The sequence below is a fragment of the Salmo salar genome, chromosome 23 (genome assembly GCF_965601325.2).
Source record: "Salmo salar chromosome 23, fSalSal1, whole genome shotgun sequence".
NCBI lineage: Eukaryota > Metazoa > Chordata > Actinopteri > Salmoniformes > Salmonidae > Salmo > Salmo salar.
In genome coordinates this window covers 17,726,480-18,014,837 of record NC_138313.1, presented here as the reverse complement: position 1 = coordinate 18,014,837, position 288,358 = coordinate 17,726,480, and the positions used below count along the sequence as shown (strand labels likewise).

Sequence of the window (288,358 nt, the reverse complement as noted above, 5' to 3'; positions counted from 1 at the left end):
CTGTGTAGTGGTCAGTGTACTGCAGTGTAGCAATTGTTCTGTACTACAGCAAAATTACCATTTGGTTGTAAGCAAGGGGTTTCTGAGGGTCTGGTGTGGGGTTTCTCAACTTCATCCATCTTGGGTTTCTCGACCTCCCTTTCACATACATTTAGTTATATTTAAATCCTCTACTTTTACTGTGTGCTAATGAATAAAATAACGTGTGTTTTAGAGAGAGGAGTCGACGCGGGAACCGGCCCTGTTGAAGAAGCTGTGTTCAGCCATACGGGACAGGGTCACGGTGGGTAACTGTTGTGACCTGTTCACTGCTGTGGATCACCTGGCTGGGGAGGAAGACCTTGAAGGAGAGACACCCCTGGAGGAGGGGGGTCAGAGGGAGGAGGTGAATACAAGTACTCACATTCACTCACTCACAGTCCCCCAAACCAAAATCAAGTTATTCCAATTTTGCCTTTTTTATTATTATTTGTTGACTAAGCATGACAAGGGTTTTCTTCCATTTCAAAGGATAATGGTGAAATGACACAGAAAGAGCTGTGAAGGGTGAACATTAAAAACATTCCCTGCTATGCTCTCTGCCTCTCTCTTCCCTCTTCTCACACACACACACATTGGGTAAAAGTTAGAGATACACAGTTCCAGAGCCCCATGATTCCTGTGTAATTACTCCCAGGGGCGTAGAGGGCTGGCTGGGTTTGAGCTGCAGCCAGGGTTAGGCTGGCTGGGTTAAGTCACACGTCCTTACGCAGGATATGGCAGGATGGATTAGAGTTGGAAAGAGGGAGGGAAAGCATGTAGAGACATGGGAGTGGCCTTCTCTAATCTGCCTCTGTGTTGTGGCCAGTAGTCAGAGGGCGTGAGAGCCAGAGCGAGTGAGAGGAAGGGAAAGAGGGTGGGCGTGTTAGACGGGGGTGAGCGAGAGAGGAAGGGAGGGAGGGTGTGTGTCTGTGAGGGTGGGAGAGCGAGAGAGAGAGGACTGAATGGAGGGAGGGTTTGTGTGAGGGAGGAAGCTTCTCCTCACCCCCCCCCCCCCCCCCAGCTCTGTTTCTTATAAACATTGAGGCGATGAGGAGGCGGGAGCACGGCAGCAGCCTCAGCTAATGACATCATCCATTTAGTTCAAAGGAGCTCAAGTGGATTCTGCAAGAGGGAGGGAGAGAGAAAGGGGGGATGGGGGTGATGGTTACCATGGTGACGGGTACTTTAAGCAGCTGCTGATTCGCTCGTGCTCTCTCTCTTTCCCCCTCCCTCTCTCGCCCCTCCACCTCCTCTCGCCCCTCTCTCCTTTCCTCTCTAAACCAGCCGTTCAGGCGAGAGATTGGTGCGCTGCGCGCTAGGTTGTGGACCTTCCTGCTCCAGTCATTCTACGCCGTCCGCCACACGCGGGGATGGGAGACCCTGCCCTCCAAGCACAGAGAGCAGATACTGGCAGGTAAGACGAGAAAACGGCCATCTTTAATCTATGGGGCTTTAGCTGTAGCTGGGAGGTGATCTGATCTGTCCCTCACTGCAGAGGAGAGCCAGAGCTCTCTTCCTCTCGGCTCAGATGGGATATTATGCAGGGTGTGTTTGTTTGTTCTATTCAACCCAACCACATAGTGATGGTAGCATGGTCCCAGATCGGTTTTGTCTGTTTGATCTTGTTTGGCGTGACAATGACCATAGGAGATGACAAGCGACAGCACAAAACAGATCTGGGACCAGGCTATAGTGACAATGACCATAGGAGATGGTAAGGGACAACACAAACAGACCTGGAACCAGGCTTCAGTGATGGAGCACAACGTCTGTCTCTTTATCGTTAGAGAGGAAGGAACCAAAGCCCCCCCGACGCATATGTTGTTGCCGCTGCCTCTGGGTAACATCACACAATTAATAGCTGCTTTCAGCACAGCTGCAGAACAGAACAGAGCACACACAGCCTCAACCTGAAGGTCCATCTATTGTTTGGGCGAGGAGGGTGCCGCCTCAGTCTCTCTCACCCCATTTTCAGCCAATCGTAGTCAAGGCTAACATGGTAACTGCAGCATACTCTGCATGTTCTGTGTTGTAAAAAGAAAGGGGCGGGGGTGGATGGTTGAATTTCTCTCTCTTTGTGGATTTCTCACATAATTACATGCATTCTCTGAGAAACGAATAAAGTACTGCTTCGTTTTGACTGTTTAGCTTTGCGATCCATTGAAATGCATTGCATGAATGATTTGTTGAACTCGGTTTTAGAATTCCACTGACATTCCATACTGATGGAATCTCCCTCTCTGTCTCTCACATAGAGACCCTAGTTTACACATGCATGCACACGGCAAGGCACATAGAATGAATATGCATACTGCTAGTTGCATACAGTAATCTAGTCACACATGTCACATCAGACACACACACACACACACACACACACACTCACTCGACTACATTCCGGTGCAGCAGTTTGGTCTTGATTTGGAGCATCTCTGGGGAAATGGTAAGATAAGCTGTGAAATCTTTTCTTGCTCGGCAGACACAGTTGACGGATGTTTCATTGATTAAATGAAAATCTCACCACATCAGGATTGTACGCATTGTTTCACCCACTGTATCTCATTTAGATGAAAATCAGGAAGCCTGAGGTGGAATAGCCCCATTGCAGTATCAGTCTCTTCAATGGACACGTCTTGGATTTCATATTTCAGGAACATTGCTATATTTCACATGGGAAAAATCCATCATCAAATTGCATGCTCTTTATGTTGAGAATACAAAGACACAACCATGTCAATGTCCCTCCAAAAGATGTTTGTGCTGACCTGTTTTATGAATGAGTATGGTACCCTGAAGGTTTCTGAATGTAATGGTAATTGAAACATGTTTTAAACGTTGCTTTAATTGTGTGTTCTCTCCTATAGCTGCTCTTGATAAAGGAGACAGTAGAAGACTTGGGAAAAAGCCTGTTTTTACCAGCTCACAGGTAATGTATGATAAAAGCTTATTTAGTCTCATTTAAAAGCAATTGTTTTATTCCTCTTTTGCGTCGTTAAATCACTTAGTCGGGTGATATGAACCCATCTATAACACCGAGAAACCTGTGTAATGATTATGATATGTGGTTGTGATACCTACTTTAGTTGAATGCACAAATTATACTCTGGATAAGCACATCTAGATGCTAAATGACACAAATGTGGATGTAATGGTGTGATTATGATCTAGGAGGGTGGCTTTTGGCTCTTGAAAGCCTGCAATCACTGCACACATCACAGAGATGTGAATGGTGGAAAACCTAGAGCCAGCCTCACACACACACACTGGAGGCGGTGTGTGTGTGTGTGTGTGTGACGTGAGTGTGTGTGTGTGTGTGTGTGTGACGTGAGTGGCTGAGAGGGGCCCCGCCAACAGCAACCTGACAGATATTGACAAGAAGTGCTGTGATGCGGAGCAGGCGCCTGGAAGTAAGTTTCTCTCCGCCTGGCTATATAGTGCACTACTTTTGACCAGAGCTCATAGGGCTTTGGTCCAAATTAGTGCACTATATAGGAAACAGGGTGCCATTTGGGATGCTATACTTATGTCGCTCTGCTGACCCCAACACAGTGCTGCTGACGGCTGTCATTTCGTAATTGACACAGAAAGCAATTACCTTTCAGCCCCTCAGAGTGATAAATACACAGACCTTGTGTCTTATCAGACTGATGAACTGTAACACAAGGCAGCGAGCACCTGGAAGGATGTGATGAGGGCCGGGGCTGCTTTTGTTTTACAAGCCTGAGTATACTGTACAGCTCAGTAGCTTGCAGGCATCCTCAACAGTATTATTCAATTCCATTACATTTCATTTGAGTAATTTAGCGGAAGCTCTTATCGCGATCAACTTAGTCATTCAGTCCATTGATTCAACTAATGTAGGTTAAATAACAACGTATCACGATCATTACAAGTAAAACATTCTTAGCCAGTATCTACAAAATCTGGCTAATCAGTTTCTAGATTGCGTGTTAATTCCAGTTTAGGTCAGACTTCCTTCTTCTCGGTATTTAGCTGTTAAGTCGAGTCCGTAGACCACTACGCCATTATTTTAAATGATGTTGTGTGATCCGAACTTTTCCATTCCAACCTCTCTTGTCTATTTTTAGCAGCCAAGGGGTGTAAGATGCGCCTCAGGTCCTGCAGCTCCGTGTGAGAGCCCTCCTGTCCACAGGACCAATCGGGTCTTCAGGAACACAGGAACAGGAAGTTGCACTACGGCTGCATCATCAAGCACCATGAAGTCAGACGGGCTGGGCACGCCAGTCCTCCCAGCCACTGCAGAGAGAGGGACTAACGCTACCAAGCCTGGAGACAGTGACCCATCCAGGGCAAAGAATGGCAAGACCAAGCAGCCAGGCGACCACCGAAGCACCACAGCTAAAGCAAAGACTACAACCTCCGCCACAGTGCTCAACGGTACAGCTGGCCCAGGGGGGGCTAGGAAGGAGGTAGCCACTGCTAACGGATCCAGGGGCTCCCCAACGGGGGGTAAAGGGGCTAAGGACCAGGACAGGAGGCCTAACCCCGGAGCCAGGCCCAAGACCTCTCCTCCAAGCACCACCTCCACAGCTCAGGCTAGGCCAGGGAAGCTGCAGAAGAGTACGGCAGGGAAGGGTGACTCTCTTCAGGGGGCAGACAGCAGCACGGCCCACCCCGCCACCACCACCCCCTCTACATCAGGCAGCGCCTCCCCTGACAACAGCTCCGGAAGCCCACGCAACAGCCACGCCATCCCAGGTCTGGTCTAACATTCAACATTATTAACTTGCTCCCCAGTGGGCAAAACTGGTTGAAAATACATCATAATGACGTTGTAATGATGTTCAACTTGTTTTGCCAGCTGGGTAACTGTAATTTCCAGGTTTAACATCCCAATGTTGTTTACTTGCCTCCCAGATGGGAAAAACTGGTTGAAAATACATCATAATGACGTTGTAATGATGTTCAACTTGTTTTGCCAGCTGGGTAACTGTAATTTCCAGGTTTAACATCCCAATGTTGTTTACTTGCCTCCCAGATGGGAAAAACTGGTTGAAAATACATCATAATGACGTTGTAATGATGTTCAACTTGTTTTGCCAGCTGGGTAACTGTAATTTCCAGGTTTAACATCCCAATGTTGTTTACTTGCCTCCCAGATGGGAAAAAATGGTTGAAAAGACGTCATGATTATTTTGTAATTACGTTTTAATGACGCTGTAATAAAGTCAATCGAACCAGTTTTGCCATCTGGGTTAATTCACTCATTCTTGTTCTTATGATGACAATTATATTTTATGGCAGGAAGTTAGAGTATCTGAAAAATTAGCTTGACGCAGAAATAGTTGGCAGAAAGTTTTGTTGAGAATAAGTAGCAGACTGATTAACATGAGTTATGCTTTAACCCTGAGGGGTTCTAGAGAGACAGAAGAGAATACATTGAAGTAGAAACACATTATATACAGTAGTGGTGTGCATGAATATGAATCAAGAAGCACTCCTTTCTTTCATGCATATTAATCAGTTTAATGTAGAACCACAGAAATAAATATCCCTGTGGGTAGCACAGCCTGGCAACGGGCACCCCAAAAAGCCGCAGAGCTGAAGGTCAAAACCAACATAGCTCACACACAGGGGTGAGACCAATTATTTCTCCACACCCAGTTTGGTCCTAGCTCCCGTGGTGACGGTGTATGCTCGTTTGGAGAAGGAGGGGAGTTCTGTGGTGTGTAGACTGATAGCAACACCCTCTGTCTGTCTGGGGAACTGGGCCTCAGCCGGCCTGTCTCTCTTTTTCATACAAAAGAGAAGAAGAGAGAGTCGGAGTGCCATATGCTCTCCCTACACCCCCCTCCTCTCGCTCTCTCTCTCTCTCTAACCAAACCAGTCATCCCTATCCGCCTACTCTACTCCAGCTCTGTCATTTTTATTGGCCCTGATTGTGCATTATTTTGGCTTTGGAGTACAGTACTATTATCAGCTCCTAGCCTCTAGCTCGTAGAATATGAATTAAAAAACACTCATTGTTTGTCAGATATTGACATCCCTGTTAGCTCTCCCTTAAATGTAATCATTGGTGTACTTTGTTTGAGAATTTATTTAGATGAATGTGCATTTTACCCCTCAAAACGATGTCTGTTTATTGTTGCACTCTTCTTCCCCACTAAGCTGTATAGCTAATCATATTCCTCCTCTTAACCCCTCATTCAAAGTGAGCAGTTTTCATTTTCCAACAATACATTTCAGTGTTTTGGTTCAAGGTTAAAGCACACTATAACAATCCTGTGTTTTTAGGTCTTAAGTCAAAAACACAGGCTAAAGCTCTGACCAAATCTCCACTGACGAAACCCCCCCAGAAAACAGACACTGCAAAGACCAACAGGTAAGCAGCACTGCACCCATAATCAGAACCTCCTACTTAGATAGACCATCCCTGAGAAATAGTAGAAAAACCTCTGCTGCCCCCCACTGTTATATATTGGTAGTTGCTAGTCCAAACAGAGATGGATGAAACAACACAGTGCTTGTTTATGCTAAGGTCTTATGAGGTTTATGAGCTTTTGTCCCTTAATGTTATCAAACCCTGTGATATTGTGTCCATAATGTATTGATTGTTGTTGTTTTCCTAAATTACAATATATATTTTTTACAATTAAAAATAACTTTCATTTTTGTGAGTGTCAGGCTTCATTTTCTGCTCTCTGGGGCTGTGTATGCTTTTGATTTGATTGTCTTTTTTAATCTCCCTTATCAGCCCAACCAATAAGCCCAGCGCTAGAGAGGCCAATAAAGCCAAGCTTCCCTCTATAGGAAGAACAACAACCAGAGGAACGGGTGCCAGAGCAGACACGAAGGGAAGGAGCACGCCAATAGGCTCCGCTGAGAACCATGGTGCGTGCGTGTTTGTGACAATACAAATCCTAACATCATCTCACTGTGGGCCAAATTATTGAAATAGTCTTCTCTTTTTCTTGTTTCTCCTCTCATTAAGTCTCTAGACCTGGGTCCTCCCTGAGTGCCAGAAAGCATGCGTCTCCCAGGAAAGAGGAGGATAAGGAGGGTCCTAAAGCCTCAGCAGACAAAGCAGCCAGGAAGACCCCAAAACCCACCCCAGCTACCGCAGCCAAATCTACTTCTAAACCAACAAAATCCAACTCTAGCTCTGCTCCTTCCAAACAGCCTCCGCAAGCAACGGCCAAATCTGGACCTAAGCAGAAAAGTACCTCTGAATCTCCTACAGAGAAAGCCTCCCCAAAGTTAGCGGGGCCAGTTAAAAACTATTCCTCCTCAAAAGAGAAAGAAGGATATAATGGTAAAACCTCCGCGGAGACTCCGCAGGCTAATGACACTGGTGCTGAAGCAGAGAGGGTCTCCTCCCATTCAAATCCCAGGGAGGCGGCCTCCGAGCCAGCAGCAGGATCCACAGAGCAGAGCCCGACTCATAACAGTATACTACTATCAGGCCCCCAGGGCCTCGGTGGAGGAGGGGACTCCCTCTCCTTACCCCTGAAAACCAGCCCTAAGCAGAGTCCCCAGAAGTCTGCCAAACAACCAGGTAAACCTAACAGCACAGGAGGAATCAGGGCTCTGTCCAGTCAGCCACCAGCAACCAACCACGTCTCTCAAGGGAATGCTCTTGTAAACGGAGAGCCTGCTAAGCACACAGAGGGCACACACACATGTAAACACACTCCTGGCTCAACCACAGATCTTCCCCTGGACACCCCGAACCCAGGCAGCCTGGGCAGCACAGATAACCCTCTGGAGGACTCGTGGAGCGGCCTGCACCACCAGGTCAGCCCTGAGTCAGAGTCCGGCAGCGCCACCACCTCCTCAGACGACATCAAGCCCCGCTCTGAGGACTACGATGCCGGGGGCTCGCAGGACGACGTGGACGACTGCTGCTCCAACGACCGCGGCGGAACCAAGGGAGGCGGAACCATGCGTTGCCATGACTTCCTGGGCCGTAGTAGTAGTGACACGAGTACGCCCGAGGAGCTGAAGATGCTGGACGGTGGGCTACGGGTTGAGGTGAGGCTGAAGGGGCGCGAGGTAGAGACCACCAGTGAGGAGGAAGGGGTGAGGCGACGGCCACGCTCCTGGCTGAGCAGGGACAGAGAGGAGGTCCCTGTTGAGGAGGAGTTAGAGAAAGTGGAGGCCAATGTTACAGTGAAGCAGGTCCCTGACAGCCAGCTCTTCTCCGAGGAGTCGGAGGAGTCTGAGGAAGAGGAGGATGAAGAAGAGGACGAGAAGTCAGAGGTGGAGGTTCTTCCTTGTCATCATGCCCCTCTGCCTCCCGCTGACCCATCCCCTCAGTTCCAGGGCATTATCAACTTGGCCTTCGAGGATGGAGCTGACCCTGACCAGGACAACGAGCAGCAGGACTACCAGTCAGCCTCTAACTTCCGCCGCTCTGTTCTGATCTCTGTGGACGAGTGTGAGGAGCTGGGATCAGAGGAGGGCGGGGCGCAGACTCCACCCCAGCAACAGCCTGACGACCCCCTCACACCCTGCGAAGTCTTCGAGAGTGACCCTCCTCCGGCCCCTCAGTCGGCCCCCAACTCAGTGTCAAACTCTGGGGAGCACCTGGCGTCTGACCTTCCCAAAAGCACACCTCAGCAGGAACAAGGTACCGAGCAGGAGTACAACACCAAACCCATTGTTTTCCTCACTGAGATCCAGGATCCTCTGGTAGATGACCATAACCCCACCAAGGTGGAGGGAGTAGAGCCCAGCCCTGGCTGCCCTCCCCTGGACCCTGACCTCAGTGACCTGCCTCCCCAGGAGCGGGAGAGACCCTGCCACCTGGACCTCCGGCCTGCTGAACAGTACAGCAACGGAGGGACACCACGCAGGAACCCCTCAACCAAGCCTAACCAAGCATCTGTACCTGCAGAGAGCAAGAGAGCAGACTTACATCTAGACTTAAATTACCCTCAGCAGACAGGGGAGTCTCCTGCACATGCAGCTATCCCACAGTCCCCAGCAGGTAATGTATACTAATCTACATTTAGGACCCCTCCTAATTTAAACCCTAAAACCAAACCCCTCACCCATTTTCCTTCCCCACCCAGCCAAACTCCATCAGTCAAGGCATAGTTAGTTAGTTCACCCTTGGCAAGATACAATCTCCTCTGTCTCATATGATATAATGCTCGGACTACTCATTTGCATCATGAAACGTACACTTAGCTATCCCATTCCTCTCAAAAAGGATATTATGCAGATTACTTAACTAGTTCAAATTCAATGAGGGGATCATTTTTGTATATGCCCATATAGCTAAAATCTTGCTATCATTACACAAAACATCTATTTGTGTACCAGTCCATTGATTTGAATTTGCAACACCAATTTAAAACATTGGAGATTGGTCAATCAAAAAAATGTGCAGGAGTAGTTTAGCTATAATCAACATATAGCCTAATGATTCAACTTTTTCAGAGGCATTCTGACCCTGACTACTCAGATTACATATGGAAAGGGGGGAAAAGCTATGTTAATTTAAATGAGAAAACTGACAGTAAAATATTACGTTTTAGTCCCCAAATGGCACCCTATTCCCTTTATAATGCACTACTTTTGACGTCAAAAGTAGTGCACTATGTAGGGAATAGGGTGCCATTTGGGGACTAAAACGTAATATTTTACTGTCAAGTACTATGCCATGTGTTGGTTATAAACCACCTGCCTTGTGACAAGGTGTGGCGGATTGACGTAGGCCTAGTTGTACTGATGCACTTTGATGTACATAAAAATGCAAATAGGCCTATTCAATGATTTTTCAATGTTTTTTTTATTGAATGCCATGAACTCCAACAGCTTCTGGTCTATGTCAAGCCAATAAGATAATAGCTTATGATATTATTTATTGGGATTGATATCTTTATAATTTGTGTTTTATGCAAAATACATGCAACCAAGCTATGATTTTTACTACCAAATCAAATAACATAAAAATATGGCCATTTGATTTAGAAGGTAAATCCCAAAATATCTGTATTGTACTATGGACCACAGTACTAAGCTGTTATGATGGCCAGATTGCTTTTGAAAAAGGTTTAGTCTATGTCAATCTACGTGTTACCTACCTACAGGGACCCTTACCTACCCAGGATCTGCTTGTTTTTGTTGTAATTTGTCAGATCCTCCTAGCCTGTATCTGTTCCTCAGTCTGCTTATCTAGTAAAGACATCTGCATGCCAGTAATACAAGCCATTTGTTGTCTGTCTTTTTATTTATTCCACCCAATATTTTTGTGTTTATTTGTTTTACTAGTTTTATTCTGTAGTGCTGGTTTGGTTCAATAGCCTTTGTGTGGTGCTGCCTGGTAGCCTTCTGTGTGTGGTGTGTCTAGAACAATCTTTATCTTCCATGGTTCTGATATGTCTCTCTTTTTTCACTCTCATGTTATACAGGAAATCCTTGCGCTATTACTTAGTTAGGGGTTTACGTCTGAAATGGAACCCTATTCCCTATATAGTGCACTACTTTGTGCACTATATAGGGGATATGGTGGCATTTGGGATGCATACTAGGTAAGGGGTATCCTAGTACAAAACATGTCAATCTTGTTTCTGCTGTCAACAGCGATAAGTGGACATTTTTATGATATTTTGCCAGTACAGTCGTGGCCCAAAGTTTTGAGAATGACACAAATATTAATTTTCACAAAGTCTGCTGCTTCAGTGTCTTTAGATATTTTTGTCAGATGTTACTATGGAAAACAAGTATTATTACAAGCATTTCATAAGTGTCAAAGGCTTTTATTGACAATTACATGAAGTTGATGCAAAGAGTCAATATTTGCAGTGTTGACCCTACTTTTTCAAGGCCTCTGCAATCCGCCCTGGCATGCTGTCAATTAACTTCTGGGTCACATCCTGACTGATGGCAGCCCATTCTTGCAAACTCAATGCTTGGGGTTTGTCAGAATTTGTGGGTTTTTGTTTGTCCACCCGCCTCTTGAGGATTGACCAAGTTCTCAGTGGGATTAAGGTCTGGGGAGTTTCCTGGCCATGGACATAAAATATAGATGTTTTGTTCCCCGAGCCACTTAGTTATCACTTTTGCCTTATGGCAAGGTGCTCCATCATTCTGGAAAAGGCATTGTTCGTCACCAAACTGTTCCTGGATGGTTGGAAGAAGTTGCTATCGGAGGATGTGTTGGTACCATTCTTTATTCATGGCTGTGTTCTTAGGCAAAATTGTGAGTGAGTCCACTCCCTTGGCTGAAAAGCAACCCCACACATGAATGGTCTCAGGATACTTTACTGTTGACATGACACAGGACTGATGGTAGCGCTCACCTTCTCCGGACAAGCTTTTTTCCAGATGCCCCCAAACAATCGGAAAGGGGATTCATCAGAGAAAATGACTACCCCAGTCCTCAGCAGTCCAATCCATGTACCTTTTGCAGAATATCAGTCTGTCCCTGATGTTTTTCCTGGAGAGAAGTGGCTTCTTTGCTGCCCTTCTTGACATCAGGCCATCCTCCAAAAGTCTTCGCCTCACTGTGTGTGCAGATGCACTCACACCTGCCTGCTGCCATTCCTGAGCAAGCTCTGTACTGGTGGTGCCCTGATCCCGCAGCTGAATCAACTTTAGGAGATGGTCCTGGCGCTTGCTGGACTTTCTTGGGCACCCTGAAGCCTTCTTCACAACAATTGAACCGCTCTCCTTGAAGTTCTTTATGATCCAATAAATGGTTGATTTAGGTGCAATCTTACTGGCAGCAATATCCTTGCCTGTGAAGCCCTTTTTGTGCAAAGCAATGATGACGGCACACGTTTCCTTGCAGGTAACCATGGTTGACAGAGGAAGAACAATGATTCCAAGCACCACCCTCCTTTTGAAGCTTCCAGTCTGTTATTCGAACTCAATCAGCATGACAGAGTGATCTCCAGCCTTGTCCTCGTCAACACTCACACCTGTGTTAACGAGAGAATCACTGACATGATGTCAGCTGGTCCTTTTGTGGCAGGGCTGAAATACAGTGGAAATGTTTTGGGGGGATTCAGTTAATTTGCATGGCAAAGAGGGACTTTCGAATTAATTGCAATTCATCTGATCACTCTTCATAACATTCTGGAGTATATGCAAATTTCCATCATACAAACTGAGGCAGCAGACTTTGTGAAAATTAATATTTGTGTCATTCTCAAAACTTTTGGCCACAACTGTATAGACCTCTTATTTACTGATATTGAAGCAGTGTTTATGATAGAAAGAAACTGTATATAAAAACAAATGGGAAATGTCAGAGAAAACGAGTGATGTGCGTACTTCCTTTTGTGCTACAAATGAAATCATTTCTGCCTGCATTTAGATTGTTGTTACAGTATAATAATCATATCTGTACAATACAAAAGGTCAGCTCAATAGTTAGAGAGACCTGCATGGTTTACTTCTTCAAACATATCCCTGGTGCCTGAGCAAACGGAGTTATGCAGAGTTAGGCTAATTAACCAGTGCTGGCAATGCAATGCATGGCTTACTGTGTTAATTACTGCTGGATAAAAGAGACACATCCAGACAACTACATCCCTCTGTGCTTCACCTTTAAGGCAGCTGTGCATCCTCCCTGTCACCCACAGTCCAGGTCAGTGATTACTCGTGGTTTGTACATCTGATATAAATGTACAGTATATCAACAATATCATATCATAATCCATTGGTCTGTAACGTGAGTACCAATGCAATGGTGAAACGAGGGCTCCCCCCCCATCTCCTAGTAGAATACAGGCCATTGCCTGATCCAGTCATTGATTATTAAATGGTTAAGAGGACACAGTTGCATTAAGGGGGAAACTTTAGTCATGTTAATGTTGGGATGATAATGGAAAGAAGTGACCAGAAGAATGCCTGTGTAATGACTATGGACTTATGGAAAGCTGAATCGTTAAGTCATTGTGCAGTATTGTCAATTGTTTTTAGGGGACAATGAGGGACATTGTGACAGATTGGATCAAACAACAACCCCAACCTGTACACAAGACCGCCGCCCGTCCAAAGCCCTCTCTCCCATCTACGAACTGGACGTGGGAGAAGCCTTTGAGCACCTCAGCTCCTCGGAAAACATCAAGGACAGGAGCAGGAGGAGCACAGTGGGGGAGGAGGAGAATGATGAAGGTTACAATGAGGAGAGCAGTAAGTTTGCCGAGCGTGACTGGAGCATGCTGAAGCAACTCCTCTCAGACCAGGAGTCCAGTCTGGGCGTCATAAATCCAGTCCCTGAGGACCTGAACCTAGCCCAGTATCTGATCAAGCAGACCCTGTCCCTCTCCCGGGACTGCCTTGACGCCCAGCAGATCTTCCTGCCCCACGAGAAGGAGACGTTTAAACGCTGGGCAGAGCTCATATCACCCCTGGAGGACTCCACAACTAGCATAACTGTGACCAGCTTCTCTCCTGAAGACGCTGCCTCGCCGCAGGGGGAGTGGACCATTGTAGAGCTAGAAACACATCACTGACAAAGACTATACAGAATTTAAAAGTTAATGGATCATCATGGCGTTAGAAACACATCACTGACTGATTGATGGCTTTTTAGGACTAAAGAGAAACTAGCCTCTTAACCTCTCTCTGGATTTATCAACTATACTGTACCAGGTGTCTTCAACCTTTTTGTGCCCAACCTTTTCTTGCCCAGGGACCCCCTCCCGGGCAAACTGGCAATTACCCCCCCCCCCCCCCCCATCATACGTTAGATTTTTTTGGGCTGGCCGCTGCAGTACCCCGGTTGAATACCGCTGAACTATACAACACTTCTGACTGCATTTAGGAGACTGACACTGCTACAGTACTGTCTATCAGGGAGCTGTTACACTTTGTCTGGACTTTTACAACATGTCTTCTGTCTCTCTCCACAACTACGGTACAACAATTCTTCCGTTTTATACCTTGATTTCATTATGTTTGATTCCTCTATTTATTTACTGCTTTTTATGCTGCTTTTCATGGAACTCTTGAGGTTTTTTTTTTGGACTCTCAAGCTGCGCTTGTTTGTTTGCATTCAGACCATCACCTTCCGTTATATCCAAAATACTTAATGGACTGAGAGTTTAGACACATGAGCTGTTGTGCATGCAGACATTTTTTGTATGTTTACTTGGTGTTTGCAACATTTAGAAGAAAATAAAAAAGCTTTATTTCTCATGCTCTTTAGTCTTTATGATGGTTAGACAGTGGAGTTTCACAGAAACTAGAGAACATGTTGGCTTTACATTAATTGTTGTATATGAAAATAAACATGTGTGCTTCTAAATACAATGGTTTCATTGATTGTTTCTAGTTTAGTGACAGTTAATTCAAATACAATACTCTATTTTAGAAAATGAAGAGATCATTTGTGAAATGATATCGATTTTATTATTGCACATGTCAGGTTAAAATGAGGAATACACTTCAAAAGGAATATTTGAGCATTTGTTACGGTTTCTAATGAACTAAATAGAATCACCTTTTGGCAGTGGTGTAAAGTACTTAAGTAATACTTTAAATATTTTTTACTTAAGTTGTTTTTTGGGGTATCTGTACTTTACTATTTATGTTTTTGACAACTACTTTAGAAAATAATGTACTTTTTACTCAATACATTTTCCCTGATACCCAAAAGTACTTGTTACATTTTGAATGCTTAGCGAGACAGAAAGATTGTTCAATTCACACACTTATCAAGAGAAGATCCCTGGTCATAACTACTGACCCTGATCTGGCAGACTTACTAAACACAAATGCTTCATTTGTAAAGTATGTTGGGGTGTGCTCCAGGCTATCTCTAAATTTAAAAAACACGTTGTGCCTTCTGGTTTACTTAATATAAGGAATTTTGAAATTATTTGTACTTTTGATACTTAAGTATATTGACAATAACATTAACTTTTGATACTTAAGTATATTTAACCTCACTAGGGGGTGTGGGACGCTAGCCTGGCCAACATCCAGTGAAATTGCAGAGCGCCAAATTCAAAAACAGAAATACTCATAAAAATTCATGAAACCTAAAAGTGTTATACATGGGTTTAAAGATAAACTTCTTGTTACTCCAACTAAGGTGTCAGATTTCAAAAAGGCTTTACAGCGGAAACATACTATGCGATTTTCTGAGAACAGCGCCCAGCAGACAAATCATTACAAACAGTAACAAGCCAAGTAGAGGAGTTACACAAGTCAGAAATAGTGATAAAAGTAATCACTTACCTTTGATGATCTTCATATGTTTGCACTCACAAGACTCCCATTTACTCAATAAATGTTCATTTGGTTCAATAAAGTCCATGTTTATATCCAAAAACCTCCATTTTGTTAGCGCGTTTTGTTCAATAATCCACTGTCTCAAACAACATCCGGTGAAATTGCAGTGTGAAACTCAAAACAGAAATTCTCATAATAAACATACATAAAAGATACAAATGTTATACACCAGCTTAAAGAAACTTTTTGTTAATCCAACCGCTGTGTCAGATTTCAAAAAGGCTTTACGGCGAAAGCAAACCATGTGATTATCTGAGAACAGCGCCCAGCAGACAAATCATTACAGTTAGTAGCCAAGAAGAGGAGTAACAAAAGTCAGAAATAGCGATAAAATGTATCCCTTACCTTTGATCTTCATATGGTTGCACTCCGAAGACTCCATGTTACACAATAAATGTTTGTTTTGTTCGATAATGTCCCTCTTTATGTCCAAAAACCTCTGTTTTGTTGGTGCGTTTTGTTCAGTAATCCATTGGAACAAAGCGCGGTCACAAAAGACAGACGAAAAATCAAAAAAGTACAATAAAAGTTCGTAGAAACATGTCAAATGATCTTTAAAATCAATCCTCAGGTTGTTTTGTCATAAATAATCAATATTTCAACCGGACAAAAGCTTCGTCAATAAAAAAGGAGAAACAAGAAAGGCGCGCTCCTGATCGTGCGCTGGACTCATGTCTGGAAATGTCCACTGTCCACTCATTAAAAGTGCTGTATCTCCCTAATTTTTCAGAGTAAAAGCCTGAAACCATGCCTAAAGACTGGCCACATGTAGAAGAAGCCATAGAGATCGTGAACTGCGTCCTAAGTCTTTGTATGGTGGATAGGCTTTCAATGGAAAAACAGCCTTTCAAAATAATAGTACTTCCTGGATGGATTTTCCTCAGGTTTTCGCCTGCCATATCAGTTCTGTTATACTCACAGACATTATTTTTAACAGTTTTGGAAACTTTAGAGTGTTTTCTATCCAAATCTACCAATTATATGCATATCCTAGCTTCTGGGCCTGAGTAGCAGGCAGTTTAATTTGGGCACGCTTTTCATCCAACATTTCAAATGCTGCCCCCTACCCTAGTGAAGTTAAAAGTTAATACTTTTAAGATTTTTACTCAAGTAGTAGCCTATGTTACTGGGTGACTTTCCTTTTACTTAAGTCATTTTCTATTAAGGAATCTTTACTTTTACTCAAGTATGACAGTTGGGTAATTTTTCAACCACTACCTCCAGTTAGAGGGCTGCATTCTGTGGTTCCGACAGAGATCCTTGTGGCGCAGTCCGCGTTTGAATTCAAGTGCGCCTGGCTACATGTGTGGTCTCAAATGAAATAGATTAAGTTGCCTATGCATGGGCGGAGAATCATGTGGCACTGGCAGTTACACTATAGTTTACTAGTGTCTGTAAATAAATATTGATAATGGGAAGAAGTGGAGGGCACTCAACGAAAGTGAGTCGAGGTGCAATCAAAAAAAGTTCAGAATCATTGAAAAGGGAAAGTCGCAAAGCGCGCGTTGCGCCTTTCATTTTCAATTAATATTGTTTAGCCATCTATTTCTCTGCCTCCAAATCGTCTTCCTAAAAGGTACCCTATATGCAAAACGTAGCTCAAGAGAAAGTGTCCGCTGTCACCATTCTTGCTGCTTCAAGTTCAGGCTGCCCTGCTTTACCTCCTTGCCCATTCAAATGAAATATTGAAATAGTGATCATTTATTTGACCAAAACGCGCACGGACAGAAAGAGGCATCAATCTCAGATAAAGCATCCGACCAAGCGAAACAGCGCCCCTCTGAGCTAGCTGTGACGCCATCAGTCACTCTTAAAGGGCTATAGTCTTTCTTACAGTTGAATAAAACAGAAATTAATATAAAACTGATGTTTCCCGAGCAATGTTGTTGTATTGTACTGGAACTCATTTCAACAAACTATCATTTAATGGGTTCAATTAAGAAAAAAGGAATAATAGGATTCTGATTGGGGTGATCAAATCCTACAATACTTATCAAAAACATATAGGATCCAATCTGATTACTTTTTATTTCAAAAAGGGAAAAAAGTAGTTCAATAGGATTCTGATAGAGGTGATACACAAACCTATAGGATTGCGAGAATCATATAGGGTCCAATAGGATTACTTTTGATTCCCAATAGGAAAAAAATAGTCCAATAGGATTCTGACACAGGTGACACAAAATCCTACAGAACTGCGAGAATCCTATAGGATTCTATTGGACAAATCACTAATCCTTTAGGATTATATTGGAAAAATGACTAATCCTATAGGATTCTATTGTAAAAATCACTAATCCTATTGGATTCTATTGGGAAAATCACTAATCCTATAGTATTTTTTGACATTGTGTATTTATTAAATAGCCCGAATAAGAATAAAAAAAACATTACAATTAAAATAAAGCAACAATAAATGAATGACTGGGCCATTTCTGTTAGACAGCAGTCCCAGTTTTCACTTTTTCCTCTGATATCTCTTCAATATTGACCGCAAGACTCTACATCAGGTCACCAGAGCACACTGCAGTACCTGTTAAGTCGAAATGATTATTACTGTCAGTGCCAATTCAAATAATGATACTGCATCTCTGGGGGTCATGTCTGATACCTTCTCATTTTTCACGATCATAGTCTGGACTAATGCGCCTCTAGCATCAAATCAAATTGTATTGGTCACATACACATATTTTAGCAAATGTTATTGCGGGTGTAGCGAAATGCTTGTGTTCCTAGCTCTAACATTGCAGTAGTATCTAACAATTCACAACAATACACACATCTAAAAGTAAAATAATGGAATTAAGAAATATATAAGTATTAGGATGAGCAATGTCGGAGTGGCATTGACTAAAATACAGTAGAATAAAATACAGTATATACATATGAGATGAGTAAAGCAGTATGTAAACATTATTAAAGTGACTAGTGTTCCTTTTTTTAATGCGGCCAGTGAGTTAGTTCAAGCTGTATGTCTAGACACCCTAAGGTTTGTGTGTTAGTCAAGGAGTGCTTCGTTTGGGGAAGTTACTCAGTAATGGTGTTTTATGTTCACTTTTAATACAGGTGGCATGACAAGCTCCCGCACGGCGGGACGTTTTTCTTTTGGGTTTTGTATGACCGAAACAATTTGCTCTAAAATAAGAAATGCCACATATTGACCGAGCACAGAGTAGACCTGGTGGAATAAAGATAGTCAGCTGGAACTGTAATGGCTTAGGGCATGTCGTGAAACGAGCTAAGGTTTTTTCTCATCTTAAATCACTGGGCGCTGACACAGTGCTTCTTCAAGAAACTCATATTAAACGCTCGGCTCAGGCCAAGCTACGAGTTGGCTGGATCGGTCAGTGCTTCTACACCTGCATTGCTTGCTGTTTTGGGGTTTTAGGCTGGGTTTCTGTACAGCACTTTGAGATATCAGCTGATGTAAGAAGGGCTATATAAATTCGATTTGATTTGATATACCAGTCTAATGTTGATGCAAAAGCGAGATGGGTAGCAATCCTGATAAGGAAAAAACATTCCTTTTGTTTACTCAGCCTCGATTTCAGATACTAATGGTCGGTATATTATTGTGGCTGGTACACTGAATTCGAAACCAATAACATTGGTCAATTTAAATGGACCCAACTTCGATGATCCATTATTTTTCCAAGGATTATTTAAGGCCATACCAAATATCTCGGATACAAGTGTTATTGTTGGAGGTGACTTTAACTGTACGTTAGATCCTCTTTTAGATAAACAGCTATCAAGGTCACTTCTACAATCAAATGCCAGTGTCTGTCTAAATACATTGATGACAAACCTTAACATTGTTGATATGTGGACACTGACGCAACCAACAGATAGGGATTATTCTTTCTTTTCGTCAGTTCATAAATCATATTCCAGAATTGACTCGTTTTTGTTGGACTCCAAACTAATTTCAGCAGCTGTGTCGGTTACCTATCACCCTATTCTAATTACGGACCACTCTCCTCTGTCCATGGTGCTGAAACTCGACAGTATGTCTTCAGGTCGGCGACGTGGCGCTTAGACGCATACTTGTTGAAAGATTGGACTTTTTGTCAGTATTTAAAGGTGCAGATTGCCTTTTTCCTCGGAGCTAACGACACGGGGGATGTTGACGAGTGCATCCTTTGGGAATCTCTAAATGCTGTGAGGTTACATTATTTCTTATACATCGGAGAGGAAGAAACGCGCCAATACTAGGCTGAGAGAAATTGAAAGAGAGTTAGGGGAACAGGAGAACGTTTTTAGGACGAATTCCTCGAATGCAGTCCTTGAGAAGATCACAAAGTTGAAATATGAATACAATACCATCCTTTCGAAACGGATGGGCTCTTTACTTGCTAGAACGCAACAAAGTTATTTTGAACTGGGTGACAAACCACATAAATTATTAGCAAGACAGCTAAGGCATGTACAGGCATCTAGAGCTATTCATAAAATAAAAGACAAGAAGGGTAATATAGTAACAGATCCGCAGGATATTAATAAATGCTTTGCACAGTTTTACTCAGAGCTATATCAATCAAAATGCGATGCTACTGATCCACAAACTATGGAACGCTTTCTCACTGAATGTGAACTTCCTAAACTAGACAGGGGGGCAGCTGCTGCACTCGATGCTGGGATAACTTTAGAGGAAATGAACACAGCGATAGCACAATTTCCAAACAGCATGGCCCCTGGGCCCGATGGATATGTAATAGATTTCTATAAGAAGTACTGCGCCAGTCTAGCTCCACTTATGTTGCGAATGTTTAAACATTCCAAAGAAAATGCCAAACTCCCGCAAACACTGTATGAGGCTACAATAGCACTGATCTTGAAGAAAAGAGAGATTCCATGGAGATGTCGTCTTATCCCCCCGCGTCGTTGCTCACCATAGAAAATAAGGTGTCGACAAAGATATTGGCAAACCGATTGAAAAAATATATATACACCCTGACCAGACAGGTTTTATCCCAGGCCGACATATATACTACAATTTGAGACGCCTTTTCAACGTAATGCATCATGAACATAACGTTGAGGCAGTTGTAATTGCTCTTGACGCAGAGAAGGTGTTTGATCAGATTGAGTGGAACTATATGATGTCGGTTCTGGAGCATTTCGGGTTTGGAATGGAATTTTGCCCCTGTGACAACAATTTTGGACCCCCTTGTGGCCCCCCTAAATGTGGAGTATGAAATAATTTTTACATAACTAATTTTTGCTATCGTTATTTTTTTACGTCCTTATTAGACAGTGGCAACTCTTTTGCCTGCTAATGCCTGCAATGCCGTGAAGAAAACGATATGACAACAATATCGTCTAATGTAACTGGCCCCTCTAACAGTTCAACTGGCCCCAGCTTGGCCCCTCCAGTTGAAATGGTCTAGAACCGCAACTGCTGTGGATATGCAATTTCTGTAATCTACCCCATTTAGAACAGTGATGGACAAGTTCACACGCCTTGGCATTGTAGTGACAACTGGATCAGCTATTGAAAACGAATTGGGATATGAACATTTATTAGCTTAAACAAAATATAGATTTTTGGAAAACTCTGCCTATCTCCTTGGTTGGTCATATAAGCACTTAAAATGGTTGTCCTACCCAGGTTTCTTTACCTCTTCCAATGTCTACCCCAATTTCATACCACAAAGCTATTTTAAGAAACTGGATTCAGTAGTAATTCCATTTTTATGGGATAACAAGGCAGCCAGAATTTCAAAGAAGCATTTATGCAAGTACAAGATAGAGGGGGGCTTTGGCCTTCCTCACTTTAAACTGTATTATTGGGCTGCTAATCTGAACATTGTGTATTTCTGATATGCCTGCATGGCTTTTGATTGAGCAGGCCTCCTGTCAACGTTCCTCACTCCCTGCACTTGTTAATAGTCCAGCATATGTGAAAAAAGCAACTTATGACTCTAACCCAGTCATTTGTCACACTCTTAGGATCTGGAAACAGATTTGGTATTTTCTTAACATGGCATTAAGACGAATAATCCTACATTAGACAGCCTGATCCTTGTCAAACCCCATTCAAAAGGGTCGGTCTCTAGACTGTATGATGTGCTACAGGCCCACATAGAGGTAACCACAGACACTTTTAAAAGGGCTTGGGAACAAGAACTTGGTTCACAAATCTCAGATGTATAAACCACAGTTCAGGGAATGCCAGACACAACCTTGTTCAGTTTAAGGTGATACACAGGTTACATTACTCAAAAGTGTAACTGCATAAAATATTTTTGATGACTTATCTAAAGCCTTTGATAGAGTTCTAGCCCCAGACCCATTGATCGATCTGTTTGGTACAGTTGATGGGAATAACCAGGAGGGGAAGGCTGTCTCTCTTTGCACTCTATTAGCCAAAAAGGCTCATATTGCAATTTTGGAAATTGGAGACTGTACCTACCTTTGAAATGTGTTTACGGGATTTATGGAATGTAATACATATGGAAAAGATTTGATACAATACCTCCAATAGAAATCCAATTTTTTACAAAATATGGCAGCCGATACTGGATAAATGGTCTAGTCCCAATTCATAACTGGGTTGATGATCTGTTGCTACTCTGTGCTGTACTCCACTCAACATTTATTTTTGGCTTAACTACACTGCTTGTAATGACTATATGCTGTCTTCTTATACATGTACCACCTAATAGGATTTAGTTTTATTTTGTGTATGTGTGAGTTAAGTTTTGTTTTGTCCTCTAAATTTGCCATCCCATTCAACAGTACAATGAATGTCAATGTTTGTATCGCTGTCTTTTTTAATGTATTTCTTATTGGAAAATAATAAACATATTGTATATATATATATATATATATATATATATATATATATATATATATATATATTAAACTGGCTGTTGTAGCAAAGTTTAATCTTTTGAGTTATATGAATCTGTAAAAAAGACCAGTCCTTGTCTCGCATAAGCAGGTATCGTAAAACAGATTGAGACACTCCGTTACCCTAAGGTAGAGATAGACAAAGAACATCTACTATGTTACACTGAACAAAAATTTAAATGCAATATCTAAAGTGTTGGTCCCATGTTTCATGGGCTGAAATAAAATATCCCCGAAATGCTCCATTTGCACAAAAAGCTTATTTTTCAAATTTTGTGCACCAATTTGTGCCAAGATAATTCATCCACCTGACAGGTGTGGCATATCAAGAAGCTGATTAAACAGCATGATCAGTACACAGGTGTACATTGCCTTGCAAAGTATTCATCCCCCTTGGTATTTTTCCTATTTTGTTGCGTTAAAACCTCTAATTTAAATGGATTTTTATTTGGATTTCATGTAATGGGCATACACAAAGTAGTCCAAATTGGTGAAGTGAAATGAAAAAATAACTTGTTTAAAAAAAATACAAAATAAAAAACAGAAAAGTGTTGTGTGTATATGTATTCATCCCCCTTTGCTATGAAGCCCCTAAATAAGATCTGGTGCAACCAATTACTTTCAAGAGTCACATAATTAGTTAAATAAAGTCCACCTGTGTGCAGTCTAAGTGTCACATGATCTGTCACATGATCTCAGTATATATACACCTGTTCTGAAAGGCCCCAGAGTCTGCAACACCACTAAGAAAGAGGCGCCACCAAGCAAGTGCCACCATGAAGACCAAGGAGCTCTCCAAACAGGTCAGGGACAAAGTTGTGGAGATGGGTTATAAAAAATATCCGAAACTTTGAACATCCCACGGAACACCATTAAATCCATTATTAAAATGTTTTAAGAATATGGCACCACAACAAACCTGCCAAGAGAGGGCCGTCCACCAAAACTCACAGACCAGGCAAGGAGGGCATTAATCAGAGAGGCAACAAAGAGATCAAAGACAACCCTGAAGGAGCTGCAAAGCTCCACAGCGGAGATTGGAGTATCTGTCCATAGGACCACTTTAAGCCGCACACTCCACAGAGCTGGACTTTATAGAAGAGTGGCCAGAAAAAAAGCCATTGATTAAAGAAAAAAATAAGAAAACACATTTGGTGTTCGCCAAAAGGCATGTGGGAGACTCCCCAAACATATGGAAGAAGGTACTCTGGTCAGATGAGACTAAAATTGAGCTTTTTGGCCATCAAGGAAAACACTATGTCTGGCGCAAACCCAACACCTCTCATCACCCCGAGAACACCATCCCCACAGTTAAGCATGGTGGTGGCAGCATCATGCTGTGGGGATGTTTTTCATCGGCATGGACTGGGAAACTGGTCAGAATTGAAGGAATGATGGATGGCGCTAAATACAGGGAAATTCTTGAGGAAAACCTGTTTCAGTCTTCCAGAGATTTGAGACTGGGACGGATGTTCACCTTCCAGCAGGACAATGACCCTAAGAATTCTGCTGAAGCAACACTTGAGTGGTTTAAGGGGAAACATTTAAATGTCTTGGAATGGCCTAGTCAAAGCCCAGACCTCAATCCAATTGAGAATCTGTGGTATGACTTAAAGATTGCTGTACACCAGCGTAACCCATCCAACTTGAAGAAGCTGGAGAAGTTTTGCCTTGAAGAATGGGCAAAAATCCCAGTGGCTAGATGTGCCAAGCTGATAGAGTGATGAGGTCAACTTGGGGTCATGATAGGGTCAGACATACCACTATAAATCAACTTGGGGAGTGGGCATTTACTGCTGAGCCTTTAGATAACACTGAAACTATTGTTTGTATAGCTGTGTATGCATGGGCTTGGTCTCGTGAGTAGAAGGTAATGACGTATGCAGTGACATCACTAGGGCTGGATTTCGGGCTTAATAAAATAACTTGGACCCTTTCCTATTTTGCAGAACTCAGGAGAGACATCAGTTGTATGTGTGATGTTTGATCTTTGACTTCTTTCTACAGCTGTATTTCGATTAAAATTGTTATGATTTATAAGTGCACATTTTGAGTATTCCTTATTTGTTAAGTAAAAAAATGGAGCACAGAAAAATGGAACCAACAAGCGACATACCCCAAGAGACTTGCAGCTGTAATTGACGCAAAAGGTGGCTCTACAAAGTATTGACTTTGGGGGGGTGAATAGTTATGCACGCTTAAGTTTTCTGTTTTTTTTGTCTTATTTCTTGTTTGTTTCACAATAAAAAATATTTTGCATCTTCAAAGTGGTAGGCATGTTGTGTAAATGAAATGATACAAACCCCCCAAAAATCTATTTTAATTCCAGGTTGTAAAGGCATTAAAATAGGAAAAATGCTAAGGGGGGTGAATACTTTCGCAAGCCACTGTGCCTTGTGCTGGGGACAATAAAAGGGCATTTCATGTTAATTTCTCTACCATAAGCCACCTCCAACATCATTTTAGAGAATTTGGCGTTACGTCCAACCAGACTCACAACAGCAGATCATGTGTATGGCTTCGTTTGGGCGAGCTGTTTGCTGATGTTAACTTTGTGAACTGAGTGCCCCATGTTGGTGGTGGTGTTATGGGCAGGCATTAGCTACGGACAACTAACACAATTGCATTTTATCCCTGGCAATTTGAATGCACAAAAATACCGTGGTGAGATCCTGAGGCCCATTGTGAGGACCATTTTTTAAGGTATCTGTGACCAACAAATGCACGTCTGTATTCCCAGTCATGTGAAATCCATAGATTAAGGTCTAATGAATTCATTTTTAATTGACTGTTTCCTCATATGAACTGTAACTCAGTAAAATCTTTGAAATTGTTGCATGTTGCGTTTATATTTTTGTAAAGTATATATTTTCAATCAAGCACTACAATCTGACAGTCAGCTTATGTTGACCTACATTGAGTATACAAAACATTAAGGACACCTTCCTAATATTGAGTTGCACCCCTCACTTTTGCCCTCAGAACAGCCTACATTTTTTGGTTCATGGACTCTACAAGGTGTCGAAAGCATTCCACAGGGATGCTGGCCCATGTTGACTCCAATGCTTTCCACAGTTGTGTCAAGTTGGCTGGATGTCCTTTGGGTGGTGGACCATTCTTGATACACACAGGAAACTGTTGAGCGTGATAAACCCAGCAGAGTTCCTGACACAAACCCGGTGCACCTGGCACATACTACCACACCCCGTTCAAAGGCACTTAAATCTTTTGTCTTACCCATTCACCCTCTGAAAGGCACACATGCGCAATCCATGTCTCAATTGTCTCAAGGCTTATAAATCCTTCTTTAACCTTGTCTCCTCCCCTTCATCTACACTGATTTAAGTGGATTTAACAAGTGACATCAGTAAGGATTCCTGGATTCACCTGGTCAGTCTTGGTAAGAGTAGGTTCTTAAAGTTTTGTACACTCAGTGTATTTGCTACTGTCTATGTTTTAAACTGGACGTAGAATTGTGATATCTTGTTGGCTATGAATACCATCCACATTGCTCGAAAGAAAGGGATTCAAGGAATGAAACCTGATCTTCATTAGAGAATCTAGATCTGTGCCGTAACCCACGTTCCATCTGCCTTATGCAGGGCAGCAGATATACTGTATGTGGCTAGAATATGCAGCTGTCTACTGCAGTATTTATGATGACCAGATCGGGGTAAGCTTACATTCATAGCTTGTAGAGAGGCAGGGCAGGCTCACCAGTCCATGCCGTGTATTTTAGACTGGAGAGAGGTAGCTGGATTGATTAGACAGACCTTTTGGGCCAGTTCCCAGACACAGATTAAGCCTAGAAGAAGTATGCACAATTCTCTCTGACAGTGCTTTTTTAGTCCAGGACTTTAGCTCTGTACTCATACTGTTCTACAGATCTGTTTCTGGGCCCCGTGGGAAACGTCTCTGGTACCAGAAAAAGCAAAATCACACGGCCTACTTGTAGCGAAAGTTGCAGAATCGGATGGAAAAGCCTGTTCTGTCTGCACCGCTACATCACTTTGAAGGGCAGCCTGCCTGCAGAGTGCTCGTTGCCAGTGGTGTAGCCAGTGCTTGACTTGGACTGAAATAAATGCAGATACTCATTGTGGGGGCTGGTACTGTTTATACTTAGGGGCAGGAGCTCCACAATAATTTGTAGCTAATATTCTATAAGAGGAACAGGAGCTCAAGAAGTAGAAAGTTTGAGGTGCCTGTACTCGGATCAGGTCAGCCCCTGTCCAAGTCAAGCACTGGAGGTAGCCCTGTTCTTCCTTACAAATATCGTAGTAAATTCGCCATAATATGTTTTACATCTTCATCCCATAATATTGAAGGCAGTGCGATGTTACAACTGCTTATCTTTAGACATATAGTCAGTAGCAGCAACCCAAACTAGGCCTATCTGAAATATTACAATTAATAATCAAATTGCCAGGTAGACTATTGTTCTGGCAAAGATCGGTCAGTAGTAGATTGCTAAACTGTATTATAAACTCAGCAAAAAAAGAAACGTCCTCTCACTGTCAACTGCATTTATTTTCAGCAAACTTAACATGTGTAAATATTTGTATGAACATAACAAGATTCAACAACTGAGACATAAACTGAACAGGTTCCACAGACATGTAACTAACAGAAATGGAATAATGTGTTCCTGAACAAAGGGGGGGGGGGGGGGGGGGGTCAAAAGTAACAGTCAGTATCTGGTGTGGCCACCAGCTGCATTAAGTACTGCAGTGCATCTCCTCCTCATGGACTGCACCAGATTTGCCAGTTCTTGCTGTGAGACGTTACCCCACTCTTCCACCAAGGCACATGCAAGTCCTGGACATTTCTGGGGCGAATGGCCCTAGCCCTCACCCTCTGATCCAACAGGTCCCAGACGTGCTCAATGGGATTGAGATCCGGGCTCTTCGCTGGCCATGGCAGAACACTGACATTCCTGTCTTGCAGGAAATCACGCACAGAACGAGCAGTATGGCTGGTGGCATTGTCATGCTGGAGGGTCATGTCAGGATGAGCCTGCAGGAAGGGTACCACATGAGGGAGGAGAATGTCTTCCCTGTAACGCACAGCGTTGAGATTTCCCGCAATGACAACAAGCTCAGTTCGATGATGCTGTGACACACTGCCCCAGACCACGACAGACCTTCCAACTCCAAATCGATCTCGCTCCAGAGTGCAGGCCTCGGTGTAACGCTCATTCCATCAACGATAAACGTGAATCTGACCATCACCCCTGGTGAGAAAAAACCACGACTTGTCAGTGAAGATCACTTTTTGCCAGTCCTGTCTGGTCCAGCGACGGTGGATTTGTGCCCATAGGCGACGTTGTTGCCGGTGATGTCTGGTGAGGACCTGCCTTACAACAGGCCTACAAGCCCTCAGTCCAGCCTCTTTCAGCCTATTGCAGACAGTCTGAGCACTGATGGAGGGATTGTGCGTTCCTGGTGTAACTCGGGCAGTTGTTGTTGCCATCCTGTACCTGTCCCGCAGGTGTGATGTTCGGATGTACCGATCCTGTGCAGGTGTTGTTACACGTGGTCTGCCACTGCGAGGATGATCAGCTGTCCGTCCTGTCTCCCTGAAGCGCTGTCTTAGGCGTCTCACAGTACGGATATTGCTATTTTATGCCCTGGCCACATCTCCAGTCCTCATGCCTTCTTGCAGCATGCCTAAGGTACGTTCATGCAAATGAGCAGGGACCCTGGGCATTTTTCTTTTGGTGTTTTTCAGAGTCAGTAAAAAGGCCTATTTAGTGTCCTAAGTTTCCATAACTGTGACCTTAGTGTCCTAAGTTTCCATAACTGTGACCTTAATTGCCTACTGTCTGTAAGCTGTTAGTGTCTTAATGACCGTTCCACAGGTGCATGTTCATTAATTGTTTATGGTTCATTGAACAAGCATGGGAAACAATGTTTAAACCCTTTACAATGAAGATCTGTGAAGTTATTTGGATTTTTACGAATTATCTTTGAAAGACAGGGTCCTGAAAAAGGGACGTTTCTTTTTTTGCTGAGTTTATATGGATGATAAACCTGGGCCTAGGGCTACTATGTTTTTGCCAGGCAGAACTGGTTTTGTCTAGAAGTGATACAGCCTTTGTCAAAATGGACTTTTCGTTGCAGGTTTAGAAGAACTTAGGCTGCAGGTTATGAGAATTAACACACAACACGCAAGTTTCGTAGGTTTACCACTCCTTTTTGGGGGTCGAGAGTCAAAAAGTTTGCAAACCACTTTGATACATAATAGTGGTAACAAATGGATTTGGTTGGATATAGTAATGGTAGGCTACAGTATTTCTCACAATCTTCTATTTTGATTGGACCCTTACGAAAAAAGATTGCAGTCAGACTGCAGTATAAATGCAGTATGCTGCAAATACTGAGTCCAAAATAACACTGTTTTTTACTGCAGTAATTTTGCCATGTAACTGCAGTTAGAGTGCAGTATAACTGCATTTAAATAAAATGTATTCTTTATTTTACTAGGCAAGTCAGTTAAGAACAAATTCTTATTTACAATGACGGCCTACCCCGGCCAAACCCTAACCCGGACAACGCTGGGCCAATTGTGCGCCGCCCTATGGGTGTCACCCCTGCTCCCGCTCTCCCTCTCTGGCGCTCGAGGGCGCCAGGCTGTCATTCATTACTCACAACTGTCACCATCATTATGCGCAGCAGCGCTCATTGGACTCCTTCCCTTTGTTGATTGCCCGGTCTGCTTTCCCGTTTGTTCCCTGTGTCTGCATTAATGTCGTTATGTGTTCTTGTCCAGACGCTGTCCTGTCCTGTCCTGTTCCATGTCCGTTGATAATTAAATGTTCACTCCCTGTACCTGCTTCTCGTCTCTACCAGCATCGACACATAGAATTCACACCACTAAAAGAATCATCAGGGAGTTTTGGTTGGTGACGTCGGGCCCGGGTGCTATAGCCGAGGGAACCGGGGGTGCCTCAGCTAGCTCGTTCGGCTTCCACGCCTTAGCTGGCTCGAGAGGTCGTCTTGCCTCGGTGGGCTCGGCAGGCGCCCACCCCACGTCATGCTTCAGCTAGCCCATCAGGCTCCCACGCCTCAGCCGATTCGTCGGGCTCCCACGCCTCAGCAGGATCGTCAGGCTCCCACGCCTGAGCCGGTTCGCCAGGCTCCCACGCCTGTGCCAGTTCGTCGGGCTTCTACGCCCCAGCCGGCTTGTCCTGTGCCCATGCCTCGTCAGGCACTCCCAGGTGGGACGCCGGGTGGCGCCTCTAGATGGGGGGTACTGTCACGCCTGCTCCTGCTCTCCCCTTCTGGCGCTCGAGGCTGCCCTTCGTTACACACACCTGTCACCATCATTACGCGCAGCAACACATATTGGACTCACTTGGACTCCTTCCCTTTGTTGATTGCCCGGTCTATAACTGTCTGCTTCCCCGTTTGTTCCCTGTGTCTGCGTTAATATCGTTATGTGTTCTTGTCCAGACACTGTCCTGTCCTGTTCCATGTCTGTTAATAATTATATTTTCGCTCCCTGTACCTGCTTCTCATCTCTACCAGCGTTGATTCTTACAATTGGACTCCTAAATAACGTCCGGTTGTGATACAGCCTGGAATAAAACCAGGGTCTGTAGTGACGCCTCTAGCACTGAGATGCGGTGCCTTAGACCACTACAGTTATTCTGCAATTACTGCGTCCAAAATACCACAGTTGACTGCAGTTACTGCAATTTTACTGCAGTTTCAAAAACTGCAATCTTTTTTTGTTAGGGGAATTGTGTTGGTCATTGTTAATATATGCAGCATTTATTCAAATTCAAAATAGTATTGTAAATACTAACTCATCAGATTGTGCTGCTTTCCCCTCTTCTTGTAACAATTGCTCAATGAATCTGTGGCGTGGTTGAGTATTTTTTTGGGGGGGGGGTGCCCTTTTTTTGGTATGCCCCCCAAAAGTGTGCATGGCCCTAAGAGAGATGAATAATAATGTCTTACAGATCAACACACCACTGTTCCTTTAAGCAACCTTCATATCCAACCAAGCACACACACAGACAGTTAGAAGCTCAGTCTTTAGCTGATTGTCTGAAGTAGTGCCACCATCCTTGCGGTTGTCCCTCCTCTTCACCTGCTCCAGGAATGGCTCCATGAACCTGGCCAGGGCTGAGCAGCAATGACTCCGTACGCATTCTCCACTTTCTGTAGAGCAGCCAGAGCTTATCCAGGGAAGTGAAGATGGCTCCGGAGAAGAAGGCAGACATTTTACGTGCCCCCAACCGATTGTGTTTTTTGGTTCGTTTATTTGCGTTTTTTTGTAACTTATTGTTTTATTTATTTTGTGTATAATGTTGCCGCTACCGTCTCTTATGACCAAAAATAACTTCTGGACATCAGGACTGCGATTACTCACCACGGACTGGCAGAATCCTTTTTTTCCTTTAAGGAGTCTGACGAGGCCGACGCGTATGACAGACGACATACTGCTTTCTCGGGAACAGGCCCAGATCCCCGTGATTTCAGTGAAGAGGAGGCAGAGAAAAAGGGTCTGGAGGGCGGGCTGCCTTCTGAGAATTCATAGGCGATCAAATAAACCCCCACTTCTTTCCATTCTGCTAGCAAACGTGCAATCTTTGGACAATAAAATAGATTACCTAAACGGAAGAGTAAACTACCAATGGGACATTCAAATCTGTAATATCTTATGCTTCACCATGACACTATCAACATACAGCTGGCCGGTTATACGCTGCACCGGCAGTGTCACGGTTGTCATAAGAACGGGACCAAGGCGCAGCGGATGTTGAGTTCCACATATTTATTACAAAGTGAAACTTTAAGCAAAAGCAAATAAATCAATAAACAAACAACGAAACGTCACTATGTGGTGCACATGCACAAACACAAAACAATATCCCACAAAGACAGGTGGGAAAAATAGCTACTTAACTATGATCCCCAATTAGAGGCAACGATTACCAGCTGCCTCTAATTGGGAACCAAACCAAAACACCAACATAGAAATGTTTAACTAGAACACCCTCCCGTCACGCCCTGACCTACTACACCATAGAGTATGGTATGGTCAGGGCGTGACAGTACCCCCCCCCCCCCCCCCCCCCCAAGGTGCGGACTCCGGCCGCAAAACCTGAAACCAAATGGGAGGGTTTGGGGGGGTGACTAGTGTCGGTGGCGGCTCCGGTGCGGGTCGTAGCCCCCCATAGACCCCGGATCCGACCATGGTGCCAGCTGAACGATGTGCCTGGACTGGGCATCGGCGCAGAGAAGGGCTCCGGCCCTGGAGCTGGGTTGGACGCCGTGCCTAGACTGGGCATTGGCGCAGAGGAAGGCTCCGGCCATGGAGCTGGGTTGGACGCCGTGCCTAGACTGGGCATTGGCACAGAGGAAGGCTCCGGCCTTGGAGCTGGGCTGGTTGCCGTGCCTGGACTGGGCACCGGCACTGAGGAAGGCTCCAGCCTAGGAGCGGGACTGGACGCCGTGTCTTGACTGGACACCGGCGCAGAAGAAGGCTCCGGCCATGGAGCGGGACTGGACACCGTGCCTGGACACCGTGCCTGGACTGGGCACCGGCGCAGAGGAAGGCTTCGGCCTTGGAGCTGGACTGGACACCGTGCCTAGACTGGCCACCAGCGCAGAGGAAGGCTCCTGCCCTGGAGCTGGACTGGACGCCTTGCTTGGAAGCTCCGGACCGTTGACCCTAGCTGGAGGTTCCGGACCGTTGACCGTCACAGGAGGTTCCGGACCGTTGACCGTCGCAGGAGGTTCCGGACCGTGGACCGTCGCAGGAGGTTCCGGACCGTGGACCGTCGCAGGAGGTTCCGGACCGTGGACCGTCGCAGGAGGTTCCGGACCGTGGACCGTCGCAGGTGGTTCCGGACTGTGGACCGTCGCAGGAGGTTCCGGACTGTGAACCGTCGCCGGAAGCTCCGGACTGGGAACCGTCGCCGGAAGCTCTGGACTATGAATGCGCACTGGAGGCCTAGTGTGTGGAGTCGGTACAGGTTGCACCGGACTGGTGGCACGCTCTTCAGGGCGAGTGTGCGGAGCAGGCACAGGACGTACCGGACTGGGGAGGTGCACTGGAGGCCTGATGCGTGGGGGCCGGCACAGGTTGCACCGGACTGGTGACACGCTCTTCAGCCCGCCTGCGCTGCAGCCTACTCTTCGCCAACATCATTCTCATATATCCTTCTTCACATTGCTCCATCGACTCCCAGGCGGGCTCTGGCTCTCTCCTTGGGTCGACCGACCACTTCTCTATTGCCTGCTACATGTGCTCTGGCTCTTCCCGCGACTCAGCTGGCCACCCCTTGTGCCCCCCCCCCCCCCAAAAAAAAATCTTGGGGTTGTCCTTGGGCTTTCTGTGGCCGCGAACCCTGGCGTCGTCGCTGTCCTCCATTATTACCTTCCGTCTGCCGCCAAGGAAGGGTTTCGCATCCACCCATCACTTCTTCCCATGTTCAAAACTCCTTTACCTCGTGGATACGCTGCTTGGTCCTCTTTTGGTGGGATATTCTGTCACGGTTGTCATAAGAACGGGACCAAGGCGCAGCGGATGTTGAGTTCCACATATTTATTACAAAGTGAAACTTTAAGCAAAATTAATAAATCAATAAACGAACAACGAAACGTGACTACGTGGCGCACATGCACAAACACAAAACAATATCCCACAAACACAGGTGGGAAAAATAGCTACTTAAATATGATCCCCAATTAGAGGCAACGATTACCAGCTGCCTCTAATTGGGAACCAAACCAAAACACCAACATAGACATTTTTAACTAGAACATCCCCTTGTCACGCCCTGACCTACTACACCATAGAGAAACAAGGGCTCTCTATGGTCAGGGCGTGACAGGCAGGATAGTCTGGTAAGACAAGGGGCGGCGGACTATGTATTTTTGTAAATAACAGCTGGTGCACGATATATAAAGAAGTCTCAAGCTATTGCTCACCTGAGGTTGAGTATCTCATGATAAACTGTAGACCACACTACCTACCTAGAGAGTTTTCATCTGTATTTTTCGTAGCTGTTTACATACCATCATAGTCAGAGGCTGGCACTAAGAAAGCATTGAATGAGCTGTATTCCGCCATAAGCAAACAAGAAAACGCTCACCCAGAGGCGGCGCTCGTAGTAGCCGGGGACTTTAATGCAGGGAAACTTAAATCCGAATTTCTATCAGCATGTTAAATGTGTAACTAGAGGTAAAAAAACTCTGGACCACCTTTACTCCACACACAGAGATGTATACAAAGCTCTCCCTTGCCCTCCATTTGGCAAATCTGACCAAAATTATATCCTCCCGATTCCTGCTTACAAGCAAAAATTAAAGCGGGAAGCACCAGTGACTAGATCAATAAAAAAGTGGTCAGATGAAGCAGATGCTAAGCTACAGGACTGTTTTGCTAGCATAGACTGGAATATGTTCCGGGATTCCTCCAATGGCATTGAGGAGTACACCACATCAGTCATTGGCTTCATCAGTAAGTGCATTGATGACGTCGTACCCACAGTGATACCCCAACCAGAAGCCATGGATTACAGGCAACATCCACACTGAGCTAAAGGCTAGAGCTGCCGCTTTCATGGAGCAGGACTCTAACCAGGAAGCTTATAAGAAATCCCGCTATTCCCTCCGACGAACCATCAAACAGACAAAGCGTCAATAGAGGACTAAGATCGAATCGTACTACACCGGCTCTGACACTCGTCGGATGTTGCAGGGCTTGCAAACCATTACAGACTGCAAAGGGAAGCATCAGCCGAGAGCTACGCAGTGACACGAGCCTACCAGGGCTCCAATAGGCTTCTAAACAGCGTCTACCCCCAAGCCATAAGATTCTTGAACACCTAATCAAATGGCTACCCAGACTATTTGCATTGCCCCCCCCCCCCTCCCCCTTTTACACCACTGCTACTCTCTGTTGTTATCATCTATGCATCGTCACTTTAATAACTCTACCTACATGTACATATTACCTCTACTAACCAGTGTCCCCACACATTGACTCTGTACCGGTACCCCCCTGTATATAGTCTCACTATTGTTATTTTACTGCTGCTCTTTAATTACTTGTTACTTTTATTTCTTATTCTCATCCAGATTTTTTTTTAAACTGCATTGTTGGTTAGGGGCTCGTAAGTAAGCATTTCACTGTAAGGTCTACACATGTTGTATTCGGTGCACGTGATAAAATTAGCCACAGCAGCACTACGAGAGAAAAGAAGACATTCAAAGTCACCAAGATAAGTAGCACTAGGAGAGGTAATGATATGTTTTTAAAAAAGCAATTTAAGCAATGCATTATGCATAGGTTGTTTGACTGCATTCTGATTTGTTTTGGGGGAATTGACCAGTACATATTTGGAAAGGAAAAGGTAATCAAGAGAAAGTTACTATAATGTCCAGTAGAGGGCAGCAGACACCATCGTCAGCAGATAGACTTCACAATGCATAGTGTTACCTGTAGCAGCTAAACCACTGCTCAGTATTACCTGTCTGAAGATGCGGGGCATAAGTATGATGGTATCTGCGATGAGGTCCGGATGAAGGTCATCTACTTGGCTTAGCAAAACCAGCATGAGTTCCATCGGGCTGCATGCCTGAGAGAGCAGATTTATACATTACTGTTAACTCTGATGCCATGCCATGTGTATCTGCCCACTGTTTAGCCTCCTGCTAGCCACTTCTGTCAAAGGTAATTCATAGTGCTTAGCTTACCTTGGCCAGGTGTGCCATAGCGGCCTGACAGGTAGAGGAACTCTTCTTCTTCTTCAGTATCTCGGCCACCAGGGAAGCCAGGAGGCTACAGGACATAGACTCCACTATGCCATGAGTCAGATAAAAGAACCGAAGACTCCTGAGTCATTTACATTTTAGCAGAAGCTATTATCCGGCGCAATTAGGGTTAAAGGCCTTGCTAAAGGGCACATTGACAGATGTTTCACTTAGTCAACTCAGGGATTTAAACCAGCAACCTTTTTGTTACTGGCCCAACACTCTTAACCGTTAGGCTACCTGCTGTGTCTACTCTGTCAATTTGGAAAGAAAGCTCCAGCTGGTGATAAAGAACATTTGCACAAGTCTATGGGGGGTATACAACATGTTGGTTGCATGTGGGCTTGCAAATGAGCACCGTAGCCCTTCACATCGATCAATAAAGCTTAGTTGACGTCCTTGCAGAATATAGACCCTTTCATGACTGTCATCAAAATGAACTACATTTTTTTATTACATGTTCTCTTTTTAAAGTGAATATCCCTTCACTATGGTTAGGGAATCCTTGACATCGAAGTTTAAGGCCACAAATTTCTCATTTGTGAGTCAATTCAATTTCTTCAAGCCAGAAACCCTCTGAGGCTCTTTTAGCTCCTGAAAGGCACAGAAAAACCATCCTGACAAATGCTCATGTAATTGTAGGCCGTAGAGGAGAGGGAGGCGTGGGGAGGTGGGACAACCAAGGGCACTTAAAGAAGAGCCTTTGCAAACCGGGTTACCATCAGTGGAGCGAGAAATCCGACTGGATATCGGCTGGTTCAGTCCTCACACCTTCAGGTCAACAGGCAACAACAAGCTCTGGGTAGTGGCAGAGTCACGATCATTATTATATGCATGCATCCCCAAAGGGCACCCTATACTGTGCATAGTGCCCTGGTCAAAGGTAGTGCACTATGTAGGGAATAGGGTGCCATTTGGAGTGCACTCTATATGTCCATGGTGGCAAGGTACCAAAGTGGCCTGTACTAGTAGACTTGCTGTTGTTGTCACAGAGGAGACTGGAGTGTGACTGCGTCTGCCTTCACTATTATCGACCTCTGGGATTTAACAATAAATCGAAACTGTACTGTCAATGTGTAAAAACACACAAGCTATGTAAAAAAAAATACTGTTCACTCCATAACAGTAAGGTGTGATTTGTCTTAGGATATCTGTGAATTGAATTACTCATTTGGCAGAGACTGAGAGGGCCTTTCATAGGAGGACATGTGATGGTGATCGATGCATTTACCTGGTTCTTCTCATCTTGAATGAAGTCCACCAGTTTTGCCGTGTCACCCTGATTAATACATGTCAACCCAGTGTTCTGGAACAGTTCATGATCCTCTGGCCTCGAACCGTCTTCCACCATGGCTTCTCGCTGTACAGATACAAGATGTCGACTGACACCACCACTCACAGAGACAGCTCGTTCAAAGTAATAGTTTTGACAGTATTATGCATCTGATACATCATATTATTGTAGAACAGTTCATATGAATCATATTTTTATAAGCGTAGCTAGTTGTTATCATTCTGATGTGAGCCACTGTTAGCATGTTAGCTTACCTATCTCTGGATGACATCTTGCAGCTGATCAGCCATCCTCAGCGTTTCTCCTGACTAACAATTATTGTGGGGTCCAAAAAATAAGAGTTTGAATATTCAGAATACAGAAGAAATACTAATAATATTTAAATGACTGCCAAAAAAGGACACCAGATAGTTTCTGTTGCAGTTTAAAAATTACTTCTGGTAGAGGTGGACTGTCCAGAGCCCTCTGTAAACCTATCAAGCCCTATGTGCCTGAGATGTCATAGGATTAAAGCAGTGCTACATGGTCATGGCAGACAACAGAACTGTCTGGAAGGTTCTAGCCGAGTAATATAATATCAGCTTGCTGCCCCAGACAGCCAGACAGAAAGACAGGAAGACGCACACACGGCTATAGCTAGTTGAGGGGCTGCTCTCCTTGGTCCTTATTTGTAATAAATAGATAGGGTTAGCCAGGAGCATGTTTGAACGATAGGATTTAGCCGGCAGCTGCTGGTTAGGATAGGTTTGCTCTCTGTATTGCGTCGCGATGAAAGCAAAGCTCTGAACAAAAGCCACAAAGCAAATACACACAGAGACAGGAAATGGGACCTCTGTGTTGACTCTGATTTAGTCATCTTTAATTGGAGGCTGATGATTGTTGTGACCTCAAAGCTTCTTACTACAATACATTCAAAAAATATATACAATACATACCGTTTAGCAAACGCTTTTAACCAAAGTGACTGAAAGTCATGCATGGATACATCTTAAGTATGAGCGATCCCAGGAATTAAACCCACTATCCTGGCGTAGCAAGCGTGGCATGCTCTACTAACTGAGCTACAGATGATCTCTGTAGGTCTAGGAAATATCTGGAAAGGAGAGGGGAAAGAGGGAAATGGGAAGATAATCAGTTGTAGAGGATGATAGCCTTGTAAAAAAAAAAGTGGTACTTATTTTTCAAGCACTCTACTCCCTCAATATCAAAAACAACCACAATGATAAGTCGGGGCATTTGTTTTCCCTAGGCATTTAGACGATGCAGTCTGAGACAGCCAAATACTATAACGTGAAGCCAAATAATAAATGATGTGCATTGAAATGCAATGCCCATCACTTGGTGTCTTCACACTCCTGGACACAATACAGATTGACACAGAAGAGTTGTTCTCTTTTCCAAAGGGGAAAATCAGCTTAACTTCACATCAATATTTAAATATTTCATAGGCAGGCAGGTAGCTTAGTGGTTAAGAGCGTTGGGCCAGTAACTGTAAGGTTGGTGGTTTGAATACGTGAGCTACACAGAGGAGTCTGTCCTGCAGCTGGAGAGAGAGTAGGTGAAAAATCGCTCAATGTGCCCTTGAGCAAGGCACTTAACCCTAATTGCTTCTGTAAATCACTCTGGATAAGAGGGTCTACTAAATTGTGCCTCGGTAAAAAGCCAAACCCTTTTTAGCTCGGTAGTAACCTATGACCAAACTCTACCTCTAGAGAGCACTGTTTTCTCAAAGTGAGCTGTGGGGTTTCAAGTGGAGCCGAGGCTAGAGCAATAAGGTGAACATTTACATTTAAGTCATTTAGCAGACGCTCTTATCCAGAGCGACTTACAAATTGGTGCATTCACCTTATAATATCCAGTGGAACAACCACTTTACAATAGTGCATCTCAATCTTTTAAAGGGGGGTTAGAAGGATTACTTTATCCTATCCCAGGTATTCCTTAAAGAGGTGGGGTTTCAGGTGTCTCCGGAAGGTGGTGATTGACTCCGCTGTCCTGGCGTCGTGAGGGAGCTTGTTCCACCATTGGGGTGCCAGAGCAATGTATAAGATACATTTCATTTGTGACTTGAGAATAGAAATCAGTTTGCGCAGTGGCTTGATGAAATATGTTAAAACACATGGAAATGAGAGTCTTCTGGTTATTGTATTTGTGACCAATGATTGTTCATTGTTCAAAAGTTATTCCCCTACCTAGAATAGTAAAGCCCCCTTAACTGGCTCAAATAGCCAAACAATCAGCCTGTTACCAACCCTTAGTATCTGTTTGACCAGATACAATGCTATTTTACAGTAAACAAATTGACGACAGACTTTCAGAACGCTTATTGGGAAGAACATTCAACAAGCACAGCACTTACAGAAATGACTGATGATAGGCTGAGAGAAATTGATGATAAGATTGTGGGGGCTGTTTTGTTAGATTTCAGTATGGCTTTTGACATTATCAATCATAGTCTGTTGCTGGAAAAGCATATGTGTTATGGCTTTACACCCCCTGCTGTATTGCCAATAAAGAGTTACCTGTCTAACAGAACGCATAGGGTGTTATTTAATGGAAGCCTCTCCAACAAAATCCAAGCAGAATCAGAAATTCCCCAGGGCGGATGTCTAGGCCCTTTACTTTTATCAATCTTTATTAACGGCATGACTTGAATAAAGCCAGTGTTTCTATTTATGCGGATGACTCAACACTATACACGTCAACTACCACAGCGACTGAAATGACAGCAACACTCAACAAAGAGCTGCAGTTAGTTTCAGAATGGGTGGCAAGGAATACACTAGTCCTAAATATTTTTTAAACGAAAAGCATTTTATTTGGGACAAATCATTCACTAAACCCTAAACCTCAACTAAATCTTGTAATGAATAATGTGGAAATTGAGCAAGTTGAGGAAACTAAACTGCTTGGAGTAACCCTGGATTGTCATGGTCAAAATCTATTGATACAACGGTAGCTAGGATGGGGAGAAGTCTGTCTATAATAAAGTGCTGTTCTGCATTCTTAACAGCACTATCAACAAGGCATGTCCTACAGGTGCCACAAAGAGGGACTTAGGAAAATTGCAATTGGCTCAGAACAGTGCAGTATACTGTCCCTTGGATGTACACAGAGCGCTAACATTAATAATATGCATGTCAATCTCTCCTGGCTGAAAATGGAGGAGATATTGACTTCATCACTACTTGTATTTGTGAGCGGTATTGACATGTTGAATGCACCAAGCTGTCTGTTTGAACTACTGGCACACAGTTCGGACACCCATGCATACCCCACAAGACATGCCACCAGAGGTCTCTTCACAGTGCCCAAGTCCAGAACAGACTTTGGGAGGCGCACAGTACAACATAGAGCCATGACTAAATGGAACTGTACTCCACATCAAGTAACTCATGCCAGCAGTAAAATTAGATAAAAAAAACAGATAAAAGTACACCTTATGGAACAACAGGGACTGTGAAGCAACACAAACATAGACACAAGCATACAAACACACAATAACATACATACGACCTATACACACATGTACACATGGATTTTTTGTTATAGATATGTGGTAGTAGAGTAGAGGCCTGAGAGCACACACTTAATATGTTGTGAAATCTGTTATGAATGTATTGTAATGTCTTTAAAATGTATAACTGCCTTGGCAGCAGCTAATGAGGATCCATAATAAATACAAATATAAATCTCAAGCGATGTTATGGATGTGACACGTGGAATACACTAAGTAAGATATAAGTAAGATAAGCTGCAGAAACGTTTAATTGTATTTGTAGTTCTGTGTAATAAACTGTAAATATCATTCATATTGTGTTATTGGAAACTTTATTGTTGTGGCTGTCAAATCATATAATATGGTCAATTGAAAAGAGACAAACGGATTATCCTGAAACAGTCAGAAGGTGGAATAGGTTTGGTTGCTATAGCTGTATACTGTGTAGAGTTTGGATTCTTCCCAGATGACAATGCGCCAGTTAGAGGAAAACGATCCAGGCAGGCAGGGTGTCTCTCTGTCTCTGGCTGTGCAGTGACTCTACCATTCACCCTCTGGCACAGCCTGAAACATTAATGATCACCAGGAGAATGTGATCTGCCTGGCCAATGCCTCTTACAGCTCTCCCCTCTTCCACTGCCCCACCAAGCTACAGCCTTCTCTTCTCACATCACTGCTTGAAAAAGGAGGCCAGTGGATAGGAAGCCTGTGGGCCAAGATGAGCAGTACTGAAAATACAGCACTTTGTGTTGATGATAGACTTTTATTTAGCAAACTAGGAATGACAACTGATGTATTTACATAAAAATAGCAGGAGAGCTAAACATTGAGCAAAACATTGAAATGCTTTGAAAAATAAGATTTTCTACTGTATTATTATGTTATACTGTATATTCTTATTTTTTGCAATATATTGGCACACATGCTCAAAATGCAGATTTGAATATTACTCAACAATAGCTACATGAAAGACATTTCAGAGAATGTAACTCTGCCGCACTATTGAGAATGGAATAAGGGAAGACTAGTGGACCAGAAACGGAAAACAGAGTAGACAGGAGGTGGCTGGGAGATGTCTGTGACAGGTGAAATAGAAAATCTAACACTTGAGCGAGCACTTAAACGGATGAAGAGAGATTTTTTCTAAAAGGCTAAAAGCCTCTATCACTTCCAACGAGACAGTATAACCCCAAACTCAGTGTGTCAGCATCTTTATACACTGGAAGAGGGAGAGAGGAGGGGGGGGTGACAAAATTGCTTTGACAGCCGGTTCATATGTAACATCTCCGATGCTTCCACCTTGGAGAGTTGCTCGGGAGACGGGGCTCCATCGCCGGGGGTAACCATGCCTGAGTTGCTGTGCACACCATAGCAGAGAGAGGCCTCGACCGTGGCCCATGTCTGTGAGTCGAGACACACAGTAGATTATTGATCACAGCCAGACAGGGTGTCATTCTCAGAGACACAGCAGACAGCCAGCAGTGTCTCCCTCCCTGTCTATTAAAAGTCCCCTCTCTGTCTGTATTGATTGGGGAACAACTCAACACTGGTAATTGTCATCAAAATGCCGATTTACAAACAGTCAAGCAGAGCAGAGGCTGGTCGAGGAAGCATGGTACAGTGACAGCAACAGTCAGTATGGATCTGTTGGTGTGTGTTACCCCCAGCGGCCCCAGACAACAGGCCAACAGGCAAATGCTAGTGTCCAGGAAACAGTGAAACCTGCTTCATCGTCTGGGCCTTTGTCCCTGTGCCTTGGAAACTGTCACCTCCCTCTACTCTGCTGGATAAAGCAGCATTAAGGCCTGTTGAAAGATGTAGATGAAAAAGGGCCAGACAACATGCGTACCACGGCACGGTAGCCTTCACCAAAGTACACAGAAATGCCCACAAACGCATTGACACACTTAGAGCTGTCCTCTGCTCCCACACAGGGGCACAGCCCCTCCCTTTAATTGTTTTGGTATGGACTGGATGTTCCCTTGTGAGGCCTGGAGCTCCATTATCTCAGTCCACTAGGGCACCTCTCTTTATCTCTTTTTAAATCCCTGCTGAAGACACACTTTAATAAAGATGATTTCAATGTAAGATTTAATTGGCTATCTTCTTTCATTCTCCTTCCTACTGTCTTTGTTAGTAATTTTATTTTATTATTTTATGATGTGAAGCACTTTGTTACATGTATTGAAAAGTGCTATACAAGTATTCTTATTGTTATTATTATCCTTGTCAAAACTAGTCTTGCCCTTCAAAATCTATTCCTAAAATCTTCCCTGACAGTGACACACAATTCTTCCTATACAGTTGCTAGTAAAAGTCTCACACCCCTTGCACAGTTTTCACAATTACCTGCCTTAAAATGTTCAAATGAATTCTAAATAGCAACTACATTGGATTTCTTCCTACCGATCTATACAACCTACTTCACATTTTCAAAGTGAACCAAAAATGATGGAACATTTTCCAAATTAATTTAAAAGAAAAAGAAGATGTATTGATTGTGTGTCTTTACGCCCCAAAGTTAAAGGTATAGTTCACCCACATTACAAAATTACAGATTTAAGTCAGGACTGAGACTAGACCATTCACGAACACTTGCCACCTCGAGGAAAGCAATTCTAGTGTGTCTTTGGCATTACAATGTGTGTAATTACCCTGCTGGAAAATAAAACTATATCCAAGGGTGAGGTTTTCAGAAGACCACCGCGGGGTTTTCTCCAAAAAAAATCCTGGCCTTTGCTCGTTTCATATTTATTTTGATCCTGACAAACTCCCCAGTTCCTACCGGTGACAAGCATATCCATAACATGATGCTATTGCTGCCACCACAATAGTTGAAAATACAGTGGCTCAATAACATTGCATTCACTCCACATTACTGGCCTGTATGACAAAGTGAAAAGGAAGCCTGTGTTAAGAAATCCACTCCAAATCATCAATTCTGTTTGCAACAAGGCCATTCTGTTTGCAACAAGACAACACGGCAAATACATTAACTTTTTGGCTTAAATTAGAACTACAGGTTCGGGTCAAATCCAACACAACAATTTATATACAGTGAGCTCCAAACCCTCTATATTTTCAAGTATTGTGGTGGGAACATCATGTTATGGGTATTCTTGTCACTGGCAGGAACTGGGGAGTTTGTCAGGATCAAAATAAATATGAAAGGAGCAAAGCCGCGCATTAATAATTTGCAACCAAGCTAGAGCTATTTGGACAAAAACAATTTATATACAGTGAGCTCCAAAGGTATTGGGACAGTGACAAATGTTTGGTTGTTTTGGCTCTGATCTCCAGCACTGGATTTTAAATGATACAATGACTATAAGATAAAAGTGCAGACTGTCAGCTATAACTTGAGGAAATGTTCATCCATATTGGGTGAGCTATTTTGAAATTACAGCACTTTTGTATATAGTCCCCCCATTTTAGGAGACCAAACATATTGGGACAAATTGTCTTATGTGTATTAAAGTAGTCCAAAGTTTAATATTTGGACCCATATTCCTAGCATGCAATGATAATATCAAGCTTGTGACTCTACAAACTTGTTAGGTGCATTTGCTGGTTGATCTGGTTGTGTTTCAGATTATTTTGTTCCCAATTGAAATGAATGATAAATAATATAATTTTGGAGTCACTTTTATTGTAAATAAGAATAGAATATGTTTCTAAACACTTCTACATTAATGTGGATGCTACCATGATTACGGATAATCCTGAATGTATTGTGAATTATGATGAGTGAGAAAGTTACAGATGCACAAATACCATCCCCCGAAGACATGCTAACTTCTCACCATTACAATAACAGAGGAAGTTAGCATTTTTGGGGGGGGGGGCACGATATTTGTGCGTCTGTAACTTTCTCACTCATTATTATTCACGATTCATTCAGGAGTATCAGTAATCATGGTAGCATCCACATTCATGTAGAAGTGTTCAGAAACATATTCTATTCTCTTTTACAATAACAGTGACTCCAAAATGATACAATACATTATTTACCATTCATTTCTATTGGACACAAAATCATCTGAAACACAACCAAATCAACCAATAAATGCATCCAGCAAGTTTGTAGAGTCACAAGCTTGAAGTAATCATTGCATGCTAGGAATATGGGACCAAATATTACACGTTTGACTACTTTACACATATAAGTGAATTTGTCCCAATCATTTTGGTCCCCTGAAATGGGGGAATATGTACAAAAAGTGTTGTTATTTCTAAATGGTTCACCCGATATGGATGAAAATACCCTCAAATTAAAGCTGACAGTCTGCACTTTAACCTTAGCTTCTAAAGCCATGACATCATTTTCTGGAATTTTCCAAGCTGTTTAAATGGCACAGTCAACTTAGTGTATTTTAACTTCTGACCCACTGGAATTGTGATACAGTGAATTTTAAGTGATCATTTTAAGTGATTTGTGGAGTGGTTGGAAAATGAGTTTTAATGACTCCAACTCCAAGTGTATGTAAACTTCCGACTTCAACTGTATTTGTTAACTTTCTTTTTTAGTAATTCGGAAAATGTTTTATAATTTTCTTTCACTTTGAAAATGTGGACTAGGTTTTGTAGATCTGTAAAAAAAAAAAAAATGTAATTTGCTGCAAAATGTGAAGACTGTGCAAGGAGTGTGTAGTAGACTTAGCACAATTTGGGAAGTACAAGAAAGCACTTCATATGAAGCTGGTGGTTCTTAAGAAAATGTGGTCTATGGGTTCATACTTGACTCTAGGGAACTTGACACATTTTTGTGATGCAACTTTGCAGTAACATTTTGCAAAAGGTAGAGACTGTGATATTTCAGCAAATGTCATGTTTCTTATGTGGCCAATTTCTACACATACTAGCTCATCTTTGGTTAAAAAAAAGGAACTACAAATCAGAGAGAAAACTGTGAGATTCCTGCTCATTTACTCTGTGGTCAATTACTACTTATTTTCTTTAAGTTACAGTACTCTGAGATAAAATGGAAACCACCATCCATTGAAAGAAGCAAATCAAGGCTAGCATATCAGAAGGATATCTGTGTTTGAAATCAGACGCAGCATTCAGTTCAGACCAACCACAGTAAACAGCAGCTGAAGTGGGTCTGGGGACCTGAGGGAGAGGACCTAAACATGGCAGTTTTTCTTGACAAGCAGCAGAAGGGAGTCTGTTAGGGGCCCCTGGGGGCCTGTTTCTTCACACTGAGTTGGTCTGAGGGCTGAGATAGATGGCTGGCTGGTAAATGGTCCACTCACTCTGTGTGTATGTTCTCTAAGAGGTCACTAAGGAGAAAATAAGGAAAAGGGGGAGAGAGGGGACTATGGGTTGTTTCATGGAAGTATATGTACAGTACCAGTCAAACGTTTGGACACATCTACTCATTCAAGGGTTTGTCTTTATTTTTACTATTTTCTACATTGTAGAATAATAGTGAAAACATCAAAACTATAAAATAACACATATGGAATCATCTGGTAACCAAAAAAGTATAAAAAGAATCAAAATATATTTTATATTTGAGATTCTTCAAAGTAGCCACCCTTTCCCTTGATGACAGCTTTGCACACTCTTAGCATTCTCTCAACCAGCTTCATGATAGTCACTTGGCATGCATATCAATTAACAGGTGTGCCTTGTTAAAAGTTAATTTGTGGAATGTCTTTCCTTCTCAATGCATTTCAGACAATCAGCTGTGTTGTGACAAGGTAGGGGTGGTATACAGAAGATAGCCCTATTTGGTAAAAGATCAAGTCCATATTATGGCAAGAATAGCTCAAAAAAGTAAAGAGAAACGACAGTCCATCATTACATTTAGACATGCAAGTCAGTCAATACAGAAAATGTCAAGAACTTTGAAAGTTTCTTCAAGTGCAGTCGCAAAAACCATCAAGCGCTATGATGAAACTGGCTCTCATGAGAACCGCCACAGGAAAGGAAGACCCAGAGTTACCTCTGCTTTAGAAGATAAGTTCATTAGAGTTAACTGCACCTCAGATTGAAGCCCAAATAAATTATTCACAGTGTTCAAGTAACAGACACATTTCAACATCAACTGTTCAGAGACTGTGTGAATCAGGCCATCATGGTCGAAATTGCTGCAAAGAAACAACTACTAAAGGACACCAATAATAAGAAGAGACTTGCTTGGGCCAAGAAACACGAGCAATGGACATTAGAAAAGTGGTCTGATGAGTCCAAATGTGAGATTTTTGGTTCTAACTGCCGTGTCTTTGTGAGACACTGAGTAAGTGAACGGATGATCTCCCTGTGTGGTTCCAACTGTGAAAGAGGAGGAAGTGTGATGGTGTGTGGGTGGGTGGGGGGGTTCTTGCTGGTGACACTGTTGGTGATTTATTTAGAATTCAAGGCACACTTAACCAGCATGGCTACCACAGCATTCTTCAGCGTTACACCATCCCATCTGGTTTGCGCTTAGTAGGACTATCAGTTGTTTTTCAACAGGACAATGACCCAAAACACACCTCCAGGCTGTGTAAGGGCTATTTGACCAAGAAGGAGAGTGATGGAGTGCTGCATCAGATGAATTGGCGTCCACAATCACCCGACCTCAAACCAATTGAGATGGTTTGGGATGAGTTGGACCGCAGAGTGAAGGAAAAGCAGCCAACAAGTGCTCAGCATATGTGGGAACTCCTTCAAGACTGTTGGAAAAGCATTCCGGGTGAAGCTGGTTGAGAGAATACCAAGAGTGTGCAAAGCTGTCATCAAGGCAAAGGGAGGCTACTTTTAAGAATCTCAAAAATAAAATCTATTTTGATTTGTTTAACCTCTACAGGATTGGTGGGTCCCACGCGGGACAGTTGAGCTAACATAGGCTAATGCGATTCACATAGATATATCTGATATTGGCAGAAAGCTTAAATTCTTGTTAATCTAACTGCACTGTCCAATTTACAGTAGCTATTACAGTGAAAGAATACCATGCTATTGTTTGAGGAGAGTGCACTGTTATGTACTTGAAAAGTTATTAATAAACCAATTAGGCACATTTGGGCAGTCAACATTTTGAACAGAAATGCAATGGTTCATTTGATTAGTCTAAAACTTGGACATACACCGCTGCCATCCAGTGGCCACAATCTAAATTGCGCCTGGGCTGGAATAATACATTATGGCCTTTCTCTTGCATTTCAAAGATGATAGTACAAAAAAATACAATTATCTTTTACCAGATCTAATGTGTAATATTCTCCTACATTCTTTTCACACTTCCACAAACTTCAAAGTGTTTCCTTTCAAATGGTATCAAAAATATGCATATCCTTGATTCAGGTCCTGAGCTACAGACAGTTAGACTTAGGTATGTCCTTTTAGGCGAAAATTGAAAAAAGGGGTGGATCCTTAGGAGGTGGACTAACTCACACATACAGACAATTGTAAGATTCCTCAGTCGAGCAGTGAATGTCAAACACAGATTCAATCACAAAGACCAGGCAGGTTTTCCAAAGCCTCGCAAAGGGCCCCTATTGGTAGATGGGTAACAATAAAAAAAGCTGACATGCAATATCCCTTTGGGCATGGTGAAGTTATTAATTACACTTTGCATGGTGTATCAATACACCCAGTCACTACAAAGATACAGGCGTCCTTCCTAACTCTGTTGCCGTAGAGGAAGGAAACTGCTCAGGGATTTCACCATCAGGCCAATGGTGACTTTAAAACAGGTACGGAGTTTAATGGCTGTGATAGGAGAAAACTAAGGATGGATCAACAACATTGTAGTTGACTGGGGAGTTTTTCAGGATAAAAAAAGAAACGGAATGGAGCTAAGCACAGGCAAAATCCTACAGGAAAACCTGGTTCAGTCTGCTTTCCACCAGACACTGGGAGATTAATTCACTTTCAGCAGGACAATAACCTAAAACACTAGGCCAAATCTACACTGGAGTTGCTTACAAAGGAGACAGTGAAGGTTCCTGAGTGGTCGAGTTACAGTTTTGACTTAAATCTGCTTGAAAATCTATGAAAAGACCTGAAATGGTTGTCTAGCAATGATCAACAACCAATTTGACTAAGGTTGAAGAATTCTGAAAATAATAATGGGCAAATGTTTCACAATCCAGTTGTGTGAAGTTCATAGAGACTTACCCAGAAAGACTCACAGCTGTAATTGCTGACAAAGAGGATTCTAACATGTATTGACTGAGGGGGTTGAATACTTATCTAAATCAAGATATATTAGTGTTTTGTTTTTCATAATGTTTTACAAATATAAAAATGATATCTTCCACTTTGACATTAGAGTATTTTGTGTAGATCGTTTATGTTATTAATAGACAAGGGGCATGCAAGAGGCAGGTCGAGGACAGGCAGAAGTTCGTAAACCAGGTCAGAGTTAGATGGGTACAGGACAGCAGGCGGGGTCAGGACAGGCAGAAAAGGTCGGAACCAGGAGGACTAGAAAAACAGGAGTACGGAAAAACACGCTGGTAGTCTTGACGAGACTAGACGAACTGGCAACAGACAAAAAGAAACCAGCGGTATAAATACACAGGGGATAATGGGAACAAATGGGAGACACCTGGTGGGGGGTGGAGACAAGCACAAGACAGGTGAAACAGATCAGGGTGTGACAGTACCCCTTCCCTCTAGGGGCAATTTTTGGTCCTGGGCCAAACGTTGGGACCATATGAATGGCACCTTAGGAGAAGTGAGTGCAGAGAGGAGAGAAGATGGGGGCTGTAGCCAAGAATGAAGAGGCGGTAGAAATGAGCAAATCCCAGAAAACGTTGCAGCTGCACTCTAGAGGTGGGTTGGGGCCAGTCCACCACCACTGTCACCTTGTCAGGATCCATCTGAACGTTCCCAGAAAAGAGATAGTGGAGCAATGTAATTTATACTTCTCAGCTTTCACAAACAACTGGATCTCCGGCAGGTGCTGGAGGACTTGTCGGACATGAAGGACATGCTCTTGAGCAGAATAGGAGAAAACAAGGATGTTGTCGTGGTAGCCAAACACAAACCGATACAGCATGTCATGGAGCACATTGTTGACCAGGGCCTAGAACACTGCGAGGGCGTTGTTGAGTCCAAACAGCATGACCAGGTACTTGTAGTGTCCGTTAGCCGTGTTGAAGGCTGTCTTCCACTCGTCTCCTTCCCGTGTCCAAACTAGGTGATAGGTGTTCCGGAGGTCCAACTTAGAAAATATGGTTGCCCCATGGAGAGGTTTGAAAGCCGAGGAGAGGAGTGGTAGAGGGTAATGATTTTTGAGGGTAACGATTATTGAGGCCCCGGTAGTCGATACTTGGACACAGGGTCTTGTCCTTCTTTTCCACAAAGAAGAAACCTGCACCGGCAGGGGAGGCAGAAGGATGAATGCTCCCAGCAGCCAGAGAGTCCTCAGTGTACTCCTCCAAGGCGTTGGTCTCAGGGCCAGACAGAAAATATAGCCCCCCACGAGGCATTGTGGTGCCTGGGAGGAGGTCAATGGCGCAATCATGGGAACGATGCAGAGGAAGGGAGATGGTGCGAGCCTTGCTGAAAACCTCCAGGAATTGCAGAGAAATCCAAGGCTTTTCCAGAGCCCGCAGGAGGACGTCCCGGGGCAGGCTGTGCCACTTTAAGGCAACATGAGTGGCAGAATGGGCTCCAACCCAGGATAGAACCAGTGGTCCAGTCAATCAGGGTGTTGTGCCTCTGGAGCCATGAAAATCCCAAAACAACAGGAACATGGGGAGATTCAATAAGTAGAAGCTGTATGGACTCACTGTGATTGTCCGATACTCGCAGGTTAATGGGAACCATACTGTGAGTGAAACTGTCAATGGAACGTCCGTCCAGTGCTCTGGCGTCCATGGGAACGGAGAGGAGTTGTGTGAAGATACCCAGGTCAGATACTAGAGTAGCGTCCACGAAGCTCTCGTTAGTCCCAGAGTCAATGAGCACCCGGAGAGATTTAGACCGATCACTCCACAGCAGGATAACATGGAAAGAGGTACAAGTAATAGGAGTTAGACGACTCCCACCAGCGTACTCGTACCTACTGATGAGCCTGGTCTTTTACTGGACAGATGGATATGTAATGCCCTGTAGCACCACAATACAGGCAACTGTTGGAGCTCAGCCTGCATAGTCGTTCCTTAGGCGACAATCTAGCCCTGCCCAGTTGCATAGGCTCCGGAGTAAACAAGTTGCCCGTCCCCGATGATTCCCGAGGGGGCTCGGATGACTTCGGATCCTCTCGGGAATGCAGGCATCGGGGATTTCCGGGGTTCTTCAGAGGCAAGAAAGCAGCCGTGGACGTGCAAGTGTGGCCAAGAACAGTCCTCCTCTCCATCGTCCATCGATCCTTATGGTTAAAGCTATGAGGAAGTCGTGGTCCAAGGGTAACTCTCGAGCTGCAAGCTCGTCTTTAATCTCCTCCAATAATCCATGAAGGAAGGTATCGAACAGGGACTCCGGGTTCCTGGCACTCTCGGCGGCCAACGTGCAAATGTCTACAGCGTAGTCTGCCACATTACGGGAGTCTTGACGCAGTAGAGGTAGCTTTCGGGGCCGCCTCTCTCCCAGACACCAGAGAATCGAACACCTTCCTCATCTCTGCCATGAGAAACAATAAGAAACCCGCACACTGCTCTTGATAGTATCACTGCTCTTTAATAAGCTTAACGTATCGGCCTCACAGCCTTCGTCAGAGCTTTATCACCTCTGCCATGATATCCTCCAGACAAAGGCAAATGGCGGATTGTTGCTCCCAAACTGCCGTAGCCCAGGTGAGCATCCTTCCAGACATCAGCGTTATGACATACGCTATCTTCGAACGATCCGAAGGAAATGAAGAGGGCTGCAGCTCAAAGATGAGGGAGCACTGGGAAAGAAACGCCTGGCAGGTTCTAGGATCCCCAGCATAGCGCTCCGGAGGAGGTAAGTGGGGTTATCGGGAAGCCAAGGTAGGCTGGACAAAATCCCCACTGCTGGGGGGATTACTGAGCGTCCGGGAGGTCTCTGCCTGATAGATAGTCCATGGAATTGCTCCAGTAGGGATTTGAAACCCTGGTGATGGCGTTTAGCCAAAGTATGGAGTCCTTCCATAAGGTTCTGGAGTAGCTCCTCATGTCTTCCAATGGTGGATCCATGCAGGGAGACAGTGTTGCGGAGCTGGTGCGAATCTGCTGGATTAGTCATGGCCAGTTCGCACTATAACGACACAGGACGAGACCCAAATGCAGACACAGGAGGCAGCCTCTGATATTTATTAATATACAAGGGGCAGGCAAGAGGAAGGTCGAGGACAGGCAGAAGTTCGTAAACCAGGTCAGAGTCAGATGAGTACAAGACGGCAGGCAAGCAGGCTCGAGGTTAGGGCAGGCAGAATGGTATGGCAGACGGGCTCAGGGCAGGTAGAAAAGATCAGAACCAGGAGGACTAGAAAACAGGGACTAGACAAACAGGCGTATGGAAAAACACACTGGTAGGCTTGACGAGACAAGACAAACTGGCAACAGACAAACAGAAACCACTGGTATAAATGCACAGGGGATAATGGGAACAAATGGGAGACACCTGTTGGGGGGTGGAGACAAGCACAAGGCAGGTGAAACAGATCAGGGTGTGACAGAAAAAGGGGTGTGAATACTTTCTGAAGGCGCTTTATGTACGTACTGCATCTATGTATGTATTTACAGTCTGTATGTATACTGTATATCACGTGTCAAACTCATTCCACGGAGGGCCGAGTGTCTGAGAGTTTTCACTCCTCCCTTATACTTGACTGATGAATTATGGTCACGAATTAGTCAAGCCTGACAAATTCCCCAGTCTCTGTAAACTCCCCTCACCTGTTGTGTAGGTCTTAATTGAAAGGAAAAAAGCTTAAACCCGCAGACTCTAGGTCCTCCATGGAATGAGTTTGATACCCCTGCTGTATAAACTTGACCATACAAATAAAATGCTGTTATAAACACATTATTTCAACCCTGTATTACTTGTCTATATAAATGTCATTAATTCATGTCATTAATTAATATATCATAATATATATATATATATTTTGTATGGTTATTTTCAGGAGAGATAATGAAAAACATAATCCTGGAGTGTAACCCTGCAGAGCCATGATGAATCTATTAGCTGGTCAGGTTACACAATAATTATCTTCTTGTTGTTCTGCCTATTAAATATACATGGCTATGCGATAGCAGTGACCTGAGATATGCCTCCTCTCCTGCAACCCTGCTGTTGCTCCCCACATGCCTTCAGCTACCTTCAGCCTAGTCACATTGTTTGTTGTTCCAGTATAAACTGAGTGTACCAAACATTAGGAACACCTTCCTAATATTGAATTGCACCCCCCCCCCCCCTTTTTGCCCTAGGAACAGCCTCAATTTGTCAGGGCATGGACTCTACAGGGATGCTGGACAATTTTGACTCTAATGCTTCCCACAGTTGTGTCAACTTGGCTGGACGTCCTTTGGGTGGTGAACCATTCTTGATACACACGGGAAACTGCTGAGCGTGAAAAACCTAGCAGTGTTGCACAAACTGTTGTGCCTGGCACCTACTACCATACCCGTTCAAAGGCGCTTAAATCTTTTGTCTTGCCCATTCACCATCTGAATGGCATACATACACAATCCATGTTTCAATTGTCTTAAGCCTTAAAAATCCTTCTTTAACCTGTTTCCTCCCCTTCATCTACACTGATTGAAGTGGATTTGACAAGTGACATCAATAAGGGATCATAGCCTTGACCTGGATTCACCTGGTCAGTCTCAAGGAGCAGGTGTTCTTAATCTTTTGTACACTCAGTGTGTGTGTGTGTGTGTGTGTGTGTGTGTGTGTGTGTGTGTGTGTGTGTGTGTGTGTGTGTGTGTGTGTGTTGGGAACCATCAACAACAACATGATAGCAACACAACATGGCAGCGGCACAACATGGTAGCAGCACAAAACATGGTACAAACATTATTTGACACAGACATCAGCACAAAGGCAAGAAGGTAGAGACAACAATCCATCACGCGAAGCAGCCACAACTGTCAGTAAGAGTGTCCATGACTGAGTCTTTGAATGAAGATGGATTTAAAACTGTCCAGTTTGAGTGTTTGTTGCAGCTCGTTCCAGTTGCTAGCTGCAGCGAACAGAAAGAGGAGCGACCCAGGGATGTGTGTGCTTTGGGGACCTTTAACAGAATGTGACTAGCAGAACGGGTGTTTTGTATGGAGTATGAGGGCTGCAATAGGTATCTCAAATAGGGGGGAGTGAGGCCCAAAAGGGTTTTAGAAATAAGCATCAACCAGTGGGTCTGGCGACGGGTATACAGAGATGACCAATTTACAGAGGAGTATGGAGTGCAGTGATGTGTCCTGGCAAATCTGATGGTCGAATGGTAAAGAACATCTAGCCATTCAAGAGCACCCTTACCTGCCTATCTATAAATTACGTCTACGTAATCTAGCATGGGTTGGATGGTCAGTCTAGATTTAACCTTAGACTGCAGCTTTGATTTGTGCTGAGAGAAAGACAGTGTACCGTCTAGCCATACTCCCAAGTACTTGTATGAGGTGACTACCTCAAGCTCTAAACCCTCAGAGGTAGTAATCACACCGGTGGAGAGAGGGGCATTCTTCTTGACAAACTACATGACCTTTGTTTTGGAGGTGTTCAGAACAAGGTTAAGGGCAGAGAAAGCTTGTTAGACACTAAGAAAGCTTTGTTGTAGAGCATTTAACACAAAATCCAGGGAGGGGCCAGCTGAGTATAAGACTGTATCATCTGCATGTAAATGGATGAGAGAGCTTCCTACTGCCTGAGCTATGTTGTTGATGTAATATTGAGAAGAGCGTGGGGCCTAGGATCAAGCCTTGTGGTACTCCCTTGGTGAGAGGCAGTGGCTGAGACAGCAGATATTCTGAGAGGTAGTTAGCAAACCAGGCCAAAGACCCCTCAGAGACACAAGAATGGAATGGTCTACCATATCAAAAGTTTTGGCCAAGTCAAATAAAATAGCAGCACAACATTGCTTAGAATCAAGGGCAATGGTGACATCATCTAGGACTATTAAGGTTGCAGAGACACATCCATAACCTGAGCAGAAACCAGATTGCATGCCAGAGAGAATACTATAGACATTAAGAAAGACAATCAGTTGATTATTGACAAGTTTTTCCAACACTTTTGATAAGCAGGGCAAAAAATAAATTGGCCTGTAACAGTTAGGATCAGCTTGATCTCCCCTTTAAATAAAGGACGCACCATGGCTGCCTTCCAAGCAATGGGGACCTCCCCAGAGAGGAGAGACAGGTTAGTGACTGAGGAGAGACAGGTCAGTGACTGCCTGCAGGGAGAAACTTTGTAGCGGGGCAGGGAAAAAGAGGGAGGAGCATTGGGGCTAGTCGCATTTCAAGGGGTGGGAGATGAGAAAATGTTGGACAGGCAATGAGGCATGGCTGAATCAAATAGGAATCCTGACTTAATGAAGTGGTGATGAAAGAGCTCAGCCATGTACTCCTTGTCAGTAACAACCACATCATCAACATTAAGGTGTCCCCAGTCCACCTGGACATGCTGCTGCTCCAGTTTCAACTGTACTGCCTGTGGCTATGGAACCCTGACCTGTTCACTGGACGTGCTACCTTGTCCCGGACTTGCTGTTTTGGACTCTCTCTCTACCGCACCTGCTGTCTCTGACTCTGAATGATCGGCTATGAAAAGCCAACTGACATTTACTCCTGAGGTTTACTCCTGTTGCACCCTCTACAACCACTGTGATTAATATTATCTGACCCTGCTGGCCATCTATGAACATTTGAACATCTTGGCCATGTTCTGTTATAATCTCCACCCGGCTCAGCCAGAAGAGGACTGGCTACCCCTCAGAGCCTGGTTCCTCTCTAGGTTTCTTCCTTGGTTCTGGCCTTTCTAGGGAGTTTTTCCTAGCCACCGTGCTTCTACATCTGCGTTGCTTGCTGTTTGGGGTTTTAGGATGGGTTTCTGTACAATGCTTTGTGACATCGGCTGATGTAAAAAGGGCTTTATAAATACATTTGATTGATTGATTGATTGATTGATTGATTGATTGATTGATTAAGGAACATGGGCAGCTGTGAGGAGGAGGGTTTATTCTCCAGGTCTTTAACCGTTTTCCAGAACCTCTTGGGGTTAGACCCACACAGAGAGAACTACTCCTTAAAGTAACTAACTTTGGCCTTCCGGGTTGCCTGAGTGCACTTATGTGGCCACCACAATACTTGAAAATGTAGAGGGGTTGTGTTGTATTAGATTAGACTCGAACATGTCATTTTTTATTTTGGTAAAAAAGTTCAGTCCTTTGCTGTGTTGTTTTGCAGTATTACTTAACGACCTTATTGCAAACAGAATGCATATTTTGGAGTCGATTTTTTAACACAGCCTTCCTTCATTTCACTTTTTCATACAGACCAATAATATGGAGTGAGTGCAACGTTGTTGATCCTCTGTATTTTTAAGCGGTGTGGTGGCAGCATCATGTTATGGGTATGCTTGTCACCGGCAGGGACTGGGGAGTTTGTCAGGATCAAAATAAATATGTTATTCAGTATTGTGGTGGAAAGGAGCAAAGCCCTAGCAAAGATTTTAAGAAAACCTGCCGTAGTCTTCTGAAAACCTAACACTGGGATGAAGTTGTATTTTTCAGCAGGACAATTACACACATTTTTCTGCCAAAGACACACAGTAATAGCTTTCCAACATGTGTTCACTGTTCCTGAATGGTCCAGTCTCAGTTCTGACTTAAATCGGCTTGAAAATCAAAGACAAGGTTGGAATATTGCTGTCCAACAATAAATGTACTGAGCTTGAGCGATTTTGACAAAAACAATGGATATGTTGCTCTAAGAATTGTCCGACTTTGGTAGAATCTTATTCAAAATGATTCACAGCTGTAATGGCTGCCAAAGGTGCTTCCACCAAGTATTAACTTTTGGGTCTGAAAATGTCTGACATTTTATTTTGGATACTTTTTCCACATTGTTTTTACTTTGGAAATGTGGAGTAGGATGTGAAGATCGATAGGAAAAATATCTAATGTAATGCCTTTTTAGATAAAATTTTGAGGCAGCACAATGTGAAGACTTACAAGGGGAGGGTAGACTTTCACTAGAGGGTCTATCACAGTTATAGCAAGTAAAAAGTTTCTGTAAACATTACTTAGAATGTTTTTGCTGCTCTGCCTTGCTAATTGCTAATGCATTTACACTACCGTTCAAAAGTTTGGGGTCACTTAGAAATGTCCTTGTTTTTGAAAGAAAAGCCAATTTTTTGTCCATTGAAATAACATAAAATGAATCAGAAATACAGTGTAGACCATGTTAATGTTGTAAATGACTACTGTAGCTGGAAACGGCAGATTTTTTATGGAATATCTAAATAGGCGTACAGAGTCCCATTATCAGCAACCATCACTCCTGTGTTTCAATGGCACGTTGTGTTAGCTAATCCAAGTTTATCATTTTAAAAAGCTAATTGATCATTAGAAAACCCTTTTGCAATTATGTTAGCACAGCAGAAAACTGTTGTTCTGATTAAAGAAGCAATAAAAATGGTCTTTAGAATAGTTGAGTATCTGGAGCATCAGCATTTGTGGGTTCGATTACAGGCACAAAATGGCCAGAAACAAAGACCTTTCTTCTGAAACTTGTCAGTCTATTCTTGTTCTGAGAAATGAAGGCTATTCCATGAAAGAAATTGCCAAGAAACTGAAGATCTCGTACAAAGCTGTGTACTACTCCCGTCACAGAACAGTGCAAACTGGCTCTAACCAGAATAGAAAGAGTAGTGAGAGGCCCCGGTGCACAACTGAGCAAGAGGACAAGTACATTAGAGTGTCTAGGTTGAGAAACAGATGCCTCACAACTCCTCAATTGGCAGTTTCATTAAATAGTACCCGCAAAACACCAGTCTCAATGTCAACAGTGACGAGGCGACTCCGGGATGCTGGCCTTCCAGGCAGAGTTCCTCTGTCCAGTGTCTGTGTTCTTTTGCCCATCTTAATCTTTTATTTTTATTGGCCAGTCTGAGACATGGCTTTTTCTTTGAAACTCTGCCTAGAAGGCCAGCATCCCAGAGTCACCTCTTCACTGTTGACGTTGAGACTGGTGTTTTGCGGGTACTATTTAATGAAGCTGCCAATTTGATCAATTTGATATTATTTTAATGGACCAAAAATTTGCTTTTATTTCAAAAACAAGGATATTTCTAAGTGGCCCCACTTGAACGGCAGTGTACGTATATTAAAATGGGGCGGCAGGTAGCCTAGTGGTTAGAGCATCGGACTAGTAACCGGAAGGTCGCAAGATCGAATCCCCGAGCTAAAAAGGTAAAAATATGCCGTTCTACCCCTGAACAAGGCAGTTAACCCACTGTTCTTAGGCCGTCATTGAAAATAAGAATTTGTTCTTAACTGACTTGCCTAGTAAAAATACAAATTACGTGTATTTGAAATAAGTACATTTCAAAGTACAAGTATTTTGATACATTGATCTTTATGGTATTTTGTAACTGTATTTTGGTCATTGTATTTTGTGATTTTTGCCCGTGTCCGTGCATGCTTGCGTGTGTGTGTTTATCCGTGCGTGTCCATCCATGCACGTGGGTGACTTATACCCAACATGTCAGCTGGTTTTCATTGGGGCTCTCTTCTCTCTCCTGCTTTGCACGAGCCAACGCAGAGAGGAGAAGGCCTCTAGGGCTGTGGAAGTACTTACCGGCCGTGTGTATCCCCTCCGCTCCACTCTGGTCCCCACGTTGCCTAGGCCCTGGCATTACGCTGCTTTGATCCTGCCTCAGTCTGACACATGACCACACAGCCCCCTGAACGACCATTAGACCAGGCTTCAGCTACCCCAGCATCTGTCTCCCCCGCACCGCATGCACCGTAACCGCTCAAATCATTCATTAAATCAGAACACAAAAAGTAACTTTACTTGAATGCTTCTGCATTAATATTTTATAGATTGCTGAGAATAAATCTTTTGTCATTTTGTTCTCCTTTTTTCCTCCAGTTTGTTTCTCTCTCTTCTCCTAAAGCACCCCACACTTACTGTCTTTCTCTCTCTCTATCTCTCTCTATCTCTCTCTCTCCTATTTGGATACACACACACGCCTGGCGAAATGGATCTTATAAATTTTTCAAAGAGATTCATAGCTGCAATCAGGTCTGGTTAAGTGGGACACTGTATCACAAAGCAACATCTTCTGCTGCTCTCTCTTTCTCTCTCTCCCTCTCTGTCTCTCTCTGTCTCTCTCTCTGAAAATCACATGCTGTTTGCATAGACAAGATTTTTACAGATATGGAGCGAAAGAGGCATGTGAGTGGGGCTGAATGGAACATTGTGAAATACAATTTTGTGCTTTTCTGACAAATGTGTGTGTGCTATCAGATTCTGTAAGTTAAGATCAGAAATGCAATGTGCTGTTCAATTAGTTTGGGATGAACCCCAGACATTTCCCCTTGTAGATGGCATATTGTAAGTGGTGTGTGAGCACCAGTATTACCTATGCTATGAAATATGAACAAGCTAGTGCACTGACTCTTACAGAAGGGGTCGTTCTTGAATTGCGGTGGCATTTCAACTTGCATAATTGTTTAAATAGATTTTCCTATACCAAAACGTATTGTACAATATCAGGTAACTTTTTAACATTATTAATCAACATGAATTGTAGCTGAATTCATTTTATTTATTTCAATAAATGCATTCAAATAATACTTGTGCTGCCATTTTGCCATTGGTTTTATTCACACCTTAAATTACAATTCTGGCTTTCCATAATGTTTTTTTCTGTCAAACAATTTGCACATCTAATCAACGAGATGATTAGATGATTACTTTCTTCATGGTAATTTGAAGAAAGGTTTTGATTGTTATTTATTTGAACTTAATCAGCTATGTGTGTATGTTTTTATTGTGCAAAATGTTTCTATTTGTACTATAATTTGTTTTGCTGTAACGTCAACAATAATTAAAGGTGAGTCATCAAAATGTAAAAGGTATATCCTTAAAATGTTTACTTTTTAATAATTTTACAATTAGGTACTGTAACATATAGAAAATACCAATAACCTATGCTGTTACACACCACACATAATGTAAAACCAATCAAAATAAATTCAAGTAACCAGTAGGATTTGGATAAGATACTGTAACAACACTCAGTGCTTGTTTGTGTTGATAGCATATTTGTAGGAACTTTGATAATAACTTACATAGACAAAAAGGTAATTGGTGTTACTGATAGTCACTGGTGTTACCAGCAGGAGAGTTACCAGAGAGTTACCAGAGTTAATCATTCATACAAACATCTATGAATTGTTATTTCATTCATTGTTTTGTCTCATAATTATATTTTTCTTTACACAAGAATGACAAACACCAATGACACTTGATTTAGACACATGTATAGTGCCTTCAGAAAGTATTCATACCCCTTGACTTATTTCACATTTTGTTGTGTTACAGCTTGAATTCAAAATTGATAAACTATATATTTTCTCACCCATCTACACACAATACCCCATAATGACGAAGTGAAAACATGTTTTTAGACATTTTGGCAAATTTATTGAAAATTAAATACATAAATATTTAATTTAGCTAAGGATTCACACCCCCGAGTTATACTTTGTAGAAGCACCTTTGGCAGTGATTACAGATGTGAGTCTTTCTGGGTAAGCCTCTAACAGCAATATTTTCCCATTATTCTTTTCAAATTACTTCATGCTCTGTCAAATTGGTTTGTTGATTATTGCTAGACAACCATTTTCAAGTCTTGCCATAGATTTTCAAGTAGATTTAAGTCAAAACTGCAACTTGGCCTCTCAGGAACATTCACTGTCTTCTTGGTAAGCAACTCCAGTGTAGATTTGGCCTTGTGTTTTAGGTTATTGTCTTACTGAAAGGTCAATTCATCTCCCAGTGTCTGGTGTAAAGCAGACTGAATCAGGTTTTCCTGTAGGATTTTACATGTGCTTAGCTCCATCCTAAAAAACTCCCTAGTCCTTAACGATTACAAGCATACCCATAACATGATGCAGCCACCACTATGCATGAAAATATGGAGAGTGGTACTCAGTAATGGATTTGTCCAAAACATAACACTTTGTATTCAGGAAAAAAAGTGAATTGCTTTGCCACATTTTTTTCAGTATTACTTTAGTGACATGTTGCAAACAGGATGCATGTTTTGGAATGTTTTTATTCTGTACAGGCTTCCTTCTTTTCACTCTGTTAATTAGGTTAGTATTGTGGAGTAACTACAATGTTGTTGAACCATCCTCAGTTTTCTTTATCACAGCCATTCAATTCTGTAACTGTTTTAAAGTCACCATTGGCCTCATGGTGAAATCCCTGAGCTGCTTCTCTCATCTCCGCCAACTAAGTTAGGAAGGATGCCTGTATCTTTGTAGTGTCTGGGTGTATTGATACACCATCCAAAGTATAATTAATAACTACACCATGCTAAAAGGGATATTCAATGTCTGCTTTATTTTTTATTTTTAACCATCTGCCAATAGGTGTCTTTTGTGAGGCATTTGAAAACCTCCCTGGTCTTTGTGGCTGAATGTGTGTTTGAAATTCACTTCTCCACTGAGGGACCTTACAGATAATTGTATGTGTGGGGTACATAGATGAGGTAGTCATACTAAAATCTTGTTAAACAATATTATTGCACATATAGTAAGTCCATGCAACTTATTATGTGACTTGTTAAGCACATTTTTACTCCTGAACTTATTTAGGCTTGCCATAATAAAGGGGGTGAAAACTTATTGACTAAAACAAAATTCTGCTTTTCGTTTGTAATTCATTTCTAAATATTCTTAAAAACATAATTCCACTTTGACTTTACGGGGTATTTTGTGTAGACCAGTGACCCAAAAAATAAATGTAATCCATTTTAAATTCCGTCTGTAACGCAACAACATTTGGAAAAAGTCGGGATGTGAATACTTTCTGAAGGCACTGAAATTACCAAAGATATATTTTAATTGGTAATATATTAAAAGAGTGAGCAGACTCACCATGTGCTTCTATAAATTCTGCTACTCCAATGAACCATTTGACACAAGAAGTACTTCTCAAGGACATTGTATGTTTTGAAGCGATAACACAAATTCCATGAAATTGAGGGGCAGGTATTCCTTTAAAAAAATGTATATTTTGTGATCATTTTTGTTTTCTGGTTATCTATTCAGTACATACAGTGCATTAAGAAAGTATTCAGACCCCTTGACCTTTTCCACATTTTGTTACATTACAGCCTTATTTTCAAATGTATTAAATTGTTTTTTTCCCTCATCAATCTACACACAATATACCATAATGACAAAGCAAAAACAGGTTTTTGGAAATGTTTGCTAATTTATAAAAAATAAAAAAACGAAAATATTCCATTTACATGTGTATAAAGACCCTTTACTCAGTACTTTGTTGAAGCACCTTTGGCAGCGATTACAGCCCTGAGTCTTCTTGGGTATGACGCTACAAACTTGGCACACCCGTATTTGGGGAGTTTCTCCCATTCTTCTCTTCCGATCCTCTCAAGCTCTATCAGGTTGGATTGGTATTGTTGCTGCACAGCTATTTTCCGGTCTCTCCAGAGATGTTCGATCGGGTTCAAGTCCGGGCTCTGGCTGGGCCACTCAAGGACATTCAGAGACTTGTCCCGAAGCCACTCCTGCGTTGTCTTGGCTGTTATCTTAGGGTCATTGGCCTGTTGGAAGGTGAACCTTTGCCCCAGTCTGAGGTCCTGAGCGCTCTGGAGCTGGTTTTCATCAAGGATCTCTCTGTATTTTGCTCTGTTCATCTTTCCCTCAATCCTGACTAGTCTCCCAGTCCCTGCCCTGAAAAACATCCCCACAGCATGATGCTTTCACCATCATGCTTCACCGTAGGGATGGTGCCAGGTTGTCTCCAGACGTGACTGGCATTCGCTTGGCATTCAGGCCAAAGTGTTCAAACTTGGTTGTATTAGACCAGAGAATCTTGCTTCTCATGGTCTGAGAATCTTTAGGTGCCTTTTGGCAAACTCCAAGCAAACTCCAAGCAGGTTGTCATGTGCCTTTTACAGAGGAGTGGTTTCCATCTGACCACTCCACCATAAAGGCCTGATTGGTGGAGTGTTGCAGAGATGGCTGTCCTTCTGGAAGATTCTCCCATCTCCACAGAGGAACTCTGGAGCTTTGTCAGAGTGACCATTGGTTTCTTGTTCACCTCCCTGACCAAGGCCCTTCTCTCCAGACTGCTTAGTTTGGCCGAGCGGCCAGCTCTAGGAAGAGTCTTGGTGGTTCCAAACTTTTTCAATTTAAGAATGATGGAGGCCACTGTGTTCTTGGGGACCTTCAATGCTGCAGAAATGTTTTGATACCCTTCCCCAGATCTGTACCTCGACACAATCCTGTCTCGGAGCTCTATGGACAATTCCTTCGACCTCATGGCTTGATTTATGCTCTGACATGCACTGTCAACTGTGGGACCTCATATTGACAGGTATGTGCCTTTCTTAAATCATGTCCAAACAATTGATTTTACCACAGGTGGACTCCATCTCATGGATGATCAATAGAAACAGGATGCACCTGAGCTCAATTTCGTGTCTCATAGCAAAGGGTCTAAATACTTAAGTAAATAAGGTATTTCTGGTTTTATTTTAATACATTTGCAAACATTTCTAAAAACCTGTTTTCGCTTTGTCATTGTGAGTTATTGTGTGTATATTGATGAGGAAAACTATTTATTTAATACATTTTAGAATAAGGCTGTAACGTAACAAAATGTGGAAAAAGTCAAGGTGTCTGAATACTTTTCCTGACTGCACTGTTTAATGCTATTTATTAATTCATGGCATTCAAAACCATAGACTGTATATACTGAACATTAATATAAATGCAACATGCAACAATTTCAAAGATTTGACTGAGTTACAGTTCATGTAAGGAAATCAGTCAATTGAAATAAGTTCATTAGGCCCTAATCTATGAATTTCACATAACTGGGAATACAGATATGCATCTGTTGGTCACAGATACCTTTAAAAAAAAGTAGGGTCGTAGATCAGAAAACCAGTCAGTATCTGGCATGACCACCATTTTTCTCACGCATCGTGAGACATCTCCTTCGCATAGAGTTGATCAGGCTGTTGATTATGGCCTGTGGAATGTTGTCCCACCCCTCTTAAATGTCTGTGCTAAGTTGCTGGATATTAGTGGGAACTGGAACACGCTGTCGTACACGTCGATCCAGAGCATACCAATCCTGTTCAATAGGTGACATGTCTTGTGAGTATGTAGGCTATGGAAGAACTGGACTGTGCATTATCATGCTGAAACATGAGGTGATAGCGGCAGTTGAATAGCACAACAATGGGCCTCAGGATCTCGTCACGGTATCTCTGTGCATTCAAATTGCTATCGATAAAATGCAATTATTTTCGTTGTCCACAGCTTATGCCTGCCCATACCATAACCCCACCGCCACCACAGGATACTCTGTTCACAACGTTGACATCAGCACACCACTCAACATCACAACACGGTCTGCGGTTGTGAGGCCGGTTGGCGGTACTGCCAAATTCTCTAAAACAACATTGGAGGCGGCTTATGGTAGAGAAATTCTCTGGCATCAGCTCTGGTGGAAATTCCTGCAGTCAGCGTGCCAATTGTACACTCCCTCAACTTGAGACATCTGTGTCTTTGTGTTGTGTGACAAAACTGCACATTTAGAGTGGCCTTTTATTGTCCTCAGCACAAGTAGTACCTGTGTAATGAACATGCTGTTTAATCAGCTTCTTGATATGCCACAACTGTCAGGTGGATGGATTATCTTGGCAAAAGAGAAAGACTCACTAACAGGGATGTAAACAAAGTTTTTGAGACAAATTGCCTTTTTGTATGTATGGATCATTTCTGGGATCTTTTATTTCAGCTCATGAAACATGGGACCAAAACGTCACATTGCATTTAGATTTTTATTCAGTATATTTAAAAAAAAATGTACTACACCTCGACACATCATTGAGAGAAGCAAATTACCAGCCCCCAGTATTTTCTACAATGCATAAAAAAGTATGTTTTGCAGTAAAAGGAAATACATATGTTTTCTTATTAAATAACAGTTTAATAAAACAAAACAATTATCATTTGTCATTTTAAATTGGTTTTACACGATGTCAAAGACCAGGGGCAGCATTACCACCACAATTCATGATTGACCCTAAGGTGTTCTCAGGTCTTCTTCCTGACTGACACTTTGATGTGTTCTGGATTTCCATGCCATGTGCTATTTATCTCCTGGAGAAACACTTTGTCATCAACCCTTGTAACCGAATTGAATCCTTTTAGCACCACAGTCATCTGACATTAGACGGAACTTAAAATCAAGATGAAATGAAGGCTACATGACATGGAGTTGGAGACGGTGCTACTGTAGACAAGGTAAAAGGATTTGCAGAAATAAAAAGCTTCTTCGCTTTACACTTTTAATGGCCCATCTGATGAAGGTTGTCTCTATGCTTTGTGAAACATGATGGGGCAGAATATAATATGAGCATAAATGTGAAAAAGGGCCTGTCTGTCAGTGTCTGCAGCAGTGAGAGCTGAGGAATCTGACTGATACATACGGTAGAGTACAGTAGTGCACCAGCCCCCTCTTTTCTTCAGTCTGAGTGAGTGACAGCTCACATCCAAATAGTGTAGTGATATGTAATGCTAAATGAAGCGGATAAACATGTCTTTAAATTAAATGAGCAGACGTCCTTGCAGTCAGTCAGAGGCTGCGTCCCAAATGGCAACCTATTCCCTTTATAGTGCACTACTTTTGACCAGGGATCTGGTCAAAAGTAGTGCACTATATGGGGAATAGGGTGTCATTTGGGATCCGGACAGAATCCGACCGCACCTTTTTATCAGTCAGCCTAGTGGGGCAGGGTCAGGTCTTTCCTTTAGGAGCCATGCTGTTCAGGGCCCCTCTCGGCCCCGTCTCAGCCCTCCCTGCAGGACTAATGGAAAGCTTTCAAGGCATGATGCTCCACAAAAACGTCCGTTCTCATTTGGCCTTTGCTTGCCTTGCTCTGATGTGATGTCACCGCCTGCTTTGCGGGTACTGGCCACCCCAATCTTCTGACTTGACAGCCCTCAGGCTAGCCCTCCTGCACGTACACGCATGCATGCACACACACACATGAACACACACAGGAACACACACACACACACACACACACACACACACACACACACACACACACACACACACAGGGGACTTGCCATGTAAACATGCTTGAAAAAAACAAGGGCTTCAGAAAGTCTAGATCACATCATGTGCACATGGGACATCCCAGACCCAGAGTAGGCTGTCTGTAAAGCCTCCCATTCCTCTTGAGAAGGCAGGGAGGTGTCACATCAAGCTGGGAGAGGGTCATCTAGTGTTTAGTGTCCATCTAGTGTTTAGCTAGTGTTTAGCTGTCTTTATCTTACAGACGAGCATCTCTGAAATTTATGAACACATATCGCAAATCACATATTGGATTTAGATGTAAATCTTCCCACAGTATTTTTATTTTTATTTAACCTTTATTTAACTAGTCAAATCAGTTAAGAACAAATTCTTATTTACAATGACGGCCTACCCCAGCCAAACCCAGACGATGCTGGACCAATTGTGCACCGCCCTATGAGACTCCCAATCATGGCCGGATGTGATACAGCCTGCATGCGAACCAGGGACTGTAGTGACGCCTCATGCACTGAGATGCAGCGCCTTAGACCGCTACATGACATGGAGTTAGAGATGGTGCTACTGTAGACAAGGTAAAAGGATTTGTAGAAATAAAAAGCTTAGTATATGTATGCCAGTATATGACATTAAAAACATGGCTATAGACTTAAAAGCACTGCTGTATAATGTGAATTGGCTGCTGTATTGAATGGAGATTTAAATAATTTATTTGATTATCAGAGTGCATAAAGCCCACTCCAGTCTAAGCCAGTAAAGATGGAGGTGACCCAAGCCTCTCAGAGCAGAGAATCCTTGTTACCCTGTAGATGCCAGCTTTCCCACACACCCTACCCTGCCCAGCCTGTCATCTGCCTGGTTCAGCCATGTCTCTTGTTATAATTTTTCTCTCATTCTCCTCCCTTTATCTTTCCAGAATCATTAATAATTTGTGCTTTAGTCTTGCTGCTTGATGACAGCTGTGCAGTTGGCTTCAGTCAATTTTTTTTTTTTTTTTTTAGATCAGGTGAATAATGAATAACCCCCTGCAACAAAAGAAGTCAGAGTCGTTCTTCTATATGAGCCCTCCCTCCCTCATCCATCCATCCCTCCCCCACCCTACCTCTCGTGTCAGGGGTGAGGAGGCAGGTGAAGAGAAAAGTGACTTTCTCTTTCTCTCTGACTTGTTGGATAACCAAGGTCTAACATTTACAACAAAGCTAAGTCAAATGAATGCCTCCCCCACATAAGCCCTCCCTCCCCCACTGTCCCCCATCCTACCTCTCCAGTCAGGGGGGAGGAGGGGGTGGCAGGTGAGGAAAAGTTACCTTATCTTTCTCTCTGACCTGTTGGGTGATTTGCCAAGGTCTAACAATTAAAACCAGCTACAGTGGGTAAAATGAATGTCCATTTTACTGTTCGTATAAACAGGAGAATATCCTGTTTATGCTATTCTTTGGGTGCTGAAATCCGTAGTTTTTGATAAAAACTTAATTTTATGTGATGTCGGAGGTCCAGTCCTCCCAAACTAGTCGCTGCTCAACTCCATCGTAAATCGTGGAGTTGAATTAAGTCGGCTAGGTATATGTACGCCATTTCTGACCCATGGAACATTGCACAATATAAACTTTTATATGTGACTTGTTACTGTAACTGCTACAGTATCACCAACTAAAATCCCCAGCTTACAGTGAGTGTATCAATGAAATTCACATAATGAGTGGAATATACTGTGATTTACAACAAAAGTATTTCAGCAGCGCATTGTATTATACACCATCATTTCCATTGGTAGCGCATAGTGACTCTTTCCACTTTGCCCTGACCCATTGAAGCACACTGGCTGATGGAGGATGATCATGTAGTATTAACAGCCACATCCATACATTATTTTGATTATTTCTACTTAAATTGAGGTCAATTTTCACTATACAATTTTGGTTCGGTCATTATCAGTTTTGAACAGTGTGATTAAGTGATAGTTAAATGGATTGTTAACAAACAACAACAAAGAAGTCATGGGTGGGGGCGCAGGAAATGATATTTCTTGCTTTATGAATTATTGTGTGAACATCCTATGTTTGTGTGCAAGAATTTTTGCTAAAAACAATAAAAACAATTACAAATTGAAAAAGTCATGTGAATATTGTATTGTGAAAACCAGATACATACACTGAGTGTACAAACCATTAAGAACACCTTCCTAATATTGAGTTGCACCCCCCTTTTGCCTTCAGAACAGTCTCAATTCATCAGGGCATGGACTTTACAAGGTGTCAAAAGCATGCCGTGTTGACTACAATGCTTCCCACTGTTGTGTCAGGTTGGCTGGATATCCTTCAGGTGGTGGACCATTCTTGATACACAAGGGATACTGTTGAGCGTGAAAAACCCAGCAGTGTTGCAGTTCCTGACACAAACCGGTTCGCCTGGCACCTACTACCATACCCTGTTCAAAGCCACTTAAATATTTTGTCTTGCCCATTCACCCTCTGAATGGCACACATACACAGTCCATGTCTCAACTGTCTCAAGGCTTAAAAATCCTTATTTAACCTCTTAGCCTGTCTCCTCCCCTTCATCTACACTGATTGAAGTGGATTTAACAAGTGACATCAATAAGGGATCATAGCTTTCACCTGGATTCACCTGGTCAGTCTATGTCATGAAAAGAGCAAGTATTCAAAATGTTTTGTACACTCAGTGTAGATTGAATTAGTATGTACTTTTAAAGAGTGTTTTGGAACAGTTAACAAGTGACTTAGTCAATTGAAAATGTGCTTAGAGTTTTGAAACATGAGCCATTTTGATGATCTGTTTAGATTATTGTGCTTAGAGTTGTGAAAATGTACCACACAGCCTACTTGTGAAAACGGCACTAAAGTGATTGATAGTGAACTGTAAACAGGCTCTGATGACTGTGTGTGATTTATTTGTTTTCTCTCCACCGGCTGCATTAGCTGGATTATTGACATTATGAGGTAGGTAGCATTATGGAGGCTGGTCGACAGAGAGCTACGCTGTGATCTGTCCAAACAGGCCCTGATGAGAAAGGTGATGTATGTCTGTCTATGGGTCTGCAGATTGAGGGATGTGCTCTAGTCTACACGGTACCTGAAGTGTACTCAAGCAGTAGAAAATGTATAGGTGCCGGTACTCTGTACCGGACAACAGCAAGCCACTTTATGCATTGGCTCTATATGTATATGGAAAGGGGAGAAACAGATGCTGGGAAGGAACAGTGTTTGAACCCAAAACTTAGCTGTTGTGGAGGCTGTTTAGTCTCTCCAAATCAGTGTATTACTGCTATGCACTATGCTCTTTACTTGTAGTTGCGGAAGATGCAAAGAATTTCATCAAAAACCAAAGCATGACTTAAAATGTATCTCTTTTATATTTCATGTGTTATTTGACATCAATAATAAATTGCCCCAAACCACCAAAACCAGCGCACTCAACTCTCAACTCTCTAATTGAACAGCTATGTTCGTCAAGAGAGATGAAATTCGTTCATCTCAGATGTCTCAGCTGTTCATCTCAGCTGTGTGTGAGAGAGAGAGAGAGAGAGAGAGAGAGAGAGAGAGAGAGAGAGAGAGGAGAGAGAGAGAGAGAGAGAGAGAGAGAGAGAGAGAGAGAGAGAGAGAGAGAGAGAGAGAGAGAGAGAGAGAGAGAGCAGGCCTAGATTTAAGCCACAGAATGCAGTGCTCTGATTATTCGCCAGCTCGAATCGATTGGACCGTTTCAGGACTTCTTCTATTCATATTTGATATGCCTGGGGGCAGTGGGGTAATGCTTTAAAACTTCAGCCCAGGCAGCAGCCAGAGGCCTTGGAAAAAAAATCTGGCCAGACTAATGGCTCATTTGAAGGCTTTGCTTGAAAAGCCTCCTCGGTCTCCTCTCAGAGTAAACCACAAAGGATTGGAGTTACTGAGTCTATTTTAGACCCAACCAGTCAGTCAACCAGTCTGTCATTCGGCCTAAAAGATGGAGGACTGCTCTCCTGACTCTTATAGGCGTAGTTACTGTAGGTTACTCAGTTATTGTCAATGCTTTCTGCTGACGCAAACATACCTCACATCATTTCGAACTCTAGCAGCACTATGCGGAGAGCGAAACATTGATTACTTTCTGTCTCCCAGAGACATTGCATTTACGATATCGCGTGACTTGCATATTCTGCACAGTAGGCTTTCAACGGTAGCGCTTTGCAAATTGACGATCGCTCAAAGTCGGCCCCATGACACTTGACCCGGCTGACACTGAAGCCCTGTGACCTGGGTAACCTGAGTCACTAACTAATACCTAAGGAATCCATTTGGTGTTAGGGGCACAGGGCTGGGCTGGGTTATACTGTGTAGCTATGACGATGGGATGGGAGCATTAAATAGTGTTGTAGCTTCAGGCTGCCTCCGAGTGTCAAAGCCACTTCATAGAGTACTAGCTAGCAGCCTACTGTTCGTTCTGCCAGAAGTCCCCATGGAGCCAGACACAGCTCAGATCAGATGTAGAGGGCTAGATCATACATACACCCACCCTGGTGGAGAGGGCTCCTGTCACTTAGCAGATGATGATAGAATCAGCTGTCTAGAATAGGATCAGTAATGACAGTTTACTTTGTATTTATTTGTTTTGTTTTACTATGACGTTCGTAATTAGTACACACTTAATCAATTATCTTTCCCTCAATGCAGCTCCACAATTGGTCCCTTCTCTGTTGGCTATTTCTAAAACATTGAACAATCTTCTGGCCCTGTTCAGTCTGTGTTGCTGAAGCGTTACACATTCTGTAATCGAAATGTAAAGGTAACGTCTGATTGAGCAGACATATGCAGCGTTTACCGTGAATGCAGCCTCCGCTTAAGCAGGAACACTGCCTTTAAATTTCAATCGCGCTGTAAAACTGAACTTCCGCGATGTGGATTGACTAGAGCTCCCTTGATTATTGCAAGTGGATAAAAGAGCGAGTAAATCATTATTATACACAGTAGCATACCACTGTCGTGTTAGTCCTGGTCTTTTCCCAAATATTCACAGGTTATTTCTTAAGTAAGCTCCACCTGCTATAGCTGTTGGCCAAAAGCAAAGCCTATATTCCTTTCCTCTGGCCTCTCTCTCTCCCTCATTAAATAAGCAGGCATTTTCCTGTATTCCTCAGTCTATTCGTCAGGGGGTTTAAAATATTCAGTATTTTTGCAGCCCTGTGCGTTGTAAGATTTGAGGGAAGTGAGGCGTGTAAAATCCTTGTGAGTCAGTGATTTCAATCAATGTTAGTAGAGAAGGGATCATCAACTAGATGATTTTTTCTTGAGTGGATGGTCAGGAGGCCATAACATAATTACAAATCATTTGTAGACTGCAAATTGACCGCAAGAGGAACAAACAGATATAATATTTGACTGAAACATAATCATTTACAACCTTTCTTACATTGGTATACGATCACATATACATTCAGATATCTCCCTATTATGCGTGGGAATACTTTGGAAAAGATTTCCAAAAGTAATATCACTTCAAGCTGATTTGCTGGTGTTTTTACAGTCTTTTATGTCCAACAATAAAACATAAAAACAGTGCCTTCGGGAAAATATTTAAACCCCTTGACTTTCTCCACATTTTCTTATGTTTACAGCCTTATTCTAAAATGGATTAAAAAACAGAAATTCCTTATTTACATAGGTATTCAGACCCTTTGCTATGAGACTCGAAATGGAGCTCAGGTGCATCCTGTTTCCATTGATCATCCTTGAGATGTTTCTACAACTTGATTGGAGTCCACCTGTGGTAAAATCAATTGTTTGGACATGATTGAAGAAAGGCACACACCTGTCTATGTAAGGTCCCACAGTTGATGTCAGAGCAAAAACCAAGCCATGAGGTCGAAGGAATTGTCCATAGAGCTCCGAGACAGGATTTTGTCGAGGCACAGATCTGGGGAAGGGTATCAAAACATTTCTGCAGCATTGAAGGTCCCCAAGAACAGAGTGGCCTCCATCATTCTTAAATTGAAAAAGTTTGGAACCATCAAGACTCTTCCCAGCCAAACTAAGCAGTCGGGGGAGAAGGGCCTTGGTCAGGGAGGTGAACAAGGAACCAATGGTCACTCTGACAAAGCTCCAGAGTTCCTCTGTGGAGATGGGAGAATCTTCCAGAAAGACAACCATCTCTGCAACATTCCACCAATCAGGCCTTTATGCTGGCGTGGTCAGATGGAAACCACTCATCTGTAAAAGGCACATGACAACCCGCTTGGAGTTTGCCAAAAGGCACCTAAAGAATCTTAGACCATGAGAAACAAGATTCGCTGGTCTGATACAACAAAGTTTGAACACTTTGGCCTGAATGCCAAGCGTCACATCTGGAGGAAACCAGGCACCATCCCTATGGTGAAGCATGGTGGTGACAGTATCATGCTGTGGGGATGTTTTTCAGCGGCAGGGACTGGGAGACTAGTCAGGATCGAGGGAAAGATGAACGGTGAAAAGTACAGAGAGGTCCTTGATGAAAACCAGCTCCAGAGCACTCAGGACCTCCAACAGGCCAGTGACCCTAAGCACACAGCCAAGATAATGCAGGAGTGTCTTCGGAACAAGTCTCTGAATGTCCTTGAGTGGCCCAGCAGAGCCTGGACTTGAACCTGATCGAACATCTCTGGAGAGACCGGAAAATAGCTGTGCAGCAATGCTCCCCATCCAACCTGACAGAGCTTGAGAGGATCGGAAGAGAAGAATGGGAGAAACTCCCCAAACACGGGTGTGCCAAGTTTGTAGCGTCATACCCAAGAAGACTCAAGGCTGTAATCGCTACCAAAGATGCTCCAACAAAGTACTGAGTAAAAGGTCTGAATTCACGTGTAAATGTGATATTTCAGGTTTTTTTTATAAATTAGCAAACATTTCTAAAAACCTGTTTTTGCTTTGTCATTATGTGGTATTGTGTGTAGATTGATGAGAGAAAAAAACTATTAAATACATTTTAGAGTAAGGCTGTAACGTAACAAAATGTGGAAAAAGTCAAGGGGTCTGAATACTTTCCTAATGAACTGTATTTATTTTTTTGCTCAGAAAACTTGGGGGGGTGGGGGGCAAATAAAATCACCTGCGGGTCAAATGGGAACCCTGTAGTAGAGGAACCTGCCTAAATGACTAGCGCCCCGTAGCAGTCATGTCGGTATCTATGAAGTGCTTTGAAAGGCTGGTTATGACTCACATCAACACCATCCTCCCGGAAACCCACGACCCATTCAGATTCACATACCGCCCCAATAGATCCACAGATTTCGCAATCTCAATCGCCCTCCACACTGCCCTTTCCCACCTGGACAAAATGAACACCTATGTGAGAATGCTGTTCATAGCGTTCAACATCATAGTGCCCCAGTGGCGATTTTAGCATGGAAATCTTGGTGGGGCAAACACATTGTTTTCTTTTTTCTTTATTATGCATTCCAGCAAAGCCACTACACAACACAACACTAACAATACATTAATTGCACTATAACGGTGACAAACTGTGCCCACAAACAGCAGTCCCAACACGTTACCACTGCTACACCTGGCTATCAACGGAGCCTTGTCTGGCAGCAAAACAGTTAATTCAGCCTCATTTACTGCCTTTTAAAAAATCATAGCTGATAAGGCTGACTTGTTTAAACAAATGTGGTTTCAACTGACAATTTAGACGTACAAACTATGGCGACATGCGGATAAGAGGCTATCAATAATTTTGGTTAAGACATTAATGAGCGAGCTAGGACGGACGTTGTCAACATAACTATTCGTTCAGCCCTTTTGAAATGTACAGCAACAGAATTCAGAACATGGCCCGTTCTTACAATATTCTCCCTGTACACCAAGTCAGAACCGTAGGATAAATAATGGGGACATATAAGCAGTCAATGAAAGCTCTTACAATATTCTATGATTGCATTTCTCTAAAACAGGCCATAGGCTACATGTGCATGTGCACCACCAAGTCAGAACAGTAGATGAAATGAAGAAGGGAAAAGGGACCAAATTATTAGCGTGAGGCACATTGGAACAGCTTACAACACAACATACACTTAGTATTACTTTCTTAGCTACAGTATACATATCTCCCTGGCATATTACATCATTTATGCAGCAGCATAGAAGACATTTTTGGACTCACCTTGTTGTGCTGTGCTCACTTCCTTCCAAACCACTCATTGTTGAATATGCGATTTCCAACTTGTTTTGTAATGTTAATGTCCAATGAGCACCAATACGTTTTATCTATAATTTCTCTTCATTAAATCTCTTCATATGACAAGGATTGAAAAGGATTTGCCAGTAGATTGTCGACAGTATTCATGATGATGACTGCTAGCTAAAATTTTGAAAGTATGACGTTGACATGATCAGTTCAATCAAAGCTACTGTACATATACATTGATTTGATGTCATTTTATCTGTGGCCAATGACCTTGAGCCTTCTTGGATGGACACTTCTAATGTAACTCTTGTCAGCACCCAAAGGGCTCGAATTTTCGAGACTTCGTGTGATGTAGTTTCCCCATGAGTGACAGAACACTGAGTCAATCATGGCGCAATACTCTGTATTTTCTTCTGGCTTGCCCCTCCATCACAGAAAGCACTGAACTGGGCTGAAACACATGCATTTTGCACTTGTCTACCTCAAGAAAACAAAAAAGAGGCAATGTTTGTATGTGGCTTTATTAACTCAATGATATATTTTTTTTTGACATTGTTTGCAAACTGATATGTGATACATCTTTTTTTTTAAATGTGGGACTCAAAACAGGCTCTGCCCCACCTGCCCTGTATGACGGGTCACCACTGTAGTACCCACAAAACTCATTACTAAGCTAAGGACCCTGGGACTAAACACCTCCCTCTGCAACTGCATCCTGGTCTTACTGACGGGCCGCCCCCAGGTTGTAAGGCTAGGCAACAACACATCTACCACACTGATCCTCAACACTGGGACCCCTCAGGGGTGCGTGCTTAGTCCCCTCCTGTACTCCCTGTTCACCCACGACTGTGTGGCAAACACGACTCCAACACCATCATTAAGTTTGCTGACGACACAACAGTGGTAGGACTGATCACCAACAACGAGAAAGCCTATAGGGAGGAGGTCAGAGACCTGGCAGCGTGGTGCCAGGACAACAACCTCTACCTCAATGTGACCAAGACAAAGGAGCTGATCCTGGACTACAGGAAAAGGAGGGCCGAACAGGCCCCCTTTAACATCAACGGGGCTCTAGTGGAGCGGGTCAAGAGTTTCAACTTCCTTGGTGTCCACATCACCAACAAACTATCGTTTTCCAAACACACCAAGACAGTCGTGAAAAGGGCAAGACAACACCTTTTCCCCCTCAGGAGATTGAAAATATTTGGCATGGGTCCCCAGATACTCTAAAAGTTCTACAGGTGCACCATTGGGAGCATCCTGGCTGGTTGCATAACCGCCTGGTACGGCAACTGCTCGGCATCCGACTGTAAGGCGCTACAGAGGGTAGTGCGTATGGCACAGTACATCACTGGGGCCAAGCTTCCTGCCATCCAGGACCTATATACTAGGCGGTGTCAGAGGAAGGCCCAAGAAATAGTCAAAGACTCCAGTCACCCAAGTCATAGACTGTTCTTTCTGCTACTGTGCGACAAGCGGTACCGGAGCGCCAAGTCTAGGTCCAAAAAGCTCCTTAACTGCTTCTACCCCAATCCATAAGACTGCTGAACAATTCATCAAATGGCCACCAGGACTATTTGCATTGACACCAACTTTTTTTATTTTGTCAGTATTTTCTTAACTCTATTTCTTGAACTGCATTGTTTAAGGGCTTGTAAGTAAGCATTTCACGGTAAGGTCTACACCTGTTGTATTCGGTGCATGTGACAAATACAATTTGATTTGATTTGAACAAGCACTTCCTGATTTAATTCTGTCTGGAGATGAAATGATGACATTGATGTAGGCTATAGGCCTCCCCAGATATGCCAAGTTGTCTAATTGACTAAAATAGGTCTATACAGTGTGTCAGGCCTAATAATGTTAACTAAAGGAATATATACATTGAAGGTTTTTTTATTTACTGCAGTGGGCTAAATCAGGGTTTCTTGGTAGTTTTATACAATCTAGTTGAGAAAAAGGGTACACCTCACACACATGGGCTTTTAAAAAAAGAAGACACCTGTACCATGTCAGATATAGAGATGATATGTATTCAATTTTGAGTTTGCATCCCAATATTACACTTTATATACATTACAGAAGACTGAACTATAACAAAACCATTTGACATAGAAACACCGGATTATTGTTGTCTTTTAAACAATTATGTTGATTAATTATGAAATTATGAAACAAATTAATAACATTCAACCCATGTGGCCACTAGATCATTTGACTGCCGGAAAGGGCTACAAAGTTCTTGATTATGATTAACTTTCTATTTTGTATGACTGGGTAGCTTGTATTGTTTTGTACTGTTTTTCTCGTTTTATAATGTGTCCTCACAATGGGCACAGACATCAGTTCAACATCTAGTTTGATTTACATTTGGTTGAGTTCTCAACTAACGTGAATTCAACGTGAAATCAACAAAATAAATTCGCCATGTCATTGGATTTAGGTTAAAAGTTGGGTGGAAAAAAAGAGAAATGCCCTGATGTTGATTCGTTTTTGCAAATCAAATTAGTTGTCCCCATTGATTCAAAGTCATCACAACAACGTCGATTGAACTTGTTTTTGCCCATTGTCTATTTCTATGTTAGCAAATTTCGAATGACAAATCTTTGACTAAATGAATGAGTCTTGTCCTCAATTGAAGGGATATCAGTAGCCTACACATACACCTGAGTCACTTTTCATGCTCTTGCGCCTACAAGCTGTAATCCTGACAGCGGTGGTTTAGGTGCACAACCTGAGTTTTATACACAGTGGCCAAAGCCACATACCAAGCATTGGGTTAACGGTTAATATGCTCAGGCAATGTTTGAGGTCTAAACAAAAGACTCCTTACTGCCTTGGTAAAAACAAACCAAATGTATATAGGAGCTTTGACAGATTTAACGTAGCAGCATCATGTAGCCTAGGTCTGGGAGGAATCGAGTTTATTTTTCCCATGCCAATTTCCATGTCAAAATGATATTTTATTGCTTTCACCATGATAAAAAAAAAGTTTTATCCACTCCTGGATATCATTTAAAATTTGATTTTAAATTATAACTGTTAAGTAAATATTTGAATCATCTAATTATTTATTATAACCGAAAATATTTGCTAAATAGATGACTAAGCAGTCAACTCTAAAGCCTTAAAAAAACGTCGTGGATCAGATAAAAAACGAGTAGAAAACAAGATGTTTTGATGAATGAATGATGGCAGAACAGAAACCTTCCAGTCTGAAGGCACTTGAAGACCTTTGTGACGCGACTTATTTTGTGGTCTCCTCTCAGATTTCCAGTAAAATAGCCAACGGCAAGAAAGCACTTTATAGACCTATTACATGGAGTGGAGAATAAACCTGGCCGCTGTATAGGTACTTTTTCACAAAGTCTTAAGAGACTTCAAAATCAATTTGTGCTCAGCCAAGTTTTTCGATTAATATTACACACCTCAATGAATAGACAAGATAAATGTTTTCTATGAAAACTCACTGAAGGTTAACCACGAGGACAATCACTACACACAGTGGAAATATAACAATAATGGATTAAACTATTCAGTTCAATGATTTGCCTAAAATTAACAATATCACAGGTCCCCCTCCAAGACAGATGCATTTCAAGGGGATGTATTCTGTCTATGAATGTATATTTGTTATTTGGACCAAAGATTTACTACAACGAATGCAGATCGTCTGAACTCGAATGAAAAATAAATTCTGAATATTTACATTGGCAGTTCTAAGAATTCAGAATGACCTACACGGTAAACCCCAATGTGCTGTCATTGCTCAAAACTGTTGAAGAAGCCATCTATAGCTGAGTACAGTGAAGTAAAATGATTACTCAAACCGATCGTCACTGTGACCATGTGTAGGGGGTCCACATTTGAGTTGTATCATTTTGAACATTTTGAGTAACGCCCTCACTAAGCAATGCCTCCAATATAATTTCCCAGTGTGTCTTGCCTTTTCGAGTGAATGAATTGTAGTTACCACCCATGACTGTATTTGTTAATGAGACATGGTTATTGACATTTTCTGTCCTGTGGCCTTCACCAAGTGAGTTCCTAGGCAAATGTTATCATTATAATTAAAGTCTTTATGACAATACATCACATATTTCATGAGGCCATATTTTGAGACCTATCTTTAACCTAATGCAGTGGCTTGAAATTCATGGTTTACAGGCCACATAAGGCCTGGAAGAAAGGTTGAAAAATTCCAATATCTTTCCCAGAATTCCCAGATTTTCAATAAAATCTGGTTGAAGGATTTCCTGGAATCTTCCAAAAAGGATTTCTGGAAAACCTGCATAGGAAATCTACCAGCGTTTTGTAACCCTACCTGCAAATCACTGGCTTGCAAAGTGATGTGTAATTCCTATTGGAATCCAAGCTGAGTTAGGATAGCCAACAGTTTCATTTTATTCACCATCAATCTGCATTCATAATGACTGCCAGGTTTGGGAACAGTGGGAGGAGCCATTTAAATAGGAACAACCATTTCAGGAAAGGGTGCAAAAATTCTAACTAAATTACTGGATTAGTTTAGAAAAGTTTATGTTATTTATCTTTGTGTAGCATAAGATTAATCAATCAATCACTCAATGTACATGCAAAAACTTTTTTTTGTTGAACAATTCCAAGAAATCGACCTGCAGGGCATGGTGGAAAAAAAGTGAATGTGTTATCATAACTTAAACAAATAGAGTTCATGTGACTTCTTATTTAGTTTTTAGTCAGTACCACAAACATTTTAAGAAATAATGACTTCAGTTGAGTTTGAGTTGAATTTACTAGAACTATATGAGTTAAAATTTGAGTAAGAAATGTATTGGCGCTGCCAGTGATATGTATTTGAGTAATCCGTGGCTTTTGCTGCTTGAAACAACTTGCAGTAGGCTACGAAACAAAATAAAAATAAACAAAACTCTCAAAATATGTTGGATTACAGTTTTCACATTTTATTCAACTGATAATCTGGTCAATAAATAAGGTTTAATATTATAGTAAACGACATCTGGATATACAGTCTGGTTGATACAAAATACAAATGTGCAATTTGAATTGGAAGAACGAAAATGAAAAAATGAAAACATTTCTGGTTTATAAAATAAAAGCACAACCCTTTTGTTTATTAAATCACATAGCCTTGTTGTAGTGACTGTTGTGCCAGCATCCATGGCGTCCAACTGAAAACAAAGTGACATTCTTTAGACAAGGGCTGTTTTCCCAACTGTCTGTTGGAAATTGTTCGTCTGTTGTTTTTGTTTTTGCGCTTTCTTGGTGGTTATATTGCCTATCCGGTTATTTTGTACTAATATTTTGGGTTCAGATAATGTCCCTCCCTGGTTCAAACCGGTTTTGTCAACCTATACTGCACAAAAGCCTCTACAATACTCCACCAGTATGTCATAGTCTAACATGTTTGAGGAATGGATAACTAGCTTATTTCTGGTTTCCAAAAAAAAGTGGTTTGTTGAATAGTGTTTGGTGTCCATTATTTGATTTTAGTTTGAGGCTTTTAGTCCATGCTGGGTTTCTTTGTGCCTTCTTAAATCGACTTTTCTCTGGAATCCCTTGCCGCAGAGGTCGCATCCGAACGGTTTGAAGCCCGTGTGTTTCCGGCTGTGCGTTATGAGGTTGGAGCTCTGGCTGAACGCTTTCCCACACACCTGGCATTTGTGCGGCTTCTCACCTGTATGACAAAATGTACACATTAACCGTCATGTCACCTTTAATAGCCAAACCATATAGGCAAGCAAGCTGTTTTTATTTTATTGTATCCGGTCTTCAGGAAAAATGCAGGTCAATTAGGCTTTGACCATTAGCCGCATTGGCTGGCCGTTTACGCAATGAACATATTTAGTGTTGCATCGAGGTATGTTTACTAATACACTACAATTTCTGAAGTATACTTGCCTGTGTGGATGAATGTATGTTTTTTCATGTCTGATTTCTGGTGGAACCTCTTCCCGCAATACTGGCATGGGTAAGGCCGTGTATCAGAGTGGATGAGGAGGTGCGTGGAGAGAGTCGACGACCTTTTGAAGCTTTTACCACAGATTTTGCAATCAAAACTTCTTTCCTGTGGAAGTATATAGGCAAATATTAGTCTAAATCTGACATATGTCCTATATTGCTTGTTTGCGTTGAATAATCAGTGACAAACGAGACGAGAATAGTCTAGATTCTAGAATGGTCACCTGAGAGTGCACAACTTTATGTTGCTCGAGGCTGACAGCATGTCCGAAGGTTTTGCCACATATATCACAACCATAGGGCCTCGTGCCACTGTGTGATCTGCGAACGTGAACCTCCAACCCATGGGGAGTCGAAAACACCTGCAGAGTTGTTTGAAATTCGTGAGGGTGATGGTGACAGGTTGATAAAGATAGTGAGCATTATGCCGGAAAAAGTGTGTCCACAACCACAAATCTTCAAGCAAGTCATTGCAAGCATAAGATGTTTCAATCCTCTATATTTGCATATATTATCTTACCTTGCTGCATTTGATGCACTTGTAGGAACCATTCAGAATGAGCCGTGAGCAGAGGTCAGACTCAGCCTTGATTTCTGAGCTTTTCCCCTGCAGGTTCCCTTCCGAGTACAACCCAACCCCGGGGGCGGTGGCTCTATCGAACAAACAGGCAGTGGCCCTGTAATCACTGTAATTTTCAGGTACAGGGCTTCCCTCAAAGAGGGTCGGTTCGATGGCGCGGTCACCATAGTAACCCAGAGCCGGGCTCCGGTCCAGGTCCATGGGATGGTGGTGCTGGTGGTGGAGACTTTGCTGGACCAGGTGCCGAATGTCAGAACCAGAGTAACTGTTCCACGCATAGGGCCGGAATGGAACAGCAAAGGGTTGTGTCTCGTCCACCGAGGGAGACAGGGATTTATCGGAATCTACTGTTGAGTTGCAAATAAATAGAATTGATTAGCGCGCTGTTCTTAACTCAGGATGGAGACAGGCAAACAGGATGTCCCGTCATCAAAATGGTGAAATTCTAATCACAAACGTTCAGTTCAAAGTATGCTCATGTTGATTTTCGATGTGATATGTCTGATGAGGATTGTTTAACTTAGCCTATGTAATATGAGGCTTTCACAAAACATCAACTTACTTTTCAAATATATTTTTTTCGATAAAAGTATGAAGAGGATCATTGCGTCTGCTACTATCTCCCATTTTCAGGTATCTAAAGGCCTACATTTTAATGCACCACAGACTAGATCTCTACCTGGTGATGCTGAGGGCGATGGAGGCCGCCAGAAGTCTTCATAATCCGAGACTGGACCACACACACTGTCCCCACAGCTGAGCGGGGACTTGGAGAAATCAGCCGTGTCAGCCAGGTGAGAGTCCGGGGAGAACCCACCGATGGCATCGCCGCCGGTCAAGGCATCCAAGTCCTCTGGAATCTTACTATTCTCTGTTTTAATTACAACGAGCAGTAGCCTAATTAAAGTAATCTTAGTTTACCAGTATAACGACAAAAATACAACTTTGATAACGGATAGCCTAACACTTTTATTTAATTATTCTAAGAAGACAAAATATAAATAACGTTAATAATAGCCTAGAAATGTCAGCACAATTATATGTTATTAAGAATAGCGATAGAATTTACAAATTCATTCTACTGAGCTCAACGTAACTATCAAAATAAGATAAACATTCAGATTTGGATACAGGATAAGCCTACATGGGCTATATATCTCTGTGAATTAACAGCTAGACTTTCAATTATAAATCATAGTCTTATATTTATAATACATTGCAGGTTCTTTTGAATGAAACCATGCCTCACAATATAGCCTAATAATTAGTACAAAAAGACAAATAAAAGTGTATATTTATACCAATATAATTAGGCTACAGAAAAACGAATGAGGTTGTGCATTTGTAGGAAATATGTGCACCTCACACAACATCCAGACATTAACATGGAGATAACATCCACATACCTGCACATATATGAGCTAAGATAGTATCCAGTCGATTGTAGTCATCTTCTAAGGAGCGGGGCTGGTGGTAGCTGTGCGCCTTCTTACTTTTCACCAAGAAGGACCGAGGCATTTTCACTCTCCTTGTTCGACCTTTGCTAATATCCAAAATCACTGGCGATCCAACAGCAATCTGCTCCTCTGTTTCTGGGATGCGGTGCTGCTGTTTTATTCCTGAAAAGATTAGAAGACTATTGGTGGACAATGTGTGGTCGGTCAACTTTAAGAGAGTTCTAGCTGAGGATGAAGCATGCGCACACGCCCTCTCCCGTCTGCCAGGTGTCGTGGGGACCTTTTAGGGACAGGTGCCTAGGCTAGAGGAAACTCCTCCTCAGTTTGCTGCCGCTCGGGGGGCTATGATTGGTCCGCCTCCAGAACCAACTGCTCTCCAGGCAGCTCCATCTCACGGATCAGCCTGTATCTCTACTGGGGGAATTACAACCCACATCAATCAGGATAAGTGATACACTGCTTTATCAATGTGTTACTTAATCCCTCCCTATCCCTAGCTGCAGTACAGGACAGGGGAGAGAGGAAACGCGGTACGCAGCACCAGGGTGCCAGTCAGTCAGGGTTGCTATGGACCGTGCCACACGCTCGTCATCATGAGACATGTAGAATGTGCTTGATAATGATACAGGATCCATATATTACCGTCATCGATTGCACATGAATGAGAATGAGAATCAGAGAATAGTAGGCGAAGTGTAAACGTGGACGTGACCAAATAGTAATGTCACAGAACAGCCCATCACTGGTTTATTATATAGGCTATAGCATTCTGTAGAATGAAGAAATGCTGTAAAAAGACTCATGCATAATAACACTGCATCGGTGTTGAATTGTTTTGCGTCCTTCACAAGTGTATTTTCAACCATCAATTTGGTCGGTGTCTCCATACATACAGTCTATATTTGATGGCTGCAGACAACTGCACACGTCTGCCTGCGGTGCCACCGGAGTTTCGTATTTCCTGCATTATTATAATATGCTCAGTGAGTAAACAGATACGTCTGTTCCCTGTCTGCACAGTGGGACCGCGGATTACCTGTTCTACCCCAATTACGCACAGAACAATAAGGCATGCAGCGAGCGCATTCAGCTGGAGCTCACACGCCAGACAACCAGTGGGACCGAGACTATCTGTGTGTCACATTTAGAACGTTTCAACCAGCCGCTGGCCCGTGCCATTCAGAATAATTGAAATTGTTGTATTGGTGTAGTGAAAATACATAATTTCAATGTCCATACATGACAGACCTATTCATTTGATAAACATTTCACATTCGACAGGTGAAATTATTAACAAACAAAACATATGTATAGGCCAGTATTGTCTTTGAAATTACGTAGAAAATACGACAATGTAATTAAATTAGTAAGAACAAATAAAGAAAAACGACATAGCAATGTTGGTACGATTTGCTGGGCCTATAGCAGATACCATTTAGGCTACAAATACTAAATAATTGATTAGGCCTATTCGTTTATGAACTTTGAAGTGCGACAATAAAGTGGTGACAGCAATAGACTTAAAACATTTAATAGTCACTCATTTTTGTTTAAGACCAGGCTCATATGACATAGCATGTTTTCAGTTAATTCTCTGTCAGTTAATGCAGAAGTGTTCTATCAGGCGCAGGAAGGCAGGCAGGTCCTCCAGACCATGATACAGTAGAAAAAACACCAGTGACTTGCAGGAAATCAAAGCGCCATATGCCCTCTGTCGATTAGAAACATCACCGCTGCATCCGGACCTTGCATTGGGTTGGAGGAGATAAGACAGGCTACGGATAAAAACACAAGATACACTGACGCGAGTTAACCATTGCCCAAATTGTGGTGCAATTTGACTTTGTCTTTCACATAGCAGCCTAGAAAATCTATTGAACTCATCAAACCACAAACGTTATTTGAAATGCTTAGCATAATCCAAGCAAATCATTAGCCTATTTCAATGGAAAAACGTTGAATGCAATTAAATATAGACTTCTAATTTAACATAATAGCACAAACAAATCTAAGAGTTGAGGTTATTAAATCTGATAGGCCACCCAAAATCTTATGAATGCCCTTGGCAACACCAATGCAAGGCCTATCAGTTATTGTTGTTTGTTTATATGAATAAACATACATTATGAGGCCATTTATCATAATTCAGCAGCAGGCCTATACATTCAATGCTTTGTAGTTAAATCTCTTTCCACAATGGGAGCAGTGGTAGGTTTTTATCCCCTCCCGAGTGTGTCCTGTCATGCCTAGTCAGGCCCCCCAACTTGGTTAAACTCTTTCCACACAAGGAGCATCGGTAGAGCGTTTATTGTGTGTGTCCCCATTCAAACTAAATAACCAGTCGTCTAATTTATTTGTTTTACCTCTATGCACAGCTTATGAAACAGGTCATTGGTGTATTTTTCCAGATGTTTTGTAATTAGGGGTTATCAGCTGTTTTATGTGCACAAGGTTTTCTGTAATAGGCACATATTATTTTATGGAGTAGGGTACAAACAAATATAATTGCTGAAATATTTCTAATTACTAGGCTAACTTCTTTGTTTTTAAAATAGGAATGGTTTTAAAAACAAGTGTTTGCCTATTGAAATGTTCAATATAATCCCAAAATTGAAGGATTGAATCAATGACACTAGCTAGGTTTCCATCCAACTGATGACAGATTTCCATGCAAATATTCACAAATCCACATAAAAACTATATTAGCCTTTTCCCACCACACTAAATAAAATAGGGGTTCAAAAAGGGTTCTTGTAAGCTCCTCAAAGTTTTTAGAAGAACCTTAGGCAGATATGTGTTTCCATCAAATGTAGGCTACTTGTTGCGAATAAAAGGCTGTGAGTGATGTAGTGCACTTAAAAATACCTTTTGAGATTAAATTCCCAGCACATTTTTAACACGACTGATTTTTCTACTGAGCTTTCTTACCAACATTTTTGATTAGCCGCAACACAATCTCACACTGAATTTGGGAAATATGTACAAAAAGTGTTTCAGCAGATTTTGTGCATTTTTGTGTGGCTTAATTAGCATGAAAATACACCTTTTTTTGTGTGATTTCTATCATAGGAAAATACATTTTGGGGGGAAAACTTCAGAACAATCTTTTGAAAGTTGTTAGAACAATGTATGATGGGCAATGGTGTTCTACACTGCCTTTTTTGTGTGCCCCAAATGTATTTATATATAAAAACAAACATGCTAACAACCCAACATTGTCAATCAACCAGGTTGTCACCAAAATAATTATAATAATAGTAGCCTTACGTTGTTCTTGTTGTTTTTTATTAATGCCAAAACTGTTTTCTATGCTTGTTTTCACTTAATTTTTTATTTTATTTAACATGGCAAGTCAGTTAAGAACAAATTCTTATTTTCAATGACAGCCTAGGAACAGTGGGTTAACTGCCTTGTTCAGGGGCAGAACGACAGATTTTGACCTTGTCAGCTTAAAAAGGGTGTATTTACAACCTATGGGGTATAAGGTGTTAGGAATAGGGGTATAGGAGAGTCTGAAATGAATTATATACCCTAACCTTAAGCTATGTTCAACGTCAGCAGCAATGTTCAGCGAGAAATGCTCAGTCTGAAGTCATTCGGCTACGGGTTTCACAGCCCTATAAAAATGATACAAGTTATATCACCTTAAAAAGGGTTTATTTACAACCTCTGGGGTATAAGATGTTAGGATTAGTGGTATAGGAGAGTTTGAAATGAATTAAATACACTAACCCTAAGCTATGTTCAATATCAGCAGCAATGTCCAGTGAGAAATGTTCAGTCTGAAGCAATTTGACTATGTGGTTCACAGACCTATAATAATAATAATAGAAGTTATATCAGCTTAATTAAAAACCTCTACTGGATCAGTGTCCCGAAATTGGGACAGTAGCTCTTAAATATGTGACATTTGACTAGAATGGCGTTGTAAAGAAAAGCCAACTTTCCGGAACATAGACATGTCTTATATGGTTGATTGTTAATCTAACTGCAGTGTCTAATTTACAGTAGCTATTACAGCGAACAAATACCATGCTATTGCTTGAGGATAGTGCACAACAATAAAACACTTTTATCAAGGCAACTGGTTTGATTCACCTCTGACGGTATATAATGTACTTAAATTCAGTAATCTTGCTCTGATTTGTCACCCTGAGGATCCCAGAGATTAAATGTAGTGTAGTTTTGCTCTATAAAATCAATTTCTATATCCTAACATGATCCATGTTGAATAGAGTGTTTCGCATGAATTCCGACTCTTTCAACAAAACAATCTATGAAATCTAAACAGCTAAACTTTTTTCAACCAGTCAAGTTCGGTTTCTGTGCAATCCTCAGACACTGTAGAAGGCAACCAAACCTTGTTACATCATTCAACATTGGGGATACCTAGTCAGTTGTACAACTGAATGCCTTCAACTGAAATGTGTCTTCCGCATTTAACCCAACCCCTCTGAATCAGAGAGGTGCGGGGGGCTGCCATAATCGACATCCACATCTTCGGCGCCTCGGGAACAGTGGGTTATAAAAACCTCTTAGGGAAAGCCCTCTTTTTTTGAATTTTCGCCTAAAATGACATACCCAAATCTAACTGCCTGTAGCTCAGGCCCTGAAGCAAGGATATGCATATTCTTGTTACCATTTGAAAGGAAACACTTTGAAGTTTGTGTAAATGTGAATTGAATGTAGGAGAATATAACACAATAGATCTGGTAGAAGAAAATACAAAGAAAAAAACAAATGTTATTTTGTATTTTTTCTACCACCATATTTGAAATGCAACAGAAAGGTCCCAGATCTAGCATCACTCTGGTTGTAATTCCGATGGTGTCCACAAAAGGGCAGCAGTGTGTGTGCAAAGTTTCAGACTGATAACTTGAAGTATGAGCAAGCTACATGACATTTAGTGTGAAGTCACCCAGGTACATTTGGGCAAATTGTGAAGGACACATTTACATTACATTTTTCTGCAAGAATATCGTCAAATCTGTATACTTGGACTTTGATTTAGCTTTTTCAGTATTAGTAGCCATATTGTAAGTTCAACATTTGCAAAACACCCAGTTTTCATCACTTCATAACTCTCCATATTCTTGCAATTTTTGTCCAAAAGGAGATGGCTTGCTGTCACACAAGATTAGCAGCAAAATTGTGCGACAGATACGGGGTTTATGCATACTCCCATAAAGCCCAGCTCATTGGCTATCTAGCTAGCTTTGTTTGACCCCAATTGGTGCTTATTTGACAAAGTTATAGTCAATCAAGTGAAGACCGCCCGTGTCATCAGCGTGCCCTATAGGATATACTACACTCCTAATGATATAGTGAAGTCTGGTTACGTTCTAGGATCTCTGAGGAATAAATACGAATGTAATTTGGCTGGTTGAAACAACGTTTAGGGTTAGACTTTCACAGATTCCTTTCTTTGCAAATTGAACGAGTAGAAATACAAAATCGATCGTGCACGCTACATGGACCTTTTTAGGATATGAAAAATGATTTTATCTAACAAAGCGACACTTCATGTTTTCTCTGGGACCCTTGGGATGATAAATCAGAGCAAGATTTCAAAATGTAAGTAGGTGAATTTATCAAACCTATCGCGGTGAAAAAAGTGTTCTGTTGTTTGGAGCTCTCCTCAAACAATAGCATTACATTTTTTCGCAGTAATAGCTACTGTAAATTGGACAGTGCAGTTATATTAACAAGAATTTAAGCTTTCAGTCGATATAAAACACTTATATGTACCGACATTTGTTGTTTCTCTAAAATCTGCGATCGTGACACACGGCGCTGCATGATTTACAACTGCCCCGTGACGGGACACCTATCCCTAAAAAGTTTTTAACTGCTGTGCTCAGAATAACAGATTTTTAACTTGTCAGCTCTGGGATTCGATCCTGGCCCAACACTCTAACCACTAGGCTACCTGCCACCCCCTATTGGCTACACAACACATCTATTAGCCCACGAAGGACAGACATCATTACGCACCACCTATCATTTTGAAACATAGCTAGCTAGATAACCAATGAGCTGGGCTTTACACGAGTATGTGATGGCCCTTTGAAGGAGTAATGTCCATTGTCCTATGGCTGTGCGCAATGCAATTCATTCTCCATTTAAAATCTACGGTACACAGGAGAGTTAACGTTACGCAGCGCTGGCTTTCTTCTACAAAGTTTTCTCAAAACTTAAAAAGTACAACATGGCTACAAAACGTATAAACGCTAAATTGAACTTCAAGTATACACATTTGGATGAGATTATTTCAGAAATTGACCGGGTGTCACATCCTGACCCTTGTAAGAGGTCATTTGCCATAGTAGAGTGGTCAGGGTGTGACAGGTGGTTGTTTTGGGTGGTTTTGGGTTTTCTGTTTATATGTGGGGGTTTTCTAGATTTCTATTTCTATGTTTTGTTTTCTATGTTTTGGCCGGGTATGGTTTCCAATCAGAGGCAGGTGTCTTTCGTTGTCTCTGATTGGAAGCCATACTTAGGCAGCCTGTTTTCCTTTGGGTTTTGTGGGTAGTTGTTTTCTGTTTTGTTCCTTGTAACCTGACGGAACTGTTGACGGTCGTTTTTATTGTTTTGATTTGGTGTTTTCATTAAAGTAAAATATGAGCACTTTACACGCCGCGCCTTGGTCCCCTTTGTATGACCCTCGTTACACCGGGAGAGTGACACGAGGAGTTCTGCACGCAAGAAAGATTGGAAGGATAAGGTAACGTTCCTTTTTTAGATCAGTAAGTAAAATACGTTTTTTGATTCTCGTGCTAATCCAGGTGTTTAAATGGTTGCATATTCATTTAAGATATTTGTCTTTGATTTCTATATATGTATATATAATATATAGACCTGAGGCATACAATATATTAGTATAGTCTATGCATCTTATTGCCTATTGATCCACATATTTCATTACAGTGATTGTGTTCCCAATACTCTATATAATATACACACTACCGTTCAAAAGTTTGGGGCCACTTAGAAATGTCCTTGTTTTTGAAAGAAAAGCACATTTCTGTCCATTAAAATAACATCAATTTGATCAGAAATACAGTGTAGACATTGGTAATGTTGTATATTACTATTGTAGCTGGAATATCTACATAGGCGTACAGAGGCCCATTATCAGCAACCATCACTCCTGTGTTCCAATGGCACGTTGTGTTAGCTAATCCAAGTTTATATTACAGGCTCAAAATGGCTAGAAACAAAGACCTTTCTTCTGAAACTCGTCAGTGTATTCTTGTTTCCCAAGAAATGAAGGCTATTCCATGCGAGAAATTGCCAAGAAACTGAAGATCTCGTACAAAGCTGTGTACTATTCCCTTCATAGAACAGCACAAACTGGCTCTAACCAGAATAGAAAGAGGAGTGGGAGGCCCTGGTGCACAACTGAGCAAGAGGACAAGTACATTAGAGTGTCTAGTTTGAGAAACAGACGCCTCACAAGTCCACAACTGGCGGAATCATTAAATAGTACCTGCAAAACACCAGTCTCAATGTCAACAGTGAAGAAGCGACTCCGGAATGCTGGCCTTCTAGGCAGAGTTCCTCTGTCCAGTGTTTGTGTTCTTTTGCCCATCTTAATCTTTTTTTTTATTGACCGGTCTGAGACATGGCTTTTTCTTTGCAACTCTGCCTAGAAGGCCAGCATCCCGGAGTCGCTTCTTCACTGTTGACATAAATAAAATAAGTAATAGTAAACTTGAGTTCTAACTGATTTGTTTGTTGTTTTGTACCTCAATAGTGGTAGAGAGTAAGTTGACCTGTGGGAGCCAACTTAGAAGACACCACATTCAAGTACTCCATCCCCCACTCATTCAAATGTAGGAACTGGCTTCTCCAGTCTGACCCCTCTGCTGTCTCTGGCTCCACACCCACCCCCACCCGGCCCTCTAGAGGTGTGAAGGTTAGTACCTTTTATGTAGGGAGGCTAATGATTCATCATGTATGACATTCCTGGTGTGTGTAAACTTTAATTGTTTATTGCCATAGCATTTTCTTTATGTTCTCTATAGTTATGTACTTGGAAATGTATCAATTGACCAATTCAGCCTCTTGGGTACATTTTGGGCAAATTTGTGAAGAACACCTGGGAGACTTGATACAAAATATTATGTAGAGTTCTCATTCTTGAATGTATCAAACTTTACACAGACTGCTGTCTTCTTGTGGACAACATCTAACTTACACCCATCTTCCTAGGTAAATGTAAGGCCTTACTTTTGCATTTCAAAAATGATGCATAAATATAGAAAATGCATGTTTTTTGGTTTGTTTTATCTTTTACCAGATCTAATGTGTTATTCTCCTACATGAATTGCACATTTCCACAAACTTCAAAGTGTTTATTTTCAAATGGTATCAATAATATGCATATCCTTGCTTCAGGTCCTGAGCTACAGGCAGTTAGATTTGGGTATGTCATTTTAGGCGGAAATTGAGATGAAGGGTCCGATCCTTAAGACGTATTAAAAAGGGTTTATTTACAAACTATGGGGTATAAGATGTTAGGAATAGTGGCATAGGAGAGTCTGAAATCAATTAAATACCATAACCCTAAGCTATGTTCAATGTCAACCCTTTTTATATCGAATCTTCCATTCCTCTCAAAAATTTTAGAAAAAGCTGTTGCGCAGCAACTCACTGCCTTCCTGAAGACAAACAATGTACACGAAACGCTTCAGTCTGGTTTTAGACCCCATCATAGCACTGAGACTGCACTTGTGAAGGTGGTAAATGACCTTTTAATGACGCCAGACCGAGGTTCTGCGTCTGTCCTCGTGCTCCTAGTACTTAGTGCTGCTTTTGATACCATCGATCACCACATTCTTTTGGAGAGATTGGAAACCCAAATTTGTCTACATGGACAAGTTCTGGCCTGGTTTAGGTCTTATCTGTCGGAAAGATATCAGTTTGTCTCTGTGAATGGTTTGTCCTCTGACTAATCAACTGTAAATTTCGGTGTTCCTCAAGGTTCCGTTTTAGGACCACTATTGTTTTCACTATATATTTTACCTCTTGGGGATGTCATTCGAAAACATAATGTTAAATTTTACTGCTATGCGGATGACACACAGCTGTACATTTCAATGAAACATGGTGAAGCCCCAAAATTGCCCTCGCTAGAAGCCTGTGTCTCAGACATAAGGAAGTGGATGGCTGCAAACCTTCTACTCTTAAACTCGGACAAAACAGAGATGCTTGTTCTAGGTCCCAAGAAACAAAGAGATCTTCTGTTGAATCTGACAATTAATCTGGATGGTTGTACAGTCGTCTCAAATAAAACTGTGAAGGACCTCGGCGTTACTCTGGACCCTGATCTCTCTTTTGAAGAACATATCAAGACTGTTTCAAGGACAGCTTTTTTCCATCTACGTAACATTGCAAAAATCAGAAACTTTCTGTCCAAAAATGACGCAGAAAAATTAATCCACGCCTTTGTTACTTCTAGGTTGGACTACTGCAATGCTCTACTTTCCGGCTACCCGGATAAAGCACTAAATAAACTTCAGTTAGTGCTAAATACGGCTGCTAGAATCCTGACTAGAACCCAAAAAATGTATCATATTACTCCAGTGCTAGCCTCCCTACACTGGCTTCCTGTTAAGGCAAGGGCTGATTTCAAGGTTTTACTGCTAACCTACAAAGCATTACATGGGCTTGCTCCTACCTATCTTTCCGATTTGGTCCTGCCGTACATACCTACACGTACGCTACGGTCACAAGATGCGGGCCTCCTAATTGTTCCTAGAATTTCTAAGCAAACAGCTGGAGGCAGGGCTTTCTCCTATAGAGCTCCATTTTTATGGAATAGTCTGCCTACCCATGTGAGAGACGCAGACTCAGTCTCAACCTTTAAGTCTTTACTGAAGACACATCTCTTCAGTAGGTCCTATGATTAAGTGTAGTCTGGCCCAGGGGTGTGAAGGTGAACGGAAAGGCTGGAGCAACGAACCGCCCTTGCTGTCTCTGCCTGGCCGGTTTCCCCTCTTTCCACTGGGATTCTCTGCCTCTACCCCTATTACGGGGGCTGAGTCACTGGCTTACTGGTGTTCTTCCATGCCGTCCCTGGGAGGGGTGCGTCACTTGAGTGGGTTGAGTCACTGACGTGGTCTTCCTGTCTGGGTTGGTGCCCCCCCTTGGGCTGTGCCATGGCAGAGATCTTTGTGGGCTATACTCGGCCTTGTCCCGGGATGGTATGTTGGTGGTTGGAGATATCCCTCCAGTGGTGTGGAGGCTGTGCTTTGGCAAAGTGGGTGGGGTTATAGCCTACCTGTTTGGCCCTGTCCGGGGGTTTCATCGGATGGGGCCACAGTGTCTCCTGACCCCTCCTGTCTCAGCCTCCAGTATTTATGCTGCAGTAGTTTGTGTCGGGGGGCTAGGGTCAGTCTGTCACATCTGGAATATTTCTCTTGTCTTTTCCGGTGTCCTGTGTGAATTTAAATATGCTCTCTCTAATTCTCTCTTTCTCTTTCTTTCTTTCTCTCTCTCGGAGGACCTGAGCCCTAGAACCATGCCTCAGGACTACCTGGCTTGATGACTCCTTGCTGTCCCCAGTTCACCTGGCCGTGCTGCTGCTCCAGTTCCAACTGTTCTGCCTGCAGCTATGGAACCCTGACCTGTTCACCGGACGTGCTACCTGTCCCAGACCTGCTGGAACCCTGACCTATTCACCGGACGTGCTACCTGTCCCAGACCTGCTGTTTTCAACTCTCTAGAGACAGCAGGAGCGGTAGAGATACTCTCAAAGATCGGCTATGAAAAAGCCAACTGACACTTACTCTTGTGTTACTGACTTGTTGCACCCTCGACAACTACTATGATTATTATTATTTGACAATGCTGGTCATTTATGAACATTTGAACATCTAGGCCATGTGCTGTTATAATCTCCACCCGGCACAGCCAGAAGAGGACTGGCCACCCCTCATAGCCTGGTTCCTCTAGGTTTCTTCCTAGGTTTTGGCCTTTCTAGGGAGTTTTTCCTAGCCACCGTGCTTCTACACCTGCATTGCTTGCTGTTTGGGGTTATAGGCTGGGTTTCTGTACAGCACTTTGAGATATCAGCTGATGTAAAAAGGGCTATATAAATAAATGTGATTTGAACAGAAATTTCCAGTGAGAAATGTTCAGTCTGAAGCCATTTGGCTATGGGTTTCACAGCCCTATAATAAAACAAGTTATATCACCTTAAAAATAGTTTATTTATAACCTCTGGGGTATAACATGTTGGGCAAAGTGGTATAGGAGAGTTTGACATATAACCCCTAACTTGACTTCAGTCTTCACCAATGAGAACCAAGAGGTGCCTAGCTTCTTCCATCATGACTGGGAAAGGCCTCGATTCTAGGCTGTAGAAAATCCTACATCCATCTCATTAGATCAGAACAGGATGGATCAACAGTGATTCATATTACTGGTTTGCATCCTAAAAAAGGATATTTTTGCTGCATAACAGACTTACATGATTTGTCTACCCATATGATGTGGATCATTGTCAGGTTATTTGATATATAACTCCATTGTTGTAATAACACTTTAAACAGGCAGTTTGTAAATGTGTAGAATGTGTTGGGTTTGGGTCAACACTGGTAAGTTAACATATGTAAATGACGCAGTAACAGAGGATTTTCTTCTGAATAACTGGTCAGGGCATAGCACTTTCCATTCAGCTTCAGGCTACTTTGATGTAATGCTTGATCACACCTGTAGTGACTATTTCTATCCATCATGCCCATTGTTGCTTATCCATTGTTCACTAGATATATCAATGTAATTACACCCAACACAATGTTGAAAAACAGAATGCTTCCCACCACTAGATCACATAACTAGACGTGAGCTGGACGTGATCCCAGCGCTGCCACCAGTGTAACGGAAGAAAGTGAAAGCTGCAACAGGGACTCCAAGCAGGGCTCTTACGTGGCAAAGTGAGCTCTAACGGCTGTTGCTATGAAAGCCTAGTAGGCCTCTGGGCTGAGGCAGTAGGCCTACAATGCTGACATATGCCTTGTTACAATAGCCTAAGAGTATAACATGATTGACACGACCTTAATAATCATCATGAAATGGCCTTGGAAGTGCCATAAGTGTAAGTCAACATAATTCATGATCTTACATGAACCTGTTTAACTGCATTGATATGGCTTAATTGATCACAGTCCAGACTCCTTATAGTTGCAAATACCATGCAGTTACACCAGGGGAATTTAAACCAAACATACTTTTTCTTTGCAGGTCCTTGTTTCCCCACATATATTGATGAATTAATTTCCCATCATGAAAATGTATCCCCATTCCCCAATCAAATATCAACACCACAACAACAAAAAACTAGACAAATACAGTTTTTACAACATGGTTGATTAACAATATTGGGTTGTTAACACGTTTGATTTTTTATATAAATGTGGGACACAAAAAAATGCAGCGTCCAAAATGCATTACAGCAATAACTTTCAGAAGATTGTTCCAAAATGTTCCCCAAAAAATGTATTTTCCTATGAATTAAGTGGCACAAAAATGTGTGTATTTTCCTAAAAATTAAGTTACACAAAAATGTTTTATCTTCACACGAATTAAGCCACACAAAAAAGCACAAAATCTGCATAAATATTTTTGATACATAGTTGCACAAACTGAGTGTGAGATTGTGTTGCAAACCTATAAAGTGAGTAGGCCCACGCTGGTATTCGCTCGTGCGTTCTAGCCAACAGCTCAAAGATACAGTGCGGGTATAGCCTACATGACGCGATTATTTTTATTTGTCAAATGGAAGCCTAACATCTATGATCATGCCACCAGAATAAGACCCTCGACATTTATTGGAAAGGAGCGTCAAACGCCAAGTCATCACGTGACTCCAAGTTGACTTTGATTTGATGGCCTATTATATACATATTTGGCATGAAATAGTTTCCACCAACATTTCTCGCATAATACATTTTACCGACACAAAAAGATCCCACCTTGTTTAGTGTATTTAGTTTTGTCAGGCCTGTCATTCCATTTTTTATCCGACATGTACTTTACCCACATAAAAATATTGGATGCATATAGTTCAGGCTGCTTCACTTGTTGTATTGTGCCATGGATCCAGCACGCATTTTCAAGTGAAAGGAGAGGATTAACGAAGTTTGACACACTCCTTCAACAGAGGCGAAGGCCATTATGTTCATTACATGCAGCCACTAGCTGGGTTTCTATCCAATTGGCGACAGATTTGGATGCGATTTTTCTAAAATCTGCATAAAACAATATGCACATTTTCCCACCAGATATGTGTTTTATTGAAATTGATTTGTTGCGGACAAAAGGCTGTGCGCATAAAGTGCACATTACATTTCCATGTTCCGAATAAAAAGTTAAATGGGTTTCCATCACATTTTCTACTCTACTGATGGCTTTGTCACAAACAATGTTGAGTTATATAGCGAACGTGCCCACTCTGGTCTTGGCATGTGTGCTCTAGCCAACAGCTCGCAGATACAGTGCAGGTAGCTCCTTACATAATGAGATTACTATGGTTATTAAAGGCAGCCAAGCATCGATCATCATGTCACCAGAATAAGACCATCGATATTTATCGGAAATCAGCATCAAGCACATGAACGTGCACTTCTACCACCCTGTGAAGTTCATCATTTATTTAATCTGTAGCCCTCATAAACGGCATGCTTTCTGGAGTCATAGTGGGAGGACCACACAACAAATATTCGCAAGAAAATCTTTCGCCAATTGGATGTAAAACCTAGCTACGGAGTCATAAATGTACAGCCAACCTCAGGGTATTCTAATAAAGGAAATTAAATACTTTTTTCGTCAACAAAAATTAAAACAGCATGTGCTAGGCTATAAATTGGGACAGCATGTTTTCATGAAATTCATCCAAATGTGTTCTTATCAATAATGAGATTAAAAGTGTGTATGTTGTAGCCTATCTAGCTAGTTTGAATCCCTGAGCCGACAACGTAAACAATCTGTCGATGTGCCCTTGAGCAAGGCACTTAAATCTAATTGCTCCACGGTCGCCGTTGATAATGTCAGACCTTTGATAATGACCCCACTATCGTAGGGTGTCTCAGGGAGAGTTGGGATATGCAACAAAAAAAAAAAAACATTTCCAAATCACACATGCGTATTAATACACGTGTACATGTGTGAAATAGAAAAAATATAAGCACCCACCTAAAAATATTGTAATATCCCCATGTGCGTCCCTTTACGCAGTATACTATACCATTGGTTTAAACATTTAGAGGTTGACAGTCATAGAGCAGGTTCAAGACATACCAGAGTTCAAAGCGTAATGAAAGCTTCTCAGACCTGTCAGAACAACCCGGGTCCAGTGCCGCTGAAGGATCTTATGTGTTGTTGTCACAAAGTTGCTTTGCTAGACACGCAGCTCTGAAAGTTGCCCTCCTAAAAGCAGCAGAATGATTTACTTCCTGAATGTTATTTCAGACACTTCTAGATTTATGCAGATGAAAGAAAGGGGAGTCGTGTTTGAGCATCAGCTACTGACAGCGCTATATCAAACTAAGCTCTACAGTAAATCTCGTCAAAATGGCATATACAAATTAATATAGTTTAATAAGGGCCACAAAGTGCTGTATAATTATTTTATGTGTTATCCAATGGCCATTGTACGTTTTAACTGTACAATTTTACCCCCCCCCCCCCCCAAAAAAAATAACAAATCTAAAGAAAACAAGTATGCCTAATGCATTTGACTATAAGGATATACAGCTCTGGAAAGAATTAGAGACCGCTGCAAAATTATCAGTTTCTCTGGTTTTACTATTTATAGATATGTGTTAGGGTAAAATTACCATTTTTGTTTTAATCTATAAACTTCTGACAACATTTCTCCCAAATTCCCCCCCAAAATATTGTCATTTAGAGCATTTATTTGCAGAAAATGACAACTGGTCAAAATAACAAAAAAGATGCAGTGTTGTCAGACCTCAAATAATGCACTGCGGCTTGTAGGCCTCTCCAGGTCTCGCACCCACTGTGTGAAATTCGGTGGAGGATCGGTGATGATCTGGGTGTACTTCAGCAAGACTGGAATCGGGCAGATTTGTCTTTGTGAAGGACGCATGAATCAAGCCACGTACAAGGTTGTCCTGGAAGAAAACTTGCTTCCTTCTGCTCTGACAATGTTCCCCAACTCTGAGCATTGGTTTTTCCAGCAGGACAATGCTCCATGCCACACAGCCAGGTCAATCAAGGTGGGGATGGAGGACCACCAGATCAAGACCCTGTCATGGCCAGCCCAATCTCCAAAACTGAACCCCATTGAAAACCTCTGGAATTTGATCAAGAGGAAGGTGGATGGTCACAAGCCATCAAACAAAGCCGAGTTGCTTGAATTTTTGCGCCAGCAGTGGCATAGTCACCCAACATCAATGTGAAAGACTGGTGGAGAGCATTCCAAGACACATGAAAGCAGTGATTGAAAATCAGAACTATTCCACCAAATATTGATTTCTGAACTATTCCTAAGTTAAAACATTAGTATTGTGTTGTTTAAAAATGAATATGAAATTATTTTCTTTGCATTATTCGAGGTCTGACAACACTGCATCTTTTTGTTATTTTGACCAGTTTATTTTTACCAATTTATTCTGCAAATAAATGCTCTAAATGAGAATATTTTTGGGAGAAATATTGTCAGTAGTTTATAGAATAAAACAAAAATGTTAGTTTTACACAAACACATACCTATAAATAGTACAACCAGAGAAACAGATAATTTTGCAGTGTTCTCTATTTTTCCAGAGCTGTGTGTGTGTGCGTGTATATATATACACACATATATACAGTTGAAGTCGAAAGTTTACATACACGTTAGCCAATTACATTTAAACTCAGTTTTTCACAATTCCTGACATTTAATCCTAGTAAAAATCAGTTAGGATTACCACTTTATTTTAAGAATGTGAAATGTCAGAATAATAGGAGAGATAATTATTTATTTCAGCTTTTATTTCTTTCATCATATTCCCAGTGGGTCAGAAGTTTACATACATTCAATTAGTATTTGGTAGCAGTGCTTTTAAATTGTTTAACTTGGGTCAAACGTTTCAGGTAGCCTTCATCAAGCTTCCCACAATAAGTTGAGTGAATTTTGGCCCATTCCTCCCGACAGAGCTGGTGTAATGGAGTCAGGTTTGTAGGCCTCCTTGCTTGCACACGCTTTTTCAGTTCTGCCCACAAATTTTCTATAGGATTGAGGTCAGGGCTTTGTGATGGCCACTCCAATACCTTGACTTTGTTGTCCTTAAGCCATTTTGCCACAACTTTGGAAATATTCTTGGGGTCATTGTCCATTTGGAAGACCCATTTGCAACCAAGCTTCAACTTCCTGAATGATGTCTTGAGATGTTGCTTCAATATATCCACATAATTTTCCTCCCTCATGATGCCATCTATTTTGTGAAGTGCACCAGTCCCTCCTGCAGCAAAGCACCCCCACAACATGATGCTGCCATCCACATGCTTCACGGTTGGGATGGTGTTCTTCGGCTTGCAAGCCTCCCTTTCTCGTCCAAACATAACGATGGTCATTATGACCAAACATTTCTATTTTTGTTTAATCAAACCAGAGGACATTTCTCCAAAAAGTACGATCTTTGTCCCCATGTGCAGTTGCAAACCGTAGTCTGGCTTTTTTACGGCGGTTTTGTAACAGTGGCTTCTTTCTTACTGAGTGGCCTTTCAGGTTATGTCGATATAGGCCTCATTTTACTGTGGATATAGCTACTTCCCGGAACGTTTGACCCAAGTTAAACAATTTAAAGGCAATACTTCCAAATACTAATTGAGTGTATGTAAACTTCTGACCCACTGGGAATGTGATGAAAGAAATAAAATATTAAATAAATAATTCTCTCTACTATTATTCTGACATTTCACATTCTTAAAATAAAGTGATCCTAACTGACCTAAGACAGGGAATGTTTACTAGGATTAAATGTCAGGAATTGTGAAAAATTGAATTTAAATGCATTTGGCTAAGGTGTATGCAAACGTCTGACTTCAACTGTATGTATGTATACACACACACGGAAATAGCACATCACTAATGCAACCCAAAACTATTGAGGTTATTTTAGAAATTGGAAACCAATGACATGATACTGCACTAGAAGTGAGAAAGGACTTGAATATGCTCTATCATGGTGACTACTACAGCACATCTGTAATCACCATTTATAACATTACCATAACAGAACTAAAAACACTGAAAACAGTTATCAAATAGTTAGTTTATTTGTGACGTCACACACATCAATCTCACATACATGAGTGTGATAAGTATTATTCCATAGTGTTAACGGTTGGCTGCCTTATGTGGACTACTCTTCTAAAATGCATTTTATTCCCTCAAAGTGCCAAAACTGCATCATAATACCTCTCCAAATATGGATTCCATCTGTCGTAGTACTTAACCAGGTAATATCACAACAGTATCACAAAAACCCATCTGAACAATGAGTCAGAGGATTGCTGTATATTCTGAATAGAAAGACACTTGGCTGATAAGTTGTGGTTCTAATGTCTTAAAGGGCCACTGCTGTCAAAAATGACCAAATCTAGCTATTATCAGGTGTCCCTTGTTCTGGTCATTTTTCAACCTAGAGGAGGCTGTCTGTTTTAGTGTTATGATAATCCTGATAATGAATCAATGTCATTCATCCCTTATGAAACGGAGTGGTGCTTATTTCTCTGGCAGGCAGAGCCTACGGTTTACAGTTGCAGCCTGGTCCCAGATCGGTCATTCCAAGGCATCACAATGACCACAGGAGTTATAGGCTATACAGCACACACTGATTTGGTACCAGGCCTATACAACGGCTCCTACACTTTGGTAACACTTGACACAATGCACTTTGCTTCGTTCACATAGGAAACAAAACATGTCTTAGGGTGCGTCCCAAATGGCACCCTATTCCCTACATTGTGCACTACTTTCATCCAGGGATCTGGTCAGAAGTCGTGTACTGTATAGGGAATAATTTACCATTTCACAAACATTTAAAATTATCTTCTTAGTATTTTCAGATAGAAGTGTTGTTCACTCTTATGTTAACTTTATTTCCAGAATGCAGTATATTATGTTCCCTTGGCTTGGACTGCCATTCATTTAGTGCAAAAGAGCATAGCAATACCTCTGTTTAATGTTATTGGTGTTCATACAAGATTCAGATCACAGATATCTGTCCTCATACTTTTCATTATGTGCCGTAATGTTTGTATTTTATTAACAGACTAGGATGCCCACCTTAGAAAGAGCCGTACTTTAAAATCAGCCCTCTAAATCTGGGATGGTTGGTTCACTTAAGTTAGGTACATGCTTTCATTAACCAGCATGCTGAAATGTATTCTAATCTATGAAATTACGCAATGATCCTACATCAGTCTTTCCTCCAAAGGGAAAATCATCCTGCCAGAGAAGATAAGTACGAGATAAGAAAACATATACAGTACACTGAGATGGGCTACATTCCCATTCTCTACCCTCCTCGTGGAGTGTGGACTTGCACATTCCCCCGCATGGATTTAAAAGAAATGCATTGGTGCAAGGAATAATGCTGGAAACTCCCTTCAGCCATGCTTGCACCAATTTAATGCATTTAAAAGTATGAGGGAAGGTGAACGAGTGCTCACTTCTGGAGAAGGGTAGAGAATCGGAACGCAGCCCATGTTTGTGGAAGAAATGTCTGGCAATCAGTTATCCATGGGTCTTGACAACACTAAGAGTGATATGTCACTTTCAGTCTAAAAATACAATACATTATAAACATTAGATATGCAATAATTCATTAGATACATATTTTCAAGTCCCAAAAAAACAACTATTTACATATACTGTATATACACAGATACTGGATTCCCATTGACCTTAGGATACGGCAGGTTGTATTTCGTATCCCAAATGGCATCCTATCCCCTTTAAAGTGCACTACTTTTGACCAGGGCCCATAGGGTTCCTGTCGAAAGTAGTGTACTTTATAGGGAATAGGGTGCTATTTGGGACACAGCCACAGTTGATGTTTGATACTGGGGCTCTTTAGCCATGTTCAATAGAGACATCACTCTCCAGTACATCATTCCCTCTGTATGATAAAGACAGAAACAAAATGGCTCTATACATTTTTGATGGTTCACTTAAAAATGCGATAAAAACATTTAAACTGATTGAATGAAGTGTCATCGTCACCATAAAGCGTAAAACATTCTATTGCACAGTCTCTCTGCGTGTTGTGTCTGTTGTACCATGGTTGGTGTTGTGGGGCTGAGGGAGAGCCCGTAGTTTGGTTGCCTGGGTGGGGTCACCCTAGATGGGGTAACCCCCATCCACTCCCCTGGTGGTCAGTCTGGCTCTGTGGAGCTCAGGAAGCTAAAGATCCTTCATGTTGTCCTTCTCTGATCCATCCACTTGGTGATCAGACCAGAGCAACTCACTGATATGATCCTCCTCAATCTGGTTTTGGCAAAACAAGAATAAAGCAAACGGAGTAACACAAAGAAAACAACCAACTCCACCACACGTTCCACTCCAAGCTTCCAAAGATTCCATTCCAAGAAGCTCCCTACGTTGGAGTCCCATAGACAGACGTCATGCTCCTGAGGAGTGTGGCTTGCTACCATGGACACCACCTCTGCCCCACTGTATTAGATCAGAACAGCCTTGATCAGCCTCCAGGTGGCTAGCGATGGTGCCCATCACCCAGTTACCGGGTCACACGATGGTGTGTTTGTGGGTGCCGTTGGGAGGCACAGAGAGAACCAGACCCTCCCCATCATCATCCCCCTCACTGTCTGTATCCCCCAGTCTATTATGTAGATCCAGAGAGGGGTGCAGCCTGATGAGGCTGGTGTGGCTGCTGCTGCTCTGCTGAGGGTCCAGGTGGGAGGGGGTCTTGCCTGCGTCTTCGTCTGAGGATTGGTACGACTCGTCGTCTGGTATGTAGTGATTGACGATGCGGATCCTGTCAAAACTGGGCTGATTGGACATGCTGCCTGCCCTCTGGCCTTTTAAGCAGCGGATCTGTGGAGACAGACGAGGGGCGTTTAACAGGGGCGCATGTGGAGTGTAATGGGGACAGATCCATACATCGCCACGGGAAAAGCCCCTGAGAACATTTGAGTCGTTGCTCTTTATGGAAACCACATGCACAAACAACAACAAAGACAATGCGGTCAACACTAATGAAAACATCAGTTCTGAAATATCCACAATGGGAGGAGATGGATTTCTAAACGCGTGCAAGAGGCACGTTCACACTCATTGGTAGACGTGTGTTCATTCACTGATCATGCTCCTCCCTTCCACAAAACAATTACACATCATATATATTCGGTATGGGCTGCAAAACTAGTGAAAGATGGGTCAGATAGGTCAGGTTAAAATGTTGTTCTGGACCACACCTGCCCTGCCTAGAAGTCACCTGGATCAACCTGCCTTGCAAAGACAGACATGTAGGGAGAGAGACACACTTAGAGAAATGACTCAATTTAGTTCTTGTACCGGTACATGTCACTTTCCTCAAATACCAGGGCTTTAAACTACTAATTTATGACAGAGATCAGTGATTTCAAACTACAGTTTGACTGACACAAGTGTGCAAAGAAAGTTAAGGGCTAAAAGCCAAGAGCCATTTGAGAAGTCTTTTTGATCCTGAGAGAGATTAGTCAACTTTGGTTTCGTGCAACTCTCTGTGGCTGACTGTAAACCCAGCACTCTTATGAGAATGTGTGATTGAAATAGAAAATTGTGGGCGGCACACTTTTACCCCTTCTTCTTTGCCTTGGTCTGTCTACACTGAGCCTTTGGTCTCACTACTGCTCTTCTGCCATCACCAAGAAATTCAGAAATTGGGCCTAATAATTACCCACTGACAAAAATGGAATAACTAGAATATATACAGTGAGTGAAAAAAGTATTTGATCCCCTGCTGATTTTGTATGTTTGCCCACTGATAAAGAAAGTATCAGTCTATAATTTTAATGGTAGGTTTATTTGAACAGTGAGAGACAGAATAACAACAAAAAAATCCAGAAAAACGCATATAAAATTGACAAATTGATTTGCATTTTAATGAGGGAAATAAGTATTTGACCCCCTCTCAATCAGAAAGATTTCTGGCTCCCAGGTGTCTTTTATACAGGTAACGAGCTGAGATTAGGAGCACTCTCTTAAAGGCAGTGCTCCTAATCTCAGTTTGTTACCTGTATAAAAGACACCTGTCCACAGAAGCAAACAATCAATCAGATTCCAAACTCTCCACCATGGCCAAGACCAAAGAGCTCTCCAAGGATGTCAGGGACAAGATTGAGACCTACACAAGGCTGGAATGGGCTACAAGACCATCGCCAAGCAGCTTGGTGAGAAGGTGACAACAGTTGGTGCGATTATTTGCAAATGGAAGAAACACAAAAGAACTGTCAATCTCCCTCGGCCTGGGGCTCCATGCAAGATATCACCTCGTGGAGTTGCAATGATCATGAGAACGGTGAGGAATCAGCCCAGAACTACACGGGAGGATCTTGTCAATGATCTCAAGGCAGCTGGGACCATAGTCACCAAGAAAACAATTGGTAACACACTACGCCGTGAAGGACTGAAATCCTGCAGCGCCCGCAAGGTCCCCCTGCTCAAGAAAGCACATATACATGCCCGTCTGAAGTTTGCCAATGAACATCTGAATGATTCAGAGGACAACTGGGTGAAAGTGTTGTGGTCAGATGAGACCAAAATGGAGCTCTTTGGCATCAACTCAACTCGCCGTGTTTGGAGGAGGAGGAATGCCGCCTATGACCCCAAGAACACCATCCCCACCGTCAAACATGGAGGTGAAAACATTATGCTTTGGGGGTGTTTTTCTGCTAAGGGGACAAGACAACTTCACCGCATCAAAGGGACGATGGACGGGGCCATGTACCGTCAAATCTTGGGTGAGAACCTCCTTCCCTCAGCCAGGGCATTGAAAATGGGTCGTGGATGGGTATTCCAGCATGACAATGACCCAAAACACACGGCCAAGGCAACAAAGGAGTGTCTCAAGAAGAAGCACATTAAGGTCCTGGAGTGGCCTAGCCAGTCTCCAGACCTTAATCCCATAGAAAATCTGTGGAGGGAGCTGAAGGTTCGAGTTTCCAAACGTCAGCCTTGAAACCTTAATGACTTGGAGAAGATCTGCAAAAAGGAGTGGGACAAAATCCCTCCTGAGATCTGTGCAAACCTGGTGGCCAACTACAAGAAATGTTTGACCTCTGTGATTGCCAACAAGGGTTTAGACACCAAGTACTAAGTTATGTTTTGCAGCGGGGTCAAATACTTATTTCCCTCATTTAAAATGCAAATCAATTTATAACATTTTTGACATGCGTTTTTCAGGATTTTTTGTTGTTGTTATTCTGTCTCACTGTTCAAATAAACCTACCATTAAAATTATAGACTGATCATTTCTTTGTCAGTGGGCAAACGTACAAAATCAGCAGGGGATCAAATACTTTTTTCCCTCACTGTATATGTCTCTATATTTTACCTATCCTGCTACTTTTTTGTCTTTTAAATTCTTATAACTATATTTCATCTTCTGTGTGCAAATAAAAACAAATTTAGTAGTCTTGTCAGTATTTCCTGCCAACTGTAGCATCTCCAGGATTAGATATCTCAGGTCATGGGGTTATGGGGGAGGGGTTTATACCTCCAGATCATGGCTATGAGGCCATTTCTTGTCACTCAGAACCTGTCACCACCAACACTTCAGAAAGCATGATTCACAGCCAACCATTCTTCAGCACCCCATGACCACACCAACAGCCCTGGTTGTGTCTCAAATGGCATCTTATTCTCTATATAGTGCAATTCCCTATATAGTGCACTACTTTTGAAATAGTGCACTATATAGGGAATAGGGTGAAATTTGGGATGCAACTGAGTACAGCCCAGAGGAGAGGTGGGGGGGATTCTGCTCTGACCGACATGCCTGACTCTTTGCCTCCACGCCTGCCTGACCGACTGTTTGCCTGGCTAACTGACTGACTGACAGTCTGTTTGACTAACTGTGACTGACTACCTTGACTGTTTTTCGGCTTGCTTGACCGACTGTTTAACTGACTGCCTGGCTGGCTGCACAGTCTTGATAGGAGACCCAGAGCGACACAATGCATGATTTAGTGCAGCTCAGTTCAACCACAAGCCTACCAGCCTTTTGTTGTCCTATTTTTTTTGTTTTAGGAGGAGATAAAAATCTGACTACATCCTCCCTGGTAAATCATTGATTTGCTGGAAGAAAACAAGTTGCTTTGTTCTTCTACTTCTCTTTTCTGTTATTTTCTTTCGGGGGGGGTTGGGGTTCTACAACTCTTTTCACAAAGATGTGCCAAATATCATATTACAATACCGTGCACACACATTACACAGAATAAAAGGGTGCATCAGGGTCTGCAAATATAATCCTACAAGAGAATCCTACATTCAGGCCTGATCAGGTCTTTGTATTATATGAAGGACACTATTCTGATCAAAGATGGCCCACTCTGCAGAAGTGATTGTGTCAAAGTCAAACCTGTAGCTGATCTTGTAGATGTCTATTTATGTGATGAAATTCATAACCTTCAAATCCTTAATCTAGCTATTCAAATGAGAATAGCCAGCTGTGGTGTACACAGAGGAGCACAAGTAGTTTATGAGACTCCATTCCGTTCAATCTGGGTCCTATACTGCGCTCTTAGTATGGTGAAGAGTGGGTTTTAGCGTTAAAATAATAGAGTTACAGGAGAGGGGTGTGTGCTGGTACATCAACACCCTCAGCGCAGGAAGCTTATGGGCGTAGTTAACACTTCTACAGTTGGCTTCAAAATAGACAAATCTGAGCAAAAACACATGGGAAATATAGCTAACAAAATCGTCTCTGAAAACAACAGGTACAAGCGGTGTTTGTTATTCCCCTGGTTCAGTATTCCCCTGTTGTAACTGCTCACCTCATGTTTGAGCTCAGCTATCTGGTCCTTCAGGTCTCGGATGTACTGACTGGAGTCTGTGTTGTTCAGCTGGCCCTGGACCTTCCCTTCTTCTTTCTGTAGAAACAAACGGAAAACATGTCTCAAAGCACAACTTATCATTGTTCCTCTAAGCATAAGACCACTGGAGAAGCGATAATAAGTTTGTGACACTGTGGACGCTTTAAATGTTGGAAAACTTGAACTGTTACAAGGGCAACTTGATAAGCAGGTAGGGAGGGAGACAACTACCACCACCAGACAAGAGACACTAGAGCTATATCATTGGAAAACTTACATAACAGAAGCATCCTTGAAGATATGTACAGAGAGGCTGTTGACTTAGTAAAAGATGGAGGGGGGGGCCTAGCTAAACTAACAAGGTAGATATAGTCGTTGGTATCGTTTTCCTCTTTGGGCCCTGGGGATGAGCCTAGTAACAGTCAAACATGACACGTGCTGTTTACCTTCCTCAGCGCAGACAGCTGCAGCAGTAGGAGACATACACACATCCCCCATTATAAACCTAAAATTACTCCTGTCTAAAGCCTGGGATAGTTTATAAGCAGAGAGAGAGAGCGAGAGAGCGAGAGAGCGAGAGAGACATCGTCACAGGCTGAAGGGTTCAGGCTAACCACAACCTGCAACGTGGGAACAGGGGAGGGGGAAAATGGGGAAGATGTAAAACGCAAGGGTGGGGTGGGTGAGGTAGTGAGGTGAGAACCACCTCTGTCTGACCCAACACCTCAAAATGTATACAACGTTCTCGATTCCTGTGGTCAGGTTAGGGTTGAGAGGTTGAGGGTGTAGGCCTAGGACCCTGATAAGCTGCTGACAATGTGAGATCTAAGCAAGCAGCTGTTCATCCTGGGATCTGTGTTTTTCTTGAGGTTTCCCCCCCCCCTCCCTCCCTCTCTCCTGACAGAGCTAGCTAGTGATAAGGGAGAGGCAGTTAATAAGACTTCCTCGTACTCAGCTGTGTGAATCACCAGGTGCCAAGTTGTGGCCAGGGGGTTAGGGACTGTGGCCAGGGACGTCAAATGTCTTAAGTCGTGGGGTGCATCCCAAATGGTACCCCATTCCCTATATACAGCACTACATTTGACCAGAGACTATGCAGCCATGTATGGGGAATAGAGTGCCATTTGGGACACAGACATGACTCGCCTGACTGCATCCCTCCAGGTCTACACAACACCTCCCCCCTCCCCCGTAGGTGGTTGTTGTCCTACGGCTGTTGGCTAGTGACGTTGTTTTTATGTCCTCTCGACATTCAATCTAGGTTTACAGTGCCTTCAGAAAGTATTCACACCCCTGGACTTTCTCCACATTTTGTTACAGCCTGATTTTTTTAAGTGGATTAAATTGAGAATGTTTTTGTCGTCTCTAGTCTACACACAATACCCCATAATGTCAAAGTGGAATTGTTTTCCAGAAATGTTTACAAAATAATTTAAAATTATAAGCTGAAATGTTCAAATCCAACACAACACAGAGTACCACTCTCCATATTTTCAAGAATAGTGGTGGCTGCATCATGTTATGGCTATGCTTGTAATCGTTAAGGACTGGGGAATTCTTAAGGATAAAAAAAATATATGTAATGGAGCCAAGCACAGGCAAAATCCTAGAGGAAAACCTTTCCATCAGAAACTGGGAGAAATTCAGCTTTCAGATATTCACCTTTCAGCAATAACCTAAAACTTAAGGCCAAATCTACACTGGAGTAGCTTACCAAGAAGACAGTGAATGTTCCTGAGTGGCCGAGTTACAGTTTAGACTTTCATTTGCTTGAAAATATATGGCAAGACCTGAAAATGGTTGTCTAGCAATGACCAACAACCAATTTGATAAAGCTTGAAAAATATAAAATGGGCAAATATTGCACAATCCAGGTGTGCAAAGCTCTTAGAGACTAACCCAAGAAGACTCACAGCTGTCATCGCTACCAAAGGTGATTCTAACATGTATTGAATCAGGGGTGTGAATACTTATGTAAATGACATATTTCTGTATTTCATTTTCAATACATTTTGAATGTATTTTTATACATTTTGAATTCCAGCTGTAAGACAACAAAATGTGGAATAAGTCAAAGTGTATGAATACTTTCTGAAGGCACTGTATATGGCTGTGATAGAGGAGCGTTAGATTGATTCTGTACAATCTTGTGACACGTTATGTCCATAACAGGGCCACTTCGTGACTTTTTCCAATTAACAATAGTTGCTTGCGCCCAATGTCAAACTAGCTGTGAGCCAAGTGAGTGCTCTTTCGTGTTCAGTGTCATGCTCTCGACAATCTTGTGTCACATGTCCCATCCAAATAACAATAGTTGCACTAACGCCATTAGGGTTAAAAACAAACAAGCATAGATACTATGACAGGAAATGTGACTTTTTGACCAGTTTCCTCACACACAATAGCAATGATGACAAATAACACGTCATTTTTTTGTAAATGCAAACCACCATGTATTTACAGATAACTGCAGACGCAATTACCAAGAGAGCAGTCCGAAAACACTATGAGGAACCTCTAATAACCACTGAAATTACAAAAGCCCCAGTTAAATATACATGGAAATCTGTGAGCATATCATGCATGCAGAAGTACAAATCATAGACAGGCTTCCAACATGTCACCTTTGGTTCAAGCTGTCAGAGTGTCTTCGACTCACAATAGGAAGTGGTTTCTTCTCTTGACAAGAAGATAGCCGAGCTGTGGTATTACCATGGATCACATATACATACAGCTACATTTATACTGCAACAGCAATGTAAAAACCCTGATGTCCATTTTACTATACATTAAGTTTCATTGACTAAGCGCTTTACCTCTTGATACAAATATATTTATGGTAGTTTAGTACCAGAAGTTCCTCGCAAACCTACAATTGTGAAATTCTATCAAGATAAAATACCATAAATAAATGCTGTTATCACTGGCGTGGTGTGAATACTTTCCATCAGCGGGTCCATCAGCGGGCCGTAGTGTAGGTGGGACATAGTGAAGTGTTGGTTAGAGGAAGATCAGATAGGTAGAGAACCGCGGGGGCTTTTTCAAGGTAAGAGTACGACAATGGTGAGGGGAAAAACAGCAAGGTATAGTGGGCAGAAGTGAGGCGGCACTCATTGGATGAGTTCACTAAAGCTACACATCATGCATTACTATTTGGAGAGGGAAAAAAAAACAGATTTTAAAAACGAGAAAGGAATATCTGAAGTTGTCTACTTTTGTGTGTGAACCACCCTCCAATTGGTTATTGGTTTAACGCACCAAACAATTACTATTTAAGTTGATAGGACCTGCTTTCTTCACTTTTTGGGGGGAAAAAGTGCCTTGTTCTGTAGCTCGGCTCATGATCACAGTCTTTTCACAAAGCCCAAACCTCTCATTTTATAGCATGCCATCAGACACATTTTATGTGGCTTTTACGTGAGGTGTTAAATGCAGTGGACAACAATTTATCAGTCATTGCTTTCTTGCACTCGTTCTCCTGGGCCTACAACCAGAGCGACTGAAGGCAAAGGTAAGACGGGGCATCTACCCACAACCTTTAGAGCTGCAACCAGGTTCTCAAACCACAGACCAAGAGCTCACCACTGGCACCACATGGCATGGGCTCTGATTAACACAAAGTGGTTATTTAAAACCTTCAAGAGCTGGTAAACGTCTGTTTGGCAACTACCAACTGCAGTAACTATTAGCTTCCATGCACATATTCGAAGACAGCTAAATCAAAAAGAAACTCAGTATAATGGAGATTGACATGATCATAAGTTGCAAATAATGGTTTCATTGCATGACCCACGAGAGTGAGGGGGTGGTACTCGCTAGTGGTGAACGCTGGTGTTGATGCAGTGTTGTTGTTGAAGAACCTAGTAACAAAACCTCAGACCACACTGTGTGTGTGTGTGTGTGTGTGTGTCGTGTGTGGGGGGGGAAATATGGAGGGGATGTTGGTTTAAAAAAAGTCATTTGACACTAAATAACCATTTACACACTTGCCCGTATACGAGGTGAAAATTGCACATTTGGGCACTGATTAGCACCTAAATTGGAATGCAGTGGCTTTACAGGAACATGCTATAAATGACGTCAGAGCTCAGGCTCTGCGCTTCACAGTGCTGTATGGGTACCCTCCAAGCTCATCATTAAGCTCGGGGCCCTGGGTTTGAACCCCGCCCTGTGCAACTGAGTTCTGGACTTCCCGACGGGCGGGTGGTGGAGGTAGGGGGTGAAGGTAGGAAACAACACCTCCACTTCACTGATCCTCAACACATGGTCCCCACAAGGGTGTGTGCTCAGCCCCCTTCTGTACTCGCTGTTCACCCATGACTGCGTGGCCACGCACGCCTCCAACTCAATCATCAAGTTTGCAGATGACGAACAATATTAGGCCTGATTACCAACAATGACGAGACAGCCTACTGGGAGGAGGTGATGGCCCTGGCGGAATGGTGCCAGGAAAATAACCTCACTCTCAACAAAACGAAGGAGCTGATCGTGGACTTCAGGAGACAACAGAGAGCATTCCCCTATTCACATCGACGGGACCACAGTGGAGAAGGTGAAAAGCTTCAAGTTCCTCGGCGTACACATCACTGACAATCTGAAATGGTCCACCCACACAGACAGTGTGGTGAAGAAGGTGCAACAGCAACCTCTTCAACCTCAGGAGGCAGAACAATTTTGGATTGGCCCATAAGACCCTCAAAAACTTTTACAGATGTAGTTGAGAGCATCCTGTTGGGCTGTATTACTTGCCGGGTACGGCAACTGCACCGCTCGCAACCGCAGGACTCTCCAGAGCGTGGTGCGGTCTGCCCAACGCATCACCGGGGGAACACTGCCTGCCCTCCAGGCCAACTACTGTACAGCACCCAATGTCACTTGAAGGCCAAAAAGACCAAGGACATCAACCACCCGAGTCACGGCCTGTTCACCCCGCTATCATCCAGAAGGAGAGGTCCATACAGGTGCATCAAAGCTGGGATGAGAGACTGAAAAACAGTTTCTATCTCAAGGCCATAAGACTGCTGGCCTATGCACATAGACATGGAATCACTGGTCACTTCACATACTGTTTTACAAATGTAATATGTATATACTGTATTCTCCTGTATTTTAGTCAATTGCTCGTCATAATATTTATATATTTCTTAATTCTATTCTTTTACTTTTAGATGTGTGTATTGTTGTGAATTGTTAGACACTACTGCAATGTTAGAGCTAGGAACACAACCATTTCGCTACACCCGTAATAACATCAGCTAAATATGTGTATGTGACCAATACAATTTGATTTGGGTTTTGACTGACAGCCGTTCTGAACTTGAGCACCGCACGCAACAAAAAGTTTCCCCCCATCCCTCCCGCTAATTTGGCAACTTCTGCTGAATGTTTTGTTGCCTGAGTGAGGGAAAGATGTGATGTTGAGGATTATAATAAATACAGTTTTGATGTAATTAAAGCAAGCCAAACACCCTTGAGTCCAAATGGGGACTTCACATTTACATATCATAAAACTCATGCCATTATACAAAGTCAATATTTATTATCACTATGTTTGATGTACAAGATGACATGGCGTCATACGCTGGGTTGTTATGGACAGAATGAACGTTTGTCTATTGTGAAGAAATATAGCTGCGGAACGCACACCTGAATGCACTCATTACATTTACGTCATTTAGCAGACGCTCTTATCCAGAGCGACTTACAAATTGGTGCATTCACCTTATGATATCCAGTGGAACAACCACTTTACAACGGCATTACTTTTCTATGCGCACCAAAATTATTATCCAAATTGCCTTGTGAAAGCCTATCACAAAGATAGTATTTTACAACTTAGCTAGTCATGTTGGCAATAGAACTAGCTTTCAAATGATGCCCACTAGAACCAGATAGCGATTTATAGATGGACAGTTTTTTCTATGGTGTAAACAATAATTGTGTGATGGCGGGGATGCAGGGTTGTATTCCAAACAAAACTGCTTGTCCTAGTTCCTCAAAAAAGCACCTTATAGTTGAAGACTCTACTTTGAGTCATTGAGTTGCATTGAAATTACTTAGGAACTGCGCACACTTTGGAGAGGTTTGTGGCCACTAGTTAGTCCTCTCACATTTGTCTTATGTTGCATCTACCCAACATTTCCAGGAATATTCTTACATTGAACCTATTTGGTTAACTTTAGCTAGCTATGACAAATCGGTTTGTATTGCTAGTTAAAGATTGTTGTTAGCTAACCAGCTGACGTTAGATGGCTGGCTTGCTAGCTAACATGTAACTTATTTGGCTTAACTTTAGCTAGCAATGAAAATCGTTTTGTATTGCTAGTAACGTTACTCTATGGATTGGGATTTTAGTTCATCTTTTAGCTAGCTAGCGTTACATGTCTAAACAAAAGAGCAAGTTAAAGCTTGTTAGTTAGCTAACGTTAGCTGAGGTTAGATGGCTGGCTTGCTAGCTAACATTAACTTACATCAGTCAGTGATGTTCTCAGAATGCCATTTCGCATTGCTAGTTATTGCCTAATGTTAGCTAGCTAATTAACTGACATTGAACCTATTTGGTTAACTTTAGCTAGCTATGCCAAATTGGTTTGTATTGCTAGTTAAAGCTTGCTGTTAGCTAGCCAGCTGAAGTTAGATGGCCAGCTAGCTAGCTAATATTACATGTATGAACTGTGTAGTGATGTTCTCAGAATGCCATTTAGCATCCATTGTATAATAATGCTAAAATATTTGTATCTGGAATGTAACTTTCAGCATCAGTACAACACGCCTGACTCTCCTCCACCAGTCATACAAGGAGAATGGTCTAATGCCTCCCGTCAAAAAGGGAGCTGGCCCAAGCAAGCACAGGTTACACATGAAGCATGATGATTTGCAGCGAGTTGTGAACTTCAACAACTAAGCAGAGGATAATGCAATAGTATTACCAGGACGCCACATACTTTGGTGGAAAAGCAGCAGTGTGGCATCTCTACAAGGAATCGATGACAACACTTGGTATGTAAAGCATAAACAACACATTTTGATTATTTAATTGACCTCCAACATGGTTGGCACTACTTTTATTGATCTCACATCCCACAGCTGGTTGGACTGGAGGATGGTACGGTGCTGGTGGAAAGCTATGGCATTCAACAACACCTGACTCTGTACTTCAGGCCGCTGCCACCGATCAAGCAGGTGAATTTCATTGCATTGTATGAGGTTATTCTTCTTATCTAAACTTGGGAGGTGAATTGATGTTGTGCAAGGTTGTAATTTATGTATTTTTGTATTACAGCTTCGATGCTCTGGAGCCTGGTGTTGTCGCCCACGAGCGTTCGGACTAAGTCGGGACCAGGTTTCAGCTGCAGTGCAACGCTGACATCCTTCCTCCCATAGATGGTCTGCTTGTACAAGCACCACCTGGACTGGACACAGCTAGATAAAACGTATCTTCCAATGCATTTCAACAATATTGCCAGATGGTGAGGAATGGATTACATCCGACACCTCTGCTGCCGGTCAACTGTCAAACCACTCGTTCTGGTGAGTATGTTAGATAAATAGATAACTGGTACTAGCTAGCTAGTAGATACTTTTGGTTATAAAACATTATTTGATGTTGGCGAGCCAGGTTAGCTATGATACCACAGATGAAAGGGGAATGATACTGTAGCTAGTTAAATACAACAAGCTAACGTGTAATGTGATGTAGCATGTCAGAGGAACCTGTGCATAGCTTACGTTTGCTAGATACCTTGCTAACAACAGCTAACTGTAGCCCATTGGCATTTAAGGTCAATATAGGGCAGGCACTTGGAGACTACCTTGCTAACTAATCATAGGATGTAGGCAGTTGCAACAATCACTACTGAGTTAGTTCCAATCACTACTGAGTGGTGTAAAGCTCGCTACCATTGGACTCCGGAGCAGTTGAAACGTGTAATCTGGAGTGATAAATCACACTTCACCATCTGACAGTCCGACGGATGAATCTGGGTTTGGCGGATGCCAGAAAAACACTACCTGCCGAATGCATAATGCCAACTCTAAAGTTAGGTGGAGGACGAATAATGGCCTGGGACTGTTTTTCATGGTTCGGGCTAGGCCCCTTAGTTCCAGTGAAGGGAAATCTTAACACTGCAGCATACAATGACATTCTAGATGATTCTGTGCTTCTAACTTTGTGGCAGCAGTTTGGGGAAGGCCTTTTCCTGTTTCAGAATGACAAAGCGAGTTCCATACAGAAATGGTTTGTCAGTGTGGAAGAACTTGACTGGCCTGCACAGAGCCCTGACCTCAACCCCATCGAAAACCTTTGGGAAGAATTAGAACGCCGACTGTGAGCCAGGCCTAATCGCCAAACATCAGTGCCTGACCTCGCTAATGCTCGAGGCTGAAAGGAAGCAAGTTCCCGCAGCAATGTTCCAACATCTAGTGGAAAGCCTTCCCAGAAGATTAGGAGGCTGTTACAGCAGCAAAGTGGGGACCAAATGAATATCAAATGGCCATGATTTTGGAATGAGATGTTCGATGACCACGTGTCCACATACTTTTGGTCATGAAGTGTAGATGGAAGGGACATCATCACCCATTGGAGATTTAAAACCAGAACTTCACCCAGAGAGCTGTACATGTCAGTGTGTGGTTAGACAGCCAAATCCTTAGATTTGGCCAACTAGAGAAATAGAATGCCATTCTTGTTTTGGTTGTACTCTACACACATTTGTATTTGCTAGTTAAGGGTAGGCATACTGTCTTTAGAAGCACATCAATACGATATTTACAGCATACAATGTTTTATCTTTGTTATAAAGCTGGGCGATATGGCTTAAAAACTACATATTTTCAAACATATGGTCTATTCACGATATATATCTCGATTTGTTTAATGTTTTCTCTAAATAAGCTTTGTTTTACAATTAAAGGTCAAATATACATTTCAAGCAGTATGCAATAATCCAATGAATTCAGTGCTTGTGAAATTATATTTTAGATTAAATTATAAGCCTACCACGTCACCAACCAAAAATAGAATAACCTGCTTTTTTGCAATAATCACTGATCTGGATTTCAAGTCTATGAAAATGCCCTTTTTGTTCACATTTAACCAGAACCATGCATAATGCAAATTCACTAATAATGACTAATTTCTTGTAGCAGGCAATAGAAAATGAACACCGGTCGCATAAACAATGTCTGAAGCACAAGCCCATATGCCAGTGAGGAGCCAACTAATCTTTATAAACTCAGCAAAAAAAGAAACGTCCTCTCACTGTCAACTGCGTTTATTTTCAGCAAACTTACCGTGTAAATATTTGTATGAACATGAGATTCAACAACTGAGACAAACTGAACAAGTTCCACAGACATGTGACTAACATAAATTGAATGTGACCCTGAACAAAGGGGGGGGGGGGGGGTCAAAATCAAAAGCAACAGTCAGTATCTGGTGTGACCACCAGCTGCATTAAGTACTGCAGTGCATCTCCTCCTCATGGACTGCACCAGATTTGCCAGTTCTTGCTTTGAGACGTTACCCCATTCTTCCACCAAGGCACCTGCAAGTTCCCAGACATTTCTGGGGGGAAATGGCCCTAGCCCTTACCCTCTGATCCAACAGGTCCCAGACGTGCTCAATGGGATTGAGATCCGGGCTCTTCGCTGGCCATGGCAGAACACGCACAGAAATCACGCACAGAAAGAGCAGTATGGCTGGTGGCATTGTCATGCTGGAGGGTCATGTCAGGATGAGCTTGCAGGAAGGGTACCACATGAGGAGGATGTCTTCCCTGTAATGCACAGCGTTGAGATTGCCTGCAATGACAAGTTCAGTCCGATGATGCTGTGACACACCGCCCCAGACCATGATGGACCCTCTACCTCCAAATCGATCCCGCACCAGAGTACAGGCCTCGGTGTCACGCTTATTCCTTCAACGATAAACGCGAATCCGACCATCACCCCTGGTGGGACAAAACCACGACTCGTCAGTGAAGAGCACTTTTTGCCAGTCCTGTCTGGTCCGGCGACGGTGGGTTTGTGCCCATAGGCGACGTTGTTGCCGGTGATGTCTGGTGAGGACCTGCCTTACAACAGGCCTACAAGCCCTCAGTCCAGCCTCTCTCAGCCTATTGTGGACAGTGAGCACTGATGGAGGGATTGTGCGTTCCTGTCTCCCTGTAGCGCTGTCTTAGTCACAGTACGGACATTGCAATTTATTGCCCTAGCCACATCTGCAGTCCTCGTGCCTCCTTGCAGCATGCCTGAGGCACATTCACGCAGATGAGCAGGGACCCTGGGCAGCTTTCTTTTGGGGTTTTTCAGAGTCAGTAGAAAGGCCTATTTAGTGTCCTAAGTTTTCATAACTGTGACCTTAATTGCCTACTGTCTGTAAGCTGTTAGTGTCTTAACGACCGTAACACAGGTGCATGTTCATTGATTGTTTATGGTTCATTGAACAAGCATGGGAAACAGTGTTTAAACCCTTTACAATGAATATCTGTGAAGTTATTTGGATTTTACGAATTATCTTTGAAAGACAGGGTCCTGAAAGAGGGACATTTCTTTTTTTTGCTGAGTTTATTTCAAGTTTATCCAACTTGGATCTATTTGCTTGCTAACAAGGTATAACAGATGATATATTATGAACACACCCTTCTGTCCGTCTCCAACTGTTTGAACAGCTTGCTAGCCTGTCCACTTTCTGCAGATGTTTAAATGACGTGGCGTACTGTATTTCTCAGAATGATTCCTTATGTCGTGTTTTATGCATATTGCACATTTATAAAAAGCAGACTAAACTGCTAGGCTAAAATACTCCTAGCAGATCGTGGTACTGCAATGCCGCATGACTATTTTTCCAGAATCAAATGTTCATTGATACTCCCATTTTAGTAGTGTTTGCTCTGTGCGCAATTTGAAGAGTTGAGACATAAAAAGGGTATCATTAGAAAGGTTAACTTCTCCTCTATTACAGTAAGAATGTCTCAATGTGTTTCGGTGTCAATATGACCGATCGTTGGACCAAACTCCAAATAGCGAGTTGAAACCGTTTGTATAAGAGGAAGAAGTGATCTCTCATCTTTGTTGTTGAGTGGCAGGGGGTGGGGCTTGATGTGTGTGTGTAAACAGGAAGGAGCACACAGCACAAAAGGAGCACAAGAGACAAGACTAAAAAGACAATATGAGAAGAAGCGGACAAACACTCATGATTCTTTTATTGCATACAGTCATTTGGAATATCTTGTAAAAAATAAATATATTGCCAAGCCCTGCTTTGTAACATGAACACACACCGATTTTTGGGGGGATAAATCTTTTGACACCCAAGCTGGGTGATGTTTGTGCAGTGTTCGCATTAGTAGTTCTGGAATTTGTCCCCCAGTAAAGACCGTTTCCACGATAACATGTATTTACATGACGTGACGGAACATTGAGACACTGGCTCTTGCTTCTTGCCATAGAAATATCAGCAAGATAGGATAGCCAGCTGCAGGTATCACCGAGCTATGCTAGTCAGCTTGGCTAAACACAAGCAGCACAGGCTTCAGCCTACATATATAACTGAATTAGCTGACCATCTTGAGATGGCAAGTCAGTTAGGAGGGGAGTCCTCAACTTCATAACTTAGTTCTCTCCATAGCAAAGCTAGCTTCGCTTACCTCGCTGTACTCACTCCTGACCTTGTTTGTTGTGATTGAATAGCAAAAACACAGCCAAGACAACTTTAGTTTGCCTTCAGTCATGGCCGCTAGCATTTCATAATGAGCATTGATGAAAAACAAGGCCAAATCAGGAAGTGCAGTCTTCCTTTAACAATGCATATAAGACTATTTCTTGTACATCATTTTTGGATGTGTTAACTCTGTAGTATAGGTCAATTGTCGGTATATTAATGGGTGTGTGTGTGTGGGCCGACGCTGTGAAGAAAGCAGACAGAGAGTCTGACACCTAGTTCACAGGTTTCAGCAATGTTTCTGAAACGCCAACGTGTTTACTTGCTGGGCTAAAACATCAAAGCTTCTGCAAGATCACGTTTCTTCAGACTGAGCTGGTGGAAATACTGAAGCAATCACTGTCAACCTCCCCTGTTTCTTCTCAGATCACAGAAGATGATACTACCACTGAAACTAGTCTGCTCATAATCAAGGATTAAAACGTTTGTCCTTAATGAGAAAAACTATGTAATAATTCACTTTGGATAAAAGTATTAAGAGTTAACAGTGTTGTTTTGGGTGTAGTTTCACACACAGACGACACCAACAGCAATCTCAGGACACTAGATAAAGAACCGCAGCACGGTAGGAAGATTCCCACACCGTGGCTTCAATAACCTGACAAATCACTAGCACAGGAAATGCATAGGTTGTTTTATACTGGCAGAAAATCTGTTGAGCTGCTGCTGATACATTAAAACACCAAGTAAACTTCTCTTCAATCTGTACAAAAAAAACTAATTTTCCATAATGTTCAATTCAATCTCAAAATACATAGTCGGAGCTAAACAAAAATCAGCAACCCACTGAGGGTGCCATGTTTTAATGACTACTCAATCAGGCATGAGCATGGTTGGTAAAATATGAAATTATGATACGCTAGACTACAAGAGTCACTTTCCTTTCTGGAGATGATCATGGTTTCTTGGTGCACTCCTCACCTCTGCAGTAAGCAGGCCTTTTTCAAAGCTTTCGCTTTAAATCACCCCACCTTCTTCCTCACATCACAATGAAGAAATCACTCAAATAGATAAGGGCCCTAATCTGTACACCTTTCTGTAGGCCTATGTATGGTGCGTCTCTGTGTCGAGTGCTGGTAAACTCAGTTAGCCGAAATGCTCAGATGATGATGGAGTGGGTACGGAGTGTTGAATTGTGGCTTATGTTGAGAAGTCGCTATGGGCAGGACAACATTTAAGCCTCGTCATGGACTTTGAAGCAAGGTTATTATAGTTTTGCTTTTTTATGTTTGTTTTTACATCTATTCAGTTTTTCTTTTAAATTTGAATTCAGCTTAGTTTCAGTTAGTTTTGAGACCTGATTTGCTAGTTTTTATTTTGTGTAAGTTGTATGAAAATAATATTGTTTTAGTGTTAGAGACAGACAGCATGCTAGGAGCAATTTGGGTTGTATAGTTTTTTGTGTGTTTTTGGGATGTCACTTCTTGCAACTGGGGGGCAGTAATTTACATTGTCGTAATTTACCAGACGCTCTTATCCAGAGCAACTTACAGGAGCAATTAGGGTTAAGTGCTTTGCTCAAGGGCACATCGACAGATTAGTCGTCTCGGTGATTGGAACCAGCGACCTTATGGTTACTGGCCAAACGCTCTTAACCGCTAGGCTACCTGCCACCCATAAGGTGATGGGTCAGGTCTTAGGTTAGTTTAGCCCTTCATGACTCCAATGCTACATTGGAGTCATTCCACGTCCCTTTTGATTAGCTGAGGTGATTTGGTCAAATCTAGAAACAATTTACACTAGATACACTGTTTAATCACAGATTTCCACTGAGGATTTTTGTTTAAAACAGCTTTGAGCCGACAGTTTTTTGTTGTTGTTCCCTCCCGAATTTACATTAGCTCAGAAAATGCAATGCAAAACACCTTTGTGGGAATTTGCATTAAAACAGCACACACACACACACACACACACACACACACACACACACCACACACATATGCTCTGAAAGTGACATTTCTGAGAGTTTCAAAACCATATTGCACACAGTGATTATGAATGGTTAGACAGAGCATCAGGACAGTTCTACACGTTTGCCCTGCTGTGGTCAACTGTTCAAATGTGAACCCTATGGCTTTATGGTTCTCACAAGTTAAGGTAAGGTCAACCTCAATGTGACTTGGATTTAAAGAGAAACCGAATGTAATAAGCAACTTCTCCTTTTGGCCTATGTGGTATCAATGAGTCAGAAACATTTATTCTAGTGTAAAATTGACAAAAGTGTAAATAGGATCATTTTGGACATAGTCTCATCCAAAACAGAGATTTGCGAGATCTTTAGGGAAAAAATGATATGTCCTTGGGTTGGGTTCTGTTCAATTCTGACCACAGCTGGTAATAATCAATTTGGACCACATTTGCATGCAACCCGATCGTAATGCCCATGGGTAATTTGGTTTGACATTCGATATCCCTATGGGGCTTGTTTGGGACCATCAGAAAATAACACAATATTTTAAAACGTCAGTAGCTCCACCACATTTCAACAACTTAAAAAACGAACTTTAAATTGTTGAAATTCATATACAAATATTGAAAGCATTTAACGAGACAACTAAAAGGTGTGTAACGAGACGGAAATGACTCCACACAATCCTCACAGTTAAGCATGTTCCTGTTTGCTGTAAAATGGCTGCTGGCTAAGGACGCTGCAGCGTTTACTTTTTCGCTCTTTACATGAATTGCTGTTTGATATGGCTTTGGAATTTATCGTTTTTACCAGCATCTTGGTTTTGTCGCCTGCAATTTCTTTCCCATTCAGCTTTTTCATTTCGGATGTTTTATCTGCTCAACCACGTGCCTGTCTGGTAAGGTTGAAAGCCTCTCCTCCTACTCAGCCTCCCGACAAAAGCTTCTCCCAAGTGGGTGTGACACCTACTCCCATTGCCTGCTGCTTTGATACCACCCGGCAATGTGTTCCCTGTCTGCCCTGGCCGGTATCCCCGTCTGGTACATGTACCCCTGCCACACTGCCCCCTCTCTCCCGAGCTTTCGCTCGGCCTCCAGCGCGCGCGCACACACACACACACTTTGAATCTACTGGTTAAACGGACTCTTGGCCTCCCATCCTAGCTTTGTATTCATGTTACCTGATGAAACTGCTGTACAATATGATCTTGTTGCCATATGATACACATTCAAATGCCATAAAAAAGCAACACTACAAAGCTCTCCCTGTCCTCCACCGTGCCCTGATTGTATTACTGCTGACAATATCCAGCAATGAGCATGTACACCCTGTCACGTCGACTGTTGCTTGCCCCAATTATGACTTGTGCTCTGATGATTTCCGCTTCACTCATTTCTGCTCTCGTAAAAGCCTGGGTTTTCTGCACATTAACACTAGAAGCTTATTACCTACAATTTACCAATTAAAAGTGTGAGTTCACAGGTCCAACCCAGATGTGTTGGTCATTACTGAGAAAGAGTGTTCTGAACACTGATGTTAACCTTTCTGGTTATAACCTTTTTCGGCAAGAAGGATCTTCCAAAGGTGGTGGAGTGGCTATCTTTACCAAGGATCACCTTCAGTGCTCAAACAATTTCATTATCTGGTTTAAAGCATTAAGCTTTCAAATATCTCTGTTGACTGTTGCTTGGTGTTATCGTCCACGATCACAACCAGCTAACCTACCTGCCCTAAGCTCTCTCCTGGCCCCTTACACTAAGTCTGAATTTGTCCTAATAGGTGACCTAAACTGGGACATGCTTAAACCACCACACCAAGTCTTAACCTCTCTAGGATAGGTGGCACCAAATCGTTTCACCTAAGTAACAGCCAGTGTAATCCCGTGGCGCGTTATTCAAAAACCTTAGAAATGCAAAAACTTCAATTTTTCAAACATGACTATTTTACACCATTTTAAAGACATGACTCTCGTTAATCTAACCACACTGTCCGATTTCAAAAAGGCTTTACAACGAAAGCAAAACATTAGATTATGTCAGCAGAGTACCCAGCCAGAAATAATCAGATACCCATTTTTCAAGCTAGCATATAATGTCACATAAACCCAAACCACAGCTAAATGCAGCACTAACCTTTGATGATCTTCATCAGATGACAACCCTAGGACATTATGTTATACAATACATGCATGTTTTGTTCAATCAAGTTCATATTTATATCAAAAACCAGCTTTTTACATTAGCATGTGACTAGCATGTGACTAGCATTCCCACCGAACACTGCCGGTGAATTTACTAAATTACTCACGATAAACGTTCACAAAAAGCATAAATTATTTTAAGAATTATAGATACAGAACTCCTCTATGCACTCGATATGTCCGATTTTAAAATAGCTTTTCGGTGAAAGCACATTTTGCAATATTCTCAGTAGATAGCCCGGCATCACAGGGCTAGCTATTTAGACACCCTGCAAGTGTAGCACTCAGAAAAGTCACATTTATTATAATAAAAATGTTATTACCTTTGCTGTCTTCGTCAGAATGCACTCCCAGGACTTCTACTTCAATAACAAATTTTGGTTTGGTTCAAAATAATCCATAGTTATATCCAAACAGCGGCGTTTTGTTAGTGCGTTCAAGACACTATCCGAAAGGGTAAATAAGGGTGACGAGCATGGCGCAATTCGTGACAAAAAAAATTCTAAATATTCCATTACCGTACTTCGAAGCATGTCAACCGCTGTTTAAAATCAATTTTATGCCATTTTTCTCGTAAAAAAGCGATAATATTCCGACCGGGAATCTGCATTTAGGTAAACAGAGGAAAGAAAATAAAGCATTCGGTCGACTCGGGCACACGCCTAAGCCCACAGTACTCTGAGCGGCCACTTGCCAAACGCGATAATGTGTTTCAGCCAGAGCCTGCCTCGATATCCTTCAGCTTTTTCCCGGGCTCTGAGAGCCTATGGGAGCCGTAGGAAGTGTCACGTTATTGCAAAGATCCTAAATCTTCAATAAAAAGAGCCCAGATTAAACACAACTTGTCAGACAGGCCACTTCCTGCATTAAATCTTCTCAGGTCTTTGCCTGCCATATGAGTTCTGTTATACACAGACACCATTCAAACAGTTTTAGAAACTTTAGGGTGTTTTCTATCCAAAGCCAATAATTATATGCATATTCTAGTTACTGGGCAGGAGTAGTAACCAGATTAAATCGGGTACGTTTTTTATCCAGCCGTGTCAATACTGCCCCCTAGCCCTAACAGGTTAAAACAACGGGACTACCTAAATCTCAGATTATTACCAATCAAACAAGGTATGACTCCAAACACCCAGAAACAGCTACTCTCCTTGATGTTATCCTCACAAATACTCTTGATAGGTACCAGTCTGGTGTTTTCTGTAATGATCTTAGTGATCACTGTTTTACAGCTTGTGTTCGTAATGGCAGATCAGCTAAACAACCTGTACTGATTTGCCATAGATGATTGCTGAAAAACTTTATTGATCAGGCCTCTGTAAATTGGTATAGAGTCAGCTTGATTCTCTCTGTCGAAGATGCTTGGACCTTCTTTTTTTATATTTTCAGTGGTATTGTTAACAAGCGCGCCACCATAAAGAAAATGAGACTTAAAAAAAAAAATTTAGCCCCGGGTTCGACCGTAATCTGGCAGTTACTCCACCTCAAGAACCCCATTTGGCAAAAGGCTCGGCACATAAATACTCAGGCTGTCATTCTGGCAAATTAGAAATAAGTGCACTCAGGCTATCTGGAAGGCCAAAGTTAGTTACTTTTAGGAGCAGTTCTCTCTGTGGGTCTACCCCCAAGAAGTTCTGGAAAATGGTGAAAGACCTGCAGAATAAACCTTCCACCTAACAGCTGCCCATGTCCCTTAGTGTTGATGATGTGGTTGTTACTGACAAGGAGTGTATGACTGAGCTCTTCAAATCACCACTTCATTAAGTCAGGATTCCTAATTGGACCCAGCCACGCCTCCTTGCCCATCCAACACATCCTATCCCAGCCCTTCTAATGCAATTAGCCCTGACGCTCCTCCCTCTTTTCCCCCTGCTCCGCTACACAGCTTCTCCCTGCAGGCAGTCACTGAGTCTAAGGTGCTAAAGGAGCTCCTTAATAAACTTGACCCTAAAAAAAACTACTGGGTCGGATGGTTTAGATCCTTTCTTTAAGGTTACAGCCCCATCATCGCAGAGCCCGTCTCCCCTCTCTGGGAAGACAGCCACGGTGCGTCCGTTATTTAAAGGGGGAGCACAAGCTGGTCTTAACCGTTATAGGCCAATTTCTATCCTGTCCTGTTAATCAAAAGTGTTAGGAAAAACTTGTCAATAATCAATTGACTGGATTTCTTGATGCGTCAGCACATATCCAAGCTGCAGGCTAAGGTTAAATCTAGACTTGGTTTCCTCTTTCACCCCAGCTTCTAAACTAACACTGATTCAGAAGATCATCCTACCCATGCTAGATTACAGAGATGTAATTGATATATCTGCAGGTAAGGGTGTTCTCGAGCGGCTAGATGTTCTTTACCATTCGACCATCAGATTTGCCGCTAATGCTCCTTATAGGTCACATCCCCGCACTCTATAGACTCTTCTGCGAACTGGCCATCTCTGTATTCCCGGCTTAAGACCCATTCGTTGACGCTTATTTATAAAACCCTCTTAGGCCTCACTCCCCCCTATCTGAGATATCTACTGCAGCCCTCATCCTCCACATAAAACACCCGTTCTGCCAGTCACATTCAGTTAAAGGTCCCCAAAGCACGCTCCTCTTTTCAGTACGCTGTAGCTAGTGACTGGAATGAGCTGCAAAAAACAACAACTGGACAGTTTTATCTCCATCTCTACGTTCAAAGACTCAATCATGGACTCACTGACACTTGCGGCTGCTTCACGTGATGAATTGTGGCCTCGACCATTTTGCCCCTCGTGCTGTTGTCTGTGCCTAACAACGTTGTTTGTGCTCCTACCATGTTGTGTTGCTGTCATGTGTTGTCTTAGATCTCTTTTTGTAGTGATGTGTATTTTGTCCTACATATTTTTTTTTTAAATCCCAGCCCCTGTCCCCACAGGAGGCCTGTTGCCTCTTGGTAGGCAGTCACTGTAAATAAGAATTTGTTCTTGCCTATTTAACTAAAAAAAATATAAAAAAATGAGTCATTTACATTGTGTAATTTATTGACGGTCCCCAACTAGCACCACAGACAGTCAAACCAACTTTGCCACTGCCGGCTGAAGCTAATATACGAAAGAAGTTGGCTAGCTTGCTGGCTAGTCTAGGCTACTTCCAGACACAAGACCTGGTTAGAATGTTTCAAGTTATCGAGAAGGGTGAGTGACTAACTGTGTACTGTTTTGGCAGAGTGAAAGTACGAAACGCTTCCCACGTTCAAACAAACACACACCAACATCAAAGCATGCCGCCAAATCCCAAATCTCGTTCTCAGTCGCATTTCCTAATGAGGAGAAATGAAACCGAGGCCAAATCAGGAAGTTCGACCTCCCTTTAAAAGGAATAGTGTCGAGACTGGTGCAAAAAATATAGTGAAATGGAATTCTCGCACATGTTTAACCCCAACCCAATGCTTTTTTAACTTCAGTAGTCCATGTAAGAAGAATCAAATTAGCTACTTTGTGCCTCCCCCTTCGGCTAGTGATGCACAAACGAGGCCTTTTTGAAACATCGCCATATCCTGGCCGCATTTACCCGCCAGATTGAGAAGCTTGAAAACACCCCAATAAAGCTTGAAAACCACAGAAGTTGAATGAACATAATTCATGATGGTTTGTATTTTATTTTAGTTCGTTTTGGGGTCAAAGATAATATTTTCAGGATAGTTTTTCAAACAGGTTTGTTAATCGTTTTATTTCAGTTTACTATAGTTTTTTTCCCCATGATTAGTTTTTGTTTCAGTTTTTGTTAACTATAATAAACTTGCTATGAAGTACTTTCAATAGAGATTAAAAGTGCTCTTTAGTCCATGACTAGGCTTAAATGACTAGCCAGGCTAGTATGACTCGGAGGGGGGCCAGGGTAAAGTACTGTACCTGTATCTCCAGTTCAGAGATTTGTTGCTGCAGCTCAGCCATAGCAGCAATGTTGTCAGCCTCTCTCAGCCTTACCGCCATCACCTCCTCCTTGTTCTGAAACAAAGAAATAAACACTGTCAGGCCAGAGTGTCACCGAACATGAAATGTTGACTTCATTGTAGAAAAGATAGCCTATTCCATTTACGTCAGTTAGCCTATTACCTCTGCTGAAATAATCTTTCTAGAGTGTTACCAAAGGCATGTTAACAGCCATTACCACACTGTAAGCCCCTGGGAAGCATTTATTTTATTACAGTTTAGTATGGTTCCTGAGGAAATCCCAGAGAGAAAAGGGGTGTTGCTACACACACACACACACACACTTAACATCTCTATGCTGGTGAATGTGTTATCTTAAGATGTCAAGAAGTCAAAACAAACTGCTTCCCTGCTCAGAACCTGAAGACCTGATCTTAACAAGAGGCAACAGATCAGATAAAATAATGATTTTCGACAACTTATCACAACAGTGATTGAGAAATATTCACATTGCACGTTCTGGCATGGTTTCAGATTATACGGTGGATGCATTATGCAGCATAACCAGGCCAGCACAGTTCAGTTAGCTCAGCTCTATTCGGCTCAGTAGTGTGAATAGGGTATCAATGGAAAAAGCCACCTCACCAGCCAGTTCTAGTCATCCCAACAGCAAACTTTCTTACCTTGCACTCAATCTCCGCCTGTTTGCGTTTGATCTCCTGCAGCTGAACGTACAGGCTCTTGTTCTGGGCGGTCAGCACAGTCACATGCTCCTGAAAGCCCCGGCCCTCCTGCTCCGCCCGACGCAGCTGGTTGCCATGGATCTGGTTCTGCAGGCGGGGAGGGATATGGAAGGTACATTTTGGGAGGGGGCAGTTTATGCACTACACCCCTCTGCTATATCACAAGAAGCAACCCATTTTAAGCAATTTCTATATCTTGAATCATTATTCACCTACTACAATAGAAAGTATTAACTTAAAATGTCTGCCCTCTTCAACTTGGAATACAATACCACCTTACACCAGTACATCTGGAGCTACGGATACTTTGACAGTTCAAAATATGTACTTCTGCTGCCCCCTAGAGATTTGATAACGCAATAAAAAGGGCCATTTGAATACCCTCAAATTCAAGTTTTATTTGTCACATGAACAAGTAGTGAAATGCTTAACTTGCAAGCATTACCCAATAGTGCAGTATTCAATATAAACAAGTATGACTAATAAAACAAATAAAAAAGTTATATACAGGGTCAGTGCCAACACCACATTTACAATGTGCAGGGACACTGGAGTATTGAGGTAGATATGTACACGCAGGCAGGGATTAGGAAAAATGTACTGGTAGTAGGATAAATAAAAGTAACAATAATAATAACAGTATGGCAGTAGCATTAGTGGTGGGTGAGTGTATGTACAGTGCATTCGGAAAGTATTCGGACCCCTTGACTTTTTCCACTGTGTTAGGTTACAGTCTTATTCTAAAATGGATTAAAAAAAAACATGTTCCTCACTCTACACACAACACCCCATAATGACAAAGCGAAAACAGGTTTTTAGAAATTGTTACAAATGTATAAAAGAATCTACACAGAAATACCTTATTTACATAAGTATTCAGACCCTTTGCTATGAGATTCGAAATTGAGCTCAGGTGCATCCTGTTTCCATTGATCATCCTTGAGATGTTTCCACAACTTGATTGGAGTCCACCTGCGGTAAATTCAATTGTTTGGACATGATTTGGAAAGGCAAAGAGCGGTCTATAGAAGTTCCCACAGTTGACAGTGCATGTCAGAGCAAGCCATGAGGTCGAAGGAATTGTCCGTAGAGCTCCGAGACAGAATTGGGTCGAGGCACAGATCTGGGGAAGGGTGCCAAAACATTTCTGCAGCATTGAAGGTCCAAGAACACAGTGGCCTCCATCATTCTTAAATGGAAGAAATTTGGAACCACCAAGACTCTTCTTAGAGTTGGCTGCCCGGCCAAACTGAGCAAGGGCCTTGGTCAGGGAGGTGACCAAGAACCCGATTGTCACTCTGACAGAGCTCCAGAGGTCCTCTCTGGAGATGGGAGAACCTTCCAGAAGGATAACCATATCTGCAGCACTCCACCAATCAGGCCTTTATGGTAGAGTGGCCAGACGGAAGCCACTCCTCAGTAAAAAGCACATGACAGAGTTTGCCAAAAGGCACCTAAAGGACTCTCAGACCATGAAAAACAAGATTCTCTGGTGTGATGAAACCAAGATTGAACTCTTTGGCCTGAATGCCAAGCATCACGTATGGAGGAAACCTGGCACCATCCCGACGGTGAAGCACGGTGGTGGCAGCATCATGCTGTGGGGATATTTTTTAGCGGCAGGGACTGGGAGGCTAGTCAGGATCGAGGGAAAGATGAATGGAACAAAGTACAGAGAGATCCTTGATGAAAACCTGCTCCAGAGCAATCAGGACCTCAGACTGGGGAAAAGGTTCACCTTCCAACACAACAACCCTAAGCACACAGCCAAGACAACGCAGGAGTGGCTTCGAGACAGGTCTCAAAGTCCTTGAGTGTCTCAGCCAGAGCCCGGACTTGAACCCAATCGAACATCCCTGGAGAGACCTGAAAATAGCTGTGCAGAGAAGAATGGGAGAAACTCCCCAAATACAGGTGTGCCAAGCTTGTTTCGTCACACCCAAGAAGACTTGAGGCTGTAATCACTGCCAAAGGTGCTTCAACAAAGTACTGAGTAAAGGGTTTGAATACTTATGTAAATGTGCTAACAATTGTTAGTTTTTTTGTACATTTGCAAAAATTTCTAAAAACCTCTTTTGTCATTATGGGGTATTGTGTGTAGATTGATAAGAAGAAAAATGATTTAATACATTTTAGAATAAGGCTGTAATCTAATATAATGTGTAAAAAGTCAAGGGGTTGGAATACTTTCCGAATGCACTGTGACTACTAATATTTCTACAAAGGCTTAGCTGTGTGTGTGCCCTCTGACCTGTGTCTCCAGCTCCATCATCCTCTGTCGTGACTCTCTGAGCTCTGCCTGGGCCTCGGCCTCCCGTAGTCTGACACTCATTAGCTCGTCCTGCAGTTCAGACATAGCATTCTTCTTAGGGCTGTCCTTCCAGCGGCCCGCCGTACGCGCCAGGTGACGCTGTAAGAGCAGGTGGAGACGCACGCAATCAACCAAAGATGCTCGGACTCTACGCAACTAAAATAACTAAGTCCTCACCTTATATGGTGTGGATAATAGATGTTCCTCCTTACCAACTGAGCTCCTTCAGTCCAGTCACAGCCTAAGCTTCCCTCATAAAATTATACTACAGTGAGGGGAAAAAAGTATTTGATCCCCTGCTGATTTTGTACGTTTGCCCACTGACAAAGAAATGATCAGTCTATAATTTTATTGGTAGGTTTATTTGAACAGTGAGAGACAGAATAACAACAAAAGAATCCAGAAAAACGCATGTCAAAAATGTTATAAATTGATTTGCATTTAAATGAGGGAAATAAGTATTTGACCCCCTCTCAAATCAGAAAGATTTCTGGCTCCCAGGTGTCTTTTATACAGGTAACGAGCTGAGATTAGGAGCACACTCTTAAAGGGAGTGCTCCTAATCTCAGCTTGTTACCTGTATAAAAGACACCTGTCCACAGAAGCAATCAATCAGATTTCAAACTCTCCACCATGGCCAAGACCAAAGAGCTCTCCAAGGATGTCAGGGACAAGATTGTAGACCTACACAAGGCTGGAATGGGCTACAAGACCATCGCCAAGTAGCTTGGTGAGAAGGTGACAACAGTTGGTGCAATTATTCGCAAATGGAAGAAACGCAGAAGAACTGTCAATATCCCTCGGCCTGGGGCTCCATGCAAGATCTCACCTCGTGGAGTTGCAATGACCATGAGAACGGTGAGGAATCAGCCCAGAACTACACGGGAGGATCTTGTCAATGATCTCAAGGCAGCTGGGACCATAGTCACCAAGAAAACAATTGGTTACACACTACCCCGTGAAGGACTGAAATCCTGCAGCGCCCTCAAGGTCCCCCTGCTCAAGAAAGCACATATACATGCCCGTCTGAGTTTGCCAATGAACATCTGAATGATTCAGAGGACAACTGGGTGAAAGTGTTGTGGTCAGATGAGACCAAAATGGAGCTCTTTGGCATCAACTCAACTAACCATGTTTGGAGGAGGAGGAATGCTTCCTATGACCCCAAGAACACCATCCCCACCGTCAAACATGGAGGTGGAAACATTATGCTTTGGGGGGTGTTTTTCTGCTAAGGGGACAGGACAACTTCACCGCATCAAAGGGACGATGGACGGGGCCATGTACCGTCAAATCTTGGGTGAGAACCTCCTTCCCTCAGCCAGGGCATTGAAAATGGGTCGTGGATGGGTATTCCAGCATGACAATGGCCCAAAACACACGGCCAAGGCAACAAAGGAGTGGCCTAGCCAGTCTCCAGACCTTAATCCCATAGAAAATCTGTGGAGGGAGCTGAAGGTTCGAGTCAGCCTCGAAACCTTAATGACTTGAAGAAGATCTGCAAAGAGTGGGATAAAATCCCTCCTAAGATGTGTCCAAAGCTGGTGACCAACTACAAGAAACGGCTGACCTCTGTGATTGCCAACAAGGGTTTTGCCACCAAGTACTAAGTCATGTTTGGCAGAGGGGTCAAATACTTATTTCCCTCATTAAAATGCAAATCAATTTATAACATTTTTGACATGCATTTTTCAGGATTTTTTTGTTGTTATTCTGTCTCTCACTGTTCAAATAAACCTACCATTAAAATTATAGACTGATCATTTCTTTGTCAGTGGGCAAAAGTACAAAATCAGCAGGGGATCAAATACTTTTCCCCCCTCACTGTATATTTAGCTGTTCCTTACCTGCCAGTGCTCCTCCACGTCTCGGACCTGTTGTCTGAGCTCCTTCTGCCCAGTCACAGCCTCAGCCTCTCTCAGCTTCACTGCTATCAGCTCCTCCTGCAACCTCACTACGTTGGTGTCATCTGGCAGAGACGTGTTCCTCTGAGGAGAGAGACCGAAACAAACAGTCACAACCAAAACAATGACTGAGAAGACACAAATTCAGGATGTGGAGTATGCTGGATAGGGACAGTAAAATACCAGGGATGTGTTCAGCAGGGCACAATGTTGTAGAATTTACAGATAGAAAAATAAATTATGTAGATTCTATTCAGATTTTCATCTGTCACATGAAATCACTTGCATCAGGTGCGTGTTTTCCGCTAATTGCATTTTGGCAAATGTTTGAAAATCACTTCACATTGGCTGCTTCATTACAGTAGTTGCATGTGACATAATATTGCTTCGTGGCTATTGTTGCATGTTTGAATGAAAGTCCCCCCCAAAATAATGTTTCTTGTAAGGCTGTGATGATACCAGTATCGCAATATTTTTTCAATGGCAAAAATAAAAACACGAAGCAGAAACGTTAAGATTCCGCGATAAAAAATATCAAAAGTAATTTCCAATTATGTCTACATAAGCAGCGTTCACTGTGAATGCAGTCTCCACTAAAGCGGGAACATTGAAATGTAAAGTCTATCACGCTGGCAGGAGAGGAGCATTCGTGTACCGATAGGACACATAGGGAGTGAATATTAAGCCTCTAAAACCGATCAATCTTATAATAATTATGATAACTTATTCCCAAGCAACTGGAAGTGTGAGTGATCGGTTTTGTACAACAGCGAACCAATCAGGTGGTAAAGCGGCGCGGCGATATGAATCCAACAAGCCATGGCTTCCCCCAGAGGAAAAGACTAGGAGCGACTTGGAAACGCAAACGACAGTAATAAACAGTTAAAGGCGATCCAGGAAAACGTAGCTTAAATGCTCTCAATGCACACCAAAACAAATTAACAGCAAAAATCTCATTACAAAAGTGTATTCGCTCGAAAAGAAAGTAGAGGCTACTGTGTCAGACACGCACAAACAAGGCGTGCGCATGAACGAACGAAATTAGCATTTTGGAAAAGTTGCAAACTTTAGAAGATGAATTGGACCAGCAAGAACACAGAACGAGTAGAAAAATTTGAATATTGCCCTTACCGGAAGACGAGGAAATAGGATACCTTTCTAGCTACGATTTAACTATACTACAATGTAATTCTATTTATTTTTGTGACTTGTAAACCTGTAAGAGTTCGGGACAGATGAAGAGAGGATGTCGAGTCATTCCTTTTTGTCATTACAGCTAAAACACAATGGTTGTTATTGGTGGCTCTATCCAAGGGATTGGGACGAGGTGACTGGGAGGGCGTCAAACATTTCTCTGAGGTGTGTGTGTGTGTGGGCAACTCACTCCAGTCTCTAGGTGGACCCACTCTCCCCATGTAGACCCCCACCAGTCACTATATTTTCATTTACTAGGTAATGCAAACTGACCACAATACTTAAGTTGCAATCTTTCTCCAACGTATGTGCAATAACAATCTATAGACTGTTGGTACATAAGAAGAGGAGTTGGAGCTTAAAAGCCCTAAAAAGGCATCGCGCCTGCTAAAATGTTTTATCTGATTCTTCAATAATAGACGGAACAGACAAGGTTAACTTTGATTTTATACAAGTCGAAGCCAAATTATTACATGGACTGTGCACAGGCTCCATGATGGGAAACCAACATATGGTTCTTGAACACTTTAATGTGGCTTTCCTGCAAGAGTTACATTTCAAAAAAGGAGAAATTGAATGTTTAAAGAGGAGCTGGGTTGGAGAGGCCTATGCTGCCGCCTACTGTAATAACAGCAGAGGTCTAGGCATCTTGATAAAGAAGAATACACCATTTTCCCTTATATCCCAGCACACGGACCAAGAAGGCGATTTTCTAATGTTTAATTATACCTTACATGGTGAAAATACATATTGATTTCATTGTATATCCCACCAGGGCAAATCTGGTGTTTTTAGATAGCTTGAATTCTATATTAGATCAAATCCAGACAGGAACTATTATTTTACCAGGCGACCTAAATCATACATTCCATAAGATTGACAGAAGTAGCAATAAAAAAAGGCAAATTCAAGGAACCTCCAAAAGCGAATGTAATCTCTACAAGTAATTTACAAGACACCTGGAGATGACTATTGCCAACTACAGTACAAAAGACTACTCCTTTTTTACCTCAAAATAAGAAAAGTTATACAAGAATTTCCTAAATGCTCTCAACAATTTACTGGGGGAAAAAAAAAAAAAATCCATGAGTAATTAGAAACAACAAGATCAATGAAAATGTTAAAAGCTTTTATGAAAATCTATACTGAACACACAACATGTAAAGTGTTGGTCCCATGTTTCATGAGCTGAAAATAAAAGATCACAGAAATGTCCCATACTCACAAAAAGCTTTCTTCTCAAATGTTCTGCACACATTTGTTTACATCCCTGTTAGTGATAATTTCTCATTTGCCAAGAAAATCCATCCACCTGATGTGTGTCGCATATCAAAAAGCTGTTTAAACAGCATAATCATTCCACAGGTGCACCTTGTGCTGGGGGCAATAAAAGGCCACTCTAAAATGTGCAGTTTTGTCACACAACAATGCCACACATGTCTCAAGTTTTGAGGGAGTGTGCATTTGGGATGCTAACTACAGGAATATCCACCAGAATAGAATTGTAATTTCTCTACCATAAACAGACAAACATTGTTTTAGAGAAATTGGCAGTATGTCCAACCGGCCTCACAACAGCAGACCAAGTTTAACCCTGCCAGGGCAGGACCACCGAGTGCTGAAGTGCGTAAAGATCATCTGTCCTCAGTTGCAACACTCACTACCGAGTTCCAAACTGCCTCGAAGGAACGTCAGCACAAGAACTGTTTGTTGGGAGCTTCATGAAATGGGTTTCCATGGCCGAGCACACAAACACAAGCCCAAGATCACCATGTGCAATGCCAAGCGTTGGCTGGAGCGGTGTAAAGCTCGGCGCCACTGGACTCTGGAGCAGTGAAACGCGTTCTCTGGAGTGATGAATCACAGTTCACCATCTGGCAATCCAATGGACGAATATGGGTTTTGCAGATGCCAGGAGAACACTACCTGCCCCAATGCATAGTGCCAACTGCAAAGTTTGGTGGAGGAGAAACAATGGTCGGTGGCTGTTTTTAAATGGTTCGGGCTAGGACCCTTAGTTCCAATGAAGGGAAATCTGTGCTTCCAACTTTGTGGCAACAATTTGGGCAAGGCCCTTTCCTGTTTCAGCATGACAACGCCCCCGTGCACAAAGCAAGGTCCATTCAGAAATTGTTTGTTGAGGTCAGTGTGGAGGAACTTGACTGGCCTGCATAGAGCCCTAACCTCAACCCCATCGAACACCTTTGATATGAATCGGAATGCTGACAGCGAGCCAGGCCTAATCACCCAACATCAGTGACAGACCTCACTAATTCTGTTGTGGCTAAATGGAAGCAAGTCCCCGGCCGCAGCAAAGTTCCAACATCTAGTGGAAAGCCTTCCCAGAAGAGTGGATGGTGTTATAGAAGCAAAGGGGGGGGGGACCAACTCCATATTAATGCCCATGATTTTGGAATGAGATGTTTGACGAGCAGGTGTTCACATACTTTTGGTCATGTAGTGTATTTAAGGAGTGCATGGTGCCAGTATTGGAGGATTTGGATTAATGACAAATCTATGGATAGCATGATTGACAGAAACAAACAGGTAGGCCTAACACTTATTTTATTGAATAGGAAGAAATAGGCTCCAACAAAGCCCTCATTGTTTGCGAAGTCGAATTAAAATGAAGAAATGTTGTTGAAATGGGAACCATTTGCTGTCCACTTCTGTTTCATTATGCAGCAGCCGATCCAAAGCTGATATCTGCCCACTTGCCTTTTTAGTTGACTTTCTCCTGCACTCTCTCCTCATTAATAAGTTAATGATTGAAAAAGTGTCTTGTGACATTGTAATACATTTGGTCTATGGGCTACAACAACAATAAAAAACACACAGACTACATAATTTAGCCTATATTAAATACATTTTAGGGAGCGTTAGTCTCTCCAACATCACCCTGGCGAGGCACGCTGGGCATGGACAAGCTAAATATTTTGATCCCCTGCCTTTGGCAAAGTGGGCACTGCTTATCATGGGGTGGCATCAGCGCTCACTTAAATAGCCCTCATGCCACTGGGTGGGGTGAGAGAAGTTATTGTTTTGGGGCAGAATAATATAATGTGTTATGTGTTGTTGAAGGTGCATCTTTAACTCATAAAATTGCGCCCTCGTCGAACTGCCGCTCTAGGCAACTTTCTAATCCTGCCTGATGGGCAGGCCGGCCGTGGGGCCTAATCATATAATTTTATTTAGAATCCCTATTAACTCAATAGCATCTCTGTGGGTCATAAAGATTTGTCATTTAACTTTTAAAATGTATTACCTTTTATTGTGGCATTAAAACATCATGACTGGTTGTGTTTATCTAATTGTCAATCACTTCAAAAGGGCTCCTTTACTAGGCTACCCGCGCAAGCTCATCCACTCCCAACTTATTTCCAGCCTCCAAACAGTGGTGAATGGTAAGAGACATCTGCTACAAAAAAAAAAACACCAAAAAGTGTGATGACATTTGCCGATTTTCTTTAGACCCGAATGAATGCCTCCACAGCTGTCGTTGCGCGTCTGCTGTCAGCCACGTATCTCTGCCTTGGCCTAATGTTAATGTTCTTGTTGAACCACATCACATTTTAGAGCGTAGGCTATACACCTACCGCCTGTTTTCAAGTCCAGTCGCTCATTTTTCATGCCTCATATGGGAATGATAAATAATGGTGTAATAGCCAACAGTTTTAGACATTTTGTTTTCATTATTGTGATAGGCTCATGTTTTACCGGAACGGCGTACCGGACCACACCGCCTTACTTTCACACCTGAACATTACTTACGAAATGACAGTTAACGAAAATGTACGCTTAATCCCGTATAAACTAATGTATTACACAAGATAAAAAAATTCTCACTGAGAGTGCAGTCAGACACTCGATGGGTTGGACAAGACTTTTCTCGTCAATCATCTTGAAAAACGTACACTTAACTGGAAAAAAATCAACCTATCCTCCATCGTTAACACAATGGAAAGTTGTTGAAATATTTGAGGTCATGTGGCGGAGAGTGATGCAGGCGCTGGAGATAGGGGTGTGGATGTTTGTGTGTGTCTGTATGTTTTACAATACAAAACAATTTTCAATTCCAAAATGAAATCTATCACACCGTAAAGAGGAATTCCCACTATGTGGATTGAATAGAACCCTAAATAAATGTGACTCTGGATGAAGAGAATGTTTGTTTTCAACATCCAACAGGGCTGTTTTCCTCCAAGTTAAATCCACTTCGCATTTTGTTTCTTTGCCACGATACTAACAAGTATCGCAATACTGGTATCGTCCCAGCCCTAGTAGGCATGCATATTATTTTCTGTTGGTCACATCATTTTACAAAATAAATGTAACCTGTTGTTAACTGGTTAATGTGGGTCAGTTAGTCGGCAGCAACATTTTATGAAATTTGCATCCCTAAATGTAGAACAAACATGCCTCTAGTCTCTACATGTAGAAACGGAATCACATCAGCTCTAGTCATGACATTTCTATCGGCAATATCCCACAATGTTTACCTATTCCAGGTGGAATACCTGACAGAGGACTAGGCTGCGGCACTGTGACAGTGAGTTCATGACAGACCGTCTGAGCCAGGTAACACACCTTCTCAATGTCCAGGATCTTGTCTTGCATCTCCTTGAGGGCACACTGGGACTCTGCCTCCTTTAGCCTGGCCTGAACCAGCTCTCTCTCCAGCTGCAGGATAGACTCCTCTGTGTAGCAGGGGATGCCCTTCTACAGTAGGGAGAAAGGAGAGGGAGGACCAGGAGAGAGTGAGGAAGAAATATTATTTTATACACCCTTTGAAATTGTTTCCCCAGACCTAAAATTTGTCAATGGAGAATGTCAATTTATGGTGCATTATAGTCCAGGACTAGGCTTTATATGTCTCTGGGAAACTGGCCAATAGTGTCCTTTAGGTTAGTCTGAGTAGGAATGCATTAGAATCTCGAAATAACACTGGATATTCAAATGACCTACTTAAAATCGAATTAAAAATACACACATTGTTTCGAAACAATATAAATGTTATACATTTTCATTTAATATATGAACATAGTATTGTAAAAAAAAACAACATTTGAGCAATCAACATGAGAAATACATAGTTATTGTGCTGTAACTTAGAAGTAGCTATCTACCTTATTAAATTGCACACCACTAACAACCCCTCTAAAACACACCAAGCAGTATAGCGCCTCACTTTCAAAAACATATTCTCAATTTCATCCTTGATTTCCACAGAGGACAACAAATTAGCATCACTCTCCCAACGCATTATAAATGTTTAATGGGTATAGCAGCTCATTGTCAGAGCAAGAGAGCACATTATGTAAAACACCGCAGTGCAGACATCACAACACGTTTCACTAAATCAGCTCATCAATATTAAAGTGTCTGTTTAGCACCAAGAGAGGGTCCCACTGGGGTTCCGCACAGACACACACACAGCTCTGACTCCACATTGCATACACCCACACAGCAGCTCCTTATAAATTCATGAATCCTTTCCAGGAGTATGCTAATGACAGAAAAAGGTGGTTGCACTGCGCTGACAGCATGCCCCAATTTGAAGTAATGCATTGAAACAGGATCATTCTGTATAGAGTAAGAAGAGCGAGAGAGTTTGTGGTCTGCAGTGAAGAGGTGGGGAGAATCCATCTCCACTGTCACCTTCACTGACTGCGAATGTGTTGCTAAGCAGTGTAAATATTTTGATTAAGTGTGAAAAGTAAACATTGCCAACACAGGATATACATACAGTGCCTTCGGAAAGCATTCAGACGCCTTGACTTATTCCATATTTTGTTACGTTACAAAATGGATAAAAAACAAAAATTATCCTCAGCAATCTACATACAATACCCCATAATGACAATGCGAAAACAGGTTTAGACATTTTTGCAAATGTATTACAAATAAACTAAAATACATTTACATAAATATTCAGACCCCTTGCTAAGAGACTCGAAAATGAGCTCAGGTGCATCCTGCTTCCATTGATCTTCTTTGAGATGTTTCTACAACTTGTTTGGAGTCCACCTGTGGTAAATTCAATTAATTGATCTAGAGGTGAAAGAAACGCACACCAATTTAGGCGAGGTGCTGGCTAGCGGAGTAGAACACTTGAAAAATTAAAGGAGAGCCGCACACTCTTGGAGCTCAGATGCAATAATTTAATAACCTAATAACCAATGTTTCGACAGACAAACTGTCTTCATCGGGGTATAATGACAAACACTGCGGGGTGACTAGTTTTAGTGTCAAAGGACACACACAGGTGTCTGTAATCATGGCCGGGTGTGGCCTGATATCATTGGTTAATTCTCAATGTAAAAAATAGCACACCAAAAACATGAATGAATAGCATACGATCATAGATACAATTTGGCTACATAGGCCTACAAACATTTACAATAGCAAAATCACAATAATCACAAATTCGATTGATTGGACATGATTTGGAAAGGCACACACCTCTCTATATAAGGTCCCACAGTTGACAGTGTAAGTCAGAGAATAAACAAGTCATGAGGTCGAAGGAATTGTGCGTAGAACTCCGAGACAGGATTGTGTCGAGGCACAGATCTGGGAAATGGTACCAAAACATTTCTGCAGCATTTAAGGTCCCCAAGAACACAGTGGCCTCCATCATTCTTAAATGGAAGAAGTTTGGAACCACCAAGACTCTTCCTAGAGCTGGCTGCCTGGCCAAACTGAGCAATCGGGAGAGAAGGGCTTTGGTCAGGGAGGTGACCAAGAACCCGATTGGACCTCTGACAGAGCTCCAGAGTTCCTCTGTGGAGATGGGAGAACTTTCCAGAAGGACAACTATCTCTGTCGCACTCCACCAATCAGGCCTTTATGGTAGAGTGGCCAGACGGAAGCCACTCCTCAGTAAATGGCACGACAGCCCGCTTAGAGTTTGCCAAAAGGTGCCTAAAGGACTCTCAGATCATGAGAAACAATATTCTCTGGTCTGATTGAACTCTGGCCTGAATGCCAAGCATCACATCTGGAGGAAACCTGGCACCATCCCTATGGTGAAGCATGGTGGGGGCAGCATCATGCTGTGGGGATGTTTTTCAGAGGCAGGGCCTGGGAGACTAGTCAGGATCGAGGGAAAGATGAACGGCACAAAGTACAGAGATATCCTTGATGAAAACCTGCTCCAGAGCGCTCATGGCCTCAGGACTGGGGTGAAGGTTCACCATCCAACAGGACAACAACACTAAGCACACAGCCAAGACAACACAGGAGTAGCTTCGGGACAAGTCTCTGAATGTCCTTGAGTGGCACAGCCAGAGCCTGGATTTGAACCCGATAGAACATCTCTGGAAAGATCTGAAAATAGCGGTGCAGCAACGCTCCCCATCCAATCTGACAGAGTTTGAGAGGATCTGCAGAGAAGAATGGGAGAAACTCCTGTTTTTGCTATGCCATTACGGGGTATTGTGTGCAGATTGATGAGGGAGAAAAAAAAAAACAATCCATCAACTTTAGAATAAGGATGTAACCTCCCAAAATGTGGAAAAAGTCAAAGGGTCTGAATACTTTCCAAAGGCACTGTGTACATGGCTAGTTCTCAAGACATGAACGTGGACAGAAGACACTCTGTATTCAGTCACTGCCCATGCATCCAGTGCTAAAACAAAAGCTGCATCTTATTCAATCTCATGACTATCTGACCTAGGGCTTTATACAAAATCATCCCATTAAATAGTGAACATCAACAAGCCAAAATAGTTGCACCACATCAGGAGACATTTCAACAATCTCAATATCCTGTGCCTGAGTCAGACATGGAGACCAGACCACTGATCCGAGCCTGATGGATGGAGGGTTGACCAGGCCTGGGCTGATGGTCATCCCTCCCAGAGGTGGCACTGTAATATGTGCCACTGAGCAGGAGCTTTAAAGCAGCTTACTGTACATACATTTGTAGTATATGAATGTGATCCCTGGAATTGTCATCGCCAGACTAAATCAACTGAGCCATACAGGAACATGAGCACTGTGCTACTCCTTACCAATAGTGGTCTCTGCTGGAGCTCCCTGATGGTGCTCTGTGCCAGCTCCAGTTGAGCTGTGGCCTCTTCGCTCTGCTGCCTGACTGTGGCCAGCTCCCGCACGACCAGGTAGTTCTCCTCTGCTTCCTGGGCGCGTGTCACTTGTCCCTTTAGGACATAACCAACCGATGTTGGGGTGAGCAGGGAGCACCCACGGGGGTGGGATGGACGGAAGGGGTGGGCATATCAAAGATGATATAAATAAAGCAGGATTGGGGGGGGGGTTTAATTTTAAAACGCATGCTGTTTTTTCTCTCTGCAAAAGTTTAAGATTGAGTCTCTTTGGTGGACTCGGATTGATAGCTCTAAGCATTTTCTTTTGGCATGGTTCAAGATACTTAGGCATGCTGTTATGGGTGATTACATGCACTTCTTGAATCCTAGATTTCACCAAAGCGATCGGATTTCCATGTCCTTATTTTACATAAATTTATTAAAAATAATAATTTGGACATTTATTGTACTATCATTTAAAGGTCAAATCATTAGCATGCAAAGCTACATCGCAATACAGACATTTGAGATGGGAAAGTGCAATGTAAGAGGGATGAGGGGGGATAGTGGAGGAGAAAATGAAGTTTGTACCTGGATCAATCTATCTGCCAAGGAAGCACTTTCCTACAAAACAGAAATATCCACAAGAGAGAGAAGCACAGAGAACGAAAGACCAAAGAACACAGTTATAACAGAAAAAAAACAGACAAACACTTGATTTGGTTTTTATAAAGGGAAACTCAATGTTCATTTTCCTTCCTCCGTCGTTTTGGCAACCAATTACAATGTGAATCCTAACTTCCACATAAGTCAAATTTTCACTTAGCCATGCATTGATGTCAACGGGAGAAGTTAGCAATTGCCCCATAGTGTCCAAGTTATTTTACAAGTATGGGAGGTAGAAAAGGAACATGGTCTTGAGGTGTAGTGAAAAGGTTGTGGGGGTAAAGTGGTGACAGTGAGAATTAGGTGGTGAGGGTGACAGACAACATGGTGATGAATTTCACACAGGCAAAGCAGAAGACAAGGGCTAAACAGGGCCAAGAGGAAAAAAAGACTAAGAAGTTAGCTATAAGCAGCATTTTTTTTAGGATGTAGCCATGCCTTTTTAAGTTCTTAAGTGCCGCATGGTAACACTTTAGAAGCTTTTGAGCAATTCCAGTTAATATTTTGGGTATGAGAAGTTGCAGCCTTCGACTGGATTTGAAGCGATACTGTGATATGAGTAAGTGAGTGAGTGGTTATGCCTCTAGACAGAGGCTGGTCGTTTGGGACAGATATTCAGGCAGTCCTCTGCCCAGGCCTCATGCATGGTGTCCTGGTACTCTGACCAGGCCTGGCAGTGCCTGTATCTTTGTGCTCAGACAAACATACCGGAAGATCCCAACAACATGCACAACAATGGCAGCTGTGCACAACAATGGCAGCTGTGCACTCTGGCATGCAGTGCTGCTCTGCATCATCCCAGGAGTCAACAGTCATCACTGAATGTAGCCTTTTAGAGCTCCACAGCCAGCTATAATCTCAGAGGGTCTGATGTGAAGTGAGCTGGCAACCGGAGGGTTGCTGGTATCAAATCCTAGATGCCATTGTGCCCTCGAGCAAGGCACTTAACACTCCACAACAACAGCTCCCCGGGTGTCCAGTGTGGCAGCCCCCCCGCACCTCTCCAAAAACCTGCATGTGTACGCATGTGTCATTCGGCGGGGTTGGGTTAAAAGCGGAAGTCAAATTTCAGTTGGACCTTGTGTGCAATCGACCAATAAAGTGGTCTTAATCTTACCTGGTCCTGAGCGTGGATCTCAAGACTGAGACATGCATCTCAACGTAAGACTTGCATTCCAAAGCCAACTAGGATCCTTTCACCCAATAAGATATACACTGTCAGTGAGTGAGAATTCTAGTGTTGTCTTGTAAATTGGACAGACAGCCCAACAGCAGCACAGGCCAGTTAGTAACAACAAGACCCACGAGACTTTAGTGAACAACAACAGACACATGATGCATGAACAAGCACTTGATGGGTTAATGTATGGTAGGGGGTTATGGTCTTGTTGTGTGAATGGCCCTGACAAAAAGGTTCACTGGTATAATATGACTTATTACTATGACTGGTGTCATGACATAGGATGGCAAGGAGAGCCATGGTTCAACCTGTTACCACCCTCCTCCACCTCCTTTGTTTCACTCACTTTCTCCAGTGTGTCTATCCTCTGTTTCAGCAGTCTGTTCTCTGTGCGCAACCTCTGCAACACAAGGACACAGAACACAAATACAAAGATCATACATACCTGGGGTTTTAAGTACAGTGAACTCAGCTTTACGAAGTGCGGTTAGTGATCAAATTGACCTGTACTGATGTCTAAGAGTGAACAATACTACTGCCTTGACTGATATCCTGGTAAGTTTAAAACATGTTCCAAACTAAACACATAGCCTACTGCTCCACCATTCACCTTAATCTCCACCTGCTCCTCCATCTCCTTAGTTTTGATTGTAGTGTATTCCTTTTCTAACCTGAAAACAGGAGTCATACAGCATCAACACAGCGCACTGGCACCACGTGTACTTGCAGCAAGCACTCATCTCCATCACACTGTAACTACCGTTGCCATGACAGCTCAAGGAACACATCAATTACATATGCAGTCACAGACGTGCTTTTACAGTAACCAGGCCTAGAGTCCAAGGAGCGAGCAGAAGCGTACTACTCACTTCTTCATCTTCTTGGCGTTGTACTTGACGTTATAAGCAGCGAGGATGACCTTGTCTGGTCCACTTTCCAGCTGGTGGGGGATGACCCTCTGAAAGTGCTACAGCAGAGCAGGGCGAGACGTAACTATTGGGTGAGTACGAGACAGACATGCTCACAAAGAAACTTCAAGTGTATGTTTATTGTCTTTCAATCTGTATCCTTTAGCCTGGTCCCAGATCAGTTTGTGCCGTCTTGCCAATATCACAAACAGAACAAACAGATCTGGGACCAGACTATGCATCTTGTGCCTGCCGGCAATAATTGCCCCTCTGGGATGAAAAAAGTTTGAATTGAATGGATAATTGTGTGCATTAACTCGGACAGGGTTGTAATTATAATGGTTACGGCTGCTCAGTCATACCTGTAACATTCCCTCCATGTCCAGCTGTATGAGTTCTGCCTGGTTCAATTGTAGAATGGCCAGCCCCACACGGAACACTATCTCCAGACCCTGAGACAAGCATTCCATTATCAGAACATTCTATTATCTAGTACCGCACAGAACACTGCGTTACCAAGGTGAAATTGAAGTTTAGTCCATAAGATATTCCAATGTGTCCTTTCTGCCAAGGCCACCAGTGGGCGCCAATTGCTTGCATTTCCTCACAGACCCTTGTTGGCTGTAATAAAAATTATTCTGGACTCACTTGACTAGAAGTAGATTGTCAAACATGAGTAAATCAGACGTTCAATAAAAGCGGCAATCTGGGTTTAGTTTATCAGCAAAATGGCAGCCCTGCCACCAGTTCTGGCATACAGTTGGGCGACGGGGATTGCACCTTTAACTCGACTCACCTCTAACATGAAGATGTCAAAGATCCTGGTAGCAACAGGGAGAGGGAAGGAGGTGAGGAAGATGGTGAGGAACCAGGAGGAGGCGTACATAGAGGTGTGGAAACTTTGGGCCTGGAAGTGGATATGGAGGTCTGGGAGAAGTTCCTAAAGGAGGGGGTGAAACGGTGGGTCGGAGATGGAGGGAGATATGAATAGAATAAAACATGATCTTAAATAAAGATGTGACACATCGACTAATTGTAAGTCGCTCTGGATAAGAGCGTCTGCTAAATGATTACTATATCATTTGTATTCATATTGTCATAGTAAATCAACGTTCTGACCATGCTGCTTGCGTTACATGTGCGAGCGTTGCAAAATAAATGTACACATACATGTTATGCAATCTTGCGTGTCAATGACTGTCTGCGTAGTCAGGCGCTAAAATAAAACTAGGTTGTATTTGTGACGCTTGATGCACTGCAAGTCCCGCCTCTCCCATCTCCTCATTGATTTTTAGGAGCATATATGCACATGGGTGATTGAAAAATGAACTGAGGTCCACACTCCAGTCCAGCTGGTGGTGGTGATACACCTTAAAGTTGGTTGCCAACCGCCATAATATAGTCTAAAGAAGAAGACTGGAGGAGGAGAGATTACTAGAAACTAACTTTACCTTTAAACTTTAAACTTTACCCTTTTATCTGTGGATTAATTGTCAGAGTAGAGGACCTTGTGCATTTCAGGTAAAATAACAACCCAATGTTTACATCCTAGGACAAATTAGCTAGCAACAGCAAGCTAGCTAGCTAAATGGCCATAAATGTTTAATGCTTTTCGACCTGTCCCCAAATGAATACAGTTGGTTCTGAGTTAGTTTTGATATTTCAACCAGCGTGTCCTAATCGCATCTGGTGTGGATGGACAAAATCAACATGCGCCCGATGACGCATGCGGAAGCACGCCCGCGCCCGGTCTAGTCAGCATGTAAGGAGTCTTGGAGCGTGCTGCTGTAAGTCAATATTGCTCTGTAAAAGGTTGGGAATTCATTCATGTATCGAACCCATATCAGGTCTTACCTGGATCATAAACTCAAACTGGTACATGCAGAGTCCCAGCTCAGCCATACTGGGTTTGAACAGTTCTCTCAGTCTGTAGTCCTGCATCAGCTTCACGAACACACAGAACGCCTCCTCCTCAGGCATCTGGTGAGGGGGTCACCACCAAACAAACAAACAAAGATCAACAAACAGTTTCCTTTAACCTTCAACAAAAGACCTCCTCATACACCATCTAGACCACACAAACACACAGAGAGAGAGAGAGAGAGATTAAGCCAAGTCCTGGACTAAAATATACCTTCAATGGAGATTCTTCATTGACAATGTTTTTTAGTCTGAGACTAGGCTTAATCTGTGTCTGGGAAACCAGCCTTTAAGAGACCTCACAACTTAATTAAACCTTTAATAAAAAAATGTCTTCCTCATATACATAAAATACAAACTTCACACAATACAAAATCAGACATATTATAATACAAGTTAATCACCACCACACAATTTACTCTTAGTACAGTTCTCAAGAAAATGTACTCTGGTCAATATAATGAGTCTGTCAATGTGTGTAGTGGAAGGTTACATGTGACCATAACACAGCATGTGTGTGTTTCCTAGTCCCATTATTACCTGCATGAGCAGCAGTCCGACGATGAAAGCACTTCCCTGACAGTAACCGACCTCCCGGTCCACCAGAGAGTAGGCCTGCAACAACAACAGGAAGTGACCTCGGATCAGTCTTCAGCCATGGTCATGAGGAGAGCTAAGCACTCTGGGGTTGCATCCCAAATGGCACCCTATTCCCTACATGGAGCACTCCTTTTGACCAAAAGTAGTGCACTTTATAGAGGAATATAGTGCCACTTGGCATGCAAGTCAGGGTCTATGAGAAACTGTCCCAGCTAAGGTTTTCCAGGGTCAAGGTGTAACTGTGGACTCAACACTTTCTGCCCTGTGTTCAAGCAATTCAGCACGAAGCAGGGCTACTGGCTCCCATTAAAACCTAATGAATTACTACTCCATTGGGTTGAGAAACAGCTTTTCTAGAACAATTCTGCCTCATGAGAAGAATAAAAGCAGTGCTCTAACGCATTCTTCTTCTTCGTCTTCTATTGACAGGACAGTCAGCTGATTGCCAGTCTGTCGGTGCTATCCTGCCAAGAGCACAAATGGATATGGGACCAGGCTGATAAGACAGATAGTTAGAGAGACAGGAAAGATTTGTCGAAAGATGGTGCAGGATTCATTCCAGTTACGATTATACACTGAGTATACAAAACATTAAGAACACATGCTCTTTCCATGACCAGGTGAACGCTGTGATCCATTATTGATGTAATGTGTTAAATCCACTTCAAATCAGTGTAGATGTAGGGGAGGAGACAGGTTAAATAAGGATTTTTAAGGCTTGAGACAATTAGGGGGGGGGGTGTCAAGAACTGCAACGCTGCATTTTTTTTTTTTAACACTCGACAGTTTCCCATGTGTATCAAGAATGGTCCACCACCTAAAGAAAATCCAGCCAACTTGACAACTGTGGGAAGCATTGGAGTCAACATGGGCCAGCATCCCTGTGGAATGCTTCCGACAACTTGTAGAGTCCATGCCCCCGATGAATTGAGGCAGGTCTGAGGGCAAAAAGGTAGGTGGGGGGAGTGCAACTCAATATTAGAAAGGTGTTCGTAATGTTTGGTATACTCAGTGTCTAAGTGCTGAAGGCGCAGGAGATAACCGCTAAACCAATTCCAGACCACACTGTAAAGCAATCTGTTGCGCATATTGGTTTGAAACAAAACACAAGGGTTGCAAAATTCCAGTAACTTTCTCCAAAATCTTTTTTTATTCCAGTTGAAGAGTTCCAGGTTAGAGGATTCCCTCGTAGCTTACACCTTGATTCTAGAAATCCTATATATATATTTTTTTGGTGCAAACCTAAAAGCATTCACCTTCATGACATTGAAGAGTACTTCCTGTCCCAAGCTGTCCTCCTTAAAGAACTCGTGCTCAGGGTAGGTCCGGGCGATGTCCCGGCGAATCAGCTTCTCGCAGGGTGATGTCATCTTCAGCAGCTCAGAGTACTGGTCTTTGATAGGCATGTTCTGGGCATTGCATAGCAACTGCCATACTATTGCCCGGAAGTGGTGGGGGATCCCTTTTCTGACCAGATCCTGTTGGGGGGAGATGAAAAATATAATCAGTATTGGCTTTGGTCCGAAAATGCTAATATTACCAATTGGTGGCAGTAACTAAACCAAAGTGTGGCTTGCAGTTTATCCGACCTTGTCAATAGATCGCTTTCAAGATATATAAATGTTTTTGCGGACTTTCTCTAACCATTAACGTAACGAGAACAGCCTTTCGAAGGAAAACATGTTGTTTTCTTCATGTTTTTACATACAAAGTAATATACTGGTATCCACATAGTATGAGACTTCCTATGACGGTGTTCAGAACAAACTAAATCATTTGTCTCTCTGTGTGCTGCTATGCTCCAATGTGTTTTTCTCCACAGCACAGCATGCACCCCAGTCAGTCTCAGTCATCATAATACAATTTCTCCACCACTAAATATAATCTAGTCAGCAAGGCCTTGTGCAGAGTGAAATGTTGTTCTTGCAAATTACTGCTGATGTGACTCGATTAGGACCTTTCCTCTGCAAACAGGGAACACTGGCATGTGTTGCTTCTTAGAGAGAGAGTGTGTGTGTGTGTGTGTGTGTGGTAATGGGATCTCTCTCCCTTTCTCTGAGGTCATCCTGGACAGTCCCAGCCTTGTAATGGAAACAATAGACTCTTACAGTAAGCCTACTGTACGTTCCTAGAAGGAAAAGATGTAGCCTACTTTGTGGCTCTCAGCTCATTCATTCCACCTCTGTGTTCCATCTCCCTATCCCACCACTGCATTACACACACACACACACACACACACACACACACACACCACACACACACACACACACACACACACACACACACACACACACACACACACACACACACACACACACACACACACACACACACACACACACACACACACACACACACACCAGGGTTTCCATTAGCTGGTAATTGCCGGCTTTTCGGCCAATTGTCTGGGAGAAGAAGAAAAAAATCCCATTGTGAAATAATGCTTTTTAGCCCATTCATTGATGTAAATACAGTTGACTGGTCATGCTTATCGGTCTATAGGTCAATTTGTGGAATTCATCTGGTGCGTGTGTAGTCTACAGTATATTCGTTACGCGTCATAATTATCTTTTTATTTTATTTAACCTTTATTTATCAAATGCATATAGCATACAGATCCTTCGAGTGGAAAATCTGTCAAACACCACGAGAGCTGTTGCTACAGCCTATCAAACAGCGAATGCATAGGCAACGGAATGCAGGCTTCATCAGCGCATCACACACCACTTTGCAATGAGCTGGAGGCAGTATGCATTTTGAAAACTTATACTTAATGGTTTGAAACCTGAACGTTTTACTACATATTATGAGGCATGTCTTACCTTGCTTCAAAGCAGCCTAGCCAAAATCTAGACCGTATTTGTGGAGGCAATTATTTTATATAAACTCTTTCATTGTCTAGTAGCCAAAGGCACAATCTTAGTCATATTAGTAACCCATGCTATTTGTTGCAAATTAGATCTCCCCTTATGAATTTGGGATCAATTCTCCCACAACTGTCGCGGAGTCTGTTTGGAATAGACAATTTCTCAACAAGCTGACCAATAGAAGATGTAAACATTTCTACTACGGGGGATAGTAGATTGACTGAGGAAAAGTAAATGTGGACAGTTATTCTAATAGCTTCAAAGTGCACATCAGAATTCGGTAAGAATGACTGCACATCGTTGCATCCTTGACTTGAATGTTCTGTTAATATGAATTACCATATTCTAAATGTGATTTCTGTCATTCTGAGCACTGTGGGTGGATGCCCTAATCAGGTTGCGCACCCAATGTATATGGGGCCAGTACATTTCTCAAATGTCCGGTAAATTAAAAGGCGCCACATTTTCCTAACGGAACCCTGACGCACACCCACCAACCCTCCACTGGATGACTCTCATACACAGATGCAAGAGGAAACTCATGAATAATGCATACAGCTGTGAATACGGCTGGAAAACTACCTCTACCCATTGCTCAACCTGTCACTACATTACGGTGCAAGCTCCTCTGACTCCGGTTGGTGTTCACTCAGCAGTGCGTCCCAAATGGCACCCTACTCCCTACCTAGAGCACTACTTTTGACCACAGCCCATAGAGGTCTGGTCAAAAGTAGTGCATTACGTATGGCATAGGGTACAAACTTGTATGCCATCTGAAAATACGAATATAATTGTTAAATTACGAGCCTAGTTGGTTTAGCCACAGAAAAAGACAGAAACCTTCCCGCTAGCCATGATTGGCTGAGATAATGGATGGGCTGGACATGCAGAGAGATGAGTTCAGATTGATCTGCCACGTAGGTGAGTTCGGAATGAAGCCACGCTTCAGTCTATAACATGAGCTGCTCTGTATGTGTAGATAATCCTTGCTACCGAAGCTTTTTTGAAAAATAGAGTAGCAATGGAGAACTGCAAAAGTTTTGCTACTGGTCTTAACACTGCTGCCCTGAATTTAGCAGAAAGTATTTTCATTGCAGCAGGTTAAAGCGTACTGTTTAGCTAGCTAGCTAACGTTAGCTGGCTGGCTTGCTAGCTAACGTTACATGTGTTATCTGTAGTAATATTATTTCTCTCTCAGCAATCCATTTGCATTGCTAGTTATCGCCTAAGCTAGCTAACATTAAACCTGGTTGGTTAGCTTTAGCTATCTGTAGATTCATACTACAGCATTTCATGCATGGTGGCTAGCTATGACAATCTGTTTGTATTTCTAGTACTGTATGGGTTGGGATTATGGTTAATTATTTAGCTAGCTAGCTAGCTACATGTCTAAACAAAACCTAAACAAAAGACTCCACTTCACCAGATGATTACATGACCCATCAAGTTAATCAGGTGTGTCTGGGTGTGATTACGGCCATCTATTTTATTTCGTGAACTACACTACCTTACTCACTCCATTTAGCGCATGGCCTCACAAGTGAATCCTTAAAGAGATGGGTGGGGCTAAGGATTAAGAGGGTATGAACAATGCTGAATGGGTGTAGGCAAAGAAGAGTTCTGCAGTAGGAGTATCAACACATTCACGTGAAATTTTGTCAAAAGTGGGGTTACAAGTTTATCAACTTTCAAACCAGAATTACTTTCCCATTGTTCCTCAACTGCAGTGTGCGATACCATTTTGTAGCTCTAAGTTTTTACTTTTATCCAATGTAAAAAACAATTTCAAATTTTGCAAGATAAGACAGAAAAGAGGTCGGTCGGTCACACATTGAGAATATCAGTTTGTTGATACAACAGAAAAGTAGTATGCTCAGTTTTCCTCCTGCCTTGCAGTGAAAACACACTCAACTTGGTCCACAGAGGAGAAAGCAATGTCAATTGAGCAATCTCTTTGTTGAATAACTTTTTTTAAACCTTTATTTAACTAGGCAAGTCAGTTAAGAGCAAATTCTTATTTTCACTGACGGCCTAGGAACAGTGGGTTAACTGCCTTGTTCAGGGGCAGAACGACAGATTTGACTTTGTCAGCTCGGGGATTCGATCTTGCAACCTTTCGGTTATTAGTCCAACGCTCTAACCACTAGGCTACCTGCCGCCCCAATGTGATGATTAATATGAGTTAGACACTGTCTTGCACCCATCTGGTCACATGTTGTGATGTTGTAGCTAAGGCCTCTTCTCTGGAAATTGTGAAATACCAAAGTCATGTAGGTAAGGCCCAGTTATGACTGATGAGGTTTCCTTACCAGTTCTACACTGGCAGATACAGTGCATTCAGAAAGTATTCAGACACCTTCCCTCTTTCCAGATTTTGTTACATTAAATATTTTTTTCTCTCATTAATCTACACACAATAGCCAATAATGACAAGCGAAAACAGGTTCAGAATTGTTTTGCAAATGTATTAACATTTAAAACAGGAATACCTTATTTACATAAGTATTCAGACCCTTTGCTATGAGATTTGTATTTGAGCTCAGGTGCATCCTGTTTCCATTGATCATCCTTTAGATGTTTCTACAACTTGATTGGAATCCATCTGTGGTAAATTGAATTCATTGGTGATGATTTGGAAAGGCACACACCTGTCTATATAAGGTCCCACAGTTGACAGTGCATGTCAAAGCAAAAACCAAGCCATGAGGTTTTAGGAATTGTCCATAGAGCTTCGAGACAGGATTGTGTCGAGGCACAGATCTGGAGAAGGGTACAAAAATGTCTGCAGCATTGAAGGTCCCCAAGAACACAGTGGCCTCCATCATTCTTAAATGGAAGAAGTTTGGCAAGTCGGTGCATGACAAGTAATTTTCCCAGCAATTGTTTACAGGTTGATCCATCAATATTGGGTTGTTAACTATTTCACTTATAATTCACTGTATCACAATTCCAGTGGGTCAGAAGTTTACATACACTAAGTTGACTGTGCCTTTAAACAGCTTGGAGAATTCCAGAAAATTATGTCATGGCTTTACAAGCTTCTGATAGGCTAATTGACATAATTTGAGTCAATTGGAGGTGTACCTGTGGATGCATTTCAAGGCCTATCTTCAAACTCAGTGCCTTTGCTTGACATCATGGGAAAATCAAAAGAAATCAGCAAAGACCTCTGAAAAAAATATTGTAGACCTCCACAAGTCTGGTTCTTCCTTGGGAGCAATTTCCAAACACCTGAAGGTACCACGTTCATATGTACAAATAATAGTGCGCAAGTACAAACACCATGGGACCACGCAGCCGCAATACCGCTCAGAAAGCAGACGCGTTCTGTCTCCTAGAGATGAACGTACTTTGGTGCGAAAAGTGCAAATCAATCCCAGAACAACAGCAAAAGACCTTGTGAAGATGCTGGAGGAAACAGGCACAAAAGTATCTATATCCACAGTAAAATGAGTCCTATATCGACATAACCTGAAAGGCCGGCTCAGCAAGGAAGAAGCCACTGCTCCAACACCGCCATAAAAAAGACAGACTACGGTTTGCAAATGCACATGGGGACAAAGATTGTACTTTTTGGAGAAATGTCCCCTGGTCTGATGAAACAAAAATAGAACTGTTTGGCCATAATGACCATCCGTTATGTTTGGAGGAAAAGGGGGGAGGCTTGCAAGCCGAAGAACACCATCCCAACCGTGAAGCACGGGGGTGGCAGCCTCATGTTGTGGGGGTGCTTTGCTGCAGGAGGGACCGGTGCACTTCACAAAATAGATGGCATCATGAAGCAGGAAAATTATGTGGATATATTGAACCAACATCTCAAGACATCAGTCAGGAAGTTAAAGCTTGGTCGCAAATGAGTCTTCCAAATGGACAATGACCCCAAGCGTACTTCCAAAGTGGTGGCAAAATGGCTTAAGGACAACAAAGTCAAGATATTGGAGTGGCCATCACAAAGCCCTGACCTCAAACATACAGAAAATGTGTGGGCAGAACAGAAAAGGCGTGTGTGAGCAAGGAGGCCTACAAACCTGACTCAGTTACACCAGCTCTGCCAGGAGGGATGGGACAAAATTCACCCAACTTATTGTGGGAAGCTTCTGGAAGGCTACCCACAATGTTTGGCCCAAGTTAAACAATTTAAAGGCAATGCTACCAAATACTAATTGAGTGTATGAAAACACCTGACCCACTGGGAATGTGACGAAAGAAATAAAAGCTGAAATAAATCATTCTCTCTACTATTATTCTGACATTTCACATTCTTAAAATAAAGTGGTGATCCTAACTAACCTAAAACAGGGAATTTTTACTAGGATTAAATGTCAGGAATTGTGAAAAACTGAGAATAAATGTATTTGGCTAAGATGTAAACTTCTGACTTCAACTGTATGTGCTTGTATGTTCACTATTGAAGGTTTACTTTGTAAATCTCTTTCCCCAAAATAAATAAGCTCAGCGAGTAGATTGATGGCCACTTCTTTTTGCTCTGGACAGCTCCCGTGTGCCATGTAAAGACATCAACTCATGTACTGCTCGAGAAGTGACTCGTGGGAGCATGGTGGTGCTTGAATGCATGGCCAATCACATTGCTCAAATACAAATAGAATGTAATTTACGTGTGGTCTTGAATTTCATGCTCTCTCCCTCCATGTAGAAATTTGACTGCAATCACAACACACACACCCAGGTACCGAAGACGGGATCCGCAGTGTTTCCCTGGCATCGCTCACTTTGTGACTGACAGGCGCCTGTCCTATCAATAGATTGCTAGAAGATGGAGGGCGCAGCAGACTTTTTTTCTGACTAGCGAAAAGTGGCCTAGTTAATTTAAGTGGGAAAAGTCCCGACAGCCAGCGCTAGTGGAAAACACTGCTATAGCAACTATAGATATGGTTTCAGTACAAACAGTATCTACGCAAGGCTACTTATACACTCCAAACCTGATGCATAAAAGTACTCCAAAGCTGATGTATCATTCATTCAGATTGACAATAAAAAGAGACATTTAAATCACATCTGAATGGCGTTCCCCCTGTGCGACCAGTGAGGGACACTACACACGATCAGTTTACAGGGAGCACTGAGAACAAAAAACTAGACCAGAACTGACACCGTAAGTTCAATGTAAACACAACCACAGTAGGGGTCACTGAGGGACGTACCTGGCCTTTGGAATTAGACCTGAACAATAAAGTATCTACAACATGAAACATAGAAGCTGTTGTACAGTGCGGGCTAAGTCGACTAACTTCATTGATTACAAATATTTGTGTTAGTTACTTGTTGCTAGCTAGCCATCACAGTCTTATAACAGTAACAGGATTGCATTATGGTACAACTAACACACAAGGTTAGCAGTTAGTCCGAAGCATACATTGGCTCATAGACAACCGTTGGTCACCTGTGTCACGGGGACCATCCACCATATTGCCTCCACCTTACAGAAGGCCGGGGTTAAGCCCAAGGGAAATGCGGAGGGAGCCGTTTAGGACCAGCTTCCGCAGGTCGAAAGAGTTTCCTGTAACTCTTCCAGAGGAACCTATAGCCTAGTAGTCTCTCACCTTGAGCTGCTTCTCCTTCTTCTTTCGGACCTCCTCCCACTCATTGACTATGCGTCCCCAGAGGATCCAGGAGTCCTCCTCCAGGTGAGACAGGTTGGAGGAAGCCGAGGAGCTGGACACGAGGCTGGAGACGCTGTTACGTCTGGATCCGTTCACAGACCGGAGGGACTTACTGTCCGTCTCCAGCAACCTAAAGAGACAAGCACAACAGGCTTAAGCATTTCTTTCCTCATATGACAGTTCAACTTAGGCCTACAAGATCTGCAATGAGAGACATTAGGCTCGGACTGAATGAGGGAACATTTCATTCCATGTTCGGAAGTGAACGCAGCTCAAATACAAAATTATAGACACAGGTAACAATGTAGCGTAACTGCCAATGTCCCTGTCAATCTGAAACCTTTCATTAGTGCCAATAATTTGATATGGGCTTGACGCAAGTAACCCAATAATTGTTGATTTACATTTATCCAAATCATGCTGGCACTTCTAGAGCAGTGCTAAAAACAGTTAAGCTAATTTAAGAAGGTAGGAATTGCAGTGAGATGTACTACAGCTTTATGACAGCAGAGCCACAGCCAAGGAGAAGCCTAACAGCAGCCCCAGTGATGATAGGAGGAAAGCCTGCTGCCGCCACAGCTCTGAGCCCTGGATGTAGAGTCGATGGGGTTACAGACAGTAAGGCTGATAGTGCATCTCTTCAAAAGGTGGACAGGACAACACATCCTGTCACTGCACTTCTGTTTGTTTCCTCAACCAAAAATGCAATGGACATAGATAGTAAAGCCTTGAACAACCACCATGATCACTTCATCAGGGTCAATACTAGGGTCAGGCGATATTACGACAGCATAGTCTATCGCCCATGGTGACAACATCGCGATTCACTAATAATGACTAACTTCTTGTAGCAGGCATTACAGAAAATGTACACAGGTCTCTCAAGCACAAGCCAATGCAGTAGTGAGTAGCCAGCTGATCTTTATGTTTCAAGTCTGGCCAACTTGGATCTATTTGCTAGCTAAATAAAGCAATAATCCAGTTGGTAGAAGATGGTGGACTGCTTCTATCCAGCCCATGATGTAGACCTATCAACTAGCTCACTGCAGTAAGACAGCGCATCCCTCATCCGACAGTCACTGCTCCATCATGTAAGTGCCGCAGACAGACACACACAAACCTGTTCTGCTCCTCCACCAGAAAGGAATATTAGAAAAGATTTGCCACTGCCTGCACTTAGCCTCTGCCCAGGCTATAGCCCAACTACATTTACATTTTGGTCATTTAGCAGACGCTCTTATCCAGAGCGACTTACAGTAGTGAATGCATACATTTCATACATTTTCTTTTCTCCGTACTGGTCCCCCGTGGGAATCGAACCCACAACCCTGGCATTGCAAACACCATGCTCTACCAACTGAGCCACACGGGACCGTGATTTAAGCTGATTTGGGGCCATAGCGTCGTATATCACAATGTTTTATGGGTACATAATCACTATAGGACAAAGGTTGACATTGCATTTTTACAGTCCACTCCAAACACATTTTTCAGTCAGAGTGATATTTAAATGAACCTTTAACTTGCATTTGGGTCCCAAGTGACAGAAAAAAAGGTGGACTTGCACAGTTGTTTACCTATTACTTCAATGTGATCCTAAATTTGAACAAAATATGACCACTTAAAAAAAAAAAAGCCATGACATATCAACAGAAAAGTCGGTCAATTCAAAGTAAATTCAAAATCCCTAAAAGTGGGTTAGTGAGAATAAAAGCTGCAGGAGTGTATAAGGTCTACGCAGACTGACATTGTATCAATAAATGTGCCAATTCGTTTGTCACGAGCTGTAAGACTTAAGTTAACTGACTCTGGATCATGTTCATTAGGGAATGCAGTGGAACACATTTTAAAACAAATTCTAACAGAAAACGCAAATGAGCATTTCAGGCAGTCCCCACTGTTTCAGTCCATTTATTTTTTTGTTGACTTACAAAACAGGACCAGCGTTTCTTCTGGCAAAAAAAGTTTGTGAAAAAGGTGTGTGTGTGTGTGTGTGGGGGGGGGTAGCGTGGGGTTTACGTAGAAGCACTGAGAAGCTCAGTTCTGGTGACATTTAAAAAGGACATTCTACTCAAAAAATTGATGAATTTATTTTTAAAAATAAGACGACACCATCTAAAATATAATTTCCACTGTCAGAAATGAGCCCAATAACATATTGGTAAAACATTTTTTTTTTAAATGTACTAATTATTTCAATATATACACCATATGATCAGGCATGCTTATTAGCAATACGCATTACTACCTGTAGCTAAACTGATGCAGCATAGTGGCTATAAATAAATAGGCTGAAGGTGTTGTCTATGTGCATTTATTGGGCTAATCATTAGATAGATCACAAACATGATCTTTCAACTAGTAAGCATTGCATTGACGATTTTATGTCTCAGAAAAACTTGCATTAACACAGTGAATATAATGTAGGCCTACCTATTAGGGAAACTTTTGGTAAAACGCCCCTTGCCCGTCACAATTTTTACCCCTAAAGCTTTCCCTGGTTGCCCCCAAGTTACCCTTCAATTGACCAGTGTTTCATTTAGCCATACTCAACCCTATGCACTCACAAATTGCAGAACGTGCTTAACCATGCCGCTGCTAAAATGTACAGGTTTAAAAAAACAGTGCAGTTTGTGTATATCTAGGAGTGGAGAAATGAATAAATTAGGAATGTAAAGCTGGAATGCGCTCTTTTTAACAAAAAGCCATTAAAACGGCAGTTTCCCACATTAAGAATTGTATTGCATTGACTGCTTGTCAAAATGCATGTTTCCCTCCCCATGGCACTTGCAGGTTGAATGCGCCTTGAAATAAATATTTATTACATTTTACATTTTAGTCATTTAGCAGACGCTTTTATCCAGAGCGACTTACAGTAGTGAATGCATACATTTCATACATTTTTTTCTCCGTACTGGTCCCCCGTGGGAATCGAACCCACAACCCCGGCGTTGCAAACACCATGCTCTACCAGCCGAGCCACACGGGACCAAAAAGGGAATTTATCTCGCATAGAACGCACAACAAGCCGACTAAGTAAATAGACAAACTATTCTACTATGGGGTTGTCTGGTTTTTCTATTCATTACTCATTTTGTTTGCAGAGGGAAAGTAAATGTGTTCTCTTTTTTTGGCGTGGCGGGAATGATTTTGCCGTGGCACAGCGCCACAGTTAAATGATTGCAGCGGAAACACTGAACAGGCCCCCGGCCTGTGAGAGGGAATCATGCCTACCAGCCTGTGCAGTGCACTGCGGACGAGCCCATGGTTGCGTCCCAAATGGCAACCTATTCTCATGTAGTGCACTACCTTACACAAGGGCTCTGGTCAAACGTAGTGCACTACATAGGGAATAGGGTGCCAGTTGGGAAGAGGCTATGGCTGGACCTACGACACAAAGGCCCATAAATCTGAGCCTGGGCCTCTCGGGTGCATGGTGACGTCACTGGGAGAGCTTACAGAATGGGTAGGGTTACAGCCATATTTGGGTCAGGAGAGAGGAGGCCAGGGTAGGCCTGGGTTACTGTCACAGCTAGAACAGCACCAGCAAGGGTTTTACAGTTTGTGGTTTTACATGTTTGAGAAACTTACCCAGAACTGCAATTCATTTCCGCATCCTCGTTGTGTAGTATGTATTGTGATGCAGGTCTTTAGATGTTGTACAAATGAACTGGTCTCATTCCAAACATTATCAGCAAAGTTATATTCCATTTTGTAGCGACTCGAGCGATACCTCTCCGTCCATTCTACAGGTATCAAAATAAAGGAAACACTTGAGTAAATGAGGTACAAAGTATATTGAAAGCATGGGGTGCATCCACACAGGAAGTTGCAGACACTTGTAGAATCTATGCCAAGTCCCATTGAAGCTGTCTGGCAGCCCGTGGTGGCCCAAAGCCTTAAGACACTGTTTGCGTTTCCATTATTTTGCCAGTTACCTGTAGCAGCAAGCTACAGGGAGAATGGAATAGATGGATAGCTTTTTATTGCGCTCGAGTCACACAAAAAGGGAATATAAAATTGCAGGTAAAGTTCAGAATGATACAATTTAAAATAATAAAAAAAAGAGAGATGTGGTTGTAAAAAAACTAAATGTTTACTTTAATTAAAACATAACCTCACTTTCAAATGGCAACTAATGTAGAAAACAGTAAGCTAGATGCCAGAACAGGTACAGTATCATACGAGAGGCCTATAAAGTGAGAAGGCTGTTGCTCAATGCAGAGCCCTATTTCATCACAGCTGTACTGGGGTGTGAGGCAATACACCTAACCAATAAGGGCCGAGGGGGTGTGGTATATGGCCAATATACCACGGCTAAAGGCTGTTCTTAGGCACAGCGCATCTTGGCAACACCCGAAATCCCCGCTCGACACACGGAGCAAGACACGGTAATAAACCTGTCCAGCAGGTCTAGATCTGATACATGTTCATCTGCCCTAGGTAAGGGACTATCATTTGTACCAACATCACAGGCCAAGGAATTTGACACAGTTATAGACTTTCAAAACGTTTTTGGTAATGGGGCTGCTCCCTATGCACCTGCCAATGTTAATCTACTTAACGATATTAGTAACCAGACAGGAAACAGTGCTAATGTTTTTCTCATAGATAACCACCTGAATGACAATGAACTTGACTCCCGCCCTGAGGACATGACAAGGGGGAAAATACATATTTTAAAAGGAAAATCACATTGTTACCACCTAAAAAAAATCCTTCTCATGAGAAATATATTGCTTGAAGAAAGATGTACATAATCTCTTGGCTAGAAAAAAAGAATACTAGGTATTCCATAATATGTCCAAAGCAGAGAAAGAACTGAAAAATTACTCCAGTATGATTATAAAACCTGCCGTCAAAGGAGGTGTAATAATGATACTAAATGCAGCAGACGATGAAAAGGAAATTCTGAGACAACTTAGTGATTAGGAATTTTACAAAAGACTCCCATAGGACCCTACTAATCAATTCAAGTCTCTGATTCATGATAAATTGTCAACATTTGTTAATGAAGGGGAAATTACAAAGACCGAATATGACGTTATGAAAGTCGACTGCCCAACCACACCGGTCATATACGCTCTACCCAAAATTCACAAGAGCATGACACCACCTATACCACGCAGGCCCATTGTGAGCAGTAATGGATCTCTGACAGAGAATATCTCTACCTTTGTAGACCATTTTGTGAAACCCTGGGTGATCTCCCTCCCCACGTATACTAGAGACTATGATTTTATAAATAAATAAAAACATCTGTGGACCATATACCTGAACACTATATTCTGTGTACTCGATGTTACCAGTCTATATACTAACATCCCCCATCAGGGCGACCTAGAGGCCCTCATGTTCTACCTCAATGAATGGCCCTCTAATGCTCTTCCCAGCACTAATTGTATTGTGGACTTGGCTGAACTGGTACGAACCTCCAACTATTTTCTCTTCAGAGGAGACTTTTTCCTCCAGACCAAAAGGGGCAGCGATGGGGAGCACTATGGCTCCTAATCATGCTAACCTACATCTAGGAATGTTTGAAAAACAGGTAGTGCTGAATCCAGACCTTAACCCCTTTCTCTCCAATATTCTCCTAATTCTGAGATATTTGGATGACATTTGCGTGATCTATACAGGAATCCAGGAAGAACTTTTGGAATTCCATGCTTATTTTAACTCTATGAATGAACGCCTTCACTTCACCATTAACTATGACCTATCACAAATCAGTTTTCTTGATGTGATGGTTATTAAGGACAAAACCTCCCTCGCAACAGATCTCTATAGGAAACCTACGGACAGGAACACCCTCCTTAGAGGTGACAGCTATCATCCACGTCCACTGATTAAAAGTCTCCCTATAAGTCAATTCAGTCGTATCAGAAGAATATGCAGCGCTGATGCTTCTTATCAGAAACAGACCACGGACCTCACACAAAGATTTAAGGAAACGGGGTACAAAGACAAATTGGGTAAAACATGCCAATGATCGTTTTCAAGATCTAAAGCCTTCAACCAAAAGTCAAAGAAAAAGCAGAACATCTCCCATCATGCTTTACCCAAAACTCATCATTGGGGAAGGCATTTAAGGACATTATTAGGAAGCACTGATACATTATTGATACTGACCCACAATTGAAACCCATTTTTAAATATCCCCCATGTATGGTTTTTAAAAGACCCCTGTACGTGAGAGATAGTGGTTAAATCGGATTACCTCAACAATTTATTGTTAAAATGAGAGGCTGCCTGGATCTGTGATTTAAAGAACCTTGCTGCCTTCCTGTCTCAAAGTAGACTTTGATCTAAAGCCATTCTTGTGATTATGCTATTGTAAATGTTTGTAGGCCTATGTAACCACATTTTATCCATGACCGTACGCTATCCATTCATGTTTTTTGTATGCTATTTTAATATATGAGAATTAACCAATGATATCAGGCCACACCCAGCCATGATTACAGACACCTGTGTGTGTCTTTTGACACTATATAAACGCGTCACCCCGCAGTGTTTGTCATTATACCCTGATGAAGACATGTTGTCTGTCGAAACGTTGGACATTACATTTTTGCATCTGAGCTCCTAGAGTGTGCGGCTCTCATTTAATATTTAAGTGTTCTACTCCGCTAGTCAGCACCTCGCCTAAATAAGTGTGCCTTTCTTTCACCTCTAGATAAATCTGATTACCCACCAGAGAAAAGGGAAACTTTTTTGGACAATGTTCCGGAGGGTAATTACAAATGTGGCCAATGTTCTCAAAGCAGCTTTACGTACAAATACAACTAATTTACCCACCCCCTCACTGGACGAAGATTTAATATCAAGGGCCTGATTACCTGCATGTCCACCAATGTTATTTACATGGTGAAATGTCCTTGTGTCTGTCTTACATTAGGGAAAAACAGTAGAAGCCTTCTTAAGGCTAGACGTCCCGCTAGCGGGACACCTGTCGACAACATCCGGTGAAATTGGAGGGAGCGCAAATTCAAATAAATAATCTTAATATTAAACATTTCTGAACATACAAGAATCTTATATCATTTAAAAGCTTAAATTCTTGTTAATCTAACTGCACTGTCCGATTTACAATAGGCTTTACAGCGAAAGCATACCATGTGATTGTTTGAGGACGGCGCCCCACATCAACATATTTTTCAACCAGCACAGACTTCATATAGTCACAAATAGCGATCAAATAAATCACTTAGAAAATCTTCCTCTGTTTGCAATCCCAAGGGTCCCAGCTACAACATGAATGGTTGTTTTGTTAGATAAAATCCTTCCTTATATCCCAAAAAGTCTGTTAATTTGGCGCCATCGATTTCAGTAATCCACTCGTTCAACATGCAGACAAAGGATTCCAAAAAGCTACCGCTAAACTTTGTTCAAACAAGTCAAAGTATGTTTCTATTTAATCCTTAGGTATCCTAAAATGTAAATAAACTATAATATTTCATACGAAAAAAAAGTATTTTAAATAGAAAAGTAAAATTAGTAGGCACGTGTCGACAGACTGATTTTCCACTGGGACGCTTTGTATCAAAACACCAAATTCTTACTCGTTTTGGAAGAAACAAGCCTGAAACCTTAAACAAAAACTGTTGACATCTAGTGGAAGCCACAGGAATTGCAATTTGGGAGTTAGAATTGCATAGGACCCATAGCCTTCCATTATAAGAGCCTGGGACCTAATTGTGTTATAGTCTCATACATTATTTTAACATTTCTACAAACTTCAAAGTGTTTTCTATCCAATGCTACCAATTACATGCATATCCTGGCTTCTGGGCCTGAGTAACAGACAGTTTACTTTGGGAACGTCAGTCAGGCGGAAATTCAGGAAAATAGACCCTAGCTATAAAAAGTTAAAGATATGGATCAGTGAGCACCGCAGCAATATATGGACAGGTGGGACAAAACATCTGGTTGCTGCTGATTTTGTACAAACTGGACATCCTATTAGTTCTCTGAGATACATTGGAATAGAAATGGTCAAGATGTCACGCAGGGGAGGGGACATTGAGAGGAAACATCTTCAAAGGGAATCTTTCTGGATCCACAGGCCCAAAACACTGTCTCCTCTTGGCCTTAATGAGGAGTTTGACTTGAAACCATTTTTATAGCTTCAATTTGTCTACTTAAAAAAAAATCCTAATTGAATATTGTATGTATATTACTGTAAATATTGATCACATTCTCTGTGTATGATCATATATTTTGATACATTGAATGTTAATATTTGTATTTTATTTGATAGGTTGTCTTAACTGGCTTGGCTATCTGGGAACAGTGGGTTAACTGCCTTGCTCAAGGGAAGAACGAAAGAGTATAACCTCGTCCGCTCAGGGCTTCGATCCAGCAACCTTTCGGTTACTGACGCAAGGCTCGAACCAATAGGCTACCTGCCGCCCCATTGAATGTTAATATTGTGAAACTATGATATACATTTTTTTACCTCCTGTTTCAGGAAGTGATGTCACTGAGTACTGCCCCTATATATATAGGTATATCGGACCTTCCACCCCCACCTGGGATATATATGGATGCCAGTTGAAGACCGAAGGGTCGAAATGTTGTTGTAAATAAATATCACGTGGGAACATGAGCAGCAGTGTGCAGCGTTTTCTGTTTTCCGTACATTGGCCATATACCAAACTCGAGGTACGTTACTGCTAATATAAACAGGTTACAAACATAATTAAAACTGTAAACAAGTAGTTTTGCATCATACCTGTGGTGCAGTGCCTTCGGAAAGTATTCAAAACCCTCGACTTTTTCCCCATTTTGTTACGTTACAGCCTTATTCTAAAATTGATTAAATATTTTTTTTGCCTCAGTCTACACACAACACCCCATAACGACATAGCAAAAACAGTTTTTTGCTAATTTATTACAAATAGAAAACTGAAATGTCACATTTACATAAGCATTCAGACCCTTTACTCAGTACTTTCTTGAAGCACCTTTGGCAGAAAGAACAGCAGAGTCTTGGGTATGATGCTACAAGCTTGGCACACCTGTATTTGGGGAGTTTCTCCCATTCTTCTCTGCAGATCATCTCAAGCTCAGGTCAGGTTGGATGGGGAGCTTCGCTGCACAGCTATTTTCACGTCTCTCCAGAGATGTTCTATCGGGTTCAAGTCCGGGCTCCGGCTGTGCCACTCAAGGACATTCAGAGACTTGTCCAGAAGCCACTCCTGCATTGTCTTGGCTGTGTGCTTAGGGCCATTGTCCTGTTGGAAGGTGAACCTTTTCCCCAGTCTGAGGTCCTGAGTGCTCTGGAGCAGGTTTTCATCAAGGATCTCTCTGTATTTTGTTCCATTCATCTTTCCCTCGATCCTGACTAGCCTCCCAGTCCCTGCCACTGAAAAACATCAACATGATGCATGAGGAGTGGCTTCCGTCTGGCCAGTCTACCATAAAGTTTAGGCGGCCAGCTATAGGAAGAGTCTTGCTGGTTCCAAACTTCTTCCATTGAAGAATGATGGAGGCCACTGTGATCTTGGGGACATTCAATGCTGCAGAATTTCTCTCTCCTTGGATTTCATGCTATTTTCAGAAATACATCACAAATGTTGATACACTGTTCATTCTAAGTTGGCACACACACTGTGGCAGAGAGGAAAGCGGAATTCCAAATGTAGCCTAGTCGCTGCTCCTCAGCTAATAATTCACCAGTACACAAACAGGTCATGCTGGGTTCTCACAGATGGCTCAAAACAAAATACATTAAACCATTGAGATTTACTGAAAAGTCTAAGTACAGGCTCCATTACATTTAGCATAACTAGAATAAGACATGAAAATCACAAAGATTCCTAGGAGAGGAACTATTTATTTAGAGTCGCTCTGACGGTGTTTGTTGCCAAATAATCCATGTCAGTTACACCGTCTTCCGTTTTGGCCTCCTGGTAACAAGGTAAGAGCCATGCGATCTAGAAAGAGAAGTAATAATCCTCGTGTTGCTTACCAAGACAGACTCATGGTGCTTTCTTTATGTCTTTGTAATGTAGAAGATCCAGAGAAGCTACCAGCCTGGTGAACTGGCTGAACTGAGTCTGGGACTCTTGTCCCCGTCTCTCACACACTCACACACACACACCTCTTATCTACTCTACACGGTACAAAGGCCTTCTCCAAACATGGATTTCAAAATACAAAAGTAATCCGTCAGTTCCCACAGATAATAGCCGATTTTCTGCTGCACATCAGTGTCTGCCTGCTCAGTCAGAAAGAGAGAGAGGATAGCTAGGCATGTACAGAGCATTCAGAAAGTATTCAAACCCCTTCCCCTTTTCCACATTTTGTTACATTACAGCCTTATTCTAAAATTGATTAAACAAACCATTTTCCTCATCAATCTACACACAATACCCAATAATGACCAAGCAAAAACAGGTTATACATTTTACCATTATTTTATATACATGTATGTAAATGTGACATTTCAGTTTTTTTTATATGTATATTAAAAAACTGAAATATCACATTTACATACATACATATTCAGACCCTTTACTCATTACTTTGTTGAAGCACCTTTTGCAGCAATTACAGCCTCGAGTCTGAATACTTATGTAAATGTTTTTAGTTTTTTTTCACCTTTATTTAACCAGGTAGGCTAGTTGAGAACAAGTTCTCATTTACAACTGCGACCTGGCCAAGATAAAGCAAAGCAGTGTGACACAGACAACAACACAGAGTTACACATGGAGTAAACAATAAACAAGCCAATAACACAATAAACAAGTCAATGACACAGTAGAAAAAAAAGAAAGTCTATATACAGTGTGTGCAAAAGGCAAGAGCTGAAAAGTAAATAAAATAAAAACAGTATGGGGATGAGGAAGGTAGATTGGGTGGGCAATTTACAGATGGACTATGTACAGCTGCAGCGATCGGTTAGCAGCTCAGGTAGCTGATGTTTAAAGTTGGTGAAGGAAATAAAAGTCTCCAACTTCAGCGATTTTTGCAATTCGTTCCAGTCACTGGCAGGAGAGAACTGGAAGGAAAGGCGGCCAAATGAGGTGTTGGCTTTGGGGATGATCAGTGAGATATACCTGCTGGAGCGCATGCTACGGGTGGGTGTTGTTATCGTGACCAGTGAACTGAGATAAGGCGGAGCTTTACCTAGCATAGACTTATAGATGACCTGGAGCCAGTGGGTCTGGCGACGAATATGTAGCGAGGGCCAGCCGACTAGAGCATACAGGTCGCAGTGGTGGGTGGTATAAGGTGATTTGGTAACAAAACGGATGGCACTGTGATAGACTGCATCCAGTATGCTGAGTATAGTAATGGAAGCTATTTTGTAGATGACGTCGCCAAAGTCGAGGATCGGTAGGATAGTCCGTTTTACTAGTGTAAGTTTGGCAGCGTGAGTGAAGTAGGCTTTGTTGCGAAATAGAAATCCGATTCTAGATTTGATTTTGGATTGGAGATGTTTAATATGAGTCTGGAAGGAGAGTTTACAGTCTAACCAGACACCTAGATATTTATAGTTGTCCACATATTCTAGGTCGGAACCGTCCAGGGTGGTGATGCTAGCCGGGCGGGCAGGTGCGGGCAGCGAACGGTTGAAAAGCATGCATTTGGTTTTACTAGCGTTTAAAAGCAGTTGGAGGCCACGGAAGGAGTGTTGTATGGCATTGAAGCTCGTTTGGAAGTTAGTTAGCACAGTGTCCAAGGAAGGGCCAGAAGTATACAGAATGGTGTCGTCTGCGTAGAGGTGGATCAGGGAATCGCCCGCAGCAAGAGCGACATCATTGATATATACAGAGAAAAGAGTTTGCCCGAGAATTGAACCGTGGTACTCCTATAGAGACTGCCAGAGGTCCGGACAACATGCCCTCCGATTTGACACATTGAACTCTGTCTGCAAAGTAGTTGGTGAACCAGGCGAGGCAGTCATTAGAAAAACCAAGGCTATTGAGTCTGCCGATAAGAATACGGTGATTGACAGAGTCGAAAGCCTTGGCCAGGTCGATGAAGACGGCTGTAAATAAATAAGGTATTTGTTTTTTATACATTTGCAACAATTTCTAAAAATCTGTTTTCGCTTTGTATTGTGTGTAGATTGATGAGGGAAATTGTTTATTTAATCCATTATATAATAAGGCAGTAACGTAACAAAATGTGGGGAAAGGGAAGGGGTCTGAATACTTTACGAATGCACTGTACATTTCTACATTTCTGTTTTTCATCTTGGCATTCATTAGGAGAGGAACAAGGAATCTCAACATCAATATCAGTGGGATATACGTCTGAATGAGTCTTCATGCAGTGAATATTATTTGCTTTTTCCTTCTTCAAAGATGACTATTTTCAATGGAAGGATGTCAATGAAAAACTCTTTTTTTGTTGAAAACGTTAATGAGCAATGACATTTTCGGTCCAGTCACAATGATCCTTAAAACCGTGCTTCCTACCAGACACAGTCTTTTCTAAGGGGGCAACAAGCGCTCTACATTTTATCAGGGTGACATGAGGGTCTTTGTGAGCTGTGGCAGATGATAGGGTATTGTTGTGAGTCACAGGGAAGGAGGGAGGGAAGGAAGAGGGAAGAAAGGGAGGGGCAGCAGGGACATGTGCCTAGTGAAAGAGGCCAGCTGTGGCCCTGCTTGCAGGGGTTGAGATCTGGGTCAAAGATCAAATAACCCAGAAGTCCCCTCTACATCACCACGCCTTCTGTCCACCCTTTGTTCAAGAAGGTGCTCAGAGGTCTGCCCAGGACAATGAAAAGGAAAAGTTGAATAATAAAATCTGGTGAGACATCCTTGTGGTACAGTCCATGGAGTGAGAGACTTATGCCAAAATGAGCTAGAAGAGGATAAGAATCATCCATCACTAGTGAAAGCAAACGTCTCTCACTCTATAATGCATTTTATAATGGATGCTAGCCAAGCTTTACAGAGTATGGGGAAACAAACCTATTCAAATATCACTCTCACTTCCTGCTCATCTCACACAGCAGACTGTGCAGATAGTTTCACCTTCAGATGTGTCCTACTACAGCTTGTCTCAGCCCCACTATGAGCATCGCTCTCAGACTTGAAACAGATCAGTTCACCCACTCCTTCATTCGGTCTCACAGGGCTCTGACTACAGTATTCTTCACTTGAGATACTTGAGATGGCTTTACACAACAGTGAGTATAAACCCAAGCAACCGGCTGCACTTCCCAGTCCTCATCGTTTCCATGTCAACACTGAGACTGCTTATAAAAGCAGGGTGAGAGCCATAGGAGGGACAGAAGGAGAGAGTGGTGGGAGAAAAGGGAGAAAGAGGGAGAGAGTGGAGCGACAGCAGTGGGGACTAAATGCACTCTAATCTTGTTTCAGCTAATGAACACTTCAGGGACAGAGTGTGGCTGGCTGTTCTTACTGAGATGACTGTGCCATGCCTTCACAACCACAGTTAATGTTATACTCACTGTTGTTGGTGTCATGCAATTCTATTGCTAGATGGACAATTAACATTACATAACCAATGGCTTTGCCAATGGTCTACAACAGGGATGGGCAACTTTGAAGGGAGTAGGGGCCACAAAAAATCTGAACTCATCATGAGGGGCCGCAGTTGCCCACCTTAGGAGCAAAACATTTTAGCCCCCCCCAACCCTCCTAGAGAGCGGTGAGATTTTTCATTTTTAAGAGTTCTACACATTTTTCCATGGAGCATAGATACATGTTGTAGTTTTAAAGCAAGTTTGCTGCATTTCTACACATTTTGCCATGTGGATAAGGGAAGACTTAGCAGTTTTTAATATGATATCTGAGTGAGAGTAACTAACAAAATCATGGGGACCCCCGGTCGGTAACTCAACCATGATTATTACAAGTTTAGATAGCTGGCTAGACTAACTTCCCGATCTAAACAATGTTACCTGAGATGTGCTAATTAAGTTACTGTCAATGACTGACATAACAGAAAAATGAATGATGATGACACTTGGTAGATATTGAGTGATTGATTGTTTGATAGTGATCCCCTCACCTGTTCTGCTCCTCCAGCTTGGCCAGCAGCTCCAGTTCATCTGGGCTGAGCTTTGCGGGCGATGCCGATGTGGGGGACGAGGAGGAGAGGGAGGTGGAGGAGGAGGTGGCTGTGGTGGTCTGCAGGGACGAGGGAACTGTTGCCACCTGGCTAGACGGCGTGGCCACCTGGCTAGCCATCTGACTGACCGTGTGTGACACCGAGTTCTTCACCCATGAGAGTGTAGAACTCAGCTTGCCTGCAACCTTTTCAGTCGCCACCTGTGGAGAAGGAGATAAGGAATCATGTGAGCTGTAGGAGGACTGGAGGAGGCCTTTACAATTTAACTTCCTTCCTTGTCTGTTTCATGTATTTTGGGCTTTTTGGCAATGCTTTAGTTATGGACACTGGATAGCCAGAGAACAAAAAGGACTATTGAAAACCACACTGATGTGTGACTGTGTTAGTGTGTAGTTTCATCACGCTCTCCGTAGCCGATGTGAGTAAGACCCAAACAAGTTAACATTCACAACGCCACAGGACCAGACGGATTGCTAGGATGCTTACTCAGAGCATGCGCTGTACAGCTGGCAAGTGTCTTCACTGCCATTTTCAACCTCTCCCTGACCCAGTCTGTAATGTCTACGTTTCAAGCAAACCACCATAGTCCCTGTGCCCAAGAACACCAAGGTAACCGGTCTAAATGACTACCGCCCCATAGCACTCACATCTGTTGCCATGAAATGCTTTCAAAGGCTGGTCATGGCTCATCAACACCATCATCCCAGAAACCCTGGACCCACTCCATTTCGCCCCAACAGATCACGCAATCTCTATTGCGCTCCACACTGCCCTTTCCCACCTGGACAAAAGGAACACCTACATGAGAATGTTGTTCATTGACTACAGCTCAGCGTTCAACCCCATAGTGCCCTCCAAGCTCATCACCAAGCTAAGGACCCTGGGACTAAACACCTCCATCCGCATCTGGATCCTGGACTCCATGCCGGGCAGCCCCCAGGTGGTGAGGCAGGGTTTCCGTTAGGAAAATGTGGTGGCGGACATTTGACCGGCAACAACAAGCCCCATATACTACCCACCACTGCGACCTGTACGCTCTCGTTGGCTGGCCTTCGCTTCATAATCGTCGCCAAACACATTGCTCCAGGTCATCTACAAGACCCTGCTAGGTAAAGTCCCCCCTTATCGACAGCTCACTGGTCACCATAGCAGCACCCACCTGTAGCACGCGCTCCAGCAGGTATATCTCTCTGGTCACCCCTAAAGCCAACTCCTCCTTTGGTCGTCTCTCCTTCCAGTTCTCTGCTGCCAATGACTGGAACGAACTACAAAAATCTCTGAAACTTGAAACACATCTCCCTCACTAGCTTTAAGCACCAGCTGTCAGAGCAGCTCACAGATCACTGCACCTGTACATAGCCCATCTATAATTTAGCCCAAACTACTACCTCTTCCCTACTGTATTTATTTATTTTATTTATTTTGCACCATATTATTTATATTTTAACTTTGAACTTTCTTCAAATAACAAATCTACCATTCCAGTGTTTTACTTGCTATATTGTATGTACTTCGCCACCATGGCCTTTTTTTTGCCTTTACCTCCCTTATCTCACCTCATTTGCTCACATTGTATATAGTCTTATTTTTCTACTGTATCATTGATTGTATGTTGTTTCACTCCATGTGTAACTCTGTGTTTTTGTATGTTGTCGAACTGCTTTGCTTTATCTTGGCCAGGTCGCAATTGTAAATGAGAACTTGTTCTCAACTTGCCTACCTGGTTAAATAAAGGTGAAATAAAATAAATAAATAAAAACATTTTATTTTATATTTGAATAATTTACCGGACCCACGTGCATTGGGTGTGTAACCTGATTAGGGCGTCCACCCACGGTTCTCAGAATGACAGAAATCACATTTAGAATATGGTAATTCATATTAACAGAACATGCAAGTCGAGGTTGCAACGAGGCGTGGTCCTTCTTACCGAATTCTGAAGTGCACTTTGAAGCTGTTAGAATAACTGTGCACATTTACTTTTCCTCAGCCAACAGGACGAGTAACAAACAGCAGCCTATGTAAATCTCCTATTATAGAAAGGTTTAGGCTACCTATTCTATTGTTCAGCTTGTCGAGAAAGAAAGAGGCTATTCCAAAACAGACTCTGGGACAGTTGTGGGACGATAGATCCCAAAGTCATACAACCAGTAGGCCTAGGCCACATAAAAAAATTAAAAGCAATGAGTGATGCAACAGATCAGAACGTTTAGCTTAAAATGTTAAAACTATTATTTATTCACATTATTAGCACAGCAATGCGCACAAGGCAGTAGACTGCGTGTGAATGTTCATTCTATAATGCAATTAAGCGGGAAAACAGTTGTCAAAAGGGCAATACACATGCAAGTAGTTTCATGTGATGAAAATATCCTTTAGAAATGTAGAAAGAGATCTAATAGGCTACTTTGAAGCAATTTAAGGTTTGAAGGTTTGATGCCGCCTATTCAAAACAACTGGGAACTCGGAAATCTGCGACTTCAGCATGTTCAAGGCAACTGGGGGAAAAAAAGTAATCCAACTTGGAATTCCAAAAACTTGCGAACACGGGCCTCTTTCTAGAGCAGTGATTCCCAACCAGGGGTACTCGGACCCCTGAGGGTACTTGGACTATACACAGGAGGTACTTGAGAAGACTTATGAGACCATAGGCCTACTGGTAAAAGGCACGAGGGGGCACTCCGGGCAGAGCAAAATTCAGTTAGTGATATAGTAACCAAAAGAGGTTGGGAACCGCTGTTTTTGAGCTACGACTTTCCGACCTGGAGATCACTGAAGTCCTGATTTAAGCTCATATTTGTTCCAAGTTCCCAGTTGTCTTGAAAGCACCACAAGATGCTGCAGCAGTAGCAGCTCTTGCGCTATCCAACCGATTTTCCACTCAAAGGCTCTGAATCTATATGCTGTACGTGTGACAAACTAATAAATATATATATATATATATATACATACACACACACACACACACACCAATTTAATTCCACTAAATTGGTGAATGAGTGGGGTAACATCTCACAGCAAGAACTGGCAAATCTGGTGCAGTCCATGAGGAAGAGATGCACTGCAGTACTTAATGCAGCTGGTGGCCACACCAGATACTAACTGTTACTTTTAATTTTGACCCCCCTTTGTTCAGGGACACATTATTCAATTTCTGTTAGTCACATGTCTGTGGAACTTGTTCAGTTTATGTCTCAATTGTTGAATCTTATGTTGAGTTTGCTGAAAATAAACGCAGTTGACAGTGAGAGGACGTTTCTTATTTTGCTGATTTTATAATCCAGATTTTGGAAATTCTCCCGGGACAACATTTTCATATCAGTCGTCCCCACATGGATGTGCAACCCCTAGTATGGTAACCATCTAGAAGGAGACCGTACAGGTGCATCAAAGCACTTTCCAAATCTCTACTTTCGCATATTTTTTTTATACTAAATGTTAAGATCTTCAAAACAAAAATGAATATTAGATAAGTGAACAAATAACAATTACATTCTTCTCATTTACTTAATAAACAAATGTATGCAAAACCCAATGCCCATGTGTGAAAAAGTAATTGCCCACTTACACCCAACAACTGGTTGTGCCACCTTTAGCAGCAATGACTCCAACCAATGACTCCTGTAGTTGTTGATCAGTCTCTCACATCACTGTGGAGGAATTTTGGCCAACTCTTCCATGCAGAACTGCTGTAACTCACTGAAATTTTAGGGCATTTACTGTTCGTTTTATGTCCTGCCACAACATCTCAATTGGGATTAGGTCTGGACTTTGACGAGGCCATTCCAAAACTTCAAATGGGTTGCTTTTTAGCCATTTTCAGGTAGACTTGATTGTGTTTTTGATCATTGTCTTGCTGCATGACCCAGCTGCGCTTCAGCTCACAGACAGATGGCCTGACATTCTCCTGTAGAATTCTCTTACACAAAGCATAATTCATGGTTCCTTCTATTAAGGCAAGTCATCCAGGTCCTGAGGCAGCAAAGCATTCCCAAAACTCCACAGAACCACCACCGTGCTTGACCGTTGGTATGATGTTCTTACTGTGGAATGCAGTGTTTGGTTTTCGCCAGGAATAAATGGGACCCATGTAATTTTTTTGTGTGTTATTTGTAAATTCAGGTTCCCTTTATCTAATATTATGTTTTGGTTGAAGATCTGATAAGATTCAGTATCAAAAAAAGAGACAGGCAGACAGAGACACAGAGACAGAGAGAGAGACAGACAAAGACAAAGACAGACAGAGACAATGAGACGCAGACAGAGACACACAGAGACAATGAGACGCAGACAGAGAGAGACAGACAAAGACAGAGACAATGAGACGCAGACAGAGACACACAGAGACAATGAGACGCAGACAGAGACAGACACACACAGAAAGACAGACAGACAGACAGACACAGAGACAGACAGACACAGACACAATGAGACGCAGAGAGAGACAATGAGACGTAGACAGACAGACACAAGCAGACACAAGCAGGCAGACAGACACACACAAGCAGACAGACAGACACACACAAGCAGACAGACAGACACACACAAGCAGACAGACAGACAAGCAGACAGACAGACACACACAAGCAGACAGACAGACACACACAAGCAGACAGACAGACACACACAAGCAGACAGACAGACAAACACAAACAGACAGACAGACAGACACAAGCAGACAGACAGACAGACACAAGCAGACAGACAGACAGACACAAGCAGACAGACAGACAGACACAAGCAGACAGACAGACAGACACAAGCAGACAGACAGAAGCAGACAGACACACACAAGCAGACAGACACACACAAGCAGACAGACACACACAAGCAGACAGACAGAGAGAGCTACTGTACTCAGTTTCCACTAGCTATAAGTCTAATATTGTTGTGTTTAGAACAACTAATTAGTCAGCATCCCTAAAAATAAATAAAAATATAAATATATATATACACTTTTTTAATTTTTTAATTTGTATTTATTTTTAAAATCAAGCCCATGGCTCTACCCTATCCCATGACACAAAAGGTTTCAAAAGCAGCAGCTGTTACCATTCTGCTGGAATGAAAATACAGACAGCCGTTCCTCTGGAGAGAAGATGCATACAATCCCCACCTGCACTGCAACAAGTTTCTATCTAGTGCTGTGGAGGGCCCCATTCTAGGGAGTTACGCAAATTTGACTGTCAAGTGACTCAAATAGATGTTCATTGTATACGTAGGCGGACTATATTCAGCCACAATGAGATTGACACAAAGTTGTATTACACCTCTGGGAGCATAGAGTCACGATTTGACACTAAACCATATCTTGTCATTTTGATCCGAAGTAGTATGGAGGCCAGACTGACATCTCTAAAAAGAAATCCACAAAAAAAAGGCTAACCTCAAATCACTTACTACACAAACCTGCGGGAGCAGATAGTGATATCGCTACCAGATCGAGTCTCATAGGCTGGTTCTGAAAAGTAACAACTCGTGTCTCCTTTTAGGGATGCAAATTTCAGTCAATTTTGCTTCCGACTAACTGACCCTCATTAACCAGTATATAAAAAAAAAAAAAAAAAATGTAATTGTAAAATGACATGACCAACAGAAAATACTATCAGAGATCTGTACATAATGACGAAATGCTTATGTTTCTGCCTAACAATAGGAGTCGTCCCAAGGCGGGAAGGAAGGTGACAAGCTTACGACATTGGGCCATTGGGCTTATTTTGGACAGATTGAAACCTTTCGCTTCTGGGTCCCATGTGGCTCAGTTGGTAGAGCATGGCACTTGCAACGCCAGGGTTGCGGGCTCGATTCCCACGGGGGACCAGTACGAATGAAAACATGTACACTCACTACTGTAAATAGCTCTGGATAAGAGCATCTGCTGAATGACTCAAATGTAAAAGTCTCTTCCTCTCTGATGCATACCGGACACAATAAGCAAACACGTTTGGTGTTCGCCAAAAGGCATATAGGAGACTCCCCAAACATATGGAAGAAGGTACTCTGGTCAGATGAGACTAAAATTGAGCTTTCTGGCCATCAAGGAAAACGCTATCTCTGGCACAAACCCAACACCTCGCATCATCCCGAGAACACCATCCCCACAGTGAAGCATGGTGGTGGCAGCATCATGCTGTGGGGATGTTTTTCATCGGCAGGGACTGGGAGGGACTGGACTGGTCAGAATTGAAGGAAGGATGGATGGCGCTAAATACAGGGAAATTCTTGAGGGAAACCTGCTTGTCTTCCAGAGATTTGAGACTGGGACGGAGGTTCACCTTCCAGCAGGACAATGACCCTAAGAATACTGCCAAAGCAACACTCAAGTGGTTTAAGGGGAAACATTTAAATGTGTTGGAATGGCCTAGTCAAAGCCCAGACCTCAATCCAATTGAGAATCTGTGGTATGACTTAAAGATTGCTGTACACCAGCAGAACCCATCCAACTTGAAGGAGCTGGAGCAGTTTTGCCTTGAAGAATGGGCAAAAATCCCAGTGGCTAGATGTGCCAAGCTTATAGAGACATACCCCAAGAGCCTTGCAGCTGTAATTGCTGCAAAAGGTGGCTCTACAAAGTATTGACTTTGGGAGGGTGAATAGTTATGCACGCTTAAGTAACATTTTTGTCTTATTTCTTGTTTGTTTCACAATAAAACATATTTTGCATCTTCAAAGTGGTAGGCATGTTGTGTAAATCAAATGATACAAACCCCCCAAAAATCTATTTTAATTCCAGGTTGTAAGGCAACAAAATACAAAAAATGCCAAGGGGGTGAAAACTTTCGCAAGCCACTGTAATGGGCCTCAGAGGGGGTTTGATTTCCTTCTCATCCGCTAGGTCATTGGGCTAGTTTATTAATTAAGACAACAGCATAGTCTTTAAGTGCTTCAGCGTCCTGACATTGTCAGACATGTGCAAGCATCCGGTTTAGGCCTATAGCACCCCTATAGTGTGGGAGAATCTCAATTGCATACTCCTCAAGTCCTTTCTCCTCTCTTCTCAAAACCCATCGGATGAGAAAGCCAGGAGGTCCCTCACCTCTGACTTACTCAAATGGGTTTTGTGGAGGGGAGGACTTGAGGAGTATGCAATTGAGATTCTTCCTCTGACTCTCACTGCGTCACTACACTAGGTCAGGGTCAATGAAATACTATACATTACTTTAATAATAAACAGCTGTTTGGGCTGTCTATAGAATGGTGGGAGGACATTTGTCAATGGCCTATATGATCCAAGGACTTAGGTCCAGTTAGTCATGGGATGTTAGGCCCAGAGATGAATGTTAGTTGAAACTCCCTGAGCCTATTAATTCATGGTATGTAAAGTGTCAGTGGTATTTCCAAGGTCAAAAACAGACGGATATTTATCAGTGTATTCTAGTTCCTGTTTGTGTCTGCAAAAGTTTTGGGCAGGTGTTGATTCCCTCTCCAGTCTAAAAACGGGAAGCCAGGGCTAGCTGTGACCCACACCTGACACCAAGGTCTATCACCAGACTTTGCTCTGACATGTAGCCTACCTCTGTGGGATGGAATGAGTCAATGTGGCTGGCATTCGCCTTCGCCATCTGATACTTTAGACTTGGCTAAAAGGCCTGTGAACTCCACTGTACAATTAGTCTAAAACAACCCTCAGGCTCTAGTCTAGTAAACAGAAATAGTTATTTTAGCTGACCAGTCAGTACAGTATCGCCAGCTCCGTACTAGGCCCTATATCCTGCCTTGCACTGAAAAACAGGAAACAAGACCAGCACTCTTTTTAGCGCTACACCCCATCCCTGACCTGCCTAAAAAAATACAAAAAATCTCCCTTCTGGACTTGCAGGAAACTAGACTCATTACTCTTGTTCAAAAATACAAGTATGTGTGAAATTAATGGGTCAAGATAGTTTTGTATGCAGTGATGGGGAGAGAATTTTTTATTTATTTTTTACACAGTTACAAAACACGCTATAAATTTTTGGGACAATATTATACTAATACTTTGAATCCAAGTATCAATTTGTAAAAAGCGCGAGCTGGCTGTTCGTGCGCTAGAACACCATTAAGTTTCATTCTATAGCTTGTTCTCCATCTTGCTCTCGCATCTCTCTGCAACAGACATATAGTGAGCAATATGTTAGAAATAAAACGCAATAAAATCACAGTATCGAATCGCAATACATATAGAATCGTAATAATCGCAATACATATCGTATCGGCACCTAAGTATCATGATAATATCGTACGGTGAGGTCCCTGGCAATTCCTATCCTTATTTATAAGGGATAAGTGGCTTTAAAATGAGTAAGTCTAGGGATGGGCAACTTTGATGGGGTGAGGGCCACCAAAAACCTGAACTCACGAGGGGCCGAAGTTGCTTGCAGGTCTCCGTACCACTCCATTCTCACGGTAGTTGACTGTTAATTAACAAACACATTTACCATCTCCTGACTTGAACACACAGCCTACAGGCCACTGATGCAGACCTCTGGAACATTTACATTTTAAAAAAGTATAATAAATCCATGTAATATAGCCTACACCGTCATAATAAATCCATTATTTTAGACAGGTCTAAAGAAACATGATATGAAGAAAATGTAGTCTATTTCAGAAGAACAGAATAGTATACGCGGAGTTGTCCTTATGCCAGGTCCTCATCTGGCTATGCCATTTGGCTGTGGGCTACACTCGTTCATTTAGTTTATAGAAGCAGGTACCCACGTGCCATCTCCTCATTGGTTATACCCACATGGGTGATTGAAAGACGAACTGTGTTGCCGGTCGGTGTAGTAATACTATGAAAGTTCAGATGCCAATCACCTATAAGATGAAAAAGCCTGGAAGGAGGAGAGATGACTAGAAACGATTCGGTTGACCGTTTTATGTGTGGATTAATTGTCAGAGTAGAGGACCTTGTGCATTTCAGGTAAAATAACAACTCAATGTTTATATCCCAGGACAAATTAGCTAGCAACAGCAAGCTAGCTAAATAGGACAAATTAGCTAGCAAGTGCAAGCTAACTAGCTAAATTGCCATAAAATGTTTAATGCTTTTCGACCTGTTCCCAAATTAATGTAATTAGTTCAGAGTTTGTTTTGATATTTTAACCTACGTGTCGTGATCGTGTTTGGTGTAGGGGGACAAAATACATTTATGCACGCAGACGGTTTTGGTTCCGTGTAAGGCTGCCACCCCTTCATGACTCGTGACCGCCGGTGTGGCGGCAATACGGTCACCGTAATGGCCCTATGCACAACCAAATTCCACTATTCTAACTCCCAGCAGAATTTCTTTTTTTTTTTTGGGGGGGGGGGGGGGGGGTTGGAAGAACATTGTAGCTAGCTAACTATAGCTACTGAAACAGATGTCGTTTTGCTATGTTTTTGGGGAAGAACATTGTTTGCATCCATGTACTTGCAGCTTTTTTTGACAACTCTACCAGCGTCAAAGCATACGTATCGATGAATCGCTGTGACATATGAAATATGAGTGATAGTGTAATCAATGTGTAAAAAACACATTCAATTATTATGTGATGTGCAGTCATATTCAGGTCCTGATTGGTCAAATGGTGTTATTTGATAGATAGATAGATACATACACAATTATTTTTTGGGACACGCAAAGACCCAAACGGTGTTCCATAGAAATCCTGGTTGAGAATGAAACGACTGAACAAATGAACAACGAACAACACAGCAAGTAAGTGAAAGAAATAGGTTTTGATTATGTTTTTCTGTAATGGGGACATACCAACAAATGCCAACAAATAACTTTTTGGTCATAGTGGTGTGTGTGTGTAACCTTTAACTAGGCAAGTCAGTTAAGAGCAAATTCTTATTTTCACTGACGGCCTAGGAACAGTGGGTTAACTGCCTTGTTCAGGGGCAGAACGACAGATTCTTACCTTGTCAGCTCAGGGATTCGATCTAGCAACCTTTCGGTTACTGGCCCAACGCTCTAACTACTAGGCTACCTGCCGCCCTGTCCATGTGTTAACTATTTAACTGTACTAGAATCCTTAAAAGGCAGATGAAATGTTAAATATCGGTATAATTTTAGGGGCAGGGAAAATATCAGATATTGATATCGGCCAAAAATGTCATATCGGTGCATCACTAACATTTTGGTTATTGAACTACACTAAGTGAAGTGGATTTACAACTGGTAACGGAATCGCGATAACGGAATTATCATCATCATCATCATGGGTCCCTGATACATACTACACAGAAATGCATAATTATGGATATTAATGACGTTCTCTTCTAGGTGATGTATCCTAAATAGGTACACAAAAAGGTATTAATATGCTATATCCTCCTTTGCATATTTGGGTATTATTCTTCACATTGGCTATTATTTTCAAGGAGGAATATAATAATAATCATTTCATTCTCCCCGAGTGCTCCGAAGCACCCCTCACTCACATGGCTCTCCATCACGTGATTGGGTCTTTCTCACAGGCTACAAGTAAAGACCAACTGCGCGCGTCCTTATCCAATTCCCAGGTGCATATTGAAGATAATGGAAGGACTGTCCACATTTACCTTGTCAGCCAACAACATAATTAGGCCTAATGAACAGCAAAAGCACTAGCCTGTCAATCTACTATCCCCTATAGTACAAAAGTTTACCAATTCTTTGCAATAAATAAATAAATATTCCAAACATGGTCTGGGACAGTTGTGGGACGCGATAGATCCCAAATTAATACAACCACTAGCATAAAAAAAATAAGTATTTTAAATGAGCTCTGCCCCCAAACAAGACCGGTAGCTGGTTGAAAGAATGCCAAGCCAAGAGTGTGCCAAGCTGTCATCAACGCAAAGGGTGGCTACTTTGAAGAATCTGAAATACATTTTCATTTGTTTAACACTTTTTTGATTACTACATGATTCCATAGGTGTTATTTCATAGTTTCGGATGTCTTCGCTATTATTCTACAATGTAGAAAATAGTAAAAATGTAAAAGCCACTGGAATGAGTAGGTGTGTCCAAACTTTTGACTGGTTTCGTAAGCATTCAGACCCTTTACTCAGTACTTTGTGGAAGCACCTTTGGCAGTGACTACAGCCTCGAGGCTATGACGCTTTGAGCATATCACACCTGTATTTGGGGAGTTTCTCCCATTCTTCTCTGCAGATCATCTCAAGCTCTGTCAGGTTAGACGGGGAGCATCGCTGCACAGCTATTTTCAGGTCTCTCCAGAGATGTCCGATCGGGTTCAAGTCCAGACTCTGGCAGACTTGTCCCGAAGCCACTCCTGCGTTGTCTTGGCTGTGTGCTCAGGGTCGTTGTCCTGTTGGAATGTGAACCTTTTCCCCAGTCTGAGGTCCTGAGAGCTCTGGAGCAGGTTTTCATCAACGAGCTCTCTGTACTTTGTCCCCCTCAATCCTGACTAGTCTCCCAGTCCCTGCCGCTGAAAAACATCCCCACAGCATGATGCTGCCACCACGCTTCACCGTAGGGATGGTGCCAGGTTTCCTCCAGACGTGACACTTGGCATTCAGGCCAAAGAGTTCAATCGTGGTTTCATCAAACCAGAGAATCTTATTTCTCATGGTCTGAGAGTCCTTTAGGTGCCTTTTGGCAAACTCCAAGCGGGCTGTCATGTGCCTTTTACTGAGGAGTTGCTTCCGTCTGGCCACTCTATCATAAAGGCCTAATTGGTGGAGTGCTGCAGAGATGGTTGTCCTTCTGGAAGGTTCTCCCATCTCCACAGAGGAACTCTGGAGCTCTGTCAGAGTGACCATCGGGTTCTTGGTCACCTCCCTGACCAAGGCCCTTGCTCAGTTTGGCCGGGCGGCCAGCTCTAAGAAGAGTCTTGGTGGTTCCAAACTTTTTCCATTTAAGAATGATGGAGGCCACTGTTCTTGGGGTAGCCTTCCCCAGATATGTGCCTTGACACAATTCTGTCTCGGAGAGCTATGGACAATTCCTTCAACCTCATGGCTTGGTTTTTGTTTTGTCATGCACTGTCAACTGTGGGACCTTATATAGACAGCTGTGTGCCAATCATTTGAATTTACCACAGGTGGACTCCAATCAAGTTGTAGAAACATCTCAAGGATGACCAATGGAAACAGGATGCAACTGAGCTCAATTGAGTCTCATAGCAAAGGTGCTGAATACCTATGTAAATAAGGTATCCGTTTTTATTTTGTATGAATTCGCAAACATTTCTAAATACCTGTTTTTGCTTCACTATGGGTGTAGATTGATGAGGAAAAACATTTATTCCATTTTAGAATAAGGCTGTAACGTAGCAAAATGTGGAAAAAGTCAAGGGGTCTGAATACTTTCCAAATGCACTCTATGTTTAGAGTACATAACAAGAGATTACCGTCACTCAACGGTCATATGGAATTTCACTGCGGTCATGACTCATGACTGCCGGTGTGGCGGTAATATGGGCAGCCCTAAGCAGAACCTCCAGACTTCCCTAATATTAGAGATTTTGCACCAGCTGTTAACAAAAGAGGCACACACCCCTGAGCTTCCCAGAAGCCACCGTTCTGTCCTGCCGATGTACAGAAAAACCAGCTAGATTTATATTTACCATGTCCTTGTTCAGTCACGACTAAGAAACATTGGATATTACAGTTCACATCACACTGAAAGGATAGTCACAAACGGAGCTCATCCAGTTTATGCTCCAGTGATTGCACGTTCACCAATAGAACGGAGGGTAGAGGCGGTTTATCCACTCTTCGACGTAGTCTCGTCTGGTATCCCTTACGCCGACTTTTATAGCGCAGTCTCCTCTAAGTGTCGGGAATTTGGGGATGGTCCGGGATACTCAATATGTCTTTTGCTTCTGACCCATTGAAGCAGAAGTCCTAGTGCAAATGAGGGTTAATGATAGCTGTTCTGTGGTCGGGAAGCTCTTTTCAGTCATAGGAAACGATGGCGGAAACATTATGTACAAAAAAATAAATAAATCAAGATCAGCGCAAACTGAAATACACAACATAGCACAATTGGTCAAACGGACGCCATTCCCTCCAGCACTATATTGGTAGCGACAACACCTCTTTCCGCTCAGGAGGCTGAGATTTAGGCCCTCAGATCCTCAAAAAAGTTCTACAGCTCCACCATTGAGAGCATCTTGACTGACTGCATTACTGCTTGGTATAGCAACGGCGTATGGCCCAGTACGTCACTGGGGCCAAGCTCCCTGCCATCCAGGACCTCTATACCAGGCGGTGTCAGAGGAAGTCCTAAAAATTGTCTAAGACTCCAGCCACCAAAGTAATAGACTGTTCTCTCTGATACCGCACGGCAAGCAGTACTGATGCACCAAGTCTGGAACCAACAGGACCCTGAACAGCTTCTACCCCCAAGCCATAAGACTGCTAATTAGCTAACCACTAGCTACCCGGACTATCCGCATTGACCCTTTTTGCACTAAATCTTGACTCATCACATATGCCAGTGTTCCCCAACTCTGGTTCTCGAGTACCCCCAACAGTACACAGTTTTGTTGTAGCCCTTCACAACACACCTTATTCAACTCAGTGAGGGCATGATTAGTTGACAAGTTGAATCAGGTGTGCTTGTCCAGGGTTACAATAAAAACGTGTACTGTTGGGGGTACTCGAGGACCAGGGTTGGAAAACACTGACATTCGCTGATGTTACTGGTTATTATCTATTCTGTTTCCTAGTCACTTTATCCCTACCTATATGGACATATCTACCTCAATTACCTCGTACCCCTGCACATTGACTTGGTACTGGTGACCCGTGTATATAGCCAAGTTATCATTACTCTGTGTATTTATTCCTTGTGTTATTCTTTATTTCTATTGGTTTCCTCTTTGCATTGTTGGGAAGGACCTGTAAGTATGCATTTCACTGTTAGTCTACACCTGTTCTTTACAAAACATGTGACAAATAACATTTTATTTGAACCAAGCCAGGCTCTTCTAACACTCTGTCCAAAATGGCACCCTATTCCCTACAGAATTAGTGCACTGCTTTTGACCAGAGGCCAATGGGGCCATGGTCAAAAGAGTGCACTATGTAGGGAATAGAGTGCCATTTGGGAGGCAGCCTCCCTCTGGGAGCCAAGAGGAGGATGCCAGGGTGTAAGAGAAGCTCCCTCAGCACATCCCCAATGTGTTATGCCAGGCAGAACTAACCGGTAGGAGAAAAGATTACTCTGGGATTGACATAGAAAGGGAAGGAAGATGAGAGAGAGAGTAGCCTGATCCAGGGTTTAATGCTTCAGATCGTTTGTGCCAAGTGAACAAACACATATTGTAGTACGGTACAGTGAGAGCCTCACCCTTATGTCTCTCTCCGCTGAGCACCTAAATCAAAAACATTCTGCCGTGGAGGTGTCTGTGCACTGGGACATAACAGTGGAGGGGAATACAATTAGAACATGATCTCGCATACAGTGCTTTAATACTAGGAACAAATGGTCCACTGAGATTATGTAAGATTTACTGTCTAAAATCTATAGACCTGTCACAAAAAGAGGAGTAGGCTTATTCTTCTAGCAGGCTCGGACAGGCAACTCACTCAGGCACAGCACCTACTCCAGGAGTAAAGGCATCTGCATGCCTCCCAGCCGAAACAGTTAGTCCATACATTGTGACGTTTTTGTTCGTTTCGGACTTCGGTGAGGGAGCCGAAGTCCACGCCCTTTCGTCGGTGATTGGTCAACAGTAGGGATTCTTCAATAAAGTCTTTGTCATCATTCAATGAGAGACGACTTGTCATGCACATTTTCATTGAAAAATACTGCACCAAACTTCTTAGATGTAAAATTTCCCGACTAAGATCTCTCTGGCAAAAACCTCAAAATTAACGATCGATTTCATGAGTTATCTTAGATTAATTATGACTATTTTGAGGAAGTGTATACTGGCTATGGCGTCTCAAAAAGGACTACTCAAAAACTACTATTGCGTCTTTTTTATCGTTTTTCAAGCGAAGGTCTTTTAAGGGAGTATGCGAGCACACTCGTTCCGTTTGGTGCCAGCCGAACTGAAGCATGCTGACGCCTTAAGCCTATGTGGTTAAAAACCTGATGAAAGGGTTTCTACTAGTGCACAGGTGGTAGGCTACCCATACTGACATTCTTCTCAGCAGCTAGGCCTATGCCCAGTCTGGGTCCCCCCTACATAAATCCTGGTTGGGTGCAGTCTATAATCATTCCCTCTTTTGTTAAGCCAAGGAACAGAGCGGTGAATGAATGGTGGGTTGCATCCCAAATGGCACCCTATTCCCTATATAGTGCACTACTTTTGACCAGGGCCCATGGGGCTCAGGTCAAAAGTATTGCACTATATAGGGAATAGGGTGCCATTTTGGATGCAGCGAGAGAAGCATTCTGCATGGCTAATGAAAGGCACGTCTGAATAAAAGGGCTTCTTAGCAAAACAACGTCGCCAGTGAGATCAGCAAACTGAAACTCACCAAGGCCAGCAGCAGTCAAGAGCAATGCATCTCAGTGCAGTGCAGCTGAAAAGACAAACCTCGGGAAATGTAGCACTACTAACTCAACTAGGATAAGCCAAATCCAGCTATCAATTTGACTATTTTCCTAATTTGTTACATCCTGTGAATTATGGTAACTTTATTTCAGTATGTAGGCATAAGGAAAATCAATGCTTTTAATCTATTGCTGTCACTTCTAAGTGAGAAAAGTAACAGAGAGAAATAGAATTGCATCAGCAACAGAACTGGAATATTATTTATATTGCACCTGCACATAAACATAAACATTCTCTCCACACGATAAGAACTCAAATCGCAGCATGGCACAGCAGGGAGATTAGAAAACAGAATGTTAATGTGGGCCACCTTCAGAGAACAAGAACATACATTCCATTTGCTGTTGTCTGAGAGACTATGGGAAAGGAGGGCTGCCAGAAAGGGCACACAGTCTGTCAGGCGTGAGAATAAAGGCTTTTCAGTTCACACACAGAAGGCATCTCAGATTGGTGCAGTGTACATTCAGCATTATCAATGGCCTCCTTGAGCATCTTTCCTCAATGTACAATGCAATAAGCGTTATACGGTTAGCTGGGACTCAAATGGAAAACCTAGGCTAGACAATTTACATGTGGCCTACAACAGTATTCCCATGTTGACACCATGGAAGGGGGCACCTCCTTACAACTTTCAAGAAACGCATTCAAATACACACAGCACTGAATACATTATCAATGGTGGTGACTCAACTGGTTTTATGACAACAAACATCCACACACCATGATGTTCTTAAGCAAATGAAAACGCCACAGAATCTGAATGGGCAGTTGGTGGAATGTTGCTCTGCTAAATCACTCCATAGGATTCACGTGGAGCCTGCCATACCGGTAGTCTACTCTATATGGTTAGACAATTATGAAGGGGAAGCACTCTGTCATAAAAACAACCAAAGTGTGACAGAGGGCAAGTACAGACAAGCCAGTCCTCCACAAGCCCAGTCTCTCTCAGTGGTGTGATTCAAATCTGAAGTCACACTCCCACACTACTCCTCCAAGCCAACAAACGATCCAAGAAAACACCAAGAGGTTACATGGCAGGAATGTCTGGCCAGGACTGTGATACGGCAGAGCAGACCAGCATGTGACTCAATTACAAAGCACAAATGTCTAAAACAGGTGTGCCTATGAGGAGTCCAGTGCTAAGGCAGTAGTTTCCTAGTGTTATCAACTAGGCTAGGTCTAAGATAATAGGCAGCCATTTTTAGTCTGAAGTTGTTCATGGTGCAGGAAGAGAAAGAGAAATGTGAGTGTCAGCTAGCTACAGGATTACTAGCCAACAGCCAGCATAGCAACAGATGACTGCACACCTGGATCAGCAGTTAAGTGGATCAAGTTGAAAGGGGATCTTCAACACTTCTGCGTTCCAAATGGCACCCTATTCCCAATAGTACACTAGTTTTGACATAAGGCTCTGGTCAAAAATCGTGCACCATAATGTAGGGAATAGGGTGCTATTTGGGACGTATCCATAGAGCTGGGTTCGGGTTGAGGAGGATTCCTGCACAGTGAGAGTGCAGCTAGATGATGATTACTTCCAAGGATCAGATGGAAATGGTGGGGTTTATGGAAACATTTCAGCAGGGATTTCCTCCTATGATGAAAAGTCCTTGGTGTGCTTACTTTCAATGAAAAGTAAACACGCTAAGAGGAGGAGAACGGAAAATCTATGCCCTCGGCTGGCCCTACCTACATGACTTATTTCTCACTGTACACAAAGAACTGGATGGTTGTACAGTATAGGCGACAAACGTTAGCTACTGTTTTCTCTCTCAGCCAATAGCCAGCAGATCTGACCCGCTTGCTTACAGCTGCACTAGGGTCGGACAGCATTCGTGTGTATATTAAGACACAGCGGAGCCAGCGTGTGGGGGCGAAAAATTTATATTTGCATTACTTTAAATGGTAGGTATGTACAATCCTGTACTCTGGTTGTGTAAATTGCTGTTTTCACCTAACTCTGTGCCTAATCCAACACGGGTCTTTTGTTCTTGCCCCCACCCTCTGTACTCTGAAACTTGCATGTTCGGAATGAGGTATGTCCGTTTCAAACAAGTCTCTCCTTAACCTCTATTCTAAGAACTAACAGTTCTTAGTACTCACAAGAGAACAGGGTATTTGGCCACCTCATCCAGTGGATATCTGTAGGTTCGACACATTGAGACAATTGTGGTGGATTAAGGAAATGTAACAACGTTGGGCTAGATAAGACAAGCCCCAACTCAGAATCATTGAGCTCTCACAATATCAACTCTATACTTCAGTATAGAAATAAAGTGGAGTCGCAATTCAACGGCTCAGACACGAGACGTATGTGGCGGGGACTACAGACAATCACAGACTACAAAAGGAAAACCAGCAACATCGCCGAGACCAACGTCTTGCTTCCGGACAGGCTAAACACATTCTTCGCACGCATTGAGGATAACACAGTGCCACCGACACGGCCCGCTACCAAGGGCTGTGGGCTCTCCTCTGAGGCCGACGTGAGTAAAACATTGAAACATGTTAACCCTTGCAAGGCTGCCGGTCCAGACCAGAGGTCGACAGATTATGATTTTTCAACGCCGTAACCAATTATTGGAAAACCAAAAAAAGCATATACCGATTAAATCGGCCTATTTTTACATATATATTTGTAATAATGACAATTACAACAATACTGAATGAACACTTATTTTAACTTAATATAATATATAAATAAAAATCTATTTAGTCTCAAATAAATAACGAAACATGTTCAATTTGGTTTAAATAATGCAAAAACACAGTGTTGGAGAAGAAAGTAAAAGTGCAATATGTGCCATGTAAAAAAAAGCTAACATTTAAGTTCCTTGCTCAGAACATATGAAAGCTGGTGGTTCAATATTCCCAGGTAAGAAGTTTTAGGTTGTAGTTATTATAGGAATTATAGGACTCTCTCTCTATACCATTTGTATTTCATATACCTTTGACTTCTGGATGTTCTTATAGGCACTATAGTATTGCCAGCATAATCTCGGGAGTTGATAGGCTTGAAGTCATAAATAGCGCTGTGCTTCAAACATTGAGAAGAGCTACTGGCAAATGCAGGAAAGTGCTGTTTGAATGAATGCTTACGAGCCTGGGGCTGCCTACCACTGCTCTATCAAATATCAAATCACAGACTTAATTCTAATAAACACAGAAATACGAGCCTTAGGTCATTAATATGGTCAAATCCGGAAACTATCATTTCGAAAACAAAAAGTTTATTCTTTCAGTGAAATACAGAACCGTTCCATATTTTATCGAACGGGTGGCATCCATAAGTCTAAATATTGCTCTTACATTGCACAACCTTCAATGTTATGTCATAATTATGTAAAATTCTGGCAAATTAATTACGGTCTTTGTTATGAAAAAAATTGTCTTCACACAGTTCGCAACCAGCCAGGCGGCCCAAACTGCTGCATATACCCTGACTCTGCTTGCACAGAACGCAAGAGAAGTGACAATTTCCCTAGTTAATATTGCCTGCTAACATGAATTTCGAAATATGCAGGATTAAAAAAATATCCTTGTGTATCGATTTTAAGAAGGGCATTGATGTTTATGGATAGGTACATTGGTGCAACGACAGTGCTTTTTTCGCGAATGCGCTTGTTAAATCATCACCCGTTTGGCGAAGTAGGCTGTGATTCGATGATAAATGAACAGGCAACGCATCGATTGCAACGCAGGACAAGCTAGTTAAACTAGTAATATCAACTATGTGTAGTTAACTAGTGATTATGTGAAGATTGATTGTTTTTTTATGAGAAGTTTAATGCTAGCTAGCAACTTACCTTGGATCCTTGCTGCACTCGTGTAACAGGTGGTCAGCCTACCACGCAGTCTCCTCGTGGAGTCCAATGTGATCGGCTTCCAAAAATGCCGATTACCGATTGTTATGAAAACTTTAAATCAGCCCAACTTGAAATCCGCCCAAATTAATCGGCCATGCCGATTATCTCCCTATCCCAGTCTGCTGTCCCCACATGCTTCAAGATGGCCACCATTGTTCCTGTACCCAAGAAGGCAAAGGTAACTTAGTCATTAAGTTATCGCCCTGTAGCACTCACTGCTGTAATCGTGAAGTGCTTTGAGAGACTCGTCAAGGATTATATCCCTCCACCTTACCTGTCACCCTAGACCCACTTCAATTTTTTTACCGCCCCAATAGGTCCACAGACAATGCAATCGCCATCACACTGCCCTATCCCATCTGGACAAGAGGAATAGGGCAATGAAGAATGCTGTTTACTGACTATAGCTCAGCATTCAACACCATAGTACCCTCCAAGCTCATCATTAAGCTCGAGGCCCTGGGTCTGAACCCCACCCTGTGCAACTGGGCCCCCAGGTAGGAAACATCCCCTCCACTCCGCTGATCCTCATAACTGGGGCCCCAAAATGGGCCACCCACACAGACAGCACGGTGAAGAAGGCGCAACAGAGCCTCTTCAACCTCAGGAGACCAAAGAAATTTGGCTTGTCACCTAAAACCCTCACAAATTTTTACAGATGCACAATTTAAAAGCATCCTGTCAGGCTGTATCATCGCGTGGTAGGGCAACTGCTCAGCACGCAACCACAAGGCTCTCCAGAGGGTGGTGCGGTCCGCCCATTGCATTACCGGGGGCAAACTACTCGCCCTCCAGGACACCTACAGCTCCCGATGTCACACTAAGGCCAAAAAGATCAAAGGACATCAACCACCCGAGCCGAGCCACTGCCTGTTCACCCCGCTATCATCCAGAAGGCAAAGTCAGTACAGGTGCATCAGAGCTGAGACCGAGAGACTGAAAAACAGCTTCCATCTCAAGGCCATCAGACTGTTAACTTCATACGACACCGAGTTTGACAATAGCCAGTGAAAAATCAGAGCGCCAAATTCAAAACCACAAATCTATTAATGTCAATTTCTCAAACATACGACTATTTTACACCATTTTAAAGATACACTTCTCCTGAATCGAACCACGTTGTCCGATTTCAAAAAGGCTTTACAGCGAAAGCAAAACATTAGATCATGTTAGGAGAGTACATAGACAAAAATAACCACACAGCCATTTTCCAAGCAACTAGATGCATCACAAAAACCCAAAACACAGCTAAATGAAGCACTAACCTTTGACGATCTTCATCAGATGACACCCCTAGGACATCACGTTACACAATACATGCATTTTTTGTTCGATAAAGTTCATATTTATATCCAAAAACAGCATTTTACATTGGCGCGTGACGTTCAGAAAATATTCTGCCTCCAATACTACCGGTGAATGTGCACAACAATTTACAAAAATGCTCATCATAAACGTTGATAAAATAAGAATTATAGATGAACATCTCCTTTATGCAACCGCTGTGACAGATTTCAAAAAAGCTTCATGGGGAAAGCACACTTTGCAATAATCTGAGTACCACGCTCAGAAAAATACACTACGCAATACAGATACCTGCCATTTGGAGTCATCTAAAATCATAAATAGCATTAGAAATATTCACTTACCTTTGATGATCTTCATCAGAAGGCACTTCCAGGAATCCCAGGTCCACAATAAATGTTGTATTGTTCAATAAAGTCCATAATTTATGTCCAAATAGCTCCTTGTTGTTTGCGCGTTCAGTTAGCTACTCCAAATGTAGGAAGCGCACGGAAAATGTCACGACGAAAAGTAAAAAAAAGTTATATTTACGTTCGTTCAAACATGTCAAACGTTGTAAAGCATCAATCTTTAGGGCCTTTTTAACGTCAAACTTCAATAATATTCCAACCGGACAATTCCAATGTCAAGAAAAATGTTATGGAACACAGCTACCTCCTCACGTGAATGCGCGCCAATGAACTGATGTCCTTCCCTGAGTCAACAACTTCCCAGCCTTCTTGTTCGCTCTCTGTTCACTGCAAAAGGCTGAAACAAGGTTCTAAAGACTGTTGACATCTAGTGGAAGCCTTAGGAAGTGCTAAATGAATCCTTAGTCACTGTGTGTTAGATAGGCAATGACTTGGAAAGATTCCACGCATCAGATTTCCACTTCCTGGTAGGATTTTTCTCAGGTTTTTGCCTGCCATAGGAGTTTTGTTATACTCACAGACATCATTCAAACCGTTTTAGAAACGTCAGTGTTTTCTATCCAAATCTACTAATAATATGCATATCCTAACTTCTGAGTTTGAGTAGGAGGTAGTTTAATATGGGCACGTATTTCATCCGAAAGTGACAATACTGCCCCCTATGCGATTGGTGTCATAAGAGGTTAAACAGCCATCACTAACACATTAGAGGCCTGCTGCCTATAGCCATAGACTAGGAATCACTGGTCACTTTCAGGAATGGAACACTAGTCACTTTAATAATGTTTACATATCTGGCATTACTCATCTCATATGTATATACTGTATTCTATACTATTCTACGGTATCTTAGTCACTTAATGTTTACATATCTGGCATTACTCATCATGTGTATATACTGTTTTCTATACAATTTTACGGTATCTCATTCACTTAATAATGCTTACATATCTTGCATTACTCATCTCATATGTATATACTGTTTTTCAAAACTATTCTACTGTATCTTAGTCCGTTCCGCTATGCCATCGCTCGTCCATATGTATATAGTCTTAATTCATTCATACTTAGATGTGTGTATTGGGTATATGTTGTTTAATTTGTTAGATATTATTGCACTGTCGGAGCTAGAAGCACAAGCATTTCGCTACACCTGCAATAACATCTGTTTATCACGTGTATGTGACTGATAAAATTTGATTTGATGTTGACAGCTCCCTTATAAGTACAATAAATATTTTTGATCAAGTATAACCAGATTTGGTGATTTGTTCTGGCTCTCATTTGTTAAATCAAAATATCTACCCAGAGGTGCGAGATATGGTTTGGAAAACTTACCTCAACCCAATGGTGTAGTGGTGTCTGGAGAAGTGGGTATACACTAATTTTGCAAAGAATATATAGAAATGTCCCACCCAGCAAAGGAAAGGGGCCTTTAGGTTATGTACAGCAACCCCAGATGTAAAATAATAAATAATGGTTACTTCTCAGAAAGTATTGAGCTTTTAAGAGGAGTAAAACAAGGCTGTCCATTGTCTCCTTATTTATTTATTATGGCCATTGAAATGCTAGCTTTTAAAATTAGATCCAACAAGAACATCAAGGGGTTTGAAATCCGGAAGATAAAAACAAGTGTCAATGTATGCTGATGACTGTAGTTTTTTCTTAAGTCCAAAATCTGGAAACCTGTTCAGTCTCATTGAAGATCTTGATCACTTTTCTAGCCTACCTGGACTAAAACCTAATTATGACAAGTGTTCCATATTACGTATTGGATCATTAAAAAGACAATGTTAACACTACCTTGTAGTTTACCAATAAAATGGGTGGATGGTGAAGTAGACATACTTGATATTCACATCTCAAAAAAATATAAATGAACTTACCACAATCAATTAATAAAAAATATAAATAAGAAGGGCGCCTTGTGTGAAAGATGACAAACAGTGACATAGACTCTGACCTGAAATGATAAATCCCATATTGATCTTTCACACAATCAGGCCAACCGATGTGAAATGGTTAACTAGTTAGCAGTGTGCACTAGTAGCATTTCAATCGGTGACGTCACTCGCTCTGAGACATTGAAGTAGTTGTTTCACTAGCTCTACAAAGACCGCGTCAGTTGTGAATGTGTTCAGAGGGTCCCTGGTTCGATCCCAGGTTGGGATGGAAGCAATACTGTACACAAGCTGTACTGTGCAAGTAGGCTAATAGTAGGTCTACTATTGAAACAGATAAATGAAGCCGTCAACTCAGTAATTCACAGGTTCCAGATTTCACCCCCTTTTTAAATGTTTTTGCTCTCAAAGTCAAACTAATAGAACAATAACAAAATGTGATGTTCTATGTCCATAACACTTAAAACCCACCAGGAGACCACTTTTGAGGTCTGGAAAAATCTAAGAAATTTTGTTTTTTTGTGTAGTTACCCTTTAATTAATGTACCCAGCCCACCTAGCACTGTTGTTTGGTTAGCGGTGTTTCTGTAGCACATGAGATGGGAGTTTCCAAAACAAATGGCTTTCCTGTTCCTTGATTGATTGAAATCTGGACAATTTACTACATATTATGAGGCATGTCTTACCTTGCTTCAAAGTAGCCTATAGCCAAAATCCCACCATAGAAACATGGAGGCAATTATTTTATAGACTTCCTCATATGCTTTCTTCTATTGGTTCTTTCAACTTTCTTTCATTGTCTAGTAGCCAAAGGCATTATCCTACTCATATTAACACATGATAGTTGTTGCATCTTTAGATCTCCCCTCTTTCTAAATTTCTAACAGCTATTTTAATCTGTCCATGAAACCACTTGCATTTGCTGTGCACATTTTAGAACATTGTTTTCCGCAAGTGTGTATTTTGCATTTGTGAAATTATTTAGATGTAATATGAAAGTAGAGGGATTTATGTTTATAGAACAGTACTGCAATTCAGAATCAATTCACGTTTAGATGGAGTATTTGGCTGTTATAGCTTCCAGAGCCAATTCGCCCTTTAAACAGAACATGCAATGTCCTTGGACTAAGGAGTAATGTTAGGCTCCTTTCGTCCAATATTGGGCTCCTCCGACCCTAGTGCAGCTGTAAGTAAGAGGATCAGATCAGCTGGATAATCAGCCAGGTACTGTACATTTGAAGAACTCACCTGGAAACTGACTGGTGGTGGACTTGAAACAGATTAACTTAAAACTATATCAGCTATCTTGAAAGTAACTGTAAAACGATAAGCAAAAAACGGTTCTCCTTCAACCATTGTGTGACTAAAAATGTAACTAGCTACAGTAACTGAAGTATTTAACGGGGGTTGTTTGAAGTATCTGATGAGGTGTGAGTTTTGTTTGCTTTCCACATATGTAACCGTTACTTTCTGAAGTTCCTTGGCTGGCTACAGGAAATAGTTTGCATGCAGTTTAGCTAACTAGCGATGAATTATGAATTCATAGCAAACACTTGTGCATATCATCGATGAACAAACAGCTTATTAGCTATGGAAGTTGCTAGTTAGTTAGCAAGCTAGGTAGCTAACCAGTTAGCTAATGCAGTTTACATGATTAGCCAGCAAGTTAGCAAACTAACGTTATTTAGTGACATAAAAAGCTAAACTGAAATACAGTGCCGTCTCAAGCAACCTACAGTACCAGACGCATGATTAACTCCAGACTATTTCCAAACACTGTAGCTAGCTAGCTAACATGAAACCTATCCGGCTGGAGAGGAAAAGTAGCTTGACAACTATTAACGTTAGCTAGCAACAGCTCCTTGCTCTCCAAAATAATAATTCTGAACCGTGCTTACCTTGCCTGGAAGCCTTTTCAACCCTCAGAGATCAATATGAACTTTCCATGGACAAAAGTACAACTGCACAGTCTTGCGCAATTGAACTGTAAGGAGTTCAACAGCCCGGTTTCAGATTTTATTTAATGCCGAGTTTTAGTTTGCTTGTTAGCTGCCGCTAGCTGATTCCACCACCAGGCAACAGCTCCACCGTCCAGCACATCGAGCCGAATACGTGTAGCCTACACAAATCTACAGCCCGCTCGTGCCAACAAAAGGGCAGCTCCAATGTTTACATCCACTGTACAGAGCATGCGTCACATCAGTCGATCTCAAAAACCTAACAACTGAAAAATAGTACACTACTGCCATCTACTGTTTATTTTATTGCCCTACACTTAGCTACATGAACTTCTTTAACTCTTTGGCCCCTTCATAAACGCCATTTGCTAGCCCTATAGGTTTTTTAAAATTATGCAAGTTCATGTCAACCATTTCTTATCAGCACACAACCTAAAACACTATCAGAGAATATAGTAGACCCATTGGATAATTCTGTATCAGTTTTAATCTCATAAATCTAAACAGTTTTCTTAACATATTATATTTGCTCTGTAAAACAGTATGTTCCTATCAGCTGTAGTCTACTAAAGTCAAGAGTAACTACAAAGAAATGGAAGCCAATCACTACAACACAAACTCACCTGAGGCTCACTGTCTCTGACAATAGTATCAATTCCACAGGAAGTTTTGGAATTTTGCTGCCCGGAGTAGATCACAGCAAACATCCCACACTCAGAGTGGGTGACAGAGAGACAATGTCAATGAGAAAATGTCCAAATAAAGTTTCACTATCAGCTGTCCAGCTCAGACTAAAGAAGCACTTAAGCATTTTCTAAGACAGGTGAGAAAGAGGTGAATGGCAGAGCTGACTTTTTTTTATCCACATATGAACAAAAGGTCATCAAACAAACTTTTCTGGTTTTACGTGGAAGTACTTACATAAATATCATATTTCTTATGTTAGCCACACCCTTGTCTGTCCTAAAAAAAATGTCTGACGTATGACTCTTGCCTAGACCATACGTACATACAGTATGTCTGTTATGGACTGAAAATAGATACAGTACAAACCACATACTAAAAAAAACACCCATATGATGACGTTTGTATGTTCTGTACAACACCCTTTGGGTGTGTCTGTTCTTTTTATTATTAACATTCTCCTTTCGCAAAATGTAGATATCTTACGATAAGGAAAACAAAATATACATTTTGATTCAGTAAATTGTGCCATTAGAAAGTATTCACAACACCTTGACTTTTTCCACATTTTGTTACGTTACAGCCTGAACTTAAAATTGGTTAAAAATGAAAAGCTGAAATGTCTTGAGTCAGTACCCCACACATACAATTATCTATAAGGCCCCTCAAAACGAGCAGTGAATTTCAAACACAGATTTAACCACAAAGACCAGGGAGGTTTTCGGATGCCTCACAAAGAAGGGCACTTATTGGTAGACGGGTACATTTTTTTTATTGAATATCCCTTTGAGCATGATGACGTTATTAATTACACTTTGGATGGTGTATCAATACACCTAGGCACTTTAAAGATACAGGCATCCTTCCTAACTCAGGTGCTGGAGAGGAAGGAACCCGCTCAGGGATTTCACCATGAGGCCAATGGTGACTTTAAAACAGGTACGGAGTTTAATGGCTGTGATAGGAAAAAACTGAGGATGGTTCAACAACATTGTAGTTACTCCACAATACTAACCAAATTGACAGAATGAAAAGAAGGAAGCTTGTTCAGAATATTTACATCCTGTTTGCAAAAACACACTAAAGTAATACTGCAAAAAATGTGGCAAAGCAATTAACCTTTTGTCCTGAATACAAAGTGTTATGTTTGGAGCAAATCCAATACAACACATTACTGAGTACCACTCTTCATATTTCCAAGCATAGTGGTGGCTGCATTATGTTATGGTTATGCTTGTAATCGTTAAGGACTGGGGAGTTTTTCAGGATAAAAAATAAATGGAATGGAGCCGTGCACAGGCAAAATTCTACAGGAAAACCTGGTTCAGTCTGCTTTCCACCACACTGGGAGATGATTTCATCTTTCAGCAGGACAATGACTTAAAACACAAGGCAAAATCTACACTGGAGTTGCTTACTAAGAAGTTCCTGAGTGGTAGAGTTACAGTTTTGACTTAAATCTGCTTGAAAATGTATGGCAAGACCTGAAAGTGGTTGTCTAGCAATGATCACCAACCAATTTGATAGAGCTTGAATAACAATAATGGGCCAATTTTGCACAATCCAAGTGTGGAAAGCTCTTAGAGAAAGCTGTAATCACTGCCAGGGGGTTGAATACTAGCTGTAATCATTGACTCAGGGGGTTGAATACTTATCTAATCAAGATATATATATTTTACTAATGTTAAAATGTTTCTTCAACTAAGAGTAGTATTTTGTGTAGATCGTTGGCAAAAAAATACAATTAAATCCATTTTAATCCCACGTTTTAACACAACAAAATGCCCAAAAAGTCAAGGGGTGTGAATACTTTCTGAAGGCATGCACGGTACAGTCACAGAGTGATGTCATTTGTGTTGGAGGATGGTTTATTACAACCCCACAAAGAAAAATCACATAGTGATACACATTTTTGATCACGTACTCTTTCTTGTTTGAGCCATTTTATCAGCTGGTGTTGTCGTTGTTCGTTTTGTACAGTAGAGGGCAGTGCAGAATTCTCCCTACTCTTCTGCTACATCCGGCGACGCACTATTTACGGAACATGCGCAATGCAAACTTCCTTTTTCTAGTGCAGCGGAGTGAAATCCCCAGTCTTTGACTCCAGGCTCCTGGCTAAGGAGACAGAAAGGCTGCAAAATGGTTAGTAAATTGCCAAAATACATTCCTACATACATGTGTTAGACATCAACGTGTGTTGTCTGCAATCACATGTTTTCATGTTTTTGAAAATCCTTGGATGAAGATGGATTCCGTCCGGCTGCCCATCTACTGTTCACCGGGGTCTATCAAACGTGGCCTAATTGCCGCCTTCACGAATTAATGTTTCCTGTAGCGCTGTAGAGATATTTCTAACTGTGTTACTTTGCCTGATGAGTGGCTGTTGTCTATCATGTCCCGTGAAGTAAATCGCTATGGAACATGTTTGCAGTGTTGCCTAACACTAAAAGTAGCAAAGGTACGGCTGGCTAACACTGTTAGGCTAGTTAGTTGTTACTATCAGCGATGACAGGCCCTATACTCAGTGCAACATAATGTCTGATAGCTTTGGCCACATAAAATATACTTTTTAGTGCAGCATGTGTAATGTTAGGGATACGTTTTGTTTGTTGACAAGTAGCTGGCTAGTTATACTGACACATGCAAGCTACCTGGGGCGGCAGGTAGGCTAGTGGTTAGAGCGTTGGGCCAGTAACCGAAAGGTTGCTGGCTCGAATCCTCGAGCTGACAAGGTAAAAATCTGTCGTTCTTCCCCTGAACAAGCCAGTTAACCCACTGTACCCCGGTAGGCTGTCATTGTAAATAAGAATGTGTTCTGAACTTATTTAACTAGTTAGATAAATTAAAAACTGCCTTCTCATAGGGTTTTGTGAAAGTGGTGAAGAATAAGTCCTACTTCAAGAGGTACCAGGTCAAATTCAGGAGGAGGAGAGGTAAGACAGATTTTAGGACTTAAATGCCATGACTGTCTTGATCTTTAATTTCACACTAAAGACCCTATTCATTCCACTGATGCACCTGACTGACTTGGGTATCCTTGTTGTGCTTAGAGGGAAAGACCGACTACTTTGCCCGTAAGCGCCTGGTCATCCAAGATAAGAACAAGTACAACACACCAAAGTACAGGATGATCGTCCGCTTCTCCAACCGGGATATCGTCTGCCAGGTAAAATGTGATTCACATGAGAAAATATAGCTGGAATTACCACAATGGACAAAGCAATTATGGCCACATACTCATTCTCCAATCCCAGATTGGAACAGTTAGTCATGTGGCCTATGTTAGTCAAACCCACAACTCTGTTGCCACCTGAGCACCACGCTCTTGTCCATTCTCACCTTCAGCTATATTGTCCCTGTCATTCCCACATGACCCATGTGGTAACAATGATCAAGGAGGTAATGGGAAATGTCCCATGCCATTGACCGATGAGCCATGTGACTATGCCTTGATTAGCCTATATTGTCATGTTTTCTCATGTTGCATGCTTGTGTATTTGCTCTAGATTGCCTATGCCAAGATTGAGGGGGACATGATCGTGTGCGCCGCCTACTCCCACGAGCTGCCCAAGTACGGGATCGCCGTGGGACTAACTAACTACGCAGCAGCCTACTGCACTGGTCTGCTGCTGGCCCGCAGGGTAAGATTAGCTCTCATACACCCCCACTTTGACCTGATGGCTACTTTAGTTTTAGTCTGTTTTCAGGACTGGGTCTTAATGGTTATTCTATGTTTCTGCCCTGTTAGTGTTTGAGAAAATCCATAACTTCTCTGAGTACCCTTTCCTCAAACCTCATTTAGTCTTCAATGCCTTGAAGTATGATGGACGCTGTATGGACAGTTGGTGCTCAAATTACTAAGCTATTGACAGAACTGAGTCGTGTTCTCGATTGCACAGAATTGTGTATTAGATGACATGATTTTGTGTTCTACTTGAGAGAAGGAAGCATGTCTGTTCTATATCTGAATTATCAAACAATCCTTTTGAAGGTGACCCTGCTTTTCTTTGGTTTTCTCATTGTAAAGAATTGGCCGTTGGTCAGCCAAAAAGCAGCCTGTCAGTTTGTTCTGCTTGTTTAATGTGTTGCTTCAGAATCAGATTTTGTATTTACTTTGTGGTTTGTCAGTGCAGCAGATTTGATTGAAATGGACTTATGGCTGCAGCATGAGTGGGTGCCTTGCTGCTTTAGCTTCCTCCAGTGTTTGTTTCTTGCTAAGCGAACACTCTCTACCAATGTAGTCAGCATGGTTTAATAATCCAACAGATTTCTCTAATCCCTTTTGTCTTTCCATTCCAGCTGCTGAACAAGTTTGGCCTGGACAAGGTGTACGAGGGCCAGGTGGAGGTGACTGGAGATGAGTTCAACGTAGAGAGTATTGATGGTCAGCCAGGTGCATTCACCTGCTACCTAGATGCAGGGCTCGCCAGAACCAGCACTGGCAACAAGGTGTTCGGGGCCCTGAAGGGGGCTGTGGATGGTGGCCTGTCCATCCCTCACAGGTAATTACACTTTTCTGTGCGTTAGGAACACATTGCTGTAGCCAGGAGTAAAAGTGCCGTTTTCAATCTTATTCGTTGTGATTTTTAAAAGGCAAAACTGATCATAGATAAGCTTTCTTACTCTTGATGCATACTGTCCCAGATTGGTTTGTGCCATTTTTCTGTACATCAAACATTTGTGACCAGGCTAGTATTTCAGGAAGTTATCAGGATCGATATTTTGTTTGATACACAAGACTGAGAAAATTGTAGTTCCTTCGTTTGCCCAGGTTGATGTAAAATGTCCTGTTTCAAGATGTTGCTCAGAGCAATATGATTTATTGGTTTAGCATCCAAATGTCTTGCATGCATAGAGATCGAGGGCTCTAGTGTCGGTATTAGCGTGGGTAGCGCCATTGAGGGCTTTTGAAGTAGTCAACTGGGTAGGACTTCCTATGGGTTAAGGAAGGATCAGGTAATTCCATCACCAGGAGGGATCAGTGAGGAATTATACTTGAGGAAACGGTCTACAACTGCAGGTGTCAGTAAATCGGCAACCATAGCTTTTTACCTGTTGAAACAACACATAGGTGGCAGTGTGCCCCCTTTCAGTTTGTTTGCCAACTCGTATAAGTAGTAAAAGGAAAATTGACTACTTCAAAATGGAGATGCCCATGCTTTTACGCCGTAATAGGAAAGATGTAATTGTGCCGATGTTTAAGTGTATGGTTATTTCCTTGGAATTCTGCAAGAAGCCTTTTATATGGCTTTAGTGGAACTATTCGGCCTCAGTGCTTATAATCTTCAGGAAAGCGCTATTGAAGTAATATTGAATGAGCCTGGTTGTTCAGTAGCCTCAGTCTGATATTGTCGTTTGTCCCCCCCAGCACTAAGCGCTTCCCTGGGTATGACGCTGAGAGCAAAGAGTTCAATGCAGAGGTCCACCGCAAGCACATCATGGGCGTCAATGTGTCGGAGTACATGAGCTACCTGATGGAGGAGGATGAGGATGCTTACAAGAAGCAGTTCTCCCGCTTCATCAAGAATGGCGTTGCCCCCGACAAGGTAAGTTCACCCTGAACCCATTGTGATGTTGTATGGGGAGATTCCTGCCAATACCTGGCTCTTAGTTCCCTTACACCAGTGTTTCTGAACTCCAGTACCCTGACAGCAATCGGACAAATTCTCCTGAATCGGCTGTGCGTGTTTGGGGTTACAACAGGAATGTGTTCTGTTAGCGGTACTCAAGGACTGGAGTTGGGGAACTGCTTCACAACACTGCTAGATGGTTACACATCTTCACCTGGTTTTCACTGAACCTGAGTGGGTAGCAACTACTGTTCTGTTAAATTGTTAAGCCTCATGCTTGTAAGCATACTGGGGATCATATCAGCTTCTCCACAAATTCTGAAGGGAATGTTATGCAGAATCCAAAACCAGTCCCTTCCCCTCGGCTCTCCATTTGCGCATTTACGGGGGGCCTCTGACATATGCAAAAGGGAGTGATAATTGTGTAGGGGCCAACATGAGCCTCCAATAGTGGCTTCAACCAAGCCAGCAAGGCTGCCGGGTCGAGAGCAAAGTGCTATACCAACACTCACTGAGATGTTTGGAGTTTGTGCAGTTTCATGCGAAAGAATGAGGTGTGCCTAATTATATGCCACATGCATGTTTGGCCTTTTGACGCTTGACAAGCATATCAAATGAAGTGCCTCCCAAATAAAATGTTTAACTGTTAAGAGTATTATATATTGTAAAATAACAGGAGAATTGTGTTAATTTGAATTGAATGCTTGTTTTATTTAAATGTGGAACATGAATTGCATCATTCAAGTCAGGTATGTCCTGAAGTAATGGGTTAATTTAATCCTCTCCACTTTGGAAGTTGCCCTTGGCGTTGTCAGCCACGTGTGACAACTGAGTGCCCCAACAGTGAGTTGGCAGGGGTGAGGCCCTGGTTTGGGATTCAGCGTTTACTTAAACTGTCACCATATTGCTCGCAACTATCTACTGATCTCTGATTTACAGAAGTGGCTAGGGGTCGATTTGGACTTCAGCGTAGGAACTGTGTGCTGCTTGATGATGATAACATTTGAGGCTGAGCAAATTGTAGTTGGTCCTTCATTTGCCCAGGTTGATGTAATCAACGTTTCAAGACGGGGCTGAGAGCAGCACAGTTCATTAGTTTGTCATACATGTGCTAGAATGAAAATACAAAATGTCAACTCATTCCTATCAATTGGATGTGAATAATTAAACAATAAGGGTAGCGTAGAAACTATACTGAATCAAGCTAGCATGGTTCAGTATTAAAAAGGAAGTAGGTTTTTGGCTATCAAGTAGGAGCCTTTACGGTTGTGTGTATTTGATTGGAATTGGCATTTATTTACCCACATACTAATTTGCTTGCCACACTTGTCCTGCAGGTTGAGGAAATGTATAAAAAGGCCCACGCTGGAATTCGTGAGAACCCAGTCCATGAAAAGAAACCTAAGAAAGAAGTCAAGAAGAAGAGGTGAGTTGATGAGCAGTTTTGGCTATTTTCTATTGGAAATGCAGTGCTACTGCATTGTTGGTATTCATGTTATAAATCTATAACTTGATAGTTAACTTGTCTAGATGATCATGACCTTGATTCTATTTCATTCTGGAAGTTAACAGAAATTGTGTTTCCAATCTACCTTTGACATTCTGTTTACTTACTGAATGGAAATCAAATTATAACCCCCCCCCCACAGTCATTTTTCCTTCAGTATTTTAAAGCAGTTTACTGATTTGACAGCCATCCCCCCTCATATTGCCTGGCACTGTAAAAAATTTATAAAAAATAAAAAATGTAATCCTGAAATCCATCCTCCCATGTTTGGTCACCAGGTGGAACCGTGCCAAGCTCTCTCTGGCCCAGAGGAAAGACCGCGTTGCCCAGAAGAAGGCCAGCTTCCTCCGGGCTCAGGAACAGGAGGCTGCCGACAGCTAAACTCTCTGGTCCTAATGATGGAGCAACAATGCTTTGTTATAATAAATGTTGGAAAAGAATACAGCCTCTGTTATTTGTGCATGTTTATTTATAGATGCTTCTATGAAAGTATAAAAATGACTGTTTCAAGTTACCCATACTGTTTAAGTGGTTGAGATTATGTATGTATGCACATACGTATACACATGTACACAATCAGGGGTTGAAGCTTTTCAGGCTAGAGACCTAGAGTCTAGGGCCATGAGAAGGAACATCTCTTGGCATCAGAAAATGTTTCTGTTCTAAAGCAAATAAGTTGGAAGTAGTTCTACACATTATGCCATGAGAACTTTGCCCCTAAAATTTGTTTGTGGTATTCAAATCTGGACCTCATCACTTCCACTGCGGATTTTTGTTCGTCGCCTCGAATTGGACTGTTTTTGACCTGGGACTGCAGGTAGATGCAATTTATGCAAAACCGCTGTTTTCCAAACTTCTCTATATTGACAAGCTATTCGAGTGAACGCTCTTAACAATGGCAATGCAAGTCCTCAAAGATCGAAGGCAGGCGGGTTCATTCTAGCCAATGAGAGGGCAGATGCGTGTGTGAACAGGCGCTACTTATGGAACACCGTTTGGGTCATAAAGCATGTTAATTTAGCGCCTGCACCTTAGTTTACACACGTAGCATTAAAGTGTTTTGACCACGTGCTTTGACCCAAACAGCGTTCCATACACCTCTTCCACTGGTTCTCCAGACCTTCCGTCTCGGATTTCAATACCCCTGCCGTAGACTATGAACGTGTTAAAAACCCTGGGCCTACTGGTTTAGGAATTAAATCATATTGGTTGATATTAACCTAATCAGATCTAAAGGGTCTCTGGGGGCTTGCAATGAAAGGGATATTTGATTTATATTTAAAAGGCCAATGTAACCATTTCTATCGCACTATCAAATCATTTCTGTGTAACAATTACCTACCTTACTGTGATTGTTTTCAGTCAAAAAGAAACACCACATCTTAGCAGCAAATTCTCAAGCAAGAAATGTTGCTAGGATGGTCTGGGAGTCATCTCAGTCTGGAGGGGAAAACTAGCTGTTATTGTTTTGTTTTTTTAATGAATTCATTTCAGTCCAAGTGCTGTACTTGGACTAATAGGTTCCGGTACTCATTTTAAGTGGCATTCTCTCAACCAGCTTCATGAGGTAGTCACCTGGAATACATTTAAATTAACAGGCGTGGCTTGTTAATTTGTGGAATTTCTTTCCTTAATGTGTTTGAGCCAATCATTTGTGTTGTGACAAGATAGGGGTGGTATACAGAAGATAGCCCTATTTGGTAAAAGACCAAGTCCATATTATGGCAAGAACAGCTCAAATAAGCAAAGACCAATGACAGTCCATTACTTTAAGACATGAAGGTCAGTCAATCAGGAAAATTCTTCAAGTGCAGTCGCAAAAACCATCAAGAGCTATGATGAAACTGACTCATGAGGACCACCACAGGAAAGGAAGACCCATAGTTACCTCTGCTGCAGAGGATAAGTTCAGTAGAGTTCACTGCACCTCAGATTGCAGCCCAAATAAATGCTTCACAGAGTTCAAGTAACAGACATCTCAACAACTGTTCAGAGGAGACTGTGTGAATCAGGCCTTCATAGTCAAATAGCTGCAAAGAAACCACTAAAGGACACCAATAATAAGAGACTTGCTTGGGCCAAGAAACACGAGCAATGGACATTAGACCGGTGGAAATCAGTTCTTTGGTCTGATGAGCCCAAATTTGAGACTTTTGGTTCCAACCGCCATGTCTTTGTGAGATGCGTAGTAGGTGAACGGATGATCTCGGCATGTGTGGTTCCCACCGTGAAGCATGGAGGAGGAGGTGTGATGGTGCTTTGCTGGTGACACTGATTTATTTCGAATTCATGGCACACTTAACCAGGATGGCTACCACAGCATTCTGCAACGATATGTCATCCCATCTGGTTTGCGCTTAGTGGGGCAAAACATTTTTTTCAACAGGACAATGACCCAAAACACACCTTCAGGCTGTGTAATGGCTATTTGACCAAGAAGGAGAGTTATGGAGTGCTGCATCAGATGACCTGACCTCCACAATCACCCAACCTCAACCCAATTGAAATGGTTTGGGATAAGTTGGACCACAGAGTGAAGGAAAATCAGCCAACAAGTACTCAACATATGTGGGAACTCCTTCAAGGCTGTTGGAAAAGCATTCCTCATAAAGCTGGTTTAGAGAATGCCAAGAGTGAGCAAAGCTGTCATCAAGGCAAAGGGTAGCTACTTTGAAGAATCTAAAATATATTTACAAGATTCCATGTGTGTTATTTAATAATACAGTGTAGAAAATAGTGAAATAAAGAAAAACCCTTGAATGAGTAGGTGTGTCAACTTTTGACTGGTAATGTATAAAACACAGCATAATTACATTTTTGACTGCACTGGGCCTTTAATGTGCACATTTATCATGCCTTTGGATTCTAGAAAATATGAATCTCAAAATTCAAATTCAAAAACGTCAATGCTGATGTAAATAAAGATGCTGAGGGAGAAGTTGACAATGACATTGTTTTCTGGAAATGTACAGTCAATCTAATAAAATCTAAACATTACACAAATCAAGAGAAAATGCAAAAATTACCCCCTCACCCTCAATTGTAAAGCATTGTTTTTACCTGACAGTCACAGTTTGATTAACCAACTGTATTGAGATCAAATGTTTCATAGATGAGAAAATTAGCAGAATGTCGGTCAAAATCTATCTCGCTCCATCTTCTCGCCCTGCCGGCCACTGGGGTTCCTCTCTTCACCATATTTGGTGGAGATTGGAAAGGTCAACCGGATGCTTCAGATTTTTACATCCGGTGAAACATCTGGCTCATTGTTTTATCTGTTCTGGTAACACTGTGCAACAAATTGGGACTTGAAAAGGGTTGTGGTTAAAATTGAGGTGGGACAGGGAGCGAGCCTGCTACAACTGCATAGACTACCACAGTCATAATACTCATAAAACCTAGCGGTCAAACAGGGAAATGGTTCTAATTATTTTTCCACCTTTCATTTTTCCCATAGTTTTAAAAAAAAACGATTCAAATAAGGGCTGTGTTCTGAATAGGCTTATCCTGGTGTGACATTTAGATAACCGTGTAAATCTCTTTAGGACAAGGTGACTTATCAATATATTAGTCTGTATTTCCCCCGCCCCCCTCCCAAAATGAAATGCTAATTAGCTGCTAATGTGGCCATCATAAAGAACTTAAAATGCCATGATGATCTGGACTAGACTGCCGAATTGAGGCCAAGGTAACAATCTCTGGATTAACCATTTAATGTTACCTAAATGTAGTCATTCATAAATTAGCTACCTTTCTTTAAATTGACAACACTGTGAACTGTCTTGTGCAAGTTTTAAATTGAGACTACCTGTTTGCAAAGGTGTCAGCTAGAGAGGTTCAGGAGCTTGCAGGTTTTTGTAGTTTGCATGAATAACTAGTAATGGCGCCAACAGAGAGGTCTGCCTCGCTTCTAGTCCTTAGGAAACTTTGCAGTATTTAGTTTTTTATGTATTATTTCTTACCTTGTTAGCCCAGAAAAACTCAAGGGTTTTTACATACAGCCGGGAAGAACTATTGGATATCAGCGCAACGTCAATTTACCAGCACTACGACCAGGAATACCCCTTTCCCAAAGCGGATCCTTTGTCCGAACCACCTAGGGTATTTGAACTGATTCCAGAGGCTGACCCAAAACAACGCCGCCGGAGAAGAGGCAGATGGAGTGGCCTTCTGGTCAGACTTCGGAGGCATGCACACCACCTACCGCTTCCGAGTACTCGCTAATGTCCGGTCTCTAGATAAGAAGGTAGACGAAATTAGGGCAATATTTGCTTCCCAGAGAGACATCAGGGATGGTAACATACTCTGTTTAACTGAAAATGTGTCTCTCTTGGGATATGCTGTTGGAGTCGGTACAGCCACCTAGAAGAAAAAGGGCAGGGGTGTATGTTTCATGATTAACGTCTCACGGTGTAATCATAACAACATACAGGAACTCAAGTCCTTTTGTTCACCTGACCTAGAATTCCTCACAATCAAATGCCGACTGTATTATCTCCCAAGAGAATTCTCCTCGGTCACAGCCGTGTATATCCCCCTCAAGTCGATACCACGACGGCCCTCAAGGAACTTCACTGGACTTTATGCAAACTGGAAACCATATAACTTGAGGCTGCATTTACTGTAGCTGGGGATTTTAACATGAAATGTGAGAACATGGCTACCTAAATTCTATCAGCATATTGACGGTAGCACTCGCACTGGAAAACACTGGATCACTACTACTCTAACTTCTGCAATGCATACATGACACTCCCCTGTCCTCCTTTCAGCAAATCTGACCATGACTCCATTTTGCTCCTCTATTCCTATAGGCAGAAACTCAAACAGGATGTACCCGTGCTAAGGGCTATTCAACGCTGGTCTGACCAATCGGAATCCACGCTTTAAGATTGATTTGATCACGCGGACTGGGACATGTTCCAGGTAGCCTCAGAGAATAATATCGACGTATACGCTGATTCAGTGAGTGAGTTTATAAGGAGTGTATTGGAGATGTTGTGCCCACTGTGACTATTAAAACCTACCCTAACCAGAAACTGTGGATAGATGGCATTCGCGCAAAACTGAAAGCGTGAACCACCCCCATTTAACCATGGAATGGTGACAGGGAATATACAAACAGTGTAGTTATTTCCTACGCAAGGCAATCAAACAAGCGAAATGTCAGAAACAAAGTGGAGTCGCAATTCAACAGCTCAGACACGAGACATATGTGGCAGGGTCTACAGACAATCACAGACTACAAAAGGAAAACCAGCCACGTCACAGACATCTTGGACTCGGGAGAGGCAAAGGTCGAGAGCCGTGCGTCCTCCGAAACACGACCCAGCCAAGCAACACTGCTTCTTGACACAATGCCCGCTTAAGCCAGAAGCCAACCACACCAATGTGTCAGAGGAAACACCATACACCTGGCGACCATGTCAGCATGCATGTGCTCGGCCCGCCACAGGAGTCGCTAGAGCGCGATGGGACAAGGAAATCTCGGCCTGCCAAACACTCCCCTAACCCGGACAACACTGGGCCAATTGTGCGCCGCCTCATGGGTGTCCCAGTCACGGCCAGCTGTGACACAGCCCGGGATCGAACCCGGGTCTGTAGTGATGCCTCAAGCACTGCGATGCTGTGCCTTAGACCGCTTCGCCACTTGGGAGGCCCTCGCAAATTGATTTTAACAAACAATTGGTCCCCCCCCCAAAAAGTGGCCCTCCGTTGAATTTCAAAATCCCAATGTGGCCGTCAAGCCAAAAAGTTTGCCCACCCCTGCCCTAGACCCACTTAAATTTGTTTACCGCCCCAATAGGTCCACAGACGATGCAATCGCCATCACACTGCCCTATCCCGTCTGGACAAGAGGAATACCTATGTAAGAATGCTGTTCATTGACTCAGCATTCAACACCATAGTACCCTCCAAGTTCATCATTAAGCTTGAGGCCCTGAGTCTCAACCCCGCTCTGTGCAATTGGGTCCTGGACTTCCTGATGGGCCGCTCACAGGTGGTAAAGGTAGGAAACAACACATCCACTTCGCTGATCCCCCACAAGGGTGTGTGCTCAACACATCACCGGGGGCAAACTACCTGCCCTCCAGGACACCTACAGGACAACAACCACCCGATCCACTGCCTGTTCACCCCGCTACCATCCAGAAGGCGAGGTCAGTACAGGTGCATCAAAGCTGGGACCGAGAGACTGAAAAACAGCTTCTTTCTCAAGGCCATCAGACTGTTAAACAGCCATCACTAACACAGAGAAGCTGCTGCCTACATACAGACTTGAAATCATTGGCCACTTTAATAAATGGATCACTAGTCACTTTAATAATGCCATTTTAATAACGTTTACATGTCTTGTTTACATAACTCATCTCATATGTATATTCTGTATATTATACCATCTATTGCATCTTGCCTATGCCGCTCCATCATTGCGCAACCATATGTATATGTATATATTCTTATTCAATTCCTTTACTTAGATTTGTGTGTATTAGGTAGTTGTTGTTGAATTGTTAGATTACATGTTAGATATTGCTGTACTGTCGGAACTAGAAGCACAAGCATTTCGCTACACTCGAAACAACATCTGCTAACCATGTGCATGTGACCAATAAAATTTGATTTGATGTCTACATTGATGCTAATTAGCATTTTTGAATCTGAAAGGGAAGAGAAAGGGTGATACCTAGTCAGTTGTACAACTGAATGCCTTCAACTGAAATGTGTCCTCCGCATTTAATCCAACACCTCTGAATCAGAGAGGTGCGGGGGGCTGCCATAAACAACATCCACATCTTCGGCGCCCGGGGAACAGTGGGTTAACCTGTTTGGGATATGGGGCAGTATTTTCACGGCCGGATAAAAAACATACCCGATTTAATCTGGTTACTACTCCTGCCCACAAACTAGAATATGCATATAATTAGTAGATTTGGATAGAAAATACTCTAAAGTTTCTAAAACCGTTTGAATGGTGTCTGTGAGTATAACAGAACTCATATGGCAGGCCAAAACCTGAGAAGATTCCATACAGGAAGTGCCCTGTCTGACAATTTGTTGTCCTTCTGTTGCATCTCTATCGAAAATACAGCATCTGTGCTGTAACGTGACATTTTCTAAGGCTTCCATTGGCTCTCAGAAGGCGCCAGAAAGTGGAATGACGTCTCTGCAGTCTCTGGGCGAAAAACAGCATGAGTTTTTGTGAGTGGTCAGGCAGGGAACAATGACACTGGATATGTGCATCCACGAGACGCCTCCATGTTTTTCTTTCAGTCTTTGAATGAATATAACGTCGCCCGGTTGGAATATTATCGCTATTTTACGAGAAAAATAGCATAAAAATGTATTTTAAACAGCGTTTGACATGCTTCGAAGTACGGTAATGGTATATTTTGAAATGTTTTGTCACGAAATGCGCCCGCGCGTCACCCTTCGGATAGTGACCTCAACGCATGAACAAAACGGAGCTATTTCAATATAACTATGGATTATTTCGAACCAAAACAACATTTGTTGTTGAAGTAGTCTGGGAGTGCATTCTGATGAAGAACAGCAAAGGTAATTCAATTTTTCTTATAGTAATTCTGAGTTTAGTGTCAAATTAGCTAGCCTGTGACGGCCGAGCTATCTACTCAGAATATTGCAAAATGTGCTTTCGCCGAAAAGCTATTTTAAAATCGGACACCGCGATTGCATAAAGGAGTTCTGCATCTATAATTCTTAAAATAAGTGTTGTTTTTTGTAAACATTTATCGTGAGTAATTTAGTAAATTCACCGGAAGTTTTCGGTGGGTATGCTAGTTCTGAACATCACATGCTAATGTAAAAAGCTGTTTTTTGATATAAATATGAACAAAACATGCATGTATTGTATAACATAATGTCCTAGGAGTGTCATCTGATGAAGATCATCAAAGGTTAGTGCTGCATTTAGCTGTGGTTTTGGTTTTTGTGACATATATGCTTGCTTTGAAAATGGCTGTGTGATTATTTTTGGCAGGGTACTCTCCTGACATAATCTAATGTTTTGCTTTCGCTGTAAAGCCTTTTTGAAATCAGACAATGTGGTTAGATTAACGAGAGTCATGTCTTTAAAATGGTGTAAAATAGTCATATGTTTGAGAAATTGAAGTTATAGCATTTTTAAGGTATTTGTATTTCGTGCCACGCTCTACCACTGGATATTGGTGAGGCGTTCTGCTAGCGGAACGTCTGTCCCTAACAGGTTAACTGCCTTGCTCAGTGGCAGAATGACTGATTTTTACCTTGCCAGCTCGGGGATTTGATTCAGCAACCTTTCGGTTACTGGCCCAATGCTCTAACCACTAGGCAACCTGCCGCCTCAGGTAGCCTAGTGTAAATAGAGCCGAATATATTGATAAAAGTCACCTTGTTCGAGAGAGATTTATATGGTTATCACGAAACACAGCCCTTATTTTGAAGTGTTTCTAAAATCCCCTATGGGAAAATGAGTGGTGTCAAAACAATTGGATCCATTTCTCTGTTTGACCATAAGGATTTATGGGTATTATGACACCTCCACTGTGGAGCTCTATTAGATGGGACTTGAAAATAAATGTTCTATCACATTGACCATATTCTTTTTGGGATGCTCAACTGATTCTGAGTTCAGGAATATAAAGTTAATATGTGAAAACTATTTCTAGATGAGTACTTTCACATTTTCCAAACTCTCTCACTTGTTTACATAATTTGCGCTACTTGCGCTTTGAACTCCACAAGTCCACAAAGTAGGGGAAGGTTCTAAGGGTTATACTAGATGGTGATAGGCAGATCAGCCAATTAAAACCAGCGGTTGTTTCATCTGCTCCTGCCATAGACTCCCAGTCAAGTCCACTTCTGAGGCGTTGTGAAACCAGATGGTTTGACAGAGAGGCAGCGGTAGTGCTCATATGTGTACTGATTCTCCACCCTTTTCCAAATTGTGTATTTATTAACCACTCTCCGTACTGGATTTACAACAATGAAAACTCGTTTCCAACCAATGCTTTCAAATACATGACCGGGAGTGTTCTAGTGCACACTTTGGGAGAAGGGTGGAGAGTTGGGATGTACAGTACCTATGTTTTCGCCTCATTAGGAGTCCTTGGTGTGCGATATTTTCTTCCACAACAAGGTCTTCAGGTTGTTCAGTATAAGCGAGTGTTCCATCTCCATTTGCTCCGCCGAGCCCTTCAATGCTATACAAGCATACAGCTGTTTCTCCAGCTCATCCTGAATGTCAGACGGCGCCCCACGCAGGAGATATTCCTTCAGCGAGCTGCACGCCTTGGCCAGGTTGGGCCGTGTCACCTCTGGTGTACACCGGTGCTTGGTGAGGTCACAGGAAGTGCGACAGTCAGTCCCGTAAAGACAGTCCTCGTCCACATTGCACCGCTGCTCCCTCATGGCTTCCTGGAAAGTGGCCTCGGGGACGATGTGACGAGCGTCCATCACTTTCAGGTCATGGCGGTCGTTGTAGCCAAAGTCGGCTACACTCACGTCACACATGAGGAAGGAGCCAAAGGTGCCGTGGAAGACGTCCTCTACAAGCTCCAGCAGGCCAATGGAGATCTTGGCCTTGCGGGGCCAGGAGGGCGTGAACCACTGGTCCATGCTGCGTCGTAACCCCGCGGGTATCCACAGCTCCACTACCCAGGGCAGGCTGATGCCGTACAGGGGAGCGTAGGGCACCTTCTCCATCACATACAGGTACAGAGAAATAGGGGTAGAGAGGGAGCGAGAGAGATGGGGTTAAGAAGGAGGGTGAGGAGAAAAAGGAGGGAGAGAGAGCTGTGATGACTTTCTTCACATAAATAAGCTCATGATTGGAATCCATTTGTTAGTGTTAATGTTTGTGTTGTGTGAGAACATTTTTTATCACAAAAAAAGTTATTAGAATCCTGATAAAGGAATTTATATGTTTAAAGTAATGACTAAAGAATTCCACCCTGAAACGTATTTAACGGTGTGAAATGTATTAGAATTATAAAATTATAATCCAATAATGTGTGTGTGAGACAAGTTAAGAGTGAGAAAGGTATAGTTGAGAAAACAAAGGACAATTGATCGTCACATGACCTGGTTGTAACCCTGAAAACTGACAACAGGAAAGAGGGCCCTTCCAAGGCCCTTCTAATCTAGGGAGGAGAGGAACAGATAGAAACTGCCAGGCTGGTAGGAAAGTGAAAACTAGGAATGTGAACTGTGGAAAAAGATACAGCCCCCCTAAAAGAAAAGTGGAGTTTCTATTCATAAGAATTCAGTTGTGTGTGTGGTTGTTATAAAGACTGTGTTCTCAGTTGTGACTTCAGAGCCCTCTGAATAAAGAACAACGAACCTTTTGCAGTATCTGAGACTGTCTAATTCTTATTTTGAACCCATGACTTACAACCTCGGGGAATTGGTCAAAGCTTAAATGATTGTTTAGTTATCATCATTGGGATTGAAAATTCTCGTGACAAATCCATAAATGGGTGTTCCTATTGGATTACCTTCTCCGTCACGTACAGGTCCCCACAGAAGCCCAGGAGCCTGGGGGCATGCTCCCTGTCCTGCAGGACCACCGCTAGCAGGAACTCATTTAGCTGGAGCAGGGCCCACATGGAACGGGCCTCGGGTAGGGAAATGAGGCCGTCTTTGTTGTAGTCGGCCACGAAAAGAACCAGGCTCACCAGGTCTTGAAGGTTGGCCTGTTCACCCACCTTGGTCTGGAAAGGAAGAGGAATAAGGGTAAGAGATACCTTCGTAACAAAACTGCATTAATGAACACACTAGCCACTTAATCATAACACACTTACAAAGGTTGCAATACGTTACATGGATGTGAGTACTGTGACATAACGAAAGTATCAACTTGCGGCTATGAAGCCCAGATTATGAAGGCAGTATGTATGAATTATGAATGTGTTATGAAGTCCTTATGTTGCTAGCCTTCAAATAAGTGTTGCAGACACCTTTTACAAAGTGGAAAAGCAGGTAGGCTAATGAATCACACTGGGATGAGATGACAGTACTCTAACCTTGAGGTGGCTGAGGACTATCGCTTTGAACTTCTCCACAGAGGTTCCCTTGGTGGGCTTGTTGAAGGGCGAAGCCTCCTTCCTGTGCTCCATCTCAGCACCCGGGTCATAACGAGGAACCTCCTCCATCTGGCACTTAATCACCCCCTCCAGGTCCCCCCAGCCACCAGAGTACACCTGAGAGACGCACATAGAGCCACAACACGCTTGTGTTTGTTATCAGACACAGAGTCACTCTGGGTGGATAGCAACGAAGACGCAGAACTTCTCATGGAGCGCCGTGTTAGCGCTGGTTTTCTTAAAATTATAGTAATGGGAGATTACGCGCACCTGCGTGCTAAAATAAGCTTGATTGCAATGAAAATCCCACAAGCATAAATCAGTGATTTAGCTGATCTTACTTTGATGGCAGACAGCTGCAACTCTCATTGTCTAGATTCTTTATTCCCACCCCCCAATGAAATAACAACCTATCAGGAGCATCTGAAACTGTAAGACTGATGAATGTAAAATACTTATTATAAGAATATAGGAGTTGTAGGCCTATACTTCATACAAACCTATCATCTTAAATTGCAAAATAGGATATGTGTGCCATTTTAAATAACTTTATCAGCCTACATTTTCATTTGATAAAAGTTATAGATTTTATAACCCATCATGACTGACTTGATTAAGTTACACAAATATGGACAGTGCAGGGATATTTCCGACCCCTGGTCTTGATAAGAAATGACTATATTTTTTAAAGACAAATCGTAATGAATGGATTACATATATTGGAAACATAAAATGTGTAGGATTGTCACAGTAAGGGCCTCCCGGGTGGCGCAGCGGTCTAAGGCACTGCTGTGGCAAGATAAACAAGGAAACACTTTATTTCAATTGTAATTAATGATTGTCAAATTGTTTAAAAAAAAATCCTACAATTCAATCATGATTTACTTCCATATGTCCAATTTGTAGCCTACAGTTAAGGAATATTTGCTTTTCCCCTCGAACAGAAATGGCCATATTTTATTAATACAAGTAAAATGAAAAATGTATCCTACACCATGATTTTTCCATCCATAAAATGTGTAGGGGAGGCTATATTGCCATTGTAGATTTGCCATGGTAAACAAGGAAATTAAATACTTAAATACTTATCAAATAGATAAATCAACTTTAGGATTAAATTGTTAAGATGATAATACCCACCAGAGGGCGAAATCATCTTGATTTTTTGGTTGCATTCAGGACTAAACACATTGCTAAATAGAGGACTGATTTTTGTATCTGTGCCATTTGTCACACCCTGATCTGTTTCACCTGTATTTGTGCTTGTCTTCACCCCCCTCCAGGTGTCGCCCATCTTTCCCAGGGTATTTATTGCTGTGTTCTCTGTCTGTTGCCAGTTCCTCTTGTCAAGCCTACCAGCAGATTTCCCCATTCTCCTGTTTTTCTCTAGTTCCGGTTTTGACCATTCTGCCTGCCCTGAACCTGCCTGCCGTTCTGTACCTTGTGACACTGCCTTGGATTACTGAACTCTGCCTACCCTGAGCCTGCCTGCCGTTCTGTACCTTTTGGACTCTGTTCTGGATTACTGACCTCTGCCTGCCCTTGACCTGTCTTTTGCCTGCCCCCCTGTTTTTGTAATAAACTTTTGTTACTTCGAAACTGTCTGCCTCTGGGTCTTCTCCTGAGCCATGACACCATTGTAGCATCTGTGACAGCATGGGCACTGCCAGAGGCAATCTCCATTTTGAAGTAGTCAATTTTTTTCTTAAACGATTGGCTGATCCCTCCTATTGTACCGGTTGGACATAACTCCAACACGGTCACCAGGAGGGATCAGCCAATGAAGTTGGAAGTCCCACCCAGTTGACTACATTAAAATGGTGGATACCCTCAATGGCGCTGCCCATGCTAATACGGCCTTTTGGCCACTAGAGGCCTCTATCATTCTCTATGGGACTAAAAGATAACACCGACATCCGCGTTATGGAGTGGTAAATTGGTGGCCAATGATGGTTGCAATTGAGATCAGCTGTGTGGGTGATTTTAACCTCTACAGGATCGGTGTCCCTATACCGGGATGGTTATTGCTAACGTGCACTAATGTGAATAGAATGACGTTGTTCCAGCCAACTTTCCAGGACACAGACATGTCTTATATGGGCAGAAAGCTTAAATTCGTGTTAATCTAACTGAAGGATCCAAGTAGCTATTACAGTGAAAAATACAATGCTATTGTTTGAGAGTGCACAACAACAAACTTTTATCACGGCAACTGGTTTGATACGTTCACCTCTGAAGGTAAATAATGTACTTACATTCAGTAATCTTGCTCTGATTTGTCATCCTGAGGGTCCCAGAGATAAAATGTAGCATAGTTTCGTTTGATTTTTATAATCAAATGTAGGAACCTGGTTCTACAGTTTGAACCCCTGCTGTGTTTTACCAGATCTAATGTGTTATTCTCCTACATTAATTTCACATTTCCACAAACTTCAAAGTGTTTCCTTTCAAATGGTACCAATAATATGCATATCCTTGCTTCAGTACCTGAGCTACAGGCAGGTAGATTTGGGTATGTCATTTTAGGTGAAAATTGAAAAAAAGGGTCCGATCCTTGATGAGAGATCAGCTGGAGATAATCTGCTGACCATAGATGGTTGCAATTGGCCCTGTAGTGCTAAACACTAGGGGTGAATCTTAAAAGTCATTTATTGATTCCTCGTGTCCTCTCTCCTCACCAGCTCCCCAATATCTGAAAGAAGTGAGGAGATGCATGTGGATTGGAGGAGAAGATCCTTGGATTCTCTCCTTCCTTCTCATTTGGGAAAGGAGGCGAGGAGAGAGGACGTGATGAATCACAGAAAGACGTTTGAGATTTACCATAGAACTAGTATCAGCTAGTGCCGGAACAGACAAAGGATCAGAGGCAGATCTGACCTGGTTGTTAGGCTTGGAAGAGAGACACTTCCCCAGGTACAGTGTGTCTTTCTCACACAGGCTGCTGCAGGCCGAGCCGTCGATCAATCCTTTCCTGTACTTGTCACACTGAAATAGATAGACAAATAGATATGGTGTGGGTTTGTATACTGTAACTAACTAATAGACACACAGAAAGTGTTTGTTTGGTATATTAACTCGCAGGATGGTTTCAACACAATATAGAAGCTGACAATGGAATACTGTATTTGAAGGATGAGTCTTTTTTTAACCATTTCATTTCATATAAGGAAATAGAGAACTTACTATGGCATTCTTGCATGCTTGTCCACGGCACAGCTCTGAGTAGGATGAGTACTCCACATACACCACCCAGCTACCCACAAACACTGCCAGCCACGAGAAGAACATATACTTCATGTGCAGGTAAGAGAATCGGGCCTGAGAGAAAGAGAGAGAGAGAGAGAGAGAGAGGAGGACGGGAGAGAGAAGGGGGAGAGAGAGCTGTGATGACCTTCATCACATAATAATAAGATCATGATCTGAATACATTCCTATTTGAAGTTCGGGTGGTTATCTTATGATAATACAACTGAACATGACCCAGATACAGTGAGACTGAAGACACGCGTTAACAGCCTCTAGATCAGGGGTGCTCACACTTTTGGGCTCGGTGGGACAAAATATAGTCTGAGTGATAGGCTGCGTACTGAACAAATAGACACGATTTATTTAGAAATATAAAAGGTAAACAATAGTCGCTGTTGAAACAATAGCTTTTTTTCAAAGTAATCATAAAATTACACTTCAAACATTAATAAAATCGTAGCCATATATATAACTTGACACATAACAACACATTCTGATTACCTGTATTAAAATATGTATTACATTTTACCATTCTAGTATAGAACCTGCAACCAAGTTTCTATGTTCATAAGGCTAATAAGGACTGTAAAGGACTGTTTAATGGTCACCACCAGCCGGCCTCCGCCCAGTACCCTGCCATGAACTATAGTCAGTGTTACTAGACGGCTACCACCCGGTACTCTACCCTGCACCTTAGAGACTGCTGCCCTATGTACAGTTGAAGTCGGAAGTTTACATGCACTTAGGATGGAGTCATTAAAACTCTTTTTTCAACCACTCCACAAATGTCTTGCTAACAAACTATAGCTTTGGCAAGTCGTTTAGGAAATCTACTTTCTGCATGACAAGTAATTTTTACAACAATTGTTTACAGACATATTATTTCACTTATAATTCACTGTATCACAATTCCAGTGGGTCAGAAGTTTACATACACTAAGTTGACTGTGCCTTTAAACAGCTTGGAAAATTCCAGAAAATTATGTCATGGCTTTAGAAGCTTCTGATAGGCTAATTGACATCATTTGAGTCAACTGGAGGTGTACCTGTGGATGTATTTCAAGGCCTACCTTCAAACTCAGTGCCTCTTGACTTGACATCATGGGAAAATCAGAAGAAATCAGCCAAGACCTCAGAAAAAAAAATAGACCTCCACAAGTCTTCCCTGTAGCTCAGTTGGTAGAGCATGGTGTTTGCAATGCCAGGGTTGCGGGTTCGATTCCCACAGGGGGCCAGTACGAAGAAAAAAAAAACAATTAAAAAAAATGTATGAAATGTATGCATTCACTACTGTAAATCGCTCTAGATAAGAGTGTCTGCTAAATGACAAAAAATGTAAAAGTCTGGTTCATCCTTAAGAGCAATTTCCAAATGCCTGAAGGTACCATGTTCATCTGTACAAACAATAGTATACAAGTATAAACACAAAAAATAGACCTCCACAAGTCTTCCCTGTAGCTCAGTTGGTAGAGCATTGTGTTTGCAACACCAGGGTTGTGGGTTTGCTTCCCACGGGGGGCCAGCACAGAAAAAAAAAAAATGTATGGTATGAAATGTATGCATTCACTACTGTAAGTTGCTCTGGATAAGAGCGTCTGCTAAATTACTAAAATGTAAAATGTAACAATGGGACCATGCAGTTGTCATACCGCTCAGGAAGGAAACGTGTTCTGTCTCCTAGAGATGAACATACTTTGGTGAGAAAAGTGCAAATCAATCCCAGAACAACAGCAAAGGACCTTGTGAAGATGCTGGAGGTAACAGGTACAAAAGTATCTATATCCACATTAAAATGAGTCCTATATTGACATAACCTGAAAGGCCGCTCAGCAAGGAAGATGATACTGTTCCAAGACCGCCATAAAAAAGCCAGACTATGGTTTGCAACCTGCACATGGGGACAAAGGTCTTACACTTTGGAGAAATGTCCTATGGTCTGATGAAACACAAAAAGACCTGTTTGGCCATAATGACCATCGTTTTGTTTGGAGGAAAAAGGGGAAGGCTTGCGAGCCGAAGAACACCATGCCAACCGTGAAGCACGGGGGTGGCAGCATCAGCTTTTCTGCAGGAGGGACTGGTGCACTTCACAAAATAGATGGCATCATGAGGCAGGAAAATTAAGTGGATATATTGAAGCAACATCTCAAGACATCAGTCAGGAAGTTAAAGCTTTGTCGCAAATGGGTCTTCCAAATGGACAATGACCACAAGCATACTTCCAAAGTTGTGGCAAAATGGCGGAGGGAAGGTGTGTTTTTTGAGAGAGATGGAAGGAGATGGACCAAACTCATTAACATGTATAATTTGGGGTTCTTATCCTTGCTGGTGTTTTCAGATCCAATGGGGAATCCACAGAATCCCTGTGGGATGCAGAAACTGGAAGATAACTTTTCAGTGCAACAATGTCTCTGGAAAACGTATTATTTCCAGGATTATCCGCTTCGGTAACCGAGACACCAGACCAGCTCGGCGGCAGAAAGACAAGCTAGCTGCAATCAGGTTGGTGGACCGCCTTCCCCTGTTTTACAATCCAGGGCCCAATGTTACTGTTGATGAGCAGCTTATGCCATTTAGGGGCATCTGCCCCTTCAGGCAGCACATACCGCCTAAACCCGCAAAATATAGAATCAAGATCTGGACTGCCTGTGATGCTGCTTCACAATATGTGTGGATCTTGCAAGTGTATACGGGGAAGCCAGATGGAGGAGTCCCTGAGAAGAACCAAGGGATGCGGGTTGTCCTGGACGTGACACAGGGACTCCGTGGCCACAACATCACATGCAATAACTTTTTAAATTCGCACAAGCTGGGACAGGAGCTCCTCAAGAGGAAGCTGACGATGGTAGGAACAGTACAAAAAAAACAAGCCAGAGCGCCCACCTCAGCTGTTGAATACACGGAACAGGCCTATCAATACATCTAAATTTGTGTTCACGGCCGACACGTCTCTAGTACCACACAAAAATGTGGTACTCATGAGTACACTGCATAGGGATGGAAGAATCTGTGGCCAGGAACATCAAAACCAGAAATCACAATGGATTACAATGCCACAAAAGGAGAGATGGACAATTTAGACAAGATAGTGACTGGCTACAGCTGCAAATGAAGAACCCTACGCTGGCCACTTGGGATATTCTTCAACATCATGGACATCTCGGCATACAACGCGTTTGTCATCTGGATGGCGTTGAACCTAGATTAAAACAGAAGGAAGCTTCAGAGGAGACGGCTCTTTCTTGAGGAGCTGGGCAAGGCATTGGTAAGACCTCAATTCCAGAGGAGGCAACATATCCCAAGGACCCCTGCTTCTGCAGCCATCGTGAGGAGGATTCAGGAGGAGAATGCTGGTTCCCCATCAGAACCAACAATTAAAATACCGGAAGTAAGTGTGAGTGTTGTTGCATGTGTGTGTGTCTGATTCTCCTACCTTGGCCGGCTGTGTATATATATAAATATATATATATATATATATATATATATATATATATATATATATAAATATATATATATATATATATATATATATATATATAAATATATAAATATATAAATGAATGAATGAATGAGATGTACGGAAATTGTATGTAAACTGTTATGGCTGTATTGTTTTAAAAACCCAATAATGTTGTGGGTCCATCAGACCCGCGAACATTGGGTGAATAACAAAAACATGACCACACAAGGGTTAATGCATTCTAAGACTGCATGATGCGACTCTAATGATGATTTGAAAAAAGTTCCATGAAATGCATGAGCTCTGCTTTCTTTTTATGCAGGCTGCACATACTTCACCAGTCTCTCATTCCCAATTTGACAAGAATGCCTCGAATTTCCAGGTGGCATCCCCCTTGTGTGGCCATAATGCCCCCTAAAAAATCCAGTGGTGGAAAAAGTACTGTCAGACTTAATTGTCATACTTAAGTCAAAGTAAAAGTCACCCAGTAAAATTATACTTGAGTAAAAATCAAAGTATTTGGCTAAAAATATACTTAAGTATAAATCATTTCAAATTCCTTATATTAAGCAAACCAGATGGCACCATTTTCTTGTTTTTTTTTTAATTACGGAAAGCTAGGGGCACACTCCAACATTCAGACATCATTTACAAATGAAGCATGTGTGTTTAGTGAGTCCGCCAGATCAGAGGCAGTAGGGATGACTGTGATGTTCGGTTGAAAAGTGCGTTAATTGGACTATTTTTCTGTCCTGCTCAGCATAACGAGTACTTAACGAGTACTTTTGGGTGTCAAGTAAAATATATGGAGTAAAATGTAGTAAAGTAAAAGTAGTCAAAAATATAAATAGTAAAGTAAAGTACAGATACCCCAAAAAACGACTTAAGTAGTACTTTAAAGTATTTTTACTTAAGTATTTTACACCACTGAAAAAAATTCATGCCAGTGGCCGTTGTGCTGTGGTGGAAATTCAACACCAGAGACACCTAAAGCCAATCTTAAAATGATTCCCTATTTATTATCAGCAAGCTGGAGAGGTTACAACAAACTGCACACCATACAGGTCTATCAGAAACTTTACTGGTGTGGTCCCTGCAGTTGTCTTCTATACAGACAAGTTATATTTGCATGATTTAACATAATTAATTAATCACTACCAGTGGCTCGCACATGTGACTGACCAATACCTCACAAGGCCTTCACGCTCTCCAAGTTGAGACCTTGAAACTGAGGTACCTCGGTTGTTCCCATAGCAATATTCTGGGCTTACTGCCAAATTGAGGAACAGTGATAGTGAGGATTCCTCCATACACAATCAGTCAGTCACCTGTATGAACCCATCTAATTAGTTATTAGAAAGTAGCATTGATTTGATACATAAACATAAAAACAGCATTGATTTGATACATAAACATACAATTTCCCTCACAGTGCCCTTGGGCTGAATATAATAATTATAATTATCTTCTCCCTGCTGCCAATCGCCTTGATCTAAAGCACCTCTCACTCACATGGCTCTCTCAGATATCTCAATTCTTATTAGCTAATGCCCATCACGTGATTGGGTCCTTCTCACAGGCATCTCAGCTCCAAAGTAGGCTACACATGAAGACAGAAACATCGGCTTCTTATCGAATTCCATGGCTCATATTGAAGATGTTAGAAGAACTGTCCACATTTACTTTTCATCAGCCAACAAGATGAGTACAAGAACAGCAAAAGCACTAGCTTTTGTCAATCTACTGTCCCCCATAGTACAAAAGATGACCTATTCTGTGCGAGAAAGAAATATTCCCCCAAAAAACACCAAAGAGACTGATGCAACGGATCAGAACGTTCAGCTTAAAATGTTGATAAACTATTTGGCTATTTCTATACATTATGAGCACAGCAATGCGCACACGGCAGTGCGTGTGAATGCATTTTGGAACAATCAATTAGCTGGAAAACACCTTTCTCCAAAGTAACCGCAAATGCGATTATGCATGTGATGCTTTACTATAAAGGACTAGTCTACATGAGGTGTGTGACTATGATTTAAAAATAATAATAATAATACACGCGCTGTTTCTTGCCTTACTGCACATGCAGGAAATCATTCACAAGTGATAATGTCATTCATTAATACTAGTATTGTCACCCGTCAGACTATTCTTAATTTAATCTTGTCTTTTACATATACAAAATAATATATGTGTGAAAATTTGTTTTTATTTAGAATGGACCATTATCATTCATCTGTCTCGGAACAGGGGCAGCGGGGGAAAAAGACATGTCATCTAGGCACTTAAATAGCGAATGGAGGACGCTTTCCCCGTGGTTCATTTTCATGCCAGTCAGGTAGGCTATACTTCTGTTGTAAAGCAAAGCGGTGTGCTTAATAGTGGGAGAGTTGAGGAATAAATATAGTAGGCCTAGCTGATGGTATCTTCCTCTCTTTAATAGACGCCATCACGCAATTCCATAGCCTATAGAAATGTCGCGCAACATGAGCTCATGAAGTGTTTAATTTGATTTTCGATCACATTTGCATTGATGTCAGAGTGATTAGAGGGACAATGTAGTGCTGAGGACCAGGCAGTAATCAAGTTTGGTAGGCTACTAATGACCATCAGCAGCATCAGAACTTGGAGAAGCCAGGGACACCGTGATTAAACGGTCAGAGTGGAATTTGACTGCGGTCATGACTCGTGACCACCGGTGTAGCGGTAATATGGTCAGGTAACAGCCCTGGCTCTGGCATATGCTCTCTCTCCTGCCATCTTGTCATTCTTATAATCCAAATTTGTGCAGACTGATCAACACAATGTCAAGTTACATTTCTGAAGTCATCATCCACAAGTAAAAAGTAGTCAGGTGGTAAAACAGGGTGCACCAGGGAAAAATCTGAATCATTGCTTGCTTGCACAACTTGCTGTGTGCCAGCTTCTTCTCATAGACTAGGCGTAACATAGTAAATGTAAATCCGAGACACTGAAATTAGTATGCTATGTTAGGTTTGGTATGGTTACATAAGACAGAAGGTTACTCAAGGGTGGTTGGTCGGGGTGGAAGGATGGGCATTTTAGCTAATTCCCAACTTTGCAACTACTTACTACTTTTTTGCTACTTTGCAACTACTTAGCATGCTAGCTAACCCTTCCCCTAAACCTAACCTTAAGCCTTTAACATTAACCCAAACCTTAACCCCTTCACCTAACCTTAACCCCTAACCTAGCTAACGTTAGTCATCTAACATTAGCCTTAGCCACCTAGCTAACGTTAGCCACAACAAATTGGAATGTGTAACATATCATGCATATTGGAAATTCATAACATATTGTACGAATTGAAATTTGTAACATCATATGAATTGTAATTTGTAACATATGCAAAATGGATTATGGACATCCACAAATTGATACATATCATACGAAATGTAACATATCATAATGGTATGTCTCAGCAGTGTGCAGTCAAAAGAAAATGTAATGCTTGCTTACATGGTTTACTATGTGATTAAATTAGTCTGTTTTCAACCAATCAGAGGTTTTAGACTATTGCATTTTAACCAAGCAAGAGAAATAAACGTGAAATCACTACTGAGTGAATGAACAAAATCCTTTTGGAACACTTCCAGACATGTAAATGGTCTGTCGAAATCAATGTGTTAAGAACAGGATTCATATTGTAATGCAGCAGTTCACAAACTGTGGGATGCGCCTCCTCTAGCCCCCATATATATATATTTTTTGTTTTAAGGAACTCAGTCCGTCTTTCAACTTACTTTTGACAGTTGTAATGGTAGAATGCACAGTGTGCAATTTCAAAATTTGGGTAGGGCATCATCAGTTTTCTTTTTGTCATGTCAGTCACTGCATACCTGAGAGAGCTATTTATAACTTGTCTGAAATATCCATATCAACTTGCCCATGTAAGCTAACGTTTTTTTGCTAGGTTTTTTAGACCATAGATTTTGTTGTAATGTTTGAGTCACTCAAATATCACATGAATACCCATTAGACAAAGCAAAATTCAATGAATTGCAAGAAAAGGAGCTTTAAAACCTCAATCTGATATTTCTGATATTTCTATTTTGGATTTGCATGTATTGTTAGGTATTACTGCATTGTTGGAGCTAGGAACATAGGCATTTTGCTGCATTTGCGATAACATCTGCAAAATATGTGTAGGCGGCCAATAAAATTTAATTTTTTATAACTTGATATGTGCCGGGCCGCCTCTATAGCGTTGTGGCGTTTTAATGCTCATAATGCAAATTTCCTAAAGTTCTACACATTTTGCCATGACTTATGTATGCCATGTTCATATGATATCTGAGTGAGGGTGACTAATAAAATAAATAATTTGGCCATGATTACTACAAGGTTTAGATAGCTGGCTCGACTAACTTACCTAGCAATCAATAAAATGTTAGCTTACATGGGCTAATTGATTGGCTGTCAGTGACTGACATAACAATAGGAAAACTGCTGATGCATTACCACATTTCGAAATTGCATGTTGTGTATTCTATTATTATTATTATTATTATTTATTTATTTTTAATTTTATTTCACCTTTATTTAACCAGGTAGGCTAGTTGAGAACAAGTTCTCATTTGCAACTGCGACCTGGCCAAGATAAAGCAAAGCAGTTCGACACATACAACAACACAGAGTTACACAAGGAATAAACAAACATACAATCAATAATACAGAAGAAAAATCTATATACAGCATGTGCAAATGAGGTAGGATAAGAGGTAAGACAATAAATAGGCCATGGTGGCAAAGTAATTACAATATAGCAATTAAACACTGGAATGGTAGGATGTGCAGAAGATGAATGTGCAAGTTGAGATACTGGGGTGCAAAGGAGCAAGATAAATAAATAAATACAGTATGGGGATGAGGTAGATTGGATGGGTTATTTACAGATGCGCTATGTACAGGTGCAGTGATCTGTGAGCTGCTCTGACAGCTGGTGCTTAAAGCTAGTGAGGGAGGTAAGAGTCTCCAGCTTCAGAGATTTTGCAGTTCGTTCCAGTCATTGGCAGCAGAGAACTTGAAGGAGAGACGACCAAAGGAAGAATTGGAGTTTACAGTCTAACCAGACACCTAGGTATTTGTAGTTGTCCACATATTCTAAGTCAGAACCTGTCCAGAGTAGTGATGCTGGACGGGCGGGCAGGTGCGGGCCGCGATCGGTTGAAGAGCATGCATTTAGTTTTACTTGCATTTAAGAGCAGTTGGAGGCCACGGAAGGAGAGTTGTATGGCATTGAAGCTCATCTGGAGGTTATGCCAGGGATCATCAACTAGATTCAGCCGCAGGCCGATTTGTTCTTCAGCAGATGGTCGAGGGGCCGGAACACAATTACAAATAATTTGTAAACTGCAAATTGACCGCAAGAAGCCAAAACAAATACAATATAATGTTTGACTAAAACATAATAATTTAAAACCTTGCTTACATTTGTATACTATCACATCTCTCTTATGTGTGGGAATACTTGGGAACATATTTGTTAAATTAAATCTCTTGGAGCTGATTTCCTGGGGGTTTTACAGTCTTTAATGTCCTATAATGGATTTTTTTATATATATAATACATTTTATTTTAGCTCAGAAAACTTACCAAATAAAACCACCCGCGGGCCAAATTCGGCCCACGGAACGCCAGTTGGGGAACCGTGTACTATGCAGTCTCTCAACAGTAAGTTGAGACCCCCACTTCTTAAAAACTACAAATATATATTTTGGGTGGGGGGGTAGGCCAAACGAAACATCGTCGCGGGCCTGGGAAGATTGAGCCCCAGTTTAGTCGGCCCTGATCGAGATCATGTTTGAACATGCACAGAGGAGTAAATATCATAAAATGCTGAAAATGTTGGATATGTAGGCGTCACCTTTATGTTGCAATAAGGATAAATCATATTACCAAGGAATTACGAATGTGAAGTTGATAAATATGGCACAAATCTTTATAGAAGACATGACTAGAAATAGTCTCGTGTAAATACTTAAGATCAGTAGCATTTTGGAATGTTGAAAGCAAGAAAATCACTGAGCACTACAGGGATTTCCAGTCATTTTAATAAGCAGGCTGGTATAGTACCAGTAGTCTAGTTATCCAATGAATGAATGAATGAATGAATGGGATATAAATAGCTCCATCACTAGGGTGCATCATGAAATATGCAAGTTTAAGCGAGATCAAGTATGATAACAATTAAGCAAAATAGATGAGGTGAGAGACAGATAACACACACACATCGTTTGGTCAGGCTTTGAACCGTGAGATTCATAGAAAGAGAAAACAAAACAACACTTGCTAAATTTGAGTCAGTTTGCAAAATGCATTTAGGGAAATAAATATAAAATGTTGATGTTCCTAGAAAATCCAACCTTTCGACATGTTCCTCAGGAACTAACAGCAAACAGACATCCTAGACCTGCTTCCTGTATTATTCCTATCCAGAAGAGCTGGGTGTTCTTGTAAAAAGTATAAAATGTATGTGAAAGGAGTGATAACTCCTCTTATTGAGGGAGAGCAAAATGGAGAGAGGGGAGAAAGAGAGAGAAACAGAGTGTGTTTGGGGACAGGGAGTCAATACAGCCCTGTTTACTGACAAAGGCTGTGTCCCATACATTAGCAGTGCGTGGATAAAATCCCTGAGGAAGCCAAGCCAGAAAACAATGCCATATTACAACCTATGTGTTGTGATAATTGCGTTGTATGCTTTATAACCTGTTAGTTAATATGCCTTGCGACATTGTTATATAGGCCTAAGGCCGAGACAATAAGAAGATACAGTGGCAAAATAAATTCAACCACACCTTTGTTTCATCACAAAACCGGAGAGCAACATCTGTCCGGTGAAGTCCACAAAGCATATTGCATGTAACAAACAGTTACATGACCTACAGCATGGTCAAGCAAGTTAATATTTCTGACATTTTCGGACTACCAAACAACTAATGATTTTAAACCACAGAGAGTTACCGCAAGTCGCAAAGAAAACAGGAGCTGCCTCCACTATTCCAGCACCATTTCAACTTCAACATTTTAACATCATCAAATCATCAATGCTTAGTCTAATTGTCATATTCGTGAATATGATCAATGATGGCTAGAAGACCGGTGATGTCGACCACCGAGCACCACCCGTGCAAGGAGGGGCATCGACTTCGGCAGAAGTGACAACTAAAAGATACCAAGAACAATTTAGTCCAATCAAAGTAAGCTAAATATGATATGGCTGTCCATGGTTCTGATTTTAGTGTGTTTGTGAGTGTGTGTTCGTGCAAGTAGAAAAAACATGTTCACTCACCCTAATTGTAGAGAAACACCAATGCCATCCTCCTCTCTTTCATGTTGACGAAACACTCTACCACTCTGTCATACAGTACACACTTACATTTTTTGTTGTTCTAGGCTACTGGATAAAATGCTTGCTCGCTAGCCTAACTTCCTTTTATGGGCAGCTTTAGTAAGGATCGGACCCTTTTTTTAAATTTTTGCCTAAAATGACATACCCAAATCTAACTGCCTGTAGCTCAAGACCTGAAGCAAGGATATGCATATTATTGGTACCATTTGAAAGGAAACACTTTGAAGTTTGTGGAAAGGTGAAATTAATGTAGGAGAATATAACACATTAGATCTGGTAAAAGATAATACAAACAAAACAACATGTGTTTTCATTTTTATTTCATCTTTGAAATGCAAGAGAAAAGCCATTAAATCACAGGAGTTTGGGCGCAATTTAGATTTTGGCCACATGATTGCAGTAGTGTATGTGCAAAGTTTCAGACTGATCCAATGAACCATTGCATTACAACACAACATTTTGTATCTAGTCGACCCAAATGTGCCAAACTGTCAATTGCTACATTTTCAAGTACATAACTATAGAGAACATACAAAAATGATATGGTAATACATTTTTTTAGTTTACACACTCCCAGGAATGTCGCAGACACAGCAGGGGTTCAAACTGTAAAACCCAGTTCCTACTTTTGAATATAAAAATGTATTTTATCAAACAAAACTATGCTACATTTTATCTCTGGGACCCTTAGGATGACAAATCAGAGCAAGATTACTGAATGTAAGTACATTATTTACCTTCCGAGATGAATGTATCAAACCAGTTGCCGTGATAAGTTTTGTTGTTGTGTACTCTCCTCAAACAATAGCATTGTATTTTTTCACTGTAATAGCTACTGTAAATTGGACAGTGCAGTTAGATTAACAATAATTTAAGCTTTCTGTCCATATAAATTGGCTGTTACTTACAACGTCATTCTAGTCACATTAGCGCACGTTAGCAACAACCATCCAGGTATAGGGACACCGAGGTTAATCATTAGCCTTCTACATTTAGCTACATATTGAACTTCAATCCTCTCAGGCCAGGGGAACAATGTATGAATTTATGGTTGGATAAAATCGTTGGCCAGTACGGAGAATTATGTAGCCTAAAACCACAAGTCCAAATCCCTATCTCCATCCCATGGCTAATTTAGGAAAGGGACAGTTTTAGCTAGCTAGCCACCGGAAGAAAACAACTCAATGAGACACACAACAAGTTTCTGTCAATGACGTATGCTCTCGATGCGATGTGATTGGAGTGAAGTCAAATCCAAACTGGCTTCCCTTGACACTTTTTTAAAGTTTCACCAGGACCATTCACAGTTGAGCTCAACGCTGATTGCTTCCACTGTATTCAATGCTACAGGCGGCAACAATGTCATACTCTTTTGGACCAGACAGCATCAGATAGATGGCATACACATAGAGAGAGAGAGGGGCGCTGTTTCGCTCACTTGGATGCTTTCTCCAGTGAGATACATTCTGCTTTTTGTGATTTGAAGGGAAATTATGAAACACAGAGAGACGAAAGATAAATTATTTAAAAAATAATAATAATTTGTTGGGGAAGCCAGCCTTGGCATCCATGAATACAGGCCAAAATGGCTCCTTATTCCCTATATAGTGCACGTATTTTGACCAGAGCACAGTGCACTACTTTTGACCAGGGCCCATGTGGCTCTGGTCAAATGATCTGCACTATATAGGGAATAGGTTGTCATTTGGGATGTAGCCAGTGACAGACCAGGGAGGGAGGAGACTCAGAGGACTTCTTCCATGTTCCCAGTCTCTGTTGGTCTTGCATCTCTGTTTGTTTTAGTCAAGCTACCATCTGTGAGAACAGACCAGGTGACTCATTCTTCCCAGATCGACTTTACCATTGTGACAGAGAGAACAATAAATCACTGGACAGAGGTGAAGTGGGCCATAGAATGAGGGGAGAGAGAGATTATCTATGTATTCTGTATGAGCCAGCATTGAATCAATCATATCATTTAATTTGACCCCATATCTACGGAACAATCTTCTGTCTTTTGCACATCCTCAGAGTGTTCTACCCATAGAATTTGGAATTAGAATACTTACTTTAGTAATCAACAACCCAATGGCTTTCCGTGGTAACACATGGTTAGGTACAGAGAGACAGTTACAGTACTGTACAATCTACACTGAGTGTAAAAAACATTAGGAACACCTTCCAAATATTTAGTTGAACCCCCTTTTGCCCTAAAATTGTCGGGGCATGGACTCTACAAGGTGTTGAAAGCGTTCCACAGGGATGCTGGCCCATGTTGACTCCAATGCTTTCCACAGATGTGTCAAGTTGGCTGAATTTCCTTTGGGTGGTGGACCATTCTTGATACATACAGGAAACTGTTGAGCGTGGAAAAACCCAGTAGCGTTGCATTTCTTGACACACTCAAACCTGGCACCTACTACCATCCCTCTAGCTCAGTTGGTAGAGCATGGTGTTTGCAACACCAGGGTTGTGGGTTCGATTCCCACGGGGGGCCAGCACAGAAAAATAATGTATAAAAAAATGAAATGTATACATTCCTACTGTAAGTCGCTCTGGATAAGAGCGTCTGCTAAAATGTAATGTAAATGTAAATACCCCATTCAAAGTCACTTAAATATTTGTCTTGCCCATTCACCCTCTGAATGGCACACACACACAATCAATGTCTAAATTACAAGCATTTCGCTACACTCACAAAAACATCTACTAACCATGTGTATGTGAACAATAAAATTAGATTTAAATGGAATTTACTTAAAGCTTAAAAATCCTTCTGTAACCTGTCTCTTCCCCTTAATCTACACCAATTGAAGTGGATTTAACAAATGACATCAATAAGGGAGCATAGCTTTCACCTGGTCAGTCTATGTCATGGAAAGAGCAGGTGTTCCTAATGTTTGTACACTCAGTGTGTATCTTTCTGACACACTAAATTGTTATTGCCTTTTTTTAATACTTCCTTCCTGATTAATAATGATTATACATGGTCTCTATAAATAGTCTCAGTAGATCGATAATGGCATTACTCCAATGCAACAATTCTGAGTGGAGGAATAACAGATCTTCAGCGACCCTTTCTATTCCATCTAATAATGATGACGATGTCCAAAGCTTGACAGTGATGGACTCCCCCAGCCTCTCCCTCTTTTTAAGTTCCAAATTGCTTTATTGCCATGACTCTGTCTCTCTCGCTCTCTGTATTTCTTCGTCTTCTGTGCACTTCTTCTCAACTTAATACAGCACTTTGACTTTCTCCTTCCATCTCTGTCGTAATGCTTTGTGTGGATCTGTAACCACATCTCTAACTCAATTCCCTAATTTCATTACAATCATGTAGGCTAAGTGATTAGCCAACATGATTATAAGCAAAGGTGAACTGCTGCATGTTTTTTTCCCCCAGGCACCTATAATGTGATGTACATTTGACAACATCACTTTCTTCTTCTAAAGATGACCCCTTATGCATATCAGGAAAAGAGAGTCTCTATAAGAACTCTGTTACCGTAAATTCCGGACTATAAGCCGCAACTTTTTTCCCAGGCTTTGAACCTCACGGCTTAAACAATGACGCGGCTAATATATGGATTTTTCCCGCTTTCAATTTTTTTTTCAAAAAAAAAAACACATTCTGTGACGTGCTCAGTTTTTGGGCAGCATGAAGCTTTCATTAGACCAATGAAATTGCGGAACGGGTTAAGGTCAAACAACTTTTTTGTTTACTGTTTAGATTAAATCGAGCGCTCTCAAACTTCCCATCATTCTGATTACGGTAGTCATTTTGTCACCCTCATCATGGCAAAGACACGGAGAAATGCATATGATGCAGCTTTCAAGTTGAAGGCGATTGATCTGGCTGTTGGAAAAGGAAATAGAGCTGCTGCACGGGAGCTTGGTCTTAATGAGTCGATGATAAGACGTAGGAAACAGCAGCGTGAGGAATTGACTCAGTGCAAAAAGACAACTAAAGCTTACTGCTAATTTTTTGTTTTTTGTTACAAGCCGTGTTTCGTTAAAGCCTATTTATTTTTGTTACAAGCCGTGTTTCGTTAAAGCCTGTGTAAAGTGCATTTGTTTCAATGTACCGGTAGGCACCTGCGGCTTATAGACATGTGCGGCTTATTTATGTTCAAAATAAAATTAAAATAAAAATTCAGTGGGTGCGGCTTATATTCAAGTGCGCTTAATAGTCCGGAAATTACGGTATTAGTGATGATGCATAAGACTGGGACTGGACAGATATGCATTCACTATCCCTTTATCACCCATCCACCCATCCTATTTTAGTGACAGTAAAGATGACTCTTCTCAATCTGCCTCCATCTCGCTCTCTCTCTCTAATCTAATCTCTCTCTCTCTCTCTCTCTCTCTCTCTATTCAATGGCACTGTAACTGTAATGTCAGTCCATCACACTCATCCTCCTCCTCTTTGTCTGGGGGAGCACTTGGTCATCTCACAGTGTTGAGAGCTGTGGAGTCTATATTACTTCTGACTAGTCACAAGTCACTGCTCTATTGTGACTGCAGGTCCAGAGCAACATCTTTTTAGCATATACTGGTCTGAGTTTCCTCTATTTTTGAAATTTTAATTGACCCTTATTTTACCAGGTAAGTTGACTGAGAACACATTCTCATTTACAGTAACGACCTGGGGAATAATGACAGCCCAGTCTGTGTGTTCTCATTGCGCCTCTCTCTGCAGTCCTAGACCTGGTCAGTGGACCGAGCAGCGAGAGGTAAATACAGCGGCATCAATGGATGCCCTTTTTCTCTGTGCATGCAGCTTTTCCCATATATACTGCTGTGAAGAGTTGATGCTTTACAGATCACAGTGTTTTCCCAGCCATAGTGCCTTGATATTACACCAAAAATATTCAGCAGCACCTTAACAGCGCTCCACAGGACCGACAGCTGCTCAGAATTTCAATTACAACAGAATGGTGAGTACAATAATCTACTATTCAACATTCAGGCTGATCTCTTCCTCTGCCTCACAGAGAACCAGATCCACTTGACTTGGGAAGTGTTCCACAAAATAGGTTTAGTACCAGGCTGCCAGCATAATCTTTAGCTTTCCTTGTACTTTTTCTGTAGCATTCCCAGGTCAAGTAATCTGAAGACCTGATACATTACACTTTGGAAATATGCCAACAAATATGTTTAGCGTGAGCATAATCTGTGTCCTAGTGATTTTCCAGTGTTTTTTACAAACCTAAACTGAGAGAACTGCTACAAAGCAGCAGAAACTACACAATGTACTGTTTTCATATTGATTCTTGCGTGGGTAGGTGATGTAAATTGAATCCAACTGCAAAGCCATTATATGGACAACACTCTGAAGGAAAACACATACAGTTGAAGTCGGAAGTTAATATATACTTACGTTGGAGTCATTAAAACTCGTTTTTCAACCACTCCACGAATTTCTTGTTAACAAACTATAGTTTTGGCAAGTCGGTTGGGACATCTACTTTGTGCATGACACAAGTAATTTTTCCAACAATTGTTTACAGACAGATTATTTCACTTATAATTCACTGTATCACAATTCCAGTGGGTCAGAAGTTTACATACACTAAGTTGACTGTGCCTTTAAACAGCTTGAAAAATTCCAGCATATTATGACATGGCTTTAGAAGCTTCTGATAGGCTAATTGACATCATTTGAGTCAACTGGAGGTGTACCTGTGGATGTATTTCAAGGCCTACCTTCAAACTCAGTGCCTCTTGCTTGACATCATGGGAAAATCAAAAGAAATCAGCCAAGACCTCAGATTTTTTTTTTTATACCTCCACAAGTCTGGATCATCCTTGGGAGCAATTTCCAAACACCTGAAGGTACCACGTTCATTTGTACAAACAATAGTACGCAAGTATAAACACCATGGGACCACGTAGCCGTCATACCGCTCAGGAAGACGCCTTGCGTCTCCTAGAGATGAACGTACTATGCTGCGAAAAGTGCAAATCAATCCCAGAACAACAGCAAAGGACCTTGTGAAGATGCTGGAGGAAACAGGTACACAAGTATCTATATCCACAGTAAAATGAGTCCTATATCGACATATCCTGAAAGGCCGCACAGCGAGGAAGAAGCCTCTGCTCCTAAACCGCCATAAAAAAGCCAGACTACGGTTTGCAACTGCACATGGGGACAAAGATCGTACTTTTTGGAGAAATATCCTCTGGTCTGATGAAACAAAAATAGAACTGTTTAGCCATAATGACCATCGTTATGTTTGGAGGAAAAAGGGGGAGGCTTGCAAGCCAAAGAACACCATCCTAACCGTGAAGCACTGGGGTGGCAGCATCATGTTGTGGGGGTGCTTTGCTGCAGGAGGGACTGGTGCACTTCAAAATAGATTGCATCATGAGGCAGCAAAATTAGGTGGATATATTGTAGCAACATCTCAAGACATCAGTCAGGAAGTTAAATCTTGGTTGCAAATGGGTCTTCCAAATGGACAATGACCCCAAGCATACTTCCAAAGTTGTGGCAAAATGGCTTAAGGACAACAAAGTCAAATTATTGGAGTGGGCATCACAAAGCCCTGACCTCAATCTTATAGAAAATTGAGGGAGGCTTGTGGAAGGCCACCCAAAACATTTGACCCAAGTTAAACAATTTAAAGGTAATGCTACCAAATACTAATTGAGTGTATGTAAACTTCTGACCCACTGGGAATGTGATGAAAGAAATAAAAGCTGAAATAAATAATTCTCTCTACTATTATTCTGACATTTCACATTCTTAAAATAAAGTGGTGATCCTAACTGAACTAAGACTGGATTAAATGTCAAGAATTGTGAAAAACAGACTTTAATTGTAAGGTGTATGTAAATTTCCGACTTCAACTGTATGTGGTTGGCCTTTAAAAATCACTGCTTTAAGGGCTTTTATTTCAACTCTGTGATGATGCATTTCTCTCTCCTATACAGGATACCATAGGCTGCTAGTGGGGAAAGAGCGAGAGTGCATCCCAAATGGCTCTCTATTCCCTTGTATCGTGCATTAACTGCCCTATTGTCCCTGGTCAAAATAAGTACACTTTATAGGGAGTAGGGTGCCATTTGGAAAGCTAGCTCCAACAGTGCAGTAATATCTAACAAATCACAACAATACACACAAATCTAAAAGTAAAATAATGGAATTAAGAAATATATAAATATTAGGATGAGCAATGTCGGAGCGGCATTGACTAAAATACAGAATACAGTATATACAGTACCAGTCAAAGGTTTGGACACACCTACTTATTCAAGAGTTTTTCTTTATTTTTGCAATTTTCTACATTGTAGAATAATAGTGAAGACATCAAAACTATGAAATAACACATATGGAATCATGTAGTAACCAATAAAGTGTTAAACAAATCCAAACATATTTTAGATTCTTTAAAGTAGCCACCCTTTGCTTTGATGACAGCTTTGCACACTCTTGGCATTCTCTCAACCAACTGGAATGCATTTCAATTAACAGGTGTGCCTTGTTAAAAGTGAATTTGTGGAATTTTTTTCTTTCTTAATGTGTTTGAGCCAATCAGTTGTTGTGACAAGGTAGGGGTGGTATACAGAAGATAGCCCTATTTGGTAAAAGCCTTGAACGTCAGTCAATCCGGAAAATGTCAAGAACTTAGACATTTTCTTCAAGTGCAGTCGCAAAAACCATCAAGCGCTATGATGAAACTGGCTCTCATGAGGACCACAACAGGAAAGGAAGGCCCAGAGTTACCTCTGCTGCAGAGGATACGTTCATTAGAGTTACCAGCCTCTGAAATTGCAGCCCCAAATAAATGCTTCACGGAGTTCAAGTAACAGACACATCTCAACATCAACTGTTCAGAGGAGACTGTGTGAATCAGGCTTTCATGGTCGAATTGAGGCAAAGAAACCACTACTAAAAGGACACCAATAATAAGAGACTTGCTTGGGCCAAAAAACATGAGCAATGGACATTAGACCGGTGGAAATATTCCTTTAGTCTGATGAGTCCAAATTTGAGATTTTTGGTTCCAACCGCCGTGTCTTTGTGAGACGCAGAGTAGGTGAACGAATGATCTCCGCATGTGTGGTTCCCACCATGAAGCATGGAGGAGGAGGTGTGATGGTGTGGGGGTGCTTTGCTGGTGACACTGTCAGTGATTTACTTAGAATTCAAGGCACACTTAACCAGCATGGCAGCATTCTGCAGCGATACACCATCCCATCTGGTTTGGGCTTAGTGGGACTATCATTTGTTTTTCAACAGGACAATGACCCAATACACCTCCTGGATGTGTAAGGGCTATTTGACCAAGAAGGAGAGGGATGGAGTGTGGCATCAGATGACCTGGCCTCCACAATCCCATCTCAACCCAATTGAGATGGTTTGGGATGAGTCGGACCATAGAGTGAAGAAAAAGCACGCAAAAAGTGCTCGGCAGATGTGGGAACTCCTTAAAGATTGTTGGAAAAGCATTTCAGGTGAAGCTGGTTGAGAGAATGCCAAGAGTGTGCTAAGCTGTCATCAAGGCAAAGCGTGGCTACTTTGAAGACTCAAAAATATATTTTGATTTAACACTTTAAATTATTTGAATTAAATATAAAGAAAAACCCTTAACTTGTACTGGATGGACTCTCTCCCTCTCTCGTCAAAAGCACTGCACTATATAGGGGATACGGTGCCATTTGGGAATCACACAGTCTCGATGTGCATGGTGCGGGCTCTGGGAGATGTAACACTCTCTCTGTCGGTGCTGTGTGAAGGAGCTATGCGCTGCCTGGGTGATCTGACTCATCCCAGTCCGAGTCAGACAGCAGGCAATAAGAAAGACCCCATCACCCACTCCTGGATGCGGACACACCCCCATCCCCAAACTGACTCAACACAGTGACAGCTTTTGGGCCAGTTGTTCACTTTTCACTTACATACTGCGTAGTTGGATCAACAGGCCACGAACATGGAATATGTACATTACAGTCTTCTCACATACATGCATGCTATAATACACACACTAGCTCTCTCTTCATCTCTCACGCAGGCACACAGGCACGCAAACACGCACAAGCATGCATGCACAGAATAGCAGAATAGTTGTCACAACAGCAGAATGTTGCATCTTAAGTAATATTGATTTCTTTAGGCTCCCACCAATTCCACTGGGAAAAGCTTAGACCTCAGACATTGTATTGGTTCGTGAACAAATGCTGATAGAGTCATGCAGAGAATGGAAAGTAGAGCAGATTGAGAGATGGGAGCACGCAGGTGTTCCCCTGAGGAGAGAGAGCAGTGGAAAGATTAGACGTGACAGACAGCTCTTCCTTAAACCTCCCCCACATCTCTTTGAGTTCAACTGCAATTGAAGAACTGACTAAAATGTTGGTAACTCAAATTCTTCCAAGAACAGACAATTTAGCATTTTGAACCATTTCTCTGTCTTGTGTACGTGTGTTTTAGTTAGTGCTGTTAAACTGTGCCAACATCAAATGTCATGATCATAACCCTCTCTAATGATTGTTGTCCTGTGCCTTCGTCTATGTCCTATTTATATACCCATCCATATAACCTTTAAACGTTCATACCGACACAGTTCCTCGATCATATTCATGTAGGCTCGGGCCACACGGGTATATCAGACCTGGTTCTCTTACTCCATAGGAATAAAACTGGTGGGTGAGCATCTGTTGTTTTAATTCCTAATAGCCGTACAAAAATAGAGCAGTGCCTGATCACACGTTCACACTGTGCCAGATAGGTGACAAATCACAGGAGACACGCAGCCAGGGCTACGTGTTCTGTGATATCCACTTCGCCATTTGGAACGCAGCCTATGCGTCATTCCCAGAGTCTAACTCTGAGCGTCAAGGACTCAAGGAGCATTGGATATCAGATCTGGATGACTGAGCACAGTAAACTGGAGCCAGCATGGCAGGATTACCCCTGTCTCCTGGCAGACAGACAGGCTCCATGGAGCAGTTTTAGGAATACTTGGCTGGACCACTGAGCTCTCCGCACCCTGACAACCATGGCCTTCCACAGTGTGTAGCCTATGTGGAGGTGAAATGTACAGCAGGATGACGGTGATAACTTCAGCGGCATGCAGTGCAATGTCTGATACTATTATGAGGAGTAAGTCAGACAACAGACCCAACCATAGACAATCCTTTGAATGCTAAGGATTTGTTGAATGATTTGTAATCTCTCGTGGCCGTTTACATTGGTTCCGGGTTGCCGAGATTAAATTATTTGTGACATTCTTGGAGATTCTGTAGACTACTGGGGAGTGCAGTTGTTAAATGGCGCAGTGCATAGATAAACATAATTACAAGGAATCGATATATCCTAGTACGAATACAAGATGCCTGCTTGGAGTTTTATATACGTTTGTATGAAAATAGCTTTTCCTATGGAGTTACCAACCGGCGAGTGAAGCTGTTCCAGTCAATCTATGCCCTCATTAGGAAGAAGCAAAATGGCCTAGAAAACGGTCCGTGAGACTGAGGTGGCAGACGCACACACGCCGCACGCATGCACGCACACACTGAGAGCAAAACAAATGCAGCTCACAGTGGGACTCCTGGCTGAACAGCTCAGTAGACAGATAAGATGATAAAGCCAGGGTTTCAGGCTATGGAATAAAATACCAGGGTGCTATTTAACAGAAATACATTAATCACTGGGGGAAAATAACTACAAACATTAACCATATCTAAATAAACAACATAAGGCGTGGGGTCTGTAATTTGCAGAAAACACCATCTGCCTTGTAAAGGTTGGATCTCCTGCATGGTCTCGAGTAACTTGTGAGGAAAATGTGTCTAACTTGGTGGAAAGGTAAGGGAAATCCAAGAATATGTAAATTAGTCATGATTCTTAGTTTGCTTGTACAGTTAAGAGCGTCTACTGAATTTGTCTAAAATTGTAAAAATGTGCAAACCATTGACCAGTTATTATAGGCCTGTAGTACAGCAAGTTGACCTAATACTCATATTGAGTGCGTCCCAAATGGCACCCTATTCCCTATAATGCAATACTTTTGACCAGAGCCCTATGGGCCCTGGTCAAAGTATAGGGCTCTGGTCAATGTAGTGCACTATAAAGGGAATGGGGTTGAGTATAACATAAAGACAATATTTTTGATGGGAGGTAAATAGGAGAGAGAGCAGCACAAGGAGCTCATACTCGGACAATGCAAATAAGAGGGCTTACAACCTAAGATTGCAAAACATATTTTTAGCTAGAAGACCCTGGGATTGAATGTAGTGCTCTCATTCATGAGAGGAAAAAAAACCTTGTGTCCTGTCCTGTGTGAACACTGGATGATCAGCCCTGTTGCTACAGCAACGGCGAGTAGCCTACTGAATTTGACCAATGACTGCTGCTCTTGGGCACCACAAAGCATTAAGTGCCATATTGCAAATGTGATCAATGATGATGATGATGATACTTAATTAAAAGGAAACATTTGTATCAGATGCAACAACCACACAACCATTAATGATGGCAAGGACAATAATATAAAGCCCCAAAGTATAGTCTACCAAAATGTAAATATGGCAAATGAATGTATATTCAATTGTGTCCAAAAGAGACATATAATGTTGAAAGTGCCATACTGTAGCATTAATAAATCAACGTTCCAATAGTGAATAGGTGGTGGTCCAACCTCGAGAAAGTATAGGAAAGATTTTCCATTGGCTTACCTGTATGTAGATAGGCTTCCTCAGCCAGACCCATGAAAACAGTCCTCTTGCCATGGCAAATAATGAACATCTCACACCACTAACCTGCCGGAGGAGCAAGAAAACCCCATAAGAAGCGAAAAAATGTATACATATTATCGTATATTCTGCACAATTATTCTGCCTTCTGGTGTAGATATAATTAACCACAGTGTTTAACGAATAATAACAGTCCGTTTTACCAAATCATTTATCATCCCCCGTCAAATAAGCTAGGTCTTGGGAAGTGCGCCTTTGATGCTGCAAAACAGCATCCACTTCAACGCTATCAGCGCGCTGCAGTTGTCTTGGTACACGGTTAGACAGTGTGGGAGGGGATTGTATGGGAAAAGGGCTCATTGATAATGGTGCACACAAGTGCAGTACTGTCACAAATGTTAGCAAAAAGCGGTTGTTCGGTAGACTACCACATGTACCTGAAATTCAGCATTTAAATAGTGAGTCGTGGAGAACACAGACAAAAGTGTTAAAACAGTTAAAGTTAAACGCGCGTTCTGTTACTTTACGTCAACCAATCATTAAAGAGAACCCTGCATTCCTTTCATGTTGTGAACAACACAACCACTTAGAAGATAGAAGTGTGGAGTGAGTGGCAGGTGAGCTTGGTTATCGGATGATCACGCGGATGTTTTTTAGACTTGATTATGTCAAACTCCACAATGTCCATTGACCAAACAGGTAAGAGCAGCACATAAATCTATGAAGTAGCCAAACTAATCAACTGCCCCCTAGCAAATAATCTACATTTACAGGTAAAAGCGTTTCTCAGCCAGTCAATCATGAATCCGCCGGCATCATTTTTATGGATATATACAAAGAAATGTCAGTTGTAACAAGGCAAAACGAAACAAAGTGCAGCTAGTTTGCAGTCTTTCCAGCTACAGTTTGAAGCGATTGTGTTAGCTGTGTTGTTGGCTAGCTCCTCTCTGAACAACAGTGTCCTGACGAGTGAGGACATTTTCTATGCCAGGCGCAATCGCGCCTCATTATCTCATTGTTATGGATGCATCCAAATACATTTCTCTGTAAAACAGCTTAAACAAATTCAAATGCAGCTACTTTGCTGATATTCTGGCTGCACTTTTTGACGTGACTGTAAGTTAGCCATAGTTGGCTAGCAAGCATTAAGAATGTTGCCAGAAAATGGAACATTTAGAACGAACGACTGAGCCGCATCCATAGATGGAGAACAAAAAAAACTGAACAACTGGGTCACTTCTCTAACAACCGAACCAATAGAACGAAGGACCAGCAGGTTTCGGTAGCAACCCCACATTTTGTTACTTTACAGCCTTATTGTAAAATTGATTAAATGTTTTACCCCGACAAATCTACACACAATACCCCATAATGACAAAGCAAAAAACGTTTTTTTTTTTAAAAATGTATACTTTACTTTTTTTTAAAGTATCACATTTACATAAGTATTCAGACCCTTTGCACAGTACTTTGTTGAAGCACCTCTGGCAGTGATTGCAGCATCGTCTTCTTGGGTATGATGCTACAAGCTTGGCACACCTGTATTTGGGGAGTTTCTCCCATTCTTCTCTGCAGATTCTCTCAAGCTCTGTCAGATTGGATGGGGATCTTCGCTGCACAGCTATTTTCAGGTCTCTCCAGAGATGTTCGATCGGGTTCAAGTCCGGACTCCTGACTAGGCCACTCAAGGACATTCAGAGACTTGTCCCGAAGCCACTCCTGTGTTGTCTTGGCTGTGTGCTTAGGGTCGTTGTCCTGTTGGAAGGTGAACCTTAGCCCCAGTCCTGAGGTCTTGAGCGGTCTGGAGCAGGTTTTCGTCAAGGATCTCTCTGTACTTTGTTCCATTCATCTTTCCCTCGATCCTGACTAGCCTCCCAGTCCCTGCATCTGAAAAACATCCCCACAGCATGATACTGTCACCACCATGCTTCATTGTAGGGATGGTGCCAGGTTTCCTCCAGATGTGACACTTGGCATTCAGGTCAAGGAATTCAATCTTGGTTTCATCAGACCAGAGAATCTTGTTTCTCATGGCATGAGAGGCCTTTAGGTGCCTTATGGCAAATTCCAAGCGGGCTGTCATGTGCCTTTTTACTGAGGAGTGGCTTCCGTCTGGCCACTCTACCATAAAGGCCTGATTGGTGGAGTGCTGCAGAGATGGTTGTCCTTCTGGACAGGTTTTCCCATCTCCACAGAGGAACTCTGGAGCTCTGTCAGAGTTACCATCAGGTTTTTGGTCACTTCCCTGACCAAGGCCCTTCTCCCCCGATTGCTCAGTTTGGCTGGGCGGCCAGCTCTAGGAAGAGTCTTGGTGGTTCCAAACTTCTTCCATTTAACATTAAAGGATGCCACTGTGTTCTTGGGGATCTTCAATGCTGCAGACATTTTTTGGTACCCTTCCCCAGATTTGTGCCTCGACACAATCCAGTCTCATAACAAAGGGTCTGAATACTTATGTAAATAAGGTATTTCAGTAAAAAAAATTGGGTGCAACATTTTCTAAAAACCTGTTTTCGTTTTGTCATTATGGGGTATTGTGTGTAGATTGATGAGGGAAAAAAATGACAATTTATTTTAGAATAAGGCTGAGACATAACAAAAAGTAATGTTCTGACTACTTTCCGAATGCACTGTATATAAACAGTACTGCCACAGCGGCATTACATTTGATAACACCTGATTTAGCCTACATCATCATCAATATTGGGTCTGGTTGGCTGATACGCGCAGCAGAGAGAGGCAGAAAGACAGCGAGGTAAATCACAATCATAAACCACGTTTCCATCCAACCATTTCATGCAGATGAATTACTTGATGCGTGGAAAAAGTCACAACTGGGCTGATGGAAACATGAAATGCCTGTACAATTTTATAAATGCAGACAGACTATTTGTTCGTTCGACACGGTGGGATCTTTTTATGTCTAAAATTATTTATGCGACAAATGGCGGTGGAAACGCCTTTATGTGCAAATATTGATGTAATAACCATCATATCAAAGTTAACTTGGAGTCAGGCAATGATATGTTGTGTGGTCCTCCCACTATGACTTGTGGAAACCATGTAGTTTATAGAGTACCACAATATTAGTCATATCAATAAAACCTAGCGATCAAACAAGGAAATGGTTCCAATTGTTTTTCCACCAGTCATTTTTCCCAAACATTAAGAACACCTTCCTAATATTGAGTTGCACCCTCTCCCTTTTGCCCTCAGATCAGCCTCAATTCGTCAGGGCATGGACTCAACAAGGTGTCGGAAGCGTTCCACAGGAATGCTGACCCATGTTGATTCTTTTGGGTGGTGGATCATTGTTGATGGACACGAAACTGTTGAGCGTGAAAAACCCAGCAACGTTGTACTGGGGACAATAAAAGGCCACTCTAAAATGTGCAATGCCACAGATATCTCAAGTTTTAAGGGAGTGTGCAATTGGCATGCTGACTGCAGGAATGTCTGCCAGAGCTGTTGCAAGATAATTGTTAATTTCTCTACCATAAGCCAATGTCGGTTTAAAGAATTTGGCAGTACGTCCCAACTGCTCACACAGCCCCAGACCACGTGTAACCACGCCAGCCAGGACCTCCACATCCGGCTTCTTCACCTGCGGGATCGTCTGAGACCAGCCACACAGACAGCTGATGAAACTGTGCAAACCCACAATCAAAGAATTTCTGCATAAACTGTCAGAAACCGTCTCATGGAAGGTAACCTGCGTGCTCGTTGTTCTCACCAGGGTCTTGACCTGACTGCAGTTCAGAAAATGCTTACCTTCGATAGACACTGGCACGCTGAAGAAGTGTGCTCTTCACGGATGAATCCCGGTTTCAACTGTACCGGGTAGATGGCAGACAGCGTGTATTGCGTCGTGTGGCGGATTGCTGACGTCAACGTTGTGAACAGAGTGATCCATAGTGGCGGGGGGGTTATGGTATGGGCAGGCATAAGCTATGGACAACGAATACAATTGCATTTTATCGATGGCCATTTGAATGCACGCCGTGGCGAGATCCTGAGGCCCATTGTCCAGCGCCATCACCTCACGTTTCAGCTTGATAATGCACAGCCCCATGTCCCAAGGATCTGTACACAATTTCTGGAAGCTGAAAATGTCCCAATTCTTCCATGGCCCACATACTCACCAGACATGTATGTCACCCATTGACCATGTTCGGGATGCTGTGGATCGACATGTACGACTGCGTGTTCCAGTTGGTGGTCTGTCACATGCATGACCCAGTATTGGTCATCACATGAAGGAAGCAAACATTAATTATGAATGATGAATAAGCTAAATCATGCAAATATAACTCAGTATATGAGGAACTAACGGGACTGCCCCATTAGAGCTCCTAATCGACATGTGTACTTGGTGCGTTGAGTTTGTTGGAACCTCTCCAGTGCGCTGACAATAAACAATGATTAATTTAAGATTGAGTTCCTGTGCCTCTATAAATTAATTTCCACAACAATTTGGCGTCAACGAACAGGATGATTGATTCTGCCTGCGGAGCTTTCCAGTGGGCGTCTGTGAGGAAAACCAGTGGGGCATTTTAAGGAGCGTGAGGGAAATTCCCGTCTGACCAAAAGATGACGAGACCCGCCCAGACCCGACCTTTACTGTGAGCTGCTCAGGAGGAGACCCGTCATCCGCGAACAATTGAGGAACGGCAACTGATTTCGGTAAGTCAATTTTAAATGAATTTGTATTAAAAAAAATCTAAATATATAATAAAACTAAACAAATATGTATAGAGGCTACCACTAGTCTTAAGTAATAGCACAAGGTGTTATTCTATATGTATGGAAAGCGACAAGACTATAGAGTCTGTAGAGACCACAGCATTTATGACTAAATAATGCAATCGTCCGCCTTGAATATCATTGAAGCTCTGGTTGAAAAAGGCCCTAAAGATTTATGTTATACAACGTTTGACATGTTTGAACGAACGTAAATATATATTTTTTGCACATTCGTGACGACAAGTCCAGCGCGCCTCGTACATTATGAGTAGCCTTCGTAACGCGCTAACAAGAAGGAACTATTGGGACATAAATGATTAACATTTTCGAACAAAACTACATTTGTTGTGGACCTGGGATTCCTGGAAGTGCCTTCTGATGAAGATAATCAAAGGTAAGGGAATATTTACAATAGTATATTTGATTTTAGATGGTTCCAAGAAGTTCCTGAGCATACCACGTCGTTTATTGCAAAGTGTGATTTCCCAGTAGTTATTTTTATTGCATTCACGAGATGGTTGCATTCACGAGATGTTAATCTATAATTCTTTGAATGACAATATAACATTTTAACAATGTTTTCGAATAGTAATTTTGTAAATTGTAGCGCTGATCCACCAGAAGCATTTGCGGGAAAATATTTTCTGAACGTCATGCGCCCGATGTAAAATGCTGTTTTTATATATAAATATGAACTTTATCGAACGAAAAATGCATGTATTGTGTAACATGATGTCCTAGGAGTGTCATCTGATGAAGATTGTCAAAGGTTAGTGCTGCATTTAGCTGTGTTTTGGGTATTTGTGATGCATGCTAGTTGCTTTGAAAATGGCAGTGTGATTTTTTTGGGGGGGCAGGGTACTCTCCTAACATAATCTAATGTTTTGCTTTTTCTGTAAAGCCTTTTTGAAATCGGACAACGTGGTTCGATTCAGGAGAGGTGTAAAATAGTCATATGTATGAGAAATTGAAGTTATAGCATTTGAGGTATTTGTATTTTGCGCGACGCAATTCCACTGGCAATTCCACTGACGCAAGCGTCCCACGTTCCCAGACAGGTTAAAGCAGAACCTTGTTTGAGTGATCCTTGTGTATTAGTAGTAGTGATTGAGAAGGTCTTCTTATTGGGATGAAGGGACTCCTGGTTGAAAGAAATAGATCTGGAGACTAGTGAAAGTAACAAAGTGAATGGTAATTGGCTTTCAGATAGCATTCCAATAATCCAATATTTGAGTAATTTGACAGAGGGATTGAGCATTGGGACTGATATTACATTAGTGGCTGCTCACTCTTCAAGGCCTGGTCCTATGCTCTCATGTTTAAGTCATCTGTTGTTTGATTTAAGATAAGCTTCCTGTGGAACAATAGATAGCCACCAGTACACAGTGAACTCAAACAGGCTGTAAAAAAGACAGTGGGGAAATTTGGGACAGAGGTATGAATAATTAGATAAGACATGTTTTTGACAATTTATTTCTCAATTCTATAGTTTGGGTAGCACCAGTGATTTAAGTAAGAAGGTAATGTCATCTAAAACAATCTGTTACCATTATGTGTAACTGTGTCCAGCAATTTAAGTAAGTAATGTCATCTAAAACACTATTTTTCCATTACATGGAACTGTGTCCAGAATGAAGTAAATGTTTTAAGTACGGAATATTGAGCTGATAAGCCAGCACCAACTTTTTGAAGGTCCTAGCAGAGATGTAAAACAACAGGTTTCATATTTTGACTTGTTTTATGTCCCAGGGACAGTTTGTACAGAATTGTATGTCAATGCAACAGGTCAAAATGACAGTGATTACAAGAGAGGTGCTCTAGGATTGTTTACTTTAGAAGGTGCCTATTCAGCTTGACAGGACACTGTATCATCTGATGTCTGAAGTATAATTCTGTATACGACTGATGGAATGTCCGTTTTTTTACATGTTTATCAATGATTCTGTATCTCTCCCTTTGAAAAGCTTCCTATGGCAAGTGCCTTGGGAGAGCAGTTAAGGTACCCGGATCCAGCTGTTAAGGGAGCTCCCAAATTAAGTAAGGCCTGGCCATTTTTGGTTTTACCGTACGATTTGTACTATATACACGCCAGCACCCACACACAAACCACCTGTTAATTAATATTTGTTAGTGGTTAATACTCATGCTTTATTGTGTGGGGTCTTTATAATTTTGATTTTAGGATGTTGTACACAAATGACATTTTCTGAAGTTTCTATTGTCAGAGTTTTGGGTGCACACATAAATTATCTTGATTTAGAATAAATGTTCTGAAAAACCCAATGTAAACTTGATGCACAAAATGTTTGAAATATCTTACAATAGTGTCTGAGGTACAGGATGAGGGGACTGCCCCTGAATGAGGGGACACCTGTCTCTAGTCTATTTTACCATTACCTTATGGGTTACAATTATTTCCTTATGGAGTTATCAAGAGTTGTAATTCTAATTGAATTTGTTACTCTAATTTGTTTATTTTTGGCAGTGTTGTTTTTTTTGCATGCATGAATCACGATGTGAGTCATGTCCAAAGGGGGAATTACCAGTCCACTGGGGCCCTTTGGTGAATATGCAAATACATTTTCTTCACATGCCTGCCTGTAAAAGGAAAAAACATATGTTGGTAATGGTAAACAGTTACTCCAAATGGATTGAAGTTTTCCACCACGTCAAGTGATACGTTTTTGCCTTGCTTCAATAACAAATCTCACCAGATTGGGTCTGCTGGATGGTCGGGATTTCTTCCTAAGGATTAGGTCTCTAACTCCCTGACCTGAAACTCTGCAGTGAAATCTCCAAGATGATGGGGGAGTAAAAGCCAATTTGGGAGAAAAATGGTTTCAACTGTGTGTTGTTACTCTTTGACATTTGTTTTAAAAATCTGTATTAAGAATATTGGTAGTAGTAATAATTTGTCATACAGTAAATAATTTGTCTGGATTTCCTGAATCAGAAATGCCCCAAACTAAACTGTTGTTCTGGTCTGTCCTCTCTCTCGGTTATGGTGAAGGTGACCACAGATGGTGTCTAGATGCATGGAAGGGATAATTTGACCAAGAACAGTGTGAACCTTAACCCCCTCTTACCGGCTGAAGCAATGGCAAAATTGGTGTTCAGTATGGTGCTTCATCACTTCTACCGTGAGACCTGAGTCCAAGCCAGCAACCTGTACAACAACAACAAAGCTATCAACTGTCTTTTCTCTCATGCCTTTTCTCTCAGGAGTGCGACATGAGTCCACGTGGAGTGAGCATGGAGAGACATCCCATCCAAACTTGCTGGTGTACTGGTAGGAAAATGGACAGTGGCGGCTCAGGTGAGACATTATCAAGGACCATCCACTTTTAACATTGCCATTAAAAGGACGAACTGAAACACTATCTGAAGAAGAACATGAAGAAACGCCAGAAGGATAAGTGCCGGGAGGGAGGGGGGTGGTCAACCGTGCCCGTAATTGATTTAGGCTTACCCCAAATAAACAATTTTGGATATCCGGTTGATTGTGGATGTATGCACACTGTGAAATGTATAGTAATTTAGACTAAGAATGCATTGACATACCAATCTGTCATTACCACAAGTGATGAGAAAAGTTCATGCTAGAAATTATGAGATGAATATACTGTATGTAAATGTACATTCTGCCAGTATCGGTGTGCTAAGTTGAGGGTCTTAAATTAAAGTGATAGTCCATAGTGCTTCACGTTGGTTCTGTCGTTCTACATTTGGGTTTAATCATTTATCAATCGTTATAATTATGATTTGGAAAGGCGAGGCTTCTAGAGACAGAGCTATGCCCCTACATTGTGAGGAGAGTCACTCGATTGTAGCTTGGGCTAACCTTGCCCCAATCTCATTCAAAGCAAGGTTGGTGTGAAACTGTTATAACATGTGTTCTCTCTCTTCCCTGTGAAAGTCAATATGCATCTGCCCTAGACCAAATTCGGGAGATCTCTAGAGACAAAGAGAAAATTGGCAATGCTAAAATAATAGCGTAAATTGGCTCGGCGAAACAGAGGCTCTTGACTTTATTTTGGCAGGTCAGGGGGACACTTGTGCAATCATTAGAGATGAATGTTGTACTTTTGTCCCAGATCACTCTTCTAATATGACTGATCTCACCGAATACATTGCCACTGTTGCTAAGAATAATTCCCCACAACCAGAGTGGATGCCTGCAACTTGGTTGGAATCCCTGTTTTGGAAGTTGGAGATCCCAAATTGCCAAATGGGTTGCAGTGTGTGTTTTTTTGTTGTTTTTTTTGTCTAAATTGTGCTATTTAACATGCTGTGTATTATGTTGATAATATTACCATACTAATTACATTGTATAACCCAGAATGAAGGGCTTGAAATTAAGTCTGTTTTTTTTCTGTGTTGATTTCCCTTACTTTAATAGGAGTATAGAATATTATGATATAGAAGCTAAAATCTAAACGCTTACATTAAAATGTAATGATTATTATCACACAAGTGATAAGAGGATGGAATGTGGACATTTTATGTTTGTGCTTTTCTAATAACCAATTTCTGTGTTCTGTTTGTGCTTTTCTATAAAACAATCTGTGTTCATGCAAGTGACTGATTGAAGGAATCCTCACTATCAGTATCTGTAATTTGGCAGTACACCCAGAAGCTTGTTTAGAGAAAGGGATATCTCTGTTTCAAGGTGTCAGCTTAGATAAGAAGCCTCGTGAGGTATTGGTCTGTCACATTGTTATGAACCAAACATTAATTCTGAATGATGAATAAGCTGAGTCATGCAAACATAACTTGTGTGTGTGTCTATATATAAGGGAACTAACGTAACTACTTCATTGAGTTTGTTGGATTCTCTCCAGTGCGCTGACAATAAACAATGATTAATTTAAGATTGACTTCAAGCGTCCCTATAAAATAATTTCTAATATACCAGTAATGTGAAATCCATAGGTTAGGGCCTAATTAATTATTTTCAATTGACTGATTTCCTTATATGAACTAACTCTGGAAGTTTTTGCGTTAATATTTTTGTTAAGTGTAAATCTTTTGTCTTACCCATTCACCCTCAGAATGGCACAAATGCACAATGAATGTGTCAAGGCTTAAATATCCTTCTTTAACCTGTCTCCTCCCCTTCATCTACACTGATTGAAGTGGATTTAACAAGTGACAATAAGGGATCTGTCGAGTATACTCCCTCTCCAGCACTCAGGTTGTCAGGCAGCTCATTATTACGCACACCTGTCACCATGATGCGCGTAACGACTCACCTGGACTCAATCACCTGCTTGATTACCTTCCCTATACATGTCACTCCCTTTTGTTCTTTCCTTAGGTGTTATTGTTTCTGTTCATAGCTGTATGCTACCTGTGGTTCTTGTTTTGGGCTAGGATAATTTATTAAATACACTCCGTAAACTTGCTTCCTGACTCCCAGCGTTCATGTTATAGAATAACGCCTCACCAAAGGGGAGCATCAGGGAGTTATCATTTTTTGTGTGTAGGTGACATCGGGTCCGAGTGCCACAACCAGGGATACCTCAGCCAGCTTGTCAGGCTCCCACACGTCAGCCAACGCTATCGGGCCGAGCGTCCCTCTGGTTGGCGTCCTGCAGCTGGAGCCATGCGTCAGGGAGGGGATACTGTCAAGAATACTACCTCTCCGGCACTCAAGGTCGTCAGGCTGCTCATTATTACGCATATTGTTATGCGCCTCATCAGACTCACCTGGACTCCATCACTACCCTGATTACCTTCCCTATATACAGTTGAAGTCTGAAGTTTACATACACTTAGGTTGGAGTCATTAAAACTTGTTTTTCAACCACTCCACACATTTCCTGTTAAACTATAGTTTTGGCAAGTCGGTTAGGACATCTACTTGGTGCATGACAAGTCATTTTTCCAACAACAGTTTACAGACAGATTATTTCACTTATTATTCACTGTATCACAATTCCAGTGGGTCAGAAATGTAAATCACATCAAATTTTATTGGTCACATACACATGGTTAGCAGATGTTAATGCGAGTGTAGCGAAATGCTTGTGCTTCTATTTCTGACCGTGCAGTAATATCTAACAAGTAATCTATCAATTTCACAACAACTACCTTATACACACAAGTGTAAATGAATGAATAAGAATATGTACATATAAATATATGGATGAGCGACAGCCGAGCGGCATAGGCAAGATGCAGTAGATGGTATAGAGTACAGTATATACTTATGAGATGAGTAATGTAGGGTATGTAAACATTATATAAAGTGGCATTGTTTAAAGTGACTAGTTATATGTTTATTACATCCATACACTAAGTTGACTGTGCCTTTAAACATGTTGGAAAATTCCATAAAGTGATGCCATGGCTTTAGAAGCTTCTGATAGGCTAATTGACATCATTCCAGTCAATTGGAGGTGTACCTGTGGATGTATTTCAAGGCCTACCTTCAAACTCAGTGCCTCTGCTTGACATGGGAAAATCAAAAGAAATCAGCCAAGACCTCAGAAAAAAAATTGTAGACCTCCACAAGTCTGGTTCATCCTTGGGAGCAAATTCCAAATGCCTGAAGGTACCACGTTCATCTGTACAAACAATAGTACGCAAGTATAAACACCATGGGACCACGCAGCCGTCATACCGCTCAGGAAGGAGACGCGTTCTGTCTCCTAGAGATGAACAGACTTTGGTGTGAAAAGTGCAAATCAATCCCAGAACAACAGCAAAGGACCTTGTGAAGATGCTGGAGGTAACAGGTACAAAAGTATCTATATCCACAGTAAAACGAGTCCTATATCGACATAACCTGAAAGGCCGCTCAGCAAGGAAGAAGCCAATGCTTCAAAACCGCCATAAAAAGCCAGACTACGGTTTGCAACTGCACATGGGGACAAAGATCGTACTTTTTGAAGAAATGTCCTCTGGTGTGATGAAACAATAATACACTGCTCAAAAAAATAAAGGGAACACTTAAACAGCACAATGTAACTCCAAGTCAGTCACACTTCTGTGAAATCAAACTGTCCACTTAGGAAGCAACACTGATTGACAATAAATTTCACATGCTGTTGTGCAAATGGGATAGACAACAGGTGGAAATTATAGGCAATTAGCAAGACACCCCCAATAAAGGAGTGGTTCTGCAGGTGGGGACCACACACCACTTCTCAGTTCCTATGCTTCCTGGCTGATGTTTTGGTCACTTTTGAATGCTGGCGGTGCTTTCACTCTAGTGGTAGCATGAGACGGAGTCTACAACCCACACAAGTGGCTCAGGTAGTGCAGCTCATCCAGGATGGCACATCAATGCGAGCTGTGGCAAGAAGGTTTGCTGTGTCTGTCAGCGTAGTGTCCAGAGCATGGAGGCGCTACCAGGAGACAGGCCAGTACATCAGGAGACGTGGAGGAGGCCGTAGGAGGGCAACAACCCAGCAGCAGGACCGCTACCTCCGCCTTTGTGCAAGGAGGAGCAGGAGGAGCACTGCCAGAGCCCTGCAAAATGACCTCCAGCAGGCCACAAATGTGCATGTGTCTGCTCAAACGGTCAGAAACAGACTCCATGAGGGTGGTATGAGGGCCCGACGTCCACAGGTGGGGGTTGTGCTTACAGCCCAACACCGTGCAGGACGTTTGGCATTTGCCAGAGAACACCAAGATTGGCAAATTCACCACTGGCGCCCTGTGCTCTTCACAGATGAAAGCAGGTTCACACTGAGCACATGTGACAGACGTGACAGAGTCTGGAGACACCGTGGAGAACGTTCTACTGCCTGCAACATCCTCCAGCATGACCAGTCATGGTGTGGGGTGGCATTTCTTTGGGGGTCCGCACAGCCCTCCATGTGCTCGCCAGAGGTAGCCTGACTGCCGTTAGGTACCGAGATGAGATCCTCAGACCCCTTGTGAGACCATATGCTGGTGCGGTTGGCCCTGGGTTCCTCCTAATGCAAGACAATGCTAGACCTCATGTGGCTGGAGTGTGTCAGCAGTTCCTGCAAGAGGAAGGCATTGATGCTATGGACTGGCCCGCCCGTTCCCCAGACCTGAATCCAATTGAGCACATCTGGGACATCATGTCTCGCTCCATCCACCAACGCCACGTTGCACCACAGACTGTCCAGGAGTTGGCGGATGCTTTAGTCCAGGTCTGGGAGGAGATCCCTCATGAGACCATCCGCCACCTCATCAGGAGCATGCCCAGGCGTTGTAGGGAGGTCATACAGGCACGTGGAGGCCACACACTCTACTGAGCCTCATTTTGACTTGTTTTAAGGACATTACATCAAAGTTGGATCAGCCTGTAGTGTGGTTTTCCACTTTAATTTTGAGTGTGACTCCAAATCCAGACCTCCATGGGTTGATAAATTGGATTTCCATTGATTATTTTAGTGTGATTTTGTTGTCAGCACATTCAACTATGTAAAGAAAAAAGTATTTAATAAGAATATTTCATTCATTCAGATCTAGGATGTGTTGTTTAAGTGTTCCCTTTCTTTTTTTGAGCAGTGTTTAACTGTTTGGTCATAATGACCATTGTTATGTTTGGAGGAAAAAGGGGGAGGCTTGCAAGTTGATGATCACCATCCCAACCGTGAAGCATCGGGGTGGCAGTATCATGTTGTGGGGGTGCTTTGCTGCAGGAGGGACTGGTGCACTTCACAAAATAGATGGCATCATGAGGGAGGAAAATTATATGGATATATTGAAGCAACATCTCAAGACATTAGTCAGGAAGTTAAAGCTTGGTCGCAAATGGGTCTTCCAAATGGACAATGACCCCAAGCGTACTTCCAAAGTGGTGGCACAATTGCTTAAGGACAACAAAGTAAAGGTATTGGAGTGGCCATCACAAAGCCCTAACCTCAATCCTATAGAAAATTTGGGGGCAGAACTGAAAAAGCATGTGCGAGCAAGGAGGCCTACACACCTGACTCAGTTAAACCAGCTCTGTCAGGAGGAATGGGCCAAAATTCACCCAACTTATTGTGGGAAGCTGGTGGAAGGCTACCTGAAACGTTTGACCCAAGTTAAACAATTTAAAGGTAATGCTACCAAATACTAATTGAGTGTATGTAAACTTCTGACCCACTGGGAATGTGATGAAAGAAATAAAAGCTGAAATAAATTATTCTCTCTACAGTTATTATGAGCATTTCACATTCTTAAAATAAAGTGGTGATCCTAACTGACCTAAGACGGGGAATTTTTACTAGGATTACATGTCAGGAATTGTGAAAAACGGAGTTTAAATATATTTGGCTAAGGTGTATGTAAACTTCTGACTTCAACTGTATGTCACTCCTTTTGGTTCTTTCCCGAGGCGTTATTATTTCTGTTCATGTCTGTACGCTACCCGTGTTACTTGTTTTTGTTCTATGTTCATTTATTATATACACTCCCTGAACATGCTTCCCAACTCCCAGTGTTCATGTTATAGGATCATAGCTTTCACCTGGTCTGTCTATGTTCTTTATGTTTCGTATACTCCGTGTATAGTAACAATAGTAGTTAGGAACCAACCTGCTCTCTCCCTTTACCAGCCAGTTGAAGGAAGAGTCGGTTAAAGCCGAGGCGACGAGTGTAGAGAGCACCACCTTGCGTTCTCTTCTTGAAGAGGCCTCTGTCCGGGCTGTGGAACTGGAGAAAAGACTGAGTGACAGGGGGAGAGTTGGGAAGGACATAGAGGTGTTGAGGAAGGAGAGCTTGGACCTACGCCACCTTACTACCAGCTAGGAGCAGAGACCGGAGCAGTGTGAAAGATCAGCAAAGCCAGGCTGAACTATAATCCCGAGAGGCCATCCTCCGCCTGCTGTATCTTAGAGGTGAGCCTAGCTCCATACTCTCACATGAGAACCTCTTTAAATGTTGTATTCTGTATGTTCCCCATGCAACCAGCTTATTGCTAACTCAGCATATAACTGAATATAAGGCTGTTCCATACAAAGTTGGCCGTACAACTTTACTATACTCTTACGGTATGTAAAACGGACCTAACTATTTGATATAACGCGGAGGGGGATCACTCTGTGCTAAGCCTTGTCTGCCAGCTCCTGTGCCACCGTGTGATGTCCCCCAAACTCAAGCCAGGGGATTTCCCTAGTTTACTGTCCAATACTACACATCCTATTGTAGTCTATATATAGCACGTATTTATTTATTTTCCCATCTCTAGGCCATGCATATAGTAGAGTAGGTGAACTCACATGAAGTACGCAAAGTATCTTTGTGTCCTGCAACACCACCCAGACAGAACACCAGCTACAGAAACTACACACACAGCTGCAGGAGAGGACTGAACACATCAACCAGCTGGAGAGAGGGGTAAGGATGGACACATTAATAATATACTGTACCACCGTTTTCATTATAAGTGGTCTCAAATCAAGGAAAAGGGCAGCATCTCAAAGGAGTTACAGTGTCACATACCAGGAAAAATTATGGTCACTCACAGAATGAGTTATCAGGCCTTAAACTAGTGCCTGAAACAAAATGTGACTTGTTTCAGTACTGTATGTGTGACTGATGTCTGCCCCCTAGTGGAGAATGAGTTGTATTGCAGTTATGGAGGAATAATGCCTGTCAGCTGCAGAGAAACAGAAGAATGAACGGAGCATTTTCACAGACTGTAGAGTAGACCAAATCACAGCACACACACACATATGCTTTCACTAACACACAGGTCTGTCTCAATCCACCATGATGCTGCCTTTTGAGGCAGGTAGCTAGCTGCCTATCGATTTAGAAAGACCGGGTTCCTCATCCATATTCACACATAGGCTATGATAAGTTCAAGTTGACTAGTTAGTTGATTAACTATATGTTTTGAAACATAGAAGAGCAGCAGTCTCCAGCACTTTAAAACTACTCTGGACTTGAATATGAGGGACTCCCATAGGCGTTGGAGTCTCAGAGAGCTGGATCGGAGCAATCTAAGGAGCTAGAGGATCAAATCAAAATGGTGAGAGGATTCATGGCTTCAGTTCCCTTTACTGTTCATAAAGATTCACCCAAAGTTCCAATAAGCAATGCCATAAACATCACGCACATCTGATCCTATGTTAACATGGATGTTTGGCCGCCTGCAAAGGTGCTTGTGTGTATACTACAGTCCTGTCATAAATGTGTTTCCTGCCCGTTTCTTGTGATTCATTTCTGCCTGTCCTGTACGGTTGAGGATATCTTTGAAGTGATCCTTTGTAGCTCAGTTGGTAGAGCACGGCGCTTGTAATGCCAGGGTAGTGGATTAGATTTCCGGGACCATCCATACGTAAAATGAATGCACACATGATTGTAAGTCGCTTTGGATAAAATGGCATATATTATGAAGCAGAAACACTCTCGGATAGCGGAGTTGGAGAGAACCTTCTCTTCAAACCCAGCGTGAGAGACAGGAGGTCCAGCACAGGCTCAACATATCCATGGCTAGTGCACTAACCCCAGTCCCAATCATGTCAATCTCTTAGGATAGCAAGATGAGAGACAAACAAGACCAGGATGCCTTAAGAGCTCTGAGTGCAGGCTACAGAGTCAACCACCAAGGAACACTTACTTAACTCCTTGTGCATTTTCTCAACTCTCTCAGTCAACTCAATTATGCCATAATAACATGTGATGTTTTCATTTCTCATTATAATTGCTGGTTAGAGCAGGCTTTTTTCCTTTTTCTGCCCTGTTGAATGTGAGGTTTTTGGAGACGGATGAGTTGAGTAGCTATGTGCAGCAGATACAGGGAGTGAAGGGACGCTATGAGAGAGTGAGCTGGAGACACGAGCCAAAGAGGTATAAAGTCATTAAGATCTCAATAGTTTCTTAATTTCCTGTACAACACTCATCACACAATGTATTTTGCATCTGTGGGTGGGACAGAAAATAAGACTAGAAAATATTCGAACTGGTAAAGTATAGGGGTGTAGACTAGCTAGAGATACCCAAACAGGCACTGTCCACCTTTTCAGTTGGTGGTGGTAAGTCACCATTTCGTTTGCTCTTTCCAACCGATAAAACCTCACTGAAGAAGACACTCCCTGAATCCCAAATCAACCCCTAGGCCCTACCCCCTAGGAACTTGTATATATTTGAGTATTGGATAGGTGTAAGCAATATGGTTCAGAAGAAGGTCAGCAGGCAGCTCTTATGCTTGTTGGGTTGTTCTCAGGTGGAGGCTCTGCAGTCAGAGGTGAGGAGCAGCTCTCTGGTGTGCCAGAGCTCCAGGTTCTGCCAGAGCTTGTGTTCATCAAATAGCTTTAACTGGTACTGTTCTTTGTAGACAAAGCCTGCTTTTGTGGGCTGGCCTGAACTTGTACTAAGGACAGAGAAGGGTTATTAAAATAATCCTCATATCTGTTAATAACTGACTGCATGCTTGCTGCGCATACTGTTTATGAGTGTTTTGAAAAGCTTCGTTGTTTAGACGGATACCATTTTTTTTTTAACTAATTACCTCAGGCTTTCAGGGGGTGACTACACTCTTAGAAAAAAAAAGGTGCTAAGTAGAACCATGTAGGGTTCTTCAGTTTGTCCCTATAGGGAAACCCTTTTTGGTTCTAGATATAACCCTTTGCAGAGGGTTCTTCATAGAACCCCCTGTAAATGGTTTTAACTAGAACTCTCTATAACAGGTTATGCCTAGAACCCTCTATGATGGATTCTACCAAGAAACCGTTTATATTTGAAGGGTTCTTCCTAGAACCTCCAATTAACAGTTCCACAAGCCTTATTAGCCTTTAAAATTAAGCTCTTTATGACAATACATTACAAGGACACCTGCTCTTTCAATGACAGACTGACCAGGTGAGTCCAGGTGAAAGCTATGATCACTTATTGATGTCACTTGTTAATTTACACTGATTGAAGTGGATTTAAGGGGAGGAGACAGGTAAAATAACACTTTTTTAACCCTTGAGACAATGAATTGTGTATGTGTGCCATTCAGAGGGTGAATGGGAAAGACAAACATTTTGTTGCCATTGAACGGGTTATGGTACTTGGTGCCAGGTGCACCAGTTTGTGTCAAGAACAGCAACACTGCTGAGTTTTTCACCCTCAACAGTTTCCTGTATGTGTCAAGAATGGTCCACCACCCAAAAGACATCCATCCAATTTGACAACAACATGGGCCAGCATCCCTGTGGAATGCTTTCAACACCTTGTAGAGTCCATGCCCCAATGAATTGAGGCTGGTCTGATATTAGTGTATTTATTTTTTATTTATTTAACTAGGCAAGTCAGTTAAGAACAAATTCCTTTTTTCAATGACAGCCTAGGAACAGTGGGTTAACTGCCTTGTTCATGGGCAGAATGACAGATTTTTACCTTGTCAGCTCGGGGATTCAATCTTGCAACCTTTCGGTTACAAGTCCAACGCTCTAACCACTAGGCTACCTGCTGCCTCGTGTATCATCAAGCCTTTCTTTGAGGGCCTAGTTGTACCCCAACACAGCGGTGTTAAGAAACTCTTTGTTTACAGGTCACATCAGACCTGCAGTTCACATTATGCTGGCTTGAAAAGTGATGTGAAATTCCTATTGCCAGGGTGAGGATATCCAACAATGGGAACTTTTAATCACCCACAACCTGCATTCAGAATGACTGCCAGGGTAGTGAAGATTGATTACTGGGACTACCTAAATTATCTCAACTAGGACAACCATCTCAGTAACGGGTTCAATAAATACAACTACTAACAGATTGGATTAATTTATAAAATGTATGTTTTATATCTTTGTGTAGCATAAGATTAATCAACCAATCAATGTACATGCAAAAACAGACATTGAAACAAACTATTCTGAAAATCTCCCTGCAATAGAACATTATTGGAAATATGATAATGATGGGTGTGGTTTTGAGTGTGACATTTTTACTCTGTGTGGAGTAAAACAATCACACAACTCTGTTTATTAACATTGGCATTTGTTTGTGAGATATTCTAGGTTGGGTGAACAAAAGGTTTTGAGTTACTGTATATAATCACAGTTACACCATAAGTCGTTTATCATAAAACATATACCTCCACCCTTCTGCTTCCCGGAGAGATGTTTGTTCCTGTCGGCACGATGTACTGAGAGCCCAACTGGCTTTACAGAGTCAGACAGTATATCTCGAGAGAGCCATGTTTCCGTGAAGCAGAGTATGTTACAATCCCTGGTGTCTCTCTGAAAAGCAACTCTCGCCTTGAGCTCATCAATTTTATTATCCAGAGATTGGACATTAGCGAATAAAATACTCGGGAGTGGTGGGTGGTGTGCACGCTTCCTAAGTCGGACCAGAAGACCCCCTCAAGTACCTCTTCTCCGCCAGCGTTGTTTTGGGTCAGCCTCTGGAATAAGTTCAATTGCTCTGGGGAGAGCAAACAAAGGATCCGCTCCAGGGAAGTCATAATCCTGGTCGTAATGCTGGAAGTTTTGGTGAGTTACCGGCGCTCTAATATCCAATAGTTCTTCCCGGCTGTATCTAATGACACAACAATTCCTGATCTAATAACGTAAAAAAATAGTAATTAAACAAACAAAATACTGCAGAGATGTGTAAGAGCTAGTCGTGATCTCCGTCGGCGCCATCATTACGGATACTTCAGGATTTTGGCTATGAGGCCCTTTATCTACTTCCCCAGAGTCAGATGAACTCGTGGATACCATTTTCATGTCTCTGTGTCCAGTGTGAAGGAAGTTATAGGTAGTTTCGCGAGCCAATGCTGACTAGCATTAGCACAATGCCTGGAAGACTATTTGAATCTGCTAGCATGCTAGCTGACACTCAGTTTTCAAGGATGAAAAAAGTTATAGGTAGAACCCTATCCCTCCACAAAGAACCCTTTTACAACCATTTTTTCTAAGACTATATAGTATAGTGGGTAAAAAGGAACTATTTGTTCAAATGTACAGTTTACCAGACAATGTTATTATCATGCTAGGTTTGGAGATGAGGTGAGGGGGTTCAGTTCACTGTGTGTGTGTGCGTGTGTGTTTCTTCAGGTGGACCACTTGGAGAAGGACCTGGAGAAAGAGAAGGCACTAGCCTCCAAAATGCTGAAGAGGAGACAGCAGAGTGAGACTAGTTTTAACTCTCTGTACTGTACTGTACTCGGCTTTACGCTATGCTACTGCCAAGCACTGCACAACACTGTGTAGCTGTCATGGTCCCATGATGAGGTAGCCCCGCCTGCAAACTTCAAAACCAGTGTCTGCCCCCAGCCCAAGAGGGAATTTCTAAGACATTGGTTGCTCCTGTGGGAGACCCAGGATCATATCTCGCATGTTACATTGGTGCCCAACGAGGGGTGGTTTCTCATGGGGGAGGAGGTCAAAAGGGGGGGGTGTGATTGTTGTGGACATGAGTTGGTTGAGTGATGAGATCGCCCCACCTGCGAACTTCAAAACCAGTGCCTGCCCTCAGCCCAAGAGGATTTTCCTGTTGGTCTAAGACGTTGATTGCTCTCGTGGGATAACCTGGTTTATATCCCGCGTGTTATAACTGCATGCAAACGACTGCTATTAAATGTATCACTTACATTCACTACTGAGACGAGGCTGCATGTTGAGGTTCTCAAAAATTATATGATAGAATTTAAAGTATAGGTTTTTTCCAATTTCCAGACCCAACAGTAAACCTCCATTCAGGAGTTGGTGGGTGGAAGTTCTATCAACGTCTGACTTCCACCATCGCCAAGTGATGTCTGTCTTGTACTAATCAAGCTATCTACTGATTGCAGCAGTCTGGTGATTTTGAAGTGAAATTAGGTGGGCCTCCCGGGTGGCGCAGCAGTCTAAGGCACTGCATCGCAGTGCTTGAGGCATCATTACAGACCTGGTTTCGATCCCAGGCTGTGTCACAACCGGCCATGACCGGGAGTCCCATAGGGCGACGCACAATTGGCCTAGCATCGTCCGGGTTAGGGGAGGGTTTGGCTGGGTGGGCTTTACTTGGCTCATCGCGCTCTAGTGAATCCTTGTGGCAGGCCGGGCACCTGCAGGCTGACTTCCGGTCGTCAGTTGAACAGTGTTTCCTCCAACACATTGGTGCAGCTGGCTTCTGGGTTAAGCTGGTGGGTGTTAAGGAGCGCGGTTTGGTGGGTCATGTTCTGGAGAACGCATGACTCAACCTTCGCCTCTCCAGAGCCCGTTGGGGAGTTGAGACAATGTAATTGAAATTGGGAGGAAAAAGGGAGGGGGGGAGTGAAATGAGGCAAAGTCAAACACATGTATGCCTGCAGTAAGAAATAATGGAGGGAGATTTAGACAGATAGTCTTTATAGAATGTAATTCCAGATATGAGAGTGGTTAGGTTTAGTCCCATAATGGGTTTGATTAAACTAGATGTCTTTGTAAAGATGCTGGTCTTGACAACATACAGTACTTTATTATGAAAGACAACAGAATACATTATGATGGGCATTCTAACATTGGTTTGGACATTATTATGTAGTTGTGTAATATCAGCTATTTGTTTTTAGAGGATGTTTCTTACTGTCACATACACAGGATAGGTGCAGTGAAATCTATTGTACGGGGTCAGCCACAGTAGTACAGTGCCCCTGGAGCAAATTAGGGTAAAGTGTCTTGTCCAAGGGCACATCGGCAGATGTTTCACCTTGTCGGCTCTGGTATTTGAACCAGCAACATTTCGGTCCTTTAATCGATAGTTGTTAGAGTGCTCCATTAGTTGGTGTTGGGTGGATGCATTATTAGGCCTCTTTCAGTTGCTGGGAATGGATTTGATATGGCCAGTTTAACTCCCTGAGTTACTGTGACCCTGCTGAGTTACTGTGACCCTGGCATCTTCAAGTGTCATATTTGTCTAAATAGACTTGTACTTAGTTAAATGTTCTCCTTCAATATTGAGCCTAATGTCTCGGCTGGTTGAGTGTATAATGTCAGTTAGCTGCAGGGCTTGGTGAAGCCAGTCTTATGACTTGTCTGATTATAACGCTCTGTACTCTGTGTTTGTTGTTTTGGAAGCTGTTTTCTGCTCTTTGTTGGGGGTATATAAGAGGCCTAGATAGCCCAGCCCTTAAAGATCAACTGGAGGACTCAGGAGCAGGACAAACACTACATGCTAGAGACCAGTAGAAGGAATAGGTTAGAGATTTTCAATCCAGACCAGGGAAACAGTACACGCAGAATATTGTGTACAGCATCTTGTATGTGACTGACTTCTCTAGACATCCCAAAAACCTTCTACCTTTTGTGTTGTCAAGTATCGTAATCAGTGCAAACGACTTTAGGGTGACCTTTTACAGACGTAGCGTGTCTAGCAGCCATACGCCCCTGTTGAGAGCCAGGGTTTGTCTGTTCTCCTGACCTGTAGGCAGTTAACGGAGGACATGAATAAGGTTCAGAGTGAGCTGAGTGAGCGAGAGCAGCAGATGCTGCGCATACGGAGAGATAGCGTCACGAAGGCCTTCCAGCTCTCCAAGATGGAGAAGATGCTAGCCGAGACCAGAGGAAAGCTGGACAAGAAGACTGAGCCTGGTACGGAAAGTAAAGGACGGGACAACCGGGACGACATGGGTCTGTATCAATATCCTTACGCTAATTGACTTCAGTTTCTTCTCTGAACTGCATGAACACTTCATGGTTTTAGTGCTATGGATAAACTGTCATTTAAATCATTCAAATGTAGTTAATATGATAGTGCATGTGCCCTTGATTTTATAGACCGTATCTACTTTTGATAGTGTATATTTTAGCATGAGACCATGTCATCAAAGGATTCTTCTGAGTACTTTCTTTGTTCTGGACTGATGCTATCCCTGTGTATTTTAGCATCTTTTAGATTTGTTTTCTCTCTGAATGTCTGTGTCTTAAGGGGTTGGTTTCCAAGGCACAGATTAAGCCTAGTTCTGAACTAAAATGCATGTCAGATTTTAGTCAAGGACTAAGCTTAATCTGGGTCCAGGAACCTGGCTCAAAATGTTAGCTCTCCCTTGGAGTAACTGTTTCTGATCTGGTTCTTCTCTGGGCCTTGTCTGGTGCAGTCCAGGACCTGGAGGATAAGGTGCGTTTCACCAGGAGAGACAGGAGGAACTCCCTGCACCGCACCCAGCTGCTGGAGAGCCAGATGAAGACTGTGAAGGGAGAGCTGGTGGACACACTGGACCACCTGCAGGAGCTGCGAGACCGGCTGAGACGCTCACAGGCCAACGCAGAGCAGCGCAAAGTTGACATGGAGAAACTGCAAGCAGGGATGAGGTGAGCCAACAACCCCAATGGTTCTGGCCCAATGTGCAGGGGCAGAGGCTCCTTCAGTCTTCTCCTATGCTCACAACCACTTGGTTCTTGGTACTTTGGCCTCCCTTGGTACCTGCTTCACTATTTTTCACCAATGGGGCCAGAACACCTCAATCTTGACGACAAAGCTGAATCCAAATACTTTTTTAACTGTAACAAATGTATATTGCCTTTTTACAGTTTGTAATACTCCCAAATCTTTGGAAATACTTATCTACTTTGTTTTTACTCCGTTTTCACTTCCCACAAACTGCTTTTGTGACTTGGCTGTTGTTAGGGATTGATAAACACTTAACTCCTATTCCCAGCACTGTATTCCCTGTCTGTGTTGTGTGAAAACTCAGAGCCAGACCAGAATGTCAATTACCGAAAAACTGTGCTACAATCCAATGGGAAAGAAGCAAAAGATTGAACTGTTTTTAACTTGTCTTAAATCGAGATAAACTTGTGCAACACTGTGTGGTGTTGTATTGTCAAGGGTTGTCAAAGGTTATTATGTACATAAATACATTTTCCAGGGGACGACGACTGAACTTCTCTGAGACCAATGATGGCTGATAAACAACACTGATTCTCCCCCCCCCCCCCCCCATTGTCATATGTCACTTGGAGGCAGTGGTCAGTGAAACTGGTTTTGGGGTGTCTGTTGGTGCTGTTTCAAACATACATTCTGTGAAACAGCAGCAGCCCATGAATATGGTGTAACAAAGTTCAACTTGTGCTATTTTTTATAAGGTCAAGTATCATTGACCTCATTACATTCTTGCCAGCCCTCCAGTTCCTATTCATACAGTATGAAAAGAAAACAGCAAGTATCATGTCTGTTTTATTGGGGGATTTTCCATACTGAAATAAAGCAGTCCCTGTTTCAATTGAAAATATTTGAGTGCCAAGATGTAAGTTCAGCCAAGATGTAGCACTACTTGTATTATAAGATGAAAGGCACACATTCACTCATTTTTTTTTGTCAGACAGATTATAAATGGTGACTTGGCAACCTCTACTGTTCCTGTGTCTTGTCACATGGATGTGACCACTGAACTGGACAAGTTGCTATGGAAACTATTGTATTATCAGCTATCTTACCACAGTTACTTTGAGTACACTGCAGATAGCTATGGAAGCTACCTGCAAAAGCAGCAGTCTGCAATGTATTACATGTGAATTAAAATGTAAACATGTTTTCACTGACTCATTTTTGTCTATACCATACAGATACAACACTATCACAACCAGGTTCTGAACGAGGTTATATCCATGTATGGTGTTTGGTACATTCTATGTACTTTCCCTCAAACTGCAGGGTAGCATCGTTGCTACATGAATGGTTCCAGTGTTTCTAATAGCAGCAGGGATTGTCTGTCTGTCTGTGTCCAAAATGGCTCCCTATTCCGTGTATATAGTGTACTACTTTGACCAAAGCCCTATGGGCCTTGATCCAAAGTAGTACACTATATAGGGAAAATGGTGCCATTCAGCATGCAGCGTCTGTCTGTTTTCCTGTTCCCTCAGGTGAGTGTCAGCTGAGTGTCTCTGAAGCAGCACTCATGTTCTAACTCTTAGCCCCATGGCAAAGATGTGATCAGACTAGATGTAGCATTGTTTTCCACCACACAGACAGCATCACATGCTAGAAAGCTATTGGCTATGGCTATCATCTGCTGTCCTGTCCATGATCAAAACCCAAATCACTGATGTTCTTGTACAGTTAGGCAATTGCAAATGTTTCACTTGAGGAGAACACTCTTATATTACCTTACTTCTGGATTCGGAGTTAACCTCTTCTCTGTTGATTGACACTTTTGGCCCCTACTGTGTGTGTGTGTGTGTGTGTGTGTGTGTGTGTGTGTGTGTGTGTGCGCATACAAACACGATTTGTGTGTGTCATTGAGTATCTACGAGCTCTGCATGTGTGTGTATGTTTTCCCAGGGAGCTACAGAGCCAGTTGGAGGAGACATGTAGGGAGTTGGTTTAGAAGAAACAAGGTTATAGACAAAGATACAGAACTTAAGGAAAAACAGGAGGAAATTCAACTAAAAGCCCTTCAGGTGCAGCCGAGCAACACAAACATTTCATACCTGGTTTATTATTTATTCAAAGATAATAAAAGATTACACACTATAGTTTCCCACGTCAACACATCATTTGAGCATATGTTGATTGTGATTCTTTCTGTAGCTCAGTAAGTTAGAAGCTGCAGTCGAGAGTCACTCTCAGGAAATGCAGCATAAACTCATTCTCCAACGGGGTCCGGGACCAACCAGGTTGACTACGTCCTTTTCTGTCAATCAGCATCACATGCAACATGGTTCTGATAGTTGAAATATGTATATTCTTATTTGCTAAACTTATGTAAACTAATAACGGTCAAATGTTCCACAAACTCAAAGCCTCTTAGCAGTGACAAACCAATCCTTGTTCATGACCTGTGCAAGTTGTGTGGTTAGTAGATCTAGTGTAGTCTAGTGTGTTCGAAGAGTTTGTGTCTGTCAGGTGGCGTTTCCGAGTGAGAGGCTGGAGTTGATACAGAAACAACTGCAGGGAAAAGAAGAACCGGAGAAGGTGCAGTCAGTGTTTCTCCATGCTGGAGGACAGTGAATGTATTGCTAATAATAATTGGTTAGGGTTATTTATAAACTGAGTGGTTCGAGCCCTGAATGCTGATTGGCTGACAAAACATTTATTTTTACTGCTCTAATTACGTTGGTAACCAGTTTATAATAGCAATAAGTCACCTCGGGGGTTTGTGATGATGTATGGCCAATATACCACGGCTAAGGGCTGTGTCCAGGTACTCTGTGTTGCGTTGTGCCTAAGAACAGCCCTAGCCGTAGCATATTGGCCATATACCGCACTCCCTCGGGCCTTATTGCTTAAGTATATCACACAAAGTAGTGTTGTCACAATATCAGAATTTTGAATTTGACACCGATACCAGGTTTAGTATCCAGGGGCGAAAATCTGATATCAACTTTGGAGGGGACAATTACATGAACTTTTCTCAAGAGCAATTCCTGAGGGGGACACCAAAAGTAGTGCTGTAACACATAGCTTACATTGTAATATGGTAAATGTATATTGAGGAATCAAAGAAATAAGGTGTTTGCCGTACTCCTAACTACCGGTACCCAAAACTACACAACTAATCACAACAGCAATACCATTGCCTTTAACAAATCTTAGTTCAGTCACCAGTTTAAGTTGAGAGTGGTCTAGTCTTTGAGATATTAGGCTACTAGGGTTCTTACTATGCGTTTTGGTGTATTGAAAAATACTCTGATGTCCGTCTTTTATTTTTCTGCCATTTTTCTACCTGGCTGGCTGGCTGGCTGGCTACACACACAGTGTGTAGGTTATTTACAGTAGGAGATGGGCTTCTATCATCTTCAATCATTCTATTTGGGCTTCGATCTAAAAGGTAGCTAGCAAATGTGAAACGGATTAAAATGACAAGAGTTGACAGCTGTATGAGTTCACCATTTACACAACATATGCTGCAACCTTTTGTAATTTTAATAGTTTGTTTCATATTGGCTGGCTTCCAACAATAGCTGAATTTGCAAAGCTAGCGAGCACCAATTCAGTTTCAGTGGTGTTTGCTATAATCTTTGCTACCCAGGTTAAATAAAGGTGAAATAAAATAAATAAATAAAAGTTCACTTGCGACAATTTAGCTTTTGCAACGAGACCATTAAATATATTTAAGACAATGGTAGAAGAGAGTGTAGTTCTGTTCAGTTTGGATTTCAGTTTATCGCTAACCTTATCACAGGGACTTTGAAGCACTAACTTACAACATCTGCATGCTGATTCCATCTTTGACGATGCCACATAAATGGAATAGGTACTAGCTAGCTTAATAGTTAATATTTGCGCGCTAGCTCTGCATATTCAGCTAGTGTGTGTGCCCGATTGACTGGATTAACCTCACGTCAGTTACGTGCATTGAGTGCCTTTCAGACAGTAGATACGACCCCTCTGTTACCTTGCCAACTAAGGAACTGGCAGTGGATCAAACCATTGTGAGGCAAAGGGTGGGGGGGTTGCAATCTTTTGAAACTTAAAAACGCGTTATTAAATGTCTATAATCAGCACAATTGCTTTCATTGCGTATTATTAATATTATTTAAATTACATAGTTATGTTTACAGTGATATATTGGGGGGGACAAATTATATTTTTCCCAGGATGGGGGGGGGGGGGGTCGTGTCCCCCCCGTCCCCCCCGGGATTTCCGCCCCTGTTAGTATCACGATACTGGATACAATCACGATACTCGATACCGAAAAGAAGGCATATTATCCAGTCACAGAATGGCACTTGATCCAGACAGATAAACTCAGCTGCTGCTCTGTTCGATCACTAGGCATCTTTTGACTTCAATATCATCAAATTTTTTATTATTATTTTTTACCTCAATTCTAGTACTGAACCGTTTTTGATGTTTTAGTATTGAAAGAGTACCGAAGTTTCGGTCTACCGTGCAACACTACTTTAAAGTTAGGGTTATGTTAGCGTTATGTACAGTATATCATGCTTTTCCAGTCGTTCAATGCGCTTTACATAGTAAGTGGGAAATCACATCATCCACCACTAGTGACTGCATGGCTCTGTTGGAAGGCTTATTTGTCTCAAAGACCCAATGGAATTTCATCATAGGGCACTGGAAACAACTCATTGATTGAGAGCTCGAAGGAGAATGGCAAGAACCGTGCAAGCTAACAGGCGGGCCACAAACAGGCAAATAATGGCGCAGAACAACAGGGGTGTGCAGAATGGCATCTCGGAACGCAAAACTTGTTGGTCCATGGCCTCATCCTGCCTGGTGTCAACGGTACAGGCTGATAGTGGTGTAATTGTGTGGGGAATGGTTGGGGTTATCTTTGTATGCATTCCTTTGATTGTTTTTTTTTTTACCTGTAACCCCCCTTAAAAAAGTGAGTCACAAAAAAAGCGTGTCGCCTTGTTATTAACTTCCAAAATTGGAAGTCGCGTCAAAGGCTCTCTTTCCATTTAACTTGAAAACCTTAACATCCGGTTAATGGAGACTCTGCAGATGCTATATCTCAATAACCCAGTACCCAGCATAAATAACTGCACAGTTTTTAAAGAAAACAATGGAATGAATCCGAGTTTGCACAAAGTGTAGCTTATTTGGTTGCATTGTAAACATGCATCATTCACTTATGACTGTTGGGGAGCGGCTTGGCATTTCTGGCTATTGAAATGTCTTAGCTTAATTGAGGGATTTTGCATGCCCGTTACCTATTATTTGACCTTATGACTTGGAGGCATATGAAAATCCTGAAAGTGGAACAAAGCTATTGAATGGTCAGTGATCATCACTATTTGAAGCATGTAATTAACTAAATAGTCTTCCATTTAGGCTGCAATATGTTATCGCCAAGTGGGACCGTCATGTTAGCCTTCATAAGGAGAATGTGGTTTTTAGGCCTAGAGGCTACACAAATCCACAAGGAGTCTGATGTAGCTTTAAAAAACAGAGGGAATTAATAAAAATCTGTAAATATGAATAAAAATGTTAAATGACAAGCCTAGTTTAGCCGAGGAGAAAACATTGAACTATGTGTATTTGTATTTATTATGGATCCCCATTATCTGCAGCCGAGGCACCCTTCCTGGGGTCCGGCAAAATTAAGGCAGTTATACAATTTAAAAGAAAACATTTACAAAACATTCATAACAGATTTCACAACACATTAAGCTATGTTGGGAGAAAGACAGGATCCTTCCTGGCTTGCAATGATTCGCTGAGATAATGGTTGGGCTGGACATGCCGAGAGATGAGTCCTGATAGGACTGGCATGTCACAGGCTTCTTCTTCTTCATTATGGCGGTCCACAGACAAAGAATAAACATTCACACTTAATACATGAGACAAAGGTCCCTAGCGAACTGACACAAAAAAGGGACACTTATCGTTGATACATTTTAGAACTATTCTCACATTAATCATATACTTTGCACACGAACCGCCACCCGTTTGAAGTAAGAAATCATGCATGTATACGTGTGAGTGCAGTTCGCTGTTTATCTCTGTCGGAACCAGCCCTCCTAAAGAAGGTTGTTGGCCTTTCAGCGGCAAGCTTCTATGGCTCTGATTGTCCGAAAGTGATCTCCCCTTTCCCGTCTTCTACTGTTGTTCACTCTGGAAGATAGCTAGAAAGCCGTGTCGACGGTTCCCATTGGTTATGAGCATAGTAGGATGCAGTGATTTGAGAAGAGTAGTACAGTAGGATGATTTGAAGAGTTTTCTTTTCTAAATATTTGATTTAAGACAGCTAATCAGCCGTACCAGTGAATGTCCGGGAGATGAGCTTCTCGCCTACACCTCGTGTTGATATTCAAGGTTCAGGATTCAAACTTCGAACCATTTCAAATGTGTAGCTACCGTCTCATGTTTCCTGGTCTAATGTTCATTTCTGTTACCAAGCCTTTTATGCACTCTGGCCGAAGGGGATGGTTCCATCAGTCTGACACGCTCTCTGGCCTCACTTGGGCGTGGCTACTTACTATGCACAGTTTATAGGAGATAGATTCTCATATACCTCCTAAAATCGCATTCATATCTTATCAAAAATACTTTCATAATTTTGTCATATTTCATATACAATGTTAAGGATGGAGACTTCCTACCTGTAGTGTAAATACTTTTTAAGTTACAATATTTCCTCCATAACCTTTTTAATGACATCACAAAAAAAAAACAATATGACAATAGTTTTCTATAGCTCATCTCCGACCGGCAGGTAGTCTAGTGGTTAAAGTGTTGGACTAGTAACCGAAAGGTTGCAAGATTGAATCCCCGAGCTGACAAGGTAAACATCTGTCGTTCTGCACCTGAACAAGGCAGTTAACCCACTGTTCCTAGGCCGTCATTGAAAATAAGAATTTGTTCTTAACTGACTTGCCTAGTAAACATTTTTTTAAATCTTATGTTAGAAATATTGTTCCAGTATTCGCTTTTTGAAACTGTTAAAGCTTCAGCGGGAAGAATGTCTGTTAACAAAGCCATTCCTTGGGTTAATACTGGAGGGCAAAAGAGAGTCCTCTTCTCCTGTAATTTACAACAGGGTGTGAGCTGTCAAACAGTCCCAATTCCCTCCTCCCCTCTTTTGTGGGTGAGAGAAGGTCTGGTCATTGTCAACCATTGCCAAGCTTATCTGACCCATTGTGATCCTCACAGGCCAGTCATGACACAACTAACCCTACACCCATTAAAACCTCTTCACTATTCCACTACATTGGGCTGATCCAACAGGCCAGAAGCCTGGGAGGATGGGACATTATAGTTCAAAACACATTGTAACTCTTCTGCAGTAAAATCTTATACACCCAAGTACCTCTGCAGCTCCCACCACGACATCTATCCTCTGTGATTTACATTCCTGCGGTACAGTTGACAACCTTGGCCATGAATGCCAAAACAAACTTTACTGAATGAAGCACGTCATTCCTATCACTCTCTATTAAAATGTGATTTGATTTGACATCGGCCTACTCACAAGGATCCTCTTAGGATCCTTCACCCTGGACCCATCTTCCTCTACTATTCTCTTCACTGCATCAGCTTACGACACCTTCTGTACTACTCTGATCCTGGCAACCTCAACCTGTCTTTTTCTCACTGGACACCTCTGCACCATGGGTACCCCTACAGTTTACACACACAACTTTTCCCACAATACTACACATTATTTTGTCTCATATCCTCCTGCACACTTCTCACATCTAGAACACCTAAAACAATGTAATGGTTTCGGGACAAAAGCTCTCACGAGATAACTGACACATCTAAACTTTATCTGGTAAAAACTCTGCATCAAAATTCAGTAATACAGACAGTGTCTTCTCCGTTTCAGCACGTTCTCCACTGGGTCTGCGTCGCACCAAACGGCAGGTCCCACAGACACCAGTAATCTTCAACTTCAGTTGACAATCCTCAACACTTAAGCCACTCCAGTTATCACTCCTTTCAATGGCGTCCTGCTCTGGAGAGGAAAGCAAGTCACAGTTTTTGTCCCCAGTCGCGTGGTCAAATCAACACAATTCCGCGTCAAGTTAATTTCACTGACCCAACATTCCACAACCTCTCCACCCAACCTGACACCACATATGGATCAGCCAGAAGGCAAGGATCCATTCTCTCCAAACATCTTCATCAACATCGGGACAAGGCTCAAACTCGGGGGTCTTCATTGCACCTACCACCGCACTTAATCCAACTTTACTCTCGTCATGTTCAATTATTGAGGTTAGCTAGCCAGGTTAGCTAGTGTTAGCTAGCTACATAGTTGCCTTTGTATCATGATAAGGTGTAGCACTGAAACTATCGAGGTTACCTAGCCAGCTACACTTTCAAACAAAGTCAACAACGCAGCCACTGCTAGCTAGCCTACTTCACCAGCCAGCAGTACTGTATCATTTGAATCATTTTAGTCAATAAGATTTTTGCAACGTAAGCTTAACTTTCTGAACATTCGAGACATGTACTCCACTTGTCATTCCAATCTCCTTTGCATTAGCGTAGCCTCTTCTGTAGCCTGTCAACTATGTGTCTGTCTATCCCTGTTCTCTCCCCTCTGCACAGGCCATACAAACGCTTCACACCGCGTGGCCGCTGCCACTCTAACCTGGTGGTCCCAGTGCGCACGACCCACGTGGAGTTCCAGGTCTCCGGCAGCCTCTGGAACTGCCGGTCTGCGGCCAACAAGGCAGAGTTCATCTCAGCCTATGCTACCCTCCAGTCCCTCGACTTCTTGGCGCTGACGGAAACATGGATTACCACAGATAACACTGCTACTCCTACTGCTCTCTCCTCGTCTGCCCACGTGTTCTCGCATACCCCGAGAGCATCTGGCCAGCGGGGTGGCGGGACTGGAATCCTCATCTCTCCCAAGTGGACATTCTCTCTTCTGACCCATCTGTCTATCGCCTCCTTTGAATTCCATGCTGTCACAGTTACCAGCCCTTTCAAGCTTAACATCCTTATCATTTATCGCCCTCCAGGTTCCCTTGGAGAGTTCATCAATGAGCTTGACGCCTTGATAAGTTCCTTTCCTGAGGATGGCTCACCTCTCACAGTTCTGGGTGACTTTAACCTCCCCACGTCTACCTTTGACTCATTCCTCTCTGCCTCCTTCTTTCCACTCCTCTCCTCTTTTGACCTCACCCTCTCACCTTCCCCCCCTACTCACAAGGCAGGCAATACGCTTGACCTCATCTTTACTAGATGCTGTTCTTCCACTAATCTCATTGCAACTCCCCTCCAAGTCTCCGACCACTACCTTGTATCCTTTTCCCTCTCGCTCTCATCCAACACTTCTCACTCTGCCCCTACTCGGATGGTATTGCGCCGTCGCAACCTTCGCTCTCTCTCTCCCGCTACACTCTCTCCTCTTCCATCCTATCATCTCTTCCCTCTGCTCAAACCTTCTCCAACCTATCTCCTGATTCTGCCTCCTCAACCCTCCTCTCCTCCCTTTCTGCATCCTTTGACTCTCTATGTCCCCTATCCTCCAGGCCGGCTCGGTCCTCCCCTCCTGCTCCGTTGCTCGACGACTCGTTGCGAGCTCACAGAACAGGGCCCGGGCAGCCGAGCGGAAATGGAGGAAAACTCGCCTCCCTGCGGACCTGGCATCCTTTCACTCCCTCCTCTCTACATTTTCCTCTTCTGTCTCTGCTGCTAAAGCCACTTTCTACCACTCTAAATTCCAAGGATCTGCCTCTAACCCTAGGAAGCTCTTTGCCACCTTCTCCTCCCTCCTGAATCCTCCTCCCCCTCCCCCCCCTCCTCCCTCTCTGCGGATGACTTCGTCAACCATTTTGAAAATAAGGTTGACGACATCCGATCCTCGTTTGCTAAGTCAAACGACACCGCTGGTCCTGCTCACACTGCCCTACCCTGTGCTTTGAGCTCTTTCTCTCCTCTCTCTCCAGATGAAATCTCACGTCTTGTGACGGCCGGCCGCCCAACAACCTGCCCGCTTGATCCTATCCCCTCCTCTCTTCTCCAGACCATTTCCGGAGACCGTCTCCCTTACCTCACCTCGCTCATCAACTCATCCTTGACCGCTGGCTACGTCCCTTCCGTCTTCAAGAGAGCGAGAGTTGCACCCCTTCTGAAAAAACCTACACTCAATCCCTCCGATGTCAACAACTACAGACCAGTATCCCTTCTTTCTTTTCTCTCCAAAACTCTTGAACGTGCCATCCTTGGCCAGCTCTCCTGCTATCTCTCTCAGAATGACCTTCTTGATCCAAATCAGTCAGGTTTCAAGACTGGTCATTCAACTGAGACTGCTCTTCTCTGTGTCACGGAGGCTCTCCGCACTGCTAAAGCTAACTCTCTCTCCTCTGCTCTCATCCTTCTAGACCTATCTGCTGCCTTTGATACTGTGAACCATCAGATCCTCCTCTCCACCCTCTCAGAGTTGGGCATCTCCGGCGCGGCCCACGCTTGGATTGCGTCCTACCTGACAGGTCGCTCCTACCAGGTGGCGTGGCGAGAATCTGTCTCCGCACCACGTGCTCTCACCACTGGTGTCCCCCAGGGCTCTGTTCAAGGCCCTCTCCTATTCTCGCTATACACCAAGTCACTTGGCTCTGTCATATCCTCACATGGTCTCTCCTATCATTGCTATGCTGACAACACACAATTAATCTTCTCCTTTCCCCCTTCTGATAACCAGGTGGCAAATCGCATCTCTGCATGTCTGGCAGACATATCAGTGTGGATGACGGATCACCAGCTCAAGCTGAACCTCGGCAAGACGGAGCTGCTCTTCCTCCCGGGGAAGGACTGCCCGTTCCATGATCTCGCCATCACAGTTGACAACTTCATTGTGTCCTCCTCCCAGAGTGCTAAGAACCTTGGCGTGACCCTGGACAACACCCTGTCGTTCTCCACTAACATCAAGGCGGTGACCCGATCCTGTAGGTTCATGCTCTACAACATTCGCAGAGTACGACCCTGCCTCACACAGGAAGCGGCGCAGGTCCTAATCCAGGCACTTGTCATCTCCCGTCTGGATTACTGCAACTCGCTGTTGGCTGGGCTCCCTGCCTGTGCCATTAAACCCCTACAACTCATCCAGAACGCCGCAGCCCGTCTGGTGTTCAACCTTCCCAAGTTCTCTCTCGTCACCCCGCTCCTCCGCTCTCTCCACTGGCTTCCAGTTGAAGCTCGCATCCGCTACAAGACCATGGTGCTTGCCTACGGAGCTGTGAGGGGAACCGCACCTCCGTACCTTCAGGCTCTGATCAGGCCCTACACCCAAACGAGGGCACTGCGTTCATCCACCTCTGGCCTGCTGGCCCCCCTACCTCTGCGGAAGCACAGTTCCCGCTCAGCCCAGTCAAAACTGTTCGCTGCTCTGGCACCCCTATGGTGGAACAAGCTCCCTCACGACGCCAGGACAGCGGAGTCAACCACCACCTTCCGGAGACACCTGAAACCCCACCTCTTTAAGGAATACCTAGGATAGGATAAAGTAATCCTTCTAACCCCCCCCCCCCCCCTTAAAAGATTTAGATGCACTATTGTAAAGTGGTTGTTCCACTGGATATCATAAGGTGAATGCACCAATTTGTAAGTCGCTCTGGATAAGAGCGTCTGCTAAATGACTTAAATGTAAATGTAAATGTAAATTTCCTTCTGCAGAACTCCATATTTACTCTTGTTCCACTTTCTTCCTTTTTTTCCTGCCCACCTTCTCCCCTGGCTCCATCTCCAAGTCCGACAACCATTAAGGCATACCATGCGCTGTCATCTTGCCTTCCTTCAGCAAGTGCCTCTGTTGAGATGTGCCCAGGGTTCTGTCTATACCAGAATGGGGGCTTCCCTGGTCAGATAATCTTATACCATGTCTATTTGGAAAGATATATACCGAACAAAGTCTTGGTCCCATGTTTCATGCTCTGAAATAAAAGATCCCAGAAATGTTCCAGACTCACAATAAGCTTATTTCTCTCAAATTTTGGCCACAAATTAGTTTACATCCCAGTTAGTGAGCATTTATCCTTTGCCAACATATGCCACACCTGTCAGGTGGATGGATTATCAAGCAGCTGATTAAACAGCATGATCATTACAAAGGTGCACCTTGTGCTGGGGACAATAAAGGCCACTCTAAAATGTGCAGCTTTGTCACACAACAAATGTCTCAAGTTTTGAGGGAGCATGCAATTTGCATGCTGACTGCAGGAATGTCCAACAGAGCTGTTACCAGATAATTAAATGTTAATTTCACTACCATAAGCGGCTTCTAACTTCTTTTTAAAGAATTTGGCAATACATCCAACCTGCGTCACAACCGTAGACCACATGTAATCACACCCACCCATAGCTGCCCAGTCACGTGACATCCATAGGGCAGGGATCATCAACTAGATTCAGCCGTGTGCCTATTCTTTTCTTGAGTGGATAGTCGGGGGGCCAGAACATAATTACAAATAATTTGTAGACTGCAAATTGACCGCAAGAAGCCCAAACAGATATAATATTTGACTAAAACATAATAATTTCAAGCCTTGCTTACATTTGTATATGATCACGTGTCGCTCTATTATGTGTGTGCTTGGGGGACCTTAACAGAATGTGACTGGCAGAACAGGTGTTGTATGTGGAGGATGAGGGCTGCAGTAGGTATCTCAGATAGGGGGGAGTGAGGCCTAAGAGGTTTTTATAAATAAGCATCAACCAGTGGGTCTTGGGACGGGTATACAAAGATGACCAGTTTACAGAGTATGGAGTGCAGTGATGTGTCCTATAAGGAGCATTGATGGCAAATCTGATGGCAGAATGATAAAGAACATCTAGCCTCTCGAGAGCACTCTTACCTGCTGATCTCTAAATTACCTGCCGGTCTTTGTAATCTGGCATGGGTAGGATGGTCATCTGAATAAGGATTAGTTTGGCAGCTTGGGTGAAAGGAGCAATTACGATAGAGGAAACCAAGTCAGATTTAACCTTTTGATGTGCTGAGAGAAAGACAGTCTACCATCTTGCCATACTCCCAAGTAATTGTATGAGGTGACTACATTCATATTCCATTCACCCAACTCAATGTAACATCGATAGGTTTAGGCTACTACATGATACTCAAATTTTCCTTATACCCATCATGAGGTTGCTACAACCTAGCCTATGAATGAAAGTTTATAACGTAGGTGCACAGGTCGAGAGACAAATTGGGAGTAATCAATTTGACAGAAAGTCACACATTCAATACTGCCTTGCACACTCTTGCCTGCATCTAGCTGATCGAGGGTGTTATCATTAGTCCAAACAGTTGCAAACGAGAGTTTCTATTTGACAAATTCACATAGATTTATCCCGTTTAGTTTCATTTGCTTCCGTTTAAGAAAAGTTTTTCAACAGAATTAGCGGAATGAATACACCCGATCACCCGCACACATAGCTGACTTTCATAGCAGCCACATACAAATAGCATCAACACTTTGCTTGTTGTACAATTCCTTCTCGCATCTACACGCTCTCCTCCTCTCACCTTTTCCCTTCACTTATGGACTGTGACCAGGAAAAAAAAAGTTTCATACCATAACCACTACACGCAGCCAACATCGTTGTCACCATATTAGCCTACATCATAGGCAACATAGCTACTAGAACTAACGTGCAAGTAAACCCGCAATAATCACGCAGGACAGTGTACAGCAAGAAGTTTAGTAGTTACGCCGGTGGGTCTCGGTGGCAATAAATTAATAAAACCGAAAGCTTACCTTGACATGGAAGAGTTCCATTGCTGGATAGCCTTAGCCAGCTAGCTAACATAAATAGCATTTCATTGTTTGAGACGGGTTTTGAGTAGGCTAAATTAGCTAGCTGCACTAGGTAGCTAAGTAAGTGAAAGTGAAAAAAATACAACAAAATATAGCTAGCTCTCTCTCTGCTGTTTATCCTTAATTTTGTAAGGAATGTATTTGTTCAAAACTGTTCAATTATTGTCTTTCTCTCTCTTCGAGTCAACTACTCACCACATTTTATGCACTGCAGTGCTAGCTAACTGTAGCTTATGCATTCAGTACTAGATTCATTCTCTGATCCTTTTATTGGGTGGAAAACATGTCAGTTCATGGTGATGTGAATATATTTAGTATGGTTTTATCTAAAAATGAAAAAACGAAAGATTGTTTCACCATTTTTATTTTATGAAATTCACTGAGTAGGATGGTCCTCCCCTTCGTCCTCTAAGGAGCCTCCAATGTGTGAGTGTTATATCTGAGTGTTGATTATAGTGTGATTAACACCAGGGAATTGAAATGAACACCAGGAAATTAAAAGTTCAGGTTGTTGACCATCCTATATCATTCTTCCTTACCTTGACAGTCATTCTAACTACAGATTGTGGGTGATTAAACGTTCCAGTTGTGGGCCTTCTTAACTATGTCTGGATTCCAATAGGATTTATATAATACTTTGCATGCCATCATAATATGACTTGCTGTTGTGGCCAGCAAACCAGCATTTTCAGACCACTGTGTTATGGTTAAACTAGGCTGTTGAAGTATGGCATTGTCAAACAAAGTAATGAACTGTCAGAAAGACATTAATTTAATTAAATATTCACTTAAGCATTCACTTTGAGAAGATTACATTGTTGAAAGCCATTGAATGGAACAACTCGGTCACTAGCAAACACAGGCATGGGTGGTACTGGTACCTTTCAAATTCACTCAAAAGGCACCCTGGGAAATAAATATGCAAATAAGGCTTTACACCCTACAGTGTTAAAACACAAAAATGAGTTACTGTAACACCAAAGGTGTTAATTACCTAACACTGAGAAAGTGTAACAGCATCAGCTCTAATACAGTGCTAATTTAAGTTGGAATTTGCAACACCCATAGTATTAAGGACTCAATACTATTGGTGTGTTAGTTTCTCAACACTTTGATTTCGGTGGGTCACATAATTACTAAGAAAGTGTTAAATTGAACGCTGTGGGTGTTATAATTCTGATCACAAATTTGCTTTGTATAGAGACTACATTCTGGAGGACAGTGCCATGCTGACTCACATGCATTTACATGTACATTTTTTAAGGCTTAAAGGGGTGTGAACTATAGGCGTAAACCCCATTTCAGCAAAATCTGTCAAGGGCTTTTATTCTACTGGTTTTACAAGTTTATCAACGTCCAAAACAGCGTAACTTTCCAATGTAAACTCCAACTACAATGTATGATATACAATTTTGAAGCTCTGAGTATGCAATTTTATAAAATGTACAGTAAAAAAAGAGACTTTTTGTTTTACTTAATTAAACTCACATAGAGATGTGCATAGAATGTGCATAGAATCTCTGAGAGGAAAAAACAGTACAATCTCTGTAGTCTCATGGGTGTTCTAACCGGATTCCCTGGGGGGAGTAATTAGTTTCAACACATTTATCGCCCCATCAAACTCAGCTTTCCCATGTAACATCTTTGACAACGCCCACATCAGGAGTGTACAGAAGGAGGAGGTTTGTCCTTGTGGTTCTCAGAGAGACGAGAGTGGGAGAATACTTTGCTCAGTTTAACATAATGATAGGCTTATATCTAACACTGCACATTATAGCAGTATCACAAACACACAACCTGACCACATTTACACACTCACAAACACACGCACACAGGCACGCACTCTAGTACTCTGCTTTCACACACAACACTCTGGAATGTTCACCACTAATTCATTGGGCTGCTACTCTGGGCCCAGCTATCATCTCGTACATCTTCCTCGTGTCTTACATAATAGTCACCTCAGCTGACTCTTATAACTCTTTTATAAGAGGGGCTAAAAATCCTCAACCTCAACTGTGGCATGGAATGTTCCTTTGTTACAGGCGTAATACAGAGGAGTATTTGTGCTAATATGTGGTATGGGTGGGTAAAGGAACATAATGCCTTTTCATTAGTATGATAAATGCTGTTGCTAAGTCAGTTGTTAGAGGTATGCTGCAATTATGATTATTGAACAGCCCCAAAAAAAGTTTCAATGAAACAATGGATGATGGGTATTCCATAAATCATGTGTCTAGCTTGTCTTTACAGTACTGTAATCACTCAACAAAAACATGTTTAGCAAGGGTTGAAGTTTTGACAGGTTTGTCTAAAGATGTTGCCTCAGCAGTCGACATCCGTGTCTAATTCTGAGTGCTGACATAGCATCCACTTCTCTTTTGTCAAAATGGGCATCTCATTTAATTATCTTTCTGTGTGTACTGTAGCTATTTGTCCATGTGTGTGTGTGTGTGTGTGGGATGTTTGGGTCTGTGTGTGTTTGGCCATCAGGAATCTAGTCCAGGTCCAGCAGCTGTTTATGTGTAGAGAAAAGCTCCAGGAGATGCGTAGTCGCTGTGAGAGCCTGGCAATACAGCTGGAGGAAAGTGTTCAGTTATGCCGTGAAATGGTTTGACCCAATCTAATGGCCTATTCACAACACACTCTTACGGTCTCTCACCTAAGAGCACATGTCAGTGGCATGATATAATTCAATCAGTGTTTGTGTGCTGTGCTACATTTACAGTGAATGCTATGTGATATAATTCCACCTTTGAGCACGCTAAAGTCAGTGACGCTTGTATATTGTAGTACTTCCTGTAAATGGTCATGAATGCGGTGCATAATGGTACTGTACCTGTTTCTGTTGTATGGTCTGTGATATGAGAGCCATGCCAGGCGTGTGGAGGAGGAACAGTGGAGGATGGAGGAGCAGGCTTCCTAGAGAGAGGCCAGGCCCCAGGCCACAGTGGTCTCACTCAGTTTGGAGTTGGACCCACTCAGACGGCTGCATCAGAATGACGTACCTAGAGCCCTCAACGTAAATGTCTGTTTGGTGACAGACAGGTTCAAGAGTAGTGTGGTAGAAACATATACATCTCTAAGAATGACCCTCTAAACTATAGATTACGGCTACTAACTATTGTGCCAATAGAACTGTCTCCGGTACAGTATTCTGACCATGCGTATGACTTGTACTAGCAAGACCCTGTCTTTATTTTACAATAAATTGTGCCTTCAAGTATTGCACTTATTGTATGCTAAAATGTATATTCTATTCTACTGAGCCATTAACTTTATGTTCTATCCTTATCTTTTATTTATTTATTTATTATTGTTGTTGCATTGTCGAGATGGAACCTGCAAGTAAGCAATTCGTTGGGCAGTGTATACCATGCGTATCCTATACATACAAGTAAAAAAAAACGTAACATTTCCTGTTCATCATGTTAAAGGTGCAATTTGCAGAAATCTCTCCTCCATTTCCCAGTGGCTAAAATTCAAATACCAGAGCAATAAAACACAGTACAATACAGCAAAATTGACTATTAAACTGTAAGAAAATTATTTATACAGTGTTTTACTGTAATTACAAGGGATTGAAGCAAGCAGGTTGGCTGTAGGCATTTGCATATTACAGCATATTAATGAATACTAGGTGTTTTTTATCACTTGCACTTCTAGAATCCTAAACAAAGGCTTCCAAACTGACCATGATTACAGCAAAACAGATCAAATTGACATGGGTAAATATTCAACCATTAAACGGTTTAAGACCCGTTACGGTCTTTAACTGTAATGTTCCCTATATACATGTAATTGTTAGGTAACTATATATGTAAATATTCACTATTAGCAATTGCTGAATTTATTTTCAATGGAATTCAATATTGCTTTTTTCCCCTATATATTTACTGCAGCATACTGTAAATTATGGTGCATTTTGGAGAAATATTGTGGGAGGAGAAAGAAATACTGTCACATTAACATTTTAAGGTGTGCCTTTATAAGTGGCTATATTTTTTTTACACCCATTAGTCTACCAATTTAAGTGATATGTGGTAGTACGCTGAACAAAAATATAAATGCAAAATGTAAAGTGTTCGTCCCATGTTTCATGAGCTCAAATTTTGTGCACAAATTAGTTTACACCCCTGTTAGTGAGGAGTTATCCTTTGCCAAGATAATACATCCATCTGACATGTCACACCAAGAAACTGATTAAACAGCATGATCATGACACAGGTGCACTAGGAGCTGGGGACAATAAAAGGGCACTCTAAAATGTGCAGTTTTGTCAAACAACACAATGCCACAGATGTCTCAAGTTTTGAGGGTGCATGCAATTGGCATGCTGACTGCAGGAATGTCCACCAGAGCTGTTGACAGAGAATTGAATGTTAATTCCAACGTCATTTTAGAGAATTTGGCATACACCCAACCAGCCTTACAACAGCAGACCATGTGTATGGCGTCGTGTGGGTGAGTGGTTTGCTGATGTCAACATTGTGAACAGAGTGCCCCATGGTGGTGGTGGGGTTATGGTATGGACAGGCATAAGCTACGGACAATGAACACAATTGCATCTTATCGCTGGCAATTTGAATACACAGAGATACCGTGCCGAGTTCCTAAGGCCCATTGTCGTGCCATTCATCCGCCACCATTACCTCATGTTTTAGCATGATAATGCACAGCCACACATCGCAAGGATCTGTACACAATTCCTGGAAGCTGAAAATGTCCCAGTTCTTCCATGGCCTGCATACTCACCAGACATGTCACCCATTGAGCATGTTTGGGATGCTCTGGATTGACAGGGTGTTCCAGTTCCCGCCAATATCCAGAAGATTTGCACAGCCATTGAAGAGGAGTGGGACAACATTCCACAAGCCACAAACAACAGCCTGGTCAACTCAATGCGAAGGAGATGTGTTGCGCTGCATGACGCAAATGGTGGTCACACCAGATACCAACTGGTTTTCTGATCCATGCTTCTACCTTTTTTTTAAGGTATCTGTGACCAACAAATGCATATCTGTATTCCCAGTCATGTGAAATCCATAGATTAGGGCCTTATGAATTTATTTAAATTGACTGATTTCCTTATGAAATGTAGCTCAGAAAAGTATTTGAAATTGTTGCATATTGCATTAGTATTTTTGTTCAGTATATATTACAGCATACCAACTGATATTTGATGTTTTATATCACTTGCACTTCAGGCCTAACTTTTTACTGCAGTGGGCTACATCAGGGTCACACAGAGTGTTTCGTGGTAGTCATAACAAATCTACTTTGAAACAAGTATACACCTCACACACATGGTCATCGGCAAACTTAATAATGGTGTTGGAGTTGTGCTTGGCCGTGCAGTCATGGGTTAACAGGGAGTACAGGAGGGGACTGAGCACGCACCTCTGAGGGACCCCCATGTTGAGGATCAGCGTGGCAGATGTGATGTTACCTACCCTTAACACCTGGGGGCAGCCCATCAGGAGGTCCAGGTCTTACTCACATCAGCTACGGAGAGCGTGATCACAAAATCGTCCAGAAGAGCTGGTGCTCTCATGCATGCTTCAGTGTTGCTTTCCTCGAAGCGCGCATAGAAGTCATTTAGCTCGTCTGGTAGGCTGGTGTCACTGGGAAGCTCGTTGGTGTGCTTCCCTTTGTAGTCCGTAATAGTTTGCAAGCCCTGCCACATTATAAGGGTCCGGGTTAGAGTTGTGCTCATTGAAATCGGCAGCTCTACCCTTTAACTCTGGTTGTTAGTCTGCTCCAGTCTTGCAGGGGAGGAAGGACAAACCTCAGAGCGAGCAGACATACCGGAAGCCTGTGACCTGGAGGTCAATGGAGGCACTCTCCTGTGCTCTCCTCTCTCCAGTTGTAGGTTGGTGTCTGTGGTCCTTCCTCTGCACCTCTGGTTCAATTGGTGATGGTGTCTGGTCTGTTCTTCTGTTGGTCTCCTCTGGTTGAGGTCAACTGGTCCTGGTCTGGTCGGTGGTGGCCTGAAAAATAAAGGTAGCGAAGAAGGGCTGCAGGCCCTAGAGGGGGTAAGGCTCGCCTCGGCAGCACTCTACTCCCCACCACAGGCAGGTTAAGTATGCTGCGGGGGGTCCGGGGTGGTCCGTAGACTGGGGAGTCATGTCAGGCCACAGTCAAGCCACTGTTAACTTTCCGGCGATCCCAGCCTTGTCCGCTGGACCAGAAAGACAGTGCCAGGCACTGTCAAGCCATTGTTGCTGTTGCTGCCTCTTGGTCTACCCAAAAATGAGGATAGTGAGAGAGAGGGTAGAGAGAGGTACACAACCCCAGAAAATCTTCACCACGCAGTGTTGTGCGTAATAAAGAAAAACCAGAGTTCACTTGCCTCCATTCTGATCCCCTATTTACATTTAATTATTGGAGAACTACCACTACATATTACATAAATAGGTACAGGACTTATTTTAACAGGGACAACAAATATAGCCTCTTACAAGACACACCTCAAAATATCTTCATGAGGGAGAAACATCTTTTGGTGCTCCAAAATTACTGCCAGCAAGTTACAAATAAGTTAATGTAGCACTTCAGGACAGAGTTAACATAATTCATAAAGTACAGTCTATTAGAGTATTTGTGAGGGTACAGCATTCTCACTCATGGGTGCAACAAATATAGCCTCTGACCAACCACGCCTTAAAATATGTTATTGAGCCAAAGGATTTCCCCCGCCCACAATGTTTTCCCACAATGAACCATAATTAATACTGTAAAACACATTTACAGTATTTTACTGTGCATTCTACAGTGTTTTACTGTTGAAATTACAGAAAGGTCTTACAGTGTGCTGTAAAACAAATGTATGGTATTTTACTGTGCATCCTTCGGGTAATCTACAGTATTCAGTTTCTCATGCACTTTGTCTGGGAAACATATTGCTCTCAGTTTCAGCTATTCATAATTGTTGGGCGTGGACTGGACCCACAAGACACAAGGAATGTTGTCTTACCTGTACGTCTTTTACGTGTTGTCTTTGGGCTTGTTTGATTGTGTTGTGCTTGAGATGCTGCAGTTTAATTGTAAAAGAAAGGAATGAGTTCCACCTAGTTACAACTTCAGTGTATGCTTGGTAGGACTATGTTTTTTAAACACTTGGAAATCACATTTGTCTTGGAAATCACATTATGAAATCTTGATTTTGGTGAAATGTATTTTGTATTAAATAATTGTATGATTTTGGTTGGTTCCATTGAAACATGAATAAAGTACAGTATTTCTCACATGTTGGTATTTTGAGTTTCTCTCTATAATTATATTGTTTAGATTTTTTAAAGTATTGTTTGTGCATTGCCAGTCAGGGGTGCCAGTAATTTTGGAGCCCACTGTAAATGTCATTCCTGTTCAAGTTTGTACGCTGCAAATAATAATGTTCCTAACAAGGTGGTAACTCTCCCAACACTTGGATATGCTTAATCTCTTTACAAGGCAGGCCTCAAAATATGTTAATTTGCCAGAAACAACAATACAAAGCCCCCACTAGATAAAACATTTTTTACACTCCAAAAATACAGTAAGGCACTATTATTCTGTGGGATGGAATTACAGTACCACTCAAAATACAGCAATACAACATTTTCCCACAATGCACTGTAATTTACAGTATGCTGCAGTCAAATGTTTCAGGGTATTTTACTATTCATAATACAAACAATTACTGTATAATTTACAGTTTTCCGTTACAGTGTAGAAAGTTAATTCCTTTGTGTTTTTCCCTTATAGCCCTGTAATCAGGATATATTTACATGTATCTTCCCCTGCGTATGTTCATGTAGCCCTATGTACAAAAATACAATCTTAATTCAATTATCAATTTCTTACAGCAGGGAAATAACCCTGCAGCAACATGAAATGTGAATTATTGTGTGGATTATAATTAATGAAACATTAAAAAAGTTATTATACCTATACTTTTTAGATAAAACTATACTAAATATGTTTACATGTCACCAAATAACTGATTAAAACACACTATTTTACAATGGTCTACAGTAGCCTCAACGGCACCCTCTAGGCTAGCAACATTTTGTTGCTAGAGCACAGCTATTTTCCGTCGGCTTCTGGGTAGATTGACTTCAATACTAAGAGGCTCATGGTTCTCACCCCCTTCCATAATATTACAGTAATTATGATTTCTTCTGGAGGACGTCCTCCAACCTATCAGAGCTCTTGCAGTATGAACTAACATCTTGTCCACCCAATCAAAGGATCAGAAAATGAATCTTGTACTAAAAGCAACCGTTACAGCTAGCTAGCACTGCAGTGCATAAAGTGTGGTGAGTAGTTGACTCGAAGAGAGAGAAAGACAATAGTTGAAGAGATTTGATCTGATGCATTTCTTCAAAAATTAAGGAGAAGCAGCAGAGAGAGAGAAAGAGAGCTAGCGATATTTCATTGTACACTGCTCAAAAAAATAAAGGGAACACTTAAACAACACAATGTAACTCCAAGTCAATCACACTTCTGTGAAATCAAACTGTCCACTTAGGAAGCAACACTGATTGACAATAAATTTCACATGCTGTTGTGCAAATGGAATAGACAACAGGTGGAAATTATAGGCAATTAGCAAGACACCCCCAATAAAGGAGTTGTTCTGCAGACCACTTCTCAGTTCCTATGCTTCCTGGCTGATGTTTAGGTCACTTTTGAATGCTGGCGGTGCTTTCACTCTACTGGTAGCATGAGACGGAGTCTACAACCCATACAAGTGGCTCAGGTAGTGCAGCTCATCCAGGATGGCACATCAATGCGAGCTGTGGCAAGAAGGTTTGCTGTGTCTGTCAGCGTAGTGTCCAGAGCATGGAGGCGCTACCAGGAGACAGGCCAGTACATCAGGAGACGTGGAGGAGGCCATAGGAGGGCAACAACCCAGCAGCAGGACCGCCACCTCCGCCTTTGTGCAAGGAGGAGCAGGAGAAGCACTGCCAGAGCCCTGCAAAATGACCTCCAGCAGGCCACAAATGTGCATGTGTCTGCTCAAACGGTCAGAAACAGACTCCATGAGGGTGGTATGAGGGCCCGACGTCCACAGGTGGGGGTTGTGCTTACAGCCCAACACCGTGCAGGACGTTTGGCATTTGCCAGAGAACACCAAGATTGGCAAATTCGCCACTGGCGCCCTGTGCTCTTCACAGATGAAAGCAGGTTCACACTGAGCACGTGACAGACGTGACAGAGTCTGGAGACGCCGTGGAGAACGTTCTGCTGCCTGCAACATCCTCCAGCATGACCGGTTTGGCGGTGGGTCAGTCATGGTGTGGGGTGGCATTTCTTTGGGGGGGCTGCACAGCCCTCCATGTGCTCGCCAGAGGTAGCCTGACTGCCATTAGGTACCGAGATGAGATCCTCAGACCCCTTGTGAGACCATAAACTGGTGCGGTTGGCCCTGGGTTCCTCCTAATGCAAGACAATGCTAGACCTCATGTGGCTGGAGTGTGTCAGCAGTTCCTGCAAGAGGAAGGCATTGATGCTATGGACTGGCCCGCCCGTTCCCCAGACCTGAATTCAATTGAGCACATCTGGGACATCATGTCTCAATCCATCCACCAACGCCACGTTGCACCACAGACTGTCCAGGAGTTGGCGGATGCTTTAGTCCAGGTCTGGGAGGAGATCCCTCAGGAGACCATCCGCCACCTCATCAGGAGCATGCCCAGGCGTTGTAGGGAGGTCATACCGGCACGTGGAGGCCACACACACTACTGAGCCTCATTTTGACTTGTTTTAAGGACATTACATCAAAGTTGGATCAGCCTGTAGTGTGGTTTTCCACTTTAATTTTGAGTGTGACTCCAAATCCAGACCTCCATGGGTTGATAAATTGGATTTCCATTGATTATTTTTGTGTGATTTTGTTGTCAGCACATTCAACTATGTAAAGAAAAAAGTATTTAATAAGATTATTTCTTTCATTCAGATCTAGGATGTGTTGTTTAAGTGTTCCCTTTATTTTTTTGAGCAGTATATTTTTTTATTCTTAGTTGTCTTTTCACTCAGAAAGTATTCATACCCCGTCTTATTCCACATTTTGTTTTGTTACAGCCTGAATTCAAAAATGATTAAATATGAGTTCTCACCCATCCACACACAACACCCCAAAATGACAAAGTGAAAACATATTTTTTGAAGTGTTATCAAATCTATTGAAAATGAAATACTGAAATATCTAATTGTCATAAGTATTCATACACCTGAGTCAATACATGTTAGAATCACCTTTGGCAGCGATTACAGCTGTGAGTATTTCTGGGTATGTCTCTAAGAGCTTTGCACACCTGGAGTGTGGAATATATGCACATTATTGTTTTTTAAATTCTTCAAACTCTGTCACGTTGATAGTTGATCATTGCTAGATAGTCATTTTCAAGCCTTGCCATCGATTTTCAAGCTGATTTAAATCAAAACTGTAACTAGGCCACTCAGGAATATTCAATGTAATCTTGGTAAGCAACTCCAGTGTATATTTTGCCTTGTATTTGAGTTTATTGTCCTGCTGACAGGTGAATTTGTCTTCCAGTGTCTGTTGGAAGGCACACTGAACCAGGTTTTCCTCTAGGATTTTGCCTAGTCTCCCTAGTCCTTGCTGATGACAAGCAGACACATAGCATGATGCAGCCACCACCATGCCTGGAAATATGAAGAGTGCTACTCAGTGATGTGTTGTGTTGGATTTTCCCCAAACATAATGCTTTGTATACAAGAAACAAAGAGTTATTTGCCACATTCTTTGCAGCTTTACTTTTGTATTATTGGAAACAGGATGCATATTTTAGAATATTTTTATTCTGCACAGGCTTCCTTCTTTTACTCTGTCTTTTAGGTTAGTATTGTGGAGTAACTACAATGCTTTTGATCCATCCTCAGTTTTCTCTTATCACAGCCATTCAATTCTGTAACTTTTTTAAAGTCACCATTGGTCTCATGGTGAAATCCCTAAGCGGTTTCCTTCCTCTCCGGCAACTGAGTTAGGAAGTATACCTGTATCTTTTTTAGTGAAGGGGTGTATTGATACATCCAAAGTAATTAATAACTTCACCATGCTCAAAGGGATATTCAATGTCTGTTTTTTTTACCCGTCTACTGTACCAATAGGTTCCATTCTTTGTGAGGTATTGGAAAACCTCCCTAGTCTTTGTGGTTGAATCTGTGTTTGAAATTCACTGCTGGACTATCGGACCATACAGATAATTGTATGTGTGGGGTACAGAGATAAGGTAGCCATTCAAAAATTATGTTACACACTATTATTGCAACTTATGTGACTTGTTGAGCAACTTTTTACACTTCAGAACTTATTTAGACTTGCCATAACAAAGGGGTTGAATACTTATTGACTCAATACATTTGAGCCTTTTATTTTGTATTAATTTGTAAACATTTCTACAAACATAATTCCACTTTGACACTGTCAGTGACACAAATTCTCAATTTAATACATTTTATATTCAGGCTGTAACACAACAAAATGTGGAAAAAGTCAAGGTGTAAATACTTTCTGAATGCACAGTACTTAGCTAATGCAGCTAATTTAGCCTACTCAACAACTTGACTAAAACAGAGTGACATGCTACTTATGCTAGCTAACTGGCTAAGGCTAGCCAACACTGCAACTCTTCCATGTCAAGGGAAGCTTTCGGTTTTATTAATTTATTACCACCAGCTGGAGCCAACATGTTTAAATTTGCACCCATGAGTGAGAATGCTGTACCAATTCAACTCATGTGTGGTTATAGTACACCAATCAGTTGAAGATGTCTACAGGACAAATTAAAGTGTCAGCAAGTCTTAAATGTCCTGGATACTAAAGAATTCCATGTTTTTCATGATATTTTGATTAAAACAGTTCAAAATATGAAAATTACTGTTTTTTTAAGATTTCTATTTTGCTGAGTTTTATTTTTTGTCATTTTTTGTTGTTTGGGGGAGTTACAGGTGCAATATTGATGTCAATTAACTATTGATGTTAACTTTAATACCGAAGCTCCGAGGCATGCGTCGAAACCACTAAGCAGTTTACTACGAAGCACTGTGCTGATGCCTGTATCACTTTATCAGAAGCACATAATCAATGTCGTCCAAAGCTTAGTTTTGTCGAACAACCACCTGATTGGTTTGGTATTGGTTAAGGTTGAAGACAAAAAGGTTTTCTGCGCACGGGCTACTGTGTGTGGGACATCATCTATGATCATTTGGCTGCTCTAAATTCTTTTGACCAGTAGGCGCCACTAGTGTACACTGTGTTGATCAAAGCATCAAATAATGAACCTATTTTCGACACAATGGGATGGAATGCCTCAGTGCTTCAGGAAGCTTAGTTTCCCTGTCACTACAATTTACACAGTTTATACCACATGTACCAGTCGGCGCCAAATTCTTTATAGAAAAATACATACAGAGAAATTATCATATTGATCACATAGGATTTATTAATAATACAATTGGTATGTAAAGGCTTTGGAAGGGACTTCCACCTAGTTAAAACCTCTTCTTGGTAGGACAATGTTTTTTAAACACTTGGAAATCACATTTCACTCATGAGTGATTCACATGAATGTGCCACAACATGCAGTTTCATTCACAATAGCTTTAACGTCTTTGAGTACAACATGATGCCTGATATCAGTGACAATGAGAAGAGAAAGGCACCAATCTCATGAAAGCAGAGATTTAGTTATTCTCTAGAGAGATATTCTCTCAAGACCCATTTTGTTCATCATCTATGTTATTTATGTAGTTGTTGACATTGTTTGAAATGCCACTTTGTTTGCAAAAACATGCCATCATCTACCATCATAAATTATGTTGGGAGTTATTTTTATTACACATAAATATATGTTCATAACATAACAATGTCATAGTCTTGATGTGTGCTCCATTGGTGTGAGAATGAATTATGGAATGAATGCAATTTATCATACAGTGACAGTAGTTGTAAAGTTACATAAATAAGGATAAAAATACTTTTTTGAACTTCATGTAACAGAAATATTCTGTCTACCTGTATGACTGGTATGTACCTACAGTGCCTACAGAAAGTTTACACCCCCGTTGGATTTCTTCAAATTGTATTGTCTTAGAAAGTGGTATTAAATGGATTTAATTGTATTTTTTTGTTAACAATTTACACAAAATACTCTGATGTCAAAGTGGAAGACAAATTCTAACGTCTTTTAAGATTAATGAGAAGTGTAACACTAATATACAGTACTTTGATTGGATAAGTATTCACCCCCCTGAGTGTTAGGAGTGTGTATCGGAGGCGAAGTCAGGTGCAGGAGAGCAGAGTGTAGTGAACAGACGCACTTTTATTCCGGTCAAAATGACAGCACAAAAAGAACATAAAATGTGCCCAAAACACGGAACATAGACAAAAAGTAATGCACGTAACAATATCCACAATATCAAGATACACGTAACACAAACAATCCTACACAAAGACATGATGGGGAACAGAGGAATAAATACATATGAATTGATTGGGGAATGAAAACCAGGTGTGCAGGGAACAAGACAAAACAAATGGATACATGAAAAATGGAGCGGCGATGGCTAGAAAGCCGGTGACGTCGACCGCCGAACGCCGCCTGAACAAGGAGAGGAGCCGACTTCGGTGGAAGTCGTGACACTGAGTCAATACATGTTAGAAACACCTTCGGCAGCGATTACAGCTGTGAGTCTTCTTGGGTAAGTCTCACAAGAGCTTTGCACACCTGTATTGTGCAATATTTGCCCATTATTCTTTCAAAAAATCTTCAGGTTCTGTCAAGGCGTTGGGGAACATGGCTAGACAGCAATTTTCAAGTCTTACCATAGGTTTTCAAGCAGATTTAAGTCAAAACTGTCCACTTAGAAACATTCACTGTCTTCTTGGTGAGCAACTCCAGTGTAGATGTTGCTTTGTGTTGTAGGTTATAGACCTGCTGAAAGGTGAAATCCTCTCCCAGTGTATCGTCTAAAGCAGACTGAAGCAGGTTTTCCTCTGGGATTTTGCCTGTGCTTTGCGCCATCCCGTTTATTTTCATCCTGAAAAACTCAGCAGTCTTTGCTAATGTCAAGCATATGCCAATACCATGACTTGTCTTGTTAAATAAAGGTTAATTAAAATGTAAAATTAAAAATGCACAACCACTATGCTTGAAAATAAGGAAGCAGTTAGTCAGTGTTGTGTTGGATTTGCCTCAAACATAAGGCTTTGAATTTTATTTTACCTTTATTTAACTAGGCAAGTCAGTTAAGAACAAATTCTTATTTTCAATGACGGCCTAGGAACAGTGGGTTAACTGCCTTGTTCAGGGGCAGAACGACAGATTTGTACCTTGTCAGCTCGGGGATTCGAACTTGCAACCTTTCGGTCACTAGTCCAACGCTCTAACCACTATTACTTTAATAATAATAAGGACCCAAAGTCACTTCACAATTATAGAATTGAAAAAGAAAAACCACAAAACAGGAGTCAAAACAAAACATCAGACTAAACAAAACATGAATAAAGAGAGGGTTGGGCTCAAAGAAGGGAAAGAGTGGGGTGTGTCAGTATACAGGAGGGGAGGGTTGGGATTTGGATACAAATCCAGTTCAGGGTAAAATGCGGTATTGGGATTTGGATATGAAACCAGTTTGGGTTAAAGGGAGGGATTGGGGTTAGGATAAAAACCCAGTTAATGTTAAGGGGTAAGGTAAGGGTTTGGTTTCGGTGCTGCTCAGTATGATGAAGAGAGGAGTGGGTTTGGGGGGGGGAGTGGGTTCAGAAGGAAAACTGCATATTTGATGTGTCTGGGTGGTTTAGCATAATCCACAGCATAATTCAGTACTTGACCGTGCTTAAAGATGTATTTAATGTCTGATGTGTTATTGTTACCCATCTACTGCCCTTCTTTATGAGGCTTTTGAAAATCTCCCTGGTCGTTGTAGTTGAATCTGTGAAATTCAATACTTGACTCAGGGACCTTACAAATGTTGTATGTATGGGGGACAGAGGAAGTGGTAGTCATTCAAAAATCATGCCAACCCCTAGTATTTCACACAGAGTCAGTCCATATAACTTATATGATTTGTTGAGCCAAATTTTACTTCTGAACTAATCTCAGCTTGCCTAAACAAAGGGGGTGAATACTCATGCAACAACTATATTTTAGTTATTACATTTTTATTAATTTGTAAAATATATATATATA

At 42.2% G+C, this 288,358-nt stretch overlaps 6 protein-coding genes across 14 annotated transcripts in view; 3 read left to right on the top strand and 3 right to left on the bottom strand.

Annotated features, from left to right (window-relative positions):
- btbd8 (BTB domain containing 8) overlaps window positions 1-14,253 on the top strand; it is a 52,750-nt gene extending 38,497 nt beyond the window's left edge. For 3 of the 4 annotated variants that reach the window (XM_014169101.3, XM_014169102.3, XM_014169103.3), the window contains exons 12-19: window positions 215-385; window positions 1,306-1,435; window positions 2,886-2,947; window positions 4,110-4,740; window positions 6,277-6,364; window positions 6,737-6,873; window positions 6,974-8,971; window positions 12,919-14,253. In XM_014169101.3, coding sequence (XP_014024576.1) covers window positions 215-385; window positions 1,306-1,435; window positions 2,886-2,947; window positions 4,110-4,740; window positions 6,277-6,364; window positions 6,737-6,873; window positions 6,974-8,971; window positions 12,919-13,454 — 3,753 coding nt within the window. In that variant the 3' untranslated portion in view covers window positions 13,455-14,253. The remainder of the gene's footprint in view (window positions 1-214; window positions 386-1,305; window positions 1,436-2,885; window positions 2,948-4,109; window positions 4,741-6,276; window positions 6,365-6,736; window positions 6,874-6,973; window positions 8,972-12,918) is intronic. The other variant, XM_014169105.3, reaches the window with a different exon arrangement.
- A 63,704-nt stretch (window positions 14,254-77,957) lies between these two features.
- Window positions 77,958-95,507, bottom strand: LOC106584164 (zinc finger protein Gfi-1). Of its 2 annotated transcripts, none has more exons than XM_082967939.1 (7): window positions 95,371-95,507; window positions 80,983-81,195; window positions 80,256-80,447; window positions 79,517-79,923; window positions 79,221-79,358; window positions 78,937-79,102; window positions 77,958-78,712 (listed from the first exon to the last, which is right to left on the bottom strand). In XM_082967939.1, the coding sequence occupies exons 2-7, from the start codon at window positions 81,092-81,094 to the stop codon at window positions 78,525-78,527; spliced, it is 1,203 nt and encodes a 400-aa protein (XP_082824065.1). In that variant the 5' UTR covers window positions 81,095-81,195; window positions 95,371-95,507; the 3' UTR covers window positions 77,958-78,524. The 2 variants fall into 2 exon arrangements, with proteins under 2 accessions (XP_082824065.1, XP_082824066.1); XM_082967940.1 differs by having other exon boundaries at window positions 95,338-95,485.
- Window positions 95,508-98,303: 2,796 nt separating this feature from the next.
- LOC106584166 (ecotropic viral integration site 5 protein homolog) lies at window positions 98,304-192,582 on the bottom strand. Of its 5 annotated transcripts, none has more exons than XM_014169108.3 (20): window positions 192,377-192,582; window positions 166,769-167,028; window positions 152,711-152,900; window positions 145,539-145,760; window positions 144,223-144,297; window positions 143,617-143,742; window positions 142,559-142,702; window positions 142,125-142,214; window positions 141,724-141,821; window positions 141,465-141,525; window positions 141,201-141,254; window positions 139,600-139,632; window positions 138,976-139,122; window positions 135,548-135,679; window positions 129,710-129,850; window positions 127,803-127,961; window positions 125,492-125,638; window positions 124,788-124,883; window positions 105,046-105,141; window positions 98,304-101,104 (listed from the first exon to the last, which is right to left on the bottom strand). In XM_014169108.3, the coding sequence occupies exons 1-20, from the start codon at window positions 192,458-192,460 to the stop codon at window positions 100,796-100,798; spliced, it is 2,664 nt and encodes an 887-aa protein (XP_014024583.1). In that variant the 5' UTR covers window positions 192,461-192,582; the 3' UTR covers window positions 98,304-100,795. The 5 variants fall into 5 exon arrangements, with proteins under 5 accessions (XP_014024583.1, XP_014024584.1, XP_014024585.1 ...); XM_014169109.2 differs by lacking the exon at window positions 192,377-192,582 and adding an exon at window positions 191,694-192,002; XM_014169110.3 differs by lacking the exon at window positions 192,377-192,582 and adding an exon at window positions 167,988-168,104.
- A 1,856-nt stretch (window positions 192,583-194,438) lies between these two features.
- Window positions 194,439-199,954, top strand: LOC106584167 (large ribosomal subunit protein uL18). The gene is made up of 8 exons (XM_014169114.3): window positions 194,439-194,579; window positions 195,301-195,370; window positions 195,488-195,603; window positions 195,944-196,078; window positions 196,737-196,939; window positions 197,806-197,983; window positions 199,345-199,433; window positions 199,793-199,954. Exons 1-8 carry the CDS (start codon window positions 194,577-194,579, stop codon window positions 199,893-199,895), a joined length of 897 nt encoding a protein of 298 aa, XP_014024589.1. The 5' UTR covers window positions 194,439-194,576; the 3' UTR covers window positions 199,896-199,954.
- Window positions 199,955-202,323: 2,369 nt separating this feature from the next.
- LOC106584168 (divergent protein kinase domain 1A) lies at window positions 202,324-236,967 on the bottom strand. The gene is made up of 7 exons (XM_014169115.3): window positions 236,583-236,967; window positions 236,362-236,445; window positions 213,782-213,916; window positions 213,476-213,583; window positions 210,539-210,715; window positions 210,011-210,226; window positions 202,324-209,210 (listed from the first exon to the last, which is right to left on the bottom strand). The coding sequence occupies exons 1-7, from the start codon at window positions 236,595-236,597 to the stop codon at window positions 208,614-208,616; spliced, it is 1,332 nt and encodes a 443-aa protein (XP_014024590.1). The 5' UTR covers window positions 236,598-236,967; the 3' UTR covers window positions 202,324-208,613.
- A 21,168-nt stretch (window positions 236,968-258,135) lies between these two features.
- On the top strand, window positions 258,136-259,424 carry LOC123729877 (uncharacterized). Its single transcript, XM_045706445.2, has 2 exons — window positions 258,136-258,614; window positions 259,082-259,424. Exons 1-2 carry the CDS (start codon window positions 258,428-258,430, stop codon window positions 259,297-259,299), a joined length of 405 nt encoding a protein of 134 aa, XP_045562401.1. The 5' UTR covers window positions 258,136-258,427; the 3' UTR covers window positions 259,300-259,424.
- The last annotated feature ends 28,934 nt before the right edge of the window (window positions 259,425-288,358 follow it).

What these genes read in the sequence shown, in the direction of transcription:
- LOC106584164 (XM_082967939.1), bottom strand. Translation starts at nt 81,094, where the DNA reads ATGCCTCGGTCCTTCTTGGTGAAAAGTAAGAAGGCGCACAGCTACCAC. An exon ending in CTTAGCTCATATATGTGCAG is followed by an intron (nt 80,448 to 80,982) that starts GTATGTGGATGT and finishes TAATTAAAACAG; the next exon opens with AGAATAGTAAGATTCCAGAG. An exon ending in ATCGCCCTCAGCATCACCAG is followed by an intron (nt 79,924 to 80,255) that starts GTAGAGATCTAG and finishes GCAACTCAACAG; the next exon opens with TAGATTCCGATAAATCCCTG.
- LOC106584166 (XM_014169108.3), bottom strand. Translation starts at nt 192,460, where the DNA reads ATGTTTGCTGTGATCTACTCCGGGCAGCAAAATTCCAAAACTTCCTGT. An exon ending in TCGGACTGCTGCTCATGCAG is followed by an intron (nt 143,743 to 144,222) that starts GTAATAATGGGA and finishes CCCCCTCACCAG; the next exon opens with ATGCCTGAGGAGGAGGCGTT. An exon ending in ACGTGGAGGAGCACTGGCAG is followed by an intron (nt 127,962 to 129,709) that starts GTAAGGAACAGC and finishes CTGCTCTTACAG; the next exon opens with CGTCACCTGGCGCGTACGGC.
- LOC106584167 (XM_014169114.3), top strand. An exon ending in GGCCTGTCCATCCCTCACAG is followed by an intron (nt 196,940 to 197,805) that starts GTAATTACACTT and finishes TGTCCCCCCCAG; the next exon opens with CACTAAGCGCTTCCCTGGGT. An exon ending in AAAGAAGTCAAGAAGAAGAG is followed by an intron (nt 199,434 to 199,792) that starts GTGAGTTGATGA and finishes TTTGGTCACCAG; the next exon opens with GTGGAACCGTGCCAAGCTCT.
- LOC106584168 (XM_014169115.3), bottom strand. An exon ending in AAGCATGCAAGAATGCCATA is followed by an intron (nt 213,584 to 213,781) that starts GTAAGTTCTCTA and finishes TATCTATTTCAG; the next exon opens with TGTGACAAGTACAGGAAAGG. An exon ending in TAGTCCTCAGCCACCTCAAG is followed by an intron (nt 210,227 to 210,538) that starts GTTAGAGTACTG and finishes CTTCCTTTCCAG; the next exon opens with ACCAAGGTGGGTGAACAGGC.
- LOC123729877 (XM_045706445.2), top strand. Translation starts at nt 258,428, where the DNA reads ATGAATAAGGTTCAGAGTGAGCTGAGTGAGCGAGAGCAGCAGATGCTG. An exon ending in GGACAACCGGGACGACATGG is followed by an intron (nt 258,615 to 259,081) that starts GTCTGTATCAAT and finishes TGTCTGGTGCAG; the next exon opens with TCCAGGACCTGGAGGATAAG.